The following is a 279,258-nucleotide window of genomic DNA, read 5'->3' as shown; positions in this document are numbered from 1 at the left end:
GCTTCTGTGCCCTGGTCACCCTCCAGGTACCCCGGTTACCAGTGAGGGTATATGGTCATCAGCCTCACAGCGCAGGGCTGAGCAGCCCAGATCAGTGTCCTTGCCTGGGTTTGTCCTTGGCATTGTGGTGTCGTGGCTCAGAGGCCAGGGTTTAAGATCTTGAGCCAGTGATGACTGTTTTCCAGCCTAAGGTTTCACATCTGTATGCTGGGTGTAGTAACAGTGCACAGTTGCTGGGACAGCAGGGAGGGTTCCATAAGTTGAAAGGCTGGGATAAACTTGGTGCACAAAGATGTTATGGGGAAGGGAACCAGGAAAATTATGCCAGGGTCTTTCATCTGCTTTTGGGACTTATCATTGGTTGACAAGGGCAGAAAAAAGTGCTCCATGCCACCTTGTCTCCAGCCTGCAGTCGTGTCCCTCTGGGGTTCAGGGGACTGTTTTTAAGAAGCTTCCTGTTGGCATAGCAACATTGCTGGGAGAAATATCAATAAACTCAGATATACAGATGACATCGCCCTTATGGCAGAAAGAGAAGAGGAACTTAGGAGCCTCCTGATGAAAGTGAAAGAGGAGAGTGAAAAAGCTGGCTTAAAACTCAACATTCAAAAAACTAAGAGCATGGCATCCAGTCCCATCACCTCACGGCAAATAAATGGTGAAACAATAGAAACAGTGAGAGACTTTTGGGGGGCTCCTAAAATCACTGCAGATGGTGACTGCAGCCATGAAATGAAAAGACACATGCTCCTTGGAAGAAAAGTTGTGAACAACCTAGACAGCATATTAAAAAGCAGAGGCACTACTTTGCCAACAAAGGTCCGTCTAGTCAAAGCTATGGTTTTTCCAGTAGTCATGTATGGATGTGAGAGTCGGGTCATAGAGAAAGTTGAGCACTGAAGAATTGATGCTTTTGAACTGTGGTGTTTGAAAAGACTCTTGAGAATCCCCTGGACTGCAAGGAGATCCAAGCAGTCCATCCTAAAGGAAATCGCTTCTGAATATTCATTGGAAGGACTGATGCTGAAGCTGAAACTCCAATACTTTGGCCACCTGATGCAAAGAACTGACTCATTTGAAAAGACCCTGATGCTGGGAAGGATTGAAGGCATGAGGAGAAGGGGATGACAGAGGATAAGATGGTTGCATGGCATCACCGACTCAATGGACATGAGTTTGAGTAAACTCTGGGAGTTGGTGGCGGACAGGGAGGCCTGGCATGCTGCAGTCCATGGGTTTGCAAAGAGTCAGATATGACTGAGCTGAACTGATTGAGAACCAACGGCAGCCACCAGTTCCTATTTTCACTGCAAATTGAAGCAGAAATGCAGTGGCTTACATCACAGAACAGGTGTTTCAGATTAAACATTAGGTGAAATTTCTTTTTTCAGATGTATTTGATAAACTCTGGAATGGATTGTCATAGGAAATTTTGAAGCTTCTTTTCTGGAAACTTTAAGAAAGAGGATAGATATTCATCTGCCTGAGACAGTGGAAGCATAATTCCATCTGGAGATGCTCTGATGCACTGGCTTCAGGTGGGAATGGAAGGGAAGAGCGATCACCTTTCTACTGAAGTCTCCTGGCCAAGCATTTCATTCCACTTTTCAGAGCATTTCAGCATTGCTGATTTTATCTGATTTCAAAAGTTATACATGTTCATTACCTAAAATTCAGAGAATGCAGAAACATATGAAAAAGTAAAACTCAAACAAAATCCTATAATTCAGAGGTAACCAAAAATATTTTTCTGGCCTATATATTCTCCAGACTTTTTTTTTTTTTTGTACATTTCACATAGAATTTTCCAAAAAAAAAAAAAAAAAGTATCGCACTGCACACTTTTGTAGTCTAGCTTTTGTACTTATTATAATGTGGGGTTCTTTCTATATCACTAAATATGGCTTCATATAATTTTTGGTAGCCAAAGACAATTCCATGATATCCATGTAGCATAACTTATTTAACCAGGTTTATACTGAGGAGGTTTAGGTTGTTCTCCCTGGAAATCCCTGTACATATGTTTTTGTGGAGTTGTCCAGTTATTTCCTAATAATAAATTCCTGGAAGTGAAATTGCTGTATAAGGGTATGGCTGTTTAGATTTTTCCTACCTATTGCCAGATTCCCCTCCAGAAAGGTCAGATCAATGTGCATCACCATCAGTAATGCTTGAGTGAGTCTGTTTTCCCTTTTCCTACACGACATTAACTACTGTCCATGTTCACAGGCTGTTCTCAATGTTTTAACATACATTTCTTTGAGTTCTAGAAACATTGAGGTTCTCAAGGTTTTTAGTCATTTCTATTTCTTTTGTTAGTTGCCTTTTGTCTCCTTTATGCATTTTTCTATTGGGGACACAGATAGATAGATGGATGGGGTGGGTGGATGGATGGATGGATCAATTGTTATTGTCTGACTCTTTGCAACCCAGTGAACTGTAGCCCACCAAGCTCCTCTGTCCATGGAATTCCCCAGGAAAGAATATTGGAGTGGGTTGCCATTCCCTTTACAGAGGATCTTCCCCACTCAGATCAAACCCAGGTCCCCTGCATTACAGGCAGATTCCTTACTGTCTGATAGACAACAAGCATGAGTGAGCAGGAGGATGCAGGAGAGTGCTCCAAAAGAGTCATGAGGTCTTCCCCAGTTCCCAGACCTGAGTCAATTGTCAGACACAGAATCCATTGACCAAAGGGAAGGAGGGATCCTCATGAGTTAAGATTCTGCAACACCCTGGCAGATGTATGCAGCCATCATTCCCCAAATCTGTCCCACAAAGAGACCCACATCGTTCACCTTGGTGACTGGACACGGGAGAGAGAGGAAAGACGCAAACATTGTAAGGACGTCTAGAAGCAGGATGCTGTGGGAAGTGATAGTCAGGCCTTCACTCCGTCAGTGTCCGCAGTGGAGGGGGAGCATGTGTGCACCAGGAACATATGGAGGTCTGGCCTAGATCTGACCCAGAGAGCTCCTGCCTGCCACCTCCAGATGTGCGATTAGAACAGACGTGCTTGATGATGGGCACAAGCCCTGAATGCACACAAGCCCATTAGTATAGACGCTATCAGAGCGGGGAGACCAAGTGCACTCCCTGCACCTTGACTGTGACAGTAAATACAAACCAAGATTCCCTCTGGTTTGGGAGATGTGAAACATTAATGACACCCTTAACACCAAAAGGATGCAGGGAGGTGGTCCCCACCGAACCTCCTCAGCAGTCTGGATCCTACTCAAACCTCTAGGCTCCTAAGGAGGACACTGGACCACCACCCACTCGATAGCAACTGCTTTGCCAGGTTTGTTATCTTTGCTGGAACACATGGCCACCTCCTCGGCATACAGCATGTGGACATTGGTCCTCATGAGCTAGGTTCTGTCAGACCCACAAAGGGAGGTGACTGCAACAGTAATCCACCGCAAAACAGAAGTGGCTTCTCTGAGGAGATCAGACCTAAGCAAGGCCATAGATTACAAAAAGGTGAGCTAAACCCCAATATGACCTGCAAATGTGTCACAAGCACCTCTGCTGCCGTTTATTCCTGGAGATTAATGGACCAGAAAGTTCTTTCCTGACCAGCTGCTGGGGGTGTAGAAATGCTGAGCATAGATGAGAGGTGGGTTGGCTGAACTGAAACTGCAGGTGGAAATGGACTCCTGCTGCAGTACCACCTCCACCACATGTGGCCATAGAGACAGTGTCGAGCAGAAATGCGCTCCCAGTGGATGCAACTTCTGATGGTGCCTCTAGGGATCCACTATATATGGATAAAGGAAATGGCCCGAGCCAAGAATAGACATGGGCTTAAAGACGATGGAAAATGGATTAGCCAGCCAGTCAGGTACTAGAATGAGAAATTTTGGTAGATTGCCACAAGTAGGTTTGGAGAAGGGGTACATCAATGAACCTATAGGAAGGGACACCAAAAAAGGAAGATATCTGCATTGCCTCTTGCTACTCACAAAGGCATGCAGCACACAAGAGGCAAGAAACATCACTGAAGACCCAGTGCCTGAAGAACTGAGAGCGCCCAGCCTCTGTCAGTGGTCCCTCAGGGCTGCACAGTGCTCTCATGCGAGGAGGAGCCGTGGGGCCAAGGATGATGCTGCATCTGGGCTCAGCAGCACAGGCGCCACCAGCAGGCCGGATGAGCTACGGCACCTACCAGGTGTTTGCCCCACCATGACAGAGAGTGATGCCGATCCCTCAGTGGCACCCTCCCTTCAGATCATTGAGCCACTAATCTCACTTCCATCCTTGAAGGAGGAGAGGTTCATCTTTACTGAAATCGATAGGTACACATTGTAGATGTGGGTTTCTCTTTCCTGCTTGCAGCACCTTGTCTGGCACCACTATTTGAGGGCTCACAGAAAGCAGAACTGACTGACACAGGGTATTTCACAAAACCATCCAAGACCAAGAGACCCTCTAACAGCACACCAGGGGCTCAGAGGGCAAGTGGCCATGGGATCCAAAGTCGCTATCTCAGCCCCCACCATCCAGAAGCTGCTGGTCTTCTGGAACAGTGGATTGGCCTCTACAAAGCACACGTGGGGTGCACACTGGGATATGAGAGCCCGTGGTACTGGGGTGTCACCCTCCAGGGACTGGACATGCTCCACATCTGCCATCCTTAGTTCCCCATGAGGTAAGATACATGGTCCTTGAACCAGAGGGTAGAGTGACCCCGCTGATCACCACTTCCACTGACCCATGACCCCACTTACAACCACTCCCAGAGATCTATGACTCCCCGTATGACCACTCCCAGTGACTCATGACCCCACCTGCCACCACTCCCAGTGACCCACAAGGGAAGTTGTGCTTCCAGTTCTTAAGAGTAAGTTCTGTAGTTCCACAGCACAGATGTCCGCAGTAGCCACATCTAGCTATTTACATTTGACTTCACATTATGTTACTGGAGTGGGCAGCCATGCCCTTCTCCAGGGGATCTTCCCGATCCAGGGATTGAACTCATGTCTTCCGCATTGCAGGCAGATTGTTTGCTAGCTGAGCCACAGCCTGCAATGTGGGAGTACTGGGTTCGATCCCTGGGTCAGGGGGATCCCCTGGAGAGAGAAATGGCAACCCACTCCAGTATTCTTGTGTGGATAATCCCTTGGATGGAGGAGCCTGGTGGGCTACAGTCCACGGGGTTGCAAAGAGTCGGACACGACTGGGAAACTTCACTTCACATTATGTTAAGGTAGAAGGCCGGGCCCTGGGACACACTAAGCACATTTGAGCTCACAATACCCAGCCTCATGTGGCTACTGGTTACCCTATTGCCGGTGGTGACACATGACAGGCTGTTCCCAAAGCAAGAAGGTTCCCCCAGGAGACATGATAACAGTTCTACTGACCCATGAGCTGTGGTTCCCATCTGGGCACATTGGGCTCCTCCTGCTAGGGGACCAGCACACACAGAGAATGGTTCCCATCCTGGCAGGCAGAGCTGACCTTGATCCTAAGGAGTGTGAGGGTTATTCTGGCACAGGCGGAACAGCGAGGAAACATCTCTAACAGCCAGGTGATGTGTCTTGGTTCCTGCTCCACTTCAGTGGTGAATTGACAAGTCCAAGAGCAAGGGTCAGAGAAGCTTCAGAACCCTGAGGGACAAAGTCTGTATTACCTCACCAGGGAAGCCACTGGAAATGGCCAAGGTCTCGGCTGAGAGTACAGGGGATTTAGAACGGATCTCAGGCAAGAGAGTGACCATCAGTTGTGGTGCAGCAGCTGCTGCATCTGTGAGGGCCCAGCATTTGTCCAGTCTTTCTCTCTGAGCTTCTTTAGGAGAGGAAACCAGCAAGAATCCTCAAGGAGCTGTCCTCAGATGAGGTGATCTCTCCAGATGAAAGGAGTGTATGTCAAAGTTGGGAGGGGTGGATTATAGTGGATGCTGTGGTGCCACCCAGATCTCCTCTTTTTCACTAGCCCACTCATTTGCTCAGGGCCACAGGTCTTGGTGGAGGAGGACTCAGAGCAAAAGTCTTCTCTGGAATGGGCCTCCACTGAAGGAGCTGCCTCCCTGGGGGAAGCTCATTGTGAGAGACTACTCATGGGATCAATGTGGGGAGCACACAGTTGCCTGACCCCCTTACCTTGATTAGGTTGATCTCTGCAGTGTCTTCCCTTTTCATGTCTGCCTTCTGAAAATTACTATGATCATCATGCTCTGAAATGGCACCAGAAGTGAACACCCGAATGAAAGGCAAGTTAGACACAGAGACTTAGCCTTTGGAGGTTGAAGTCATGGGCATGGGGGATCCCTGTGCCCTGTCTGAAGTTCAAGGAGTATGACTTCCAAGTATTTGTGTTGGACTCAATCACAAAGCTATATATATCTCAAGGCTTCTGTGCCTTGATGGCTATTTTGGCAAGTCAGATCATCTTCTTGTCCCAGTGAATATACGGAACAGAATTAGTAAGAATTTCCCACTGGGATGACCCAGAGGGATGGTATGGGGAGGGAGGTGGGAGGGGGGTTAAGGATGGGGAACATGTGTACACCTGTGGCGGATTCATGCTGATGTATGGCAAAACCAATATAATATTGTAAAGTAAAACATAAATAAATAAATAAAATCATATAGAATTTACAGCTAAAAAAAAAAAAAGAAAGTATTTATGCATCACACAGGAAGGCAGAGGAGTATGGATGGATGGGCTCCAAGTTAGACATTTTCAACTGGCCTCCTGTTTGCATTTCATGGGGCACAAAGAAGTGGGCTTCAGGCTGGATACTTACAAATGTTAGTATTCCCTGTGCCAAGAGATAGTATGGCTACAGTTGAGGCACTTACAATCAGCCTCCTCTTTGCTCTCAGAAATGAATAAAACAATATAGACAGCGTAAATAGCCAGTGTTTGTCTCTTATAAATACCTAAATGTAACAGTCATGGCAAGGACAAAGAGGGGCAAAACTTTGTTTGAGTAAAGGATAAAAGTATCTCCACTCCTCCATGTTTTGTACCAAGGGAGACATCAGACATGTGAAGGAAGGCTCCTTGTGGCTCAAAAGTCAAGGGATAATGCCAGACCATAATGAGTCTTGCTCCTCATGGAAACCTTCACTTCGAGGTCCGTCTTGGCTGAGGGGTGTATGTACAAACACAGGGGAGTGTCCCAGGGAGGTCAGGTGTAGAGAAAGAAACCAGATGATAGGCCTGAAGGAAGACAAAAATCCAGGACTGCCTCATATAAATGGTTTTACTGCCTCCTGACTGTGCTCCTGCTCACCAGGTGTGACATCCACACTCTTTCTCTCCAGGATTGCATCTCTGCCTGCTTCTGTCTCATCTAAGCCATTTCTTTATGTGCTCTCCCACTTGTCGTGCTATGTTTCTAATAATAAACTTTGTGCCTGCATTTACAGTTTCTGCCTCTGTGATAAATGCATTTTTCACTGGAGGCAATGATCCATGAAACAGTAGCATTCAGCCTCTAGCCCTTGCTAGTCTCCAGGCTAGGATTCCGGGCTCTCATCCAGGCTACCCAGGTTCAATTCCTGGGCAGGGAATTAAGATGTCACTTCACTCAACCATTCACTGCTGCCTCACGAGATCAGTGCCACTGGGAGGAGCCCAGGTCCTCACCTTGGCCCTGCATGGACAGCGCCTGGACAGAGCTTCCATCAGTCAGTCAGGAAGGAGCCTTTCCAGCTTCTTGGGACCTCAGCCCCATGGATGTGGCACCACCTTCCTCCAGAATATCTTTCCACCCCAGATATCAGCACAAATGGGATGCTTTTTTCCCAAACAACGTGCTATTGTTACTTATATAGAAAGTGTTTTTCTTTGTATTTAAATTGGTGAGTTGATCAGGTATTTATTCCCAAACTGTTGGAGGTTTACCTAGGATCCCATGTTCCCTGCAGGCAGCTTCCAGGAAGCAGAGGGAGGAGAGATGTGGGCAAGGACCTGGAGTCTCTTGCCTGCCCTGCAGTGTGCTCGGTGCTCAACAGACAGCAGCTGGTAAGTGTAGCCTGCGATGAAGACGATTCCCTTCATGTGTTGAGGAGTTTTTGAGAAAGCCAAATGTGACTTGAACCTCCAACTGTTTCTAGTCACTACTCTGTGTTGCCACTTTCAAATGCAAGATCTGATTTAGTTTCCAAGACTCTTGTGAACGTCAGGGAGGGGTCCCCCCAGCTCCCTCCAGTGCTCTTTCTGCCCTTCCCTCTGCAGTGATGCTGCCCACAGTCTCAGCGAGCTGAGGATGTGCCCCTGCCTCCTGACGCCAGACACAGTCTCACCCAGAGGCCCGGCTGCCACCACACGATGGGACTTGTCTCAGCACCTGCAAGGTGCCCGTAGGCTCCCCGACAGCCATGAGCTTCATGAGGGCAGGTATCAGGCAAGTGACAGTGAGAGAACAAGGGCAGTGGGAGTTTTATTCATAAAATCTAGCTAGGATATGCACAATGCCGCACTTTTCACCTCCAAGGAGAATTCTGAGGTGTGTGAATTCAAGTTCAGTGCAGATTTTGCCACTGTGGTTTCCATAACCCATCCTCATCTATGGCTTTAGGGCCTGACCACCTGGATAAGCTCATCCATTAGGTTAAGTGCACAGCCACCAGTTTCAAAGAAGACACTCCATTAAAAGCCTACCAAAAGTTTGGGGGTGCTTAGCAAGACGTCTTCAACTATATTCTCCAAGACTGAGTAGATTGTGCAGCAAACCAAAGTCCACTCACCACTCCCCATTTTGCAAATTTTTGGTGTACCTAGATCAAGCAGCATAAACAGGTGTCTAACTGTTCCTGACCATAGTGTGACTTCCCTTCCTGCCCCAGGAAATTTATCTAGGACAGAAGAGGGTCTTCTAGTGTGTATGTCCCATTTCAGATTTTCTTCTCACCCATAAGACACTGTGTATAACTCTGGCTGCTGCCGCCATCCACCCTCATCACAATCACCTCCCACAGAATGAACCCAGCTTCCCAAAGCCCCAAACCACCCTGGCCCAGGCACCGACACTCAAGTGATCCTCCTGGACCCTGCCCCTGGTTGCCCTGTTCTGTGGAACTAGGGGATGTCTGTCCACCGTCCTCATGTGACTGCAGCTCTTAGATCATCGCTCTAGGTGTTGGGGTGTCCTGCTTCTAGTGTCCCCACTGTGAACACAGGGCCTTCCACAGAGCACAGGCTCCATGAAGGTCTGTGGAATAAATGAGCCGGAGTGGGACACTTATCAAGTCAAATCAGGCTTTTTTGTACTTTCTTAAATAATTACTTGAAAAACTCCAATTGAACAGAGATAGATTAGCTGTATAAAATGACAGACAAGAAGTACAGAGGAACTCACCTCAAATACATTTTATTTCTTAATTCTTACTAAGTAGTATCATATTTCCAAAATAGTTATATTCCAAGTCCATGTAATCTTGTTCAGGGTGACAAAATAAAATGAGAGTTCACAATCACTTTTACAAAACAGCAAAACTCATGTTCTTGAACTGGTGAGCACAAACACACTGTGATCAACGCTACTGACATAGTTGGACACTGAAGCTCGTTAGGCCTTCTATTAAAAGGAATAACATTTGAAAAATTTCTAAAGGAAACAGAAGTGGATCTCCATGTCATTGTAGCGAACAGGAACCAAAGATGCTACACACCAGTTCCCCCAACTCTCCCAGCTGTCACGACTGAGCAGGCTGAATGCTCCCTCTTCAAACACAGAGGGAAGCATCAGCCTCCCTTCCTACCCCCAGGACAAGCTGCTGGATGTGGGCCTGAAAGGAGCCTGGCTGCTGCTCTGGCTCAGGGCCCCTCTTCCTCCTCCCTCACACCTATGTCCACCGGGGTGGGAAGAACCTGGGACCCCTTCCATTGATCTTGCGCAGATAGTCCTTGACTTTCTGCTTGCTGGTCTCTGCATAGGCCCGGGGACCCCACAGGAACTCGTAACGAGCAGGGTGGCTGTAACGCACCTGCCGGTACTTCAGGTACCCCGCCCGCACCCACACTTGGGTCAGCAGCTCCTTGGGCTCCCCATAGATGCAGTGCTGTGCCCCAGGAAATACCTCCATCTTGCTAAGTGCTCCCCAGACCTTCTCCTCACTGATCCGGTCCCCTGCTAGGAGAATCAGGCTCAGGGCTGCCACCAGGAGGCCAGCCTTTGGTATGCTCTGCTCATCCGTCTGCATCTCATTGAGGGTGAGGCCCAGGACGGGGACCATGACATAGATGTGCTCTCTGTGGTCCACCTCTTTCATATCCAGGCCAAAGGCCAGCTGCAGGCACTGTGTGGCTTTACGGAAGACCACTGGGAAGTGGGCCTGGTTATCCCTGAGGACTGTATTCAGCATTTCAGCCTGGAAAATCGGCTCCTGGGTGCCATACTTGAGGATCAGGAACTCCAGTAGTTCACATGTCATCCTATTCAGAGCCTGCATAAGCAAGATCTCCGCATCTCCAATGGCAGAGGAAGATGAGACTGGAGGGAAGGAGGCCAGAGGGGTTGAGGCATCCTCTGCCTCAGCCCCCAGGAGCTGCACCTCCACTGGGCCCTCGGCCTGGATTTGGCCCTGAAGGTCTTCCTCAGAAGTGCAGAGCTCATTTGTCGGGACCACAGGCATGATGACTGGGGTCTTGTGCCCAGTGGGGGTGTGGCAGGGGGAAAATGGAGACCACTGATCTAGGAAAGAGAGAGAGTGTAAATGGTCTCAGTTTTGAAATGCGCCACGGGTGGCTCTGACTGAGTCCACTTACTGGTCTTCCTTGAGGGCTGCTCTTGGGCGTTACAGGGGCGCTCCTCCTTGGTGGTCAGTCCCCTGTCAAACGAGAAAGAGAAATTCCGGCTCAGGCTGCAGCCAGTACAGCCTGAGGTTCTGGGGCTGACAAGGTGGGGGAATTAGGCCCTTTTGAGGTCTCCTCTGTTCTGGGATGGGGAAACCCTGCGCACACTCAGGACACCCACCTCACCTTGACTGCTGGCACTCCTGTGACCTCAGAACACAGACCTCAGACCTCAGTCTTCTCCTCCTGGTTCCTGGAGCCCCTGTGAGACAAATGGAGGGGGTACCTCGGGGCTAGACTGTGGCACAGACCTAGGCCTTCTGTGCTGGTAGGAGGGGTTGACTCTGTGAAGTCCCCCCAGATCTTGGGTGGCTAGTCCCTTTGGGGCTCACGTGTAGTGCTCACTTTTCCACTGGAATGGCCTGGACTTTCCCTCTTTGGGGGCCTGCAGGGAAACTCAGAACAAGAGCCACGTCTGGACAAACTTTTGGGGGGGCCTGATATGTGGCCTCACCTGCCTAGGGCCTCCCGTGGTTCCTAAGCTGGGGAGATGCTGGGTCACCGCTCCTCACATCCTATCTGGCTTCCCAGCACTGAACAGAGGGGCGGGCGTCTGCTGAGTCCTCCCTCAGTATCCAGGGAGTGTGGCCTCTGCAGACCTGAAGCTTCTGCCCTCCACCAGAACACCTCACTTTAAGGCCCCTAAGAAAGAGGTGAATAAGCTGCTCACCCTGCTCTGGGGCCTCCAAGACCGGCCCCCGTGCCAGCCCTCGGGGCAAGAGCAAGGATCCCTCCCTGCCTTAGGGTCTAACAGCCTCAGTCCTTCCCCGCATGGAGCCTAGACTCCAGGCAGGACCCGTGATTGTCCCGTCCGCCATGTTGAAACCCCGCCACATTCACCAGGTCCCCAGGCTCTCTGAGAACCGGGTGTCAGGAAATCCTGCACATGGTCATCCCGCCCTGGGACTACCAGGGTCTCCTCAGTTCTGGGGTCGGGCTCCCCTCCTCCCTCAGTGTCCTCACCTTGACTCCTGGTAGGACCTGGGCTCTGTCCTCTCCCTACCTGAGGCCCGGCTCCTCACACCAAGTCCCCAGTTTCTCTGAGACCTGCATGTGTGACAGGCTTAGTGTGCTCTTCTCACCACAAGGGCTCCCGGGGCCAACAACTGGGGTGGGGATCTGTGGGGTTCCATCGGTCCTCACACAGGGACCCCCTCAGTCCTCCTTCAGGCGCCTCACCTTGCGTCCAATCAGGACCTGGGATTCTCGCCTCTCCCCAACGGAAGCCCCGGCCCCTTATACCAGGGCCCGCCTCTCCAAGACCCGGATGTCAGGAAGTCAGACCATGCCTGTTTTGCTCATTCTATCCCACGGACACCCTGGACTGATAACAGAGACAGGCTTAGCACTCTGAGGTCTCCTCTGATTGTGGTCCACGATACCCTATTCCTCCCTCAGTGTCCTCAACTTGACACACCACAGGACCTGGGAATTGGCCCACCTGAGTCTCGGCACCATATGCGAAGTCCCCAGTCTGAGACCCGGATGTCAGGAAGTCTGCCCCTTGTTTCAGGACCTCAGGCTGAGACCCGAATATCAGGAAGTGAGACCGCACATATTGGACTCAACCTATCCCAGGGCCAGGGTCCCTGCAGACCTCCCTCAGGGTCCTCACCCAGACTCTTTCAGAACCTAAGATCCTCCCCTTCACCCTCTGAGGCCCCTCCCGTATATCAAGTCTCCAGTGTCTCTGCGACCCTGTGCTCATGCCACCACCAGGGTCTCCCAGGGCTGACAGCAGGTGCCAGGACCTGTGGGGTTACCTGTGTCCTCCCTCAAGGCCCTCATCTTGAGCCCTGACAAGTCCGGGGATGTCCCTATGTCGACCTGAAGCAGGACCCTCACATCAAGGCCTTCACTGCCCTTAAACCCCGGGAGGACACTGTGGACGTGTTTAAGGGCTCCTAAGCCCAGGGCTTCCCAAAGCTGAGATGATCCCACAGGGGTTCCTCAACCCTCTTTCTCTTTGTCACCTTGACTCCCAGCTCACCTAGGCATCGCCCTCAGCTGCCAACTTTGCTTGCCTTAGAACCCGCATCTCCCCAAGCCAGGACCCCTGAGAAGCAAGCAGGAGAAGGGGCTCGTTCCGCCAAACCTGTCAGGGTCTTGCACGGCTAAAAGCAGTGACGACCTGTATGTCCTGGGGTCCCAGCGCCCCCTTCAGGGTTCTATCTTTACTCCTAGCACAGCTGCGCTCCTTCACTCTGCTGACTTGAACCCGAGTTCCATGACCCAGGCCCTCACTTCTCCCCTCCCAGCGGGGTCAGTGACGTCACATCTGGACGCCACACCCTGTGGTCCCCCACGGCTGTCGGGAGGGCCGCACATGCATCCCTTGGGCACCCTCAGTCCTAACCTCTAGTCTCTCCAGGACGGGGGCCCCTCCCTCTGTCCACATGAGACTGTGCCCTCAGACCAACTCTGACTCCCTGAGTCACTGAGGAAGTGGTGGAGGAGAGGTGGCTCGGCCTGACAGCCGGACCAGGGTCTCCAGGAGTCCCAGTAGGAGTGGAGTTGTATTGGATGGGAACCTCTTCCGGGGTGACTGGAACCCCTCATCCTCACTCAAGAGGGGGACTCCTTAATACTCGATAGATAGCTGCAGTCCCAGGACAGATGCTGGATGGGGGCCTTCTGTGCCCATGACCATGGGGGAGCAACGGGAACTACACATCTTCCCATGGGGGCCCCTCAGCATTCACCATACTTCAAAAACATTTTATATAAAATATTTGGTTTTAGGTGATGTGGCTGAGTAGTGGCAGGTGATTTAGGGGAACCCTTGGTTTGATGATTAAATAATATTACCTGTTGGTTGTTGTTCATTCACTCAGTCGTGTCTGATTCTTTGGGACTCCATGGACTGTAGCATGCCAGGCTTCCCTGTCCATCACCAACCCCCAGAACCTACACAGATTCATGTCCATTGAGTAGATGATGCCATCCAACCATCTCATCCTCTGTCGTTCCCTTCTCCTTCTGCCTTCAACTGTTCCCAGCATCAGTCTTTTCCAATGAGTTGGCTCTTCGCATCAAGTGGCCAAAGTATCGGAGTTCCAACTTCAGCATCAGTCCTTCCAATGAGTATTCTATTCAGGGTTGATTTCATTTAGGATTGACTGATTTGATCCCCTTGCTGTCCGAAGGACTCTCAAGAGTCTTCTCCACCACCACAGTTCAAAAGCATCAAATCTTCAGAGCTCAGTGATAAGAATTAATCCTGTTGGAGTGCTATCCTTTTTACTCCAACAATGAATGTTTAAATCCTCATTCATATTGCTGAATACATTTCAAATGTCTATGAGGTGTGTGTTAGATTTGTATGTATAATATTTGTGTAGATTAGATGTTTCCCTCATAGCTCAGTTGGGAAAGAATCTGCCGCAGTGCAGGAGACCCAGTTCAATTCCTGGGTTGGGAAGATCTGCTGGAGAAGGGATAGGCTACCCACTGCAGTATTCTTGGGCTTCCCTGTGGCTCAGCTGGTGAAGAATCCACCTGCAATGAGGGAGACCAGGGTTCGATCCCTGGTTTTGAAGATCCCCTGGAGAAGTGAAAGGCTACCCACTTCAGTATTCTGGCCTGGAGAATTCCATGGACTGTATAGTCTATGGGTTCACAAAGAGTCAGACACAACTGAGTGATTTTAAAAAAGAAAAATGGTTATATGTGCTTATATACTCATACATGGACAAACCACAGTGTATGTACTGAACATGTATATGTGGATGTATGCTTGGATTTTTAGCTATATATTAATTTTTGGACTACACTGCTGCTACTCAATTGTTTCAGTCATGTCCAACTTTTTGCATCCCTATGGACTGTAGCACACCAGCTCCGCTGTCCATGGGATTCTCTAGGTAAGAATACTGGAGTGGTTTGTTATGTCCTTCTCCAGGGGATCTTCTTGACCCAGGGATTAAACTCGAGTCTCTTGCATCTCCTGCATTGCAGGCAGATTCTTTTACCATTGAGCCACCATATATATACTTAAATTGTTAGAGTATCTGCTATTGCTATGTTTCAATCTATCTCATACTCCAGTTCTATATTTAGTCTCTTTGTATCTGTTGAGATAGTACTTTTAAGGAAAGGTCAGGCCTTTGCTGGCTGGTATATCAGGTGGATATTTGCACAGACTCAGGAATCAGTTTGGTTCAGTTCACTCAGTTGTATCCGACTCTGCAACCGCATGGACTGCAGCACGCCAGGCCTCCCTGTCCATCACCAACTCTCGGAGCTTACTCAAACTCATGCCCATCGAGTTGGTGATGCCATCCAACCATCTCATCCTCTGTTGTCCCCTACTCCTCCCACCTTCAATCTTTCCCAGCATCAGGGTCTTTTCCAATGAATCAGTCCTTCGCATCAGAGGGCAAACTATTGGAGTTTCAGCTTCAGCATCAGTCCTTCCAATGAACATTCAGGACTGATTTCCTTTAGGATGGACTGGTTGGATCTCCTTGCAGACCAAGGGACTCTCAAGAGTCTTCTCCAACACCACAGTTCAAAAGCATCAATTCACCAGGGAAGCCCGAAGCTCAGCAAATGTCAAGGCTGCAGTGATGCCCAGTCCTTCTTCTGTGCCCTCATGTTCCACTGGGTTTTACTTCAGCAGTATCAGGTTCTGGTTGTGATTCAATTCACTTTCACTCCCTCCAGGAGTCCACAGCTAGAAACCAGGCTGTGTGTGTGCTAAGTCTCTACAGTCCTGTCTGACACTTTGTAGCACACCAGGTTCCTCTGTCCACGGGATTCTCCAGGCAAGAATACTGGAGTGAGTTGCCATTTCCTATGATGGAGGATCTTCCTGACCCAGGGATCAAACCTGCATCTCTCATGTCTCCTGCATTGGCAGGCGGGTTCTTCACCACTAGTGCCACCTGGGAAGCTGCAGAAACCAGGCTAGTCCTGCTGTATCATCCACCTCCTGGCAGCCCAGATCCAGATCTGTGCACCAGCCACTCCCCAGGCAGTTAGAGACCCGTCTAGCACATCCTGAGACAGTCACTGCCTGGAACGGGGCCCTTGGTGCCCAGCACTTGTGGTAGCAATTGCAGTCCACATCGGGCTCCTCAGATTCAGTTCACATGCCCAGAGACAAGGGTGCTACCTGCTGCTCTGTGCAGGGTGAGAGCCCTCACTGGCAGCGCGCTGAGTACAATCTTGGCTGCTCTGCCTTCTCACTCAAGTACTTCTGATTGTGCTGCTCATCTCAGTGATTCCTCGAAGTCCAACACATTGTGCCAGCCCTGTGCATACAGCAGTGAATGGAAGAGGCAGAGGTTGACTTTACGGAGTGCCCATCTGAAGATCCCAGATCGGATTGAAACAAACCTTGAATTCTCCCTGAATCCTCATCCTTCTGCTGTGGCAGGATATTTGGGGATGTTGACCAACAGACCCATGTGTTATGCCCTCACCCCAGGAGTTAGGGTCAAAGGTGGGAGGATGATAGAAATCCCAGGTCAGAGGAACTTGTGATCCCTCGCTGGACTGTACCCTGAACAGTGTTCAGTCTTAGAAGTCCTCTCCCACCAGCATGGCTCTGCTGTGGAATTGCCGGAGGCAGCTCCCTGTGCTTCCTGTGGCACTAAAGTAGCATAGGAAAGCAGCTGAACTTACCTGTGTCCCCAAGAAGAAGTAGTGATTGTGGCAGAGAAAGAAAAAGTCACCCTCCAAAGGATGTTGCTGTGGATGGTGTAGCTAGGAACCAGGCTAGGATGACGACACCTCATTGGAAGCCAGCATGAAGATGTGCTGTCTTTGAGGGCCACATGGGATGTACTGCTGCATCACAGTCCAGTGGATGCTGGCGTATACAGTGGCCAATGACAGGGGCCAGATTCTCTGTTTCTCCAGATGCCAGGAAACTAAGCCTCACAGAATTTAGGTGATAGCCTGCTAGGAGGAGAAAATCCCAAGTTGCTGGATAGCAATAATTAGTCATTAGTAAGAAGTAACTGGAGCAATGTGGAATTAAAATGTCTGTTCTCTGGTGGAGTCGAGGTTCCAGATAGGGCTCGTTTGTGGTAGGTCAAATTCTGTATGGCCTCCAAGTTTTCTACCCGTCCCCCCACCCCGGGTATATATGTCCGTGTATAATCCCTTCTCTTTGAATGTATGTTGTACAGGTGGAATGGACTACTTGTTTGCCAACAATAGTGTGTGTGGGAGGTGTAGGAATTTTTGCAGATATAATTAAGGTCCCTAATCAGATGACTTTCACTTAATCAAAAGGGAGATTATCCTGTGTGATTCTGACCTCATCAGGTGATCCTTACAAAAGAGGGCCAGGCTTTCCCCACATTAGAGAGCTTCCCCTTGCTGGCCTTGATGAAGTAGACTACCATGTGAGAGCACCTGTAAGAGGGCTGTGTGGCAAGGAACTGTAAGTGGTATCTAGGAGCTGAGAGCAATTCTTGGATGATGGCCAGCAAGAAAATGAGGACCTCGGTCCTATACCCCAAGAAACTGAACTCTGTCAACAATAAGAATCAGTTGGAAGAGAACCCAGGGCCTCAGATGAGAACATAGCCCTGGCTAGCACATCGACTGCAGCTTTGTGAAACCCTGAGCAGAAGACCCAGTTAACCTGCACCCAGACTTCTGACCCAAAGAAGCTATGAGATAATAAATGGGTGGTCTTTACAGCCACTGAGATTGTGGTTACACAGCACTTATTGGTCCTTCTTCATTCATCGAAGACGCAGGCACCTGGCTCACTGGTGTTCTTGGTATCCTGAGTCCTGCCATCATTCTGGGTGATTTTAGTGTCTACCTGGGCAGCCCACGCTACTCATAGGTCCTTGACTTCTCCCTTGCCTCTGACAATCTCTCTTCTCTGCACCTCAGCTCCCCACCTGCACAGCCACATTCTCCACTTTTCATTCTCACGATCTGCTCCACCTCAAACATCTTAAACTTTGGGATCCCACTCTGACTAAAATCAGTTCTCTCATGCCCTCACTCTTAACCACTGTCACCCAAGCTGCTCTCTCATGAGCCCCCTGCATTTGCTCTCACTCTTGTCCTTCTGCTGCTACTTCCCAGCGAAATAATAACAAAACCAATAGAATTATGCCAACTGGTGCAAGTAATTTTCTATTTTAGCTTACCTTCAGCATAGCTCATCAATCGCATTGCATTTTGAAATGTTTTTAAGTTGTGTTTCTTTTCTAGGGTTACTGTGACTAAATACCACAAACTACATGGCTTAGAACAACAAAAATGTATTCTCTCACTATATGGAAACAGGAAGTCTGGAATCAAGGTATTTGCAGAGCTTTGCACCTTCTGAAACCAGTAAGAGAAGGATCTTTCCTTACCCCATCCAGCTGCTGGTGGTTTACTGGCATTTTTTGCTATTCATTGTCTTGTCGATGCATCATTCCAATCCTCCATCTTCAGGTTGACATTTTCTTCCTGTATGTGCCTGCCTTCTGGGTGCAAATTTCCCCCTTTTTATAAGGACATCAGTCACATTAGATTACATTCCACCTTACTGACCTGATTTTACCTTGATTACCTCTGTAATAACCGTATTTCCAGATAAGGTCACATGTTGAATTATTAGGGATGAGGACTTCAAAAAATCTTTTTTGGGGCAGTGGGTTGTGGGCAGACACAATTCAACCCGGAATGAAAGTCAGGGAGAACAAAAGGCACATAATACAAATCAAAGGTCCTATGCACTTCCCATCAGCATCCCTTTCTCATTTTCAGCATTTCTAGTTTCAGTTTGTCTGATAATTTGCCTCGATCTTTGTAAATACTGTGCTTATATCTTTATTAACTTTTTAATGTAGTTCTCAACTTTAGACATTCTCTGCTGACTTCCTGCTATGCTAGATGACATTATAGTTCACTCATCCTTTTGTCTTTTTAAGTCTATATTTTAAATTTTTGATTGTGGTAATTGATCAAGCATACACAAAAGTAAAGAAAAGAGTATAATAAAACTCACGTGCTCATCACTGAAGTTCATCAGTTATTAACTCATGACCCATTTCTTTTCATCTGTCTCCCTACCATTTTCCCTTTTCCTCTTTTTTTTTTTTTTCTTTTTGAAAAATATTTATTTGAGTGCATCAAGTCTTAGTTGTGGCACATGGGATCTTTGCTGTGGATGTGGGATCTTTTGATGTGGCACGCAGGCTTAGCTGCTGTATAACTTGTGGGATCTCACTTCCCTGACCAGGGATCAAACCCATGTCCCCTGCATTTGAAGGCAAATTCCTAACCATTGGATCACAAGGGAAGTCCCACATTTCTGAGTTTTACAGATACTGTAACTGCCTCCAGAGGGAAAAGGCGAACTGCCTGATGACCTGACTGCAGCCATGCCATAAAATGCTTCATCTTGAGCCAATACTGAAAGGTTGTCCCTATGAGCCGTGAGTGATGCCAGGATTCTTGGCTTGCAGAGAGGAATTCGATCCAGGGCCAGTGACAAGGCTTGATCTCTCAGAGCTTTGTGTAGTAAAGTTTTATTAAAGTATTAAAGAGATAGAGAAAGCTTCTGACATAGACATCAGAAGGGGGCAGAAAGAGTGCACCCTTGTTTGTTTAGAGCAAGAAGTTATATACCTATTGAAAAGTCAAAAGTGAAAGTGAAGTCGCTCAGTTGTGTCCAACTCTTTGCGACCCCATGGACTGTAGCCCACGGAACTTTCCAGGCGAGAGTACTGGAGTGGGTTGGCATTTCCTTCTCCAGGGGAGCTTCCTGATCCAGGGCTCAAACCCGGGTCTCCCACATTGCACACAGAGGCTTTACCTCTGAGCCACCAGGGAAGCCCTATCAGCAAGCTGCTCATTAGAGAAAGGAATGCCTCGAAACTGAGAGAGTGGCACCAGGCCCCTCACCCACAACATGCATTTGGCACAAGATGAGTCATCCTGATCCATAAAACAATTCACATGAATCTTGAAGAAAGGCTGGTTTCCAAGCAAATACATAGTTTAATTAACATAGCTTAAGTGAACATTTCCATGAGTAAAACATACTGGTTTGTTGAGCTATTATCCCCTCTGAGTCTTGGGTGGAACCTACTTGAAGAAAGACAGAGTTTAAAGTAAATAATGAAATAAGTTCAATAACATTGCTTAAGAGAAGTATTTCCATAGGAAAAACACATTGGTTAGCTAAAGGTTTGAGAGAAGTTAAGTTCAGGTGGTAACAGGTATCATCATGGAAATGCGGAATTTTAAAAGAAACCTCCTTTTACTTTGTATAGAGAAGGAAAAAAAGTCTGACACTTGTAGTTTGTTTCCTCCTGCCGCTTAAGAGAGGGGGAGAAAATTCTGACACTTGCTGCCTATTTCCTCGGCTTGGGGACCCTCTAACCCTCCTGCCTGTTACGCTCTCAGTCCCAAGTCTATGCCTAGCATACTTCCAAGAACTGGCCTTAAGAGAACTGATTAACATTATCACACATAATAAACTATATATTTATCTGTGTGTGTGGTGTGTGTGTGTTAGTCGCTCAGTCGTGTCCAACTCTTTGCGACCCCACCAACTGTAGCCCACGAGGCTTCTCTGTCCATGGAATTCTCCAGGCAAGACTACTGGAGTGGATTACCATTTCTTTCTCCAGAGGATCTTCCCAACCCAGGGATCGAACTCTGGTCTCCTGCATTGCGGGCAAACTCTTTACCAATTGAGCTACAGGGAAGTCCTTGGGGGCATCAACATAATTGTAGCTTGTCCTGCCTGTGTATGTACACAGGAAAGTATCAGCTCAGTTCAGTTGCTCAGTCATGTCCGACTCTTTGTGACCCCATGAACTGCAGCACACCAGGCTTCCCTGTTCATCACCACTCCTGGATCTTGCTTAAACTCATGACCATCCAGTCGGTAATGCCATCCAACCATCTCACCCTGTGTCGGCCCCTTCTCCTTCTGCCTTCAATCTTTCCCAGCATCAGGGTCTTTTCCAATGAGTCATATCTTTGCATCAGGTGGCCTATGTATTGGAGTTTCAGCTTCAGCATTAGTACTTCCAATGAATGAATATTCAGAACTGATTTCCTTTACGATGGATGAGTTTGATCTCCTTACAGTCCAAGGGATTCTCAAGAGTCTTTTCCAACAACACAGTTCAAAAGCATCAATTCTTTGGTGCTCAGCTTTCTTTATGGTCCAGCTCTCACATCCATACATGACTACTGGAAAAACCATAGCCTTGACTAGATGGACCTTTGTTGGCAAAGTAATGTCTCTATTTTCAATATGCTGTTTAGGTTGGTCATAGCTTTTCTTCCAAGGAGCGAGCGTCTTTTCATTTCATGGCTGCAGTCACCATCTGCAGTGATTTTTGCAGCCCCCCAAAATAAAGTCCCTCACTGTATCCGTTGTTTCCCCATCTATTTGCCATGAAGTGATGGGACAATATGCCATGACCTTAGTTTTTGGAATGTTGAGTTTTACACCAACTTTTCCACTGTCCTCTTTCACTTGAAATTAAAAGACACTTGCTCCTTGGATGAAAAACCTAGATAGCGAATTAAAAAGCAGAGACATTACTTTGCCGACAAAGATCCATATAGTCAAGCTATGGTTTTTCCAGTAGTCATGTATGGATGTGAGATCTGTACAATAAAAAAGCCTGAGAATGGAAGAATTGATGCTGGAGAAGACTCTTGAGAGTCCCTTGGATGCAAGGAGATCAAACCAGTCAATCCTAAAGGATATCAACCCTGAATACTCATTGGAAGGACTGATGCTGAAGCTGAAGCTCCAGTACTTTGGCCGCCTGTTGCAAAGAACTGACTCATTGGAAAAGACCCCAATGCAGGGAAAAATTGACACTTATTTGTTTCCTCCTGCCACTTATGACCAACCTAGACAGCATAATAAAAAGCAGAGACACTACTTTCTCCAAAAAGGTCCATCTAGTCAAAGCTATGGTTTTCCAGTAGTCATGTATGGGTGTGAGAGCTGGACCTTAAAGAAAGTGGACCTAGTTTACATATGTAAGTGTGCATGGGAAGTGCATCCTCATGTTTTATCCCTACTCTTTTGTCCCCTGGTTGACACTAAGTCTGTTTGCTTACTCTGTGTTTATTCCTCCTTTTTGAATGAATTTGTCTGTTTCAGGTGGTCAATTTCACCTCTGAATGATAGCGTGCAGTCTTTGTCTTGCTCTGTCTGATTTCTTCCACTTAGTAGGACCCATCCCTGTAGCTGCAGATGGTTTCATTTCATTCTGACCTATGGCTGAGCTACACCCATTTATAACTGGGCATCTCATCTCCTGGATGCAATCATCTGTCAGAGACATTATGGTTGAATCACAGCTTGCCTCTTTTAAAAAGGGTGGCAGGGATTGTTGGGGTTCACATGTCTTTTGTACCAGAGGTGTCTTCAAGCATACATATAGTGGGGAGGAGTGCCGCATCAAAGGCTACCTCAGTTATTCAGGCGTTAAGTCTCCCCATGCTGTTCCCCACTATGGCTGATTCCAGTTTCCCACCTAAGAGTATGCTAGGAGCGATCCCTCTGTTTTATTCCTCCCCAACACGAAATGTGTGCAGAGTGTTTGATGTAGGCCACCTTGACTGGCAGCAGGTGATTCCTCCTTGGAATGTTCTTTGCATCATGGAGAGACAAGTGTTGGGTTCTGGCTGCCCTAATTCCCTGTGATTTTATATTTTTCCTTTTATACTTAGAGTGAGTAAAATTTCCCAGTTGAAAAGCGCTTCTTGAAAGCCTGTCCCTCCTGGAGTTTGTGGTTGTATCCAGTACAAGTGCCATGCTTGAAGACAGGTGTCACTTACAACCCCTTAAGCCTTCTGAGTATTCCGTTCCCAGAAGCCCCAGGTTGAGTGGTGTTGCTGTGAGAAACAGGCATAAGACGGCAGCACTTCCTGATTTTCAACCCTCTATTTGGGGAAGGAGAGCCTTCCTGAAAATTGGTTTGCTGGGTTGTAAATGTGAGCGATAAGTGCCAGAGCACACTGCCAGTGGGCTGTGTTTTCTTTGTAGTATCCTCATTACTGTTCAGCCCCTCCAATCCATCCCCACTCTGAGACCAATCCTAACCTCTCCATTTGCTCCTCTGAAGGTGCCGCCTTCCAGAGGTAAGGTGACTCTAAGGTCCGAGGCCAGAGGTGGGAACCCCCACAATGGGAGAAGTGCAGACCAGCCAGCTTTGCAAAGCTCTTCCATCCCAATATGTCCTGCATTCTCTGGTTGCCCTAGGATTATTTGAATCCTGCGGGGACAAACTGGGTCTGGAGATTGTGCTTTGCTCCAGAAGGGAGTACAGACAGGTCTAAGGTGAGAGGATCATGGGTGCACATCGTGCTCAGCCCCAGGAGCATCCAGCCGAGGGAGGCGAAGCTGCTCAGGCTCCAGCGATGTGACCCAAGTCTGATTCCCCAGGCCTGAGGGGACTAGAGTAGTCATTTTTTTTTAACTTTACAATATTGTATTGGTTTTGCCATATATCAACATGAATCTGCCACAGGTATACACGTGTTGTCCATCCTGAACCCTCCTCCCTCCTCCCTCCCTGTACCATCCCTCTGGGTCGTCCCAGTGTACCAGCCCCAAGCATCCAGTGTCATGCATTGAACCTGGACTGGCGACTCGTTTCATATTTGATATTATACATGTTTCAATGTAGTCGTTTTTTACAGCAGTTAAATAATGTCTATTCACGTTGGAGTATAGTTGATGGACAATGATGTGTTTGTTGCATTTGTACAACACCTTGATTCAAGCATAGGTGGAGGTATATCTGGTCTTTTCTAGATCCTTGCATGGATAGGGTATTACACAGTGTCGTGGACCACAGTTCTCTGTGCTATATGGTAAGTAAGTTTTCTTTGGTGACCTAGTTTACATATGTGAGTGTGTGTAGGGTAAGTGCATCCTCCTGTTTTATGCCTCCATCTTTTGTCCCCTTGGTAACACTAGGTCTGTTTGCTAACTCTGTGTCTGTTCCTCCTTTTTAAATAAGTCCATCTGTTTCAGGTGGTCGAGTTCACCTATGAATGGTTCTGTGGTGAGGTTTTTGTCTCCCACTGTGTGCATTCCTTCATTTAGTTGGATCCATCCATGCAGCTCAAAGACTTCATTCTGATCTATGGCCGAGGAACATGAGCTTGTAACTGGGCGTCGCATCTCCTGGATGCAGTCATGTCCAGGAGATAATTGTTGCCTCCATGTTTGGCCTCTTTAAAATAGTGCGACAGGGACCATCGGGATGCACGCCTTTTTCAGTGGAGGTGTCTCCACGTGTACACCCCATGGGGAGAGTGTGGCACCATATGCTAGGTCTGGTCCTTTTGGCGTTATGTCCTCTCATGATGTCCCCACTGTGGCTGGTTCCAGTTACACCCATGCCAGTGGGCTAGAATGTTCCCCTTGCTGTCGGCCCTCCCAAGTATACCTGTGTGCAGACTCAGTGATGATGGACGCCTTGCCTGGGAGCAGGTGGTTCCCCCTATGACCTTTTGTTTGCGTTTGTCAGGAAAGAGATGCTAGGTGGGATGATTTCCTGTGATTCTACACTTTTCCTCTTATAATGTGGGTGAGTAAATTTTCCTGGCTGAAATAGGCTTCCTGACAACCTGTCCCTTTCATCGTTTTCCTTGAGTATCCTTCTCAAGGCCCATTTTTGAGAGCAGGCGTCATTTACAGCCCCTAAGGCCTTGGGAGGATTCAGTTCCCAGAAGCCTGGATTTGAATTGTGCTTTTGGGAGAAATGCCCACAAGGCGGCAGCACTTCTTGATTTTCTTTTTTTTTTTTCAGGTGCAGTTTATTTTTGAATTTTTATTAGAGTACAATTGACTTACAATGTTGTGTTAGTTTCAGGTGTACAACAATGTGAATCGGTTATATATATATATATATATATGTATATATATATACATACATACATACACATATCCTCTATTTTTTTTATTATTTTCCCGTATAGAGAATATTACAGAGTATTGAGTAGAGTTCCATGTGTTATACAATAGGTCCTTATTAGCTATCTATTCTATAATTGTGAAAGTGAAGGTGTCAGTTTCTCAGCCTGGAAGAGCCTCTGACTCTTTCTTTTTTCTTGTTTGATATGAAATTTTAATTACATGACACAAAACATTCTTTGACTAGATTTGGGGCAAATTTTCTTTCTCATGCTCAATATTTGTACTTGATTCTTTTAGTATAGCAACTTACTGAAGCTTCATGTTTTAAAAATTCTTATCACACTGAGGATGTATAATAAACATACTTTAAATTCTTGTTCTGTATGGTTCTTTAATTTGGCCTTCTTCAGTATAGTTCACTCAGTGTGATTTTCTTAAGGAGTGCTTATATTCCTTAGATGTTGGGTTATTTTTTAATTAATTAATTTATTTTAATTAGAAGCTAATTACTTTACAATATTGTAGTGGTTTTTGCCATACATTGGTGTAAATCAGCCATGGGTGTACATGTGTCCCCCATCCTGAACCCCCCTCCCACGTCCCTCCCCATTTCATCCCTCTGTGTCATCCCAATACCCTGAGTGCCCTGTCTCATGCATCAAACCTTGACTGGCAGTCTATTTCACATATGGTAATATACATGTTTCAATGCTATTCTCTTAAATCATCCCACCATCACCTTCTCCCACAGAGTCCAAAAGTCTGTTCTTTATATCTGTGTCTCTTTTGCTATCTCGAATATAGGGTCATAATTACCATCTTTCTAAATTCCATATATATGCATTAATATACTATACTGGTGTTTTTCTTTCTGACTTACTTCGCTCTGTATAATAGGCTCCAGTTTCATCTACCTCATTAGAACTCATTCAAATGCATTCCTTTTAATAGCTGAGTAATACTCCATTGTGTATATGTACCACGGCTTTCTTATCCATTCATCTGCCAATGGACATCTAGGTTGCTTCCATGTTCTGGCTATTATAAACAGTGCTGCGATGAACATTGGGGTACATGTGTCTCTTGGGGAACAAGAACCTTCATGAAAGTTGCCTTCCATGGCTGTAAATGAGTGTGTAAAGAGCCAAAACAAACTGCGTGGGGGCTGTGTCTCCTCCCTTTTTTTCCCAGTATCCTCTGCCCCAGCAAGCAATCCCACCCCTCTTTTCTGCTGATCTGAAGGTGCTGTGGTCCAAAGGTAAGGCAACTCTAAGGACAGAGGCTGGAGGTGGGAAAACCCCTGCGGGGACAGGTGAAGACCAGGTGACTTTTCAAAGCTCTTCCAGCCCAATCTGTCCCCCATCCCTGGGTGCACTTGTGTTGTTTCCTGGTTCAAGGCCTGCCTTGGTGTGGAGATTGTCATTTCCTAAAGAGATTTGAAATAACACAGCTAGGGAGTGCGGGTGGCTTCATTGCTGACACGTTTCTCTCACATGGCAAAAGTGATACCATATTCATGGTATCATATGATGTTTGATTTTCTGACTTCACTTTCAGTTTTAATTAATATTCATCCATTTTTCTCCAAATCCTATTAGTCAAAATCATGTATATTCCATTGTATATATGTGCCACATCTTTATGCATCCGTCTTTTGTTGTTAAATTTATGTTTTTTTTTTTTCTATTTCTTGTGTGTTGGGAATACTGCTACTATTAACATAGTGGTGTGCGTATTTCCCTCAATTATATTTTCATCCTCCCTTTGCCCAGGTGTAAAATTGGTGGATCATATGGCAACTCAGTGAATGAAAATTGTAGTAGATATTTCCATAGTACGGTTGAATTTACTAATTGCAATTTAATGCGTTATTTTGCTATTGATCCTGGAGATGTAAGGAATTATTATCGCTATCCTAATAGGCATTGATTGGATTTGGAATCAAAGTGGACCCAGGTCACATTTCACCTGTATTGTAATCTGTGTGACCTTAGACGATTGGTTTCTCACTCTTACCCTTTCTCAGTTGGTGTCCTTAGACTGTAGATGGCATTCATTCATGAAAGCTGGTTGCCACTGATATGTTCAGTTACATTGTATAAGAGCATCTGGAAAGAGAGAGTGTAGGGGGTAAGCAATTGGGGATCAGTAACAGAAATCTAGGCCAAGTTCAGACTCTGCAAGATGGATCAAAAAGGAAAACAAATCCTATAATCTGAATCAAATACAAAAGGAAGTGTCTGAGTGTGGGAGACAAAAACTACAGAAATCCTCATATCACATCATTGTACATCCTTTCCCTTTCAGTGTAGGTGGCACCTGTGTCTTGCTTCCAATCAATGGAAGATGTTAGAGACTATGATGTCACTCCCTTGGCTGGGTTACAGTATGTGCGAAAGTGATAGATATTAGCAGGTAACTTATGTAACTTAGAAGACTGAAGAAAGAGACTCTGTGTGGCTTTGAAATAGTAAGCTGCCATGATGTGAGATGACCACATGGTGGGGCAGTGTGTGACCTCTAGAAGCTGAGCATGGCTCCCAGCAATAGCCCGGAGCCCTGAGTCCCACAGCCACCAGGGTTGGTACTGCTAATAACTTCAGTAAACTCAGAAGCAGGTTTTCTCCAGTAAAGTCCCCAGATGAGAACCCAGCCCAACTTACAGCCTGGTTGTATCCTTTGGACCCTGAGGAGAAGATCCAACCAAACCATGCCTAGACTCCTGACCCACAGAAACTGAGAGGTGATAAATGGGCATTGCTGATGCCCCAAGTTTGTGGTGACTTGTAGCAGCAGAGATCTAACGCACTGAAGTTTAGGCAAGGCTTCCCCTAGCTGCCTGAAGAGAGGCATCGAGATGTAGCTACTCAAGACGCCATGTGATGGCAACCTGGAAGCCCAGTCAAGCCCCCCACTCCCACATCCACTACCCATTAGGAGAAGCACAAGGCCCTGGACAGGAAGCCACTTCTTGGGGTCATGGTGGGGGTGAAGTGAGTTGAGGTATGTACAGCCCTGCTATCGGGCCTGGAGGGCTTGGGTGTACATTTTCCTCCTGCCATGAGAGATGGGGATACTAAGAGGCTTGCTGGACAATCACAGGCAGGTACCAGGGAGCTGATCTTATATCCAGATATGATAGTTCATTCGAAGCCTTTGTAACTAGTGGTTTACTGTCAGGAGAGCGTTCTCATTTGGATTCAGATCCACAATTACAAGCTGTCTGTCATCCCCTGGGGCAAAAGTTCAGATGGCTACTGGTTTGGGACTTAGCCTCTGCGTTGAGCTGTTGGGCAGAGGCATTCAGAGCTGACTAGCCAGGTTGAGGGGTGCCCAGATGCTGTAAGAAGCTGACTTAAGGCCCGGAGAAAGGGACAGTGATGCTAATTCTCTCATCCCCAAAGTCTCAGGAATCCCTGAGCCTCCAAGATAAATATTTCCAAAGTGTCTTGAGTCTATTAATAGCATTCCCACCTAGATGGTGTCTGCCTGAGTACCTAGTTTTCGTGGTCTGTGGGTTCTCGCCCTGACCCACTCACTCCCTCTTTTTTCGGTAAGTAGCCTGTTCTTCCCCTGACTATTTTTTTAGAGTAGTTATCATTTCCAATGATTCTTATTATCAATCAGCAAGCATTTTATATTAATCAAAAATTGGCTTTTCCCTTGTGTACTAACTGAAAAGTCAAGGACAGTCTCCTCATACAACAGCTAACACCAACACCTTAATGAGGTAAAATATCTGCCTTCAGATTAAAAAAATAATAATAACTCTGCCTTGTGGGAAGATAGAAGGATGTAGACAGCATTATGAAATGTCGCAGTTTGGCAGCTTGTTCACACAGCAGCAGATGGCTTTAATTTCATTAACCATTAATAGTTTATTTATACATTCAGGGACGGGAGTGATTTTCCTCAAAAAATGAGACTACTGGGGGTCCTTAACATGAAGCCTCACAAGTCTTGCTCTGGGTGAGATTCCTCTGCATTGCTTTACTCAACGAAATTTCTAGAAGGGTTTGCAGACATCCTAACAGCTGTAGTACCTCTGGGGGAACCCACTTTCCGCCGACCTGCAGTGGAGGCAGAGAAGGGGCACAGCCCCCAAACTTGAGCCTTGCTTCTCGGCAGGGTGTGGAACTGTGCGGGAGACAGCGCCAGCTGCATGCAGTCAGTGGGAAATCCTGATTTAGAAATTTGAAGAAGGAAGGAGAGGGGGAAAAAGGGACTCCAGGATTCCTGACCCAATTTAAAGATGAAAAGAGGATTTGGGAAATGATTCAGTAGTCTAAAATGTGATAGCCTGTTCTTGCAGCAAAATTGTCTCTTTAATAGCTTTTTTCTGTTGCTAAAGTAAGGTATTGTGTGGGAGAAATGAGGGTTTTATGGTTTGGGGGTAATATATTTATTTTTAGGTAATTTTAGACTGAGAAGAGTTGCAAAAATAGAGAGTTGTTGTGTATGCTTTACCCACTCCCTCTTTTGTTAACATCTAAAAACTATTGAATATTATGTAAGCTAGAAAATCAACCTTAGTACAATATATTAAATTTACAGAGTTTGTTTGTACTTCACTACTTTTCCCACTACTGTTGGGTTTTTTTCTCCTATTCCAGCATTCCACATTTCATTTAGCCTTCCCCCATCCTCTTTAATGGACTTGATGCTTTTGAAGAGTGCTCGTCAGTTATTTTATAGAAGTCCCTCCACTGGGGGTATGTGTGATGTTTCCTTGTGATGAGATTGAGGTTATGCAGTTTGGGGAATGATACACAAAACGGTGCCCTGTTCCATGCATCATATTAGGGGTACATGATTTTTATATGTGTTACTGGTGGTGTTAACGTTGATCACTTGGCAAAGGTGGTATTTGTCAGGATTCTCCACCATAAACACACTCTTTTTCCTCTTGCAGTTATTAAACATTTGAGGAGAGATACTTTGAGCCTATGCAAATATCCTGTTTGTGCTTAAACTCTTGCCCCCTGACTTTTTCTTTTCCATTGTAGTTTATTAGAAGATATTGAATATACTTCCCTGTTCCCAGGAGCACCTTGTTCATCTATTTTATACACAGTAGCTGGCATTTGCCAATCCCAAACTCCTAATTTATCCCTCCCACACCACCCCACTTTCCTCTTTAGTAACTATAAATTTGTTCTCTATATCTGTGAGTCTGTTTCTGTTTTGTAAATAAGTTCATTTGTATGATATTCTAGGTCCCACATATAAATGATATCATGAAAGTGAAAAGTGAAAGTGAAGTCACTCAGTCGTGTCCAACTCTTTTCGACACCATGGACTGTAGCTTGCCAGGCTCCTATATCCATGGGATTTTCCAGGCAAGAATACTGGAATGGATTGCCATTTCGTTCTCCAGGAGATTTTCCTGACCCAGGGATTGAACCTGGGTCTCCCGCATTGTAGGCAGAGGCTTTACCCTCTGAGCCACCAGGGAAGATATCATATGATATTAATATTTGTCTTTCCCTGTGTCTGCCTTACTTCACCTAATGTGATAATCTCTTAAGTCAATATATGTTGCTGCAAATGGCATTATTTCATTCTTTATCACTTGCCTCCTGATTTTAACATCTTTCAGTGGGTCTTGCTTTCAGCAGTAATTACAGTGGTAGTCCAATAGTGACTCTCTGCTTCCTTCTTTCTTTCTATGTTTGTTGATTGGAATTCTGGTAAAGTCGACTTGTCTACTCTCCTTCACATATTTTTTCAGTTTTTATTTATAACAGTATGGATTGTTGGACATTTATTTGATTCTTTCGGTTATAATCCATCATATCACTTACTTTATTGGTCACATGGTTCCATCATTGGTCCTTGAAAGCTTTCAGGTTTGATATGCCCCCATCTTTTTTTTTTCTTTTTTCTTTTTTTTTAGTATTGGTTTTGCCATGTATCAAAATGAATCCGCCACAGGTATACATGTGCTCCCCATCCTGAACCCTCCTCCCTCCTCCCTCCCCATACCATCCCTCTGGGTCATCCCAGTGCACCAGCCCCAAGCATCCAGTATCGTGCATCGAACCTGGACTGGTGACTCGTTTCATATATGATATTATACATGTTTCAATGCCATTCTCCCAAATCATCCCACCCTCTCCCTCTCCCACAGAGTCCAAAAGACTGTTCTATACATCAGTGTCTCTTTTGCTGTCTCGTATACAGGGTTATTGTTATCATCTTTCTAAATTCCATATATATGTGTTAGTATACTGTATTGGTGTTTTTCTTTCTGGCTTACTTCACTCTGTATAATAGGCTCCAGTTTCATCCACCTCATTAGAACTGATTCAAATGAATTCTTTTTAATGGCTGAGTAATACTCCATTGTGTATATGTACCACAGCTTTCTTATCCATTCATCTGCTGATGGACATCTAGGTTGCTTCCATGTCCTGGCTATTATAAACAGTGCTGCGATGAACATTGGGGTACACGTGTCTCTTTCCCTTCTGGTTTCCTCAGTGTGTATGCCCAGCAGTGGGATTGCTGGATCATAAGGCAGTTCTATTTCCAGTTTTTTAAGGAATCTCCACACTGTTCTCCATAGTGGCTGTACTAGTTTGCATTCCCACCAACAGTGTAAGAGGGTTCCCTTTTCTCCACACCCTCTCCGGCATTCATTGCTTGTAGACTTTTGGATCACGGCCATTCTGACTGGCGTGAAATGGTACCTCATAGTGGTTTTGATTTGCATTTCTCTGATAATGAGTGATGTTGAGCATCTTTTCGTGTGTTTGTTAGCCATCTGTATGTCTTCTTTGGAGAAATGTCTATTTAGTTCTTTGGCCCATTTTTTGATTGGGTCATTTATTTTTCTGGAATTGAGCTGTCAGAGTTGCTTGTATATTTTTGAGACCCATCTTTTAATATAATTTTTAGTACTTCTTTGCTTCCCTGGCTGCTGAGTGGTAAGGAATCCACCTGCCAGTGCAGGAGATATGGGTTTGATCCCTGGGTTGGGAATATCCCCTAGAGAGGGAAATGGCAATCCACTCCAGTATTCTTACCTGGGAAATCCCATGGATAGAGGAGACTGGTGGGCTACAGTCCATGGGGTCACAAAGAGTCAGACACTACTGAGTAGTCGACTAAACAACAATAGCACTTACTTTCTGGCACCACACAATACTCCAGGCTCATCTTTATTTATTTATTTATTGCTCCAACCCTAGAGTCAACCAGTTCTCCAAGGAGCCTTGGTTCCTTTCCCTGGAGAATGGTATGAGAAACCAACATCTGGGCAGTGGGTGTACTAATTAGCTTCTGGCCTGTCTCAGGAGAGAGAAATAGGTAATCTATACATATATGTATACTAGTTCATGCATATACACACCTCTATTTTTGTTTCTCTATCTATTTTTCTGTGTATGTGTATCTTTTTAAGACTTAAGTCAATATTGATACTTCTGACTCTAATCTGTCACCTGAGGATTCATTCCAATCCTCTTCCTTTCTTTATTTGCATTTTTTTTCTAAAATTGAGAAATTAGCTGTAATTACTTGCAACATATTTAGTTAGTATTTCCTCTAAGTATACAAACAATTTTGAAATTCCTAATGCTAGACTCTGTGACCAGAGAAGGCAATGGCACCCCACTCCAGTACTTTGCCTGGAAAATCCCATGGATGGAGGAGCCTGGTAGGCTGCAGTCCATGGGGTCTCTAAGAATCAGACATGACTGAGCGACTTCACTTTCACTTTTCACTTTCACGCATTGGAGAAGGAAATGGCAACCCACTCCAGTGTTCTTGCCTGGAGAATCCCAGGAATGGGGGAGCCTGGTGGCTGCCGTCTGTGGGATCACACAGAGTCGGACACAACTCAAGCGACTTAGCAGCAGCAGCAGACTCTGTGACAAACAAGTTTATCATCTAGAGTATAGTGTGTGTGTGTGTGTGTGTGTGTGTGCACTTATTTTTTACTTTAGTTTCACAGTATCCAATCTAAACATTTCCAAATCTTTTGGTAGATGATGTTGTAGGTAGTGTCATATGGTGGGTGTATATTACCTTTTAAGAAGCTGCCAAATGATTTTCCAAAATGACTATGCCATTTTGCTATTTCTACCACCAGCATTTGAGACTTCCAATTGATCTAGATCATTGCCAGCGCTTTGTATTGTCAGATTTTTAAAGTAAACTACCTAGACTCAAAATTTGAATTTAGCAGTATTACTTTGGCTACCTGATGCAAAGAGCTAACTCACTTGAAAAGACCCTGATGCTGGGGAAAATTGAGGGCAGGAGGAGAAGGGGACGACAGAGGATGAGACAGTTGGATGGCATCACAGACTCAATGGACATGAGTTTGGGTAAATTCCAGGAGTTGGTGATGAACAGGGAGGCCTGGAGTACTGCAGTCGATGGGGTCACAAAGAGTCGGACACAACTGAGCGACTGAACTGAACTGAACTGAATAGAATACCTGGTTCAATCAGAATTTCATGTAAATAAGTATTTTTTAGTATAAATATGTCCCCAGGATTACCTGGAACATATTTATACTGAAAACTCTTTATCTGATGTTTTGGGGGCTCTGTTTAGAGGCTACCTATTCTCAGACCTCAGCATAGGTCCAAAAGGATCAGAGCTCTTTGCCAAAATGTTCAAATATCCACAAAGAAAGGGGAGAACAAATTCAGAGGTTGTTGGGTGATCTGGAGGGATGTTTCTGTTAGGTATTTGCTTTAAGTAGAATTGTGTTGAAGTTGAATATATATATATATATATATTTTTTTTTTTTTAGCATGAACCTGAGTGTGTTTTTCTTTTTTTTTTTTTTTTCATTTTTTTTCTTTTTTTTATTCTTCCAATTTTATTTTATTTTTAAACTTTACATAATTGTATTAGTTTTGCCAAATATCAAAATGAATCCACCACAGGTATACATGTGTTCCCCATCCCGAACCCTCCTCCCTCCTCCCTCCCCATACCATCCCTCTGGGCCATCCCAGTGCACCAGCCCCAAGCATCCAGCATCATGCATCGAACCTGGACTGGCAACTCGTTTCCTACATGATATTTTACGTGTTTCATTGCCATTCTCCCAAATCTTCCCACCCTCTCCCTCTCCCACAGAGTCCATAAGACTGTTCTATACATCAGTGTCTCTTTTGCTGTCTCGTACACCGGGTTATTGTTACCATCTTTCTAAGTTCCATATATGTGCGTTAGTATACTGTATTTATGTTTTTCCTTCTGGCTTACTTCACTCTGTATAATAGGCTCCAGTTTCATCCACCTCATTAGAACTGATTCAAATGTATTCTTTTTAATGGCTGAGTAATACTCCATTGTGTATATGTACCACAGCTTTCTTATCCATTCATCTGCTGATGGACATCTAGGTTGCTTCCATGTCTTGGCTATTATAAACAGTGCTGCGATGAACATTGGGGTACACGTGTCTCTTTCCCTTCTGGTTTCCTCAGTGTGTATGCCCAGCAGTGGGATTGCTGGATCATAAGGCAGTTCTATTTCCAGTTTTTTAAGGAATCTCCACACTGTTCTCCATAGTGGCTGTACTAGTTTGCATTCCCACCAACAGTGTAAGAGGGTTCCCTTTTCTCCACACCCTCTCCAGCATTTATTATTTGTAGACTTTTGGATCGCAGCCATTCTGACTGGTGTGAAATGGTATTTTTAAGTGGTGCAGAAAACATGAGTGCTTGGCTGGATCCACTTTCGCCCAGTATGCAACCCAAGGACTGGCTTCAGATCACAGAACAGCACATGACCAAGCCACTGTCCTGACGTGGAGTGCAGTGCAAGAGTTCAAGCCTGGCTGGCTTTTAAGCCAATTAGGATGTTGCTCTTTTTCTTTCTTTCTTTCTTTTTTTTTTTTTTTTTTTTTTGCAGAAACGACATTTTATTTATTTATTTTATTTTTTTTATTTTTTATTTATTTTTTAATTTTATTTTATTTTTAAACTCCACAATACTGCATTAGCCTTGCCAAATATCGAAACGAATCCACCACAGGCATACCCACGTTCCCCATTGTGAACCCTCCTCCCACCTCCCTCCCCTACCCTCCCTCTGGGTCGTCCCAGTGCACCAGCCCCAAGCATCCAGTACCGTGCATCGAACCTGGACTGGCGACTCGTTTCATACATGATATTATACATGTTTCAATGCCATTCTCCCAAATCTCCCCACCCTCTCCCTCTCCCACAGAGTCCATAAGACTGATCTATACATCGGTGTCTCTTTTGCTGTCTCGTACACAGGGTTATTGTTACCATCTTTCTAAATTCCATAGGATGCTGCTCTTTTTCCCCCAGCAGATTACTTGGGGATTTCCTGAGAAGTTTCCTCTCAAAGTGACTTCCTCAGAGCTTTCTACTTCAAAGTAGGTCGTTATTCTTTTCAATAAGAGTAGCAAAGGGAGACAAGTCCAAGCCAAGGAAAGAGAGCTTACGAGTAAGGGTCTTCTGGAATGCTGGCAGGCACTTAATAGATTGAAAGAACCTGTTATTATATTTCCTCTTATGTCTTTTTCAAAGACCAGGTGATAACAGCAAATACTTCTATAGCCTTATCCCTGTGCTAGGTGTTTGAGGCCCTTTATGTTTATTAACTCATGAAATCCTTAGGGCACACCTGCGAGGGAGGTGTTGCTATCATCTCCATTTTTCATATAAGGTAACTGTGGCTCAAAAAGGTATAGCAGCCTGCTGGAGTTCTCAAGGCCAGCGAGTGGCAGGGCTGGGATCTGAATCCAGGCAGCTGGGCTCCAGAGTGTGGGCTTTTAACAGCCATACCTACAGCCTCACAGATTTGGTGGGATCCCCTTTCAAAGCTCTTTTCTCCTAGTTGGACATAGTGTTATTAGTCATTTCAGTTTTCTGAAGTATATTTCATGTTATCCTGAGCACTTGGTGAAGCAAGTGAATTTTGCCCTTCCTTGTGTTAATTGGCATCTAAGCAGATGATATTAAAGAGCACCCAGTTGGATACAGGTGTCTGAGGTCCAAAGTGAATCAGTGGATCAAACCCTCAGTGAACCCAAGAACAGATATCCACATGGCATCCCCGGGTATCGATCTAAGCCAGAGAGAGGGCTCTGGACTTACTGGAGAGGGGCCTGTAGCAAATGGTGCACTGAGTTCTCATCGTAGGTGACAAATCTTCCTAATGGCATTTCAAACTCATTGTTCTAAATGTAAATATTTTAATATTAATTTATTCTAATGCCACCTCAAGTGGATAGTGAACAATACCATTAACTGTATTAAAAAGAGGGAGAAAAATCATAGGCAAGTCCTCGAACATTCTCTACACTGGGAGTGAATCCAGGAGAGTAAATAAATTTTCAGCAAAACATTTCTTTTTCAGTTAGGTAATGATGATAGTCAAAATGAAAATGAGTATAAACGATTATTAAGTTTTTAGCATTTTGAGGAAGACAAGGCATGGTTGACCATTTCTCGGGAGTTTGAGTTTTGGCTCTCTGTGCAGCATAATAGCAGTGACTATTATTACCACGTATTTACTGTGCTTTATACAGATGATCTCATCTCATGCCTCTAACAACTGCATGATCGGTGCTGTTCATCCCTGTTTTAGAGACTGGGACAACTGAGGTTTCCAGGCTTAATGTGTAACTAAGTATTGAGACTGGGACATGCCTGATCCTGGGACCTGGACTCTTAACCATGGTCTCTGATGACAGGAGCTTGTTTGCACCATCAAGAAAATTAAGCAGCCACAGCAACATGGTTTTCTTCTTTCCCCAAAGAGAGATGGTGGAAAGTGGAACATGTAGTGTGACCCAGGGGTCTGGAACTGCAGGAAATGTGAGTGTCCCAGACAGTGCTGTGAGCCGGTGGGGCTGCCAGTGGCGTGAGTCCAGTGGATGTGGAGCTGAGCCTCCTTAGAGCTGCACTTTAGCTGAGGGCCCCAAAGTGACACCCAGAATGAGTGGCAAGCAGTTCCTCAGCGTCTAGTGCTGCTAAAGAGCCTGGCACAGCTCGCTTCTTTGGGCCATGGAGCTAAAACAGCCAAGAGAATGACCACAGTTTTCAGTTGCCCCTAAACATCAGACCTGTGTCCCCTCCTTTTATTGCCCCTTAGCCACAAACACACCCTTCAACATGCTGTCTGAAAAATAATGGGATTCCTTTAAGTATTTCTCCTTTAAAGTGAATAATAAAATAGGTAAAAATATATTTTTATAATATACACACACATATATAGAGTAAAAAACAATTTAAAAAATAAGTGACCTTGCAGTGTAAGGCTTACTTAGTAGAGGAAGCCAGAGGGGCTCTCAGGAGGAGGTGGGTCTCCTGTGGCTCCCGGGTGGGCCAGAAGCATGGATGAGGTCACCTGACAGAGCCTATCCCAGCCTCAGGCCCAGAACCTGGTCCTTCTGCACCCTTACAGCCTTGGCCTGGCAATCACTTTTCTGCCACTGTCTCTTATGAAAACCAGTGCCTCCCACTGACCCCAACAACCCTGGACACCCACTGCACGTCTCAGCCACAAGTTCTGCTGGTCTGTTCCCCCAGCCTGCACCCCAGAGTGTGGCACATCATAATTATTGCCAGGCAACTCAGAGCAGCTCTGCAGCAAACTCTCTTGCTACATGGTGGGCTGAATCCCGCTTCTCCAATGAGTGAACCCCTCCCAGTTTGTTCTTCCTTGGGTACTCCCCATCAGCCCTAAGGCCTCATATGGAGTTTCCTTGTATCTTCCAGTCATTTTTCATAGTTGTTTATGTTTAACTCCCTGTTTAACCCACTCTGCCTTTTAAAACCATTTCCTTATTCATTTAGTTTTGGCTGCACTAGGGCTTTTCTCTAGTCGTGGTGCACAGCTTCTCATTGCTGTGGCTTCTCTTGGTGCAGAACATGGGCTCCACAGCAGGAGGGCTTAGTAGTTGTGGTGCACAGGCTCAGTTGCTCCATGCCATGTGGAATCATCCGGGAGCAGGGATCAAACTCATGTCCCCTGCATTGGCAGGTGGATTCTCAACCATGGACCTCCAGGGAAGTTGGAGTGTGTGGTTTTTATCATCTGATTAGACCTAAACCTGCTAAACCTGCCATAGGACAGCGTACTTGAACCGAATTATGCTATCATGATACCAAATTATGATATCATGGGTGCTAAAACAAAACTTCTGTATTTTCTAAAACTTATTTTGCTTTTAAATTTTATTTTCGGCTCTGCGGGTGGTTTTAAGAGCAAATTTTCTTCAATCTAATCTCAATTCATGTTGTATAAAATGTTGATAATTGTCAAGAAGCTTCAGTGGTTGTAACTAGGGTGCTTCCAGAATACTAGCTTATTATACCCTACCTTAAACCTTTGCCTACCAACTCTTACTGGGCAAAGTAGAAATTCTGCACAGCTTCTGATGCCTTCCATTACCTAGCCCTTGCCTCCCTTTTTGTCTTATCTCCTGCTGTTACAGCTGTGCACTTTATAGTCCATAAAAATTAAAGGCACGTATTCCCCTCTGCCTTTTTTTTCCCCCGGCTTCCAGGCCTTTGCCTGTATGGCGTGCACTTTTCCTGAAATGTGCTTCCCTCTACCCTGACTACATCCCACTTGGGGGTTTGTTGGGAAAGATTTAACCACCATCTCTCCAGGAGAGAAAAAGCTTGGTTTGTAGAGCTTGCTGATTTCTGAGGTGTGACTACTCAAACCATTGCTGATTTCAGGTTACCAATCGCATCATTAAGTGCAGAACTGGGAAGAAATGTATGTAATTGGCTTTGCAAGCCAGTGTGAGTGGCCTCAGCCCACCCTTGACTCCACTTATCTGCTTGAATAGCAAATCTTCCAGGAAGCCTTCTCTGACTGCAGCCTGCTGGCCACGCTCATGACACACTCCACATTTCTCTGCCATTACCCTTTTGTACACTGACATACTTTTCCATTTCTAAATCTGTTTCTTCCTCCATGAAGTCAGGGATCACAGGCTTTCCTCTGAGTTTTTGGCACCTAGCACAGTGCCTGGTACACAGTTATTACCTGATCCATGTTTATGGAATGAGTAAGAGTAGTTTTCCCTTGCCAAAATAAGGGATTTTTTTTCTCCTTCAGCTGGATTATATTGTCTACTGTTCTTAGCAGTGAGCCTTATCCAAACAACCTACTGAAGTGGCTCATCTGTACTTGTTGGTCATGAGCTGTGAAGGTTGGCTGGGAGAGAGTTTGGTCAGGATAGGAAATGGCTGGAGAGCTAGTTTCTCTAGCTGGCTTTTTGTGCCACAAAACCCCCAGATTTCAGTGTAGGGCAGTGCCACTAATTACAATGTCTGCTAACTTCATGCACTTGCTTTTTCCAATACCATGTCATCATATAGGCAGGCTGGATCTTGCAGTTGACTTTGCACTTTCTAAGCCTCAGATTTTTAAAACTTCCCCTTTAGTTTGCTTATTCTCTGTACTCAACCTAAGCTCGGCCAGCAAATGCCAGTTGTACTCACATGGAAAATGTGAGTTACTAATGCAAGCTGGCATTAGCGAGACATATGTGAAGATACCTCATATTCAGAAATAACTAGTACTTCCTTTGGATCTTGCCAATAATGTAATCCACAATGGGCTTTCAGAGTTGAGGCTGACTCACTGGTGAAGCCACTTACCAGGAACTGGTTCCCCAGTCTGTGGAGTTGTGCCTGGTGCACCCCATCGCTGTAAAGCATCCACTTTCCTTACTTTGACGTTGGAGGCCCTCCATGCTCTGGCCTCAACCTTGTCATTGCTAAGATATCTTTACCACAGGTGTGGCATCCTCAGGGCACACAAGGGAAATCAGCCTTGTCTTGACACAGACTTCAGGGTCAAGGTTGGAGAGAAGCCCTCCATTCTCACTTTGCTCTGGAGTGGGTGTTCTCAATCTTCATCACAGGACAGAATCACCTGGGATACTTTTTAAAAAAGCACACGGATGCCTGCTCTACCTACATTCTAAATCCGCTGCTCTTTGGTGGGGCTGGGCACTGGTATGGTTTAAGTCTCCTCTGATAGGTCTAACATGAAGCTGGAGTTGGCAACTGGGGCCTGCAGAGGAGTTCCTAGCTGGCCCCAACACTTTGCTCTGTCTCTTCCAGCCATCCCTACTGCATTACATCATCAGATCCCTTCCAATCTCGTTTTGCTCTAAACCAGACTGTTTGCCACTCTGACAGTTCCCGTCTCCAGAGGACTGATCTGGAGCTTCCCATTTCCCATTTTTCATGCTTTGGGTAATCAGACCTGTCTCCTAGGTTCCCATCTTTCTCCTTATTAACCACCATCAGCCCTGACGTCAATTATAAGTGGACAAAAGTAAAAACCCAGTTTGTGTCTCATCCCGCACCTGGAATAGATGATTGCTGTAATTCAGTCAAGACGTTCAAGAAATGTTTCTTGAGTGCAGAGGGCACACCAGTTCCTGGGCTAGCCCTCGGCTTATGTAGACGAGTAAGAATGCTTGATTCCTGCTTTCGTGGAACTCACCCTTGAGAAGGGGACAGATACAAAGCACAGGGGTATTAGCATACAGTGCTGTGACTGGAGGGGTGGGAGAGGGGTGGGTGCCCCTGGAGTGCTTGGAAGTGGCACAGTCCTGTTGTTGATTCCTGCTGTTATAGTTGCTTTGAAACTTTTGAGTTTATATTGGTGTCAAGCTGATTAAGAATGCTGTGACAGTTTCAGGTGCACAGCCAAAGGACTAAATCATAAATGTGCGTGTATCCATTCTCCCCCAAACTCCCCTCCAGGGCTTCCTTGGTGGCTCAGTCGGTAAAGAATGCGCCTGCAACACAGGAGACACAGGTTCAATCCCTGGGTCAGGAAGATCTGCTGGAGAAGTAAATGGCAACCCAGTCCAGTATTCTTGCCTGGAAAATCCTGTGGACAGAGGAGCCTGGCAGGCTACAGTCCAAGGGGTCACAAGAGTAAGACACGACTTAGCAAATAAACCACCACCATTCTCCCCCAAACTCCCCTCTCATCCAGGCTGCCACATAGATTGAGCAGAGTTCCCTGTGCTGTACAGTAGGCCCTTTCTGGTTATTTGTTTTAAAAAATCTGCTGCTGATTTTTTAAGCATGATGTCTCTCTTAGAAATTGAGGAAGCAATCCAAATGATCTCACAGAAGCATTCCATAATAAAGTCAAACCCTGAATCTTTTCCTCAGCTTTAAAAATCTGACTTCAACAATTAAACTGGGAGATGAAAGGGAAAACAATTATTTTAAGTGCATTAGGAATTATTTTTTGGTGCTAGAGGTAACTTCTTTATTGAAATATGTTAGTTTCAGGTGTACTACACAATGACTTGATATTTACATACATGATAAAATGATCACCATGGTAAGTCTAGTGGCGATCTGACCCCCAATGTTATTACAGTATTATTGACCATATTCATTATACTATACATTCCATCCCCAGGACATATTTATTATTTAACTGGAGATTTGTACTTCTTAATAACCTTCATCTCTTTCATCCAACCTCTGTGAGCCTCCCTCAGTTCAGGTCAGTTCTGTCACTCAGTCGTGTCCAACTCTTTGTGACCCCATGAACTGCAGCACACCAGGCCTCTCTGCCCATCACCAATTCCCGAAGTCCACCCAAACCCATGTCCATTGATTCAGTGATACCATCAAACCATCTCATCCTCTGTTGTCCCCTTATTCTCCTACCCTCAATCTTTCCCAGCATCAGGTCCTTTTCAAATGAGTCAGCTCTTTGCATCAGGTGGACAAAGTACTGGAGTTTCAGCTTCAACATCAGTCCTTCCAATGAGCATCCAGGACTGATCTCTTTTAGGGTGTACTGGTTGGATCTCCTTGCAGTCCAGTGGACTCTCAAAAGTCTTCTCCAACACCACAGTTCAAAAGCATCAATTCTTCGGCACTCAGCTTTCTTCACAGTCCAACTTTCACATCCATACATGACCACTGGAAAGACCATAGCCTTGACTAGACGGACCTTTGTTGACAAAATAATGTCTCTGCTTTTCAATATGCTATCTAGGTTGGTCATAACTTTCCTTCCAAGGAGTAAGCGTCTTTTAATTTCATGGCTGCAGTCACCATCTGCAGTGATTTTGGAGCCCCAAAAAATAAAGTCTGACACTGTTTCCACTGTTTCCCCATCTATTTCCCATGAAGTGATGGGACCAGATGCCATGATCTTTGTTTTCTGAATGTTGAGCTTTAAGCCAACTTTTTCACTCTCTTCTTTCACTTTCATCAAGAGGCTTTTTAGTTCCTCTTCACTTTCTGCCATAAGGATGGTATCATCTGCATATCTGAGGTTATTGATATTTCTCCTGGCAATCTTGATTCCAGCTTGTGCTTCTTCCAGCCAAGTGTTTCTCATGATGTACTCTGCATAGAAATTAAATAAGCAGGGTGACAATACACAGCCTTGACGTACTCCTTTTCCTATTTGGAACCAGTCTGTTGTTCCATGTCCAGTTCTAACTGTTGCTTCCTGATCTGTATATAGGTTTCTCAAGAGGCAGGTCAGGTGGTCTGGTATTCCCATCTCTTTCAGAATTTTCCACAGTTTATTGTGATCCACACAGTCAAAGGCTTTGTCATAGTCAGTAAAGCAGAAATAGATGTTTTTCTGGAACTCTCTTGCTTTTTCCATGATCCAGTGGATGTTGGCAATTTGATCTCTGGTTCCTCTGCCTTTCTAAAACCAACTTGAACATCTGGAAGTTCACGATTCACATATTGCTGAAGCCTGGCTTGGAGAATTTTGAGCATTACTTTACTAGCGTGTGAGATGAGTGCAATTGTGCGGTAGTTTGAGCATTCTTTGGCATTGCCTTTCTTTGGGATTGCAATGAAAACTGACCTTTTCCTGTCCTGTGGCCACTGCTGAGTTTTCCAAATTTGCTGGCATATTGAGTACAGCACTTTCACAACATCATCTTTCAGGATTTGAAATAGCTCAACTGGAATTCCATCACCTCCACTAGCTTTGTTCGTAGTGATGCTTTCTAAGGCCCACTTGACTTCCCATTCCAGGATGTCTGGCTCTAGGTGAATGATCACACCATTGTGATTATCTGGGTCATGAAGATCTTTTTTGTACAGTTCTTCTGTGTATTCTTGCCACCTCTTCTTAATATCTTCTGCTTCTGTTAGGTCCATACCATTTCTGTCCTTTATCAAACCCATCTTTGCGTGAAATGTTCCCTTGGTATCTCTAATTTTCTTGAAGAGATCTCTAGTCTTTCCCATCTTGTTGTTTTCCTCCATTTCTTTGCATTGATCCCTGAAGAAGGCTTTCTTATCTCTCCTTGCTATTCTTTGGAACTCTGCATTCAGATGCTTATCTTTCCTTTTCTCCTTTGCTTTTCGCTTCTCTTCTTTTCGCACCTATTTGTAAGGCCTCCCCAGACAGCCATTTTGCTTTTTTCATTTCTTTTGCATGGGGATGGTCTTGATCCCTGTCTCCTGTACAATGTCACGAACCTCCGTCCATAGTTCATCAGGCAATCTATCAGATCTAGTCCCTTAAATCTATTTCTCACTTCCACTGTATAATCATAAGGGATTTGATTTAGGTCATACCTGAATGGTCTAGTGGTTTTCCCTACTTTCTTCAATTTAAGTCTGAATTTGGCAATAAGGAGTTCATGATCTGAGCCACAGTCAGCTCCTGGTCTTGTTTTTGCTGACTGTATAGAGCTTCTCTATCTTTGGCTGCAAAGAATATAATCAATCTGATTTCAGTGTTGACCATCTGGTGATGTCCATGTGTAGAGTCTCCTCTTGTGTTGTTGGAAGATGGTGTTTGCTATGACCAGTGCATTTTCTTGGTAAAACTCTATTAGCCTTTGCCCTGCTTCATTCTGTATTCCAAGGCCAAATTTGCCTGTCACCCCAGGTGTTTCTTGACTTCCTACTTTTGCATTCCAGTCCCCTATAATGAAAAGGACATCTTTCTTGGGTGTTAGTTCTAAAAGGTCTTGCAGGTCTTCATAGGACCATTCAACTTCAGTTTCTTCAGCGTTACTGGTTGGGGAATAGACCTGGATTACTGTGATATTGAATGGTTTGCCTTGTAAACGAACAGAGATCATTCTGTCCTTTTTGAGATTGCATCCAAGTACTGCATTTCAGACTCTTTTGTTGACCATGATGGCTATTCCATTTCTTCTAAGAAATTCCTGCCCACAGTAGTAGATATAATGGTCATCTGAGTTAAATTCACCCATTCCAGTCCATTTTAGTTTGCTGATTCCTAGAATGTTGATGTTCATTCTTGCCATCTCCTGTTTGACCACTTCCAATTTTCCTTGATTCATGGACCTGACATTCCAGGTTCCTATGCAATATTGCTCTTTACAGCATGGGACCTTGCTTCTATCACCAGTCACACCCACAGCTGGGTATTGTTTTTGCTTTGGCTCCATCCCTTCATTCTTTCTGGAGTTATTTCTCCACTGATCTCCAGTAGCATACTGGGTACCTACCGACCTGAGGAGTTCCTCTTTCTGTATCCTATCATTTTGCCTTTTCATACTGTTCATGGGGTTCTCAAGGCAAGAATACTGAAGTGGTTTGCCATTCCCTTCTCCAGTGGACCACATTCTGTCAGACCTCTCCACCATGACCTGCCCATCTTGGGTGGCCCCACACAGCATGGCTTAGTTTCATTGAGTTAGACAAGGCTGTGGTCCGTGTGATTAGATTGACTAGTTTTCTGTGATTATGGTTTGTGTGTCTGCCCTCTGGTGCCTCTCGCAACAGCTACCGTCTTACTTGGGTTTCTCTTACCTTGGACATGGGGTATCTATCTCTTCACGGCTGCTCCAGCAAGGCACAGCCGTTGCTCCTTACCTTGGACTAGGGGTATCTCCTCACCACCGCCCCTCCTGACCTTGAACGTGGAGTAGCTCCTCTCAGCCCTCCTGCGCCCAGGAAGCCACCGCTTCTTGGCCTTAAGATTACAGGAAATTAAAAAATCATTTTGATTATATTTTACTCTTGTTACATAGAATAATGTTAGGATGATTTATAAGAGATTTTCAAGCATGAAGCACATTATGAAGGGTAAATTTGGAGAAATGGAATGGAAATATGACTTTAAGGAGGGAAAAGAACATTAAGTGTTCCTACTGTTAAAAGATCATTCACATGTTTTAAAATTTTGGGTGATGGTAAATATTGCTACGGTATCTATAATTCTTTGGATGCATATAAAAGCATTAAACAATTTTTTGTTCTAGATTGACTACATGCTAGAATTACATTCTTTACAACAATTTAGGCAAAAAGAAATTTTACAATTTAATAGAGAAAAATATATGAACATATATATGTGTATATATATATATATGAGAGAGAGATGAGAAACTTTAGATTTCATCTTTGAAAAGTTTAAGAGAGTATGTAGTTTTCCAGAAATGTTTGTCAAGATACATGAGTAAACATAGGTGCCTCACTTATAATAAATCATGAATGAAGGAAGACTGGGTGAATGAATAAAGGAACAAATAAGTGCATCAGCAACTGAAAGGCAAAAGTCCCTCCTAGGATAAATAGGAACAGCATTCTGTATCTCTCTGCTCAGGTTGTTTCTCAGCTTCTCCACTTGGGGAAATATGCATATGGAAAAAGGAAAAGGCCAACATGGCCCTGATATGGGAGCCCAGATCAGGAGACAGCCCAAGTCTCTCATTTGCCTTCATTTTAGAATGACCTGTGACTGACTGACTGACTTGTAATGCCTTTCCTTAAAGCCCAGTATCTTGTTTTTATTTTTTCATCTGTGCAATGGATTTAGAAGTTTCAAATGAATGGCAGTTGGAATATTCATTTTATCTTTTGGAGGGATACACCTGTGGCTTAATAGAACAAAACTGTCTTAGAAAAAGAAGATGTGTGTTGATGTAATGGTTTGCTAGTAACTGGTTGCATGATGTTTATCAAATGCCTTACGTCTCTCCACTTCAGTCTCCTCATGTGTAAGAAGTGAATGGTGATAACATGAGCCTTAGATGAAAGCATGCATGTAAATGTGCTTTGCACATTATAAGCCATCAGTACATGTTGAAGCTAATGCTGAAATATCAGGTGGCCGTGAACCCTGGTATATCCACGTCTTCCTGCCCTAAGGGTTGCCTGTCAGTTTGCCGTGAACTAAACTAGTTGGCCATTTAGGGCTGCACACAGGACCTTCCATCCTAAGGCAAGTATGTGGAACATTTGATGGTCACACATGGAGGTACTCCCCCTTCACTTCCACAGCTGTGATTCTTCTAAGCTTCCCACTACTTATAGCATGTGTTTTCATCCTTGCCTCAGGGGGAGACACATTTGCAGCTAGTTCATCTATAGAATCTATGAAAGTGGTCACACTCAAGCATTTCCATGTATTATATAAATTGTAAAACACAGACACCATAGCTTCATGCCAGAGTGTTTCCTGAATCTGCTGTCTTGGGGGAGTGTACAGTACTGGCTGACATTCCAACCAACTGAATTACAAAGTGAGCAGCACGTGTGCATGCACACACACATACACACAGACACACATACACACACACAAGATGATTTCTTTATAGCTCTCTGGCACCAAACCAGTGGTAGTTCACCTGACATTTTGTCAACAGTGGAGATCAACTGAGAAATTTAAATGCTTGTACCAAGTACCTAATAATATTGTAAAGTAATTAGCCTCCAATTAAAATAAATAAATTTAAATTTTAAAAAAAGATAAGATTTTGTCTATTGCTGAAACATTGATGAATAAAGGAATGTGCCTGTGGTTGCAGAGTCGAATCAGGTTAAGTGGCATTAGAGCTGCTTCTACACTGGTGTCACCAGCGTTTAAAATCAGGACTGCTCACTGAGCTCTTAATACATTTATACCTAATAGGAGTGATGAATTTTAAAATGAGTTTTTTGATGCTCTCTAGAGAGTAAACCCTCAAGCCATATTTCTATAAAGATTAAGATCTTATTCCAGACCCCAATTAAACTAAAGGAAATTATGGTTGCAGAGAAACAGAGAGGAGGATCCAGGTCTCGCAGTGTGCCAAACATACACTTTTCCCAGATCTCATCTCACTGTTTCTCACAGCATCACTGTGGCTCGGGTGTCGTTCCTTCCATTTCACAGTGAAAACACTGAGGTTCAGGGAAGTTAAATTCAGCACCACAACATAAGTCCATGTCAGCACCACAACGTAAGTCCATGTCTGTCTGAAACAAAGCATTCTTTCCCCTTCAAGCCTTTAACTCTGACCCTGGCTCAGGAAGATGGACACTCAAAAACTAGGGGCTGTGGAGGTAATGTTAGTGTTTATGTATCCACAGACCCAGAGCGGCAGTTCTCTGGCTGCATGTTAAAATCACCTGTTCGAGGGTTCACACTCCTGACTTGTAAGAGAGCTCTTAGAGCAGATTTCTCAACTTTCAGAATCACCTGGTGGTTTGTTCATACAGATTTCTGGGCCCTGCCTCCAGAGTTTCTGATCCTTTAAGCCTGGAGTTAGCCTGAGAATCTGCACTTTTAGTACATTTCCTGGTGCTGATGGTCAGGGCCCTCACTTTGGGAACTACTGTCTCAGGGCATTGTTTCTCAAAGTGTAGTTCCCACCCAGAGTATTTCAGTTCAGAATTACTTAGGAACTCAAAAGCAGGCTCAAATGCAGGATCAGTCTTGGGGGCTGGGCACTAGGGAATCTTTTAACCAAGTCTTCCAGGTGATTCTTCAGCTCACTGAAATGTGAGAACAGTCATCTGGTTGATTTTTAACCTGCCTCATCTCATACACAACCTGGCTGTTAAATTCCATCTCATTTTGAGTGACAACCACACAACTGGCCATTTGTGGCTGTTGTAACTTGTCTTCCGGTTTATTTAAAATGCCCATAAGGGATCTCTTAGTCATGCTTTATAAATAAAAACAAAAAAAGAAAAATAGTGACTTAAAAAGAAAAAACGTCTCAGTTGTCCAGTTTCCACTTCTTTGTCAGGGGAAAGAGGCCTGGCTGATGAGGTGCAGTTTCATGCTTCCCCACTTAAGTGGAATCGGGAGAAGAAGTCTCCTCTCCTTTCTCCTCTGCTCCTTCCTTATTTTACCTGTAGCTATTCAGTTTCATCAGCCCCAGTGAAAATGCAGCTCAGGCTTGGAGTTTTTTTTTTTGTTTTTGTCTTTTTTAAATTTTATTTTATTTTTAAGCTTTACATAATTGTATTAGTTTTGCCAAATATCAAAATGAATCCACCACAGGTATACATGTGTTCCCCATCCTGAACCCTCCTCCCTCCTCCCTCCCCATACCATCCCTCTGGGTCATCCCAGTGCACTAGCCCCAAGCATCCAGTATCGTGCATCGAACCTGGACTGGCATCTCGTTTCATACATGATATTTTACATGTTTCAATGCCATTCTCCCAAATCTTCCCACCCTCTCCCTCTCCCATAGAGTCCATAAGACTGTTCTATACATCAGTGTCTCTTGCTGTCTCGTACACAGGGTTATTGTTACCGTCTTTCTAAATTCCATATATATGCGTTAGTAAACTGTATTGGTGTTTTTCCTTCTGGCTTACTTCACTCTGTATAATAGGTTCCAGTTTCATCCACCTCATTAGAACTGATTCAAATGTTTAAAGGGGGTGGCCACTGGGAGCTTGGATTTCATCTGGGAAGCAGGGTCACCACTGGCTTTCTCAGAGCTGGAAAACAACCACAGAAAGTGCACTCAGAGGTCAAGGGCCAGCAAACCTGGCTAGTGGTGGATGCGCCCTGAAGAGATGCAGGTGGTTCACCGCCCCTGCCCCTCAGCTGTGCTCCTGAGGGAAGCCTGCGGCCAAGAACAGCATTTATAGCCTCCTCGGCCGGCTGGTTCCTCCCTGTGGAGCCCAGCCTGCTGCTGACGAGACAGGGGAAGGTCGGCAGGCTAGGTGGAGGAGGCCCAGCTGGCCTCCCTGAAGAGTTGCAGACATTAGACCCAGACAGCTGAGGTTACAGTCACAATGGGATCTCCAAGAGGGGGAAATGAAGGTCATGGGAAAAGATTTCCCATTGTTCTTCCCTGGGTCCAAAACAAGCCGTTTGCCCAAGAGAAGCCCACCATGGGGAGGCCCCGCCACCATCTGCAGAACTCGCTTGTAATCATTCTTGCCAATAATTGGGGCAGGCAGGTCCATGTAGCCCCCTCAGTCCCCGCTTCTAATGCCCAGCCCTGCCCAGAAGTCCTCATCTGGAAACCAGCGTCCTCTTCCAGATTCTTAATGCAAACCTGTCAGCAGAAACAATGGCCCTTTTTCTCTCATATCCTTGGTTTAGGCCTTTGGGTTACAAAAGAAGGTGGAGGTAACACAGCTGTCAGGGTAGTTACATTGGGCCAAGTGGACAGCCCCATTTGCTCAGATGACTTTGGGGTTGCAGAGGCAGGGCCATTGTCCCCACTCGTGCAGAAGAGTAAAGATTAGGGAGATCATGAAATACCTTTTCAGTATTTACAGGACTGTGTTCCATACACAGCTTCTCAGCACACAGCTTCTAGGTGAAATTGTTAATTCTCCAGGGGAAAACCAAGAAAACAGCAAATGTTCCAGAAAAGGTTTCACTTCCTAACTGGCAGTGAGCCTGAGATCAAAGCCTATTACTCGGAGCCACAGATGGAATTCCTGCAGGAGACATAGGCTGTCCTATTGTTCGGCCCAGGGTCACTGTGTGTGGACCAAGTGGGGGCCCCTCTGTAGCCAAATCGGGGACTGGTAGGCCATTTTCTCCATGAGCTTGACTAGCATCCTATCTGTACAAAGAGGGGACCTGGAAGCCTCACAATGGGTGTAATTTCAGGAACCCTTCCTGAATGCAGAAGGCAATTTATATTTTCAGTCAGCTCAGTTCAGTCGCACAGGCATGTCCGACTCTTTGCAACCCCATGAATCGAAGCAGGCCAGGCCTCCCTGTCCATCACCAACTCCTGGAATTTACCCAAACTCATGTCCATCGAGTCGGTGATGCCATCCAGCCATCTCATCTTCTGTTGTCCCCTTCTCCTCCTGCTGCCAATCCTTCCCAGCATCAGGGTCTTTTCCAGTGAGTCAATTATTCACATGAGGTGGCCAAAGTACTGGAGTTTCAGCTTCAGCATCAGTCCTTCCAATGAATACCCAGGACTGATCTTCTTTAGGATGGACTGGTTGGATCTCCTTGCCATCCAAGGGTCCTCTCCAACACCACAGTTCAAAAGCATCAATTCTTCAGCGCTCAGCTTTCTTCACAGTCCAACTCTCACATCCATACATGACCACTGGAAAAACCATAGCCTTGACTAGATGGACCTTTGTTGGCAAAGTAATGTTTCTGCTTTTTAATATGCTATCTAGGTTGGTCATAACTTTCCTTCCAAGGAGTAAGCGTCTTTTAATTTCATGGCTGCAGTCACCATCTGCAGTGATTTTGGAGCCCCAAAAAATAAAGTCTGACACTGTTTCCACTGTTTCCCCATCTAATTCCCGTGAAGTGATGGGACCAGATGCCATGATCTTAGTTTTCTGGATGTTGAGCTTTAAGCCAACTTTTTCATTCTCCTCTCTCACTTTCATCAAGAGGCTATTTTAGTTCCTCTTCACTTTCTGCCATAAGGATGGTGTCATCTGCATATCTGAGGTTATTGACATTTCTCCCGGCAATCTTGGTTCCAGCTTGTGCTTCTTCCAGCCCAGCGTTTCTCATGATGTACTCTGCATAGAAGTTAAATAAGCAGAGTGACAATTTATATTTTAGTTTTCCTTTTTTTAAGGGGAAGTGGGTCAGAGTGGAATGACAGAGGCAGAGGCAGTTGAAGTCAGTGTAAGGGCTGGAGCTGGGCACATGGGAATGACAATAACCAACTGTTAGCTTGCACTCTCCAGTTGCCTGCACAGTGCTGAGCGCTTTCTGGATGCTTTTTTAATCCTCCCAGTTGTCCAAGGAGGTAGGTGCAGCTACACTCCCTCTTTTAGAGCAGAGAATACTGAGGCCTAGTGAAGCAGGAGGGCTTGCTTGGATGGATGGGGGTGGCAGAGCTGGCATTCCAGCCACTCCCTCCCCAGGAGCCCAGGCCCTCCAGGGCTCTGCCCAGGCTCCCCAACTCAGAGTCTGATCTCCCCTAGGAGCTCTTCTTGCTGCAGGCGCTTCCTAGCATCCCGCTGGCAGGGAGGTGGGGCTCGGCATCCCCCTGAGAGCCTGTTCTAGGCATAGCGTCTTGGGCCAGCCCAGGGCTCCTCAAGGCCTCCCTTGTCCCATTCCTGCAGGTGCCCACATACCCTGCCACTTTCCACTGGACGCGGGCTCCTGGTCAGCTCCCTCTCTGGGAGCTGTGCAACTGGGATGACTTTGGGGACACTCTATGTGAATTCAATTCATGCTGGCTCATGTCATTGGAAGTGTTTTGCCCAACTCTTGGTTGCAGTGGGGTGGGTCAGGAAGAGGGAGCTGAAAGCAGAAAAGGCAGCTGGCAAATACCTTCTCCCCCACCCCAGACCACCATGGAGGACAGTGATGCTGTACTGGTGTCATCTGGGTTGTGCAGTTGCCCTTCTTCAGTGGGTGCTGGTGGTGGGGACCAAATGTGCACAGTGTGGAAGGGGCATGGCCGCAGCCGAAGTTATACTGTATGGGACTGAAGATCTCTTCAGTCTGGGGGGATAACCACTATGTATGCTTTTCGTCAGATGGCAGATAAGGCTGTAAGTTTCAGAAAAAGCTTCTCCTTTCTGGATTCCTCACGGCTTTTCTATTTTCCAAGTCACCTAGACAAGATTCTCTTCCTTGTTGATTGTTATATCCCTGGGATTCAGCACAGCTCCTAGCATATGATGGGTGATTAATTAATACCCATCCACTTAATAGCCATCCATTAATTGAATACCTAATCGAATCAGTGAATCCATGAACCACTGATGGTGGTCCTGGATTCCTAAAGTTAACCAAAGAGCATGACACTAGGATCTTCTCTGGGTTTTAAAAAGAGGAATGGTACTTTTAGAAGTTTGTGACATGTGTCAATTGAGGTCTTGCAAGAAGCAGTCACTGGAATTAAAAGTGCAGGTTTTATACATATTTCAATGCCATTCTCCCAAATCATCCCACCCTCTCCCTCCCCCGCAGAGTCCAAAAGACTGTTCTATACATCAGTGTCTCTTTTGCTGTCTCATATACAGGGTTATTGTTACCATCTTTCTAAATTCCCTATATATGTATTAGTATACTGTATTGGTGTTTTTCTTTCTGGCTTACTTCACTCTGTATAATATATGAAATGAGTCGCCAGTCCAGGTTCGATGCACGATACTGGATGCTTGGGGCTGGTGCACTGGGACAACTCAGAGGGATGGTATGGGGAGGGAGGAGGGAGGAGGGTTCAGGATGGGGAACACATGTATACCTGTGGCAGATTCATTTTGATATATGGCAAAACCAATACAATATTGTAGAGTTAAATAAAATAAAATTTAAAAAATTAAATAAATAAAAGTGCAGGTTTATGGGGGTGAGGGCACCTGTGAAAAGTAGAACAGGAGGCAGAAGGATGGGGTGGGGAAGAGCACTCTGCATATCCCACACGGCCAGAGGAAAGGGAGGGATAGGCAGGAGTGTGAGGCCCAGTGGCTCCCCTGGCTGGAGGCCGGTCAGCTGATTTCAAGGCTCCATCTGCAGTGATTTTGGAGCCCCCCAAAATAAAGTCTGACACTGTTTCCACTGTTTCCCCATCTATTTCCCATGAAGTGATGGGACTAAATAGGACTAGAATTCTGGAACTGTGATAGGCAGATTGGAAATCACCAGCCACGGGTGACTATTTAAATTAATTAAAATTAGATAAAATTTAAATTTCTCTTCCTCAGTCACATTCGTCACATTTCAAGTGCTCAGTAGCCACAGGTGGTGAGCGGCTACCCTATTAGCACAGATTTAGAATCTTTGCATCCTTCCAGAAACTACAAGACAGTTGATTGTAGGCAGGAGTATTGGATTAATTAACAAATCCTGGGCCAGCACTGAGCATTATAAAACAAAGCTTTGATAACAAATTCTTCCTCTGGCTGATTTATAATTCACTATAATAGTAGTAGAATTCCTAGGGATAAAATGACTTTGGAGCACTTAAATAGCCCTTTGTTTAAGTGTCTATGACTTCCAACAAATCTGTGAGCTGTGAGTTCTTCCAGAACAGGGGACACGTGTTAGCTTTCTGTCTCCCAGGCTTGAATTTGTATCTGGTGCAGAAAGGACTCAAAAAAAAAAAAAAATTGGGATAATGAATAAATAAGTGCTTGGAAACATCATTTCATTTCTTCTGTTGCTCATTATAACTATCAGGCTCACAAATTATATTCTGAGATATACCTTTTTTTTAACCTATTCTTTTTTTTATGCTCTGTATTCTGAGAACATGAAAGAAAGAAAAAGTTAAAAAATGAAATAAAAATTCATTTGAATGAAAATATGAGAAATCTCTGTTGGGGGGACACAGAAAGAAAGGCTCCCCAGGGAGCCCATGTGGGTTTAGTGGAGGCCTTACCCTGGCGGTAGCATGGCCCTAGTCACCTTTCTTGTGGAGTTGGCAGGAGCTGACATGGGGCATCCTGACTTTGGAGGCCACAGGTGGCCTGTCCCTGGGTCAAGGAAGGAAGCACAAACTGCAGAAAGTCAGCTTCCTAGCCCTTTCCTTCCCTGGAGGGACCGCTGCCAGGGCCCTGAGATGCTTATCTATTCTCTGAAGATCTGTGGAGTGAGGTCATCCAGGAAGTTGAATCCCTTTGATACAATTATCTCTGCGTCCTTGGCTCTTTGTTCCTGTGGAGAATGACCGGTGACTCCCATGCTTCTTACGTGGTCAGAACAGCTGTTGTGAGGCAGGATGCTAGGTGTGGGTGTGTGTCCTTCATGAGCTATCAGGATGGGGGCCAGTGGATGCAGGTGGGCTCCCCCAGGAAAGCACACACAAGCTGCAACAGAGGAGAGAGAGGGGAGAGGAGAACTTGATGGGTGGTGGGGGATCTGTCTCTCTGTCTGTTTCTTTCTCTCTTTCACACACACACACAGACACACACACATATGTGCATGTAGACACATTCACCATGACAAAGCCCAGAGTGTTTCCTCTTCAATTCATCTCAGTTGACAACTGCTGCTGCTGCTGCTGCTAAGTCGCTTCAGTCGTGTCTGACTCTGTGAGACCCCAGAGACGGCAGCCCACCAGGCTCCCCCGTCCCTGGGATTCTCCAGGCAAGAACAATGGAGTGGGTTGCCATTTCCTTCTCAATGCATGAAAGTGAAAAGTGAAAGTGAAGTTGCTCAGTCGTGTCCGACTCTTCAGGACCCCATGGACTGCAGCCCGCCAGGCTCCTCCATCCATGGGAGTTTCCAGGCAAGAGCACTGGAGTGGGGTGCCATTGCCTTCTCCAGTTGACAACTAGTTAGACCAATTCTAAGGGCTCACTTTTCCTGAAGGGGTAGGGGTGGGTGATTTTGGGGAATGAGATTTCTCCACAGCCCTGAGCCCATCTTTTGCTCTTATATCTGGACACCTTTCCTATTCAGTAAGAATCCTCCTGTGTAACAGGCCCCAGATACCCACAACTTGTGCCCTCTTTCCTACATAAGCTTCCCCTCCCAAAAAGCAGAGACATTACTTTGCCAACAATGGTCCATCTAATCAAAGGTATGGTTTTTCCAGTTGTCATGTATGGATGTGAGAATTGGACTATAAAGAAAGCTAAGCGCTGAGGAATTGATGCTTTTGAACTGTGGTGTTGGAGAAGACTCTTGAGAGTCCCTTGGACTGCAAGGAGATCCAACCAGTCCATCCTAAAGGAGATCAGTCCTGACTATTCATTCAAAGGACTGATGCTGAAGCTGAAACTCCAATATTTTGGCTACCTGACATGAAGAAGTGACTCATTTGAAGACTCTGTTGCTAGGAAAGATTGAACGTGGGCAGAAAAGGGGACGACAGAGGGTGAGATGGTTGGATGGCATCACCAACTAAATGGACATGAGTTTGAGTACACTCTGGGAGTTGTGATGGACAGGGAGGCCTGGCATGCCGCAGTCTATGGGGTTACAAAGAGTCGGACATGACTGAGCAACTGAACTGAACTGAAACTGGCTCACCCTTACCTGTCCTTGACTTGTCCTCACCAGGAATAACTCGTTTAGGTCTTTCACTATTCTGAGGTTCCCTTCCCTTCCTGTCCTGTTTTTATGGCTTCCATCCTCCTATTGATCACTGAAATATGCTCTGAGCCATCCGGCAGCATTTGTTGGCAGGAACAGCAGGTCTGAGGGTTGAAGCACTTTTATGTTAGAGCTCATGAAGCAACCTGAAGTCCTTAGCATTCAGGGAGTGATGAGAGCATTTCTCTAGAAAGAGACAAAGCTGCCATTGTATGTGTATGTGTGTATGTAAATGAGGTTCATATAATATGCAATCCATAGCAGAATAACAAGCTAGAATAGTGACTTGTCCATTGAAAATCATGAAGGGACAGTTTCTTCTTTCCCTTAGTTGGGTGGGGGAAGGGGGAACAAGAGTTGTGGATATTTGCAGTTCGGGGCTGCCTAGCATCTGTCCTCCCTTCCTCTTGGGAGTGTTTTCCCAGTCTTCACTCAGATGCTGTGGAAGCCAAGGCCAGGGAAGGAAACACATGACAGCACTCCAGGGTTTAGTGAAGGGGCTGGTTACACAGATGGGGTGGGCAGGGGTCAGGGAGCTCTAGGAGGCAGGTACCAGTGGCAGCTGTTACCACCCCTGGGCCTGGGGGTGAGGAAGGGAACGGCCAGAGCTGGAAGGATGGGGGCACCCTCCAGGGGATGTCCCTCCAGAGGAACACAGCACAGCAGGGAGTGAGCTGGGGGGACAGTCACCCCGCCATGTTCTCTGCCCACCTTCGGATCTTTCGCTGGTGTTGCTGGGGTCAAATCCAACTAGAAGCCAGGGAACAGGACAGCTGGGGTGGTGTGCATTGTGGAGAGTGTGCCCCTGAGGGCACAGAGCAGATCAGAGGTGGATGCGGGGTGAGGGTGAAGCAGGGCCCAAGCATCATGCCTCTCCCAGCAGCCCCTGTGCTCTAGAAGAGGAGCCTCCACCCCCAGACACATCTCCTCAGGCTCTGTCAGCTAATCCCCAGCCAGAAGATCCACTCCTGGTCACAGTGCCTAGTTCAGGACACAACACCCAATTTAGGCCAATTAGTCAATTTTTTATTTTTTCTAGAGACTTTTAGAAAAGAAGACACTTTATTTTTAAGAGAGCTACCGGGAGAGATTTTTTCCATTACTGCTGGACATAGACAAGGGAACACACAGCCAGTTTGCAACCTTAGCTGCTTCCAGCCAGTTTGCAAACATGCAGGGAGTCAGCTTTAAGGAGGTACCACAGGAAACAAGATAAGAAGAAACTGTGAATCTGGTGCCATCATTTGGCCACCAAAATTCACTGTAGGACTAGTTTTTAATCACTGAGCCAATATTGTTTACATCAACTTGGGATTTCTGTTACTTGCAACCAAAAGCATTTTACCAAAGCCACTAGCGGTGGGCCTGGAACAAGAGAATATTCTTCTGTTCAGTGCATTCCAGAAGGGGAAGCACCACAGGGCCAGACAAGCTGTAGTTTGATTGGAAAAACTGTATCATGAAGGAGGGAGGCTAAGAACAGGACCAAGTCCAGAATGCCTGGGGCAAGCTGGAATCATGGAGTCAAGAGTTCATGGTTGGTACAGACAAGACTGAGTAAAGTACAGGTCAGGAGTAATGGGGAATGCCCAGTGACAGTGGTGAGTGTGTCTGTCTGACTGGCTCTGGGGCAGGTTGAACAGACGGTTTTGAATGAGGACATCACCTTTAAGCAGGAGGACAGGGCTGTCTCCAGGTATCTTGAGAATACTTGGCCAATTGTGTTCTCAGCATGGCCCTTCATGACTCTTCAGGGAGTAAGCCTTTCTTTGTTTGGGACTTTAAAAATTCCTCTCCTTCATCTTAAGATTAAAGATGCACTCTCCTGGCATCTCTGGTGTTGAACAGGAGATTAGTGGTAATAGTTAGGGTTATATTTTTTGAGCACTAAATGTGTCTTCATATATGTCTGGCTCTCATCCAAGCACTTTATTTATTTAGGTGTTAAAATTAAGAGATGATAGGATTTAATTTGACATAATTGATATTATTTGTATATTAAAGTTGTATGGCACCAGTGCACACAAATCATCTCTTCAAACACATCCAGAAGGTTCATGCACACTTTATTCAGATTTATGAATTTTAGAGTCATCCTTTCTTTATAAATAATGGAGCATTTATATATTCATTACTAGTCGGGTTCAATCCCTGGGTTGGGAAGATACCCTGGAGAAGGGAAAGGCTACCCACTCCAGTATTCTGGCCTGGAGAATTCCATGGGCTGTATGGTCATGGAGTCGCAGAGTCAGACACGACTGATCGACTTTCACTTTCACTTTTCTATCTTTCACTAGTCCTAAATCTTTTTCTTTTTTCCTCCGTGCTTTTATTCCAAACACTTTGTATGCATTAACTCATTGAATATTCACCACATCCTTTGAGATTTTTACTATTATTTTTCCCAAGAGGAAGATGAGGGAAAAGAGACATCACATGAGTTGAATTTTAAGTGTTAGGAAGCGTTTTAGTCATTTGGTTCACCCTCTCTATAAAAATTTGAAATGTTGTCTACATGTAAGATAATTAAATATATATGTATATGGTATAAAGAATAATACAGAAAATGCACATATGTCCACAATCAGATTGAGAAGTGGTACCTGAAGGTGCTGTGTATCATTTCCCTGATCCAGAACCTCACACCCTCTGTCCTTGTGGTAGACCCTTGGCTGCATTTCACTTTTGTCATTCGTGTGGTTTTATTGCCTATAAACTTTTATTTACAGACCTGTCCAGCCTGTGTCAGGCCTTTTAAGCCCATCAGATAAACTTAAAATCTTAATACAGTGTTTACATTTATAAGCTTTTGAACTTCATATAGATGGTGTTATTCTGTATGTAGTATTCTAAAATATGCAATGTGATGTGAGATTTATCCATGTTGATACAGGTAACTGTTGACTAATTTTTCACTGATCTCTGGTATCTCTTTTTATGAATATACCATACTTCAGTTTTGCTGTTGTGACTGGACATTTGGATAGGGGGTTCTTACTATTCAAACTTTACTACTGTGTCCATTCCCATACTGTCTCTTGGTGACCACAGGCAAGAGTTTCTCCAGGGTATAAATCTTGGAGTAGGTGGCTCATCTGTAGGGCGTGTATAGCCTCGAGTGCCCTAGCTGATGACTAGTAAGTAGCTGTGTCAGTTTGTACTCCCACAAGCAGTGTAGAAGGGTTTTCATTATACCACAGTCTTGCTTACTCTTGGTATTGGCAGATTAAAACATTATTTTCCCTGAGTATGCCAGAAATTATAATTGCATTTATTTATTTCAAATCCATATTCGATTACGATTCATAGATTACAATTGCTTGATATAACTCAGAAGTTTTTCTTGCTATATAGAATTCCTCTCTGTCTCTCATCTTGTTCTTACAGTGTCTTTGTTGAAGAAATCAGGTCATTTATTCTGTATAGTTTTCACAGTCTGTTTTTTCCTGCTTGCATTCCAACGTGTCAATCAGCATGATTCACAGAACCCTCTACTTCCTGTAAATTGGTGGTAACATCTAGAGAGCTGTTCACATTTAGCTTCAATTTTTTGACAAGAATGCATCAGGCAGTGTATTGTACTTCCATCCATCAGAGACCATATATTAATAATATCCAGTTACCTGTTTTTTTAAATGATGTTAATAACAGCCATTAATGATATTACCTAGATTCATTATTTAATTATGGTGTTAAAGTATTAAAATTCTATTGCTCCCACTTCATTTATTAGTTAGGATACTTCTATAAAGAAAGTCTTCTTCTCATCAACTATTTGGCATCCCAAGATACAGTTTTGTAAGTAGATTCAGTTTGTTTGATTTGGTCCTTTTACTTACTAGTTTTCCAAGGGACACATTGGAATATGTGTCCAGATATGACCAGTGAATTCTGAAATTTATTATCACATTTAAAATGTATTTGATCTTTCAATCCATTGCAGCTATTAAAATCTGTTGATGCCCAATTGCTCCACCTTTGGCCATAGGGAGCCCATTTAAGTTGGTTTTTGCATCCTTTGACTCCCTGGTGGCTCAGACGGTAAAGCATCTGTCCAGAATGCGGGAGACTTGGGTTCGATCCCTGGGTCAGGAATATCCCCTGGAGAAGGAAATGGCAATCCACTCCAGTACTATTGTCTGGAAAATCCCATGGACAGAGGAGCCTGGTAGGCTACAGTCCATGGGCTCGCAAAGAGTCGGACACGACTGAGCAACTTCACTTTCACTTTTGCATCCTTCTACCTATCTGTAATATTTTCCAAAAGCTTCTTAATTTTCTAGTGTGACAACAAGTGCTAGATTCTTTTTTATACATTTTATGTCACAGCCTTGGAATCAGCCATTTCTCCAGAATTCTGGGAAATAATATTAATATTTAAAGTAACCATCTGAGTGCTAAGGCTTGTTGTTTGCTTATTGTTAACCAGGCCACAAATCTAGAAGTCATGTTGAGCCTGTCTTTCTCTCGAGACCCACTTCCAATCAACCTGGAAGTCCTTTCCTTTCCAGAGTGTGGCCATTTTTGCCATCTTCATTACACCAAGTGTTCTACTCTGCTCAGGCAGCTACAACAAAATTCCACAGACTGAGTGGCTTATGAACAACAGATATTTGTTCTACCGGTTCTGGAGGCTGAAGACCAAGATCAAGGCACCAGCCTGATCGTTTTCTGGTGAACCAGCCCTCTTCTGGGTCCATAGATGGCATCCCCTGCGGGTCTTCACTTGGTAGAAGGGGCTGGGGGAGCTCTGTAAGGTCTCTTTGATAAGAACTCTAATTCCATTCATGAAGACTCTGCCCTCATGACCTAAGTACCTCCCAAAGGTCTCATCTTATATCATCATCAGATTTGGGGGTTCAGGATTTCAAACATGTGAATTTTAGAGGAACACAAACATTCAGACCGTGGCTCCAAGTTGCCTAGGTTATCATTACCTCTTGCTTGACTTTTTGTGTGTTTTTTTTTAATTTATTTATTTTAATTAGAGGCTAATTACTTTACAGTATTGTGGTAGTTTTTCTCATACATTCACATGAATCAGACCTGTTGTGTTAACTGATGCTCCAGCTTCTAGACTTGCTTTTCTATGGTATGTTCTCCACACACCACTCTAGTGAGCCTTCTACATGTTAACTCACCCCTCAGTGTCTTTCCAGCTTTTTTGAATAATTTCCAAGTCACCAGTTTGCCCTCAAGCTTCTCTGTCAACTGGCTCCCCGCTGTCTCTCCCCCTCCCCCTGCCATCTTCTACACTCTTCTTTCACTTACTCTGCCCCAGATCCCCACCTGTCTTCCTCAGGCCTGGCTTAGGGACTTTTACATTTTCAGTTCCTTTTGCTTAGAGAGCACTTTGCTTTAATGTCTGCATGGATCACTCTCTCACTCCTTTCAGGTCTTACTTCGGTGTTATATTTCTCAGGGTACTTTCTTCACCCAACTAGACAAAAATTCTCCCCTATTTAGTTACTCATTATCCTCCTTCCCCTTCCTTATTTGTTTTTCTTCTAGCATTTGTCATTGTCTGATCAGCATGTTTGTTTATTGTCTGTCTCCCACTATTGCAATATTATCTCCTTCAAGGCAGGGCTTATCTGTTTTATTCATTGCTGTGTCTCCAATATCTAGCTCACAGCTTGAGCTAGAACACTAGCTCATAGTGTTCAAGAAATATTTAATGAGTGACTGAGGGAGTACAGGTTGGCTTTAAGTGACAAGTTCTCAGGAGAAACCACTTCCCCTTTGACCCATAGCCATAGTTCTGCCTTCATGCAGCAGTTTTATTCTTGTTTTTATTGTTGTCATTCACCCTTTTCCTGAAAGTGTTGGTAGCCCTTTGGAGATCTAACTTAATTCATAGAAGTGGGGTGGCCAAAGGGAGCATCTGCCTTTGACTTGATAGTTTCCAAGGGCCCAAGGCCACATTCATCTTTCTGATGAGTGAATGTCAAAAAACAACCCCAGGCAACTTTGGCTCTTTAAAAATTCTGAGTTCCTTCTCTCACTTCATTTGAGGGAGGGGTCCTCAGAGGATTTCCCTTACTTTCTTATGAGCTTAGTTATGCATTTCTACCAATGATTTCTTTATTTTCCTTTGCATTTCAGGCGACCTGGCTTATAGTAGTACCGAATCGGGAACTCATCAAAACTGCCGTTTTTCATGCCCTGCACAGCAACCCAGAGGAGTGACTTGCCGAAGGTCCTACTGTAAATGGAATCGCTGGGAGCAGACCCCTGATCCCTCACCTCACCATGGTGAGTGCTTTACATCCACCTTGGACTGGGGCTGTCCCCTATTTTCTTGCGATCCCATGGACTGTAGTCTACCAGGCTTCTCTGTCCATGGGATTTTCCAGGCAAGAGTACTGGAGTGGGTTGCCATTTCCTTCTCCAGGGGATCTTCCTGACTCAGGGATCGAACCCAGGTCTCCTGTATTGCAGGCAGACGCTTTACCCTCTGAGCCACCAGGGAAGCCCATTAGAGCAGATACTTCTAGCCTAATGTCTATAGTCAGAGAAGGTAGAAAGGAACAAAAACAATAATCACAACACAAGGGTCTCCAGTTGTAAGGAAACTGTTGTCAGCATTGAGGGTTGTAATAGCCACTTGTAAATGTGTAATGGGAAGAAGGTGTGGGACTTGTGGCTGATGCCAGCAGGGTAGCTTTTGTCAGAAGCTCCTCTTTTTGCTTTCCCTTTAGAAGTTAGATCTGAAAGACCCATTTTCCTCAGAATTTCTGCTCTGAAGTAAGGCTGGAGGCCGTCTCCTTTCAGTGCCTGCAGTTCATTTAGGCTGCACCCCAGGGTGGTTTCCAGTCAGCATGGAAACATTTATACCTTGATAGAGTAGATTAAAAAAAAAATGTTTATTGGCTCTGGTGAGATAGTGTTGCTGAAAACAGGCTGTACTTTAAACAAAATGGCTGCAAGTTTGGAGTGTTCAGAGTACTTTGCAAATCAGTTGATAACTGAGATCTTCAGTCAATGAGTTTTGCGTCATGTGATCACAACTAATATTTAAAAGAAAAATCCTTATTTGTCTCATTGAACTGACTGAGTTGGGGCCTGAATTGACTTAATTACATGATTGCTTTTGATATATGCTAGATAGAGATTGCTCTGCTGGGTCATCATCGAATGCAGCAAATAGGTCATGAGTAATAGTGGACAGCCCCAGTGGGCAAATGACTTTCTAACTTTTTTCTTGCAAAATTACTTATTGCTGCCAACCTATCAGTAAGTTGGTTTAAAATGTATGTGAATAATAGACAGTGCAGTATTCTGTCCATTGAATTCAATTTTAATGTATCACATCAAAGCATTGGGTCAGTCAATCCAGTACCAATTTTTGATAGATAAGGTTATGATGACTTTCAACCTATAGGCAGTGAGGTATCCTGGGATAACTACCTTTGAAGATTCCCTTTGTAAGAACAGCAGTAAGTTATGTTTTCTAACCTTGAAAGTATTATTACAATGCAAATTTGGAAATTTCACTCACCTAGAGAAGGCAATGGCAACCCACTCCAGTACTCTTGCCTGGCAAATCCCATGGACAGAGGAGCCTGATGTGCTGCAGTCCATGGGGTCGCTAGGAGTTGGACACGACTGAGCGACTTCACTTTCACTTTCACGCATTGGAGAAGGCAATGGCAACCCGCTCCAGTGTTCTTGCTTGGAGAATCCCAGGGACCGCAGAGCCTGGTGGGCTGCCGTCTCTGGAGTCGCACAGAGTCGGACACGACTGAAGTGACTTAGCAGCAGCAGCAGCAGCAGAGGTGGTGACAGTTAACACTTTAGTATATTTCCTTCCAGTCTTTTCATACATTTTTTACTAATTGAAATGATACTGTATCCTGGTGTGATTTTGTTTCACTTAATTTGTATACTGTTAGGCTTTTCTTCCCCTGAACATGATGACTCAAATATTTCCTATGATATTATTAGTTTTCCATAACTAGTTTAATGGTACATAGCATTTCATTGTATGAATGCAGAATAGCTTTGGTTTTTTTTAAATTAATTGTTAATTAATTAATTTATTTTTGGCTGCACGGGGTCTTTGTGGCTACCAGGGGTCTCTGTTGCTGCCCGGGCTTTTCTCTAGTTGTGGCAAGTGGGGGCTACTCTCTAGTTGTGGTGCGTGGCCCTCTCATAGCAGTGGCTTCTCTTGACGCAGACACAGGCTCCAGGGAGCACAGGCTTTGGTAGTTGAGGCACCAGGGGCTTAGTTGCCCTGTGGCATGTGAAATCCTGCAGGACCAGGGATCGAAACCATGTCTGCTGCATTGGCAGGCAGATAATTAACCACTGGACCACAAGGGAAGTCCCAGAATAGTTTCCTTATACATTCTCCTACTATTGAACAGTTGGGCTGTTTTTTATTGTTATCTATTATTATAAATAGTTTACCTGAACATATTTGTACATAAACTTTTTTATCTATATCTTAAATTATTTTCTTAAGCTAGCATCATATAATTATAGTAGAATTATTTAATCAAAGGTTATAGATATTTTTCAGTCTTCTGAGACAAGTGGCAGAATTGTTTTCCTAAAGGAGTGTCCTTATTTATATCCAATCCAACAGGACACAAGAGGATTTGTCTCTTGGTACATAGACCAGTATTATGTAATTCTGGTAAAAATGGGGTATTACATTTCTAAAAAATTTTATTTAAATTAGTGAAAATTGTAGTTTTTAAAATTTACATTTCTGGTTAGTCTTAGGATTGAATACAATTTTTTGGTAAGTTTACTAGTTATTTTCCAAAGGGAAGGATGAACTAGTCTGTTTGTACCCTTCACCCACTTACATTTTGGGATCTCACCATTTGTTATCAAAGGTTTGCATGAAATTGTTTAAAAAATATTTATTTATATATTTATTTAGTTGCACTGGGTCTTCATTGCCACGTGCCCGACCTTTAGTTGCACCTTGCAAACTCTTAGTTGGGGCATGTAGGTGCTAGTTCTCTGACCAGAGATTGAACCCGGACCCCTGCGATGGGAACACAGAGTCTTAAGCACTGGGCCACCAGGGAAGTCCCTGAAATCTTTATATACTAATTAAATAAATTTTTGTCTTGTGTATGATAAATGTTATTATCAGCTAATTATTTGCATTCTATTTTTATTTTGATGTGTAAAATCTCTACATTTTTATGTAATCATATTTATCATCCCTTTGTTAATTTTTATATTGAATTTAAGCCTGGGACCCAGAAATACAAGGTAAAGTAATTAATTATAATGTTTATTCTCAATAGTGTTATTGAGGTATAATTTAATAGAAGGTAAAGTAATTATAATGTTTATTCTCAATAGTGTTATTGAGGTATAATTTATATGCCACAAATTAATTACTTAAGTGTATAATTCAGTGACTTTTACAGTTTTACAGAGTTGTTCAAACCTCACTGGAATCTAAATTTGGAACATTTCTATCACCCAATGGAAACTTCTTGCTCATTTGCAGTTACTGCTCATTCCTGCCCCTAGTCCTGTGCAAGCACAGTCTATATTTTGCCTCTATGAATTGCCTTATAGTCAACATCTCATGTAAATGGAATTATGCATTGTGTGATGTTTCATAACTGGCTCCTTTTACTTGGTCTGTTCTCAGTTTGGCCATGTTGTAGCAGGTATCAGTATTTTGTTCCCTATTAAGGTTGAATAGTAAGTCCATTGATGGGCATGCCACATTTTATTTATCCATTCATCTTTTGATGGACATTTGGGTTGTTTCTACTTTTCGACTGTTATGAAAAATCCTCTATGAACATTCATATACAAGTCTTTGCACTTGTATATAGTATAAAAAACTATATTTTTATTTCTCTTGAGTGGATATCTATGAGTGGAATGACTGGTCAGTTGGTAAATTTATGCTTAACTTTTAAAGAAACAACCATTTCCCAAAGCGGTTGTGCTGTTTTGCATCTCATCAGTAATGTTTCCATTTCTCCAACACTTGTCAGTGTTCAGTTCAGTTCAGTTGCTCAGTTGTGTCCAACTCTTTGCAACCCCATGAACCGCAGCACGCCAGACCTCCCTGTCCATCACCAACTTCTGGAGTCTACCCAAGCCTGTGTCCATTGAGTTGGTGATGCCATCTAATCATCTCATCCTCTGTTGTCCCCTTCTCCTCCTGCCCTCAATCTTTCCCAGCATCAGGGTCTTTTCAAATGAGTCAGTTCTTCGAATCAAGTGGCCAAAGTATTGGAGCTTCAGCTTCAACATCAGTCCTTCCAATGAACACCCAGGACTGATCTCCTTTAGGATGGATTGGTTGGATCTCCTTGCAGTCCAAGGGACTCTCAAGAGTCTTCTCCAACACCACAGTTCAAAAGCATCAATTCTTCGGTGCAGAGCTTCCTTTATAGTCCAACTCTCACATCCATACATGACCACAGGAAAAACCATAGCCTTGTCTAGACGGACCTTTGTTTGATTTGTTTAAAGTAACGTCTCTGCTTTTTAATATGCTGTCTAGCATATTGTAATTATATGCTGTCATTGTAATTATAGCCTACTTATATTTCACTCTTTCCTTTGTCTCTATTTTGTTTTGCTCTTTAATGTAAGGTAAGTATTTAAGGTAATTTCCCCTTACTCCATTTGTCATGTCTTTTTATATATTAGTTTAGTATATTCAATTCATATTTAAATTAATTATTATTTTACTTAATTTCTGTTTTTTGGTTGTGCTGCATGACGTGATCAAACCCACATCCCACAATGGAAGTGTATGTCTTAACCACTAGACCACCAGGGAAGTCCCTTAAATGAATGACTTTTAATGATCTTTTTTCTCCCAGTATTTCCTTTTCATACCCTTCAATACAAAACTTCATCTTTTTACTTCTCATTTGAGCAAAGCAAGCATTTCCCGGAAATTAAGTCAATGAAATGCCAGGATAAACTAATATGACAATTTCAATTATCAACAGATGCTTCAAATCTTTTTGAAAGTAGTGGGATAAAAGTACTTAAGAAAAACCATACATTTGAGTATATTTATTCTCAAAGCATTCACCTGGAGTGAATGAATCAAAACTGATGAAGTGATTGCTCAAGTCATTTTGGAGGACTGTTCTTTGTGAGTTGCCCTGTGGCACTTCGGGCATATTATTTTGGCTCTCCTAAGTGATTACAATGTCTGTGGCAGGTGACATTTGTTTTTAGGAAGAGCATAAAGTCATCTGGAACCAAACATACTCAGCAGACCAAGTGATTGAACTGAACCAGAAATTTGGGCTGCATAGTAACACTCCCTACACACACACACGCACACACACACACACACGGTTGCATTATGTGTGTATTTCCTAGATTAAACCAGAAAAAAACCTTCTAAAAAATAGCGTTACCAATATACTTTTAAGTGATAACACTATTTGGTGAACAAGAGAGTAATCTTCTACAGTAATATCTTTAAAGAAAATACATTCAAAGAGTTGTATAAGTTATAGCATATTTGTTTAAAATTTTATACCCCTATTTGATAGTAACACTTCATTTCAAAGGTAACTTTGATAATTCCAAGTTCAAAGTTTTATTCCTACTGTTTCCCATAGGAGGCTCTAATTACAAAGCCGGGTAAGAAGAGGCCCTTGCTTTGGTTTGAAGCTCCCTACTGAGCACGTTAGGAGTTTCTGGTCTCATTGGCACCGTGTGTTGAACTCAATGAATATCAAGCATATCTATGCTTACTGTAGGCTTCTTTGGAATGCTAATGATTCATGTTTCTTACAAAAATGCTTGGAAAAGTCTTCTTTTTTTGGTTTTTGGGACTCCTCTAACTATATCTATATTCAAGGAGTGTTAGATGGAAAACACCAAAGATCTCCTGAAGGCTGAGATGTAAACTTTCGGAACTGAGTTGGAGCGAAGACAGAACTGCCTGGCTATGGTCAGATGGAGAAGGCAATGGCACCCCACTCCAGTACTCTTGCCTGGAAAATCCCATGGATGGAGGAGCCTGGTAGGCTGCAGTCCATGGGGTCTCGAAGAGTTGGACACGACTGAGCGACTTCACTTTCACTTTTCACTTTCACGCATTGGAGAAGGAAATGGCAACACACTCCAGTGTTCTTGCCTGGAGAATCCCAGGGACAAGGGAGCCTGATGGGCTGCCCTCTATGGAGTCCCACAGAGTTGGACATGACTGAAGCGACTTAGCAGCAGCAGCAGCAGCGTGGTCAGAACGTAGTGGAGAGAAACCCCAGAATCCAACTGACTCTCCTGCATTTACAGACAGAGTGTCATCAGAGTTTCCTGAATGAGCTCTGAAAGACTCTATGGCTTCTGACAGGCTTCCAGGTGGCTCAGTGATAAAGAATCTGCCTACCAATGTAGGAGACTCAGGAGACTTGGGTTTGATCCCTGGGTTGGGAAGATCCCCTGGAGAAGTAAATGGCAACCCACTCCAGTATTCTTTCCTGCAGAATCCCATGGACAGCAGAGCTTTGTGGGCTATAGTTCATGTGGTCAAAAGAGTCGAACATGACTGAGCAACTGAACATGCACGCACATGGCTTCTGACATGTCCTTGGCCGTCAGTTTCCTCAACTGTAAAATGGGCACAAAAGTGTAAAATATTTGTCTCACAAGGTATAGCAAAATTGAAATGTAATGGTACTCAGCACAGTATGTAGCCATTAAGCATTTAAATGACAGTAAATCCCATTGCTGTCACCATCATCAGTTGTCATGATCATCTTTTGGTCACCCCTTGGGACCTGCCAGGGTGCCTGTTTAATGCTGCTGCTGCTAAGTCGCTTCAGTCGTGTCCAACTCTGTGTGACCCCATGGACGGCAGCCCATCAGGCTCCCCCATCCCTGGGATTCTCCAGGCAAGAACACTGGAGTGGGTTGCCATTTCCTTCTCCAATGCTTGAAAGTGAAAAGTGAAAGTGAAGTAGCTCAGTCGTGTCCGACTCTTAGCGACCCCATGGACTGCAGCCTACCAGGTTCCTCCGTCCATGGGATTCTCCAGGCAAGAGTACTGGAGTGGGTTGGCCTATTTAATGAGAGCACAATAAATGGTACCTCATACTGGCCACATCGTTGTGTACTTTACCTGACTTAACCACAGAGCCTGGCATACAGCCAGCATGCAATAAATTAATATTAAGTGAGTGGGAAAAAGTTCACTTTTACTGTGTGGTTGCTAGATGTAATTCACATGGATATTCAAAAAAATGTTGTTTAACATGATTTCTTAATTAAGAACTTCCTCTTCTTCTGTTATGTTCTCTGAGGGTCAGTAGCATGTGGTTACTACAAGCAGGGATGCTGGAGTTGGACTTTCATGGGTGGAAATCCTGGCATTCCTTCTTGCTTGCTCTATGACCTAAGACAAGTTACCTCCCCTCTCTGTGCCTCAGTTTTTTCATCTGTAAAATAATAGTACCTACCTTACAGGGATTAGAGACTTTATACGTATAGTGATTAGAACAGGCCCAGCAAACAGTAAAGGCCATGTAAGTATGTACCAGGGAAGGGGAGAGAACTTTACAGAGGGATGAAGCAGAGCCCCTTTTCTCAGAGAAGCTTTCTGGTCCTCAGGGTTCTACGTATGCCCACGAGGCATGCAACAACATGAGGGAAAGATGACCCTGAGTGAAGAATTGAGTGGTGTGCTGGGATGTGCTAAGCTGTTGTTAAACAACCAGCAATCTGGGAGTAAAAAAGCCCTGATTTACAGCCTTTCCAATTTCTGTGGCATAAATATTCCTACCGTGGCCACTTTGAAGCCACTGTTGTGCTGAATGTGGAACCAGGAAAAACACACACAGTCGGTTCTTGCAGGTTGATGGGAGTGGGCTCCAGGACACTCCTGAGTAGAAGCTGCAGGATTCTAGAGAACACCTCGTATTGGTGATGTGGACAAAGGGCATTAGCATCGTCCCGTCTGGAGACTGCTGCTTGGTTCTGGGAACAAATGAAAGAAAGTTAAAGTGAAGTCGTTCAGTCGTGTCCAACTCTTTGCGACCCTGTGGACTGTAGCCCGCCAGGCTCCTCTGTCCATGGGATTCTCCAGGCAAGAATACTGGAGTGGGTTGCCATTTCCTTCTCCAGGGGATCTTCCCAACCCAGGGATCGAACCCACGTCTCCCACATTGCAGGCAGACGCTTTAACCTCTGAGCCACCAGGGGAGCCAGTTCCCTATATCAAACCAGAGGGAGGGACATCTTTCCTTCCCTACTGCTTAAAAACATAATTCCCCTGATCACCTGGAATCTGAAAGACTTCAGAAGGTCAGTTTCTTTGACCTTTCACCAGTCAGTCATTGACCTTGAGATAGCCGGTAGGTAGCATTACAAAGATGGGGTTCAGGTTTGCTGAGCCTGGAGAGAGATAGTAGAGGAGTGGGGCCCTCGTCTCCCAATGTTGTCTTCTTCGGGCATCTCAGGGAGAAGCAACCACCAGAATCCTGGCCCCTGCTCTGCCCTAGTTCTCTGGGGGACTTTAAGAAAACACTTAAACTCACCAATAAAATGGGTAGAGTAACGTGATGGTAGTCATTCCTTTCATTGGAAATCCCTGATGATTCAAATGGTAAAGAATCTGCCTGCTATGCAGGAAACACAGGAGACTTGGATTTGAGCCCTAGGTTAGAAAGATCCACCAGAGAAGAAAATGGCAACCCACTCCAGTATTCTTGCTCAGAAAATCCCATGGACAGAGGAATCTGTGGGCTATGGTCCATGGGGTCGCAAAGAGTTGGACACAACTGAAGCAAGTGAGTACACACACAGTCATTACTTCTCTACGTTGATGATTCCCTGTTGCCTGCTAGAATAGAACGCTCCTTGTGGTTTTTTCCTTGGCCACAATGCTTGCCATATTCCAAATGATGGTTGTTTGGTCAGTGTGGACACTGCAGAGAAGGTGGCATGGGGTAGATTCCCAGCTGAGGCATGGGAGAGCAAGCAGGAAATACATATTTGTTGTGTGAATGCACTGAGACCATGGGGTTCATTATGGAGCACAAGCTGTCCTGTACTGACTGACACAAGGATTCAGTGGTGAGACTCCAAAGCAGCTATGCACTGTGGATGGAAATGTTCTGTCAGCATTAAAGCACTCTACCTAAGGAAGGAATTGGCATGTCTAAATTAGCAAGTGGGTGGAAAGCTCATTCTTGGAAAATTGCTTGCAATTATTTCTTTGAAATAGAAATTGAACTCTCAGGAACTACATCTAATATCAGGTGTATACAACAGGTCAGATTTGCCGTTATCTTTCGTTATCCAAGACTGGAGAGCAGTCAGGTGCAAGCCTTTGGTGTTAACATTTCCAGAAGTGTTAGTAAGGATGGAAAAGATGTTTTTTCTTTGTTTAGGGATAGGAACAGTGACCACATAACAGAACCCTCTTCACAGCAGCAATAAGAATGGCTTTTCTTCAGTGCCTGTGTGCCAGAACTTTGTATTAATATATAATGTAACATCTCACCCCCTTTCCAGAGTCAAAGCTCAACAAAGTTCACATAGAAGGAAAGGACCAGAGCTGGCGTTCAAACCAGGCCTGTCAGAAACCCTGTGTTACATTTTCCCAAGAAGGTGATAAGAAGTCAAATGCAAGTAGTATACTGGGTGTGCATGTGTGCTCAGTCACTCAATCATGTCCAACTCTTTTGCGACCCCATGGACCAGAGCCCACCAGTCTCCTCTGTCTAGGGGACTCCCCAGGCACGAATACTGGAGTGGTTGCCATTTCCTCCTCCAGGGGATCTTTCAGACCCAGGGTCGAACCCGAGTCTTCTTTGTCTCCTGCATTGGCAGGCAGATTCTTTACCCCTGCATCGCCAGGGAAGCCCTTACATACTGAGCAGTGGGAAGTGATTCAGGAGAAGGAAGGCAGCTAATAAAGGATTACTGTCATATAATTATCATTATGGCCATGGTTTAATCCCCTGGAGACAAAACTCATGACCCAGAACAATCCCACTCAAGGGCTGAGGGAGTTGGGGTATTAATATACCAACAGCTGAGTTTGAAGACTGCTCCCAGGGGCAGAGTGGCCTATCTGGTTTGGGGAATAAGTGCCCTCAGGCACAGAGGCAGAGCCCGGTGATTGGAAATCATCTTGGAAAGCACATATGCCCAAAGGTTGTGGATTGAGGCATGACAGCATTTGTTCCAGGCTCCTAAGCCTGAGGTCTCCGTCACTTCTACCCTGTTCAGCTCCCTCCATCTCTGAGCCTTGGTAGCTCCTTGGCACATCTGCCCTTCCTTCCTGGAGTGCCTTTGGGGTCACAGAAACCCCCATCGCTACTAAGGGTTGCATCTAGAGAATATCTGGTGCCCAGCAAGTAGCGGGCAGAGCTCTTGGATTAAATCACTTTAAATGGGGGTAGTGGAATCCATTTTCTAGGGTGGTTGTGAGAATGGAATGAGTACATGCTGATTTCTTGGAACACTGTCTGAGGCATGGCAAATGGACAATAAATGTGAGCCATGGTGTGGTTTAAGACAATAGATTGGGCAGGAGATGATGAAGGGAAGGAACAGTAGGACAAGGAGGGAGAGAGCAAAACAGAGGAGGGATTAAGGGACAGACAGACAGAAATCTGTTGTCACAATGTACCGTTCATGTGGGCTGTCAGCATCAGGTGTATTGTTGCATCTGAACTCAGGCACGTCCCAGGAGGCAGCACACCCAGCTCTGGGATCTGCTGAAGCAGGAATGCCTCATAGGAACTCAACCTCAGAAAGAAAGAGCAGTTAGTTTCTGGACCACAAGACCAGAATCAGGCAGGCAGCGAGTGTGAGCATCAGCTCAAACTCAGAAATCCCTGCCCCTGGAGGGTGGGACTGCCCCAGAGCACAGGACAGTGCCGAGCAGTCCAGAGGTGGTGCTGAGACAGCTCCAGGCCCAGGAGGAGGGATGAGGTGGAGGGGAGACAGGCCTAATGTACTGCCCAGTCCAGCAGGGGAGCCCATCTGTCTCAATCAGTGTCCATGGCCAATTAAATCAGGAACTCTCCTGGTGCAGTCCAGGCTTGGTCCTTTTTCAAATCTCCCTAAGTTATTTAACGTGCAGCCAGAGTTGGGAATCACAGATCCAAGGGAAAGAAGAGGTGATCCAGGAGACTAATATTTGCTGAATACCTGCCATGTGCTAGACGGTTTACCTAGTCGTGGCTGCTGTCTGCTGAATTTCAGTTTTAGCATGAAACTTGGCGAGTGATGAAATTTCTCACCTTGTCCAATTGCTTAGGGTCTATTGTTCTGATAATTACATCTTAAAATACTGCCCATTTTCCAAATCTGCAGCCATCCTGATGGGAAGGAAGAGTGCGCCCTGAGATAGGTGGTCCCTACTTGTATTTTCCTTGACATGGAGACACTTTGCCCTTGGCCCCCAGGAAGCCCAGGGCTAGGACCTGGAGACCCCACATCTGTCCTGCACCTCAGAGAAGTGCTGTCTTATGCAGTATGCCTCCCCATGACCCCATGCTGTGCTTGGAGTTGTAACTGCATGAATACTGACAAGCCCATCCCAAACCTTCCTCTCTGATGTGGCACCTCCTCTTGTGCCCCAAGGAAACTGTGCTTCCTCTAGAAAGGGGCCCAAGGCAAGTGTGCCAAGGGTAACATGTGGGAACAAAGCAAGTCAAATAATAATAACAGTAGTCACCACTAATGAGCTTTACCACAGGCCAGGCACTCCTCGAAGTATTCTCCATGTCAATTGATACAGTTCTCCCAAAGGCACTCCGAAGCAGGTGGTGCCATGATCTTTATTTCATGGATAAGGGAGCTTGAGGCACAGGGAGGTTTAGAAACTTGCCCAAAGTCCTGCAACTAGACATCAGTAGAACAGAGGAGAGGAGACAGGCAGGATGGTTTTTGAGGTTGAGCTCTTCACCAATGCAGAAAATAAAAAGAGACTTGGGAGGGGGAAATATGATTGACAAGAGGAAACCCACTGATCACTTTTCCATGTTTCTCCTTGGCATCTGTAAAGCCCAGCAGGAGACTGAGTTTCCCTTTCCCAGACTGGCTCTGGTTCCAGAAAGATCTGAACCCCAAACCAAGCTGATCATTGAAACCATCAGGGGAACCTTAGAAAGGGCAGCTATTTGAGCACTGCCCCTGAGCTACTAAACCACTCTCGGCCCCTGGAAATAGTATTATTGCACATTAAATTTCCTCAGGTGTTTCTTTGAAAACACTTTTTATTGTTTCTTTTTATTTGTGTACCATCATTGTGAAAGTGTACATCAGTGAAAAGAAGAAAATGATCAAGCACTGGCATTTCTAACACCAGAGTTATCCTGCTAACACTTGAGTGCTCAGAATCACTTCCTGCCAGATAGATACACATCCTCTATCTTTGTATTTTGGAAAAGCTGGTGGCACCACCATTTTGCCATCTCCTATCTGGGACCTCACTGAGTGAGGCACTGACGGGCACCTTGTCCCTGCGGTAATGTGGGTTTGCCAGAACTTGAGGCTCAGGGTCCCTGTATGCAGAGCTGAGCTGGGGCAGCAGGTCCATAGGAGTCAGGGAACCCTGTGTAGCCAATGGATGGCCCTGGTGGGCCTGCATCACTAGTGGCCACAACCCCTGCTACGCCAGCAGCACCGCCATCGCTGCACCAGCTCAGAATCATGGTGTCCAGCCTGGGGGGAACCTCAGAGACCATCACCTGTGGTCATTTTATAAACAAGGAAGCGAAAGCTTAGAAGGGTGAATGGCAAGCCCAAATGTCTGCCTGCCCTGGCTATGAGCTCTAAGATGCCTGAACTATAACTACGGGTCTGGCAGAAGAATCAGCTGATTCCTAGGAGTCAAAACTAATGTGGGCTACAGAACAAGAGATGGGCAGAGCTCACTGGAGCTTGACTTTGTGGAAATCCTTTATGGCCACTGGCTCACCTGTTTGTGTTGTATAACCTAGCTGCAGCTGAACCGGGGCAAATCCAGCCAACAGGATTGTATTCCTACAGTTTTTTGGTGACAGTAGCCTCACACTCCCCTGTCTCTCTTTTTTACTATCTGGCCCTCCAATGTGATCAGTTAGATTTTGTCAAGCCAGAGCTTGTAATTTTGGTGTATCTTAATATTGGCTACTGATAGAAAAATGTTTGTGGTATACTGCAGGGGTTGGAAGATCATATAGTAAATATTTTAGGGTTTGTCAGCCCTAGGATTTCTGTTGCAGCAACTCCACTCTGCAGCTGTCACACAAAAGCAGTCATAGATAATACGTAAATGAATGAGCATGACTATGTACCAGTAAAACTTTATTTACAACAATAGGTGGTCAGCCTGCCAAACAGCCTGTAAAGGGGTTATTCTATGCATAAGAGATTTATTCCTGATAATTCTACTGCATAATTACAGTATATCTAGAAATTCATAATAACTTGATATCAAGAGAAATGACTGAATCTTTAGAGTGAGAGCAAAGTCAGATCTAGTCATAGAAAAAAAAATTCACTTGGTTCTGAAAAGTCTACTTTTTAGACTTACTGCTTTTTAATGACTGCCAGAACAGTGTTCTTGCCAGACATGTGTGTCAGTAACTCCTTGTAAATACATTCATAGTGTGGAATTATTTAAGCTCAGACTACCACAGGGCACTGGTCTAAGATATTAAAACAATTGGAATATTAACCACCAATGCTAAAGTTTCATTTTTAAGACAGAAAATGCTCTCAAAGTAGTTAATCTTTGTAAGAATGTATTATGGTTGTTTTCTATTGTCATTTAATTACAGAAACAAGCTGCCCTAAAACTTAATGCCCTAAAATAATATTTATTTAGCTTGTCTATCAATGGATCACCTGGGTAGTTCTTTTGATCTAAACCAGACGAGGCCAGTTTCAAACGGTACAGATTGGATCTGCTCATTCTCCCATTATGGGCTGGGTGGTCTCGTGTGGCCCTACTCGCATGTCTCCTGTTGGGATGGCTGTCTGTTCAGGCAGTGGGGGTGGGGAAGATGGTCCAGGATTGCATGGCTCTCACTCTCCAGTAAGCTGGCCTAGACTGTTCACAATGCAATCCCAGGGGGCCATGATGGTGAATAGACGCCTGAAAGGCCTCCTGAGGCCTGAGCTCTGAACAGGCATATGGGGCACTTCAGTCGCCTTCCATTGGCCTAAGCAAGTCACAGGACCAGCCTGTATTCAGAAGTGGGAAATAGATCCCACCTCCTACTGAGAGGAGCACAAGGTAATACTGCAGACCTGGGAGGCATGGACAATGGGGCCATTGCTGCAGTCAATCTCGCACGGTTTGTTAGAAAACAGGAGGGATAATTGTCTCTTCAAGACAGGACAGGAAACCCTATTGAAAGCAGCATTCACACAGTGGAACTGAAAACAAAATTAGCAAGACTGACACATTTTCACAGTGTTGCAGCTCGTTCTTATTGTTGAATGAAACCATGTCTCGGGGGTTTGTTGGCTTTGTTTGTTTTCTTTGCTGCACTATGTGGCGTGTGGACCTTAGTTCCCCAACTAGGGATCACACCCATGCACCCTACAGTGCAAGCACAGATTCTTAACCGCTAGACCACCAGAGAAATCAGTTTCTGTTTTCTGTCCACCTCACAGGCCTGTCCATATTTCAGCACTTCTCCTGGTGTGTGTAATTGTGCTCTACCTAAAGAAAGCCCTGGGTATGAATAATCAGACTTTCAGAAGAGAAATTAGAATGTTCTTTGATTGACAGGAATTCTTTTAAGTTTTAACAGAAGATTTTATTATTGAGTTCCTTGAAATAGTGAATTCTTTACTTACCATGTAATTTACTTTCAGCAGATGTGAGCTACAGCCTCCATTCAGTGAGATGGCTCAGGTACTAGAAAGAACAGAAGACTTGGAGCCAGGAGATGTGTGTTTGGATCTCATCTACAAATATTTTCTTTGTTATAAGACATCATTTACCTCTTCCTACCTCCAGTTCAGTAGGGTAGATACCTCCACTCTCCACTGTCTCTCACTACATGGTTCTCTTTGCTGACCATGTGGTTCTCTGGATCTCAGTTCCTATATCTGTAAAGTGGGGCTAAGGGTACTTATTTTGACCCTTTATCAATGAAAAAAAAATTGGAAGTGTGTTTGTCAAGCTCCTGAAGACCGAACTTGAGAGTACCTCACTTATACAGCATTTTTCTAAATCAGTGTTCTTTGGTATCTAATTTTGTATTCATAATCTTGAATCTACCAGAGTTTCTTAAGGAGGAGGGTCCTCAATGTTGATGTCCATCAGAATGACACAACTTGTCTGCCTCCAGAGAGAACACATAAAGAAGTACTCTATTAGGGCTCCAGAGCTGAAGGTTGGGGTTGTAGTTCTTTCATTTAAGGCTTTCCCCTCTAATTAAATGCATATATTTCTGGAATGGGAAGCACACACAGTCTTACCTGTGGTTTATACTCCAGAGTGTGCTAGTTAGAACTTTTCCTGAGAGCAGGTTTTGACAGACAGGGAAAGAAGCGGAAGTATAAAATGTGAGGCCCTAAAATGAGTGAGGGAAAATCCATAAAGAGAAAGGAGGGTGATAGCCAAGGTGGCTCAGGCAGTGACAAAACAGAAAGGATGTGGCCATGGTCCCAGTGTAGGACTCTGGGCACCTGTAGCTGCCGGACATGAGGTGAGGTCTGGAGGTACTAAGGGAGGGGTGGGAAGTTACAACAGCCAAATGCTGACAAAGCATTTCTCTTTGGGTGGCAAGAATTTTTTTTATTTTCCTTTTCTGTATGGGTATACTTTTATCTTCCCCCAATTATAAAATAGACCTGAATTGGCTATATCAGCACTTTTTTTTTCACATTTGAAAAATATTTTACACTTCAAAACAAAGATGGCAGAGAAGACAACTCACACTATTGGACCAAAGCTGGACTGTATGGCTTATGGTTTAGAAAATGTTTCAGATGAAGGCCCTTTCTCCTGCATGATTTTCTATTTTCAGACACACATACCTCTCTGAAAGAAGCATGTTCCTCCTTGAAGCTGATTCAGGCTAAATAAGGGTTTAAAGCTATGTAAAATTGAATCTAGCTTTCTTGTGGATGCTATTATGAGCCTATTAAGAATCCCAGGGACGGGGATGGGGCCGTCTATGGGGTCACACAGAGTCGAACACGACTGAAGTGACTTAGCAGCAGTAGCAGCAAGACCCCATTAAGATAGAAACCCTCACCGGGGCTCATTCAGTTTAATTCAGTTCAATTCTACACCCATCATCGAGTGCCAGCATGCGGGAGGTGAAACAATGAGGAAGGCTTGACCCCTACCCTCAAGATGTTCAAAGCAAAGTGGATGAGAAAGATGCAGAAATAAGAGCCGTCATGTTCTCTTTGATGAGGGCTCGAGCCCTGTTAAGTCTGGCCACCCCAATCTATTGGTCTTGACCCCAGAGACACAGGGAATTTTGGACAGCACTTCAATATGTAAGGCAACTTCTCTCTATATCTATTCATGAAGAATTGTCACCAAGGTGCACGCAGTGCAGTTGCAGCTGTCATTCCTATCTAAAACCTTGGGTTTTAGAACCTAGGTCCCACTCTCTGGCTCTGCAGTAGAGACCTCTAGGTATGCAGGAATATCCTGGGACACTCTGTCCCCTTCAAACCCACCAGCCTTTTCTGCTTTGCTTCTATCAGCTTCCATTCACATAAGCATTTCACTCCCTTTTAACAAAAAAGGGGAGTTAAGTTTAAAATACCTATATGTGGGATTTTCCCATTTCTCCTGCACCCACCTTAGCCCAAACTTCTGTTAAGTCCCATGAAATAGAGACACAGTGTGTGGAGTGGGTGGAGGAAGAAATGAATTCCAACTGGGATGAGGTATCTGATTAAGCTTTTCAGAGGAGATGCCATTTCATGTGGGCCTGGAAAGGCAGGTGTGATTTCAGAAGGTGAGCGTGGTGCTTTCTGGCCCTGGGAGCTCTGTAAAGAAAGGGCCATAATTTGGGCAAATGGAAGGTGGGTTTGAGGATGGCAGACCTGGGGTCTGCTCTGGGCTGGGTGTGCCACTGTGGAAGATTGTGGCTCGGCGCAGAGAGGGGGTTGGGGTGGGGAATAAAGTTAGAGAGATGATTTGCAGCAATTCTGCAGAAGGTCTCAGGTGCCAGTCAAAAGATTTTAAAGTTATCCTTCATGCGGAGGAGATAACCCTAAAATATGGCTGAGAAGGGAGCATGAGAGAGGAGCATCTCAGAGTCCTATGTGCAGAGTGAGCATAGAATCTGCCTCAGAAAGCCTCTCCACACATCTCTTACTCTTAGATCCTCTCCATAATCCAGCTTGTGCAGAATGAAGCCTAGGAGGCCAAGGTCCTATAACACAAATTCCTAATTGGTCCCCGGAGGCCTGCAAAAGTATATGCTCTCAGAGCCATGAGTTACCTCCTTCTCTTCTGCTCTTCAAAGCAGTGTCTAGGCCAGATCCACAGGAGTGCACTGCTGAGCCTCAGGGCATTGAAACTTCATGAAAAATCACTCCCTGTCCAATTTAAACATGTGAACCCAGCAGCCTGCCCTTAGTAAAGGGAACATATTGTGAAAAGTAGATTTCTTATTACTTTTTTTTTTAATATGTGAAAAAGACCAGGTAGTCACTCTTGCCAACTCCATCACAGGCTGGAGAAGGTCAGGTTCAGCTCATGAGGAGGCAAACAGTTCTCAGGGAAAAAAAACACATTAGAGGAATAATCCCCCTGAGTCATTCAGAAATTTGCCTGTACTGATCCACAATGGGAAAAAGAAAGTGCATTTGATGAGTTCAGCTGAATAAGATCCTGGAAAATTATCTGAGTTAAAAAAAAATTCAAAGCAGAGTTCAAAGTCTTTAGCAGGCTTTTGCACATTGGGAAATGGCAGGCTCATGCACACACATGGACACACTCAGGGCAGTTCGCATCTTAATGATGTGTCTTTTTGTCAGATGGTGCCTCTAACCCAGAGTAGTGTCATTTACTGCTCATTTCCTACAGGGAGAGGGAAGTGGACAGCTTGTGAGAGGCAAGAATGTGAAAACAGACTCCAGGAGTCAAGGGTATCTTGTGGTCTTTTTCAGTGGGTGGGACTCAAGTCCTTCATGTTTTGTTATTGTTGAAACAGTTGAAGCACTGAGTCGTGTGAGTGGCACTTAATCTTGAATTTTTACAGCTACCTCTTAAACATAGATCAAGGCATCGGAAACATTTGGCAGGGGAGCACATTTCCAGGGAAACAAGCAGAATTCTTGCTATTTACCTTTACTAGCTGTGTTTTCTCTGTACTTGAAACAGAACCCTGGGAGAGAGGAGCAGAGAAGAATTCCCTCGGCAGCACCCAGTCAGCCTTTGGTATGGGTCTGGTGCCTCGTGGCCCAGGTCTCAGGGCATCCTGGGGGTCTATCTCTGGGATGGACCTTGCATGGCATGTCTTACCTGCCCACTGCCCTCAAAGTTTCTGGCTCAGCCACAGCTGCTGCAGCAGAGCAGGCAGCTGAAGGTCTGGGACACAGGTGAGGCCAAGTGTACCTGAGGAGGCCTGTGACATGGACTGACACAGAGAGGAGCCAAAGATGGTCACACTGGGTTATTAGGAAGACCTGTTGTAGGGTAAGGGAGTTAGAGAAGGCGAGGTTTGGAAAAAGAACGAGACCATCACTTTATAGGAACAGATCACCTTTAATAAGGCAAGAAGGGGCAGCAGTCAGATTAGTGAGCTGCTGCACTAACCCAAGGAAAGAATAGGTATATACAGGCATATATGTGGAAATCCACTGTCTTGAGGGGGCTTGTTCTTCTCCAACGTTGCTCAGAGTAGTTATCTCTTAAACGGCTGGGGCAAGGAACTCTGGAGATAGGCCAGAGGATGGACTGGCTGGGAGCTGGGTGTAATCAACCTTAATGTCCATTTTTTTTTTCCTTCCTGTGAAAGAGTTCTTTGTTTTGCATAGAATCGTGGGAAGGACCTGGAGGGGAGTTTTAACTCCAGGCTATTTTGAACCATGTAAATTTCCTTCACCTGTACTCTGGCCGGATTACATTACAACCTTGTTGTTCAGTTGCTTAGTCATGTCTGACTCTTTGCGACCACATGGATTGCAGCATGCCAGGCTTCCCTGTCCTTCACCATCTCCTGGTGCTTGCTCCTGTCCATTGAGTCGATGATGCCATCCAACCATCTCATCCTCTGTTGCCCATTTCTTCTCTTGCCTTCAAACTTTCCCAGCATCAGGGTCTTTTCCAGTGAGTTGGCTCTTTGCATCAGGTGGCCAAAGTATTGGACCTTCCGCTTCAGCATCAGTCCTTCCAATGAATATTAAGTGTTCCTTTAGGATTGACTGGTTTGATCTCCTTGCTGCCAAGGGTCTCTCAAGGGTCTTCTCCAACATCACAGTTCAAAAGCATCAATTCCCTGGCACTCAGCCTTCTTTCTGGTGCAACTCTCACATCCATACATGACTGCTGGAAAAACCACAGCTTTTACTATACAGATCTTTGTCAGCAAAGTGATGTTTCAGCCTTTCCATAACCATATCTGCTGGTAAATAATCTGAGTAAGGAATGTTTATTCTCTTAAACTCAATATGCCTTCTTCTGACCTTTTGGCTCTACCTCAGGACAGCTAGGAGCCTGATCGAAGTCAGAGTCTATTTGCCCATAAGAGGTGAAGTTAAATTAAGAAGTTTTTTTCATGGTGGTCAAGGAAAGAAGCATTTCCTTCCCCATCCCCCTCTGAGCACTATATTAATCATTCATCACTCATGAACTTCATATATCTTGGTTTTCTGTACAGAACTCCATAATTATAAAAACCCAAAGAGCTCTGGGTGGAATTCAGGCAGAATGGGGAGGAAAGAGGAAGATGATAGAACAGCCTCAGAGCTTATATCGTAAACAGTGTCAAGAGGCACAAAGAGAGATTTTGTCTCTCATGTTCTAGGCTCTCCCAATCTAGGCTGGTCCTTTTGAAACGTAACACAGTCTTGAATTTTTTTTTTTAAGGTCATTTATTTTATTTTATTTTTAAACTTTACAATATTGTATTAGTTTTGCCAAATATCGAAATGAATCCGCCACCGGTATACCTGTGTTCCCCATCCTGAACCCTCCTCCCTCCTCCCTCCTCCCTCCCCATACCCTCCCTCTGGGTCGTCCCAGTGCACCAGCCCCAAGCATCCAGTATCCTGCATCGAACCTGGACTGGTGACTCGTTTCATACATGATATTATACATGTTTCAATGCCATTCTCCCAAATCTCCCCACCCTCTCCCTCTCCCACAGAGTCCATAAGACTGATCTATACATCAGTGTCTCTTTTGCTGTCTCGTACACAGGGTTATTGTTACCATCTTTCTAAATTCCATATATATGCGTTAGTATACTGTATTGGTGTTTTTCTTTCTGGCTTACTTCACTCTGTATAATAGGTTCCAGTTTCATCCATCTCATTAGAACTGATTCAAATGAATTCTTTTTAATGGCTGAGTAACACTCCATTGTGTATATGTACCACAGCTTTCTTATCCATTCATCTGCTGATGGGCATCTAGGTTGCTTCCATGTCCTGGCTATTATAAACAGTGCTGCGATGAACATTGGGGTACACGTGTCTCTTTCCCTTCTGGTTTCCTCAGTGTGTATGCCCAGCAGTGGGATTGCTTTTTTAAGAGTCTCTGCAACTCAAAATCGGAAAGCATAAGATAATGGGGAAGTACTGCGACTTCTTACTAGCTTTGTTATAGTGCAGGTATAAATGAAATCAGCAAGTACATTTCAAAAAGTAAATGTGAAAAATATCGAGCTTATTCATCTGTGAAGGTTCTGGTTCATAAGTTAAGGCTTCCTTTTTAAAAAAAAAATTGTTATTTTGAGTCAGTTATGGAATCTCTTTCAACTTAAAAAATAAATTCAGCAGAATCTGTATGTAATTTTTCATATAGGAAATTGCTCTTTGGGACTTCCTTTGAGCACATCCTCTATGTTCTAAAAGAGCTATTGTTCTTTAGGCCCAGCTGACATGAGAAGTTATAATTTTCTTGCTTTTCTTAAAAAAAAATGACAGTTGACATTTTGCAACTTTTGAATGTGGGTGGGAAGATGACAAATAGTTGAACATATATCATTAAGGTACTCTGGCAGAAGGTGACTAAACTCTGGAAGTGTGCTGGTGATGGAGACAGAAAAGAGAAGGAGGTGTCTCAGTGGAGCAACTGCTGGGCAGGAAGGCTCCGTCGATGACTACTTTGTGCTTGCCAAGTACTTAGGTTTTGCAGTGGCACTGAAGCAGACTCTTGTTCAAAGTTGTGTGTGTTTTTTTTTTTTTTTAAGATACCTAATTAGGATGAATAAAATAGTCATGTCCTATGTGAAAATCTTTACTATTGTGACTGTTTATCCTAAGAAAGATTTTATTTATTTATTTTACTTTACAATATTGTATTGGTTTTGCTATACATTGACATGGAGTTTTGTTACGCTTCATGCTTTCCTCATTGATGCATTCTAGACTTTTCCTTTCATGGAATTCCTTGGCCTTAATCTTGATGGACACTTTAGTTTAACTAGTGGACAGCCTCTTTAGCTATATACCAGAGGTACAGCTCTCCCCAGATTGAATTTCAGAGAGGTTCTCTTAAACTTTGTTAATTGCAGATTGGAAAGCTTGCCTGTCTGTCTGCAATGCTGAAATGTGTGTGGGCAGAAGTCAGATTCCTAAAGAGAGAGAAAGGCAGAGAGTTAGCCTGAGTTACCTTATTCTGACAAGCTTGATTTTGTGTGTATGTGCTTTTTGGTGGGGACACATTGTTCGACCCACTGTGAGCTAAAAAAGAAAGAAAATACAAAACAAACAAACAAACAAGAAAAACAGCCATGAGCTAAACTACAGGTCCTCTGTTCCAATTGTAAGTCTAGGAAATTGAGTTCAAGGTAGTACTGAAAAAGTGAAAGTGAAGTCACTCAGTTGTGTCGGACTCTTTGTGACCCCATGGACTGTAGCCCGCCAATCTCCTCTGTCCATGGGATTTTCCAGGCAAGAGTGCTGGAGTGGACTGCCATTTCCTTCTCCAGGGGATCTTCCCGACACAGGAATCGAAGCCGGGTCTCCTGAATTGCAGGCAGACACTTTACCGTCTGAGCCATCAGGGAAGCCCTGAGCCACTAGGTACAAAAGCAATGAGTTATGGACTGTCAGGAGCCCTTCTCTAATTAACAGAATTGCCATTGGCATTGGTCTGGACTCCATAGGGGTAATTTAGGAAGCAGTTGTACTTGTGCTGAACCTCTGTGCTCCAGTCTCTCGTCGCCATCTTCTCTAGTGCCTAAAGCCCTGGGCCAGTAAAAAACATCATTCCATCACGTCCTGCAGCAAATCATTCCCCTTTTCTATTCACCACTGTCTCTTCTCAGTATATACTGCTCTAAATGTAAATTAGCAAGGCCTTAAAATTTGGGGGTAGGTTAAGTGGTACATTAAATACTCTACAAAAGCTTTCTGGATCTCTATTAGGAGTATGATAACTTTAATATTATAATTCAAATATTACTATAAACGTACATGCAAATCCTTAGTCTATCTTTTATTGCCTATTCTCATATTAGATGGGCTTCCCAAGTGGCTCAGTGGTAAAGAATCCACCTGCCAATGCAGCAGCTGAAGGAGATGTGATTTCAGTCCCTGGATGGGGAAGATCCCCTGGAGAAGGAAATGGCAACTCACTTCAGTATTCTTGCCTGGAAAATTCCATGGACAGAGGAGACTGGCGGGCTACAGTCCATGGGGTCACAAAGAGTCAGACATGACTTAAGAGACTGAGCACATATGCACACACTCATATTAAATATGTATCATACATCAAAAGACACAGTTCTTTTTTTTTTTTCTAACAATATAAAAAGCAACACAAAAAGTATAAATTCTCACGACAAGCATGATCAAAATGTTAGCAAGGAAACTATTTACCGTATATTATGGAAACAATGATTCGTCAAAGTTGAATATTCTTCCCTTGAGCTTAACACAAAATCATAGATCAAACACCATTTATCTGGCAAATTCTCTGCTTAGTTCACCATCCAACCCTTGAGATGTTTTGGAGCCCAAGGGTTGAGGAGGCTTCTGAACCAAACCTTCCCTCCCAACAGAGTGTATAATGAGGGAATGCAAGAGGGAACATGGTCCGATGGGTTTTTCTCACAGTTGGGGTACAGTGGAGCTGATCCAGCAGCTGCTGGGGACTAACACCGTTCTGGCTTTTTCTTGCCAATTTAAGGATAGGCCTACCTGAGTTTCTATTTTCTGAGAAACTCCTAACCTTTGGTTTTCACCCTAAACCCAATATAGGCAGTATAGGGTTGGGAATGGCTAACCACAGATGGGCTTGTAGGGATATATTGGGAGTGGTTAGCACAAAATATGTGGAATATTTATCAGAAATAGGCCCTCAGAGCTAAGTTTGACACCAGGGATGATAAAAAATCAGCAACCCTATTGATTAAGGTAAACCCTATTGTGTTTTATGTGTGGCAAGTTCTTTTTCAAAAATTCTATCTTCTCTGGGGAGATACTATGTCACAAGTTTTATGAAGAACTCATATACCAGAGGTTTCCACTTTTTGAGAAAAGAATCTACTGTCTTTTCCCCCCAAATTGTTGAGATATAATTAGAAATGGTGAAGTAGATGTACACGAAAAGCATAGACATCAACAACGTGGTGTTGAATGAAGATGATTTTCAGTGGGAAAAAAATGAAATGAGATTTGTAACAGTATCATTTATGTACGTTAAAAACATAAACACAATCAACAACATTACACCTTTTATAAGGGTCCATGAGTATCAGGGCTTCCCCGGAGGCTCAGATGGTAAAGAATCTGCCTACAATGCAGGAGACCTGGGTTCAGTCCCTGGGTCAGGAAGATCCCCTGGAGAAAGAAATGGCAACCCACTCCAGTGTTCTTGCCTGAATAATCCCATGGACAGGGGGGCATGGTGGGCTGAAGTTCATGGGGTCACAAAGAGTTGGACATGACTGAGCGACTAACAGTTACAAGTTTCTTTTAATGCATATCAGACACTTCTGAGTGGCATGCCTATGGGAAGGAAGAGTGAGGGGACACAGGAGAGGGGGCTGGAGACGAAGGGGTTAAATGAAATAAAGTAAAACTAGCAAGCAAGAATCTGGCACCCACCCAGAATGCTGGGCTGTGGATTCAAGAGTATAATTCACTCTGTGAACCTGAGGGCCAAAGATTCCCGTGGCAGGAGTGAGAAGAGTTGGAAAGTGGGGATCCTTGGGCACAAGAAAGGGAAAAGGAAACTACTGAGTTCATACTTCCTCCTCCATCCTCCCCCGCTGCCAAGTCAGTGACATCCGCAGAAAGGGCCATGCCACGGGGAAATTTTTCTATAGGGGACTGTCTAGAGAATATTCTAGCCCATGCAGGCCAGTCTCACAACTATTCAACTTGGTTGTTGTAGCTTGAAAGCAGTCATAGACAATCCACAAAAAATGTAGAGGGCTGTTTTCTGGTAAAGCTTTACTTAAAAAACAAGAGGCAGACTGCATGTGGCCCATGGGCTGTAGGCGGCTGACCCCTGGCATGAGAGCTGGCGTCCCCGCCTTCTCATGGAATGCCCAGAGCAGAGCCTCCAAGATGATTCTGTCATTCAAAAATATGCCTTCAGAGGACAGACAGAAAGGCATCAGGGCTCATTTAAATTCAGAGAAAAAGAACCTGAGGTCCACAAGGGCGTCTGTGATAATAGAATTGCAGACATCCTGAGCATTTGCTGCTGGGATAAATAACCCATGGGCAGGGTTCACATTGTTTTTCATTTGTTCAAGTCTTGAGCAGGTTTCATAAGCAAATGCAAATGCTCAAGAGCTTTCCTGAGTTTGTAGCAAGTCCCCTGGGTCAGGAAGTTCCTCTGGAGTAGGAAATGGCAATCCACTCCAGTATTCTTGCCTAAAGAATTCCCTGGACAGAGGAGCGTGGCAGGCTTCAGTCCATAGAGTCGGAAAAACTGAACGAGTATCCATAGCAAGTGGCAGGAATTTACATCCTGTGCGTCCCAGCGGCATGGTGCCAGGGACTCCCTCTCCAAATTTCCCTGACATGTTGGCCTAAGCCTTTGGGGTATTCCTTCCAAGAACCCCCACACCAGACTGGAGGCTGTCTAGGTACGAGCTAAACCCATGCCTGCAGCTCATATTAAGGGAACATAGAAGAAAAGCATAAAGTCTTCAAAATGATCATTTCTGCATGAATAGGCCAATCAAGCACTGTAGATTCAAGCATGAGGATCAGCAGTGTGAAGCTTTTCAGATGTCAATAGCAAAAGGTAAACAAAATCAAGTAGCTGGACTGCCTTTCACCTCCGCCCTGGTCCACTGGCTTCTAGTTGCTAATTATTGTCTCTAGGCTCCTGTCCCATCTCCTGTCGTGTTTGTCTGAGGAGCATCTAAGCCTCTCTCTTGTTAGTGAGTGTCTGGCTGTTTCCCAGCAGAGGGCTGGCACTCTCTGGCACTGGAAGGACAGCCTGTACCCTGATGTGCTGACATCTTAATTCGGTCCTGTAACAGCGAACTTATCCACGGCCATTCACTTGGTCCAAGTGAGATTTCCCCGGGCACCCCTTCCCCTGAATTTGGACTCGAGTTGATACTGTCTTGCTGTGCTTCAATACTTTACTCTCCTGAGGAGAGGCTGTAAGGCAGAAAAGGCCCCATTTAAAGCCTGTATAAATTAGTGTCAGTCATAAAATTCACCCACAGTATTTCTCAGGAGTCCACATGTCAAGAGAGAGGTGAAAAGAATCATTAGCTAAATGTGCTCTTCTGTTCAGCCCACCAGGATTTCAGTCCAGAGCCTGCACATACTGACTAAGGGCAGGATTTTTCTCCAAGCCGATTTAGGGAGAAACATTAATAGTCAAAGGCTCCACGGACCTATTATTCCCATGTCTGGTTATAAGTCCAGAATATTGAAATAGTGAAACTTGTGCATGAAGGTAGTGCATTTTGTTAGTCTTGTTGAGAAACTGCCCTCAGTGTGGTTGCTGCTGCTGCTGCTGCTGCTGCTAAGTCACTTCAGTCGTGTCCGACTCTGTGCAACCCCATAGACGGCCTCCCACCAGGCTCCCCCGTCCCTGGGATTCTCCAGGCAAGAATACTGGAGTGGGTTGCCATTTCCTTCTCCAGTGCATGAAAGTGAAAAGTGAAAGTGAAGTTGCTCAGTCGTGTCTGACTCCTAGCGACCCCATGGACTGCAGCCTACTAGGCTCCTCTGTCCATGGGATTTTCCAGGCAAGAGTACTGGAGTGGGTTGCCATTGCCTTCTCCTCAGTGTGGTTAACCGTACCTGATTTGAAAGTTCACTTTTCATGAGATTCGGAAACAGGAATCCGACTTCATGCTTCCCTGTAAGTAAGGTGATGCAAAACTTGATAATCTCAGTTCACCCACACGAGGTCTCAGGTGCCCAGTAACAACTGCATTTACATTTTTGACCTTGTGTCAGAGTAAAAGGAAAGACCAATTTACACCTGCTGAGTTTCCTCTGTCTTTCTGCCCAGATCCAATGTTGCTCTTGTTTTCTGAACTCTGCAACTCTGTCTTCTTTCCTGCAGTGATTCTGTCCCTGAGCCCTCCAGGTCAAATACCCATGTAACTAACCTCTTTACCTTCATGTTTGCATTTCCCTGGAGGAGGGAAACAAACACGCCTTCTCCCTTCCAGGCGCCAAGGTGACAGGGAACTCAAGAGAGACCCAGAGAGACAATATTCTTTCTACTTCTGGTAACCATTCTGCACATTTTGTTTAAAGGGTCAAGAACTTGATCTTTGACACAGAAAACAAATTAAAATACTTGTATATATTAGTCCCAAACTCCTAATTAGCAACCCTCCCTACCCTGCACTACCACACTTTCCCCTTTGGTAATCACAAGTTTGTTTTCTATGTCAAAGATCAATCTCTTGACCCTTTAAACAAAATGCCCAGGACTTCCCTGGTGGTCCAGTGGAAGAGAATCTGCTGCCAATGCAGGGGACACTGGTTCGATTCCTGGTTTGGGAAGATTCCACGTGGTGCAGGGAAACTAAGCTGGTACACCACAACTACAGGTAACCAACAAGGACCTACTATATAAGACAGGGAGCTCTACTCAATATCTTGTAATAAAATACAAGGGAAAAGAACTTGAAAAAAGAATTGATGTATATAAAACAGAATCACTTTGCTGCGTACCTTAAACTAACACAACATTGTAAATCAACTATGTTGTTGTTGTTTAGTTGCTAAGTCATGTCCCATTCTTTGCGATGCATGGGCTGAAGCACACTAGGCTCCTCTGTCCTTCATTATTTCCTGGAGTTTACTCAAATTCATGTCCAGTGAGTCAGTGATGCCGTCTAACCATCTCATCCTCTGCCACCCTCTTCTCCTTTTGCCTTCAATCTTTCCCAGCATCGTGGTCTTTTCCAGTGAGTCAGCTCTTTTAGTCAGGTGACCAAATTATTGGAGCTTCAGCATCAGTTCTTCCAATGAATATTTAGGACTGATTTCCTTTAGGATTGACTGTTTTTATCTCTTTGCAATCTAAGGGACTCTCAAGAGCCTTCTTTAGCACCACAGCTATATTTCAATTAAAAAAAGAAGAGAGACTGACCTTTAATTAATTAGATTTAAGGGACTAGATCTGATAGATAGAGTGCCTGATGAACTATGGATGGAGGTTCATGACATTGTACAGGAGACAGGGATCAAGACCATCCCCATGGAAAAGAAATGCAAAAAAGCGAAATGGCAGTCTGAGGAGGCCTTACAAATAGCTGTGAAAAGAAGAGAAGTGAAAAGCAAAAGAGAAAATGAAAGATATAAGCATCTGAATGCAGAGTTCCAAAGAATCGCAAGAAGAGATAAGAAATCCTTCCTCAGCAACCAATGCAAAGAAATAGAGGAAAACAACAGAATGGGAAAGACTAGAGATCTCTTCAAGAAAATTAGAGATACCAAGGAAACATTTCATGCAAAGATGGGCTCGATAAAGGACAGAAATGGTATGGACCTAACAGAAACAGAAGATATTAAGAAGAGGTGGCAAGAATACACAGAAGAACTGTACAAAAAAGATCTTCACAACCTAGATAATCACGATGGTGTGATCACTGACCTAGAGCCAGACATCCTGGAATGTGAAGTCAAGTGGGCCTTAGAAAGCATCACTACAAACAAAGCTAGTGGAGGTGATGGAATCCGAGTTGAGCTACTTCAAATCCTGAAAGATGATGCTGTGAAAGTGCTGCACTCAATATGCCAGCAAATTTGGAAAACTCAGCAGTGGCCACAGGACTGGAAAAGGTCAGTTTTCATTGCAATCCCAAAGAAAGGCAATGCCAAAGAATGTTCAAACTACTGCACAATTGTGCTCATCTCACATGCTAGTAAAGTAATGCTCAAAATTCTCCAAGCCAGGCTTCAGCAATACGTGAACCATGAACTTCCTGATGTTCAAGCTGGTTTTAGAAAAGGCAGAGGAACCAGAGACCAAATTGCCAACATCTGCTAGATCATTGAAAAAGCAAGAGAGTTCCAGAAAAACATCTATTTCTGCTTTATTGACTATGCCAAAGCCTTTGACTGTGTGGATTACAATAAACTGGAAAATTCTGAAAGAGATGGGAATACCAGACCACCTGACCTGCCTCTTGAGAAATTTGTATGCAGGTCAAGAAGCAACAGTTAGAACTGGATATGGAACAACAGACTGGTTCCAAATAGGAAAAGGAGTACCTCAAGGCTGTATATTGCCACCCTGCTTATTTAACTTCTATGCAGAGTACATCATGAGAAATGCTGGGCTGGAAGAAGCACAAGCTGGAATCAAGAATGCTGGGAGAAATATCAATAACCTCAGATATGCAGATGACACCACCCTTATGGCAGAAAGTGAAGAGGAATTAAAAAGCCTCTTGATGAAGGTGAAAGTGGATAGTGAAAAAGTTGGCTTAAAACTCAACATTCAGAAAACAAAGATCATGGTATCTGGTCCCATCACTTCATGGGAAATAGATGGGGAAACAGTGGAAACAGTGTCAGACTTTATTTTTCTGGGCTCCAAAATCACTGCAGATGGTGACTGCAGCCATGGAATTAAAAGATCCTTACTCCTTGGAAGAAAAGTTATGGCCAACCTAGATAGTATATCAAATAGCAGAGACATTACTTTGCCAACAAAGGTCCCTCTAGTCAAGGCTATGGTTTTTCCGATAGTCATGTATGGATGTGAGATTTGGACCATAAAGAAAGCTGAATGCTGAAGAATTGATGCTTTTGAACTGTGGTGTTGGAGAAGACTCTTGAGAGTCCCTTGGACTTCAAGGAGATCCAACCAGTCCATTCTGAAGGAGATCAGCCCTGGGATTTCTTTGGAGGGAATGATGCTAAAGCTGAAACTCCAGTACTTTGGCCACCTCATGCGAAGAGTTGACTCATTGGAAAAGACTCTGTTGCTGGGAGGGACTGGGGGCAGGAGGAGAAGGGGACGACAAAGGATGAGATGGCTGGATGGCATCACTGACTCGATGGATGGGAGTCTGAGTGAACTCCAGGAGTTGGTGATGGACAGGGAGGCCTGGTGTGCTGCGATTCATGGGGTTGCAAAGAGTCGTACACGACTGAGCGACTGAACTGAACTGAACTGATAAATGCCTAGCTTTGAATGTTAACTGTATGTCAGGCCCTTTGCTAAGCATGTCCTGTATATGTTTATCCCCACAACAACCCTGGGTAGGAGGAATTTCACATGGGGAAACTGAAATTGGATAAATTAAGTGACTTGCTTGTATGTGGAATTTGAAACTGGGGGGTCTGGCCCCTGTTTCCAGCCTCTGTGCTACAGCAGGGAAAGGAGTAGAAGAGGTGCCACCCTGAGTCTCGCCACTTTGTGGTTATGCAGTTCTCAAGGGAGACCAATCTCCATCATCCTGTGTAGGATTTACACAGTACAAACTAAAAATGCCTCCTGGATTAATCTTGGCAGCCCACACCTTACCACCCTCCTCCTCTTCTCTTGCAATTAGTTCCTGTCTGTTCAGGGAATGTTAACTTAGGTTATTATTAGCTGAAGAATAATTATAACTATAAATATAAAATTCATGTATGTAAATGTATTAATATCTCTCTCCTGCCCTTAATCTTGTCTACAGTGTTATCATGGAGGGGCATTTTATTGTCTTCAACCTAATCTCTGATAGAATAGAGTTTGTTTGGATTTAATGTGCACTGGGCACAAATCCTTAGTACAACAGAGATTGGAGGTGGTTTTTTGTGTTTGTTTTTAGAAATGGTTGTACCTGGTCTACAAAAGAGATGCCACCAACCCCTTCGTCAATGAATGCTTTCCTAGACTGTTTTCCTGGTATGCTTTTGGAATAATGACAGGTGTATGAGATGGCCTGACTGAGACAGGGTTGAAGAAATGCTTTTGGAGCAGTGCAAAACTAACTGCCTCCCCATATGCCCCAGACAACCTTGGCCCCATTAGCACTGTTTTCTAAGGGAGGTAACTGGAAAAAAAAAAAAAAAAAGTGTTAAGTTGCTCAGTCATGTCGAACTCTTTTTGTAATCCCAAGGACGGTAGCCCACCAGGTGGCTCTGGCCATGGCCTTTTTCCAGGCAAGAATATTGGTATGGGTTGTCATTCCCTTCTCCAAGGGATCTTTCTGACTTATACTGGAGGCCCAAAGGCAAACTCCCACACTGACTAAACCCTAGAACAACAGTTAACAATAATAAGAGCTGACCTCTATTTAAAGCTTTCTATAGGTCCAAAAAAGATCTTAATGACCCAGATAACCACAGTGGTGTGATCACTCATCTAGAGCCAGACATCCTGGAATGTGAAGTCAAGCAGGCCTTAGGAAGCATAACTACGAACAAAGCTAGTGGAGTGATGGAATTCCAGTTGAGGTATTTCAAATCCTAAAAGATGATGCTGTGAAAGTGCTGCGCTCAATATGCCACCAAATTTGCAAAGCTCAGCAGTGGCCATAGGACCTGGAAAAGGTCAGTTTTCATTCTAATCCTAAGAAAGACAATGCCAAAGAATTTTCAAACTACTGCACAATTGCACTCATCTCACATGCTAGCAAAGTAATGCTCAAAATCCTCCAAGCAAGGCTTCAACAGGATGTGAACTGAGAACTTCCAGATGTTCAAGCTGGATTTAGAAAAGGCAGAAAAACCAGAGATCAAATTCCCAACGTCCGTTGGATCATAGAAAAACCAAGAGAGTACCAGCAAAACATCTGCTGCTGCTGCTGCTAATTCGTGTCAGTCGTGTCCTATTCTGTGAGACCCCAGAGACGGCAGCCCACCAGGCTCCCCCGTCCCTGGGATTCTCCAGGCAAGAACACTGGAGTGGGTTGCCATTTCCTTCTCCAGTGCATGAAAGTGAAAAGTGAAAGTGAAGTCCCTCAGTTGTGTCCAACTCTTCTCAACCCCATGGACTGCAGCCTACCAGGCTCCTCTGCCCATGGGATTTTCTAGGCAAGAGTACTAAAGTGGGGTGCCATTGCCTTCTCTAAGCAAAACATCTACATCTGCTTTATTGACTATGCCAAAGCCTTTGACTGTGTGGATTCCATAAAAGTGTAGTAAATTCTTAAAGAGATGGGAATACTAGATCACCTTACGTGCCTCCTGAGAAATCTGTATGCAGGTCAGGAAGCAACAGTTAGAACCAGACATGGAACAATGGACTGACTCCAAATTGGGAAAGGAGTATATCAAGGCTGTATGTTGTCACACTGCTTATTCAACTCATATGAACAGTACATCATGTGAAATACCAGGCTAGATGAAGCACAAGCTGTAATCAAGATTGCTGCTGCTGCTGCTGCTAAGTCACTTCAATTGCGGAGTCACTTCACTCTGCCATCCTTGGGATTCACCAGGCAAGAACACTGGAGTGGGTTGCCATTTCCTTCTCCAATGCATGAAAGTAAAAAGTGAAAGTGAAGTCGCTCAGTCGTGTTTGACTCTTTGCAACCCCATGGACTGCAGCCTACCAGGCTCCTCCGTCCATGAGATTTTCCAGGCAAGAGTACTGGAGTGGGGTGCCATTGCCTTCTACGCTGCTCTACATAACCACCTCAGTATTCACTAGGGCCAGTGAAAAAACCCAATGTTTGAGTCAGATGAAATGTTCTAGCTCACTGAATCCAACCATGCATCTGATAAAATGAAATTGAATGAAGTCCCCTCATTTTGCAAGGGTAAGAATACTAGACAAGGAATGGCACTCCACTCCAGTGTTCTTGCCTGGCGAATCCCCATGGACAAAGGAGCCTGGCGGGCTGCAGTCCATGGAGTCACAAAGAGTCAGACACAACTGAGCGACTCACACACACACACACACACACACACACACGGACTGTTTAAGTTAAACATGGATTTAAATGGATAGAAAAGTCTTTGTTATGTTGAGAAGCAATATTACTCTGTAGTTTTCATCTTTAGTCTTAACTCCGATTAGAATGAATCCAATTTCTCCTCTGTATATTCCAGATATATGAAAACAACAGCCTTGTCGCTTGCTGTCATTTTCTTCAGAAAACCTCCTTTATGTTTAAGGACTTAGGAGACCTTCCTGCTCTGAGTTTTCTCTAGCCCCACATCTGTATATTCTCATCCAGATCTTCAAATGCCAATTTGAACTCATACAATGTTGCCAGAATGCACTAAGGCAGATTTTCTCATGGCTTACTCTGTGCCTGGTTAGATCAGGGTTACAAACGCTTTACATTCAAAGACGGGAAGAAACATATTGTCAAAGGTCTCTGTCTTCTGGTTGGGCATGATCTCTGACACCCTATTTACTTTCCCACTCCTGCCATTCTGGTCCAGGCTCTGCTTTCTCCAAGGCATCATCTCATCTGTCCCTTCTCTTTCACCCCTACAGAAAGGCAGTGCTCTAGGTATAGTGCTTTGAAGTTTGCAAACAGCTTTACAAACATCATCTCATTTAATTAGCATGGAAACTCTGCACAGAATGTTGCTGTTCAGTCGCTGAGCTGTATCTGACTCTTTGCAACCCCATGGCCTGCAGCACGCCAGGCTTCCCTGTCCTTCACCATCTCCCAGAGTTTGATCAAACTCATGTCCACAGAGTCAGTGATGCTATCTAACCATCTTATCCTCTGCTGCCCACTTCTCCTTTTACCTTCAGTCTTTCTCAGGATCAGGGTCTTCTCTAATGAATAGGCTCTTCACATCAGGTGGCCAAAGTATTGGAATTCAGCTTCAGCATCAGTCCTTTTAATGAATATTCAGGGTTGAGTTCCTTTAGGATTGACTGGTTCAATCTCCTTGCAGTCCAAGCGACTCTCAAGAGTCTTCTACAACACTACAATTCAAAAGCATCAGTTCTTCAGCACTCAGCCTTCTTTCTGGTCCAACTCTCACATTCGTACATGACTACTGGAAAAACCGTAGCTTTGACTAGACGGACCTTTGTTGGCAAAGTGATGTCTCTGCTTTTTAATACACTGTCTATGCACAGAATGCACAGATGTGAATAGTATAAGGAAAACACAGAAGTTTCTGTTAACCCAATTATATGGATTATCACGCTAATACTTCATGCCTGGGATTCTGTAACCTGCTTTGCTGGCTGCCCAGCTTTCAGGGTCTCCCTGTTATAAAGCACTCTACATACTGATGCTAAAATCATCTTTCTTTCCTACTGATCTGTACATGCCACCATCTGGAGTCCATGTATAGCCTCCAGCACTCTTGGGGTAATGTATTTTCCTGAGGCCTTCGAGAGTCTGCATCTGCTAAGACCTCTGACTGACTTTCCTCAACCTAGGATTGCAGTGTTTGGCTAATCAGAGTTTTGTTCATTCATTTGTTAATCCATCCAGCATTCATTAATGTATGCATTTTGTGACATAGCATCTATGATGTGCTAGGCAGTGCAATGGACAGTAAAGGGGAATACAAAAATAAGTCATCTCTGCCCTCCAAGGTTTTATAACCTCATCTAGGTCTTATATGCACAAGTGGCTCTAGTGGTAAAGTACCTGCATGCCAGTGCAGGAGACGTAAGAGATATGGGTTCGATCCCTGGGTTGGGACGATCCCCTGGAGAAGGGGATGGTAACTCATTCCAGTATCCTTGCCTAGAGAATCACATGGACAGAGGAGCCTGGTGGGCTACAGTCCATGGGGTTGCAAAGAGCTGGATACAACTGAAGCCACTTAGCATGCACACAATTCAAATACAAGGCTAACTGTGATAAGAGAAGTGGTGAAAGTAGATTCATAGTTGTAGGTAAACTCTGAGGTTTACCTGAGGAAGAATTAATCCCAATGAGCAGAGCATACAAGACCTCCAGGAGGGGTACTGGTGAATCTGTGCAAGGAGAAGTAGATTTCCATTACAAGACTGGCTTGGCTTCCTTGCTGTCTGTTGGTCAAGTTAGGTTTCCTATTGCCTTCTCCTTGTGTCTTCTTGGGCATTTGACCACAAAGAATTTTTTTTTAACCAGTGTCCTAAATACTTAAGGTCCTGGTAAACGTGCACACTTGACCTAGAAAAAGGAAATTTCCAGCATGATAATTGTCAATGGTATATGAAAAGGCATGAACAGACAGATTTTGTTTAAAGATTATGAGTGTAAAGAATAGAAGACAAACTTACAAAGACAGGCACCCACCCTTATCACCCAGTCTCTGGTTGGAGCCACCAATGCAAATAGTGTAAGAAAAACATGTGTCATTCCTGAGGGGAATATCTGCATGATGCATAGCAGGTGATAAACTACACAAATAATAGCACAGCATCACACAGGTTTGTCATGAACCCTCTGATGGCAGATCGTCCTGTTTGTGATCCTTGAAAACTAAAATAAAATGAGAAAGGCTTAACATTTTTAGGTTTGAAACATGTTTTATTATTTTGTGACTTTTATCTCAATTGCATATTCATTCCATAAGCAAACATAAAAATAGTATTAGTATCAAGCACAAACTTTTGTGTGGCATTCTCAGCTGAGGCAGGGTGGGCAGTACTGGGTTTTCAAGTGCAAGCTCTGCCTCTGATCTCCCACTTCAGCCTTAGTCCTTGGGAAGGTCCCATCCAATGCTTCTTGCTCATTATATATTAAAGTGTTAGCAGGTTTGAATAGAGAGGCAAAACTGTATTTAAATTTTCTATTTCAAATAGCTGGTAAAGAAATACACAACATCTCAAATGCAGGCAAAATTAAAACAAGGGATGTTGGGAAGGGATGGGCACCAAGAAAGACTCACCAAGGGTTGCTGCTGCTGCTGCTGCTAAGTCGATTCAGTTGTGTCCGACTCTGTGCAACCCCATAGACGGCCTCCCACCAGGCTCCCCCGTCCCTGGGATTCTCCAGGCAAGAACACTGGAGTGGGTTTCCATTTCCTTCTCCAATGCATGGAAGTGAAAAGTGAAAGTGAAGTCGCTCAGTCGTGTCTGACTCTTCACAACCCCATGGACTGCAGCCTACCAGGCTCCTCCGTCCATGGGATTTTCCAGGCAAGAGAACTGGAGTGGGGAGCCATTGCCTTCTCTGCACCAAGGGTTAGGAGACTCTGTAGAGTACAACAGACACAGTGTACATATATGGGGAAATAAGTAGGTACACAGGGAGGGGGAAAATACAAGGGAAAGCCCAGCTGATAGATGCTTTCCTTGGCATTCTGGATAATCACATGGACCACAAAAATTAAAAGAGGAAAACTAAGGTGAGTCATTGCTTCAAATTCCATCCAACAAGGACTGGAAAGTTGCATGCTGTGTGTGCTCCAGGGCCCAGTGTAGCAAGGGGTGGGCTGTCTCTGCTCCTCTCTGTCCTCTGAGCACTCCAGCCCAGTTCCATCCATTACAATCAGATATTTGGACCCCAGCATCACCATCGCTCCTGTCCTTTCTCTTGGGCTTCAGCTCATCCTTTGTTCTTGCTGGTCAGATTTTCACTGGGTGGGGTGTGTGTGGGGGCTTCTAGTTTAGTGAGTTTAACTGCTATGTAAACAAAACTCTCAAATCAGCTCCCCCTACCACCTAACTTTTCTAAATCCAGAGCCAGTTTTTTAAACAATTTTTTTGCATAGGTAGTATGTTTTCATGTTAAAAAAAAAAAAAAACAGAAAAAAATTTATACTTGAAAAAAATCTCCCTTCTTTCCTTTCCTCATGTAGCCAATTTCAACCACTTGCAAGAAACGTTATGTTTCTTCACACACATGCAAATAGAAATATAAATTTCCTTTTTTTCTTTTTAATTCATAAAGGAGTATAATTTTCAGTTTTCTGAACCATGTATTCTGGTCATTTAGTAGTATGTAATGTGCATGCATGCTAAGTCACTTGTGATGTCCAGCTCTTTGCAATCCTATTGACTGTAGCCTGTCAAGCTCCTCTGTCCACAGGATTCTCCAGGTAACAATACTGGAATGAGTTTTCATGCCCTCCTCCAGGTGATCTTCCTGACCCAGGGATCGAACCTGCATCTGATTGCAGCAAATATCTCTAAACTGGGTGGCTTAAAACAATTTGTTGCTAACTCTCACAGTTTGGTGAGTTGACTGGGCTCAGCTGTGTAGTTCTTGCTTTGGCTTCTCACTGTGGTTACGGTCAGACGTGGGCTAGTACAGGGGTCATGGGAAGGCTTGACTGGATTGGAAGTTCCAAACAGCTTCCAAATGGTTGGCAGTTATGCTGGTTGTTGGATGAGCGCTCAGTTGCCAGAGCTCCTCTGTATAGACTGGGCTTCTCACAAGAAGCTGGTCTCTGAGTGGGAGCATCCTGAGAGAGCAGAAAGTGAAAGTTACCCAGTCAATTAAGGGCAACTTATAAAACTGGCACTGTTAGGTCTGCTGGATTCTGTTCGCCAAAGAGGTCTCAGGGCTAGCCCAGATTCAAGAAGATGGAGAAAGAAACCCTGTTCTCTTCATGGGAGAGTAGCAAGATTGTATTTCAGAAGATCTTGAGGTTAGGAGATACTGTGTTGGTCATCTTGGTAAAATACAATCTGTATCACCATCTGAAGTACATTTCTATTCTGCCTAACACGTGTACAAGGCCTGAGGAGCTTTCTTTTATAATATCTAACATCTGACCTCTCCTGGTTTCCACTGACCCCACTCATTCTAACCCACATACTTTTGTAGTTAGGTAAATGTTAGAGTTACCTTCCTGGTAATCCTGGTAGAGTTACCTTCCTGGTAATCCCACTTCCCTTTACTGCAAATAGCCAATGAAACTTTCTTAACATTGGTGTTTACATAAACTTTAGCTTTAATGATGTCATTCTCCTAAGTAAAAATCAGATCTGATATCCACAGTGGTTTTGTTTGACCTTTGCAAAGTTAGCATATATAGGATTTGCTTTTTTTTTTTAAACTTTCAACATTGCAAAATCAGGAGATTCAGATTAAACTCCTTTTGAAAAACTAGGTCCTCATATGTAGAAACATTTAATTCTTTGACTAATATGTTCTAGATACTAAACAAAAGGGAAAAGACTTTCAGGCTCTTGTGGAATTTAATGGACAAAGGGAAAATGGATAAATAACATAGATTAATGAATGGCAACATTGGAGGGCTAGAAAGCAGACAGGACAGGGGTCAGATGGGAAGGGCTACAATTTCAAATTACATAGTCATGGAAGACCTCACTGAAATGGAGACATTTCAGTTAAAAACTTAAGGCGTAGAGAAAGGGTAACATGAAATTCTAGAACTTTGCTTTCCAGTAGAGTATCCCACAACCATATGTGGCTATCTTAATTTGTATTAATTAAAATTGAATAAAATTTAAAATTCGCTTTTTCAGGCACAGTAGCCACATTTCCAGTGCTCAAAAGTCACCCATGACTAGTTGCTACAAACCAGATATAGAACATTGCCACCATTACAGAGGGTTGTACTGGACAGCATTTCAGAGGTGGGGTATTCCATGCAGATGGGAAAGCAAGTGCAAAGGTCCTGGGGTGGGTGGGACATTGCTTGATATGAGCTAGACAGTGGCATTGCTCTTCGGCTCACACATTCCTGCTATGCTCTAATGTGAGTAAGCTTATTTAGTTCTTGCAAGTCTTAGGCAAAGTTAGGGGTCCTGTGTTCTACTGATAAGGAGTAAAAACAGTGGCTGCCCCTTCCTGAAGACAGACTGATCTGGGAGGTGAAGGTTAAGGCCCTGTTGGAAGAGTCTCGCTGCCAGGGCTCCACTATTCCTGCCTCCTGGAATGGTGTGAACAATGATTCACACCACAGTAGGCCTTTACACTTTACCAAGCACAATTATCACATGCATTAGGCTTTCAAGGAAGGTCAGATTCCAACTTGTTCACAGAGAATCACCTCCAGGTCACCAGATTTGCATCTGTTTTGCCTAGCACCTATCATAATGAACAAAAATTTTAGACTTTAATGATGAATGTGCCAAAGAGAGGACAGTGAGGCGGCAGTTCTAGTTCAGTGATGTTTGATTTGTAGCAGAATACAGTGCCTATTTTGAAGTTCTTTGGTGAAAACCATTTCTGGGAAGAGTGGTAACGATTTGGGGCCAGGTTATGAAGGAAAGAAAAAAAAAAAAAAAAAAAACCACCTTGTGTACCCTGGCAGTGTGGTGGTGTTCCGCACTTCCTAGCTTACTTGGTCTAAGTTCAGGTCGAGGCCCACATACAGGAAAAGGGGGTGAAGCGGGGCTTTTCAGCCTAAAGGGAGTAGGGGAATGGGCCACGCCATCGAGTGGGTTTGGTGGTGGATTCTGGGAATCCCGCGTCGGTGGAAGAGAAGGTGCTCAAGGCTCAGGGAGTGGCTGCAGCGGTCAGGTCCGGACTTTGAGGTGTGCCGCGAAGAGGGCGGGGCGGGGCCGGGCTCACGTGGGCTGGGCGGGGGAAGTGCGCGGGACTGAGCTTGGCGGGGGCGGTGCGAGCCAATGGGCAGCGGCTAGCAGCGCGCCCAGCGCCCGAGCCGCCATCGCGCCCTTTTGCTGCCTGGCGAAGGCACGGACGGCGCGCGGGGGCGAGCGCGGGAAAGAGCCGCCGGCGCCAGAGCCGCCGTCAGGGCATGAGGACGGCCGTGGGCTCCGTCAAAATGCAGCCACCGTGAGAGAGCCGGGTCCCGGCAGCGGTGGCGGCCGTGGCGGCGGCGGACGGCGCCCTATGCCGCAGCCCCAGCGGGCGCGAGTCTGACGGCGAGCAGCTGCCGGTGCCTCCGCGGCCGAGGCTGCGGGACCTGCCAGCGCTGCTGCGGAGCGGGCTCACCTTGCGGAGGAAGCACAGCACCGCTGCGGGCCGGGTGAGTGGCCGGGTCCTGCGCGGCCAGATTGGGCGTGAGAGGCTCGTGCGTGGAGTCCGCGCCCACCCTCCGGGGCGGCCGAGGGGGGGCATCTGGAAGTAGGGGAAGTGCCGGGAGTGGACCCCTTGTGCCGGCCTAGGCAGAAGAGGGGCCGGGGAAGATGGGGTCGTGGGGTGCCCACTGCGGAGTGGCGGTTTCCCTCGCCCATAGGTGCACCTGACTTCGTCCAAGCGTGCCTGGATTCTAGCTGCGGGACTGTGAACATCGCCCGAAGAAGGGCCGTTTGCCTGTCCCCAGAGGGGGAGCTGCAGATGTCTAGTGCCAAATGGCGGGCCCTGTCCGACAGCGATCCCAAGGCCCCACGCGCGGGACCTCAGTTTGCAGGAGGCAGGAGAAGTGTGCACTGCTGTCGGACGCCTAGTTGCAACTTTGGGCACCGACAGTGGCTTAGAACTCAAGGAGGGACGCTCCTCCACCAGGAGCCTACCAAACACACCAGCAGGAAGTGAATATTTAAGATTCTGGGGGCGTCGCCGAGAACTAAGCTTTGGCACCTACACTGGCTCTTGCCCCGCCAGGGCCGAGGGACAGACGCCAGAGTTGGAAGTTCTGGGGCGAGCTCTAGTTCCTGGGCTCCCCAGTCGGCAGCACTTAGTTCTCGGCGACCCCTCCCCCCCCCCCCGCCGACCCCTCCCCCACCCCCCACCCCCCGCCCCAGAATCTTAAATATTGACTTCTGCTGGTGTGTTCGGAAGGATTTCTGATGGAGGAGTATCCCTCCTTTGGTTCTAAGTACATCTAATGGCCTGAGAAGGTCAGACATGTTTTGTGGTGAAGAAAAGCGGGACAGCCTGGGATCATAAGTCACTCAGCAGCCCCTGCTGACTTGTCAGGTGTTCCTGCTCACCAGGGCCTTGGGCACCTTTGAGAGGTTTCACTTAGCTTTTAAAAATCTGGCATCATTAAGGAGACTTTACCATGAAAGTACCACAAGGTAGATATTTTGGTCTGTAATTTAAAAAATAAGTCTTAGTTGTCTGCCTTAAATTATCTTGCTGGGGGACTTTCAACTCTTGAAAGATAGGTTTGTGAAACTTGAGAGTTAGGGAGAAACACTGGGTTTGGTATGGCTTCCTTTGGGCAGGAAAGGGTCTGAACTGACGTTGAGTCTTTGGCCTTTCTGAGCTGGAGAATTCTTTCCACGTAGAGATAACTGTCCATGACCTACCTCAGAAGGGTGTTTCGTGGATTAGCTGAGCAGTAATAGGACATCTTTAGGTCAAATGACCAGGGGAGTTTAGGAATTACCCAAAAATGACCTTAATGTGTGGAGTACAAGGTTGCGTGCAAAGAAAGGGAGGAAATGTGTCCCCAAAATGTGATAGCTCGGTAAACACAAAAATCTGACTTAGTGACTTTCCAGGAGTTTATGGGGAAAGTAGGTCAAATTGTATTCCTGTTACCCATGACAGTTGGTTTTTCACTGCACAGGATACTGACACCATGAGGGCAGCCAGGCAGTCTGTGAGGAGGATTACCCAGGGCTTCTGTGTAAATTGATCTGGAGTGTTCATCTGCATAGAGGCTTGTGTTTCCCCGTGCCTGGGATGATGTTGTAGTGTACCTTGCCAAAATACATATTTACTCTAATTATTTATTCTGAATATGGTTACCTAAAATAAGGTGTACTTGATTAGCCCTTCTTTGGTTCTAATACTGCCTTAGCTCTCCTTGGGACATTCCAAACACATTTCATAAGTACATGGCCAGTTTTTGTTTTTGTTTTTGTTTTTAATTGGGGAAGATTGTAAAATTTTCCAACATTGGAAAACCATAAGTTTCAACTGTTTTCTCTCCTTTGGCACTGGAACCACCTTTGTGATTGTGGAACCTCCCCATCAAAGGAGTTGGAAAGGGTTTGGAAGAAGGAGAAAAATAGGTGAAATATGTGTTAGTTTTTCGGGCTACCATAACAAAATACCATAGACCTGGTGGTTTACATAACAGAAACACATTTTCTCACAGTTTTGGAGGCTGAGAAGTGCAAGATCAAGGTATCAGCATATTTAGTTTCTGGTGAGAACTCTCTTCCTGGCCGGTAGACAGCCACCTTCCTTCTGTGTTGTGATGTGACCATTCCTTAGTGCCTGTGGAGGAAAAGAGATCTCCCTCTCTCTCTGTTTTATTTTTTTAAACTGAAATATAGTTGACATACAACATGATGTTAGTTTCAATTGTACAACATACTGATTGATTGGTATTTGCATACATTGGAAAATGATGACCTGTAAGTCTAGTTACCATCTGTTCCCATATGATGTTATTACAGTATTATTGACCATATTCCTTATGCTGTATATGACATCCTCATTGCTTATTTATTCTATAAGTGGAGGCTTATACCTCTTAATCTTGTTCACCTGTTTTGTGCCACCCCCATCCCTTGTTTATTCTCTGTATCTTTGTCTACTTTCATTTTGTCTTGGTTTTTAGATTCCACATGTAAGTTAGATCATTCAGTATGTCTTTCTCTAACTTATTTCACTTAGCATAATACCCTCTAGACCCATCCATGTTGTCACCAATGGCAAGAATTCATTTTTTGAATGGCTGAGTAATCTTTCATTATATGTGTATGCCCCATCTTCTTGATCCATTCATCAGTCAGTGGACACTTCACTTTCTTCCATATCTTGGCTATTGTAAATAGCATGGCAGTGAACATAGGGGTGTATATATCTTTTCCAAATAGGGCTTTTGTTTACTTTGGATAAATACCCACCTGTGAAATTCCTGGATCATATGGTGGTTCTATTTTTAATTTTTTGAGGGATCTCCATACTGTTTTCCATAGTGGCTGTGCCAGTTATAACCTTAACTAATGGTATGGGAGGATTCCCTTTTCTCTGTATCCTCACCAGAACTTGTTGTTTGTTGTCTTTTTGATGATAGTCATTCTGCTAAGTGTGAGGTGATGTCTCATTGTGGTTTTGAATTGCATTTCCCTGATGATTAGTGAAGTTGAGTATCCCTGCATATGCCTGTTGGCCATCTGCACAGGCCATCTGCATGTCTTCTTTGGAAAAATGTCCCTTCAGGTCCTCTGCCCAATTTTTTTAAATGGGGTTATTTTGTTTTCGATGTTGAGTTGAATGAGTTATTTGCATATATTAGATTGATTCCTTGTTGAGTATATCATGTGCAAGTCATTTACTCACTCCCATTCAGTAAGCTGCCTTTTCATTTTGTTGATGGATTCTTTCACTGTGAAAAAGCCTTTTAGGTTGATGTAGTCCCTTTTGTTTATTTTTTCTTTTGTTTCCCTTACCTGAGGAGACAGATCCAAAAAAGTATTGCTAAGACTGATAGCAGAGTGTACTGCCTGTGTTTTCTTCTAGAAGTTTTATGGTTTCATATCTTAGGTTTGTAAGTCCTTAATCCATTTTTTATTAGCCCTGGGTGTTTTTTGGAAGGAATGATGCTAAAGCTGAAACTTCAGTAGTTTGGCCACCTCATGCGAAGAGTTGACTCATTGGAAAAGACTCTGATGCTGGGAGGGATTGGGGACAGGAGGAGAAGGGGATGACAGAGGATGAGATGGCTAGATGGCATCACCAACTCGATGGATGTGAGTTTGAGTGAACTCTGGGAATTGGTGATGGACAGGGAGGCCTGGCTTGCTGTGATTCATGGGGTCGCAAAAAGTCGAATACGACTGAGCAACTGAACTGAATCCACTTTGAGTTTGTTTTGTATATGATGTGATAAAGTGGTCCAGTTTGATTCTTTTATCTGTAGCTTTCTAGTTTTCCCAACAGTATTTATTGAAGATACTGTCTTTCTCCTACTGTCTTTCTCCTGCTGTGTATTCCTCCTTTATCATAGATTAATGCACCAAATAAGCATGGGTTTATTTCTGAGTTCTCTATTCTGTTTTTGTGCCAGTACCATACTGTTTTGATATAGTTACTGGCATCTGTGTGTCTGTGTTAGTACCACTACCATACTGTTTTGATGACTGTAACTTTGTGATATAAATTGTTTGAAATCAGGGTGTGTGATACCTGGAGCTTTGTTCTCTCTCTCAAAACTTCTTTGACTATTTGGAGTCTTTTGTGTTTTCATATAAATTTTAGAATTTTTTTGTTCTGACTCTTTGATCTCTCTCCTTTTTCTTATAAGGCCACTAATTCCATCATGGAGACACCACCCTCATGACCTAGTCTCACCCTTACTACCTCCCACAGGCCCTCCAAATACCATCATCTTGGGGCTTATGGCTTCAACATCTTATTTTTGGGGGAATGCAAATATTCAGTCCATAATAGAAGTGTTTGAAGGAAAGAGAAAAACACAAGTAGTATGTATCAAACCAGTGGGTGACTTGTAAACACCTGGGGTCTTGTGGTTAGCTCCTTGGTTAGGGCAGTGATACCAATGCATGGTGTAGCTCTTTCTGTGGACCTTCAGTATTGTATGTCATGAGCTGTACTTCCAAATTACAGGTGAGTGATTATAGGGACAAGTTAGCACAGATTCATTACCACTGGCAAGAAAGTAGCTTTGTGCATTACACAAGTTGGTAGGAAACTTTGCAATTTCTGTATTGACGAAGATCTGATTTAGGAAATCTGGTTGGCCCTTGCCCATGCTCCCTTGGGCTCTCACAGATCTTAACCATCTGCCATCAACTGTCATCAGATGAGCTCTTTGTGGGTTGTGCTGCCCAACCCAGGTGCCTTGTAGGCTGTCTCTTACTGGGAAAAGGTAAGCTGACATTGGGTTTTTACCATAGAACTCCTGGGTCCTTGGTTCAGTCACTTATTGTCATTTTGAATTCAGAATGCAAGCTGATTAAGACTCTTTGCACCTCTTTAGGCTAAGTGGAATGACTAGATTTTTCTTTAGGGGAGGACCTTAACTACCTCCTAAAAAATCACTGGTAAGATAAAGCACAGATTGAATTTACATCAAAACTATTTAATTTTTTTTTAACTTTGTTTTGTGGACATTATGAGAGAATAAGATAATTACTTCCTACTTTTGGCAGCTATTAACATTTTTCAAATTTTGTTTGACTTATTTCTTTTTTCCCCACTTTTCTTTTGTGGGGGACTAGTGTGTTTTAAAGGAGAAGGCAATGGCACCCTACTCCAGTACTGTTGCCTGGAAAATCCCATGGGCAGAGGAGCCTGATAGGCTGCAGTCCATGGGGTCGCGAAGAGTAGGACACGACTGAGCGACTTCACTTTCACTTTTCACTTTCATGCACTGGAAAAGGAAATGGCAACCCACTCCAGTATTCTTGCCTGGAGAATCCCAGGGACAGGGGAGCCTGGTGGGCTGCCGTCTCTGGGGTCGCACAGAGTCGGACATGACTGAAGCGACTTAGCAGCAGCAGCAGCAGTAGCAGTGTGTTTTAAAACAAAATCCTAAATATTATGTCATCTCATTCATTAGTGTTTCAGTTTACATCTCTGATAAGGACTTTGTTCCTTAAAAAACGTTGTGCCTTTCTTGCCTAAAAATTTTAGTGACAATTCCTTAACATTCCCATATTTAATTTTTCTCAGAGATGTCTTTTCATTTATGATTAGTTGCAACCAGGAATTAAGGTCCACACATTGTGTTTGGTTGTTAGGTTTGTAAATCTATTTTATTTTATAACAACCCCCTTCCCCTGCTTGTTTTCTTCATGCCTTTCATGTGATGGAGATAGCAGGTCATTTGTCAGGTAGAATGTCCACTTCTGGGGTCACTTCTTACTTGTAATGTTATCTGATTTGTTCGTTTATGTTCCATGTTTCCTGTAATCTGGCAGTGAGATGTAGCAGCTTGATTAGATTCAGACTTAAGAGTGAGCATTCTTGGTAGGTATTACTGTGTATAATCTGTTGCATCACATCATTAGAGATGTGATGCCTGAATGTGTCCCTCTTTGAGATACCAAGAGTGATTAGTGGGTTCCGATGGGGTCAACTTACCTATCTACCTTTCACCTGATAATTGTAGCATCCTTGTGAGTTATAACCTAGATCTATTTCATTAGGGGTCACAAAATGATGATCTAAATCTATCATTCCTCTTGCATTTACCAGTTGGTATTCTATCTATAAAGAATTTACTCTCAAAAAAGAAGAAATAAATTTGCCCTCATGAAATACTTGGGTCTTCTGAAAAAAAAAAAAAAAAAGAATGTATAGGAAGGAGAGGGGAAAGGCTTGATTTTTTCCCTTTTATCATTTTTCTGATTTATGATTTAATGCCTTAACAACCAGTGAGTTTTTTTTCCTTTTTCAAGTATCAGCAAGATCTTGTAGATCTGAATGTATTTGTTTCAATCCATTGAAGGCAGTATTCTTTTCCATGCTCAGTTTATATTTATCTCCTGCATACTTCTTACAAGGCCCTAGTAGTCTGTGATACCTTTCTTGCTTTCCAGCATAAGTTGTTCCAAGCGTATCTTATTCTATTTCCTGGTCCAGACTCCAAATCAGCCATTTTCCCAAGGAGTACTGATTTTTCTGAAAATCAGTCATGTCCCCCAACTTTTGCCTCTCTTAGTGGTTGAATTTTTTTAACCTTCTTTTTAAGCCTTTCATCTTAAGTTTTTGTTTCATTTAAAATTCTTCTCATCAGGCTGTTTCTAAGACTGTCATTTTCTCCCTCTAATGAAATAACTGGTAGCTACATTCCCTCTTTCTATATAGACTGTCAGAGTGCTGGAGATGCCTTATTTTGGGCTTTGGCTGCTGGGATATTTTCTGCAGTGTTCCACCACTTTCTTCATCTCCTTGAAATCTGTTTCATTTACTGCAGTCAGAATGATTGGTTGTGCCAGTTTGACTGTTCACCCAAGTCGTCCTGTGATCCTCAGCCTTTGGATCAGTCTTCTATGCCTTGACCTCTTCCCTTCAGCCACCTTTCACTCAAGCAGGGTCTCAGTGGCTCTTCAGATTTGAGAAACTGGAAGTTCTTTCTTTTTCATTTACAGCCTGTACCCTGATGCATGCATGTGTGATCAGTCATGCCCCGCCTCTTTGCGACCCCATAGACTAGCCAGCCAGGCTCATCTGTCCATGGGATTTCCCAGGCAGGAATACCAGAGTGGGTTTTTGCCATTTCCTTCTCCAGGGGATTGTCCCAACCCAGGGATCGAATACCACCCTGATGACTCCGTCTCATGAAAGAACAAGGCTGCCAATTTCCTGCGTCTGACCTGAAATGCTTCAGGCCTGGCTTAACACCCTTCTCTGCTGGAAATAAGACTTTGTTGATTGAGAAACACATTCTACTCCAAGTTATACCAGTATGGCCAGCTTATAGTCATTTTATACACATATCTCATAGGCAAAGCATGATTTTGTTCCTTGTATTTAAATTAAAATCAGTGATAACACTTCATACCACTTAATTATGTCCTTGCAGGTTCTGGTATACACTTTCAGCCTCACTACAAGCGTCTGTGTTAGATGCTATTATTTGCATTCTACATATGAGGAAGGGGCTTCCCAGATGGTGGTGCAATGTGACGAATCCACATGTAATGCAGGAGAAATGGGTTCAATCCCTGGGTCGGGAAGATTTCCCTGGAGGAGGACATGTCAACCCACTCCTGTATTCTTGCCTGGAAGATCCCATGGACGGAGGAGCCTGGCAGGCAACAGTCCATAGGACACAACTGAGCACATATGTGTGCATGTGCCTGCGTGTGCATGGGCACATGAAGAGAGTCGGACACAACTGAGCACACGTGTGTGTGCCTGCATGTGCGTGCACACACACGTACACACACACAGATGAGGAAACTGAACCTAGAGGTAACTTGCCCAGGATCACTGGGTGGGTGGGAAGAAGGAGTTTTGAATCCCGCCAGTCTGGTTCCATAGTCCATGTTCTGAATTGACTCTCAAATGCACTGAGGACCAAGGGTCTATTTTTTTTTTTTTTTGCCTAAATGTTCATTGTTGTTATTTTCAGTCATTCAGTTGTGTCCAACTCTTTGTGACCGCATGGACTGCACCATGCCAGGCTTCCCTGTCTTTTACTATCTCCCTGAGTTTGTTCAAACTCATGTCCATTGAGTTGGTGATGCCATCCAACCATCTCGTCCTCTCTTGTCCCATTCTCCTGACTTCAATCTTTCCCAGAATCAGGGTCTTTTCCAATGAATGCCCATAACCTTTATAGTACCTGTTGGTATTTCCTTACCACTCTTGAGAATGATCAGTACATGCTTTTGATAATGCCACACATTAACTTTTCTTTCATTGGGGCACACGGGCTTGTGATCCTCCTCCTGGGATTGAGGTGGAGAGGTCAGGGTCTAGGTGGGAGGGGAAATGCTGTGGTTATAGATGTGTATGGTAACTAATAGTGACTAAGATTAAAGATTGTATTTACTGTGTCCTAAGCAAAAAACACCCAGGCCCATCTTCATCAATCCAAAAAGTTTGTGAATTTATCCTCCTTACACTTAATCTGCTTATGGTAGCCTGTCAGAAGATAAAGGTCATTAAGGCAGGCATGCATCTTCCAGGAAAGGTGAGTCAGATCAGATACAACAGCACATGTTGGTCTTATTTAAGAAACACTGACTTCCGGCCAGCTTGAAGTTTGAGTTGTAGGGCTACTACTCTCTATCATCGCATATTATTCTCTGAGCTCTTTTTTTTTTTTTTTTTTAAACTTTACAATATTGTATTAGTTTTGCCAAATATCGAAATGAATCCGCCACAGGTATACCTGTGTTCCCCATCCTGAACCCTCCTCCCTCCCCATACGCTCCCTCTGGGTCGTCCCAGTGCACCAGCCCCAAGCATCCAGTATCCTGCATCGAACCTGGACTGGTGACTCGTTTCATACATGATATTATACATGTTTCAATGCCATTCTCCCAAATTTCCCCACCCTCTCCCTCTCCCACAGAGTCCATAAGACTGATCTATACATCAGTGTCTCTTCTGCTGTCTTGTACACAGGGTTATTGTTACCATCTTTCTAAATTCCATATATATGCATTAGTATACTGTACTGGTGTTTTTCTTTCTGGCTTACTTCACTCTGTATAATAGGTTCCAGTTTCATCCATCTCATTAGAACTGATTCAAATGTATTCTTTTTAATGGCTGAGTAATACTTCATTGTGTATATGTACCACAGCTTTCTTATCCATTCATCTGCTGATGGGCATCTAGGTTGCTTCCATGTCCTGGCTATTATAAACAGTGCTGCGATGAACATTGGGGTACACGTGTCTCTTTCCCTTCTGGTTTCCTCAGTGTGTATGCCCAGCAGTGGGATTGCTGGGTCATAAGGCAGTTCTATTTCCAGTTTTTTAAGGAATCTCCACACTGTTCTCCATAGTGGCTGTACTAGTTTGCATTCCCACCAACAGTGTAAGAGAGTTCCCTTTTCTCCACACCCTCTCCAGCATTTATTGCTTGTAGACTTTTGGATTGCAGCCATTCTGACTGGCGTGAAATGGTACCTCATAGTGGTTTTGATTTGCATTTCTCTGATAATGAGTGATGTTGAGCATCTTTTCATGTGTTTGTGAGCCATCTGTATGTCTTCTTTGGAGAAATGTCTATTTAGTTCTTTGGCCCATTTTTTGATTGGGTCATTTATTTTTCTGGAGTTGAGCTGTAGGAGTTGCTTGTATATTTTTGAGATTAGTTGTTTGTCAGTTGCTTCATTTGCTATTATTTTCTCCCATTCTGAAGGCTGCCTTTTCACCTTGCTAATAGTTTCCTTTGTTGTGCAGAAGCTTTTAAGTTTAATTAGGTCCCATTTGTTTGTTTTTGCTTTTATTTCCAATATTCTGGGAGGTGGGTCATAGAGGATCCTGCTGTGATGTATGTCGGAGAGTGTGTTGCCTATGTTCTCCTCTAGGAGTTTTATAGTTTCTGGTCTTACGTTTAGATCTTTAATCCATTTTGAGTTTATTTTTGTGTATGGTGTGAGCTCTTGAAGCCTCACTTTCTTCTGCTGTTGTGAGATACACTGTGGGTCAGGTTTTTCCAAGAAAAGAGACAATGTCTGGGAAGCTTTGGGCACCATAAAGCTTAAATGTTTCCTTCCTCAGCTGGATGCTTATTCTAAGCAAATAGACTTTCATAGACATATTTATGGAAATCTAGGCATAAAAAAATTTGCTCATGTATGCAGTTTCAGTTTCCAAGTTTGTAAAAGTAGTGGTGTCTTAACATAGGGTGAATATTTTAGGTAGTGTCTAAATACTGGTACCGTAACGAAACAGTCTGAGTTTCACACTTTTACTGTCTTAAATGGACTTGGCAGTAATTAGTAACTTGTGCAGCTAAAAATAGATGGAAGGGTGGGAAAAAAGTCACTGGGGATGATTCTGAGTGCTTGTGACTTTTTTTTTTTTGCCTCAATGTTGCATAACAACCCTGGTTAGAAATACTGATCATTCTAGTAACACTGTGTTATCGAGGAGTAGTTTGTGAGAGGTTATAAGATTTTACAGGAAGGCAAGGTAGTTAAAATCAATAGCTTTTTTTTTCCCCCATGGTTAATTATTGTTATGATAAATCATTTATAAGTGGGTATGGAAAAGGGAACGGAGAAGGAAATGGCAACCCACTCCTGTATTCTTGCCTGGGAAATCCCATGGACAGAGGGGCCTGACGGGCTGTTGTCCATGGGGTCGCACAGAGTTGGTCACAACTGAAGTGACTTAGCATGCATGCATGCATGGAAAAGGGAAAGTTCAGAGACAACATTGTGGATTCTGGCATGTCTTTATCAGATTGAAACTTCAGTAGTCCTCTAAAAGGAGAAAGTATTTTCAATTGTAAGAAAATTAACATCTAGAGAGGTTTAATAGCCTTCCATGATCACCCAGCTAAGAAATAGTACAGGCAGAGTGGGGCCCAGGACTATCTGATTCTAATATCTGTGGCCTTTCCACAAAACTGTATTGTCTAAATGTGTGTGTGTGTGTGCCTGTGTGTGCGCACGCACACTCAATCGCCAGGTCATGTCTGATTCTTTGTGACCCCATGGACTCTAACATTGCCAGGCTTCTCTGTCCATGGGGTTTTCCAGGCAAGGAGAATGGAGTGGGTTGCCATTTCCTCCTCCAGGGGATCTTTCCAACCCATGGATCAAGCCCATGTCTGCTACATTGGCAGGCGGATTCTTTACCACTGAGCCACTGTACGCTGTTGTCTAAGACATAGACGTAATTATAACATGTCGAGCACTGAAACAGTGGGTGCCCCAAGGAACTCCAGTGCTACAATCCCTTAGTGTGTGGTATTTATGTAAGACAAGGGGTACCTTCTTACCTTCTGGGACTCAATTAATGCTTTTTGTGTTTTATCAGCTTTTTTCATGAGGCTTTGGCTTCTCCCTTGTAAAGTGCTTTCCTTTGCTTTTTGTACCATTTGCATTATCTGTAGGAAAAACATAATTCAGGATTTCTAATAAAGGCAAAACAAACCTTTCTAAAGTTAGAGTCCAGAAAACCAGGGCTTCTGCAATCGAGCTGGTTGTCTTCCTGTATTTCTTCCTAACTGGTCTAGCAACTCACTCCAACCCTATTTTGCTGGTGGTTATGTTGTTTAGTCGAATTTGACCTTGTCAAATAATTTACCTGCAGCTGTTATGAGGTGTACATGCAAATACTTGTGATTGCCTAACACTTTTGCCTTTGGTGCCAACTGTAAATTTGTTTTACTCTCTCCTGCTACTATTCAGGGACGTGAACAGCTTATCACTTCTCCTCGGTCTAACACTCTAAACATTGACTGTAAAGAACAAACACTACAGATGGTACACTCCATCATATTGTGTTGTGAATTTATATGTAGGTATGAACTCTTTTGTAGGGAAAATAAATTGTGTGATGTTGCTTTTAGAGAGCAGGGGAAGTATGATGCCTGTTTCAATGCATTGAAATAGAATTAGGCTTTGTTATAGTAGAAAAGACAATTTTTTTCTGTTTTGTCATTTACCGGCTATGTGAATAAGTCAGATAACCTTTCTGAGTCTCTGTTTCTAAAATGCAATACTAGTATTTTATCATGCAGTTGATGGTGGGAGAGGGGACCAGCTTTCATTTCTTGGCCCTTGTCTGTCCAGCCAAGGTCTTTCTCCATTGAGATGCCAGCTCAACCCCCAGGACACTTTGGGGCATATTTTAGACAGAGGGAAAGATGGGTCTTAATATTCACCTCATCTCTGGAGTTAGAGAGGGGAAGATAATGCTTTAATAGAAAGAGCATTTGAACGAGGAGGAAGATTTTGATTAAATCGAGAATCCATCATATCAAAAGAGTAAAAATGATGTTACCTATGAATCTGTTTCTAGAAGATTAAATCATTTGTTTGGCCATAAACAGAATTCTGGGAGAGGTGTCAGAAGAGAATGTGTGTCAGCAGCCCTTTGCATCTGGGGAGAGCTTACCAGGTGGTTTTATCTTCTTTTAGATAAGAGGTTTGTTGCTATTTCTTGTCATCAAGGAAAGCTATTTTTTATATTCAGATTAACATCAGTATTTGTTTTCCTCTACTGTTTCAAATTTATGAAAAATCTTCAAATAGCACCTGTTGAAACACTGGAATTTCCACTCTTCTTGGCACATGACTTATTAAAAAAAAGAAGCAGCAGCCTGCTAGTCATATTCTAATCTGCCTTGAATATCCCATGAAGTTAGAGCTTAATGAAACTCCACACGGTCAGTTCATCAGTAGTTGGCTGTTCACACTGCTGTCATTTATAGAAGGCTTTATATTTGCAGATTGCCTTCTCATACTGTTTTCATAGCTCTAAAGTAGGTATTCCGTTCTTATACAGACAAAACAAGTTAGTGAATTTTTCCATAGGCCACATCCTCAGCATCTGTGAAGCAAAGATAGTGCCCACCTCACAGGGTAGGAAAGGAAGTAGGTTAAAATGCATAGCACTTTTCAGGTGAAACTGGTTGTGTGGAGAAGGCTTAGTGTGAGCTGCTGCTGCTGTCATTGCTGCCATTGTCATCGTCTCCTGAAATGACAAATCTGAGGGATTTCAAGATCAAGCCCTTTGAAAAGCTGAAATAGATTTTATTGCCCATAGTGACAGCAACTAAGTAAGATGACCAGGGTCAGACATTGGTATCTTGCTAAAGATCATAGCGAGGAAGTTCAGGGTCAAGGGCTCCTTACACTGGAAGGGTCTATGATAGGATATCCATGTTCTGTCCTGCCTAAAACATGAAAGATGGGGTCTAAAGGAGGACTCCTTAAACTGTAGCATATACATACATTAGAACCCCTGAGAGCTTTTTAAAACACAGATTCCCAGGCCCTAGTCTTAGAGACTTTGATTCCATACGTCATGGATGGGGCCCAAGAATCTGCATTTCTGTGCAGTTCCAGGTGATGCTGATGCTACTGGGACATGAACCACACTTACTCACACTGGTCTAAAGGGCCTTAAAAGTTTGATTCCCTTCAATATCAGAAAATTACTGAGGCCAGGAGTCTACCTGGTGTTCTGTTTGCCCCCTCCATGATAGAAGGACAAACCAAGATGGAAGACCATGACTATAAGATCTTTATTCAGTTCAGTTCAGTTGCTCAGTCATGTCCGGCACTTTGTGACCCCATGAATTGCAGCACGCCAGGCCTCCCTGTCCATCACCAACTCCCAGAGTTCACTCAGACTCACGTCCATCGAGTGTTCATGGGGTTCTCAAGGCAAGAATACTGAAGTGGTTTGCTGCCGGGGACCAGCCCCGGCTGATCCAGGGTATTTGAAGGGGAGACGGTGTCGGCGACCTATTCAAATGGTAATTAGAGATATAAAGAGTAATAGAATGAGGATAGCTCAGTAGGAAAATTCAGTGGAGAAAAGAGGCTGAGTAGCTTGGTTTACACGGAAAATCAATATAACCCGTGACACCAGGTTAGCTCTGACCACGGAGGCCGCAGGCGCCCTCTCGAATAGCAGAAGGTGCCCCACCTTAGACACCTTCTCGAGTGGGTCTTAGAAGCCCAGGCAAATAAGTGGTCGCAGAGGATATCCACGCTCCAGATGGAGACTTCAGCCAGAAGTTAAGGAGAAGAATGACATGGGGAGACCAAGCATTGGTGAGCAAGGCCCATAGCTTTATTTTTAACAGGGGCTTTTATACCCTAAGTTACACATAGAGGATAATAGGGGATGCAAAGTCAGCAGTCTTTGATTCTTATCAAAAACCAGGGTTTCTTTCCTGCAAATTTATCGTATACAAATGGTTTAGGTGATTTACATCATCTTCTGGCCAGAAGGCCTATTAACATTTTATGACTCTTGACAAGGACTTATCAACAAAGACTTATTTTCTCTAAGAGTAATTATTTTAAGGTTTGGCGCCATCTTCCGAAGATAAAATTGCATTCCTATAGGGTGGATGTGTAATGGGTTTACAACAAAGGAAAGAATTTATTACCTTAAGGGTCTAAAGTTATTAGCACCAAGGCCACTACTTATTTTTTCTACATACCAACTATATTAATTAATACATATTCAAGGATACAATTCAGGGGATGTGAAAACTTGGCAACAAACATTGACTCATCAATGAAATCCCTTACTAGTCTTATTCTGACAGTTTCTAACTCTCTGAGAGGCTCTAAGCTATTTGAATATCTTAAGCTTCCCCTGCCTCTGGAGGCTGGGAGACTGTAAACAATCGTATGCATAGCTGTAGGAGTCCGGGTAAACTTGTCAGGCGAGTTAGAGAGCCATCTGAGGGGTTTGGATTTAAACACTCCTAATTGCCCAGGAACTTTATTAATTGGAGCTGTAAGTTAACTCTTTGACAGAGAGAGCAAGATGGTGGTGGGGGACAGCCTCCAGTAAAGTCAGAGGTGAGAGCACAAAGCAATAAAGTAGGCAGACTCTGGTTTTTTTGGGGGGTAGATGCTCGAGAATATCCAGGCAGACTCCTGAGGCTCGATCCCGCCTTTGCGTATGCCGAGCGTCCTTCCTCATGACCTTTGTCACGAGTGGAATGCCTCACCGGCTCCCGGCAGTTTGCCATTCCCTTCTCCAGTGGACCACATTCTGTCAGACCTCTCCACCATGACCCGCTCGTCTTGGGTGGCCCCATGGGCATGGCTTAGTTTCATTGAGTTAGACAAGGCTGTGGTCCTAGTGTGATTAGATTGACTAGTTTTCTGTGATTAGATTGACTAGATCTTTATTAGAATTAATAATACTGGAAACTCCCCTTGATTGGTTTCCACAAAGTAACTGGCAGTTTAAAAAGTCGTGAGCATTTGAAACACAAAGGGTCCATGGCAGCTGACCTACTGATTCTCTGTCCATCCCCTGTCTTCTCCGTTTTGTTCCAGTCTACACCTTGGAGCCTGCCCTCTGGATGTTCATCACTAGGGCTCCGTCCATGTGGCTTTGGTTTGGGTTCAGTCAGTGGAAGGCCAGGGGAGGAGCGAATTCAGGGGTGGGTGTCTGTCCCTTCTGCTGCTTCTCCTTTCCGTGTAGTACCGGCAGTGCCTGTAACCATCTGTTACCAGCGTCAATGGGGAAGCCTCTCCTCCATCACTTCAGCTCTCTCCAATCTCCAGTAGAGCTGTGTCTTCCTTTGTCCTTCCTGCCTGTGGCTGTTAAAGGCTTGTCATTCCTAACGCCTGTGTTCAGCAGCCTCTCATGCTGGGTTTCAGAACTTCACCCACATAGGTTTGATAGGCTGTCTTTTGAGAAGACCCTTGATTGATACTGGAGGATAAGAAGAGCTCCCAAAAGATGGGAAGATTGATGGTAGAAGGTGTAGCCTTGGATGAAAAGAACATCATGAGTGGAGTGGGTGTTGGTGGTGATTTTTTTTTTTTTTTTATGTCAAGGGGCTCCAAAATCACTTTTTATGTTGACTGCAGCCATGAAATGAAAAGACACTTGCTCCTTGGAAGGAAATCTATGACAAACCTAGACAGTGTATTAGAAAGCAGAGACATTACTTTGCCAACAAAGGTCCATCTAGTCAAAGCTATGATTTTTCCAGTAGTCACGTGCGGACATGAGAGTTGGACCATAAGGAAGGCTGAGCACTGAAGAATTGATGCTTTCGAACTGTGGTACTGGAGAAGAGTCTGTTGAGTCCCTTGGACTGCAGGAAGACCAAACAAGTCAATCGTAAAAGAAGTCAACCCCAAATATTCATTAGAAAGACTGATGCTGGAGCTGAAGCTCCAATACTTTGGCCACCAGATGTGAAGAGCTGACTCATTGAAAAAGCCCCTGATGCTTGGAAATATTGAGGGCAAGAAGAGAAGGGGATGCCAGAGGATGAGATCATTGGATGGCATCACTGACTCAATGAACATAAATTTGTGTAAACTCTGGGAGATGGTGAAGGACAGGGAAACCTGGCGTGCCACAGTCCATGGGGTCACAAAGAGTTGGACATGACTTGGTGACTGAATAAGACAAGAAGAGGTGAGGAGTACAGGAAAAGGGTCTAGCCTTTAAATTGATTCTGAATTTATCTCAGAAGGTCCCAAGAGGTCCCTGGGTGAGAAGCTACAACTGCTAGAATGTGACCCAAGTGTCATCCCTAAGTGTAAACTTGCATGACGAGGGTTCAGAGTCAGAGGAGCCTTTTTGTGAAGAATTTACATTCTTCTTCGACAATTGCCTATCAGTTTGTTTTTTTTTTTTCTTTCCTGCCCCCGCCATTTCTCTAGACACCCCTTAGTGTTGTTAGTCTCTACACAGGAGTCATAAGGTCTTTTTGTGGCACTTTGATCTTGCTCAATTTTGTTATAGTATATTGAACATATTCTGAAGTGCCTTCCAGAACTACATTCACAACGTAACAACTAGTTGAATAGAATCATCACACCCTCAGTTCCTTTGCCCATGGGTTCCAGTGATGGGCACGTCACTAAGATGAAAAATGCTGTTCATGGTTGTGGTACTCAGCTACATCACCCTCTACAGTACCCTTGCCATGAAGCAGGACCATAGCACAGACTCGTACCAATTCTGTGTGTTTATTGGTTCTTTTATATTGAAATGTGATGCCCAGGTTGAAACTGTTCAACAGCTTTTAGAGATTTTTTTTGATGGGGGTGGGTAGTAAATGCTGTCTTAATACTTTTTCTTAAATGTTTTAAAGATAAAACAGGTCCTTGATCTCAGATTTTCTGTTGTTACAGTTCTTTAGGAAGAAGAAAATTTCTTGATGAGGAGAAATGAATTCTGAAATTTTTCTTTCTCTTTCTGTGTTTTCATATCCCTCTGTGTCATAAAACATGACTTTGTGAAGGAATTGGGGGTGTGACCTTATACAATTGAGGCAAACCATGGTGAATCACCTTGTGTTACCATGGCACACATTTCAGGCACATGAGCCCTTTGTTTCTCCTGAATTTTGCCTCCTTTCTGGTTATTTATCCTGAGTGCATGGTGGCCGGACACCCTGAGAAGACAAGCCACAGAGGAGTGGATTGCAAGTCTACCAGGAAGGCCATGGTGTCTTCCTGGATGAAGGCTGCCTTGACATGGTGATGTGTGAGTGTCAACTGTTAGTGGAAATTGACTGGAGGGAATAAGGGGATTCCTAGTGCAGATGATCCTCAGAGAGGCCATATCCTGTCCAGGGAACAGGAGGAACCTGGCAGGGAGGATGGGGGCCGCCATCATAGGCTTCTTTTCCAGTCTTGGATCCTGGGGTGAGGATGGTTCTTGCTGATCTGCTTTGTTTCCACCTCCTTAAGTAGGGATCTTCCCTATCCCCCTCTCTGGGGAAAGAGCTGTTCTCTTGCTAGTATCTCCATCTCTGGTTTGGCCCCAGGAAATCTCTGGGAGCCTTCTCCTGGTGTTTTGAGGACTCATCTCCTTACTTGCATCTGACTCTTTGCAACCCCATGGACTATACTGTAAGGAAATGGCAACCCATTCCAATATTCTTGCCTGGAGAATCCCATGGACAGAGGAGCCTGGTGGGCTACAGTCCATGGGGTCACAAAGAGTTGGACACGACTGAAGCGACTTAGCATGCACACTCCTTACTCACTTCACTTGGGATGAGCTAGCCATTTTCATTATTGGTTTGGTTTCCTTTGGCTCCACAGTGCCTTTTTTCCCTCCTCCTCCCCCGAGCTTTGTTCCCTAAGGCTGTTCTGGTGGGCCATTTTCCCAGCTCATCTTCTGTGAATCAGCTCTCCCTATTGTCTGCTCTCCTTGTTTCCCTGCACAGCCCTCCTGCTTCTTCATCCTTTTACCATTTACCTGGCCCCAGATGAGGGCTGCTTCATATAAACAGGGATGCCACAAACTCCTTTTAGAAGTCTAGGTGATTCAAACCCACTTGCCACAAACTCCTTTTAGAAGTCTAGGTGATTCAAACCCACTTTTACATGTTAAAGGTCCCCTCTTTTTAGGTGATCTAAGCTCTTAAACAGCAGTTATATCTATGTCTCTTCCTTAACTTCCCAGGAGAAGAACTTTTGCATGGTCTTGGATAACTACTGTCTCACTGGTCTGCACTGGGGGATTTAGAGTTTACAAACAATGATTTCTAATTAGTTTTACATTTTCAAAACTACCTCCTTTAAATAGAGACTTCTATCTTGATCCAAAAGATGTATACAAGAAGATGTTGCTCTGGTGAGAACTAAGGTTGTGAAATGCAAAATCAGTTCATTCCTTAATGGCAGTAATAAATGTAGAACCTTCATTTAAGCAATTAGCTTTGGGAGTACAAGGCTAGACAGATGAAAAAATGGATTAATGATTTTGTTAATTAGTTCTTTCATCACAGGCAGCTTCATGATAATATAGCACTTACACACACAGGCAGTTGTATGGAGAAGGAAATGGCAACCCACTGCAGTACTCTTGCCTGGAGAATCCCATGGACAGAGGAGCCTGGTGGGCTACAATCCATGGGGTCGCAAAGAGTTGGACATGACTGAGAGACTAACACATACACCCCTCCCATCCCAGACTGCTGTCCAGTGAGTCATCCTCACTTTTGCATTTCCTGATATCTTTTCTTCCTTCTAAAAATCTGTGTAAGATACCTATCATCTGATTTGTCAGGATAGTCTAGGTTTTGCAGCACTGACAAAAATACTGCAAAATCTTTGTGGCTTAACACCATAGAGGTTTATTTCTTACTCACTGAAAGACCATTTGGTGTCTGGGTGCTCGCCACGGGGAGCTGTCCTCCTTGTGGTGGCTCTGCCTCCATCGTAGGACACTTCTGCATCATCATTACCTTCCACCATGACTACGAAACGTGAAGAAAGAATGGAGAACTCCACAAGGGTATTTAAATACACCTCTCTGAAGGGTGTGTTGCTGACATTTGATTGGCTAGAGCAAGTCACGTGACCTGATTCACTTCAAGGCATGGGGTAAGTGTCCTCTTCCCAGGAGCTTTGAAGGAGAAAGGAGGCACAGATACTAGGAATGGCTACCTCAGGCTCCAGAAACTGAGAATTCAGAAACAAATAAAGGCATAATCCCAGTCTTTCAGTCCAGCTGGAGAGGTAAACAGGTTCATAGTATTACAGTATAGTCTTATAAAAATGTACAAATTACAATTTGGCATTGTAATGACTGTGATAGAACAGAAAGCACCTAAGAGCACAGAGAAGAGCAGGGCATCTACCTCCTTGGGCTGGAGATGAGGGAAAACCCTCCAGTGGCAGTGGCAGTGACCTCAGGGCTGGGCTTTGTTCGCTAGCTTGAGGTCTCCTTATCTTGGAGGGTGGGTCGGCCTTATCTCCACTTCTTGGTTAGGGCACTTGTAATCTCCACTTCTTGGTTAGGGCAGAAGAGCTGAAGGGCAGTCTGTTCCCATTCTGCTGGGTCTCTCAGAGTTGCTCTTGCCTTGTGACCTTGGGCATATGGAAATGGGTGCTTCCTTGTCTCCCCTCCCTCCCAGCCTTGACCTCAGGCTGCATCTGCTCAGTGCCAGGTGTCCACCTTCAGTGCCAGCAGAGCATCGTGCCAGCTGCCCTCCAACCCAACCTTGGGTCAGGCGGAGGAAGATGAAGTAGGAGAGCATAGAAAGGAAAGTATATCCTTTATTCCTGCTTGTTTTCAATTCTTAAATTTCTCTGTGAAGTCCAGGGAATTGTGACCTCAAGATACCCATAGCTCCTTGTCTCAGTAGACTCAGGTAGAAAATTGTAAATGTTTTCAAGGCTGACCTCTCAAAATCCACCTGCTTAACGTTGAGAAAAACAAACACCTCTCTTGCTTTCATAAGTTTCCTGACAGCTCCTGTTTCTTACCCTGTAGGATGAGAATTTGGCTCATTAATGTGAGCCCCATAAATATGTGTACCCTGCCTCCAAGCCTACCTCCCTCTCACCTCAGTCCTCACGTAATTGAGTTGCTGCTGGGCCATAGTCCAGAGGAGCCTTTTGTGTTCACTTGACTCTGAAATTGGATTTGGGACCGAGTCAATCGGGGTTTTGATTGCAAACAAAAGAAACCAACTCTGAAATTACTAGGAGGTGTTGTAGGTCATCCTACAGCATTATTGGAAGGCTGGAGAGGTAGGCTTCCGACGGGGCAGGAACCAAGGATGTTTACAGAGAAGAAGCCATAGAATGTAAACAGTCACGAGCATGAATGGGGACTTCCCTGATGGTCCAGTGGTTAAAACTTCACCTTCCAATGCAGGGGTTGCGACTTTGATCCCCAGTCTGGGAGCTAAGATCCCACATGTCTTGTGGCCAAAACACCAAAACATAAAACAGAAACTGTCATTGTACAAATTTAAGAAAGACTTTAAAAATTATCCACATGCAAAAAAAACCTTAAAAAAAAAAAAAGCATGAATGTCAAGAACAACCGGCCTGTGTCTCTCTGTCACACGCCAGCTAAACAACTCTGGACACACCTCTTAACCTCCGGGGATAGCTGTCAGTGAGACATGCACTCTCACTGTATTTGGAATAAGTACTTAAACAGTGACTGGCAAATAATAAACAGTATCTCACTGTTTGGTGAGTATGCATTTCTAGTTGAGGTTATGCATACCTCTAAATATATTTTGGCTTTTAGCTGGTAAATATAATTGCTCTCTGGGCTGCAGGCTTTGCTTCTGTGCCCCCAACTGTTTCTTTGCTGGAACTAGTTTCTCCCTTATTGCTGATGGCCAAACATTTGTTCAAGGACCTTGTTTCAGTTCTTTGTTCCCTCAGAACCATCGATTCTGGGACACTATTAACAACAGAAGCACATAAAAATCGTGGTCTGTACATTTGTGGCTTCAGTTTTACTTGGCCACCCTGAGTGATAGTGTAATCAACTTTTTTTCTGCCAGTTGTCTTCTTTTGTTTGATATTATGTTTTCATGGTTATTACTAACATCCCCTTTACTCTTTCCTCCTGTTATTCTGATCAGAGAGAACAGCCAAAATGGAGATTGCCATAGATGATAAACCATATTACTTCTGAGAATGGTTTAGGAGTTCTCTCCCCTTTTTAAGTGTAGCATTAATATTTAAACACATTAATAATTAACATAACTGCTTATTATTGTTATTATTATTCATACTAAATATTTTTTAAATTTTATTTTATTTTTTAACTTTACAATCTTGTATTGGTTTTGCCATATATCAACATGCTTCTGCCACAGGTATACATGTGTTCCCCATCCTGAACCCTCCTCCCTCCTCCCTCCCCATACCATCTCTCTGGGTTGTCCCAGGGCACCAGCCCCAAGCATCCAGTATCGTGCATCAAACCTGGACTGGCGACTCGTTTCATATATGATATTATACATGTTTCAATGCCATTCTCCCAAATCATCTCACCCTCTCCCTCTCCCACAGAGTCCAAAAGACTGTTCTATACATCAGTGTCTCTTTTGCTGTCTCGTATACAGGGTTATTGTTACCATCTTTCTAAATTCCATATATATGCCATTATATATTCCATATATAATGGTGTTTTTCTTTCTGGCTTACTTCACTCTGTATAATAGGCTCCAGTTTCATCCACCTCATTAGAACTGATTCAAATGTATTCTTTTTAATGGCTGAGTAATGCTCCATTGTGTATATGTACCACAGCTTTCTTATCCATTCATCTGCTGATGGACATCTAGCTTGCTTCCATGTCCTGGCTATTATAAACAGTGCTGCGATGAACAATGGGGTACATGTGTCTCTTTCAATTCTGGTTTCCTCAGTTTGTATGCCCAGCAGTGGGATTGCTGGGTCATAAGGCAGTTCTATTTCCAGTTTTTTAAGGAATCTCCACACTGTTCTCCATAGTGGCTGTACTAGTTTGCATTCCCACCAACAGTGTAAGAGAGTTCCCTTTTCTCCACACCCTCTCCAGCATTTATTGCTTGTAGACTTTTGGATTGCAGCCATTCTGACTGGCGTGAAATGGTACCTCATAGTGGTTTTGATTTGCATTTCTCTGATAATGAGTGATGTTGAGCATCTTTTCATGTGTTTGTGAGCCATCTGTATGTCTTCTTTGGAGAAATGTCTATTTAGTTCTTTGGCCCATTTTTTGATTGGGTCATTTATTTTTCTGGAATTGAGTTACAGGAGTTGCTTGTATATTTTTGAGATTAGTTGTTTGTCAGTTGCTTCATTTGCTATTATTTTCTCCCATTCTGAAGGCTGTCTTTTCACCTTGCTAATAGTTTCCTTTGTTGTGCAGAAGCTTTTAAGTTTAATTATGTCCCATATGTTTATTTTTGCTTTTATTTCCAGTATTCTGGGAGGTGGGTCATAGAGGATCCTGCTGTGATGTATGTCGGAGAGTGTGTTGCCTATGTTCTCCTCTAGGAGTTTTATAGTTTCTGGTCTTACGTTTAGATCTTTAATCCATTTTGAGTTTATTTTTGTGTATGGTGTTAGAAAGTGCTCTAGTTTCATTCTTTTACAAGTGGTTGACCAGTTTTCCCAGCATCACTTGTTAAAGAGATTGTCTTTAATCCATTGTATATTCTTGCCTCCTTTGTCAAAGATAAGGTGTCCATAGGTGCGTGGGTTTATCTCTGGGCTTTCTATTTTGTTCCATTGATCTATATTTCTGTCTTTGTGCCAGTACCATACTGTCTTGATGACTGTGGCTTTGTAGTAGAGCCTGAAGTCAGGTAGTTTGATTCCTCCAGTTTCATTCTTCTTTCTCAAGATTGCTTTGGCTATTTGAGGTTTTTTTGTATTTCCATACAAATTGTGAAGTTATTTGTTCTATCTCTGTGAAGAATACTGTTGGTAGCTTGAGAGGGATTGCATTGAATCTATAGTTTGCTTCGGGTAGTATACTCATTTTCACTATGTTGATTCTTCCAATCCATGAGCATGGTATATTTCTCCATCTATTAGTGTCCTCTTTGATTTCTTTCACCAGTGTTTTATAGTTTTCTATATATATAGGTCTTTAGTTTCTTTAGGTAGATATATTCCTAAGTATTTTATTCTTTTCGTTGCAATGGTGAATGGAATTGTTTCCTTAATTTCTCTTTCTATTTTCTCATTATTAGTGTATAGGAATGCAAGGGATTTCTGTGTGTTGACTTTATATCCTGCAACTTTACTATATTCATCAATTAGTTCTAGTAATTTTCTGGTGGAGTCGTTAGGGTTTTCTATGTAGAGGATCATGTCATCTGCAAACAGTGAGAGTTTTACTTCTTCTTTTCTGATCTGGATTCCTTTTATTTCTTTTTCTGCTCTGATTGCTGTGGCCACAACTTCCAAAACTATGTTGAATAGTAGTGGTGAAAGTGGGCACCCTTGTCTTGTTCCTGACTTTAGGGGAAATGCTTTCAATTTTTCACCATTGAGGATAATGTTTGCTGTGGGTTTGTCATATATAGCTTTTATTATGTTGAGGTATGTTCCTTCTATTCCTGCTTTCTGGAGAGTTTTTATCATAAATGGATGTTGAATTTTGTCAAAGGCTTTCTCTGCATCTATTGAGATAATCATATGGTTTTATTTTTCAGTTTGTTAGTGTGGTGTATTACATTGATTGATTTGTGGATATTGAAGAATCCTTGCATCCCTGGGATAAAGCCCACTTGGTCATGGTGTATGATCTTTTTAATGTGTTGTTGGATTCTGATTGCTAGAATTTTGTTAAGGATTTTTGCATCTATGTTCATCAGTGATATTGGCCTGTAGTTTTCTTTTATTCTGGCATCTTTGTCAGGTTTTGGTATTAGGGTGATGGTGGCCTCATAGGATGAGTTTGGAAGTTTACCTTCCTCTGCAATTTTCTGGAAGAGTTTGAGTAGGATAGGTGTTAGCTCTTCTCTACATTTTTGGTAGAATTCAGCTGTGAAGCCGTCTGGAACTGGGCTTTTGTTTGCTGGAAGATTTCTGATTACAGTTTCAATGTATGTGCTTGTGATGGGTCTGTTAAGATTTTCTGTTTCTTCCTGGTCCAGTTTTGGAAAGTTGTACTTTTCTAAGAATTTGTCCATTTCTTCCACGTTGTCCATTTTATTGGCATATAATTGCTGATAGTAGTCTCTTATGATCCTTTGTATTTCTGCGTTGTCTGTTGTGATCTCTCCATTTTCATTTCTAATTTTATTGATTTGATTTTTCTCCCTTTGTTTCTTGATGAGTCTGGCCAATGGTTTGTCAATTTTATTTCTCCTTTCAAAGAACCAGCTTTTGGCTTTGTTGATTTTTGCTATGGTCTCTTTTGTTTCTTTTGCGTTTATTTCTGCCCTAATTTTTAGGATTTCTTTCCTTCTAAACCTGGGGTTCTTCATTTCTTCCTTTTCTAGTTACTTTAGGTTATTTATTTGACTTTTTTCTTGTTTCTTGAGGTATGCCTGTATTGCTATGAATTTTCCCCTTAGGAGTGCTTTTACAGTGTCCCACAGGTTTTGGGTTGTTGTGTTTTCATTTTCATTTGTTTCTATGCAAATTTTGATTTCTTCTTTGATTTCTTCTGTGATTTGTTGGTTATTCAGCAGCGTGTTGTTCAGCTTCCATATGTTGGAATTTTTAATAGTTTTTCTCCTGTAATTGAGATCTAATCTTGCTTCATTGTGGTCAGAAAAGATGCTTGGAATGATTTCTATTTTTTTGAATTTACCAAGGCTAGATTTATGGCCCAGGATGTGATCTATCCTGGAGAAGGTTCTGTGTGCGCTTGAGAAAAAGGTGAAATTCATTGTTTTGGGGTGAAATGTCCTATAGATATAAATTAGGTCTAACTGGTCTGTTGTATCATTTAAAGTTTGTGTTTCCTTGTTAATTTTCTGTTTAGTTGATCTATCCATAGGTGTGAGTGGGATATTAAAGTCTCCCACTATTACTGTGTTATTGTTAATTTCCCCTTTCATACTTGTTAGCATTTATCTTACATATTGCGGTGCTCTTATGTTGGGTGCGTATATATTTATAATTGTTATATCGTCTTCTTGGATTGATCCTTTGATCATTATGTAGTGATCTTCTTTGTCTCTTTTCACAGCCTTTGTTTTAAAGTCTACTTTATCTGATATCGGAGAAGGCGATGGCACCCTACTCCAGTACTCTTGCCTGGAAAATCCCATGGACGGAGGAGCCTGGTACACTGCAGTCCATGGGGTCGCTAAGAGTCGGACACAACTGAGCGACTTCACTTTCACTTTTTACTTTCATGTATTGGAGAAGGAAATGGCAACCCACTCCAGTGTTCTTGCCTGGAGAATCCCAGGGACGGGGGAGCCTGTTGGGCTGCTGTCTATGGGGTCGCACAGAGTCGGACACGACTGAAGTGACTTACCTTACCTTACCTTATCTGATATGAGTATTGCTACTCCTACTTTCTTTTGGTCTCTATTTGCATGGAAAATCTTTTTCCAGCCCTTCACTTTCAGTCTGTATGAGTCCCCTGTTTTGAGGTGGGTCTCTTGTAGACAACATATATGGGGGTCTTGTTTTTGTATCCATTCAGCCAGGCTTTGTCTTTTGGTTGGGGCATTCAACCCATTTACGTTTAAGGTAATTATTGATAAGTATGATCCCATTGCCATTTACTTTATTGTTTGGGGTTCGAGTTTATACACCCTTTTTGTGTTTCCTCTCTAGAGAATATCCTTTAGTATTTGTTGGAGAGCTGGTTTGGTGGTGCAGAATTCTCTCAGCTTTTGCTTATCTGTAAAGCTTTTGATTTCTCCTTCATATTTGAATGAGGTCCTTGCTGGGTCCAGTAATCTGGGCTGTAGGTTATTTTCTTTCATCACTTTAAGTATGTCTTGCCATTCCCTCCTGGCTTGAAGAGTTTCTATTGAAAGATCAGCTGTTATCCTTATGGGAATTCCCTTGTGTGATATTTGTTGTTTTTCCCTTGCTGCTTTTAATATTTGTTCTTTGTGTTTGATCTTTGTTAATTTGATTAATATGTGTCTTGGGGTGTTTCGCCTTGGGTTTATCCTGTTTGGGACTCTCTGGGTTTCTTGGACTCGGGTGATTATTTCCTTCCCCATTTTAGGGAAGTTTTCAACTATTATCTCCTCAAGTATTTTCTCATGGTCTTTCTTTTTGTCTTCTTCTTCTGGGGCTCCTATGATTTGAATGTTGTAGTGTTTGATATTGTCCTGGAGGTCTCTGAGATTGTCCTCATTTCTTTTAATTCGTTTTTCTTTTTTCTCCTCTTATTCATTTATTTCTACCATTCTATCTTCTAATTCACTAATCCTATCTTCTGCCTCTGTTATTCTGCTATTTGTTGCCTCCAGAGTGTTTTTGATCTCATTTATTGCATTATTCATTATATATTGACTCTTTTTTATTTCTTCTAGGTCTTTGTTAAACCCTTCTTGCGTCTTCTCAATCCTTGTCTCCAGGCTATTTATCTGTGAATCCATTTTCATTTCAAGATTTTGGATCAATTTCACTATCATTATTCAGAATTCTTTATCAGGTAGATCCCCTATCTCTTCCTCTTTTGTTTGGTTTGGTGGGCATTTATCCTGTTCCTTTACCTACTGGGTGTTCCTCTGTCTCTTCATCTTGTTTATATTGCTGAGTTTGGTGTGTCCTTTCTGTATTCTGGCAGTTTGTGGAGTTCTCTTTATTGTGGAGTTTCCTCGCCGTGGGTGGGTTTGTACAGGTGGCTTGTCAAGGTTTCTTGTTCAGGGAAGCTTGTGTCGGTGTTCTGGTGGGTGGAGCTGGATTCCTTCTCTCTGGAGTGCAATGAAGTGTCCAGTAATGAGTTATGAGATGTCTATGGTTTTGTAGTAACTTTGGGCAGCCTGTATATTGGAGCTCAGGGCTGTGTCCCTGTGTTGCTGGAGAATTTGCGTGGTATGTCTTGCTCTGGAATTTGTTGGCCTTTGTGTGGAGCTTGGTTTCAGTGTAGGTATGGAGGCATTTGATGAGCTTCTGTCAATTAATGTTCCCTGGAGTCAGGAGTTCCCTGGAATCAGGGTTTGGACTTAAGCCTCCTGCTTCCAGTTATCGGTCCTATTTTTACAGTCGTTTCAAAACTTCTCCATCTATACAGCACCATTGATAAAACATCCAGGTTAAAGATGAAAAGTTTCTCCACAGTGAGGGACACCCAGAGAGATTCACAGAGTTACATGGAGAAGAGAAGAGGGAGGAAGGAGTTAGAGGTGACCTGAATGAGATGAGGTGGAATCCATAGAGGAGAGAGCAGACTAGCCAGTAATCACTTCCGCATGTGCACTCCACAACTGGACTGCTCAGAGATGTTCACAGTTATACAGAGAAGAGAAGAGGGAGGAAGGAGACAGAGGTGGTCAGGAGGATAAAAGGGGGAAGTGAAAAAGAGAGAGACAGATCCAGCCAGTAATCAGTTCCCTAAGTGTTCTCCACTGTCTGCAACACACGGAAATTTGCAGAGTTGGGTAGAGCAGAGAGGGGTTAGGGAGGAGACACAGGCGACCTGGTGGAGAAAAAGGAGAGTCCAAAGTGGGAGAGAGCAGTCAAGCCAGTAATCTCGCTCCCAAGTAAAAATGGGTCCTGAAGATTGGGTTCTTAAAGGTACAAAATTGATAACAAATACCAAAAAGCAAAAATTAAAAATCTAGAGTGGAGTTTGGAATTTCAAAAATACAATGTTAAAAAAAAGAAGAAGAAAAAGAAAGAGAAAAGAAAAAAAAAAGTCACAAAAATTGTAAAGAAAATATAGGTGCAAAATTGATAACAAATACCAAAAAGCAAAAATTAAAAATCTAGAGTAGAGTTTGGAATTTCAAAAATACAATGGTAAAGAAAAGAAGAAAAAAAAGAAAGAGGAAAATAAGTCACACAAATTATAAAAAAAGAATATAGGTACGAAATGATAACAAATACCAAAAAGCAAAAATTAAAAATCTAGAGTAGAGTTTGGAATTTCAAAATTACAATGTTAAAGAAAAGAAGAAAAAAAATAGAAAAAAAAGTCACAAAAATTATAAAAAATATATATATGAAGTTTGCTTTTTAAAAAATAGGGTCTTTTTTTTAAGTGTGGCATTAATATTTAAACACATTAATAATTAACATAATTGCTTATTATTGTTATTATTATTCAAACTAAATATTTTAAAAAGTAGGTTTCTGTAATAACTCTTTTCCCTCTTTGATTTTGTTCAAAGATGATTATCCTTTTATTGAAAGAATCTTTCCTTTAAAATTATTAAGAGTGTTGGTTGCTTTGGCAAGCTAGGGCATAGTCCATTTATAGAGAAGCTTTACTTAAAAGCAAAATGTCAATGACTTGGTATAGTCCACGTGTTGAATATGCTGTTTTGGGTCCCAAGTCAGTTACTCTCTCTTTCTCCACACAAACATACATATAGTATCTAGGTATATGGTCATGCAGTTCAGCCTGATTTTGATTATGTAAATATGTGAGTACTCAACTATTTATCTATTGAACATTTTAAAGATTTAAATAGCTGAATAGTTCTTTCATTGACTCTTTAACATAAACATTGTAGAATCATTACAATGAATTGTTAACATTTAATATAAATATATGTAAAATAACAATGGGTTCAGGTTGATCTCATTTGGCAGGCTGTATAAGGAGATGATTAAACATGTTTTGTTTCCATTATGTACAGATACACATATGTTTATGTGACCCAGGCAACAACATAAAATGTACTGCCTACTGTGGGTTGTAGTCGGAAAAGTTTAAAAGGCAATGATTAAGCAAAAAAACAGCCACAGCTTATTCCAGTTTTGTCTGTGCTTACCTTGTAGTGGGTTGCTCCCTCCGGCACAGAAGGGTGAGAAAGGGTCAGAGAGAAGGTGGTTTAAATGGAATGCATCACCCGGTGCGTCATAGCCCGTGATGGTGGTGAAGTGTTGGTTGTCCAACTTGAGATACACAGGACCTAAGTGAGAGCTATGTGAAAGGAATTGCCTGCCATGAGTCTGGAGTGAATTCATAATTGGAAAGCTTTCAAAAGGAAGTTTCCCTCTGTGTGTCCAATGTAGTTGGCAGTAAGAAATAGGGAATGACGTTGAAAACCTCCTCTTAGCATGGACTCTTGACTACAGAAATGTGGGTGAGTGGAGAGAGTCAACTTCTGTTCTCTGCAGGTGGAACAGGCCTGGTTTTCACCTTCCTATTTAAGGCTTTATTTACACCGAGGACTCTGATGATGCACTGAAATACATTCATAAGGGCACACAGTTCTGGTAATTAAGTTCTGAAGCTTTATTTGCTTGTGATTACATTTCTAAGGTTGCCGTTTAAAACTGCATTAAAATTAAGAAGTAGGTTGACAGGCTGTTGACAGTGCAAGGCCTGGAGGCTCAGGCAATTCACAGGCCAAGTTAGAGCCCAAGGAAAGCCTTCAGCTGCTTTGTATGGCTTTAGTTATATGTTTATTTACTTAGTTTTGGAGACAGTTATTTTTAAGTAAATTTAGAATTTCAAAATCTATCAAATATGGTTTAAAAATAAAATTAAAAAAAAAACATGTTTTTGACTGTGCTGAGTCTTCGTTGCTGTGCAGGCTTTTCTCTAGTTGCAGTGAGCGGGGGCTACTCTGCAGTGCACACTTCTCTTGTTGCAGAGCACAGGCTCTAGAATGCTGGCTCAGTAGTTGTGGCACTCGGGCTGAGTCTCTCCACTGGCATGTGGCATGTTCCCAGATGAGGGATCGAACCTGTGTCCTCTGCGTTAGCGGGCAAATTCTTTACCACTGAGCCACCAGGAAAGCCCTGATTTTTTTTTTTTTATATTGTGGTAAAATACATGAAATATGAAATTTACCATCTATACCATTTTTTAATTTTAATTTTTATAATTTTATTTATTTATTTTTGGCTGTGTTGGGTTTTTGTTGCTGCACAGGTTTTCTGTAGTTGTGGCAAACCGGGGCGACTCTCTAGTTCTGGTGGCAGGCTTCTCATTGCCGTGGCTTCTCTTGTGGAGCATAGGCTCTAGGTGTGCAGGCTTCAGTAGTTGTGGCTCCCGGGCTCTAGAGCACAGGCTGTGTAGTTGTGGCACATGGCCTCCCAGATGACTCAATAGTAAAGAATCCCCCTGCCAATGCAGGAGTCACACGAGATGCAGGTTCAATCCCCGGTTGAGAAGATCCCCTGGAGAAAGAAATGGCAACCCATTCCAGTATTCTTGCCTGGAAAATTTCGTGGACAGAGGAGCCTGGCAGCCTACAGTCCATAGGGCCACAAAGAGTCAGACGTGACGGAGTGACTGAGTACACATGCATGGGCTTAGTTGCTCTGCAGTATGTGGGATCTTCCCGGATCAAAGATCTAACCCATGTCTTCTGTATTGGCAGGCAGATTCTTTACCACTGAGCCTCCTGGGAAGCCCATATTTACCATTTTAAAATATATGTTTCTATAGGGTTAAGCACACTCACATTGCTATGCATGGAAACTCCAGAATCATACATGGGTTTGAAGCCAGAATGGTATAAGAGCTTTAATGTAAGAAAGCTTTTACTCTATGATTTTAATGATGTTTTAGTATTCTGTTTTTCTGTTACTCCACCAGTGTTTTTTTAATTCATGCTTCTGAAATATGTAATATAAATAAAAGGAAATTCTTGGTTACTTGCTCACTGCTATCCCCTCTCTGTACTCCTTTCTTGAAAGTTCTTGGTCAACTCAGTTTATCTTGTAATTATTTTTAAAGGAGTCTTGACCTTTTATTTCAGGCTTCCCAGATGGTGCTAGTGGTAAAGAACCTGCCAGCTAACGCAGGAGACTTAAGAGACATAGATTCGATCCTTGGGTTGGGAAGATCCCCTGGAGGAGGCAGGGCAACCCACTCCAGTATTCTTGCCTTGAGAATCCCATGGACAGAGGTGCCTGGTGGGCCACAGTCCCTAGGGTCACAAAGAGTTGGACACAACTGAAGCAACTTAGCATGAAAGCATGCATGACCTTTTATTGCAAGAGACATGCAAAATTTCAGACTCAAAATGGTGTGGAAATATTAATACTTTCTTCTGTAGGACTCATTCCCTGGAGAGGGGCATATCTCTTGGGAAAAATTAAAAGGTTTCAATCTTTTGTTGTTTTGCAAAAATTTTGGTCTAATTCAGTTTTATGTGCCATCCATATATGAGTTGTAAAATCATTTTCATTCTAGCTTAGCAACTGCTTTACAAATAGCTCTCTTGGTGATTTAACCTTACCTTCAGTGAAAGCTCCTCATGGAAGTTGTTAATGGCGTATGTATGTAAAGGCTTTCATCCCAGCCTGCATGTTGAGGTCTGACTACTGACATTGTTTTGGATTGAACAAGAGAGTTGTCTAGGACTCAGGGATGGGTGTGATGAATAGGAAGCCCATGAGGCCAGGACCAAAACTCACATTTTTGCTGATGGCTCTGATGACAATGTCCTGTACATAAGGATCACAATTCATTAAAAAATTGATGTGCAGTTTGCATACCTGAGAGTAGTGAATGCAGTGTCCGTTCTCTGGGACAGAGGAGCGGGTTAGATTTTACTAGAAACTGCATTGACCATGTGGCTTCATATCCTGTATTAAATGTAGCTGTCACATCATAACCCATTGTATATCTCACATTCTTCCCTTGGAAGCTGATATCTTGCCTGGCTGTGTATAGATGATTAAATTCAAACATGGGGAACCTCAAAATTATTGACATTTGACTTTGGGGTATTTATTTCTTGCATTGTTTCCTGTAGATATTGTTAGCTCTGAGTATTCAGAGGTTGATGGCATGAGAAAGTGATCCTAAACACTTCAGTAAGTTGGCCACAAAACAGACACTGACCAAGTACTGATGTTATTAGAATAGGAACTCTGAGCAGAGCCTGGTCTACATCCTGTACCACCAAGGGTCATTTAGAAATGGAAGGGCTGCCCCGTCTCTTCTCGCTGTGGGTTTTCAGTCTCCCTACTGCACTCTCATCATCTTCTGTTGCCTTTTTCTCTCCATGGGTCTTGTCCAGCCTTCTGCCTCTTCAGGGCAGCCAGGGAGGGTGTGAAGTGGACTCCATGGAGAAGAAAGAGGGGGAACAAATGAAACGTCTTTTCTCGTAGAATCTTTAATCTGTCGTATCTTCTTGACTATTTACCTAGTGATTTATCTCCCTCTCATGAACCCAAACATACTCATATTAGAGCTAATTTAAGTTTGGATTTCTTTCTGACTGTAGACATTTTCTGAATCCTGTATATATAAAGAATCACTATTTGCATCTCTGGAACACTGCCTTTCTGTTTTAGGGTTAGAAGTGGAGGATGGTGATAGAAATAGAGGTTTTATATTTTTCTAACTATAAAAGGAATATATTTAATATAGAAAAATTGAAAGTTTGAAAAGATAAGAACAAATCTACCAGTAGCCAGTCCCATGAAGACCATTACTATTAACATTTTGATATACTCTTTTCTATTTGTTTCTTAAGTGCTGTTGACCTCATACTGTCTCTTTAGTTTTACTTACTTTCTAAAAAACACTTTTCACCAAAATACTTCACTGTATTACAAGTTCTTTACAATGCTTTTAATGACTTCATAACATTTCGCTGGGTTCCTGGACTGTTAAAAGGGGGAGGGGAGTGTGGGTTGAGGAGTCACAGAGCATGTTGAGTTTTTAGATAACCAAGGATTGTAAAACCCTTTCAACTAGTAAAAAATACCCTAACGAAACGTCTCCTCCTTTGTCATTCGTATGTGTTGTGTCAGTTAACTCTGCAGTCACCTACTTCTGGAATGTGGGGCACTTTATTAACTTTAGTCTAGAAACAGTTGATCAATGTTAACACACTTTGAAGAGAGCCTCTTAAGAAGTTAGGGTTGTAATTGACTCTATCTCAGCTCTGTGAAGTTAGAGAAGATATCATTTGTTACCTTATTTTATGCAGATGTGAAGGAGAAAGAGTCCAGTTGTAGGTGTTTAAATGAAGTTTAAAAAAATGAATTTGATTAAAACTAAAAATTGAGGAAGTTCTAAAAATGGAATCCCTTATGAGGTACCTCTCACAGTAATTATGCTTCAAGAAGAGGGATGAACACAAAAAATTGGAGTTGTTTTTGGATCTTATATAACAGAACACATGTAATCAGTTTCTGAATGTCTTCCTCTTTGTGAAAAAAATAGTAAAGAGAGGAGTCAGGATATGTCCAGAAAAGTTTGGAATGGTAACAGGCTGCTTTAATCAGACAGTTAGGTGGCTGTGGTATTTGGCCTTTTTCTTTTGTTCATCTTGGCCTTATAATGTCCTGCCTTTGGGGTCAAGGCTGCTGTCTGCTTGACCTCCCCCGCCAAGAAAGTAGGCAGCAACATCACTTCTGACCTTGATTAATAGATGCACTTAAAAGTCAGCAGGGCAGCAGGAGAGGCTTGGAGAAGTCACTGCAGCACTTTATCAAGTGGAAGTGCTTAGGCTCCGGGACAGGCTTCTCAACTTACAGTTTTCTGTGAACACCAATAAATGTGCTTTAAGATGGCAACAGATGTCTATAAAAATAGATAAATTTTTTAAATTCTTGATCATATATTTTTGAGAAATGTTGGATTAAACAGAATTTATTTACTGCAGTATGTATGGACGTGAGAGTTGGACTGTGAAGAAAGCTAAACACTAAAGAATTGATGCTTTTCAACTGTGGTGTTGGAGAAGACTCGAGAGTCCCTTGGACTGCAAGTAAATCCAACCAGTCCATCCTAAAGGAGATCAGTCCTGGGTGTTCATTGGAAGGACTGATGCTGAAGCTGAAACTCCAATACTTTGGCCACCTTATGCGAAGAGTTGACTCATTGGGAAATCCCTCCCTGATGCTGGGAGGGATTGGGGGCAGGAGGAGAAGGGGACGACAGAGGATGAGATGGCTGGATGGCATCACTGACTCGATGGACATGAGTTTCGGTGAACTCCGGGAGTTGGTGATGGACAGGGAGGCCTGGCGTGCTGCGATTCATGGGGTCGCAAAGAGTTGGACACAGCTGAGCAACTGAACTGAACTGATTTACTGAAGTAATTTTTTTTAGTTTATTTTTATTGGCTGTTCTGGGTCTTCATTGCTGCAGGGGCTTTTGTTTAGTTATGGCATCCAGAGGCTACTTGTTGCTGTATTCAGGCTTCTCACTGTTAGGGCTTCTCTTGTCATGGAGCACAGGCTCCAGGTCATGCAGGCTTCAGCAGTTGTGGCTCCCAGACTCTTGAAACAGGAGCTCAGTAGTTGGAGTGCACGGGCTTTCTCTGTGGTATGTGGGATCTTCCCAGATCAGGGATTGAACCCGTGTCTCCTGCATTGGCAGGTGGATTCATTACCTTTGAGCCAGCAGGGAAGCTCTCCAGGAGTTACTGAACATTTTTAATTTGCTTAGGGGCACTTTTCAGCTTTAAGAAGGGAGAATAAAGTAAGAAATATCTTCAAAACTCATTTTGCCTGTTTAATCCTTTTTTAGGAGGACCTCTGTTGATGTCTGGGCTTCCCTTGTGGCTCAGCTGGTAGAGAATCCACCTGCAGTGTGGGAGACCTGGGTTTGATCCTTGAGTTGGAAAGATCCCCTGGAGAAGGGAAAGACTACCCACTCCAGTATTCTGGCCTGGAGAATTCCATGGACTGTATAGTTCAATCAGTCAGTCAGTCAGTTCAGTCACTCAGTCGTGTCTGACTCTGCGATCCCATGGACTGCAGCACGCCAGGTCTCCCTGTCCATCACCAACTCCCGGAGTTTACTCAAACTCATGTCCATTGAGTCGGTGATGCCATCCAACCATCTCACCCTCTGTCATCCCCTTCTCCTCCAGCCTTCAATCTTTCCCAGCATCAGGGTCTTTTCAAATGAGTCACTTCTTCACATCAGGTGGCCAAAGTATTAGAGTTGCAGCTTCAGCATCAGTCCTTCTGGTGAATATTCAGGACTGATTTCCTTTAGGATGGACTGATTAGATCTCCTTGCAGTCCAAGGGACTCTCAAGAGTCTTCTCCAATACCACAGTTCAAAAGCATCAATTGTATAGTTCATGGGGTCTCAAAGAGCTGGACACAACTGAGAGACTTTCACTTTCACTGTTAATATCTTGGTCTAAAAACATTTGTAGCAGAAGCAGGATTTTGTATCTAGGGGGTGTGGATGAATGCTTTTCAGACTTGACCTTGATGTGATTCACCTGGCGATCTCATTAAGCTTCATCTCCTAACTAGGTGCATCTCGGGTGGCCCCTGAGACTCTGTGTCTCCCAGAAGTGCCCAGGTGATGCTGCCACTGCTGCTGCACAGACCATGTGGAAGAACAAGCTAGTTAACTGTGGATTAGCAGTTGCTGACCTGGGGCCCGAGGAAGATGAATACTTGCCAGGTGGTTTTAGTAGCCTTCCAGAAGGTTCCCTTCTGGGCCGGGTGAGCTGATTGGAAGTTGCTGATGCCTCTTATGTTGAAAGGGGGATTTCCAGAGGGAAGCTAGAGAACTAGATCCCCTTGAACTCCAGGACTGCTGGGTGAGCGGTGGGGTGTGTGCTCTGTGTCTTGTTCTGGCTGAAGGAATCACTGGTTCTGTTCTCTGCGATTGTCATGGGCCTTTGTGTTAGAGTCGAACTTTGTAGGGGAGGAGGGAAACCATTTGAGGAAAGACTCTGATGATTTGTTAGAGAAAGGAAACGATGTCCAAACAGATTAGATGAAATAATTGGTAGGAAGACTAGAAGGGAGGGGATTCAGTGGAGGGAGAGGGAGACCTAAATCAGTGTCAGGGGAATTGACCTCGTCAGCACCGATGCAGCACAAGGCCCATTAGACTCTGCTCATTACAGACAGGGAACCTGGGGAGCAAGCGACCCTGTTTTGAACCCTGCACATGGTGAAATCTGCTGTGTCAGCACACTCAGAGAAGTGATGGGAAGGGTGTCATCACTAGAAACACTGGAAGGAAATCCCAACAAGATGTGAACTAAGTTCTGATTCCACAGTGTGGCTATTAGAACGTTTTGGGAGAGAAGAGGAAGTGACGGACCCTGGTGTGGCCGTAACGTGGGCTTTCAGTAGACCTCAGATGTAAAGAGGGCTTCCCAGGTGGCACAGTGGTAAAGAACCCACCTGCCCATGCAGGGGATGCAGAAGACGTGGGTTCAATCCTTGGCTCGGGAAGATCCCCCTGGAATAGGCAATGGTAACCCACTCCAGTATTCTTGCCTGGGAAATCCCATGGGCAGAGGAGCCTAGTGGGCTACAGTCCTTTATTGTGCCCTTTGCATGTTACAGTGTTCCATTGGTATCTCTAATTTTCTTGAAGAGATCTCTAATTTTTCCCATTCTATTGTTTTCCTCTATTTCTTTGCATTGTTCACTTAGGAAGGTTTATCTATCCTTGCTGTTCATTGGAACTCTGCATTCAGATGGGTATATTTTTCCTTTTCTCCTTTGCCTTTTGCTTCTCTTCTTTTCTCAGCTATTCGTAAGGCTACCTCAGACAACCATAAACTGTATGGAAACAGCGTAAACTGTATGGAAACTTAGATGAGAAGAAAGGGATTCCAGGCATAGAGGATATTGTGTGCAAGATTCAAATGTTTGAAACAAGGCATATTCTATATGACTGTATAGATTGGTAATTCCTAGTTAAAAGTAGTTAGTGAAACTAATTGCTTTTGTTTATTTTAGTCTTGGGAGCCAGTAATTGTTTTGACCTATTTCTCGTGTTTATGTAATATGTCAGTGAAGTTGGAAATGTGTCTTAAACAATTTTGAAGGAAATAATCTTAAATGGCAGCAAAAGATTATTTGGTTCCAAATGAAAAAAATTCTTACTGATAACCAGTTACTCACTGTAATATATTGCTAGGGGGATTACAGAGCTCCTCCTGCTCTGTAAAATTTAATAGTTTAGACCAGGATTGGTGAACTTTTCCTGTAGAAGGTCAGATACTAAGTATTTTTTATCAGGAAAATGGCCAGAGGTACATGAGGCACAGCTGTGTTCCAGTAACACCATGAACCTGGCACAGCAGCTGGGTTTGGCCTGTGAACCCTGAGCCCTCCTGCCTCGGGTCACTAGATGAAGGCAGTTGAATGGTCTGGAGACCTCCAGGTGTCCTTTCCGGTACTGTATTTCTGAGGTGCTTTGTATGGTTTTGGTGAGTAATTGAAGAATAAAAACTCGAACTAGTTTCTAAGTCTTCCTTCTGCCAGAGGACTGTACATTATCACCTTTATTGATTTTTGCAGCTTTCAAAAACTTGTGTACAAATTAACAAGAAACATTAAAAAGACTCATTTATTTCCAGAGCCAACAAAGAGAAGATAGCTACTCCAAGGTGTGTTTCTTTTGCACGTTTCTGACTTGGCAGTAGTGTAGGAAAGGAAAAATGAACTTTATTTCCTCTTGAAGACTCCACACAAAGTGACTTATTGAAGTCTTTTCCACTACAAAGAAATAATTAGCATTCAAGTGCATCTTTAAGTTTTAAAGCAAGCAAATGGCACCCCACTCCAGTACTCTTGCCTGGAAAACCCCATGGATGGAGGAGCCTGCTAGGCTGCAGTCCATGGGGTCGCAAAGAGTCGGACACGACAGAGAGACTTCACTTTCGCTTTTCACTTTCCTGCATTGGAGAAGGAAACGGCAACCCACTCCAGTGTTCTTGCCTGGAGAATCCCAGGGATGGCAGAGCCTGGTGGGCTGCCGTCTGTTGGGTTGCGCAGAGTCAGACACGACTAAAGTGACTTAGCAGCAGCAGCAGCATATATTATTCAGTGTATAAAAAAAATTCTGTATATGTGTATATGTTTCATATATATGTGTGTATGTGTCTGTGTGTGTCTTTCATATTGACCACTTACAACAGAGTTGAGAAACTTGAGAAAGGAAGCTGGGAAGGTGGTGGGTTTCATAGGTTTTGAGGGGGTAATATCCTGCCTTATTCCTTGGCCTGGGAGTCTGGGTTACCAGGTGATGTGGCAGTGGGAGGAAGTCACCACTGGCTGTGCAGCCCCTGCTGTGCTCTGTAGAAGGTCCTAGACTGACAGAAGGTGGAAGTCCCTCTGGGGGTTTACAAGGCTGTTTAAGGAGAGATGAGCTACATATGCAGGTGGAGCCAGGAGACACACCAGTGACAAATACTGAGAAATGTTTAGTGGACCAACCAGTGGATTGGTCACATGAGGCTCAAGACTTGGGTGAACTTCACACAGCATTTGTGTGGGTTGAAGGAAGGGCAGGATGTGGAAATAAAAAGAGATACGGGGATCAGGGGTCACGGCAAAGGCTTGGGCATGGAGGTGAAAATACACACTGTTGTCAGAGTAAAAATCAGACCAGCTGTCTGGCTAGAGTGGGGAGTTTGCAGAAGAGACATGCAGCCAGGATTATGTAGACATTGAGAGACTGGCCACTTGGGTAAAGTCTTAGAATATTGTCAGTGAGTGCATAAGGAGCATAAACTGTTTTAAAATATTTTTTTAAATAAAAAAGTAGTATGTAAGGAGACATTTTAGGGAGGTTAATCTAACCTGTGTGAAAGTGCTAGAGGCCAGAATGGTCAGGGGGCCAGGAGGGTCATTCTGTTGGGCAGCCCAGGATGATAATGTTACAGAGAGAGCAACTTTAATACAGAAATAGATGCTGTATTTGAAATAATATTTGAATGGTTTTTGAGGCTTTGTTTGTGGGGAGGAAAGAGGCTATTACTTAAACATTTTTTAATTTCATTTTGAAATGATTTCAGACTTAAACGTATAAATACTACAAAGAAAGCCTTATAACCTTTACCCAGCTTCCCCAAATGTTAACATTTTATGTAACGTGTCAATACCAGCATTGACACTAAAGTAGCTCAAATACAGACCTCATTCACTGTCTGCCAGCTGACCTACTAAGGTCCTTATTCTTGTCCAGTATGGCACTCAGGATCGGATTGTCTTTCCTTGTCAGTTCCCTGTGTTTTCCTCCAATCCAGGATGTTGCTGCTGCTGCTAAGCTGCTTCAGTCGTGTCCGACTCTGTTCGACCCCATAGATGGCAGCCCACCAGGCTCCTCTGTCCCTGGGATTCTCCAGGCAAGAACACTGGAGTGGGTTGCCATTTCCTTCTCCAATGCATGAAAGTGAAAAGTGAAAGGGGAGTCGCTCAGTCGTGTCTGACTCTTCGCGACCCCATGGACTGTAGCCTACCATGCTCCTCCATCCATGGGATTTTCCAGGCAAGAGTACTGGAGTGGGGTGCCATTGCCTTCTCCATCCAATCCAGGATAGATTCTCTGTTTTTCTTGGTCTTTCCTAACCTTGACAATTTTTGCAGAATACGAGCTAGTTATTTTGAAGAATGTCCCTCAGTTTGGAGTTGTGTGATGTTTTCTCACAATACATACCATTTTTTTTTTTTTACAAAAAATATCCTGAAAGTGCCTTTTTCAGGGTATCATATTATTAATAGCAAGCAAGTGATGTCAAGTCTCATGATTGGTGATGACTTTTATCACTTAATTAAGATGGATCTGCTGAGCTCCACTGAAAAGTGCCTATTTTTTCCTCTATTCCTTAATAGCTTGTGGGGAAACACTTTGACACTATGCAGATGTCCTGTATCTCAGAAGTACTTTTGTTCTCTCGTTTTGGCATCCATTGATGATTCTTGCCTGCAACGCTTGGTACTTTGTTCTTTGCCTGATGGTGATATTCTTTGCCTCTTCTCATTGCATTTAATAATTGAAAGAATTCTGTATGAAAGAGCTGTTTCCCCACTGTGCCCTCTGTCCCATGTTTGTTTATTCAGTGATTTAGATCAGTCTGGACTCCTGGGTGTTTATCCTACTGGTATAATGTAATACTTGCATTGTTTTGCTGCTCAAGTCCTGTATTGGGCAGGTGGGAGCTTATTCACATTGGCTGCTGAGAAAAGGGTTCATCTTGGAGTCCAGGTGTGACTGGGGGGTTGATGTTACTGAAGGTGGGGAATTCAGTGACAAGTGGAGATAAGTAAGCTGCCAATTTAACTGCTGATCCAAAGTCTTTAGTCACCTGCTTCCTAAACTGTAAAGGCTTTTCTATGATTGCATTAACTGAGGAACCCCACCCTGTTAGGCAGTTATGTTCTTGTTTGTACACATGCTGAAAAGAAAGATACTTTTCCAAGGAAAGAAAAAAAAAATCAAGTTTATGACACTTCGGGGTTTGTTTCCATGGTACCTATTGTATATTTTTTCCCAGAAGCTGCTGCTTCCTGCTGATTTATCTCCCTAGGCAGGCAAGATTGTGAAATATTTATAAATACTAGGCCCCACTTTAATTTTCTCTTTTGGCTTTTAAGTGGGGCAAACAGGTTTATACTAGAAGAGAATCCTCAATAGTGGAAAATGGAAATTAAGTCTAATGCTCCTGATACCATTAAAAGGGGGATGTCCTTTCAGAAGGTGTGTAGGTAGGATGCTGCTCTGCAGACATGAGGCACCTTGGCTTAGGGCTATGTCTGGGATGGGGTGGATAGAAAACACACACCACAAGAACAGGTGCAGATTGTGATTTACTGAGACACTGACTCTTTGTTCTACACAAACCAGAGTAAGAAGCTCAGTCACAGACCCCAGGGCTATTTTTTGGATGGCCTGCACCTCTGCTGTGTTTGAATCTCTGGTGAGCATGTGAGGGAGAAGATGGTCGAGGAGTGCGCCCAGCTTCACAGCGGAGGTGGGCGATAAGAATTTCAATCACTGTTTTGTTTTGTTTTTTAGTTTTTTCTCAAGCCAGGGTGCATTAAAAGCTACCCTGAGGAGCTTGAAAAAAATCCTACTCAGACTGCTCTCCTGTAGGTTCTAATTCTGTAGACCTGAGCTGTTTGATTATTTCTTCAGTTTCTTTGATGGTTCTAATTTCCATCCAGGGTTAAGTGCCTCTGGATCTAGCAGAGACAACTATCTGTGACATCTTCATTCAGTCATATAGGCTTGCTTGTCATGTGATTCAGAAATTGGCATATTCTATGTTAGAAGATAAATATATGGGAAAATAACTACAGACAGGCTTGGGTGGCAAACTTTGGTGAAATTCTTAACCTCTTCAAGTCTAACTTTATCATCTGCAAAATGAGATTAATAATACCTCAGAGTTTTTCCAAAGTTAAGCAGTATGTTACATGTAAAATAATCAGTACAATCTCTAGCCCACGGTACAAACGCATTTATTATTTAGTAACATGCACCATGTTACAGTAGAGTGGTGACTTTGGAATCAGTCAAAATTTTCCTCCAGCCCTGGCTGTATAAATTTCTAGCTCTGGGACCTTCAGTTCAGTTGCTCAGTCATGTGCGACTCTTTGTGACCCCATGGACTGCATCAGACTGCAGCACGCCGGGCCTCCCTGTCCATCACCAACTCCCAGAGTTTACCCAAACTCATGCCCATTGAGTCGGTGATGCCATTCAACCATATAAACCTCTGTCAGCCCCTTCTCCTCATGCCTTCAGTCTTTCCCAGCATCAGGGTCTTTTTAAATGAGTCACTTTGAAGTGTCTGCTTGTGAGACTGGCTGTGACTTTTCTCTTAATTTAAGGAGCCGAGTGTTGGACAGCTGGACTCCTGGTCTGAAGGTCAGGTGAGGAATGCTCAGCTGCAGGTGTGCACAGGCTCCTGAGAGTCTCCACTCTGCTTCCTCCAAGACGTGATGTTTTATAATGATTTTTTTTGGGTGTGTGCTGCGTTGGGCCTTCTATAAATACAGGTCCCTTCTATCAGAGCTCTGTAAGGACCCTTTGGAGGTCCCTGGGGGAGAGGGCCACTTCTCTGGCTCTCTAGGTGGGAGTGAGCTGCCCCTTCAAGAGCTGCAGGGGGCGGGGGAGGGCCAGGTGGGCATAGGGATGGCGCTTCTCTGCCTTGGCAGGTGAATAAGGGTGGAGGTGTTAAAGTCAATGGATGGGCGTATGGTCAGCTTAAAGTACATCTGGACCAAGAAGATGGTCACAGAAAAAGTTCAGGACACATGTCTTCATTTCTTTTTTTTTTTTAATTTAATTTAATTTAATTTTATTTATTTATTTATTTTTTACATGTTTCAATGCCATTCTCCCAAATCTTCCCACCCTCTCCCTCTCCCACAGAGTCCATAAGCCTGTTCTATACATCAGTGTCTCTTTTGCTGTCTCGTATACAGGGTTATCGTTACCATCTTTCTAAATTCCATATATATGCGTTAGTATACTGTATTGGTGTTTGTCCTTCTGGCTTACTTCACTCTGTATAATAGGCTCCAGTTTCATCCACCTCATTAGAACTGATTCAAATGTATTCTTTTTAATGGCTGAGTAATACTCCATTGTGTATATGTACCACAGCTTTCTTATCCATTCATCTGCTGATGGACATCTAGGTTGTTTCCATGTCCTGGCTATTATAAACAGTGCTGCGATGAACATTGGGGTACACGTGTCTCTTTCCCTTCTGGTTTCCTCAGTGTGTATGCCCAGCAGTGGGATTGCTGGATCATAAGGCAGTTCTATTTCCAGTTTTTTAAGGAATCTCCACACTGTTCTCCATAGTGGCTGTACTAGTTTGCATTCCCACCAACAGTGTAAGAGGGTTCCCTTTTCTCCACACCCTCTCCAGCATTTATTATTTGTAGACTTTTGGGTTGCAGCCATTCTGACTGGTGTGAAATGGTATCTCATAGTGGTTTTGATTTGCATTTCTCTGATAATGAGTGATGTTGAGCATCTTTTCACGTGTTTGTTAGCCATCTGTATGTCTTCTTTGGAGAAATGTCTATTTAGATCTTTGGCCCATTTTTTGATTGGGTCATTTATTTTTCTGGAGTTGAGCTGTAGGAGTTGCATGTATATTTTTGAGATTAGTTGTTTGTCAGTTGCTTCATTTGCTATTATTTTCTCCCATTCTGAAGGCTGTCTTTTCACCTTGCTAATAGTTTCCTTTGATGTGCAGAAGCTTTTAAGTTTAATTAGGTCCCATTTGTTTATTTTTGCTTTTATTTCCAATATTCTGGGAGGTGGGTCATAGAGGATCCTGCTGTGATGTATGTCAGTACATTATAGTAAAGTTGCAGGATATAAAATCAACACACAGAAATCCCTTGCATTCCTATACACTAATAATGAGAAAACAGAAAGAGAAATTAAGGAAACAATTCCATTCACCATTGCAACGAAAAGAATAAAATACTTAGGAATATATCTACCTAAAGAAACTAAAGACCTATATATAGAAAACTATAAAACACTGGTGAAAGAAATCAAAGAGGACACTAATAGATGGAGAAATATACCATGTTCATGGATTGGAAGAATCAATATCGTGAAAATGAGTATACTACCGAAAGCAATTTATAGATTCAATGCAATCCCTATCAAGCTACCAACAGTATTCTTCACAGAGCTAGAACAAATAATTTCACAATTTGTATGGAAATACAAAAAACCTCGAATAGCCAAAGCGATCTTGAGAAAGAAAAATGGAACTGGAGGAATCAACCTACCTGACTTCAGGCTCTACTACAAAGCCACAGTTATCAAGACAGTATGGTACTGGCACAAAGACAGAAATATAGATCAATGGAACAAAATAGAAAGCCCAGAGATAAATCCACGCACATATGGACACCTTATCTTTGACAAAGGAGGCAAGAATATACAATGGATTAAAGACAATCTCTTTAACAAGTGGTGCTGGGAAATCTGGTCAACCACTTGTAAAAGAATGAAACTAGAACACTTTCTAACACCATATACAAAAATAAACTCAAAATGGATTAAAGATCTCAACGTAAGACCAGAAACTATAAAACTCCTAGAGGAGAACATAGGCAAAACATGTCTTCATTTCATGGAGCCATTTTGAGAAATAACAAAACTGAATGACCAGCTTTTTATGAATATTTTTCCAAGTAAAGGTATTAAACCCCAGCAAACAATACTAAAACTACAAAAATAAACAAAGAACCACTGTCATTTATTATCATTGTTTGTTCTTACAGAAATGAGACTACAATACCCTGAAATATAGGAAAGAATATTCAGAAAAAAATGATGCAAAAAAAAGTAGGAAAGATTCTCAGAATAAAGACGTTTCTTTGAGTTAACTAAATTTAGTTTTGTCACCATCTCCTTATGGTATTTTCTTTTTTTTCCATTTGCCACAGATGGGAAAAATTTCATCATGGCCTAGATTTGGACGGATAGTGCTTCCTAACCTATTTGAGTAAGAAGACCCCCCCTTTTCTGTTGAGGCATAGTTTACATACAGTAAAATGCACAAATCTAAGAGTACAGCTGGATGAATTTTTAATTATTACACATACCTATTGTGGCTCAGCTGGTAAAGAATCTGCCTGCAATGTGGGAGATCTGGGTTCGATCCCTGGGTTGGGAAGATCCCCTGGAGGAGGTAAAGGCTACCCACTCCAGTATTCTGGCCTGGAGAATTCCTTAGATTGAATAGTCCATGGGGTCACAAAGAGTCAGACACAACTGAGCGACTTGCACTTTCACTTTCATGTGACTTCTGTCTACAGGAAGGTCTAGGGGATTTTCACACCCTAGATGATGTCTTCATGTCCCATCCCCATCAGTAACTGTCCCAGGCTGACAACTTGTTTCTAATCAAAAACTTGGCAGGATCTGTAATCTTAGACACCACTGAGCAACTCCGTAGTGGAGATGAGAGAACTACAGTGAATTAACACTTTACAATCCCATGTCTAATTAATCTTACTAGTATTTATATAGGTTTTGACGCCTTCCACATAGGTTAGACATGATTTATTATGTTGAGAAACAATGCTTTTGTGTACATGGAAATGTGCATCTCTTTAAAAAGCTCCAAGATCACCTCCACCCACTTCCTCCCATAAGGAATTGAAGCCCCTAAGTCTGAAAACCACTAGCTTAGGGCCCAGGTCAAGTAGTTGCAACAGGCTGGGATGGGGGCTGTGATGATAGTTGTATTACTTCATGTAGAATCACTCTGTCTCTTTTTTGTTCTTTAATAGATGATGGTATCAACTTTAGATAAGTCTAAATTTTTTTTCTTAAAAGCTAAAACTGCCTGTACAAGCATACCTCAGAGATACTGTGGGTTTGGTTCCAGACCACTCCAGTGCAATGAGTAGCACAATAAAGTGAGTCACATGGATTATTGTGTTTCCCAGTGCATGTAACAGTTATTTCACTGTAGTCTATCAAGTGTGCAATTGCATTATGTCTAAAAACAATATCATGCAGTTCAGTTCAGTCACTCTGTCGTGTCCGACTCTGCGACCCCAGGGACTACAGCATGCCAGGCTTCCCTGTCCATCACCAACTCCCAGAGTGTACTCAAACTCATGCCCATTGAGTCAGTGATGCCATCTAGCCATCTCATCCTCTGTTGTCGCCTTCTCCTCCCACCTTCAGTCTTTCCCTGTGTCAGGGTCTTCATGAGTCTGAGTCTTCAGCAAGTCATCTGAGTCTTCAGCAAGTCATCATCTTTTTGTTAATGAAGGGTTTGAAATTTTGTGAGAAGTACCAAAAACAGAGACACAAAGTGAGCAAATGCCATTGGGAAAATGGCACTGATAGACTTGCTGCATTCAGCTTGCCACAAACCTTCAGTTGGTAAACATAATGTCTGTAAAGTACAGCAAAGGAAAGTGCAATAAAACGAGGTCTACCTGTGTCGGTCTTTGGGCCTAGCTGTGAGCAGACTCATAGGATTATTTTTTGCTCCTATATAAGGCTGTATGTTGGACTGGTCCTTGCTCTCAGTTTTGTTGCTGATTGATATAGACTGAAAAACAATTGGAAGGTGTCCATTAATCAGATTCATGGAAAAGAACCATCTATCCAAGAAAGAGCATACTTTGGGTTTACCAGGAGTAGAATGTGGCAACAGTGTGGGTTTATAGTCTAAGGACTGATTAATGCTCTGGGTTTAGAGACAAAGTGCCAACATGATAGCCTAGGCTGGGTCATTTTCATTTGTCTGGTAGTAAATTGAGTATCACATGAGAATTACTTTCACAATTTTGATATGTTTTTCATTCATTTGGTACTATGTGAAAAATCATACTACTTTTTTGAGCCTTCATGTAAGTCTCTAAGTACCACTGTCCCATTGAATGAGATGAGGGTCTGTCTGTACTGCTATGAACTGATTACTAAAACTGTAACTGGAGACAGAAGGAGGCCAAGAAAAGCCAAGTGTTCAACTTCAGAGATTAGTAAAATTCATGTTTTGCTGTGGCAATCATATTGGCCTTGGAGCCGTCACCTCTGTATCATAATGTTTGTATATAGCATCGGGGCACTGGTGAGATCCCTGTGTACTTAGAACAGCTTCTGGATTCAGTACAAGACTGAAGATATGTGGGGAGTAAGAACTGCTGTGGGTGTTCACACTCCTCCCTTCCAGGCATCTCTGATTTCTCCACCACCCTCCTCTCAGTCCTATAGGTTCAGGGACTTAAAGTGGATTGTTGCTGACCTGGTCCACAAGTCAAGGAGGTTGTTGGTTAAGAGCAGTGGCCACTCACCTCATTTTCTTTGCTTTGGTGGTATTGTTGTTCAGTTGCCAAGTTGTGTCTGACTCTTTGCGGCCCTGTGGACAGCAGCACATCAGCCTTCCCTGTCCTTCACTATCTCCCAGGGTTTGCTCAAACTCGTGTCCACTGAGTCAGTGAATTGGTGGTATTAGTGACAGTATTTATCTTTATCCCAATGATGTTTTGCCTGGTGCAAATGGATTGTCGAAAGCAATTTGAAACACGGTATGATAAATTGCAGGTGGGGGTAGAAAGAGATCTTGCACAACTGAAACAGTAGCTTACTCTGAGAGCGGGAGCTTGATTACTAAGTAATAACTACACATGACAGCAGTCATGGCTTTACCGTGTTTTAGGAAATCAACTCAGTCCTGCCCACCCTGCTCTCCTCCCTGCCCCTGAGACAGAGCGAGTCTTTCCCATTGAGAAGGTAGGGCTGGGTCACTGGCCTCATCTGGCAGCCCATTAGAAGTGAGTGCTCTGAGGCTGTACCAGAATCATATTAACAAGGCCCCCCAGGTAATTCCCACTCAACACAAACATGGAAAGTCCTGTTCTGAGAAATGTCTTCCTGATCACCCATGAAGAAACAAGCCAGTGCATCTGTCTAGTCACCGTTTGCAATTTGAAAGTTTAGTCTGTTTAGTAAATGTTTTGTTGTATCCTGCCACGTTCCAGGTGGTGTCAGACACAGAACAGGCAGAGGAGCTGTATGTATTGTTCTGAAAATGAGGATTAAGATGATAAAAGTGCTTTACAAGCCCAAAGATGCTGGCTAATTGATGGAGGTGTGAGGGATTAACACTTTGAGCATTTGCTAATGAAAGTCATCCATAGAATTAGAAGTTAATATTGACAGTTTGGTCTAGTTGCCTGTTCTGTTGCAATCTGTTTTCTTGTGTTGTTTCAAAAAAAATCCATTTATTTGACTCTTAATCTTTCTTTTGTCTTACTGCTAACCTGCAACTGGAATTGTACAGTTGGTACAACTTAGAATTGCCTTAATGACCTCAGAGTATCTTTTAAATCTTGACCCAAGAAAGTAATATTTTAACTAAAGCTAGAATAGTTGTTCAGATATCTCAGCAGAAATGTTTACTACCTTATTTTTCCATCATCCATGAAGATAAAGCATCTCATGGCATTTCTTCATTTTGTTGGTTACTGGGTGATTTCTAGGTATTTGTGATTATTCCAGACATAAATTTGTATTTCTGTTCTAGAAATACAAATAAATCTTGGCATCTTTTGGTCCTTAAATAAAAAATATAGGAGAAAGATAGTCTTTTACATGATACATGTGTTAAAAAAATCATTTTGGTGTGACTTTTTTCATATGGGAGAGTGGGTTTCAATGAAATTTCTGTAAATTGAAGAACCTTATTTCAGAAAGTTTTCTTCATTTGGTTTTTCATCTGAGGCTGATAAAGATGGAAAAGTAGGCATGAAAATACTGCTTGTAATATCCAGATTGGGGCATTCTTTGAATTCAGCTGTGTATTTTACAATGGATTACAGAAAGTATTTGTTCAGGTGGTTAGCATAATCTGTCATCCAGCTTTGTGGGTTTATGATCCAGGCTGCTTGGTGAATTGCTTAGATCATATTAACATTCAAATTTATTGTTCTTTGAGACAGATATTAGGCTTAATTTCTGTTTGAAAAGTAGAAAACAAAACATCTTACTCCTCACAATGGTGTAGCTTGGTCTAATCTTGGAATTATTTTGTTCTCAAAAAGATGAGATAAAAATGTGTAAATGGCTGCAACAAAGTTGATCACCACTTATCAAGGCAGAAACATTGTCTTTAAGTAAAGGACTGCTAAATTTATTCCTTAATTTATTCAAATGTATGTATTCAGAGAACTTGCTGTGTGCTTGGACTGTTCTAATGTTGGGGTTTAGTCATGAGTTACATGTACATAGTCCCTTTTCTCCTGAAAATTATTCTCAAGGGAAGAAAGCAAGTATTATTCATTTGGAAAGATGGGATATTGTTATATGTTAGGTGATGTAAAGAACAAGTGTAAGAGGATATGTTTCTAAGCTTCTGTAAGGAAGTGATATTTGAGCTGAAATCTGAAACATGAATAAGAAGTGCATGTCATTTATTCTTGAGTTGCTTGTCTAAAAAGCACATAAAATGGATGGTATTAAATTTCTTTCTTTTTTTGGGGGGGCAAATGGGTGGCAACCATGTCTTACTGTGAATGGCTTTGCTTTTGTCTAGGAGAAGCTGCACTGGGTCAGAACTGGTAGACCAGCTTCTAGAATACTGTCCTTTCATCCAGTGCAGATCTATGGCCATAGGAGTCTGGCAGCTCCTACTGGACATGGGAATTCTGTCATCAGGTTAGTAGTATGTGTTCTAAAGGCACAGAATCCGGAAGCTCTTAAAGTGCCTGACCAAAATGTGTTTGGTTTTCTAGATGATATTATAATCAAGATGGAAATTGTTTTTGCTGGTAAATATTTGTGTTCTCTTATAAATGAAGGAGATCAGCCCTGCAATTTCTTTGGAAGTGATGATGCTAAAGCTGAAACTCCAGTACTTTGGCCACCTCATGCGAAGAGTTGACTCATTGGAAAAGGCCCTGATGCTGGGAGGGATTGGGAGCAGGAGGAGAAGGGGATGACAGAGGATGAGATGGCTGGATGGCATCACTGAATCGATGGACGTGAGTCTGAGTGAACTCCTGGAGTTGGTGATGGACAGGGAGGCCTGGCGTGCTGTGATTCATGGGGTCGCAAAGAGTCAGACACGACTGAGCGACTGAACTGATAAATGAAAGTGGCAGGTCATCTTTTGTTATTTCTCACACCTTTTGGTACTTGCTGATTCATTAACTACAACCTGTAAGAGTCTTTCCCTCACCCCATCTCTTCTCTACTCAAAATGATGCTCATGATTTTTAAAAAGATCACTGGACATCTTTAGTTGCTCTAAATGTGTGATTTGTCTTGCTGTACTTAGAATACTCATCAGAAACTGACTATATGAATAGAAGGCACATGCCATTTTAATTGTATAAGGAATCATGAACAGCTAGAAATACGATCTATGAAAATAAACTGTTTAAATAGAAAAGAAAATTGATGTTAACTAGACACTAAAATTGGACAAGGAAATGGCAGCCCACTCCAATATTCTTGCCTGGAGAAACTCATGGATGGAGGAGCCTGGTGGTCTACAGTCCATGGGATTGCAAAGAGTCAGACATAACTGAAACGACTTAGCACAGACACTAAAATAGATGGTGAATATCTCTTTTCTTTGTTGAGTCCAGGGAATTGAAGAATTAGAAGTCAAGAAGATTGACAGCAATGAAGACCCAGCACAGTCAAAAATAAATAAATAAATAAATAAAAATTGTAAAAATTATGTAGAAAGCAAAGGGATATAGGCTTCCTAAGGATTAGTCATTCCTCTACTTTCACTGCTAGATGTGGACAATGCTGCCTATTTTCTTTTTTTTATTATATTTTTTCCTTTTATTTTATTTTTTAACTTTACAATATTGTATTGGTTTTGCCATATATCAACATGAATCCGCCACAGGTATACACGTGTTCCCCATCCTGAACCCTCCTCCCTCCTTCCTCCCTGTACCATCCCTCTGGGTTGTCCCAGTGCACCAGCTCCAAGCAATGTATAGAACAGTCTTTTGGACTTTGTGGGGGAGGGAGAGGGTGGGATGATTTGGGAGAATGGCATTGAAACATGTATAATGCTACCTATTTTCAAAGTGAACTGCACAGAAAAGTTAATTCTTCATCGTGGTTGTTAGGAGTGTATTAATACAGAAAATTCAGATGAAACCTATTTTTGTTTCAAAGCTGAGGTCATATGCTTAATGCTCTTACATTACTAAAACCATTGAAAGAGCTAACAAGTCCTGATGCTTGTTTATTTAGGGGATTGCATCATTCATAATGGTTGAAATATTAAAAGTAAAATACCTAGAGGGTTGAAAGGAAGATAGATTCTCTGAAGGAGTAGATTTGAGACCAAATGTTAGAGGATGTCTACTCAGAAAATCCAGCAAAAGCCAAGTCTACGGATCAATTGCCTACCTGGGTGCAATTTGCCTAAGTGCATTCAAACCCTTTTTTTTTTTTTTTTGCATTTGATCCTGACCTTTCAATACAGTATTCCTTTTTACAGGTAGAAAAATTGGGTCTTCAGTTAGGAAGTTGTCCAGAAAGACAGATCCCAATAATCAAACTGCAGACTTTGTTCTTATAACTAGAGACACAGAGAACTAGAGACACAGACATAAAGAACACAAGGGGGATAGGGGAGTGGTGGGATCAATTGGGAGATTGAGATTGATATATATATATATATATATATCAATATGTATATATGTATACACATACATACATACACTATTGATATGTGCACACTAAGTCACTTCAATGGTGTCTGACTCTTTACAGCCCTTTGCAAAGTCTCCAACTTTGACTGCAAAGAATATAATCAGTCTGATTTCAGTATTGACCATCTGGTGATGTCCATGTGTAGAGTCTTCTCTTGTGTTGTTGGAAGAGGGTGTTTGCTATGACCAGTGCGTTTCTTGGCAAACCTCTATTAGCCTTTGCCCTGCTTCATTCTGCACTCCAAGGCCAAATTTGCCTGTTACTCCAGGTGTTTCTTGACTTCCTACTTTTGCATTGCAGTCCCCTATAATGAAAAGGACATCTTTTTTGGGTATTAGTTCTAGAAGGTCTTGGAGGTCTTCATATAACCATTCAACTTCAGCTTCTTCAGCATTCCTGGTCAGGGCATAGACTTGGATTACCGTGATACTGAATGGTTTGCCATGGAAACGAACAGAGATCATTCTGTCGTTTTTGAGATTGCATCTAAGTACTGCATTTCAGACTCTCTTGTTGACCATGATGGCTACTCCATTTCTTCCAAAGGGATTCTTGCCCACGGTAGTAGATATAATGATCACCTGAGTTAAATTCACCCATTCCAGTACGTTTTAGTTCACTGATTCCTAAAATGTTGATGTTCACTCTTGCCATCTCCTGTTTGGCCACTTCCAATTTGCCTTGATTAATAGACTTAACATTCCAGGTTCCTATGTAGTATTGCTCTTTATAGCATTGGACTTTACTTCCATCACCAGTCACATCCACAGCTGGGTATTGTTTTTGCTTTGGCTCTGTCTCTTCATTATTTCTGGACTTATTTCTCCATTGATCTCCAGTAGCATATTGAGCACCTACAAACCTGGGGAGTTCATCTTTCAATGTCCTATCTTTCTGCCTTTTCATACTGTTCATGGGGTTCTCAAGGCAAGAATACTGAAGTGGTTTGCCATTCACATCTCCAGTGGACCATGATTTGTCAGAATTCTCCACCATGAGCCATGCATCTTGGGTGGCCCTACGTGGCATGGCTCATAGTTTCATTGAGTTAGACAAGGCTGTGTTCCATGTGATTAGATTGGTTAGTTTTCTGTGATTGTGGCTTTCAGTCTGTCTGCTCTCTGTTGGAGAAGTATATGAGGCTTATTGAAGCTTCATGATGGGAAAGACTGACTGAGGGGGAAATTGGGTCTTGTTTTGATGGGCAGAACAAGAAAGAAAGAAATGCCAAAGAAAGGCAATGCCAGAGAATGCTCAAACTACCACACAATTGCACTCATTTCACACGCTAGTAAAGTAATGCTCAAAATTCTCCATGCCAGGCTTCAGCAATACATGAACCATGAACTTCCAGATGTTCAAGCTGGTTTTAGAAAAGGCAGAGGAACCAGAGATCAAATTGCCATTATCCATTGGATTATCAAAAAAGCAAGACAGTTCCAGAAAAACAAACAAACAAACATATATTTCTGCTTTATTGACTATGCCAAAGCCTTTGACTGTGTGGATCACTTCAAACTGTGGAAAATTCTGAAAGAGATGGGAATACCAGACCACCTGACCTGCCTCTTGAGAAATCTGTATGCAGGTCAGGAAGCAACAGTTAGAACTGTACATGGAACAATAGACTGGTTCCAAATAGGGAAAGGACTAAGTCAAGGCTGTATATTGTCACCCTGCTTATTTAACTTATATGCAGAGTACATCGTGAGAAATGCTGGGCTTAAGGAAGCACAAGCTGGAATCAAGATTGCCAGGAGATATATCAATAACCTAAATAACCTCAGATATGCAGATGATACCATCCTTATGGCAGAAAGCGAATATGAACTAAAGAGCTTCTTGATGAAAGTGAAAGAGGAGAATGAAAAAGTTGGCTTAAAGCTCAATATTCAGAAAACTGAGATCATGGCATCTCATCTCATCACTTCATGGCAAATAGATGGGGAAACAGTGGAAACAGTGTCAGACTTTATTTTTGGAGCTCCAAAATTACTGCAGATGGTGACTGCACCCATGAAATTAAAAATGTTTACTCCTTGGAAGAAAAGTTATGACCAACCTCGACAGTATATTAAAAAGCAGAGACATTACTTGACAACAAAGTTCCATCTAGTCAAGGCTATGGTTTTTCCAGTGGTCATGTATAGATGTGAAAGTTGAACTATAAAGAAAGCTGAGTGCAGAAGAATTGATGCTTTTGAACTGTGATATTGGAGAAGACTCTTGAAAGTCCCTTGAAATTCAAAGGTATCCAACCAATCCATCCTAAAGGAAATCAATCCTGAATGTTCATTGGATGGACTGATGTTGAAGCTGAAACTAATACTTTGGCCACCTGATGCGAAGTTGTTACCCATTTGAAAAGACCCTGATTCTGGGAAAGATTGAAGGCGAGAGAAAAAGGGGATGACAGAGGATGAGATGGTTGGATGGCATCACCGGCTCAATGGAGATGAGTTTGAGTAAACTCCAGGAGTTGGTGATGGACAGGGAGGCCTGGCATGCTACAGTCTGTGGGGTCTCAAAGAGTCGGACAGGACTGAGTGACTGAACTGAACTGATATGAGTAGATGATCCGAATTGGGAAAAAATATGATTTAGCTGAAGCTGGAATAAAATACTAACTGACATCTTATCCTCTAGCTTAGTTGTGACTTTCCTAAGAAAAAGCTCATCAGACATTTCTGCAAATAATCTAGAAGCAACATATGGGGAATTAAAACCCATGAATTATTATCACATGAAGACACTGAGTCACTATATGATTAAAATGAATTAAAATGAATTCATTAGAGGAGGTTTGGGAACAGGACTTGAGTCGTGATATGATGAATCTGACATGCCTTTGTTTATCCACAACATTCATAACAAGCTTATTTCAGTATACTCAATCACAGATTAAAAATTTTAATTAGTAGCTTTTGTATATTTAGTTTCTAGAATACATTGAGATTAGAGGACAAGTGGTATTATCCTCATGTCATGGGTAATAAAAATAGGTTCAGAGAGAAACACCTACAACCATAGCAAAAATGAATTACTCTTGATTAAAAAAAGACAATATTGAACAGTTAATACAGGCTTTTAGAAAAGATAGAAATGTCAGAATAAGACACTAATAGGTTGATTGTAGAGAATGCACTTTGTGTCATGAACTATGTGATGTGCTTTATATTTCTTTTTCTTTTTTTTTTAATTTTATTTTATTTTTAAACTTTACAATATTGTATTAGTTTTGCCAAATATCGAAATGAATCTGCCACAGGTATACATGTGTTCCCCATCCTGAACCCTCCTCCCTCCTCCCTCCCCATACCATCCCTCTGGGTCGTCCCAGTGCACCAGCCCCAAGCATCCAGTATCGTGCATCGAACCTGGACTGGCGACTCGTTTCATACATGATATTATACATGTTTCAATGCCATTCTCCCAAATCTCCCCACCCTCTCCCTCTCCCACAGAGTCCATAAGACTGATCTATACATCAGTGTCTCTTTTGCTGTCTCGTACACAGGGTTATTGTTACCATCTTTCTAAATTCCATATATATGCGTTAGTATACTGTATTGGTGTTTTTCTTTCTGGCTTACTTCACTCTGTATAATAGGCTCCAGTTTCATCCACCTCATTAGAACTGATTCAAATGAATTCTTCTTAATGGCTGAGTAATACTCCATTGTGTATATGTACCCCAGCTTTCTTATCCATTCATCTGCTGATGGACATCTAGGTTGCTTCCATGTCCTGGCTATTATAAACAGTGCTGCATTTCTTATTTCATCTTCAGATGAATTGTATAAAATAGTTTCTATTATTTTAAAGTGAGGAAACTGAGGCATACAGATCAGGTAACCTATCTAAGGTCACACACGTGGTGTGTGGCATGTTCCATGTCTGTCTGGCTCTCATACCCACACTTTTAACACCTGCTAGAGAGTGTGCCTAGGAGTTATGGGGGTCATTCTAGCTTCCCTTCTGAGATGTGATAATCAGAAACTATAAAATTGTTAGACTGACTCTGAAATGGTTACAATTCAGTGCCACTGGCACCACCACTGTTCACAGAACACCTTGCCATGGTAAAGCAAATTCAAATAGGATGCATCATTCGACTAAGTATGGAAAATTTTCTTTAATGTAGCATGCTTTTAATATAGGCCAGAAGTTTCCCAGGAAAAGTCAAGGAGCATTTCAGCAAATTTTAAAAAGCTTTCTAAGAAGGAGTCGAATTAAGCTAGAGGTGGCTGTGACTTTCTGTGACTCCGTGGACTGGCATTCTCTGGCAGCTCTTCTTAACTGTTTCCTATCCTGGACTCAGAAGTGTGTGCAGTCCTGATGGGTGTACCCAGAGTAATGGGGGCATAAGCGGGTCTGCAGTAAACTTGCAAGCAGTCCTCATGGTTTAGCTCCACTCCTTTCTCCCCCACTGAGGAAGCAGATTGGAATGCCAGTGAGAGGACCTTGTTACAGGGAAACCCTAAGTCTGGTGTAGGTTCTAAAAATGAAACTCTTAGAAAAAATTTGGTTCCTGGTATTAACTGCATATTACTTGCAGTCTTTTGTCACTCCGATCACCACACACAGTGCTATGCCTGTGGAGTTGACAGTCACTGTAGCGTGCATTGTCAGCACATTCTTTTTCTCTTGGTGTGATCGTGTACATTTGGGAATGGTAATTCCTCTGGGAAAATTGGCAGTGGGGAGCTATAGACCTGTTTAATCCCATATTATAAGTACAAACTATGAAAAGACAAAATTAATGAACCCATTGCAAGTCTCTTCTGGAGAGAAAATATCTTTTTTTTCCTCTGTACTAGAGGTATAAGCAAACTTCTAAGCTCTGGTAAAATGTTTTGGGCCAAATTTTTTTTAACCTAATCAAAGATTAGATTATCCAGACTCAGAATGAACTATAGTCAGAGAAAAGGAAGGTGTCCAGGGACATCATCCTTTTCCAGTTGTGTTGTCACAGCCCTTCCTAAGATTCAGTGCTTATGATCCCATCATAACTTCTGTTCCAGTCTTGTGATCTCCGTTCATTGTAGCCTGAATCCCACGGTTGTTTATTTCCTCATGCCCTTGTAAAGTTCTGCTGTTTCCTTGTCTGGTCAGGTTCTTCCCTCCCCTCAAGGGGGAGCCCAAGTCCTACCTTGAGCACAGAGCTTCTGTGATGTCTGCAGTCTGTGGCAGCCTTGTGTAATGGACACAAGTGTGTGTGTTAGTCGCTCAGTCATGTCTGATTCTTTGCAACCCCATGCACTGTAGCCCACCAGGCTCCTCTGTCCATGGAATTCTCCAGGCAAGAATATTGGAGTGGGTTGCCATCCCCTTCTCCAGGGAATCTTCTTGACCCAGGGATGAACCTGAGTTTCTCACATTGTAGGCAGTTTTGTTACCATCTGTGCCAGTGAAGCCCTCACTTTTAGTACTTTACTGCTCTTGCTGTTTGTATCAAAATTTTTTTTTTCCATTTTCCTGTGTCATTCTTGGTATCCTATGGTATCCATTCCACTATATTATCCATTTATTTTTACCCATTCTAGTGAAATGCCCTCTAAAGTCCTCTTGACTCATTAACTTACATTGTATGTCCACAAGCTGAAAACCCAGTCTTGTGGTTCTTTCAATACCTTTTTGATATCTGAAGGCTCTGAAGTTCTGCCTGTGCAGTTCCACACTGGGGTTCCTCTAATTTGCTGTCTTCTCTCTAATCCCTTTAACACTATGCGAGGAAACTACCTCTTGTCTCTGCTGCTGCCAAGTCGCTTCAGTCGTGTCCGACTCTGTGCGACCCCATGGACTGCAGCCTACCAGGCTTCTCCGTCCATGGGATTCTCCAGGCAAGAACACTGGAATAGGTTGCCATTTCCTTCTCCAACCTCTTGTCTCTATGTAAATATAATTCTGTTCTTTAAGAATGGGTTTTTTAAAAAGAAACAGATTTTTTTTCTATTAAAATAAAATGTTTAAATCAGGAAAATGGAACTATTGCAGGTTTTTAGTCTCATGTGAAGAAAAAAAACTCCTCTTCTATACAAAATAACTTTTAAATCTAAGCTGAGTAGATCATTTGAAAGAAATGAGTGCATTGGTTGTCAAGGGTAATCTCCGGGGGAAGAAAGAACAGTTGTGGTAACTTATTCAAACTGAAAGCCAAATCAAGTCAACCAGAATGTACTTTTTTTTCTAACTCTTTTCTACTGGTGTGTAGGGGGGAGGAAAAGTGGAGGAGGGTAGGAATATTGAAGTCTCACTGTAGCGAAAGGCAGCCTAATAATTCCTTCAGGAAGAGTAAGACACGTTTCTCTCTTAACACTGACTCGTTGGAGAATTTAGGCTGTGTGTCATCTTGGCTGTTTTCATTCAGCCACCTGTGTTACAGCCCTCCCAGCTTGCCAGGGGAGGGAGTGGTGGTGCTGTGAATAACTGAGTCTGTGAATCATGATACATAAAACTGTATTCTACCAATTACAGGGCAACTAACATTTATGCTGCTGTTAAAAGAGTCATAGAGGACTGCTAAAATTTAAATCACACTGCACTCAGGCAGGTAAAGAAAAATGTAACTTTGTTTTTCTCTAAGCAGTCTGTTATTTGCTGTTCACATGAGCCTCTGTCCTGCTGGATCACCAGAAAGAATGAAGAGAAGCCCCCATAATTTTAGCCTAATCAAGTAAAATTATTCTAGCAAGCAGATTTTTAAAAACTTCTTTGATTAGCTCCTGAGCATAGTTTGGTAAAATGGTTCAGTCTGTCTGTGCTCTCTCCTTGCTCCTCTGCAAGATAGCTTTTGGGGATATGGTGGGTGCTGTGGGCCCTTGACCCTGGGCTCTCCTGTCAGGGTGGCTCTTTCCCATGCCCACTGATCTTGCCTAGTGACCCTGGAGTATAACTTGGGTGAGCTGTTATTGTGGAGCCAGGGCCTGGCATTGGGTCTGTCTCTCTGGGCTTGATCAGTGCCCTGTGGTCCTGGCCAGTGTGCCCTCCTGGATGTGTGCTGGCATTCTGATGCCCCTGAGGCCCACAGACCTCCATTCATTCACCTGCCCTCTGCTCTCTCTCCCTGACCTTCCCTCTATCCTGTTTAAAAAATCATACCTGTTCATTGTTGTTCCTGTTAGTGAGCAGAGCACTTAATTGGATGGCACCTTCAATTCCTCACTAACGAACTGTAGGGAAAGCTCAGGCCAGTGGGTTAAGAGGATTTTGTTCATATTCATGACTCCATGTTCTAAATAGAGAAGCATATGGGTGGGTGTTGAAGGTAGAAGGTACAGTAAGGAGAGCAGGAAATCAGGAAGATGTGTGGCGTATTGAGACAATCCAAGGCAGCTTGATATGTCTGGAGCAGTAGGTCACAACCAGTGGAACTCAGAACCTTAAGAGGAGTGGGGAGCAGGCTCAGATTGGTTACAGGGGTCTGAAAATCTACAGGGAAGCCAAGCATTATCTTTATATTGAATAAAGAGAATGACTTAACTGTATATAGATGCTGCTGAAATAAGTAAGATACAATTTACTTGAATTCACGGTAATATTTTGGTCATATATTTGCTTAACAGGTACAGAGTTTATGTGTCTTTGATCTATTTCTATGTTAAAGGGGACCCCCCACACACACACTAATAAGATGGGCTTCCCAGGTGGTTTAGTGATAAAGAATCCACCTGCCAGTGCAGGAGCCACAGGAGATATTGGTTCGATCCCTGGGTCAAAAAGATCCCCTGGAGAAGGGAATGGCAACCCACTCCAGTATTCTTACCTGGAGAATCCCACAGACAGAGGAGTCTGGTGAGCTACAGTCCATGGGGTCACAGAGTCAGACACAACTGAGTGACTGAGCACAGCACGAAACTACTTAAAAATGGGAAACAAATGGCTTGGGCTAACCTAACCTAGCAGTGACAATAATAATTTTTAAAAATAGCAGTAATAGTTAATACTTATATGTACTTACCACATTCTGAGCATTTTACATGTGACTCATTTAATGCTTACAACATTTGGAGCTGTTCTGATTTTACAGACGAGGAACTAATATTGTGTAACTTGCCCAAAGGGCAGGCCTCTGTACTTGGTGGCAGCAACGTGAACTGAAGGCAGAAAGCAAAGCATGGTTTGAAACCATGATACCTTAAAAATTAAGCAGATATAACCTGAGATCTCATGAATCTAGTTTGGGTTAGAGAGGTAAGACAAGGATATCAGTATTTTTTTTTTTTTTTTTTTTAAGAAGAGGCTGAGGCACACCAAGGTTGAAATCTACTGGTCTATGACATTAGTCCTACAGAAAGGGCTCTGCTAAGTGACAGGGAATGTGAAGGTTAAGTAAATCACAGTCTCAAAATATTACATAAAGAAGCCAGATTAATTTTATCAGGATATAAAGATTTTATTGAGCATGATACCTGTCACACTTGGCTAACACTTCTGAAATTCTGTAAATTTAGCTTCATAAACATTTATATCTGGAAAGGGATTTTCTAGGTAACTGAATTTGCTCTTCTTAGTTTTCAGGTAAGGAAAAGGGACAAGAAATAGAGAGCCTAGGAAAAGACACCCTCTTGCCAGACTCTTCACTGAGTGACTTACTTAACAACATTCATGTACCTTCAGGTTTGTGTTAATAACTGTGCTAAAGCCTTGTAAGAGATGTGACCACATATATGTAAGTAACGGAAGGCCTTTTATGAGACCAGTGTTATTATGACAAAGTTAAGAAAAGGAAACTGAGTGTAAACATGAAAACTATAACAAATATTACTGAATGGGATCTGGCAATATATAAAAATGATAATATATGATAAAATGATATTTATCCCAGGAATATTAGGGTGATTCAACATCTAAAAATCACAGTATAATCCACCATATTCAGTCCCCATAAGAAAACCAAAAGTATATGACAAACTCTGCAGATGCATGAAAGCATTTTTAAAAATTCAACATTCATGATAAAAAATTTTCAGAAAACCGAGAATGTAAGGGAATTTCTTCAATCTGGTATAACCTTACATGAAACATATAGCTTACATCATACTTAATAGCAAAAGACTGAATACTTTTCCACTAAAACTGTGAACAAGGCTAATATATTGCCTTTTATCACTGTTTCCAACATGAGCCAGTGCAATACGGCCAGACAAAGAAATGGTATACAGATTAGAAGGAAAAAAATAAAGCCATCTTTCTTTGTAGATGACCTAATAATAAACATAAATTATATACAGAGAAGATTCCAAGGAATCCACAAGAAACCCACTAGACCTAATAAGTGGTTTAGCAAGATTGCAGGCTATAAGATCAATGTACAGAATCACATTTCTCTGTACTAGCACAAAAAAGAACCTATGAAATGCTTAGGTGCAAGTCTTAAGAAAGTGTGTAAGAGCTGTATGTCACACACTTCATAAGCCTGATAGTAAAAAATCAGGAATTAAGTAGGGAATCTATTCATGTTCATGGATTGGAAGCTTTGATATTGTTTAGATATTAATTCTCCCCACATTGGCCAATCACTTCTATGGCTGTCATCTCCTGCCCTGTTGCCCTCACTATACCTATATAATATAAAACCCATGTTTGGAAACATTGACCTTTAAGCAGGGAGTGTCTGGAGCTCAGTCTTCTTTTTTCTGCTGTCTCTCTGGATGCACCGTCACTCAGTCATATTTTTAATATCAACTCCACAGTGATGACTCCCATAATTCAGATCCCTGTCTTCTCTGAGGACTTTATTATATAATAATAGCACCACCACCAATTCCTGCATCACCTCTGACCCCTTTATTCTCCTTATCCTGCCTAACTTGTCCTTTTTTATCTGACATGTTTAAGCACCATGAGAAATCCATTGGCATCCTTAATTTCTGAGATGGTGCTAGATTAACACCTAACTGGAAAGATCAACTGCAAGTCCGCATTCCTGCTTCCCCAAACTGCACTTTGTATTCTTGACTTTTTCTGATTAGATTCTCATTTTATGATCTTTGGAGAGGACGAAATACTGGATGAGTAAACAAAGCTTTTTTGAGTATCTCTCAAAATTTTTTTCATGATGAAACTTGGCATAAGTTTTGTATTAGGGTCATAGTAAAAACTGCTATGAAATCAGCTGTTCTCAGTCTTTGTTATTACTCATCACTCCTTCTCCTAAGGAAAAACTAAGTCCTCTAAAATTTCCATTGTTTACAGATAAGGCTTGCTCCAGGTGTGGAAACAGACTGCTTTTCTCTATCAGAGTACATCAGTTTAGGAATAGAATAGGAATTTTAACAAAAATTAAACTTTTAGGCTTGCTTGGGCCAACATTTGAAATGTAGCTGTTTAATTAAATAGTAAACATTAGTTCTCAAATCTTCAGTGTGAAAAAGTGACATCAGTAATATTTTATTCAGTTTTAGGTGAATGTGTAGCTATATGTCCTGGACCCTTAATGAAACCTGTCACATTCGCAACTTTATCCTGTTTGGTAAATTTCCTCTATAAGCGTAACTAGTAGCCTGATGCTGTGAAAAGTCACCTTCTCTTGAGAAGTTTGAATAGGTATTTGTATTCATGATATCAGTGATCTCAAAAAAATAAAATCCAATTGTCACGCAACCACCATCCCACTTTTTCTTTTTGTTATAGGAATTTGCTTTGTGAAGCAAAATAGACCTATCTGGTTATAGGTGTTATGGGAAGATCTAAGGTGGGATAGTACTTGAGTGTCAGATATCCTCTTGGGGTCCGTAGGTGTTGGATGTGGTAGAGATTGACTCTGTGCCTCTTGAAGAACATTCTGTTGTGGTGTCGAGAACTTGGTGGCAATGGTTTCTTAGGAAAAAAACTAAATCTGGCCCAGGAAACATTTCTGGGGGGGGGGGGGAAGGTCCCTAATGCTTTTCGTTGCCTGATATTTAACAAGGATGGAATGGACTCTGGGTTGTCCAGGAGAAGGTGGATTCTGGCGTTGCCAGCTGACCGGTCATTGCTTCCTGACATGATGGGACGAGTCCCTTCTGCTCTAGACTGCCTGGGCTGCAGGTCCTGCCCCTCCTTGATGACTTCGTGTGCCTGCTTTCTCAGTTCCTCACCCTCTGTCGTATTCTTACTTTTGCTTCCATCCTGTTTGCTTTACAGCCAAACACCTCAGCAAAACACCCAAACTCGTTAGCGGTAGCAGACATGCCCTGACTGTCCTGGCCTTGGCTTTGCCTCTCGCCATTTCCAATTTCCCTGTGCTGATCATCCTGCCAAGTTCCAGAACCTCACCTTGGATAGCACTTCTCCCAAGACGCCTCTGAATCACAGATCAGGCTAAGTGACTCTTGCTTCTGTTGGCAGAATATTTCAAAGATGGATTTTTCTAAGCCAACTAAATAGTCTGTAGGTTTTGTTTTTCATATATTTGTGTGCTGTGCATCTTCTGTTTGTTGTGGAATCATGTTTGAAAGATTCCTGTATAGTTTGTCTTGGTTCTGGTTCGTTCCATGGCCTAGAATTTCACCAGCCTCTTGCTGGGGTCATCTGAGATTCCTGCTAAAACCTGGCTTTTCCTCAGCTCTTTCCAAACATGGCAGGGCAGCAGCAGCCTGGCTCAGGATGGGAGGTAGGGACAGGCCTGCCCCAATCCCCGGGCCACCCTCTTCCTGACAGAATTCTGATTTGGAGACAATGTGTTCCCCACCTTCGTTAAGTCCCAGTCTAGATTGTCTAAGGTGAAGGTTGATGTGTAGTGTATATGAGAAGCACTCAAGCTAATGACAGGCCCTGTGGTGGCACTAATGGCAACTTAACATAGAAACTGACTGAGGCCACGTCTCACATTGTTAGCGTCCTCTGTGGGGTGCAACATGCCCATGCCCAAGATAGTGCTGGCTCACATGTGCATGGAAGGTCATGTGTGACACCTCCACTGGATTAGCATGTGCCAGTTATTCATGGCCTACACCTCTTGAACCACTAGACTCCAAACTTTTGTCTGTTTTATGGCTGTTGGATGCATTTAACACATTTTCCTCTAGGAACCATGTTATGTGTGGAGTGGTAGCTCCTGGCAGCTCAGTGAACATGCTATGCAATATTGAGACAGACATAGATAGGACTTGTGCATTTTTAAAGTTACATCAATATACAAATGTAAAGTGATCTTATTTACATAATATTTCTGTAAGAAATACTTTCAGCTTTACATCCTGAAATTCTAGGAAATTTCTTCCACTGTTGAAAAGGAAATAGAGTTTTCCAACTCCAAAATGATACCGGTTGCTCTTGAACCTTGAGGTACAAGTATTTTGGTGAAAACCTCAGTAAAGTATGTGGGTTTTATCTGTTATCTGGAAGATGTATGATAGCTTAATTTTGAAAGACTTCATTTGAAAAGACTTAATTGGAAACCCATTACACTAATTCTCATGAAGGAATTTTCACTAAGAGAGTTCTGGAAACACTTGTAGGGATACCAGTTAAACTCAAGTTTCTAGAAATTGTACTAAATCTAACTGGTATAAAACAAAGTCTATTATCCAGGTAATGTCTCTTGTGAATTGCTGCCTGAGGCTTTTTGTTGAAACTAAACACCAACTGTTTAGCCCTCTCAGAGCTGAGAGTCTCTGTTGGGAGATTTTTGGGGGTGGGGAATTTTCTGCAGCTACTCTGGTGCAGTGTGAATTGTGTAGATAATTGTCAGACAGTTGGCTGGGTTGGAAACTGTCACCAAGTCTGCACTAATTATTTCTTAGGGGAAGATGAGTAGTGATTGTGACCGTCAGTTACTGTTATTTTGTTTAAGGTATTTGCAAAGTCACCATCTCTTTAGTGTTTGATATTAGAAAGTTATTCATGTTGGATTTTAGTGACAAGGGAGTAAGAGGAGGGACTGCTGCTGGAAGCTGGGAGGATGATGGAAGAGCTGAGGGGAATAGCTCTGGGGTATAAGCAGGGTCCCTTAGTTGAGCTGACTGCAAAGAAAAACTTGAACTCTTGAGCAGCAGTCGTCTGGTGAGGTTGGCATAGTACTCTCTGAAATTTAAGGTCCTCAGTTAATTTCTTCTACAAAGATCTATTGAATGCTTCATATGGATGATGTTGTGCTCTAAGTGTTAGGACTGTTGGTGGTGTTGTTCAGTTGCTCAGTCATATCTGACTCTTTGCGACCCCATGGACAGCAGCAGACCAGACTTCCCTGTCTTTCATCATCTCCCATAGCTTGCTCAAACTCATGTCCATTGAGTTAGTGATGCCATCCAACCATCTGGTCCTCTGTCGTCCCCTTTTCCCACCTTCAGTCTTTCCCAGCATCAGAGTCTTTTCCAGTGAGTCTGCTTTTCATATCAGGTGGCCAAAGTATTGGAGCTTCAACTTCAGCATCAGTCCTTCTAATAAATATTCAGGATTGATTTCCTTTAGGATTGACTGGTTTGATCTCCTTGCAGTCCAAGGGACTCTCAAGAGTCTTCTTCAACACCACAGTTCAAAAGCCTCAATTCTTTAGCGTTCCTGCTTCTTTATAGTCCAACTCTCACATCCATACATGACTACTGGAAAAACTGTAGTTTTGACTAGAAGGGACCTTTGTTGGCAAAGTAATGTCTCTGCTTTTTAATATGCTGTCTAGGTGGGTCATAACTTTTCTTCCAAGAACAAGCATCTTTTAATTTCTTGGCTGCAGTGATTTTGGAGCCCAAGGAAATACAGTTTCTCACTGTTTTCATTGTTTCCCCTTCTATTTGCTGTGAAGTGATGGGACTGGATGCCATGATCTTCATTTTTTGAAAGTTGAGTTTTAAGCCAGCTTTCTCATTTGCCTCTTTCACCTTTATCGAGAGGCTCTTTAGTTCAACTTTGCTTTCTGCCATAAGTGAGAGGGTAACAGGCAGGAAGGCCAGGGGTCTCCAAATGGAGGAAATAGCCTGCAAGTGTCAGACATTTTTATCTCTCTTAAGCTGGCAGGAGGAAACAAACTAGCAATATTTTTTCCTTTTCTATACAAATTTAAAAGGAGGTTCTCTTAAAATACTGTATTGCCATAATGACACCTGGTTTCACCTGAAGTTAACTATTCTCAAACCTAGAGATAACCAATGCATTTCTCTTATGGAAATGTTTATTTTAAGCTATGCTAATGTACTATGCATTTACCCCAAACTCTGTCTTCAAGTCGGTTCTGCCTCTTGGCTCAGAACCTACTTGACAAACCAGTATGTTATATTCAGATATTGTTCCCCTAATCTATGTAAATGAAACTATTTGTATGGTGGTCTGCCCTTCTTCAAGATTCAAGTTAATCATTTTATGGCCCGGGATGAATCATCTGGTGCCAAGATTATCCCAAAATGCATCTTATGGGTGAGGGGCCTGGTGCCATTCTGAGTTTTAAGACATTCCTTTCTTTCATTAACAGACTGCTAGTGACTATATAACATCCAGCTAAAGACTAGCAGGGAGGTACTCTTCTGCCCCTTTCTGATGCCTATGTCAGAAGCTTTCTCTATCTCCTTTATACTTTAAGAAAACTTTACTACACAAAAGCTCTGAGCGATCAAGCCTCATCTCTGGCCCCATTGAATTCTTCTCCTCCGGGGGCCAAGAATCCCGGTGTCTTTTTTCATTCAACAACAACCTTTCATAAGGATGTGTCATCTGCATATCTGAGGTTATTGATATTTCTCCCTGCCTTGATTCCAGCTTGTGCTTCATCCAGCCTGACTTTTCACGTGATGTACTCTGCATGTAAGTTAAATAATCAGGGTAACAATATACAGCCTTGATGTACTCCTTTCCCAATTTGGAACCAGTCTGTTGTTCCACGTCCAGTTCTAACTGTTGCTTCTTGACCAGCATACAGATTTCTCAGGAGGCAGGTAAGGTGGTCTGACATTCCCATCTCTTTAAGAATTTCCCACTCTTTTCTGTGATCCACACAGTCAAAGGCTTTAGCACAGTCAATGAAACAGAGTAGATGATTGTCTGGAATTCTCCTCCTTTTTTGATGATCCAACAATGTTTGCAATTTGATCTCTGGTTCCTCGCCTTTTCTAAATGCAGCTTGAATATCTGGAAGTTCTCAGTTCACATACTGTTGAAGCCTAGCTCAAAAGATGTTGAGCATTACCTTGCTAGCATGTGAAATGAACACAATTATTTGGTACTTTGAATATTCTTTGGCATTGCCTTTCTTTGGGATTGGAATGAAAACTGACATTTTCCAGTCCTTTGGCCACTGCTGAGTTCTCCATATTTGCTGGCATACTGAGTACAGCACTTTCACAGCATCATCTTTTAGGATTTGAAATAGCTCAGGTGGAATTCCATTATCTCTACTAGCTTTGTTCGTAGTGATGCTTCCTAAAGCCCACTTGACTTAGCATGCACAATGTCTGGTTCTCGGTGAGTGATCACACCATCATGGTTATCTGGGTCATGAAGATCTTTTTCGTATATTTGCTGTGTATTCTTGCCACCACCTCTTAATATCTCCTTCCTCTGTTAGGTCTATCACCTAACAGAAACCTAATGATTTTTGTCCTGTATTGTGCCCGTCTTTGTATGAAATGTTCCCTTGGGAGCTCTAATTTTCTTGAAGATGTCTAGTCTTTCCCATTCTGTTGTTTTCCTCTATTTCTTTGCACTGTCCACTTAGGAACACTTTCTCATCTCTGTTTGATATTCTTTGGAAGTCTGCTGTAACCAGGAACAAAACAGGTGGAAATCTCTATTCTCATGTCTAGGAGGGAAAGACAATTTCATAAATAAACAGATTTATGTCAGTTAACAGTGATACCCCCATCCAAGGGCAAAAGAGAAGCCTCAGCATGATGGTAGGAGGGGAGAATTCATATCTACAATAAAACCCCATTCTCACCAGAGATGCTCAGGGGCCTCAAACAAACCTTGTATGCACCAGGATCCAGGGATCCCACAGAGACTGAGCCAGAAGTGTGTTTGAGCATCTCCTGTGGAGGTACGGGTCAGCAGCGGACTGCCACAGGGACAGGGGCTCTGGGTGCAGCAGACTTGGGTATGGCATAACCCCTCTTGGAGGAGGTTGCCATTAACCCCACCTTAGAGCTGCCAGAACTTATACAGGGCTGGGAAATAGACTCTTGGAGTGCACAAACAGAACCTTGTGCACCAGGACCCAGGATAAAGGAGCAGTGACCCCACAAGAGACTGAGCCAGACTTGCCTGTGAATGTCCAGGAGTCTCCAGTGGAGGCATGGATTGGAGGTGGCCTGCTGCAGGGTTGGGGGCACTGAGTGTAGCAGTACATGCATAGGATCATTGGAAAGAGGTAACCATTATCTTCATTACCTCCACCATAGTTTGGTCCCAGGTAAATAGCAGGGAGGGAACACAGCTCCACCATCAACAGAAAATTGAGGAGGGTTCAGGATGGGGAACACATGTATACCTGTGGCAGATTCATTTCGATATTTGGCAAAACTAATACAATATTGTAAAGTTTGAAAATAAAATACAATTTAAAAAATTAAAAAAAAGAAAATTTGATTAAAGATTTACTGAGCATGGCCCTGCCCATCAGAACAAGACCCAGTTTCCCCCTCAGTCTATGCTATCAGGAAGGTTCCATAAGCCTCTTATCCTTCTCCATAGGGGGCAGACAGACTAAAAGCCACAATCACAGAAAACTAACCAATCTAATCACATGGAACACAGCCTTGTCTAACTCAATGAAACTATGAGCCATGCCATGTAGGGCCACCCAAGATGCATGGGTAATGGTGGAGAGTTTTGACAAAACGTGGTCCACTGGAGAAAGGAATGGCAAACCACTTCAGTATTCTTGCCTTGAGAACCCCATGAACAGTATAAAAAGGCAAAAAGATAGGACACTGGAAGATGAGCCCTCCCAGGTTGGTAGATGTCCAATATGCTACTGAAGATCACTGGAGAAATAAGTCCAGAAAGAATGAAGAGACAGAACCAAAGCAAAAACAACACACCCAGCTGTGGATGTGAATGGTGATGGAAGCAAGGTCCAATGCTGTAAAGAGCAATACTACATAGGAACCTGGAATGTTAAGTCCAGGAATTAAGGCAAATTGGAAGCGGTCAAACAGGAGATGGCAAGAGTGAATGTTGACATTTTAGGAATCAGCAAGCTCAAATAGACTGGAATGGGAGAATTTAACTCAGATGACAATTATATCTACTACCGTGGGCAGGAATCACTTAGAAGAAAAGAAGTAGCCATCACAGTCAATAAAGAGTTCAAAAATACAGTACTTGGATGAAATCTTAAAAATGACAGAATGATCTCTGTTCATTTTCAAGGCAAACCATTCAGTATCATGGTAATCCAAGTCTATGCCCAAGTAATGCTGAAGAAGGTGAAGTTGAACAGTTTTATGAAGACCTCCAAGATCTTCTAGAACTAACACCCCAAAAAGATGTCCATTTCCAACCTAGATAGCATATTAAAAAGCAGAGACATTACTTTGCCAACAAAGGTCTGTCTAGTCAAGGCTGTGGTTTTTCCAGTGGTCATGTATGGATGTGAGAGTTGGACTGTGAAGAAAGCTGAGTGCCGAAGAATTGATGCTTTTGAACTGTGGTGTTGGAGAAGACTCTTGAGAGTCCCTTGGACTGCAAGGTGATCCAACCAGTCCATCCTAAAGGAGATCAGTCCTGGGTGTTCATTGGAAGGACTGATGCTGACGCTGAAACTCCAGTACTTTGGCCACCTCATGCAAAGAGTTGACTCATTGGAAAAGACCCTGATGCTGGGAGGGATTGGGGGCAAGAGGAGAAGGGGACGACAGAGGACGAGATGGCTGGATGTCATCACCGACTCAATGGACACAAATTTGGGTGAACTCCGGGAGTTGGTGATGGACAGGGAGGCCCAGTGTGCTGCGGTCCCTGGGGTCGCAAAGAGTCAGACATGACTGAGCAACTGAAGTGAACTGAATTTTAATTTAATTGATTTAATTTTATGGGAGTTTATTTGGTCTACTTCTGCTTCATTGACTATGCTAAAGCCTTTGACTGTGTGGTCACAACAAACTGTGGAAAATTCTTCAAGAGAGGGGAATACCAGACCATGTTGCCTTCCCCCTGAGAAATCTGTATCAGGTCAAAAAGGAACAGTTATTTCCGGACATGGAACGATGGACTGGTTACACATTTGTACAGCAGCATGTCAAGGCTGTATATTGTCACCTTGCATATGTAACTTATATGCAGAGTACATCATGTGAAATACCAAGCTGGAAGAAGCACAAGCTGAAATCAAGAATTCCAGGAGAAATATCAATAACCTCCAATATGTAGACGATACCACCCTTATGGCAGAAAGAGAAGAGGAACTAAAGAGCCTCTTGATAAAAGTGAAAAAGGAGTGAAAAAGCTGGCTTAAATAGATAACTCAGATAACTAAGGTCATGGCATCTGGTCCCATCACTTCATGGCAAATTGATGGGGAAGCAGTGAAAACAGTGACAGACTTTATTTTCTGGGGCTCTAAAATCACTGCAGATGGCAACTGCAGGCATGAAATTAAAAGATGCTTGCTCCTTGGAAGAAAAGCTATGACCAACCTAGACAGCATATTAAAAAACAGAGGCATTACTTGCCATATAGTCAAAGCTATGGTTTTTCCAGTTATCATGTATGGATATGAGAGTTAGACCCTAAAGAAAGCTGAGCCCTGAAGATTGATGCTTTTGAACTGTGGTGTTGGAGAGGACTCCTGAGAGTCCCTTGAAGTGCAAGGATATCAAACCAGTCAATCCTAAAGGATATCAGTCCTGAATATACATTGGAAAAGACTGATGCTGAAGCTGAAGCTCCAGTACTTTGGCCACGTGATGTGAAGTATTGACACACTAGAAAAGACCCTCATGCTAGAAATGATTGAAGGCAGGAGGAGAAGGGGATGACAGAGGATGAGATGGCATCATCATGAGTTGGATGGCATCACTGACTCCATGGACATGAGTTTTATCAAGCTCCAGGGGTTGGTGATGGACAGGAAGCCTGGCATGCTGTGGTTCATGAGGTCGCAAAGAGTCGGACATGACTGAGTGACTGAACTGAACTGAGTTGATTTACAATGCTGTGTTAGTTTCAGGTGTACAGTACAGTGATTCAGTTATACATATACATGTATCTATTCTTTTTCAGATTCTTTTCCCATTTAGATTATTTAGCTTCCCAAGGACATAAGGCTTGCTCATCAAATTTCCAATCATAGTACCCCCGCTTCCCCAGGAGTCTGGAAACCAAGGACAAGTTTCGAGTGACATGTAAAGGTCTCACAGTTTCCCCATTATTTCACAATGGACCTCCCTTTTATATTTCAATCTGTGACATACTGACTCGAGTGCAGGAAAACTGTCATCCAGAAAGCCAGTCCCATAAGAAAACCCGCTGCCTTCTGTCCCCCACGTTTGGAGAATTGATTTAACATCCTGGCATATCTCTGCTCTTCATGGATGAAGTAGCCAGGGAACTAGATGTCCTCACCTCTTCCCAGAAAAAGGAGATGGTCAGTAGTCCTCTGTCCCAAGGCCTCAAAGGGGTCTGGACGCCAAGGCACTGTCTCCACTGCCACCACAGTGGTGCTAATATCCTAGTTAATGTCATCATTCCCTCCTTTATGGCCTGTCCAAGGTCTCCCTGCTGTCAACCTGCACTTCGGCTGGCCTGGGTGGCTTGCCTGGTGGGGTAACACTGGCCTTTGACCCCGAGGTTTGACCTCCCAGTGGGCTCACTGTGTCAGGCATATGGTTGTGGACAGTGCTGTTTTTGGCCTTCATGGAGTGTGGAGCTGCTTGGAGGGGCCACTTGGGTCCTTCAAGCACAGATGGCAGAAGCAAAGGTATGGGGAGACCTGCTGCTTTTCCAAGTCATGTTTCACAGCTTCATTTCTAAGGATCAACAAAAACAGAACCGCATTTTCTCTGCTGATGCGTCAGCCTCTTCAGTCAGCCTCGACCCCATGATATGTGTCTCCATGATGTTTTCTGGCTGTCAGAGCATCCAGCTTACTGGGCTTAAACCTCTGCAGGATCTTTCTAGCTGGACATTTGAAAGTCAGGGAAATGATTACATCTGAGGCTAAAAAGTTCACTTGACATTATATCAGCTTGGAAAATGGAGAATACAGAATTACAAAATCTCAAAACCAGACATCTCTATCATCATCTAAACTTGTTTTAAAGATTAAAAAATAATTCCAAAGACTCGAAATAACCTACTTTACCATGATCATAAAAAGATGCGCTGACATGTCTGGGCTCAAAATAGGACCAGGTGGCAAGTAATTTGTGATCACATTGGAATATTCCTTTATTTATACCTATTTTATTGAATGCCTTAGTGTTATTAGCATTTTTATGAAAATAATTCTAGATTCTGTTAAAGGAACATTTAAACTATTTCAACATCTCTTATTTCTATCATTAGGTGATGTAGAACCAGTGTGAATTAGGTGCTTAAAAATTTAGTATGGATGTGGTCAGGTGTGTTAGAAAGGGGCTTAGATGCACTGAAATAGTTCGTTTAAGATTCAATGACTAAATAGCCTCCTCTCCCAAATACACACACACACACACACACACACACACACACACACACTTTTCTCTGGAGGTAGAGGTGGGAAAGAGGAAAAGAGATAAATATTTGCTTACAAGTGTGTAGTCATAAACTATTTTTAAAGACACCATACTCTAGAGGTTTCTGATTTAGGTAGTCAAGAAAATTAGAATCATTCACACTAGAAATCCTAAAGTTAAAATCACAATTATTTGACACCTCATTAGTAAGGCACTTTTTTTTTTTAGTATTTTAGTATTTTATTTAGTATTCAGTATTTTTCTAGACTATCCAGTATCATCTGATAATTTCACATGCTGAATGTATTCCCTGTGCTGTGCATCACACCCTTGTATCTGATTTTATACCCAGCAGTTTCTTCCTCTTCATCCCCTTCCCCTATTTTACCCCCACCCCTTTCCCTGATGGGCCACTAGTTTGTTCTCTGTATCTGTGTGTCTGAAAGCACTTTTAATTGCTTCTTTTTTCCCCAAGAATTTCACTATTCTTGCTGGAGGCACTGATGAATGGCTGATGTGGAGCCTTCTGAAAGGCATGCAGTACTTAAATAATAAAACAAAAATTTTTGGTGGAGAAGAGATTGTTTATGCTTCTCTTTTTTTGCTCACTTAAGGACAACATCTACTTTAGAGAGATCCATATTCCTGAATTGCAAACTTTGTAGAAGCCGAAGGAAATGGTCCTTGTCAAGCTGAAATGTTAACCCTCTCTCTGGTTGCTATCCCAACCCACCCTCTCTTCCTCCTTAGAAAACATGAGCTGGGTCTGGGCTCCTGAGAGATCAGTACAGGGTGCGAATATCTGCTGAGGCTGCACCCGAGTCAGATTTTGAGTGCTTGGTTGATAGTAAGAGGATGCGAAATGATATAAACTAGAACACTTTCTAACACCATACACAAAAATAAACTCAAAATGGATTAAAGGTCTAAATGTAAGACCAGAAACTATAAAACTCCTAGAGGAAAGCATAGGCAAAACACTATCTGACATAAATCACAGCAGGATTCTCTATGACCCACCTCCCAGAGTAATGGGAATAAAATCAAAACTAAACAAATGGGACCTAATTAAACTTAAAGGCTTTTGCACAATGGAGGACATCCTTTTAAAAGCCATCCGTGGCTTCAGAGGGCAGAAGGAAAAATATTGAAAGTGTAAACACAAAAAGAAGTTCTAGAATCACTGACCTGACAGCACTGTTTTGTCTCTTGGTAGTGAAGTTGCTTATTCTGAATAATGTGTATCTACTAGTCTGGCAACTTAAAGTATTTTGAGGCTGTAAGGAGTATTTAGAATGTACTTAGTTGACATGGAGTTTCTAAACATTTAAGCTCAGTCATCTTGCAGACGATTTGTGGTGAGGGCCTCTTTGGCCTTGCTGAAGGGTGTTGAGGAAGAGAGGACACATTTTTGCTAAAAATTCAGCTCTGAGGGCACTTATTTTTAGTAACATAGTCTGAGATTATTACCTTTAATTATTGTGAAAGTCAAAGTGTGCATAAATCTCTTTGTGATCGTATAATACATTGTAAACTAGGACATGTGCGTTGCAACACAAGTATTTTTTATAAATGTTATGTGGCCATCTTAAAAACTTCACATTTGCAAGAGATTTTCTCTTTTTCTATACTGATTAAACTCTAAGTTGTCAAAGTCACATCTACATTTTCTTCTACTCAGAGAGTTTTCCTGAACTATCTGTTTTCACCTTTAGAAAATGAAATTTGTTAATGAGACCAGTCCTGTTGTCTACAGTTCAAATGTCTGTACTAATGTTGATAATGCTCTTTACTTGATAACTTGTTATCGTGCAGTTTCTAATTGTGAGCTCTCTAAGCCTGGCAAGGTCTCTTTTGGGGAAAATTCCTGGTGTCATTCTTCGAGGGAAATTTCCATATAATTTTGGATGGTTGAAACCAGGTAGAAATAGTGGGAAAGAGTGCATTCTTAGCTAGAGTGAAGAATTTTTTTCCCTAGAACACCTTGATCTGTGTTGTAAAAACTTGTAGTGTCCACAGTAAATCCCTGAGGCAGACTTGGGTCCAGGTGCCTGCGTGGCCTCTGAGAGGTGTGGGTACTGGCATCTGATAGCTTTTTACAAAGGCACGAGGTGTACTCCGTGACTCCAGGTCATGGACCATGACAACATCACACTGGGTAAGAGAGCGTTGCTGTTTGCCTGCTGAGGCTTTTCTAGCTTGAGAGTGCCTTGCTGACAAGTTCAAAGGCATATTTTGCCCATAAGCTCAGGTGACTCCTAGGTGGCAACATCACACATAAAATAAAGCAAAAAATTAAGCAATTAGGCCACTGTCATCAATCAAACTGGATAATTTCAGACAAAAATAAACAAAGGTGGATTTTTAGAAGTGGCTTGATTTTTTTTAATTTTTATTTTTTAATATAAGTTTATTTATTTTAATTGGAGGCTAATTACAATATTGTATTGGTTTTGCCATACATTGACAGGAATCCATAAAGTGGCTTGATTTTTTTTTAAATGAAAGTTTGGGTATTAGTCATCTGTTGCTGCATACAGATTACCCAAACATTTAGCAGCTTAAAGCAACAAACCCTGCTGCAGAGTTTCTAAGAGTGGGGAATCCAGGAAGGTTCAGCTGGTGCCTTCAGCTCCGGATCTCATGGGCTGCAGTCAAGGTCAGTCAGGGTGCAGTCAAGGTTGGTCAGGGTGCAGCCTGTGAGGCCCTCTTCCAGGCTCACCATCTCCTCCTTTGCTGGTGCTGGCTGCTGGCTGGAGACCTCGGCTCCTTCCTTTGGGCCCTTTCCTTGGGACAACTTGCAGCCCAGTGGCTGACTCCCCTCAGGGACCAGGGGTACCCAAGATAGAAGCCCCTAAGAGGGATCCTGGTACTTTCACTGTCTCTGGTCACTTGGAGCCCCAGGTCCAGTCCATTCATGGGAGCAGGGGATCACATATGTACGGATGTGAGAGTTGGACCATAAAGAAAGCTGAGTGCCAGAGAATTGATGCTTTTGAACTGTTGTGTTAGGGAAAACTCTTGAGAGTCCCTTGGACTGCAAGGAGATCCAACCAGTCAATCCTAAAGGAAATCAGTCCTGAATATTCATTGGAAGGACTGATACTGAAGTTGAAGCTCTGATACTTTGGCTACCTCATACGAAGAACTGACTCACAGGAAAAGACCCTGATGCTTGGAAAGATTGGGAGAAGGCAATGGCACCCCACTCCAATACTCTTGCCTGGAAAATCCCATGGACAGAGGAGCCTGGTGGGCTGCAGTCCATGGAGTCGCTAAGAGTCAGATATGACTGAGCGACTTCACTTTCACTTTTCACTTTCATGCGTTGGAGAAGGAAATGGCAAACCAGTTCAGTGTTCTTGCCTGGAGAGTCCCAGGGACGGGGGAGCCTGGTGGGCTGCCGTCTATGGGGTCGCATAGAGTCGGACACGACTGGGGCAACTTAGCAGCAGCAGCAGCAGCAGCAGGAAAGATTGAAGGTAGGAGGAGAAGGGGACAACAGAGGATAAGATGGTTGGATGGCATCACCAACTCAATGGACATGAGTTTGATCAAGCTCTGGGAGTTGGTGATGGACAGGGAAACCTGGCATGCTACAGTCCATGGGGTTGCAAAGAGTTGGACACGAGTGAGCGACTGAACTGACTACCCCCCTGGGTCGTCCCTGCCTCTCCTTAAACATTTGGGACTTTGTGATAAATAATGGAAACTAAAAGCTCTGCCCTGAGAACCCAGGATTGGGCTCATTTCTCCCTCTTCAGTGTTAGTGTTTGGGAATGTCCTCAGTGTACACATTTCCAGTGTGAATGATTTGATACCTTACAGAACGAGGTTATATAAAACCAAAACAGTGACAAGCATCCTGTGGAAGGAATGTTCTGGCCCCCTGAGACCCCAGTGGTTTCCTGGGGATAAGTGAGGAAACCTGCATCCTCAGGTTTGGATGAGGTGAGGATGTGGAGTAGAGGCTGCCAGATTTCCTGGTGGAGATGCAGAAGCGGGACGAGCTCACAAGCTCCAACCTCAGCCTGGCTCTGCTTCCTACTCCTGTTGCTTTGTCATGTGTAGAGAGAATAAAAACAGGATCTGTGCAAGGAGGGTGGTAAGAGTGAGAGGTAATGCACGCGGGGCAGTGCTGGTGTGAGCTGACACTGATGTGAACTCACGTCATGTGTCCTGGGCATGTGTCTCCAGAGTAATCTGTCTGAAATGTCTTCTTTTCCTTGTGGTCAGGGACTAGTTATGTCAGCTCCACATTCTCTCTGACGAACGTTCATCCCCACACTTCTCCATCCTGTGAATCTCTTCAATGGACCAGCAAGTGAGTGGGGCCTTGAGCCTGGGAGCCTGTCTTGTCAGACAAGGTGCCTGAGATAACTGGGGTTGAGCCCAGCCACAGAGCTTTTGACAAAGCCTTTTTTCCTCTCATCTTTCCCTTCAGTCTCACCTGTCCTTCCGCCCACAGCCTCCCCTGAACACCTCACGTGCTCACAGTCCATTGCCCCGCGTCTTTGCAGCACTTTTCATCTGTGATGGATTTCGTGCCTCCTTCCAGGGGTGCTGGTGCTGCCTCCTGGTTAGGTGATGGGAGCAGGGACCGTGCACTGTCATTCGCCAACTCTAACCATGCTCCACGTGATGATGGGCATAGATGGATGCGGCTGTGTTTTCTTCCTAACAGAAGACGCGCTGGGGCCACATGGCCACCAGACTCCTTGGCCAGAGGCCACCATCACCATCACTAATGCCCTCTTCTCTCCCCACAGCCTGCGCCTTCCGGTACAACGGACTCTCCTTTGTCTTCCTCCTCTAACTCCTGTTCATCACCCTGTTCTTGGAACCGACTAAAGCCACCATGCAAGGTAAGAGCCCCTTGTTCTCTGCTCCAGGGCGGGGTGCATCTGGGGGTCCCCAGGGTGTCGTTATCAGATGGGAGAGATGCCAGTCCAGTGTGGAGCTGGGGCATATGGTGATGACGTGTTTCTGTCACTCGCGGTTGTTTTCCCGTACATGTTCCCCAGCAGGCCTGCATTTGTAGGTGTGCAGAGGGTCTGGAAGGTTCTGGAACTCAACGTGTAGTCATGAAAATGAAGCAGATCTGCAAGTTCTCTGTGCTGGGAGTAGGCAGTGGGAAGTGCAGCTAGGACAGGAGCTGGAGGCTTGGGGAGGAAGCTGGCAGTCGTGGCTGCTTCACACGTCAGCTGGGATCTGACACGTGTGCCTCAGTCAGGTACAGAAAGACACGGATTCTAGTTCTAGTCTTTCAAGCGGGTGATTGCAAACCTGTAGCTCCTTCCCCATTGCTTTCCAGGAACCTGAAGGTGTATAGAGAAATAGTGACTGTTTCCTGAGGCTCCAATGAGGAAGCTGGTCTGGTTTGAAGTTCTTACACAAAGAGAGAAATTAAACTGCACTGAGTTAATCAAATTAATTGGTTTTTGAAATGATGCCATTACAAGAAATCACGACTGTGCCCCACATCTTAGATGAGAATGATGGCAGTGTGTTTACAGCAAAAGACAGGAAGTCAGGTTTGACGTGGGAATGGCTGTGGCTCCATGGTACCAGCTCACAGTGCTGACTTCTCAGGAAAAGCAGTAAAGTCCTGGTGTAAACAGAGCAGTAAATCATGACTCTGTCTTTCCCATTCTCCCCCCAACTGTTAAATTGATTGTTCATCCTGATGGTTAGGACTGCAGATGCTCTGTTGGTTTTCTTGCCTTAGGAAGAACTTAAATAATAGCTCTTCTAATTCACTTAAATCTTAATACACACAGTGAAGAAGGGCTAGAGAAATGTGAGTCTATACAAATCCTTATCAGACCAAAAATATGTTGTTTATAGGACCCCACCCACCCCAGTCTCCTTCCTAGAGTCCAAAATAAACAAAGACATTTAAATATCATAGCTTCTGGCCTTGGAACCAGGATGATAACACACAGGCAACTCCTACCTCATGACTGGGAGCTCATGTATTAAAGAAAGCTTTCACCTCTAGAATTAAGTGCTTTAGAAATGAGTACCTGTTTGTCCTCGATTAAATGATCTGCTGCTTTTCTGTCAAGGTGTCCCCAGTTTTATCTGGAACCAGGTCACAGGGTTTCCTTGTCACACTTAGTGATGACACCTGGCTTTGCTTCTTCCCAAGTGACCCAGCCCCACTCTGCCCAGGGCCTTGTCTCTTGTCGGGGTGGGCGTGTGTGACATGGCCCTCATCTCTGCCTGAGCATAGAGGGGGTGATTCGGTCAGGAAACACATAGGTGAAGCATGAGATCAGATATGCAGAGCAGCTTCTGTGTGTGGAAAGAAATGTCTGAATACCCAGAGTGTTGCATGTCAGAACACAGACAGCATCATGTGCACAGATGTCTGCCTCCCCGCCACCCCACCCCCCAGACACACACCCTATCCACCCGGGGCCAAGGGACTAACAGCTTAGAGGGAGCCTGCAGGCATCTTTCCACCTGGTACCTGGGGACAGGGCTTGGGGTTGTGTGTCCTGTTCTTCTGTCCTTCCTGTGTTTCAGCGCTGAGGGGCATGGCCAAGATTCATAACCTTATCTATTTGCTGTGTCTGGAATCGCACAGGGACTGGAGGGAGGGAGGCCCCACGTGGTCTATTATGACTCACAGTCTGGTCATAGGACTCACAGTCTGGCGGTTCTCCGCCTGTGATTAGAGGCACCTAGGCCAGGTGTTTCTGGTGGGGCCACAGTCCAGGGTTCAAACCACATAGTCCAGGAAGATGCCTGTGTGGCATCCACACAGATGGTGGTGGACCTGGTGGACCTGGAGGGGTGGTGCCCTGCAGCTTTGCAGGGTCTCTGGGTCACGTACCTTTGGCCTTTCAAGTTCCTGTTCACACACATTTCTCACAAATGGGTAGGAAGGTCCAGTGTCATCTGGGAGAGAAGTCTAGGGCATCTGCTCTGCCTGCCATACAGGGCCTCTGCCACATGGATGCACACACAGGTGCATGCACACACCTGCATATACATATACATATATATGTATATACACCCACATGCGCACACACATCCCCCACATATATACACACACATGTGCATGCACACACACACACAAACACTTGCACACACATGCACATGCCCCCACATGCACACATACCCGCACATAGAGACAGGTGGGTGTGCACAGTCAGGGCTCAGAGGATGGGAACCCTTAGTAAGTCAGTGTGTAAATTGCTTCTCCTTTCTCCTTGGATTTCTCAACAGGAGTCAGATGTCAGTGTAGTTCAGGCTCAGGGTGGTCTCAGCAAAGCCTGTCTCCCTGGGCTGGGAATATCCACCCTCCCAACTCTTGGCTCCTCTGACATTCTCCTTTTCCCCTGTCCACTCAGGTCACCCCAGAGGCTGAGCCAGAGCCCACTTTAGTGCAGTTATTTATGGAGTCCCTCCTTATGCACCACCTCGAAGATGGCAAGGGTTTTGCTCTTTTGTTCATGACTGTGTTTCCAGGACCAGGGACAGCTCCTGGTATCTAGCCATCTGTCCATCAATATTTACAGAATGAATGAATCAGTGCATTTGTTTCCAGAGACTAGAGTTCTTGGCATCTAGGAACCCAGCCCTAATCCTCTGCTTCCCTGGGCCTCCACGAGAGCCAACGTCACAGGACAGTTGATCACTCACACCTGTCTCTCCTCTGGGGACAGAAGCTCAGGGGCAGGGTCATAGGTCCTGGGAGTTTGCTACTTTAGATTTACTGGGTATTAACCCACTCCAGTGCTCTTGCCTGGAGAATCCCAGGGACAGAGGAGCCTGGTGGGCTGCCGTCTATGGGGTCTCACAGAGTCGGACACGACTGAAGCAACTTAGCAGCAGCAGCAGCAGCAGCAGGGGATTATGAGTAATTGAAGAAATCAGAATGTTGTATGCTTTCCTTACAACTTTAGGGATTTTATTGAAGCCTAAGATACTGAAGGAAGGTCAGGAAATCTTCACTTGCTGTTTGCTTATTAGTGGGCTTTGCATTTAAATTGAGACTTCACTCCATTAAATAGGAACTAATATGTAGTTAACTTCAGGTGGCCCAAATATTCCAAGTTGATGAGATATTAAGTTCTGTAACTAGACATGTATGTATTAAGTTCCCTATGCCTATACATAATGCATATCCCCATTTTGGTGGAACAATTGGTATTTTGTTTGGATGGATGGAACATAAGTGGTGAAATGTGTGAATGTAAAAGTTCATATACTGTGTATACTCAGCACACACTGACTAATGATAACATGACTATTATTTTGAAGGATAATATTATTACTTTGAATGTCAGAGTGAGCTAGATTTAAAAATCTCAATCTCATAGCTAGTCCTAACCTCAAGATTTTTCCTAGTGCTCTGTAAATATCAGCTAAGAATTGTGTTATATACAGGCTTTCTTGTTAACAAGCCCAAGACACACAGGTACCATGTAGGTGGTCATGCTCTTAACCCCTGTGTTGTCTGACTGTGCCCAGGACAGAACACTGTTCTCAGTATTGCAAGCACAGAGGGAAGCCTAATCACTGAATAAATACTTGTTAGCTGATACATTACCAGGCCCTGGGCACAAGGGACTGAAGAGATGATATGGGTTTGTTGAAGGGAGATATTTTAATTTGCTTCAGTGCAGATTGATGACATATGTGGATATTATATAGAAAATACATCTTATTGAGTATGATTATTTATTTCTTTCAACAAATGTTAGTTGAAAGACTTCCCTTCACAAAACACTATGTGTGGGTTTGTGGAGGATAAGAATGAGAAGAAAGCATGGTTCTTCACTGGCATGGTCTCCCAAGCATGCTGGCTCTTGTGTGTTTTATTGAAGGGTAGTTTTGTCAAAGAAGCTGTCTTTGGAAGCCACGGACTTATTCCAGTGAGGTTGTTATTTCTTTATACGTATCTCAGATTAATCCTCTGCAGTCTCCTTTGGACTTTGCCTTAAGTAGGTTCAATGGTGGGCTTCCCAGGTGGCTCAGTAGTAAAGAATCTGCCTGCCAATGCAGGAGACATGGGTTCAATCCCTGGGTGGGGAAGATCCCCTGGAGGAGGGCATGGCAACCCACTCCAGTATGCTTGCCTGAGAAATCCCACAGACTGAGGAGCCTGGCGGGCTATAGCCCATAGGGATACAAAGAGTTGCACACAACTGAAGTGACTTACCATGCACACATGCAGGCTCCATGGTGGCAGGTCACTGTCCTTTTAACGTGGGTCTGATGTGATAGTATTTGGAGTCAACTTTGATGGGGAAAAAACTGGTGATGAATTAGTTATGTCAATTTTAGAAAAGAAAAAACAGATAAAACCCAGAGTATAAAACTGCGGGGAGCTGCCCATGAGAACGGGGTCCTTTATCTAAAGGACACAGCCCTGGGAGCTGCCTCAGTCCTCGAGGGTTTGCTTGCAAACATAGCTCTCTGTCCCGCCACCCCAGAGATTAGGCAATTATTTACTGCAGACACCTGGAGTTCTGGACAAACTTCTCACGCACAGGGAAATGTTATCTGGCGTAAGAAATAATAACAGGGTGCCATTCCCATGCTCTCAAGATTTCTTGTGACTTTTCGTAAGATGTATAGGTCAACCAAGAAAAATGTTAACTGTCTTGTTTTTCTCTTGCTCTCCTGTATAAATATAAGGTGCTGAATAAAGTCGTGGTCAGACCGCTTCCCTTTGTGGAGATGTGTCTGATCCTCTCGACCCCATCTTTGCTAGTATTCTTTCTCAGCCACGTCGTGCACGTTCTCGGGACCTGATCAACTTTGCTGGCTGGCTCCGGCATAAAACAGTGTCTGAAGGTCATGCCTCATGATGATTGAGGAGGTTTAAGATTTATTGGAATGAGAGCACCGTGGATGATATACATGAGTGACAAAAGATGGAACATCTTTCTGAGATGGGTTCATGTGGATGTGTGGATGTACAAAACTAAAACATCAGGCAAAGTGAGATGGGGGAACCAGGAAGCAGCATCCTGAAGGGGGTACTGATTAGCTCGATCTCCCTGAAATCTTGACCACAGCCATCTGGCTGCACCCACTTGGTCCAGACCAGAGAGTCAGGTGGAGTGTCTTCAGAGGCCTAGGGACAGGGTGCTAAGAGGGGTAAGTTTCCTATGTGTCAGGAGCTGCGGTGAGTGCTCCCTATACACGACCTTGTTTAATTAGTGGATGGAAAAATGATTGATTGAAATGGCATGAACCTCCCTCCATTCTGGAATGAAAAAAACCCACTGGGTTATAAATCCACTTAACCAACTAGGAAACTGCATGGTGAGGGGATGGTGTGACTGCACTCTCCTCCTGCCATGGAGATTGGTGAAACTCAGTCACTTTTTGGACAGTCTAGACTCCTGACCATTTCCTGTCCCACCTCACCAGCCTTTCCACCAGTCAGGGAGCACTTCCCCCATAAGGCTGGGATTCACCGTCAGGTTCCACACACCCGATCATACTTTCTTAGATTTTGGTTCTGTAGATGTTCAGAGTCCCGAGTCCTTTTCAGTTGGTTTCAACAGAGAGTTTTACATTCTTGTATGCAAGGACAGCCCTCACTTTATCAGTAAAGTGTCCGGGGTCTGGGGTGAGAGCCACAATCTGGTGTGGGATGTGGACTTTGCTGTAAATCACTTCTCTCTCCTTGCTCAGTCCTGCCAGCATCTTGTCTTAGTTCTCATGCCCTCCTGTGGGCTGGGGTGGGTAAGAGGGCCTTCTCCATTCTTTTCTTTTTTGGCGGAGAGAATCATTTATTTATTGGGGGCTGTTTGAGAAGGAGTTCTCTAAATGTCAAGGTTACAGTGCTTTTTGGGCAATACTAGCCATTGACCTGCAGCGAAGATATCTTAGAAGCATCATCATCTAATCAGTTCACAGGTAAAATGTTGTGTCTCTCTGTCTCACACATGCACACACACACACAAGCTGAAGGACCAGAGATATGGGTCATCTATGGTGGGTAATTATTTCTAACAGCAAAGATGTTGTTTGGTTCAGGGACCCTCACTCATTGGAAGCCTTCTCTGAGACTGAACGACTCATAGGTGGGAACAGAGCCCTGGGGGGTGGAGGGGGACAGAAGGGCATTGGATTCCTGGGTGGGTCTTCCTAGGTCTCCCTATTCAGTCACAGAAGCCTTCTGAAGGCTTCTGAAGGTCCTTCTGAAGCAGGTGAAGCTCACATGAGGATCCAGACCTGGCTGAGGTGGTCAGGTTGCCAAAGGAAACCAAAAGGACCAAACTTTCAGGATATGGCTTCCAAATATTTTTCAACATGTGGTTTTTGTAGAGATTTTCTCCTTTTGTTAAAGGGGTGGGTTTCTAAAGTATCTTCTTTTTTCTACATAATTTTTCTGAGTTATTTTGAGCAAGGTAGCAATTTCCCCGCTGTGTTTGCCTAAGTTTACAATGACTCAAAAGTCATTAAGAAGGTCTTTTTCTCGTAATTTAGATCTCTTTCAACATTTGGGAGGAGGATAGAGTTAGAAGGAGGTGATCAAGGAGAGGCTTCATTGTGCTTTGAGGACAAGGGTGAGCAATTTAGCAGGTCAGGTTCATTTTTGTAAACTGTTGACGAAGTTTTTCGAAGATAATAGGGAAAATATTTTATTCTCTTCAGCTCTGAACAGGGTCTGAGTTTAAGAGGAAATTGTAATCATCATAGGATAGTGTGTGTGTGTGTGTGTGTGTGTGTGTGTGTGTGTGCGCGCGCGCAAAATAATCACCAGAAGGCCTCACCCTCATGTTCTGACCCAGGAAACACTTTACCAGAATCACTGAAGGCTCCTGAGAAAAGAAAAATGATGCTGCATTTGCTGACGTGAAGCAGCAGAGCGGTCTGTAACTTGTAAAGCTGTGTTTAGATGTCAGAGAGGAAATAGTAGCAGATATTTTAAACTGCTGGCATCTGGTTTTTGTTAAAAACACTGTTACTCTTTATACCATTAAGCTTATTATTACTGTGGTTTATTATGTCATCATAAAGCAAAAGACAAGGAAATATTTCATTGAGCAAATTATTTGGGGGTAAGTGCTTTATTATCAATATCAGCTCAACAAAACAGAATGCTACCAAAATGATGAGATGCTTTCTTCTTGAATTTTTGAGTAAATTAATGGTAAGACTTCTAGGTTATTTTATCTGTTCTTTTTTGGGAGTGGTTATTTTGAATTTGGCAAAGAGCATTCAGTGACACAGAACTTTCAGACAACACATATAATTCTCATCTCAGGAAACACGGGGTCATATTATTATGAGTCATTTTCAGAAGTCCTGAACTTTGCACTTTATTTGGCTGTGATCAACCAAATCTGCAGTGTGATCTTACCTGTGATTTAGGTGCTGTTCATCATGACAAGGTCGGGGGTGGGGGGTGCTGAATTGGATGTCAGTTTGCTGATTCAAGCTGGAAATGACTCTTCTTTTGTTTATTCACTTGATGGATACACACTGGTGCCCTGTACCAGCACTGTCCTGGGCATTTGAACACTTAGAAATAGCACAGGACATACATTAACCACATGGGTCCTGGGCAGCAGGTTCCTTCAGTTCTCAGGGTCCTGGTTTATCCCCCCATGCTGAGTCCACATGCTAGTCCTAGACAGAACACTAAGTCATCTGCCATGGAGTCAAGTTCATGGATACCATGTCCCGTGCTTGTGCTGAATAAATGGTTAAAGAGCTCAGAGGAGGAGGTCATCCCTTTTACTTGAAAAATGTATCTTCCCTTCAAAAGGATTCAGCTGATTCGATTTGCTTCTGTGTATATCTGGAGTACATTTATTTCAGTTTTGAAGCTGATTTACTTCACAGTCTGGATGAGACTAATTTTTGATGGATTGTCTTGTTAAAGTCTAAGCTTTGCTTTGCATATAACTATTTCTCTTAAACAGACCCATGTATATTTGCATGCTGCCGCTGCTTCAGTCGTGTCCGACTCTGTGCAGCCCCATAGACAGCAGCTCACCAGGCTCCTCCGTCCCTCGGATTCACCAGGCAAGAACACTGGAGTGGGTTGCCATTTCCTTCTCCAGTGCATGAAAGTGAAAAGTGAAAGTGAAGTCACTTAGTCGCGTCCGACTCTTACAGATTCATACAAAAGAACCCTTTCAGATGAAGACTTATATTTAACTTTCAAGCAGTGCTAATTACTAATTGAAAGAACCACTAGGTAACACATGCAAGGCTTGTGTCTGCCAGGCAGCTCTTCCAAGCTTTCTATACCTCATTGAGTCCTCTCAACACCCCATGAGATAGGAATCCATACTATTTATGTTTTACAGAAAAGGAAGCTGAGAAACACACAGAGGTTCATGAATAATTCCTGAAATGAACATTTTAAAAAATTGGTCCAATAAGTGAAAGCTTCTAATATAAATAATTCAGTTACTGACCAAGGCATTTCCCACATTCTACTGGTTTCATTATAAAATTAATATAGAGTGAAAATAAGTGGAGAGATTTTTGCATATAATCTAGCCGCCTTGTGACAATGTAAGTGGATGGTTATTGCACTGCAAACATCATTTAGGATATTCTCTCAGCATTAAGCAGAGAAGAGGATCCCAAGGATTTTTTTTTTCCTGATTGTTTAAAAGTTATTCATTTATTCTGAGTTAACTAAAAGACCATTCGCGTTTCTTTATCTCTTTCTATAGATTATGTTGTTTATAGACATCTAAGGGCGGGTCACTAAGAGCCTCTGACAAAGGGTCCTGGACAAAAGAGTGTGTCAAACCTGAATTCTGACCCCTGTTTTGCTGACCAAGAGAAAAAATACTCCAGTACAGGATCATGTGCTTCCAGGGGAAGGGGTCCCATGGGGCAGTGAGCAGCAGTGGCCCTGCAGGGAAAAGGAGAGAGCACAGAAAATACATGTTTTACAGCAACACACAGGCTCCTGGAGATGAGTCCTGTTTGTTTACTCAACACAATCCCATCAAATCCACTCCTGACCCCCCAGCATCCTTGAGATGGACCCTGAGTGACCACCAGGCAGTGGTTAACCTGTAAGTTCCTGCTTCACCTCCCCAGAGAGACCCAGCCACCCCGAGGCCACAGAGATCCATCACTGCTTCATTTCAATGGAGATGTAGAGGCGAGTGGAGGAAGGGCTAATGGCCAGGCTGGGTCTGGAGAGCACAGCGATGGGCACTGTAGCCGCAGGACCAGGTCTTCTGGCCCCAGATGCCGTACCTCTCTGCTTTTCCTCTGTTTCTCAATTACTTCCTTGAGGACTGTGCAATAGGTGAGGATTAATCATCTCTTTGCCGCCAGGCTCATTCCATGGCCGGCTTATTGGAAAGGTGTGATCGTGTATGCCAGCTGTGCTGGCTGCTTGTTCATGAAGGTGAAAGTGGAGCAAACACTTGTCCATCAGACGAGCTGACAACGTGATGGGGGCTGGAGGGCTGCATCTGTCTGTAGATAGCTGGGATGGCTCTGTCATTCAGCCAGATGGTGCTCATCAAATATTCAGCAGCCAGGGCGTTTACAAAGGCCTGTCGTGGGCCGCGCACAAGCAAAAGGGAGCCAGAGGCCAGGCTTCTGGATGTGGGGCTGCGCTTGGATTTTTGTTTGGAAATGAGGCACTGGCTTATTGCATTGAAGGAAAGGCGTGGGGGTAGTTACCTGGGGAATTAAACATATTTGTGGTCCAGAATTTTGCTATTGTTTGGACCATGTGTGTAATGCTCCAACAAGAGTCTCAATTAACGAGTCAGGCTGTATTAATTCTGGGGACACCTGTCGCAGGAAGATAGACCTACACTGAGTGGGGGGCCAGATGAAGTGTCGATTCATTCATTCATTCACTTAGTAGTCTGACAAATATTGGTGAGGCATTTACTCTTTATAAATGACATGTTGACAACTGGCAATAGCACAGAGAACAAAGGTAAACATAGCTCCAAAATTCAGAAATTTACTCTCCAGTTGGTAATACAAAAGGATGTTTAATTTTTTAGAATAGGTTGATCCTTACCATTGGCAGGATCTGTGTCTGTGAATTCGCCTACCTGCTAAAATTCATTTGTGACCCTCAAGTGATACTCTCAGTGCTTTCATGGTCATCGTTGGACCCTTGAGGAGGGGCAGGAAATTGGAGTTACCAGCTGTGCGTGTGTGGCAGAGGAATGTCAAGACCAGGCTCTCCTTCAGGGTTCAGTTCAGACTGTGAACAGGGCAGTAGTTAGTGCCACACATACCACATTTTTGTTCTTTGTGTTGGTGATATTGCTGCCTAAAATGTCCTGAAGTGCACTGCACTTCCTGAGCAGAGGAAGGTTGGACATATGATTCTGCAATCCCACTCCTGGACATATATTTGGAGAAAACTCTAATTCGGAAAGATACATGCACCCCGATGTTCATAGCAGCACTGTTTACAGTAGCCAGGACGTGGAAGCAACCATAATGTCCATTGACAGATGAATGGATAAAGAAGATGTGGTATGTATACTTAGTGTAATATTACTCAGCCATAAAAAACAATGAAATAATGCCATTTTCAGCACCATGGATGGACCTAGAGATTACCATACTAAGTGAAGTAAGTCAGACAAAGATAAATATCATCTGATATCACTTACATGTAGAATTGAAAGAAATGATACAAATTAACTTATTTATAAAAGAAAAGACTCACAGACATGGGGGAAAAAAACTACGGTTACCATGGGAAAAGGATCAAGGAGGGATAAATTAGGAGTTTGGGATTAGTAGATAAAAACTGCTATATATAAAACAGATGAACAACAAAGACCTACTGTATAGCACAGGGAAATTTATTTAATATCTTGGGATAACCTATAATAGAAAATAATAAGAGTATAATAGAATATAATAGAAATAATAGAAAAAATATGATATATCAATATTTATATTGATACATATGGCAGAATATGAAGAAGAACTAGAGCCTCTTGATGAAAGTGAAAGAGGAGAGTGAAAAAGTTGACTTAAAGCTCAACATTCAGAAAACTAAGATCATGGCATCAGTCCCATCACTTCATGGCAAATAGATGGGGAAACAGTGGAAACAGTGGCAGACTTTATTTTGGGGGGCTCCAAGAAATTAAAAGACACTTACTCCTTGGAAGGAAAGTTATGACCAACCTAGACAGCATATTACAAAGCAGAGACATTACTTTGCCAACAAAGGGCCATCTAATGAAGGTGATGGTTTTTCCAGTAGTCATGTATGGATGTGAGAGTTTGACTATAAAGAAAGCTGAGCACCGAAGTATTGATGCTTTTGAACTGTGGTGTTGGAGCAGACTTTTGAAAGTCCCTTGGACTGCAAGGAGATCCAACCAGTTCATCCTAAAGGAAATCAGTCCTGAGTGTTCATTGGAAGGACTGATGTTGAAGCTCAAATTCTAATACTTTGGCCACCTGATGTGAAGAACTGACTCATTTGAAAAGACCCTGATGCTGGGAAAGATTGAAGGTGGGAGGAGAAGGTGATGACAGAGCTTGAGATGGTTGCATGGCATCACCAATTCAATGGACATGAGTTTGGGTAAACTCCGGGAATTGGTGATGGACAGGGAGGCCTGGCCTGCTGCAGCCCATGGGGTTGCAAAGTGTCAGACATGACTGAGCGACTGAAGTGAACTGAACTGAACTGATATCTGAATTCAGTTTCTTTTAATGAAACAAAAAGGAGGCTGGGATGTGCCTTGTGGGGAAAATGCATTTATCAGAGAGAGTACATTCAAGCAGAAGTCACAGCGCTGTTGGCTGTGAGTTCAGTGTTGATGAATCTGCAATAGGTATTGAGTAATGTGTCTCTAAACAGGTTACATATTGATTGGTTGATGAAAATGTTGTAACCAGTGGCTTCTGGGATCCTACTGTGTTTCCCCAAGGGCCATTATTCAGTATTATCTACTCAGTGTTCAGGGCATCATCACTGAGCATCACTGCCACAAGCAACAAGAGTTTGTGTGTGTGTGTGTGTGTGTGTGTGCGCGCACATTCAGTCACACAATCGTGTACAACTCTTTGCGACCCCATAGACTGTAGCCCACCAGTCTCCTCTGTCCATGGGATTTCCCAGGCAAGAATACTGGAGTGTATTGCCATTTCCTACACTAGGGAATCTTTCAACCCAGGGATTGAACCCACGTCTCTTGCATCTCCTCCATTGGCAGGTGGATTCTTTACCACTAGTGCCACTTGGGAAGCCCTGATGAGAGTTAAATGTGTATGTTTTGCACTGGAATGTGAGGCTCAGGGTTGACCTGAATGAACACAGATAAGGACTCTCGGGGGCTATGGTTGGTTACAGGATTACCGGCAATGCCTTCCTCCTTAAGGACTGAGTCTCTCCTGGAGAGATCATAGATATGTGAACAGGGGTCACCATCTGCCAGGAGCTCAGAATATGGCCCCGCCACCAGGACAGTGGGACCTGGTTGGAATGAGGAGGAGACACTCTTTCTGTTCAGCTTCAGGTTATAACTTCTTTAAAATTAATTTTTATTGGCATATAGTTGCTTTACAGTGTTGTGTTAGTTTCTATTGTACAGCAAAGTGAGTCAGCTGTATGTATGCATATTTCCCTTCTTTTTTGGATTCCCTTCCCATTTCAGGGACCTAAGAGCATTGAGTATAGTTCCCCTTGCTACAAGCAAGTTATAATTTTTGATGCAGCTGAATTTTGCACAAAGTGTCAATATAGATGTTGAGTGCAGAGATGTTACTGTGTCAAGAATTACATGAAGATGTAACAAGTAGATGAATTCCTTATAGGCTGTTTCACTCAGTTCTCTAGATTTTAGAACAGTTATATATTTTTAAGTGGTATTCAAGCAATTAAGTAGTATGTACTGTTTCTCACAATAAGAAGATCCATACAATTCACAGAGCAGGAAAATGAACAAATTTAGTCCAAACACACAGACACAAAAAAACACAGATGCGGACAGATAATGTGGTAAAATAAACAATGACGAACATCAGAATTCCTCCAGTTCCAACTGTTTAGTTTAAAAATCCACTGACCTTTAGCAACAACAAGAGTGAGTGTCTGGATCTCAGGAGGGGTTCTGTGTGCTGTTCATTCTGAAATGGCATCTTTGTTCCTCTGTGGGTGGAGGGCATGCAGCCCAGTCATCCCTCTTCTAATCTCTGTGGGCCTCTCATTTCCTGCAGTTGGTTGGCTTGTTCTTTCTCCTCCTTCTTGGAGCCTTGGGATTGAATCTGGGAGGCATATGAGTTGTATCTAATCTCCAAGTGCCCACATGTGCCTGCACCTCACCATTCAGGGTCCCCCTGGCCAGTCATCCCAGAGGATTGGGGGTAGTGATCATAGAAATTTAACTGAAGATAAGCCATTCAGTGATTCAGTTTTCCCACCTGCCATGGACCATCCAAATACCAACATCAGACTCCTCCTCCCCCTCTTCTTACATCTTCAGAAGACACCCCAGGTTCTGGGCTGTGTGATATGGTCCAGTCCATCCAGAGAAGGTTCTGTTTCCACCAGAGGGAGCCACTTTGTCCAAAACAGCAACAACTGTGGCATTTCAGGGCCTTTTAGGCAGTTCCCACTAACCCCACTTACTTGACCACATTGATATCTTTTTTCCTATAAAAAAATAATTTTAAGTAACTCTTTATTGTGAGTACTACTTGAATTTAATTTATGAAAAACAAGCATTTTGGGGAAAGGAGACTGATGCAATCCAGTCAAATATCCTAGAAAGGAAAGTAGCACTAAGTGCAAGAACTTAATGATGAAACCAAAACACACTGTTCACCCCCACAGTGAAGTTCATTTGAGGGGTAGAGCTCTGAGGGTAGGAAAAAACATTTCAGAAAGGGAAGTACCCTATCCTAAGTATAAAGTTAGGAAGTAACCTATAGGTTACATAGGTAACAGTAGATGATACATTTTCTATATGAATGATGCAGTCCTGAGCATCTCAATGTTCGAAGTCAAGTCCTCTCAAGCTCTCACCCAGGAATGGCAGCAAAACTTCTAGGAAAGTAACTAACTTAATGACACCACAGACACGAAACACAATTATCTCATCAACAGTGGTGATGATGGTTACCCTCTCACTGTTATCATCACTCAGGATACCCAACATCTTTGAAGTCTTCACTGGAGATTTTCCAAGTTAGGACTCAGGACACAAAGAAATGTAAATAAGTCAACATCTCTAAATTCAAGGAGTTTCCCATGTAATCCTGAGATTATACTTGGAAATTAAGAGTCAGTGCTTAAGTGTAACATCATGTCAATAATATGATGAATATTATGATGGATAAGTGCGAGATCATGTCAATAATATGATGAATATGATGAATAACAGCACAAGTAACTTAAGTTTGTTAGTCGCTCAGTCATGTCCTGCTTTTTGGAACCCCAAGGACTATAGCCCACCAGATTCTGTCCATGGAATTCTACAGATAAGAATACTGCAGTGGGTAGCCATTCCCTTTTCCAGGGGATCTTCCTGACCCAGTGATTGAACCCAGGTATCCTGCATTGTAGGCAGATTCCTTACTGTCTGAGCCACCATGATATAAATGATATATACATGTGTATTATATATTCTGTAACTAAAGAGGATGGGAGGGCAGTTCCTGAAAGCTCTGATTTTACTTGAGTGTCATTGATTTGTAGTCTGTTTTTCAGACAGTGTTTGGCCAACAATCCTGTGTGTTTTTGCGATGTCTTCTGAAATGTGCAAGCAAGGCCATGCCATCTGGGTGGAATGAACATGTGACTCTCCAGGCAGCAGTTTATCTGAGGCTGTTGGATTTGTGAGGCTCTCTTTTAAAGAGTCCAAGTCTGTGTGTCTTGAGGGGGTGGTTGGGGGGTTAATGCAATTGTATTTCCCCCCAATTGTTTGTAATAAAACTTCAGGAAGAGATACCCTTGAGGGATCTTAACATATCAAGTACTTTAGCTGCTTTTTGCTAATTTTTGATCCTGAGGGTAGTGATGGAGTGGAGAAGAAAGTGTGTATGTGTGCATGTATGGGAGTGTGTTCGTGTGCATTTTCAATAGATCCAACGTCAGAAGGGAGTTATTTATGTCCAGGAGAGGAGAAGAAAGGACAGAATGAGTTAGGAGAACTCAGAACATTCACCTGAATGTTTGCAAGGAGAGAAATACTGTAACATAAAGCCAGATTGTGGGGCATCACAGAAACTTCCCCAAAGCAGCCTGGGTTTTCGAGAAGTCTGTTAAAATGATGTCTCTACCCTATCCTGGAACTTGGCACTGCTTTTTCCCCCTTCTGCCTATAGAAAGCTTCATTCGTGGGAAGAAGTCCAGTCAGTGCCTGGCTGTTACATTCTGCAGAGCGTGTGTTCCCACCACCTAATCCGTGCCCAGCAGCCCGGACCCTGTGCCTGTGTGCAGACTGTGCCTGGTGCTTTATGACTCTCAGTGTCCAAGGGTATTTCCTTCCCATCTCCCTTCTTTCTTCTCTTAACTTCCCTCCTCCATTCTTTTCATCTTCACTGTGGAATCCTGCAGACGGTGTGAGTCTTGTGAGGACTAATTTTGTTAATTAGTTGTGCTATAGGCAGTGCCCCCCTGGGTTTGGTATTTTGTCTAAGGACTCACTTATCCACCCACTTCTGGTCAAGGCTGCAGTGGTGATGGTCATGATCCTTACTGTCTTGTCTATTGTCTTCAAGAAATGGGGGGAAAAAAAAAGAAATGGAAAAAAAATGAAAAATTAATCATTGCCCTTTATAATTTCTTTTTTAATTTACTTTTTATTTTATATTGGAGCATAGTTGATTGACAGTGTCAGTGTTAGTTTCAGATGTACAGCAGATTGATTCAGTTATACATATACACTTATCCATTCTTTTGTCAGATTCTGTTCCCTGAATAGGTTATTACAGAATATTGAGCAGAGTCACCTGTGCTGTACAGGAGGTCCTTGTTCACTATCTATTTATATATAGTAGCCTGCATTTGTTAACCCCAGTCTCCCAATTTATCCCATCCCTGGCCTTTCCCTTTTGGTAACCATAAGTTTTTGAAGTTTATAATTTTTAAAAGCATCGTATGTGCTCTAATTAGTCTGTCTCAACTGTACCTAAGGGTTGCATGGAGCTCATTTCACTTTAATTCTTTTCTATTGCATTTTACAAATGAAGAAATTGTAAACTTTTTGGGGGTCTGGACGGTTAACATCTGCCTGAGAAGGTGCGCCGGTTTTACACCCAGATAACCGAGTGGCGGGGAGGCGATAAGTCGCAGCATTGGCGCTCGCCAAACACCTCATCACTTGAGCTGCTCGGACCTGGGAAGAGCACAAAACTCAGGCCCAACTGAGTCTGCACCTCTGAGGACTACCCAAGTGCCTGAACCTGAGCGGCTTGGACCTGGGAGGTACATGCAACCCAGGGCCAGCCTCGGATTGTTCCCGGCGGAACAACCTAGAGCCCGAGCAGTGTGGGCAGGGAGGCTACACGCGCCGTGAGCGGGGGCAGACCCAGTGTGGCTGAGGCACTGCGAGTGCACGCCAGTGTTATTTGTTTGCAGCATCCCTCCCTCCCTCCCCACAGCGCGACTGAACAAAGAGAAGAAATACAGCTCCACCCATCAGAACACTGACACAAGCTTCCCTAACCAGGAAACCTTGACAAGCCACCTGTACAAACCCACACACAGCGAGGAAAAGCCACAATAAAGAGAACTCCACAAACTGCCAGAATACAGAAAGGACACCCCAAACTCAGCAATTTAAACAAGATGAAGAGACAGAGGAATACCCAGCAGATAAAGGAACAGGATAAATGCCCACCAAACCAAACAAAAAAGGAAGAGATAGGGAATCTACCTGATAAAGAATTCCGAATAATGATAGTGAAATTGATCCAAAATCTTGAAATTAAAATGGAATCACAGATAAATAGCTTGGAGACAAGGATTGAGAAGATGCAAGAAAGGTTTAACAAGGACCTAGAAGAAATAAAAAAGAGTCAATATATAATGAATAATGCAATAAATGAAATTAAAAACACTCTGGAGGCAACAAATAGTAGAATAACAGAGGCAGAAGATAGGATTAGTGAATTAGAAGATAGAATGGTAGAAATAAATGAATCAGAGAGAATAAAAGAAAAACGAATTAAAAGAAATGAGGACAATCTCAGAGACCTCCAGGACAATATTAAACGCTACAACATTCGAATCATAGGGGTTCCAGAAGAAGAAGACAAAAAGAAAGACCATGAGAAAATACTTGAGGAGATAATAGTTGAAAACTTCCCTAAACTGGGGAAGGAAATAATCACCCAAGTCCATGAAGAAATTGAAGCTGTATAATTCATTTAAAACACCACCAATAAGAAGTGGCAGAGCTAACAGAGGCACCCACATTTTGGGTTCTGATTCCGGGCTCTTCCTTAGCTATCATGTTGCTAGGTAACCACAGAGTGATGCCCCCTACCCGATAGGTACAGTCCAGTCCTCATGCAGGAGATTTTCATTCAGGGAACCACATCCCAGAGCTCATGGGTATTGAAAATGGTGGAGGAAAAGGCGAAATGGGATTGGGCCTAAACTTTTGGAATGGATGGAGAGTCTGAAATCAGGGCCCTGGCTTACACTTGCCAGGGGCATACTTACCTTTTAATTTCCTATCATTAAATAAGTTTGAGTTAAAAATCAGGGAAAGAAAATACACCTTAGATATAATACTGCCAGCTCAGCAGTTTGAAGGCTTGTGGTTCTTCTCTGCAAGTATTTTACATTATCCAAATATAACATGAAGAATCCTATGTGAATAGGTGGTATGGTTTTTATGGCTATGCTGCTTTATAGTAAATCTGGAGAAGAAAGTTATACAGAAGCTAAGATGCCAAGGACCTCTTACCATATTTGAGCTGATAAAAACCAAGTGTGATGCTGTCTGTCGTATATGTATGTGTATATGTATCTGTCGTATGTGTGTGCGTACGATGTGTGATATGTGTGTGAGATCTGTGTATGTGTGGTGTGTGTGTGTGTGTGTGTGATGTATGATGTGTATGTGTGCTTTAAGTCTGTATGTCTTTCTGATTGTCTATGTCTATAACTTATAGGAGAGACTCCTCCATATACAGTAAATTCATTTGTAAATGTGAAAAATGGAATACAGTTTTAGCACTTCACATTTAATTTTTGTTTAGACCTTTGTAGAATTGCTGAAAATACTATTTTCAGAAGAAATTATGTGTTCAGATCCTAATCTAGACACCCCCCAGCATAGTTCTTTGTACAGCATCACTCAGCACCAAACAGTATTTGCAGACACAGGCAAGCTATATATTTGTAAGCTCAAGTTTTAAAAATCTGATAAGTTGTAATATATCTTGTGATTAAATACTTTCAGTGATAAAGAGAACTTTCATAAATAATAATTTACTTTTTTAATGATTTTTGCATTTATTTCTACAGTGTAATTGTGAAAGGATACCCCACATGGAACTCAAACCCCACTGAACTCCCATTCATCCATCAACCAATTACCTAAGACTGATGTTTAAATTTGCTCCAATTTTTTTAAAAAGATACCAACACTGCTGTCTGAAGAAAACCATACAAATAAATATGAACTTGCTGGTGACTGCAGATGACTTTTAGGTGTAGTTCTCATGCAAAGCCTATATCACCTTGAAAATTAAATATATGCTTTCAAATTGTGGTGCTGGAGAAGACTCTTGAGAGTCCCTTGAACAGCAAGGAGATCAAACCAGTCAATCCTAAAGGAAATCAACTCTTAATATTCACTGAAAGGACTGAATATTCACTGAAGGACTGAAAAGGCCTTGATGCTGGGAAAGATTGAGGGCAGGAGGAGAAGGGGGTGACATGAGATGCTTGGATGGCATCACTGACTCAATGGACATGAATCTGAGCAAACTCTGCTGCTGCTGCTGCTGCTAAGTCGCTTCAGTCGTGTCCGACTCTGTGTGACCCCATAGACAGCAGCCCACCAGGCTCCGCCATCCCTGGGATTCTCAAGGCAAGAACACTGGAGTGGGTTGCCATTTCCTTCTCCATGGGCAAACTCTGGGAAATGGTAAAGGACAGGGAAGCCTGGCGTGGTAGAGCCCATGGAGTTGCAAAAAATTGGACATGACTGAGCGACTGCACAACAAAATTCCCTTCTCTTTTTCAATTTGATTCCTTTTTTTAAACCTCTTGAACCTCGTTACTGGAGCTCCCAGCAGGACCATGACTGCCTGGAAGCCCCCAGGGTCTGCATGGCTGGTGGGTTCCCTCTCACACTCAAATGGGAGCCCGGAGCTCAGGGTCACGGTTGCTCCTTCTGTTCCCTCCTCCCAAATGCTGTTCCCTTCATCTCTCCAAGTCTCACCCAAACTCCTGGGTCTGTTCAGATCCCCCTGACCCTGAGAATTCTGCACTGGCTTTAGTTGTTCGGAGTCATCAATGTGAGGCTCCCGCTGCTCTGCACACAGCTCAGCAGTGGATGGCACTGCGATCTTTCCTGCATGTTGGTTGTATGTCACTGAATAGCCTTGGAGTACTGACAGGCAGAGTCAAGTCTAGTGACCATAAATCCTGGGCAGATCTTGGAAAGGGCTCCCATCAGCTTGAGGGCTTCCAGAGACACTTCTGACATTTCTTTCCAGGGCAGAGGTCTTTCCTGTTTCTCTTTCTTGAGGCTGGTTTGGCTCCACACTCATTTAATTGATGCTTCTCCCCCTATCCTGTCTGGGAGCTGATGATCCAGAGCTGAATGTGTGGTCTGTGTTCCAAGCCTCTTACGGTTAGTGGGGGAGATGGATACATCAACAGATAATACGTAATACACAATATAGTGGCAGGGCTTGGAAGAGGGTGTTGGGGAAACAAACAGAAATTGGCATCTGAGCCTCCAGGAATTCAGGATAAGTGTGTTCCACATGGGGTAGGGGGCAGCCTGCAAGGCCCAGCGTGATCTGTCTGCATCCCTGGCCAGTCCACTCAAACCCGAAATATTTCCTCTGAAACAACAAATGATGATCCTGCCTTATTAATCTCCTGTAAGATTTGTGAGGCTCAAAAATAATAAAAACCCCACAAATATTTAACAGATAGCTTACTACTTAAATGACACTCCTTCCAGAGTGTTATGTCTTTTAATAGCAACTGAAAATGACACAGATAATTTGGTTGTCATCTCCATTGTGCTGATGGATACTCTGGTCATAGAGAGCCTGAGTTCTCACCGCCCTTGTATAAAGGAGCTGAGAACCTGGCAACTGGTGTGGAGTGGCCCCCCACCCCGAGAAACCCCTCTTAGACCTACTTCCAGGAAAATAGAGTCTGTGTCTGCAGTGGGTGTGTTGCACATCCACCTGGAGGCAAAATTGCTGTCGGAGCATCTCGGCTAAGTGAGGATGTCCACTTCTGGTGGTGAAAGCTTATAATACCATCTGCTTTCTTACTTGTTTACCTGCTGGACTTCTTTGATTTTCTTTTCTTTTCTTTTCTTTTCTTTTTTTTCTCAGCAGCAGCCACATGGTGCTGCTAGGAGTCTTACTAACTACTCTTCTGGTCCTACACTTCCTTTCCCTGATTTTCTTTTGGGTTAGGTTTGTTTGGGTTTGTTTGCTTGTTTTTCAGTTTTAAAGATAACAAGAACTAATCTGAAGTGTAAGATGGAAGAACCCAGTTGCAGGATAGAAGAACTTGCTTCTGAAATGATGAATTCCAAGTGTTCTTGAAGTTGCCTGCAAGCCCTCAGGCTTCAAGAAAGGATTCGATTAGTGAGACCAATTAATTATCTAGAAAGAAAGGTCTCATTTTGTGAAACATCTACTGTCATTTTGTGTGTCCCTTTTGCTAACTTTTGTTTAGGGCTCGGCAGACAGCTAGAGACCTGTGATTTTAATGTTTTCAAAACACCACTCTGCAGTTATTGAGCAGTTCAGATACTGTTTGTCTGCCATAATCTTGCCCACAACCCTAAGAGCTGTGAGAGTTTATTTTTCAAGAAAAATCCAGCAATTCATTAGGGCCAGGCACAGACAGGAAAAAAGCGAGCCTGCAAATGTGTGAATCAAAAATACCTAATTTTGCATTTTTACTTGAACGAATGATGGGACATTATTGTATTCCCAGTGCCAGCTCAGTTTCAGCCAAGCAGGAATGTTCCTGCAGGAAACCTCAGGGGGCATACATTTATTTATTTATTTATTTTTTAGGGGGCATACATTTAAATCATCACATTCCCTGGAGCCTTAGTGTCTGTTAGTGATGCTGAGACACTGATGGGACCTGTCAGGCAGAGAAGAGTCAAGGATGACAAACTATGGGAATATAAATAAATAGAATATAACTGAATATAACTGAAAGTCACAGAATATAACTAAAATTTTGTATATGTTTTACAGAATATAACTAAAAGTCACATCTAATCTTTTAGCAAGTGGCCTCTTCCTGTGTCATCTTTTCTTGCCGAGGGAAGAATTGTTTTGTCTTTTGTTTGGTTTTAAATCAGTCCCCAAATCCTAAACTTTGAAAACCAGGAAACTGAAGTTTCTAACTTGTTTCATAGAGAAGCATTTTTTAAGAGAGAGAGCAATATTGGGTCAGATGGAGAATAGATCGACTTGGCCTCAAGAGAGTTCCTGCATTGGTGGCACCAGCACTTTTTGGGCTCGCATTATGCACATTAAGATGCCTCTTGCCTTCACGGATTCTCTCTCCAGTGATTGTAGTAAACAAAGAAGTAATTCCATTACAGACTGTGATTAGTGCTGTGGAGAAAGTCAACAAGATGCTGAGATGGAAAGTGTATCAGGCAGCTTTTGCTGCATAACAAACAATCATATCTCAGTGACAATCAGGAATCAGCATTTCTTGCCCACATCTGTGTCTCAGGCAGGAAAGTGAGGACATTTTGCCCAGCACGAGGCCTGGCCATATTAGGAAATATGCTCTTAGCTTCTGGGGATTAGATAGAGATTATAGAGTGTGGACATCTTTGGGGGCCATTATTATGTCACATACTTTTCAAATGGATAATTAACAAATAAAAGATTTGATCAGAAAATTTAGAATGTATGAATAACCTAATGTTTTAAAAGAATATTGATAACCAATATAATGGAAGGACAAATATTATATTTGTTTATAAACTAACAAGTAGAAAACAATGGCTGTCTACTTTCTGGTTTAAAGATGTTTTCATGTGCGTGTGTGTGTGTGTGTGTGTTAGTCGCTCAGTTGTACCCCAGTCTTTGCAACCCTATCAACTGTAGCCCACCAGGCTCCTCTGTCCATAGCGTCATATGCTACTGCTACTGCTAAGTTGCTTCAGTCGTGTCCGACTTTGTGTGACCCCACAGACGGAAGCCCACCAGGCTCTGCCATCCCTGGGATTCTCCATGCAAGAACACTAGAGTGGGTTGCCATTTCCTTCTCCAATGCATGAAAGTGAAAGTGAAGTCGCTCAGTCGTTCCCGGCTCTTAGCGACCCCATGGACTACAGCCTACCAGGCTCCTCTATCTGTGGGATTTTCCAGGCTAGAGTACTGGAGTGGGGTGCCATAATGAAGAATATAAAAACATCAACCTAAAACACCAACTGGACTGTCATCCTGGAGTGTCTCATGAAAATCAAAAATGTATATTTAAACTGCTCACAGAAGTATTCACATCTGTCTAATTATTAAATAGAAATCAAGCTTAATTGAAAGTTGTTAGACTCTAGAGATGTGTAATAGGCTTTTCACGGTGTCTGGAGATGAGAGATGGGATCTGCCAGGACTGAGCTCTGTGCTGAGGAAGCAGACCACCCCTGGACACTTGTTCATGAACCTGTTGTACCTGAGAAAACCTGATCAGTAGACGCTGTGAGTGGACATTTTGAGCTGATAGTTAGATGTCACCATGAAGCCCTTAATGAATTTGAAGAAGATGCTGAAAGGATGTTCTGAAATTCTAAGGAACAATCATTCAGATTTATACACTCTTGAAAATATTTTACCTTCAAGAATGGAGCGAAGCCCTCTAATGTCTCCCCTGGAACTTCTTTTTTTTTTTTTCCTTTTGCGAAAGAACAAGAATAATGAAACCATTGGTAATGAACTTGTTATATTCATGTTTATATATATATATATATATTTTATGAACATATATATATATATATATATCTCTCTCTCTCTCTCGAGGATTGTGGATTTAACTTTTCTTGGAGATACAAGTCAAAGAGCACCTAACTGCAATTTGGGGAGGGGGCTGCTCCCTTGAAGGCCTTGGGATGGGGTCCCCTTCCTTATGCAGTTATAGCATCTGAATGACAGAAAATAAATGATAGAAAAGAAATAGGAACACCCATTGCAAAGTGTTCAGTTTTACTTAAAGTAGAATCCTAATTCTAATATATGAGCATAAAGCACAATTACTAGCATTTTTAAAATAAACATTATCCAAATATATGTGGTAATAAGGAATTCAGTAGCAATGGAAAAGAGATATTTAAATGTATATAAATATAAATACACTGCAAAATGAATAGAATTAGCATGCATTTATGCCTCCTTGCAGAGCCCTGCAATACATCTTTTCTGCTCCAAACTTCAGCGTTTTGGTTTGGTCTCACTGTGTGTTGGGCACACGGACTTGTGTCTGATAACAGTTTCATTTAATCCCTTAATAGCTTTATTCCCCCTGATCCCTATTTTACCCCTCCCTCTGCCCAGTGTTAACCACTAGTTTGATCTCTATCTGTGACTCTGCTACTTTATTTGTCATATTCAGTAGTTTGTTGTATTTTCTCAGATCCCACATATAAGTGATACTATACAGTATTTGTCTTTCTCTGGTTTATCTGATAATCTTTAATTACTCGTGAAAAGCTGCACATTTGTTCAAGCCTTAAGCCTCTAGAAAAGGAGACTTGGACTCACCTGGGCCATAGTGTTCGGCTCGTTGGGGGTTTGCAGCTACAGCCACTGCCTGTGCTCCATGAGGAAGATGCTCACTGCTCTTCACATGTTGTTGGGTGTCGTCCAGAAGCCGGCAAGTAGAGTGCTGGTGGCATCCCGTCATTTTGCAAATGATGCTACTTTTGAAATTAAGAAATGTGATCTTCACTGGCTGGAAGAGGGCCCTCCTGTCACTATAGTGCTTACCAGGGAGGATGGACTCAAATACTACAGGATGTTGCAGGCTGTTCGCCAAATGGAGTTAAAAGCAGATCAGCTGTATAAACAGAACATTATTTGTGGTTTGTGTCACTTGTGTGATAGTCAGGAAGCTTGTTATATAGGCCTGGAGGCCGGCATCAACACCACAGACCATCTGATCACAGAGTACCAGGCTCATGGCTTTACCTTTACTCGTGGACTCTCTGTCCAGGAGATTCTCACAGAGCTTACAGGATGAAGAGGTGGTTGTGCTAAAGGAAAAGGAGGATTGATGCATATCATATGTATGCCAAGAATTTCTATGGAGGCAATGATATCATGGGAACTCAGGTACCCCTGGGAGCTGGGATTGCTCTGGCCTGTAAGTATAATGGAAAAGATGAGGTCTGTTTGACTTTGTATGGCGATGGTACTGCTAATCAGGGTCAGATCTTTGAAGCTTAAAATATGGAAGCTTTGTGGAAATTGCCTTATATTTTCATCTTTGAGAATAACCAGTATGGGATGGGAACATCTGTAGAGAGAGCAGCAGCCAGCACTGATTACTACAAGAGAGGTGACTTTATTCCTGAGCTGAGGGTAGATGGAATGGATATCCTGTGTGTTTAGAAGGCCACAAAATGTGCAGCTGCTATTGTAGATCTGAAAAAGGGCCTATACTGATGGAGCTGCAGACTTACTGCTACCACGAACACAGCATGAGTGATCCTGGAGTGAGTTACCATACCCGAGAAGAGATTCAGGAGGTTAGAAGTAAGAGTGACCCTATCATGCTCCTCAAGGACAGGATGGTGAATAGCAATCATGCCATTGTTGAAAAATTAAAGGACATTGATGTGGAAGTGAGAAAAGAAATTGAGCATGCTGCCCAGTTTCCTACCGCTGATGCTGAACCACCTTTGGAAGAACTCAGCTATCACATCTACTGCAATGATCGACCTTTTGAAGTCTAGGGTGCAAACCAGTGGATCGAGTTTTAAGTCCATCAGTTAAGGCGAGATATGTACACCTTCAGCATATTTGGCAGCAACTGTAAGGAATGCTTTGTGTTCTCAATTTTGTCAAGGAAGAAAACTCATACAGAGAAGGTGTGTAGATTAAGATAGTGTTTGCATGTGGTTTGTACAATGTTGCACTAAAAGAGGTGATTGCACACCTAAGGTTATTTTAGTTATATAGGTCTAAAATAGGTAATAGTTTGCTTAACCCTCCAAATTATTTCTTTAAAATAGTTTTATTTGATTTAGTTGTATACTAGTTTTAACACATACTTTAGTTACTAAGGGCTTCCCTTATGGCTCAGCTGGTAAAGAATCCGCCTGCAATGTGGGAGACCTGGGTTTGATCCCTGGGTTGGGAAGATCCCCTGGAGAAGGTAAAGGCTACCCCCTCCAGTATTCTTGCTAGGAGAATTCCAAGGACTATATAGTCCATGGGGTCACAAAGAGTTGGACACGACTGAGCGACTCTCACTTTAAGCCTCTAGAACACCTCGTCACCCTCTCTGATACTTAAGTCAATCAGCTATCCCCTTACCCCCTGGGAAACAGGAAAGCTTCCAGTGAAGGGACCTTGTGTTGTTTACCTTTGTCACCACGTCAGCCAATATATTGCTGACATAAAGTGTGCAGCCATCAAGAGTTAGAATGCATGGGGAATGATTAAGGGCTGTGTGAATGATGGAACTCTGAGCCACAAAAGCAATGTGGAAACTCAACAGTCAGAGCTAGCTAGTTGTCCAGAGGTTTCAGTTACCAAAGGTCAAAAGCCAGTGTATCAGAGAGAGATGGAGGTATGCAAAGACAGATGTGCATGGGCAGGCAGTTCCAGGACTGGAGTGGTCATCATCAGGCATGAAACATGCAGGCAGCCAGGAAGGGGGCCATCGCAAGAGTTAAGTAGTCACTGGTGGAATGACCTCCTGAAGAGGTAGGCCTGTGTTTGTTTTCTTTTTATTACTTTTTGGCCACACTTTGAGGCATCTGGGATCTTAGTTCCCTGATCAGGGATTGAACCTGTGACTCTGCAATGCAAGCTTGGAGTCTTAACCACTGAACCACCAAGGAAGTCCCAGGCCTATGTTTGAGAATTGCTGTGACATCTCTCAGTTGGCTAGATGCCAGTGCCCTAGTGTGGCTGCCCATCCCAGTGCAGGGACAGCAACTCAGTGACCAGCACAGGTCATCCCCATGGCTAAACACATTGCAGCCTCAGAAGGCAAAGCGAGTTTGGTCATTTTGTAGCTGGTTTGAAAAAGGAGTCCTTTTCTGAAGGGAGCATTTCTAGATTCAGGGAGTATGATGCCTACTCGGTGGTGGCTGGGAAAGCTGTGGGTAACAGGAGACCTGGGTTTACATGTTCTTCTGTATATGCAGGTATTGGCCACTTGTCAAATATGTTCCACACCTGCCAGGTGAGGAGGAAGCTGTGCCTCTGAATGCAGTCAGGGACTGGGGAACTCTGCTGGGGAGGAGGGCTGGGGTAGGTTATATTCACTCCTGTATTTGCTATTTCTGCATAATTTGGGGTCCTATAGATCTGAGTTGCCTTTTGTGTGATTTTCCTTCCCTAAATAACTTCTTTCTGCACTCCTTACACAGAAAATCTGTTGATTGCAAATCCTCTCACTTTTTGCCTTAAAATGGCTTTTATGCTTGCCTTCATTTTTGAAGGACAGCTTCACTAGGTACAGAATTTTTGGTTGAAGAACTTTTCTGTTTCAGCACCATGAATATGTCATTCCAGCTTCTTCTGGTTCCATAGTTTTTAGATGATGTCAGTCATGTATCTTGTCATTATCCACTTTTACATAATATGTTATTTATTTCTGGCTCTTTTAAGCTTTTTCTCTTCTCTTAGACTTTCAGTAGTCTGGCTGTGATGTATCCCAGGGTGACTTTCCTTTGTTTTATTGCCCTTGGGGTTCTTTGAGATTCTTAGATTTCTCTAAAGGTGAGAACTGGCTGAAAAGGACATGAAGAACATTTTGGGTCTTGTTGCAATGGTTTCACCCATGCAAACATTTGCCAAAACTCATTGCACTTTACTTTTAACATCTATGCATCTCACTGTATGCAGCCTAGACAAGTGACTTAAAGCTTTAATGCAAAAAACGTGTAACCTAGGGAAGCTAGATGTGTTGATTTTCCTTAATAAATGGGTCTATTAGAACTAAGTCTGGGGATTCAATTTGCCATTTCATTTCTGAGGACATTTTTAAAATCTGTGGGCATATTTTATCTTCTAAATGATATAAGTCCTGGTTAAAATGAAAAAAAAAAAAAGGTAATGTAGTAAAAAAGAAAGATACTTTAAAATCACTTTCTAAACCATTAGGGGAGGATCTTCATACTAAGAAGATGTGCTCAATAGAAAAGTAATCTATGAAACTGAAAGGGACACATCTTGAGATCTGTGTGTATGTGAAATAGAGAGAAAGGAAGTTAAGGAGGAAGGAAGGAAGGAAAAGATGAATGACTTTGAAAGTGATGGGATGGAGGATTTGTTAATTTGGCTTCTCTATTTCACGGCAGATGTTGGGGTGTGGATGCAGGCCAGTAGGCTAACACTAGGTAATTTTTTGAGCTCAAGGAGTTGAACTCTGCAGAGACACTTCATTGTCATGTGCTAATGTTCTCCTCCCCTCAGTCCTTCACCCTGTGTCAACCACTGTAAATTAACATAGGACTTCTTGAGTTCACCTGTGACATTCCTTCATCTTTGCATTCATTCAGCCAATACTTGTTCTGTGCTAACTACCTGCTAAGCATTCTTTTATGCATCAGAAATATAGCGATCACAAGCAGGGCAAACAGGATCCTTATACTCGTGTGCTTGTGTTTGTGAGAGAGAGAATCAGGTAATAAGAGAAATAAATAAGGTGATTGCAAGTACCAGGGTGCACACAGCAGGGTCTTGTGATAAGGAACACCTGAGGTGACTGTGTCTGTTACAACTTAAATGACCAATGAAGGTCTAAACATCACATCTCGGGCCTGAGCCAAAGGGACAGACAGGCATGTACCATCTACAGAGAGAAATTTTATTGTCTTCTTGCTAGTTTCCTAGGTAGGTGAAAAAATACCATGGGAGTCATTGGATGAAAAATTAACAAAAAGGCTGGTTTTCCACAGTGTGCTGGGCTCTTTCTGGGGAGAGAAGTTGAGGACAGTCTGTGTCTCTGCCTGTTAGCCCCCTGTGTGGATGACTTCGTGTCCAGGACTCAAGAGTACAGAGAACAAAGAGAATCAGGGCTGGCCGATGGCTGCCCACAGCCCTGCAGCCAGAGAGGTAAGCATGGGGCTGGGGAGATAAACACACCAGGTCACGAGGCAGTTAGTCATGGTCACCTGTGCATGTTCCCCAAGGGAACAAGATGGTAACAATACAAATTGTCTCTCCTGCTGGGCCAGCGGGACAGGAAGACTCCAAGCCAGCAAAGCTGGACATCTCATGCCCGCCAAGAGCAGATGTGAACACAGCTCGATGAAACATGCGGATGGTCTTTAGTCTGTACATGGACCACTCCCCGGAGTGTGTAGACACCCCAGACTGAGGCTCTGAGTCTACACTAGTGTGAAGCTGGAGGCAGTGACTGTTCATGGCTGATGCTCAATCAGTTTGGAGCTAAATTGGGCTTCCTTGAAAGAGAGGTGAAAGGAAAGGACAGGGCAGAGTCCCGTGGGCTAGAAGGTAGGCCTTGTTTCCAAGTCACATGTATTGTTTTCCTAGAGGGACTGTGGGAGGGCTCTGTGCAGGAAGCTAACAGGTGGAAGAACGAGTGATTGTGGGAGAACTTGGTGCAGGAGGTCCCAGAGGCTAACAACCAAAAGAATGCCCCCTGAGATCAGCCGGCCTCCAGGGGAATGGACTCCATCACCTGGTGGTTTCCTCACTCATTACCATTTGCAAGTCCCTTGGTGTACCAGAGGTCAAATTGCCAACACCTGCTGGATCATCAAAAAAGCAAGAGAGTTCCAGAAAAACATCTATTTCTGCTTTATTCTTCATACTGGAGAGAGACCTTATAAATGTACTGCTGCTGCTACTGCTAAGTTGCTTCAGTCGTGTCCGACTCTGTGCGACCCCATAGACAGCAGCCCACCAGGCTCCACCGTCCCTGGGATTCTCCAGGCAAGAACACTGGAGTGGGTTGCCATTTCCTTCTGCAATGCATGAAAGTGAAAAGTGAAAGGGAAGTCGCTCAGTCATGTCCAACTCTTTGAGACGCCATGGACTGCAGCCAACCAGGCTCCTCCGTCCATGGGATTTTCCAGGCAAGAGTGCTGGAGTGGGGTGCCATTGCCTTCTCCATTACATTTATAAATGTACATTTATAAATGTACAAAATGTAGCAAAGCCTTTATCTGTTACTCACAACTAACCTATCACTAGCGAATTCATACTAGAGAGAAACCTTATTAATGTAAAGAATGTAACAAAGCATTTCATCGTCTCTCACATTTTACTGGACATCAGCAAATTCATACTGGAGAGAAGCCTTATAAATGTAAAGATTTTAACAAAGCCTTTATTCAGTGCTCAGATCTTACTCAACATCACTGAATTCATATGGGGCAGAGATGTTATAAATGTACAGAATGTGGCAAGGCCTTCGTTGAGGGTTCCAGTCTTACTAAACAACAGTGAATCCATACTGGGGAGAGACTGTATAAATGTACAGAATTTGGCAAAACCTTTAATCGGAACTCAATTCTTACTACACATTTGTGAGTTCATCCTGGAGAGAAGCCTTATAAATGTACAGAATGCGGCAAAGCCTTTAGTCATAGTGGTTGGCTCACTAAACATCTGAGAATACACACTGGAGAGAAACCCTAGTAATGGAACAAGTGATAGAAGAGGTTTGCCCTAAACATGCATCAGAAAACACAAGAGTTTATACAAGAAACATATAGAAATGATGTAACAAATATGTAGAAAGGTATTTAATCAAAAGTTAAATCGATGTAAATATCAGAGATTGCATACTAGAAGGCATTTCATCAAACTTGTTTTGAGAAGTTTCTCTAAAGGAGAATGACTGTAGGGAGTACTCCATAGTTAAAACACATAGAAAATGGATATATTAGCATGAATCATGAGATGAGGGTTGATGGTTAGAAAGTTACAATTCTTAGCAATGTATGTATGCTTGTTAATAATGACATGATTTGAGATTATTTGAAGTAAATGTAATTCGGCACTCAAATAATCCATACTGTGCTTTCTTTCTAGTGTGTTTGCAAACATGGGTTTTTTATGGTTTATTAAAGATTAGCCTTTTTATATTGTGTTGCAACCATTTCTGTCTATTCTCCATTAGAAGATGAAGGATACTGTAGTGTAAAATGTATAATGAACATCTAAGTGGAGATGTTTGGCATTGCTGTGAAATATCCTGGAGGTTGCCATGATGTAAGTGATCATTTAATCTTTCCATGTATTAAAGTAAGACAGAAGTTGGTTGTAAGGTTTCAGTAGAAATATCCTTGATTTGTAAGAAGAACACAATGACAGTTCACTGCAATATTTATGTATCTTTATAATATCAGCACAAGTCATGATTATTACTTGACAATGTTGAAATAAAGACAGTGGTAACCTAGAAATGTCGGAGAAGGCAATGGCACCCAACTCCAGTACTCTGGCCTGGAAAATCCCATGGATGGAGGAGCCTGGTAGACTGCAGTCCATGGGGTCGCTAAGAGTCGGATACAACTGAGAGACTTCACTTTCATTTTCTGCTTTATTGATTCTGTGGATCACAATAAACTGTGAAAATTCTGAAAGAGATGGGAATACCAGACCACCTGACCTGCCTCTTGAGAAATCTGTATGCAGGTCAGGAAGCAACAGTTAGAACTGGACATGGAACAACAGACTGGTTCCAGATAGGAAAAGGAGTATGTCAAGGCTGTATATTGTCACCCTGCTTATTTAACTTATATGCAGAGTACATCATGAGAAACGCTGGGCTGGAAGAAGCACAAGCTGGAATCAAGATTGCCGGGAGAAATATCAATAACCTCAGATATGCAGATGACACCACCCTTATGGCAGAAAGTGAAGAGGAACTCAAAAGTCTCTTGACGAAAGTGAAAGAGGAGAGTGAAAAAGTTGGCTTAAAGCTCAACATTCAGAAAACGAAGATCATGGCATCTGGTCCCATCACTTCATGGGAAATAGATGGGGAAACGGTGGAAATACTGTCAGACTTTATTTTTGGGGGCTCAAAAATCACTGCAGATGGTGACTGCAGCCATGAAATTAAAAGACACTTACTCCTTGGAAGAAAAGTTATGACCAACCTAGATAGCATATTAAAAAGCAGAGACACTACTTTGCCAACAAAGGTCAGTCTAGTCAAGGCTATGGTTTTTCCAGTGGTCACGTATGGATGTGGGAGTTGGACTGTGAAGAAAGCTGAGCGCCGAAGAATTGATGCTTTTGAACTGTGGTGTTGGAGAAGACTCTTGAGAGTCTCTTGGACTGCAAGGAGATCCAACCAGTCCATTCTGAAGGACATCAGTCCTGGGATTTCTTTGGAAGAGATGATGCTAAAGCTGAAACTCCAGTACTTTGGCCACCTCATGTGAAGAGTTGACTGATTGGAAAAGACTCTGACGCTGGGAGGGATTGGGGGCAGGAGGAGAAGGGGACGACAGAGGATGAGATGGCTGGATGGCATCACTGACTTGATGGACGTGAGTCTGGGTGAACTCCGGGAGTTGGTGATGGACAGGGAGGCCTGGCGTGTTGTGATTCATGGGGTCTCAAGGAGTCAGACACAAGTGAGTGACTGAACTGAACTAAACTTTCATCATAATAGCATTTTTGCATTCAAAAGACTTCTGACTAAAATGTTTAGCTTAAAAAGTAAATGTAAATCCTGCGCATTGAGGAGGTAAGGCCATGGTGTCCAGTGATTGGAATGTCACTGGCCCTCCAGCTTTTCCACATGAAGTTAAGAGTTGAATTCTGGAGAGTACAGCTTACAATGTGCTACTCTTTCATTATATTTAACAGGGGAGTATTACTCATTTTTCAAAATGTGTCTTTATGTGTATCAGTCAAGCTGATGGAGTGTTTAGAGCATATGAATGGAATAATAAAATACCTTAAAATGCATTATTTCTCCAGTAGTGAGTAAGAACAGATACCTCATCACCAGGCTGACTGTGATGGCATTTCTGGTACCATTTGTGATTGACTCAAAAGTCTGTTTATTTCTCTACATACTCGTCCATGCCATCAACACTATCACTGTTGATCTCTCAGTGAGTTCTCGTGCTTGGTCCTTGAGGTTATTGTGTGAAGATGGTTTGGGGCAGGCAGTTTTCTGGTGGACCAGATTTCAGGCTGAAATATCACAAGCAGCTTCATGTGTGTGAGACCTTCCCCAAAGCATCTTTCTCTTGATTCTTCTTTTGTGTATCGACAAATGTCAAAGATAAACAAAGAAGCTGTTGTTGTTGTTGTTGTTTTAGTCGCTAAGTTGTGTCTGACTCTTTGCGACCCCATGGACCATAGCCTGACAGACTTCTCTGTCCATGGGATTTCCCAGGCAAGAATGCTGGAGTGGGTAGCCATTCCCTTCTCCAGGGGATCTTCCTGACCCAGGGATCAAAACCATGTCTCTTGCATTGGCAGGAGGGTACCACTGGGCCACCAGGAAAGCCCGCTTGTTTATTCACTCTGTCCCTAAACCAGGGTTTATTGTAGACTTACAGAAGTGTTTCAAGACCCAAAGTTCTTGTCAAAGGAGAGAGGACAGCAAGTTGAACATCAGGTATTTGTCTCCTGGCTTTAGGAAAACATTACCATACTTGCTTTGTGCATTTTTTTTTGGTGGGGGGTGGGGGTGGGATGGGACTGAAATATTGTAAAGAGAACCTCAGATATTGTGTCATCCTCCCTAAGTCAGTGTACATCTGTGAATAATTGGATGTTCTCTTGCAGAATCATGATGCTACACTGGTACTGAATACAAGTACCAGCCAGTCCCTAGCACCATCTAATACCAGTCAGTGCTTACACTTCCTGATCTCAGCATGCTTCTAAAGTCCACACTTACTATAAAAATTTTTTTCAGCTTTAATTTTTTTTTAAATTTTTACTGAGTTATAATTACATACAATATTATATTACTTTCAGGTATACAGCATATTGATTTGATATTTTTCTACGTCACGAAATGGTCACCACTGTAGGACCAGTTACCACTGTCACCACCGATTCTTTTCCTTTGCCACATCTCGACCTCTGTATTGAGATTGTGTCCCCCGATTCTTTCCCAGCTTCGCTGGGTTTCTCTTCCTGTCACTAGCTTCTGAGGAAACCAGTTCCTCTGTCTTGCAGCACCAGTTAATTGTCTGGAGTGTCTGTTTGTGGCTTGGTTTACCTTGTCAGTCTACCCTCTGATTCACATAAACTCAAATTGCTCCTCTTTGGCAGCTGGGGACAGTTTCATGGTGACTTCTTGTCCATTGTTGATGGCTGCCTCGTCTTTTCTCTTTTCTGTCCTTCTAGCACAGCGGGAGGTACCAAGCCCATTTAGAATTCTGGACCTGGCATCCACCATCTGTCCTGAGGGTGGACATTTAGGCATTTTCCAGCCTTTGGCTCTTGTAATGAAAAACTTGTGTACGCCTGTATTTTTTGCCAGGTATTCTAGGGGTAGATTACTGAGTACAATCAAAGAGTAAATTCTTGTGGAATTTTGATGAACATTGCCAGGTTTCTCTCCCTAAAATTTTGGCAGCAGTTTCAGCAGTTATTTCCCCAGAGCCTCACCAACAGAACGTGTTGTCACACTCGAGGATTTTTTTTGCCAGCCTGACGAGTGAGAAATGGTAACTCAGTGTCCTTCTAATCCTTATTAATCCTGAGTCATTTTTTTGTAGAGCGGAGCTCAGGCCGAGGTTCTTTGCCATCTCCTGAGTGGAACTCTAAGAGTAAGAGGTTCTTCTAAGATGGTTAAGGATTCATTGATGCAGGATTCGGCAATTGAAACATTTTTTTTTTTCTAGTTTGTATGACCTTAACCTTTTGCCTATTTGAATATTGATATAATGAAAACAATAATAATAACCTACAGCCCAGATTATTGTACCCAGCAAGGATCTCATTCAAGTATGAAGGAGAAATCAAAAGCTTCTCAGATAAGCAAAAGCTGAGAGAATTCTGCACCACCAAATCAGCTCTACAACAAATACTAAAGGATATTCTCTAGACAGGAAACACAAAAATGGTGTATAAATTCGAACCCCAAACAATAAAGTAAATGGCAACGGGATCATACTTATCAGTAATTACCTTAAACGTAAATGGGTTGAATGCCCCAACCAAAAGACAAAGACTGGCTGAATGGATACAAAAACAAGACCCCTACATATGTTGTCTACAGGAGACCCACCTCAAAACAGGGGACACATACAGACTGAAAGTGAAGGGCTGGAAAAAGATTTTCCATGCAAATAGGGACCAAAAGAAAGCAGGAGTAGCAATACTCATATCAGATAAAATAGACTTTAAAACAAAGGCTGTGAAAAGAGACAAAGAAGGTCACTACATAATGATCAAAGGATCAATCCAAGAAGAAGATATAACAATTATAAATATATATGCACCCAACACGGGAGCATCGCAGTATGTAAGACAAATGCTAACAAGTATGAAAGGAGAAATTAACAATAACACAATAATAGTGGGAGACTTTAATACCCCACTCACACCTATGGATAGATCAACTAAACAGAAAATTAATAAGGAAACACAAACTTTAAACGATACAATAGACCAGTTAGACCTAATTGATATCTATAGGACATTTCATCCCAAAACAATGAATTTCACCTTTTTCTCAAGCGCACATGGAACCTTCTCCAGGATAGATCACATCTTGGGCCATAAAGCTAGCCTTGGTAAATTCAAAAAAATAGAAATCATTCCAAGCATCTTTTCTGACCACAATGCAGTAAGATTAGATCTCAATTACAGGAGAAAAACTATTAAAAATTCCAACATATGGAGGCTGAACAACACGCTGCTGAATAACCAACAAATCACAGAAGAAATCAAAAAAGAAATCAAAATTTGCATAGAAACGAATGAAAATGAAAACACAACAACCCAAAACCTGTGGGACACAGTAAAAGCAGTCCTAAGGGGAAAGTTCATAGCAATACAGGCACACCTCAAGAAACAAGAAAAAAGTCAAATAAATAACCTAACTCTACACCTCAAACAACTAGAAAAGGAAGAAATGAAGAACCCCAGGGTTAGTAGAAGGAAAGAAATCTTAAAAATTAGAGCAGAAATAAATGCAAAAGAAACAAAAGAGACCATAGCAAAAATCAACAAAGCCAAAAGCTGGTTCTTTGAAAGGATAAATAAAATTGACAAACCATTAGCCAGACTCATCAAGAAACAAAGGGAGAAAAATCAAATCAATAAAATTAGAAATGACAGTGGAGAGATCACAACAGACAATATAGAAATACAAAGGATCATAAGAGAGTATTATCAACAATTATATGCCAATAAAATGGACAACGAGGAAGAAATGGACAAATTCTTAGAAAAGTACAACTTTCCAAAACTCGACCAGGAAGAAATAGAAAACCTTAACAGACCCATCACAAGCATGGAAATTGAAACTGTAATCAAAAATCTTCCAGCAAACAAAAGCCCAGGTCCAGACGGCTTCACAGCTGAATTCTACCAAAAATTTAGAGAAGAGCTAACACCTATCCTGCTCAAACTCTTCCAGAAAATTGCAGAGGAAGGTAAACTTCCAAACTCATTCTATGAGGCCACCATCACCCTAATACCAAAACCTGACAAAGATGCCACAAAAAAAGAAAACTATAGGCCAATATCACTGATGAACATAGATGCAAAAATCCTAAACAAAATTCTAGCAATCAGAATCCAACAACACATTAAAAAGATCATACACCATGACCAAGTGGGCTTTATCCCAGGGATGCAAGGATTCTTCAATATCCGCAAATCAATCAATGTAATACACCACATTAACAAATTGAAAAACAAAAACCATATGATTATCTCAATAGATGCAGAGAAAGCCTTTGACAAAATTCAACACCCATTTATGATAAAAACTCTCCAGAAAGCAGGAATAGAAGGAACATACCTCAACATAATAAAAGCTATATATGACAAACCCACAGCAAACATTATCCTCAATGGTGAAAAATTGAAAGCATTTCCTCTAAAGTCAGGAACAAAACAAGGGTGCCCACTTTCACCATTACTATTCAACATAGTTTTGGAAGTTTTGGCTACAGCAATCAGAGCAGAAAAAGAAATAAAAGGAATCCAAATTGGAAAAGAAGAAGTAAAACTCTCACTATTTGCAGATGACATGATCCTCTACATAGAAAACCCTAAAGACTCCACCAGAAAATTACTAGAACTAATCAATGATTATAGTAAAGTTGCAGGATATAAAATCAACACACAGAAATCCCTTGCATTCCTATACACTAATAATGAGAAAACAGAAAGAGAAATTAAGGAAACAATTCCATTCACCATTGCAACGAAAAGAATAAAATACTTAGGAATATATCTACCTAAAGAAACTAAAGACCTATATATAGAAAACTATAAAACACTGGTGAAAGAAATCAAAGAGGACACTAATAGATGGAGAAATATACCATGTTCATGGATTGGAAGAATCAATATAGTGAAAATGAGTATACTACCCAAAGCAATTTATAGATTCAATGCAATCCCTATCAAGCTACCAACAGTATTCTTCACAGAGCTAGAACAAATAATTTCACAATTTGTATGGAAATACAAAAAACCTCGAATAGCCAAAGCGATCTTGAGAAAGAAAAATGGAACTGGAGGAATCAACCTACCTGACTTCAGGCTCTACTACAAAGCCACAGTTATCAAGACAGTATGGTACTGGCACAAAGACAGAAATATAGATCAATGGAACAAAATAGAAAGCCCAGAGATAAATCCACGCACATATGGACACCTTATCTTTGACAAAGGAGGCAAGAATATACAGTGGATTAAAGACAATCTCTTTAACAAGTGGTGCTGGGAAATCTGGTCAACCACTTGTAAAAGAATGAAACTAGAACACTTTCTAACACCATATACAAAAATAAACTCAAAATGGATTAAAGATCTCAACATAAGACCAGAAACTATAAAACTCCTAGAGGAGAACATAGGCAAAACACTCTCTGACATACATCACAGCAGGATCCTCTATGACCCACCTCCCAGAATATTGGAAATAAAAGCAAAAATAAACAAATGGGACCTAATTAAACTTAAAAGCTTCTGCACATCAAAGGAAACTATTAGCAAGGTGAAAAGACAGCCTTCAGAATGGGAGAAAATAATAGCAAATGAAGCAACCGACAAACAACTAATCTCAAAAATATACAAGCAACTCCTACAGCTCAACTCCAGAAAAATAAATGACCCAATCAAAAAATGGGCCAAAGATCTAAATAGACATTTCTCCAAAGAAGACATACAGATGGCTAACAAACACTTGAAAAGATGTTCAACATCACTCTTTATCAGAGAAATGCAAATCAAAACCACTATGAGGTACCATTTCACACCAGTCAGAATGGCTGCGGTCCAAAAGTCTACAAATAATAAATGCTGGAGAGGGTGTGGAGAAAAGGGAACCCTCTTACACTGTTGGTGGGAATGCAAATTAGTACAGCCACTATGGAGAACAGTGTGGAGATTCCTTAAAAAACTGGAAATAGAACTGCCTTATGATCCAGCAATCCCACTGCTGGGCATACACACTGAGGAAACCAGAAGGGAAAGAGACACGTGTACCCCAATGTTCATCGCAGCACTGTTTATAATAGCCAGGACATGGAAGCAACCTAGATGTCCATCAGCAGATGAATGGATAAGAAAGCTGTGGTACATATACACAATGGAGTATTACTCAGCCATTAAAAAGAATACATTTGAATCAGTTCTAATGAGGTGGATGAAACTGGAGACTATTATACAGAGTGAAGTAAGCCAGAAGGAAAAACATAAATACAGTATACTAACGCATGTATATGGAATTTAGAAAGATGGTAATGATAACCCTGTGTACGAGACAGAAAAAGAGACACTGATGTATAAAAAAAAAAAAAAAAAAAGAAAACAACTGCCGTGGACCAAGTACTGTGTCACATCATTTCCAGTCTGTGCAGTAGCCCCACAGATCAGGGATTGGCAAACTTTTTTCTAAAGAGGGAGAGGCCATATTTCAGGTTCCATAGGCCATACAGTTTCTGTGGTAGCAGAAGGTGATGAACATGCTATGTTCCAATAAAACTTTATTTAAAAAAAAAGGAAGCTAGTAGGACTGGCTGCTGGCCATCCTTTGTGACTCCATCTCACAGGTAAAGAAAACTGAAGAAAACCAAGCAGCTACCCGGAGACCTGTAGCCACACACATTGACCCACGTTCAAGAGAAGGTCTGCCTGGCTTTCTACATCCAGCCACACTGAATACTTGAATTATAGTGTTTTTTTTGGTTTTGTGTTGTTTATTTTCCTATCCCTGTAGCTCTGGGAACATTGTCTTTAGTCTCAACTCTTATCAGCTGTTCTCATTTTATGAATATATTGAAGAAAGTCAGGGAGTAAAATTTGCATGTCATAATACCTCTGTGGGTATGCTTCTGAATAGATCTGTACATTAAAATATTATTAAATAATATATCAAGTGAAAGGCTGTATATTTGAACTGTAGTCTGGTGAACATCCCCAGTTTTAGACATTATCTTAAAGCATCACCCTATGTTTTCACGTGTTGTCACATGTTTTCTCATGTAAGGGAAGGAGTTGTCTCTGCCTTGCATCAAGTGTCTTGAAATCTATAGAATAGATATTGATAGATGGAGTTATTGTGCATTGACAGTTGCAAAGACCGTGTCATGCAGTGCTATTAAACATGGCCTTGTTTGATTTCTTCTCAAGTTCAACTCCGTCTTTCTCTTCAAGGGAACTCCAGTTATATCCTAAATGAAGCTTTCTGGTCCTTTAGAGCTATTGTAATTGATATTGATCCTTTTAGCACTATGTCCTTTGAAGATTTCCTATCAGTCTGTTTGCTAATAGAGTATTTTAAAGTGGTCACATCTAAAAAAAAAAAAAAAAGTGACTGAGTTAGCCAAACCTGAAAGCTTTCTCCAAGAAAAAGAAAGCAAAGTTGTCCTCTGCTATACATTCTGTGATGGGGAGTAAGGAGGGGACCTAGGAAGTAAGCCTGTCCTTACAGTAATCTTGCCATGAGATGTGTCCTGGTGAGCAAACTGAAAGATCAGATAGAGGGAGACACATAAGGACCTGATTCTGTGGCAGCAGTGTCTGGGAGCTTAACAGATGTCTGTAAACTGTGGTTCATTGGTTTCCCCCTTTCCTGCCTGTGGTCCCTTCAGGACATGGCAGCTGCTGGTACCCAACAACCCCGTCTCCTCCCAAACCTCACCAGCCCCACAGCCACCACCCTCAGGCTTCCTCTGTCTTCCAGCACCTCCTATCATGAAGCCACCAAGTGTGTTCATGATCTTGTGTGGACTTACTGTGGTCATTCTAGACCCTTGCTGCTGAGAGTAGTATGTACATCTTGTCGTTTTACACCTGCTAGTGCCAGCCCAAGGGTTGTCCAGTGATAGGCGTTTAATAAATGTTTCATAAGCAAGCATTTTATGAGGGCACTAATCCCATTCACTGGGTCTCCACACTGGTGAGCTGATCACTTCTCAAAGACCCTCATATTTTAATACTGTCTCATTGAGGGGTTAGAATTTCAGTAGGTGAATTTTGAGGGAATGAAAACATCCAGTCCATAACATGTGTCAGTAACTCCCATACAATCGAAAGAAAAGTTAAATCTTATGTCTGAGACTTTTATATACTGTGATATATAATCTGTTTCATTAGACTTTACTCATGTAGCTGATCAATTTTGCTGTTTTCTTTGATGGGCCAAAATACCTTGGTTATACTCAAAATTCAATGTAAAAGCTATGATTAATATGCATATACATCTGTGTGTGTATAATAAAAGTAGGTGATTTCCATTTCTTAGGCTGTTGAGAGCTTTATGTAAGACTTTGACTTCCAACATGGAAAGGAACTTTTTTTTTTTATTCTAGCACAATGACATCATTTAATAAGTATTTGGTGAACAGATCTATTTTTCTTCTAGGAAAAAAATGTAATCCTTCATCCTTTTTCCCTCAAAATATGTCTGGAAGGAAAGATTTTCTAATTTGTAATCTCCAACTTCACTAAGTCAGGTCCCTAGGACTAATATAAACAGGCTCTGAATGAATGAGTGATAAAGATCACGTCCTATGGAGAATGGTGCGTTCATGAACTAAAATCCCAAATTCCCAGGTGGTAAGCTTGGCACCTTGTTCTGTACAAAATGTGAGGTACCAAGCCAGAACATTTTATATTTCATTAATGATGTGAGCAAGTGAACTGTGTAATAGATCTCTGAAAGCTTTTTTGAACCTTGGTTCAGACAGCACCATGAATAATGGGAAGTTCACACTGTTTGATATGGAGGTAAAATCTAGATGTTGAGTCTGTGGAATGGAATGTTTTGGGGAATCGTGCTAGCAGACACTCCCAAACCTCGGTTCAGATTTCTCATTTTCTCTGCATCATGACAGCCTAAAATTAGTTTTTTTATAGCTGTAACTGCAGTGAAATGTCTTTCCCGCAGCCCAGCCAGTTAAACACCTCAGCTCACGACTGAGCATCATTGCTTGGATGAAGCAACAGTTTGTATGAGGCAGATTTCAGAGGAGCTGTGTGGGTTTTTCATCAGAATCCTCAGAAACCTATCACCCACGATGAACAAAGTGGAAACAGTTCTTCCTGGCTCTTCTTTTTCCCAACCTCTCTCTACATGCTCACAGCCACACAGACTTCTAAATGTACATGAAATCTTGGAAATAGCAAACATGACAGTGTCACACACCTTCTAGAGTCTAGTGGTTTCATTCACACAGTGATGTGTAAATGCGGATTCAGAGGACTAAGTGACTTCTTCATGCAGGACCAGGTGGTATCGAGTCTTCCTGCTTGTGAAGCCTGTGCCTCCTCTTATCTAAGCTCTGCAGATGTCTGTGCCCTCCTCTTCTCTAAGCTCTGTGGAACTCTGAAGATCTTATAACACAACAGGAGCAATCATGTTGCCTCAGTTGATCATGTCCCTCAGTGCCAAGGGGGCTTGGGAAGCTGTGGTCAGGCAGGACCCCACTTGTCCCAGGCTCCTCCTTGTCCCAGAGGAGCATAAGTAATCCCTTATCCCGCCCTCCCTGGACCATCCTGTACCCACTGCCTCACCCAGGACAGACTCCCTCCTGCCTCTTGGAGGCTCTGATGTCCAAGTCCCCCTTTCACACCCTCCCTGTGGTCACTATTGAGGTTGATGCCCATCTCACTCTCCCTGGATATGGAGAAGTGGCCTGGGGGCCTGTCATCCACAGAGCAAGTGAAAACACTGATCAGTGAGCAAGCCAGCAGCGCAGGGATCATAATGACCAGGTGGGAACAGACGGAGCAGCCTGGGGGCCCTCATATGGCCATCCTGACCCGCCTGCCCCACATAGAGGGAAGGCTGTCTCACCTGGTCCTTGGGGGAAGTGGGTAGGTTTGAAATGTCCACTCTCTGCTCTGACTGGCGAAATACAGTGACTGAGGAATCCAGGCATGTCACTGCTTCCATCCTGAGTGTGTTTCTGTGGACACGCTGGCGTCTTCTGTTGGGACGCTGATGGACGTGCGCTGTGGTGTGTGGGCAGCAGAGCCTGGTCCTCAGGCATCTGAGTACAGCACTGGTTTTGCCCTGAGAGTGGTTGACTCCAGCACATTCCAGAAAGAGGAGCGTAAGATCTGAAGGAAGATGGCAGAGATGCTGTTCTGGTCGACTCTTGACTGGCAATAGGGTCCCTGGGCTGAGGGGCTTACTGGTCAGTGTCTGTCCCCTCACTGCCCCTGTGCACCCCCAGAAGGCTGTGTGTCCTTATCCACACATTGACTAAGTGACTTTTAGGGGAAAAATAAAACTAAAGCAGACAAACAGAAACAAAGCCCACTCCCTCTGTTGCCAGGCATGGGGTCTGAGGGAGTGCTGCCCCCACCGTGGGGTCCCAGGAGTGTTTCCTACTCTGACCACCTGAGTCAGGCCCCACATCCCCAGTCCCACTCAGGCCAGAGGCTGCCCACTGTGTGACCACAGCACCACCCAGCCTGGTTCCATGGGGGCTCCGTAGTAGGATGGAGCTTCCCCACCAGGTCCAGGTGCTCTATGCCAGACAAGCCGGGGCAGCCCCAGGTTTCTGGACACACATTCTCTCTGGACAAACAATAACTGGCTGAGGCCCGGGTAGGGGAGGAGGAACCAGGTGGGTGCTCAGGCCAGATTCAGCTCTCCCTTAGGCAATTTCTTATCCATAAGGAGGGGCCCAGATTGTGGAATCCACACACGTGGGACAGTAACATGCTGTGTGCCAGAGGAAGCTCCAGGGCCGGCATGGCCCATCGCATAGCAGGCATTTCGCTGAAGGGCTCGTTCAGCTGCCTCAGGAGGATAAGTTCATTCCAGCCTAAACATGAGCCCTTATGGAAACATTCAATGCCACAAAATTTACTATAAAAAATGATGATTTCTTGAGTAAGTCAGGAAAGGAGCATTTATACATGCAGACCTGGTGGTGGGGCATGGAGAGAGTGGAAAAGAGGGTAAGAAATGCCCCATCCTGAACTGCTAACCCACTCTCGGTGGACACCCCAACACTCAAGGTCAACAGGGACAGCCTTGTGTTCATCAGTATCAGGGACCAGAGCATAGGGACCCAGTGTGTGCGGTGGCATTCTTGGTGGTGGACCCTGGGGTCAGTGTTTGCACGGGGAGGGTCCTGAGACGGGACATGAGGACCATGAGCAGGAACTTCCTGAGCATCCTTGGGGCTGTTACTCTCTCCCACCTCCCGAGAATAGGACAGAAACATACACTGCTCAGATTTGCAGGCATGCAAACCTCAGTGGCCATGGCTCACTCTAGGAGTGTTTATTTTATTTGATTATTTATAAAAATAACTAATCTGTGTTTAGAAGAAAGTCTCCTAATAACCTAGCTCCAATCTCATAAATCAGTGATATTGTAATAGGTCTTGAACTGTTAAAACATAATTTCCCAGAATTTTAAGCACAGGGATTTTCAGAAGAAACCATCTTCTCCGCACCTACATTGTTAATTTTATCCCTGCTATAAATTATTTGTGTGGGGAAATCCCCTGGGAGAACTGGCCGAGGAGCAGCTCCATGTAAATACCAAGAGACATTCAGGGACCTTGTGGACCACCTTCCTTCCTGGATGTTGAGATGTCCTGGGACTCTCTCTGCTATTCAGTACATTTTCAACAGTTTACATATTTATAGATACAGCTGGTTTATACAGGACATTTTTCTGTCAGTCAGTTCAGTCGCTCAGTTGTGTCTGACTCTTTGCAACCCCATGAACTGCAGCACGCCAGGCTTCCCCGTCCATCACCAACTCATGTCCACCCAAACCCATGTCCATTGAGTCGGTGATGCCATCCAACCATCTATCAACTTCTGTCGTCCCCTTGTCCTCCTGCCCTCAATCTTTCCCAGCATCAGGGTCTTTTCCAATGAGTCAGCTCTTCACATCAGGTGGGCAAAGTATTGGAGTTTCAGCTTCAACATCAGTCCCTCCAATGAACACCCAGAACTGATCTCCTTTACATGGATTGGTTATATCTCCTTGCAGTCCAAGGGACTCTCGAGAGTCTTCTCCAACACCACAGTTTAAAAGCATCAATTCTTCGGTGCTCAGCTTTCTTCACAGTCCAACTCTCACATCCATACATGACCACTGGCAAAACCATAGCCTTGACAAGATGGACCTTTGTTGGCAAAGTAATGTCTCTGCTTTTTAATATGCTGTCTAGGTTGGTCATAACCTTCCTTCCAAGGAGTAAGAGATTTTTAATTTCATGGCTGCAGTCACCATCTGCATTGATTTTGGAGCCCAGAAAAATAAAGTCAGCCACTGTTTCTACTGTTTCCCCATGTATTTGCCATGAAGTGATGGGACCAGATGCCATGATCTTAGTTTTCTGAATGTTGAGCTTTAAGCTAACTTTTTCACTCTCCTCTTTCACTTTTATCAAGAGGCTCTTTAGTTCTTCTTCACTTTCTTCCACAAGGGTGGTGTCATCTGCATATCTGAGGTTATTGATATTTCTCCTGGCAATCTTGATTCCAGCTTGTGCTTCATCCAGCCCAGCATTTCTCATGATGTACTCTGCATAAAAGTTAAATAAGCAGGGTGACAATATACAGTCTTGATGTACTGCTTTTCCTATTTGGAACCAGTCTGTTGTTCCATGTCCAGTTCTAACTGTTGCTTCCTGACCTGCATACAGATTTCTCAAGAGGCAGATCAGGTGGTCTGGTATTCCCATCTCTTTCAGAATTTTCTAGAGTTTATTGTGATCCACACAATCAAAGGCTTTGGCATAGTCACTAAAGCAGAAATAGATGATTTTCTGGAATTCTCTGGCTTTTTCAATGATCCGGCAGATGTTGGCAATTTGATCTCCAGTTCCTCTGCCTTTTCTAAAACCAGGACTTCCCTGGTTTCTCAGATGGTAGAAGTGTCTGCCTACAATGCAGGAAACCTGGGTTAGGCTGAGTTAACCTGGGTCAGAAGATCCCCCTGGAGAAAGAAATGGCAACCCACTCCAGTACTCTTGCCTGGAAAATCCCATGGATGGATGGAGGAGCCTGGTAGGCTGCAGTCCATGGGGTCGCAGAGTCGGACACGACTGAGTGACTTCACTTTCACTTCTATCTGTTGGTGATTGTGAATGAAGCTGCTCTAAACCTTTGCCTACAGATCTTTGTGTGGACAAATGTATGTGATATGTCCCTTGATTATGTCCTCTGCCTTCAGCCTGTTTTTAGTTAGTGGACCCTAAATTACTTGAAATGCTTTCTGAACAAACCTTGAAAACTGAATCGCATTTTAGCTGCATGGAGAAGTGTGTGTAGAAAAATGCTTTGGCGATCCTATTCATAGTTTGGACCAAGGCACTATAAGTTGTGCTTCACAATTTTTTTTTTTCATTGCTTAGATTTACTGAGCATAGGGTATATCTTTGGACAGTTAAAAATTCAGAGTTTTTAAAATTTATCCAATTAACATTTTATTTATTTTTAATTTAAATTTATTTATTTTAATTAGAGGCTAATTACTTTACAATATTGTATTGGTTTTGCCATACATCAAGATGAATCCTCCATGGGTGTACACGTGTTCCCAATCCTGAACCCCCCTCCCACCTCCCTCCCCATACCATCCCTCTGGGTCATCCCAGTGCACCAGCCGCAAGCTTCCTGTATCCTGCATTGAACCTGGACTGGCGATTCGTTTCTTATATGATATTATACATGTTTCAATGCCATTCTCCCAAATCATCCCCCCCCCTCGCCCACAGAGTCCAAAAGACTGTTCTATACATCTGTGTCTCTTTTGCTGTCTCGCTTACAGGATTATCGTTACCATCTTTCTAAATTCCATATATATATATATATGCAAACGATTAACATTTTATTGCTGAGCAATTTTGATTTGTTTCCGAGCTTAGTGTTTCTAGTTTGTTATGATGTGCTTGAGTAAGGATATTCAACCTTCACCTGCAATCTCAAACTCCAGTATGCTCTGAACACTCGGTATTTTAGCCTAATTTCTCAGTGGCAAAAACCTGACCTGAACTGACCTGGGATCTGAGGGGAGAGCATTGCATTGAGTGTGAAGGAACGAGATGTGTGTGCTGGGGGAGGGGACACTGCCCATGAACCTGCTGCCACGGTTACATCATCTGGTGAGGCACCTTCCTAACATCTGGAAAAGTATGAACTTTGCAATACGCTCAGCTCCAAGAGATTTGGAGGAAGGATCTGTTTTTACTCCATCTGTCTTTGGCACAACTGCCCCCTAGCTGTTTGATAGAACTGAGCTGTGCTAGAGAGTGAATCTGAAGCTTTTTTTTTTCACTGTGACTACACCTGTATACTTTATGCAATGACCCAATACAATGCAAATACATCCAGTTTCCAAAGCAACAGCTCCTGTGCATGCAGTGTACTCCTCTTTTCCTCTGCTGTGTTCATGGAAAAGAAAATGCTGGCTGGTGCCGCTACTTTTGTTTGATTCCAAACTGGTTAGTCGTGGCTGCAGCTGAGAGAGCCATGAGCTATGGGTGATGCTCAGCCAGGAGGGAGACTGGAGGTCCATGCCTGCCTCGCTGTGCCCAGGCCCACAGGGATGACAGACATTTATGTGTCATGGCATTTGTGGGCTGTCACAGTGACACATGATCCCTGCTTTACTGCAGAAACACACATGCAGGTTCAACTCAAAATCTTTGCAGTTCACGTCAAGCAGAGGAAACCCAGAGACTGTGTCCTCCAATCATCTGGAGTGAATCACCCAGCTCCAGAGAGATTAGACTAGATTCTACTCACATCCTGTGTTGCTATTGTTCACAGGGCCATACAAGCCAATTAGAGGATCCCCATGGGGTGGGCTGGTGGAGGGAGTGAGTGTGAGACAAAGGATGTATTTCAGGAGCTAGACTGAAGACAATCATGGGCACTGCTGGGGAAGTGAGGGGTCCCAGAGGAAAGAGGAGGTGAACCAGTATGCACTGGTGCTGAAGTGGAGTCCTGATGGGACTCAGGGAGGGTCCCTGGGTCAGCCCTGTCCCAGTGCAGCTCCCGTCCTGTGGGATGGTGACCAAGCATCAGTCCCTGGGCTCCAGAGGCCACCAGAAGACCAGTTACAACCATCTCAGTAGTTCATATTCATCTAAATAATGCTCGTTTGCATTTTAATTGTTTTACTGGAATTCAATTGAAGTTGACCTTCCTACCAACTCTGAACCAAAGGGCTGGGTCCCAAAGGAGTGGCATGAATGGGGTTGTTCTTTTCCAGCTTCTGAAGGTTAACAGCATTTGTGTTTGTCCATGAGTCTGCTTTTCAGCCCTACCTGAAATTCCAGCGCTCTTCTTTTGGCCATACCTGGAATTCCAACACTCTTCCTCTTTCCTGGCCCCTTATCAATTTCCCTGTGTCTTTATTTTGAATTTCTGAGTCAAAATGAAACCTCACAGTTGGGAAGACCCTGAGAAGTCATTTTGTTAGTGAGAAACTGAGACTTGCAAAAGCAAAGTGGTTAGCCTGTGAACATCCACCCCAGCCTCACTGCTTCCCTGGACTTGGATGGGAGGATGGTAATTGAGTTTGACCAAATATAACCATGGCTGAGACTACAGCAGTTGGTCATTTTCTTTCCCAGGCAGGTAATCGACTTTGTGTTTTCATGATATGTTCTACACGAGGAATTCTGAAAAGTATGACACTTCTGATTTTATTTTATTTTATTTTATTTTTAAACTTTATAATATTGTATTAGTTTTGCCAAATATTGAAATGAATCCACAATATGAAATATTAAAAATACACTTTTGTGCATGCAAACCAGCTTTCAAAGATAAGAACCTAGGTGCTGCAACACAAGTGACTGTGTCCCTCTCTCTGTCCAGAAACATGTTTGTCGCTTTCATGGAGTTCTTTACAGGTGAGTCCATAAGTGATCGATATTCTGTATGCTTGCTACTTCTTTTTTTTTCTCTCAATATTGTTTGTGAGATCCATCCATGTTTATTGGTATAGATCCAGGTCGCACATACATTTGCACTAACTTACTGATGCACAGTGTTTTATGGCTACATTCTCTCTCCTCTTGATGAATAAGTAGGGTTTTCCCTAGTTTTCAGCTTCCTAGACTCCCTTTCAAGAGGAATAATCACCCTGCACAAATAGAATCATGTGACTGTAACTGGATTGGAGAGGAAGTGTCTGCCTGTTGACAAGAACATGAGGGTTATAAGTTGTTTAGCTTGTGCTTTTCTATACAGAAAATGTAATTGAGCTGAGCCCAGAAAGTCATGCGATCTAGGATAACGTCTTATGGGGAAATGTATACATGGATCTCCTTAATTTATTAGAACAGGGCTTCTACACATAACCTGGTCATCCTGATTTCAAACGCAGAATTTACTGGAAATAAAATTTAATTTGTTGAGCTTCCCCGGTGGTTCAGTGGATAAGAATCCACCTGCCGATTCTGCCAATGAAGACATGGTTTCAATCCCTGATCTGGGAAGATCCCACATGCTGCAAAGCAACTAAGCCTGTGCACCACAACTACTGAACCTGTGCTTTAGAGCCCGGGAGCCAAAACTTCTGAAGCCCGTTCACCCTAGAGGCTGTGCTCTGCAACAAGAGAAGCCACGGCAATAAGAAGCCCGGGCATTGCCGCAACTAGAGACTAGCCCCCGATCTCTGCAACTAGAGAAAACCCATGCAGCAACAAAGACTCAGTGCCACCAAAAATAAATATTTTAATTTGTTATTAAATGCTCTGAAATGAACAGTGACAATTCATTTATGGAGCCTCCCATAAATATTTATACTCTGTGCATTCCCTAAAACATCTGAATTACTCCATGGACTTTGGCCAACATACATGAGAAGAAATCTCTCGCTCTTCCCCTCCAGTCAAGACCTCTCTCAGGCACAAACCCCACATGCCTTCCAGGGTGACCTGTCATGTCTGTACCACACCTCACTCTCACCATGGAAAGGCTACCTCCCAGCCCCACTTCCTGCCACAAGATCATGACTTCCTCCGTGGTCTCAGTTCTGTGGTAATGGTGGGGAGTTCTTTGCTCCAAAGCCTTCAGCCCTTCTGGTTGTGCAGATGCTTTGCCAGAGTCTGATTCCAGCAAGGAGGACCTGGCCTCAACACCTCTTCCTGTTTTATCTCTGTGTTTAAGACACACTTTTATAACCAACATTCAGTGCCCAAGGGAGAGAGCCTGACACTCAACAGAGGCATAATAAATATTTTTGGAATAAATAAAAAATCTGACCAAATCAAGCCATTTCATGTTCATTGTATATGATTAGTAGTTCTTGTTCTTGAAATGTTTTCTCTGGTGTATACAAAAAATGCATATATATTTTTAATGGTTTATAGTTTCCAATTGTGACCATTAACTCACATCCAAAGAACTAAGATGTTACTCATCAACCTCCAATCCTCAGGTGCTCTACAGACACTAGTGACTGTCCTGTCCTTTGTACTTTTTCTTCCCTGAACTGAATTGAAACTCCAGTACTTTGGCCACCTCATGTTAAGAGTTGACTCATTGGAAAAGACTCTGATGCTGGGAGGGATTGGGGGCAGGAGGAGAAGGGGACTACAGAGGATGAGATGGCTGGATGGCATCACTGACTCGATGGACGTGAGTCTCAGTGAACTCTGGGAGTTGGTGATGGACAGGGAGGCCTGGCGTGCTGCGATTCATGGGGTCGCAAAGAGTTGGACACGACTGAGTGACTATCTGATCTGATCTGATCTGATCTTATGGCAAACACCTGATCTAATTCTTCAGCAGAACTTTGCACAAACTATTGTCATAGGAAAGAAAGAGTAAATATTTGGAGATAGTATTAATTCTGCCAGCCTGTATTCAGAGCACACACTATACCACATGTACACACACACACACACACACACACATATACACATACAAATATATACCTGTGTATATAGTCCTCCTGGATGCAGAGATTCACAAATAAGTGAGCAACATAAAGTATTGGGGTCTAAAGGAAACAGATGGTGGATGGGCTTTGCGGTGAAGATGAAGGAGGTGAGTCTTGACTGATGAGGATGACGTGTAAGTGTGTGTGTGAGGAGGGCTTTGTGGTCCAAGGGAGAAGACTGTGCCCTGACTCAGAGGGACAAACACTTGCCTGTGCTTGGATGTGCAGCCAGAATGGCTGAAATTTGAGGTCTGAGAAAGTCATAGCAAGAGACGAGGCACATGTGTCTGCGATATAGAGGCCTCCTAGGTGAGCTTGGGAATATGGACCTTTCTCATCGGTGGTGCGGTGAGCAAGTCCAAAGTGTGCCTCTAAAAGTTCAGCTTGGCCTGGTTGGCAGAGGGACGCCCTGAGGCAAAGTGACAGTCATTCAGAAGAGGAGGTAATGAAGGGAGACATGGAGATCTAGTCAGGCACTGGGTAGAGACATCTCGTAGGAAGATGGGTGTCTGCAAATGGTCTTGGGGACATGCTGGGACTGGATGAGCAGCTTTGTGAGTTGTCATGCACTTTCTAGTCTCTTCCAGTATGTCCCAGGAGCAGGTGGACACTTGGGAGATGGGGTGGACAGCTGGGAGAGGGAATGAGGGAAAGAAATAAGGTGTTGCTGGCACTGTAGTTATTAGGGGCTTATTCAAAACCAAATATATGAGGATTAGCTACATCTAAGTACAGTTTCCAAAGTATCCATTCATTGTGATAAAAAATTTAGATCAATGAGGAGACTCTAACAGCATTTTCTAAAACCTGTGCCATGAACAGTAGCTTGGCAGAATGTAATAGATTTTAGATAAAACTTTAAGAAGTGGTTTGTGCTCAGATAAATTTGGGAAGCAGAAATTTGCATGTGAGCTCCGTTGCTTCAGTTGTGTCCGACTCTTTTGTGACCCTACTCTTTTTTGTGTGTCTGACTCTTTTGTGACTGGAGTGGGTTGCCATTTCCTTCTCCAATGCATGCATGCATGCTAAGTCGCTTCAGTCATGTCCGACTCTGTGCAGCCCTATGGACAGCAGCCCACCAGGCTCCTCTGTCCATGGGATTCTCCAGGCAAGAATACTAGAGTGGGTTGCTGTACCCTTCTCCAGGAGATCTCCCTGACCCCGGGATCGAACCCATGATTCCTGCGTCTCCTGCATTGCGAGTAGCTTCTTTAGCTACTGAGCCACCTGGGAAATCCAGAGCTTTGCATAAACTGCAATTTATTGTTTTTCTACAGAAATTCTCAAGTTCTTTACTGTAATAATAACCATTGTGATTTTTCTAACACTTATTTGACCAGAGGCAGTGTTTTTGTTTGTTTGTTTGTTTTTGGTCTTGTTTTAATTCGCAATATTTCTGAGGACCAGCACTCTGATGTGGAGAAGGAAATGGAAACCCACTCCAGTATTCTTGCCTAGAGAATCCTGTGGACAGAGGGGTCTGGTGGGCTTCTGTCCATAGGGTCACACACAGTTGGACATGACTGAAGCGGCTTAGCATGCATGCATGCATTGGAGAAGGAAATGGCAACCCACTCCAGTATTCTTTCCTGGAGAATCCCATGGACAGAAGAGCCTAGTGGGCTGCTGTCTATGGAGTCACAGAGTCGGGCATGACTGAAGTGACTTAGCAGCAGTAGGAGCAGCACTCTGATGAATGTACTTCAGTAGACTCTGGTCTAGACAGCGAAGATGGAGACTGTAGTGATAATATGATCCCCATAGGACGTATCATATGGATTCTGACCTGGTCCTTGTCCACGGCCCACACCGTCATCTTCTGGAGGCCCATGGAGCCCATGGGCTGGCAGTGCTCTGAATGTGCTGCTTTGTGAGCTCGGGTGAGAGCAGCAGGTAACAGGTTGGCACCTCTGTGGCTGACAGATTCCACTCTGAGCTGGACTGCAGCCCAGTCCTGGTTCTGGGAGCCACGTTCTGTTATGGCTGGGGTGTAATTGCTTTGCACTTGGGTTTCATTTACTCTCTTCATGTATGTGGGTGATTGAGTGTCTCCTTGGGGACCTAGGAGCACAAAGCTGAGGCTGTTGACTCGAAGCCACTGTTTACAAATTGAGAGCCACGTACAGAGTGCAGGTTGGGGTTGGGGGCAGGCACAGCTGGCTCCTGGGTCCACTGTGCCAGGTGGGACTCTGGGTACAGTCCTCAGAGAACTCTTTCCCTCCAGTTGGCTTGGTTTGTGCTTCTCATAAAATGCCATGGTCAATTTGTTTTCTGCAAAACAGCTGCAATAATTTGTCCCCAAATCCACTCAGGAGGGACTGCCTGCTCCTCTGACCTCAGCCCCACCCAGGAAACACCTCCCTGCCCAGCCTGGCCTTAATCTCCTGGCCTCTCTTCTTGATCTCCAAATTCTCATTCTGATGATGTGAATCCTCATTTGCTCTGTCTGATCACATTAGGTGTACTTGCAAAGTAGGGAAAACCTCTACAGTTTTCCTATGATGAAATCAGTCATCAAATTTCCTTATTATGGATTTGGATTATGAATTTTATAAGTAATTGTAAAGTCTGGATGAAGTTTTCACAGTATTATACGTTTTGATGAAGGTGTCCTATTTGATTTCTCTTACTCTTAACCCAAATGCAAGGAATTTGCCATTTTTTAAAACCTCTCACATGATCATGTGTATTTTATTTATGGAGGTAAAGGGATGTCTCATCACTTCCATGTTTCTCTGTTCAGAGAAGCTTAGAGTTGTGTATAAAATCCAGGCTTCTAATGGACAGATCCTTGTCCAGACTGTTTTTACAAAAAGCCAGTCAGACTGGTCTGGGGAATTTTTCCTAGAAGATCCTGGATTAGGAGATTCTTTACTTAATGAGGACTTGACTTACATTCATATTATGGTAACAAGTAAATGGCAATATTCTAAAGGTGCAACAGTAGTGGACTAGTTAAGTAACTACTATCTGGACGTGAGCGTGGTAAAGGTTTATGTATATTATCATATGTGAAACGAATCGCCAGTCCAGGTTCGATGCATGATACAGGCTGCTTGGGGCTGGTGCACTGAGATGACCCAGAGGGGTGGGATGGGGAGGAGAGAGGTGGGAGAGGGGTTCAGGATGGGGAACACATGTACACCCATGGCGGATTCATGTCAATGTATGGCAAAACCAATACAATATTGTAAAGTAATTAGCCTCCAATTAAAATAAATTTACATTAAAAAAAAAGGTTTAAAAATCTTCAGTGAGTTGTCAAGATGTGAGTGATGTATTAAATGAACAAATTATTTTCAAAAACAAAAAGTATGAGCCTAGTTTTGTTAATTTGAAGTTTGCACATGTAGTATATAGTTTCTTATAGTTTCCAAACTATTGAGTAGAGTTCCCTGTGCTATACAGTAGGTCTTGTTGTTTATCTATTTTATATACAGTACTATGTTTATGTTCATCCCAAATTCCAAGCTTATACCTCTCCCCTCACCTTTCCCCTTTGGTAACCAGAAGTTTGTTTTCTTTGTCTATGAGTCTATTTCTGTTTTGTAAATAGTTCATATCATTTTTTTAATTCCACATAGAAGCAGTATCACATGATTTTTTAAATTCACTAAAATATCAACATGGTTATTTCTAGGTGATAGGGGTCTTGCCATTTATTATGCTTTTACCCAAATACATCATATATCCAATGTAAATGATAACAATATGTATTTCATCGCATGAAGTGTATTTGAAAAATACATGTCTTCACATGACATAGCTTCCTATTTTCTGCTGCTTTTCCCTAAACAAGTTTTAGCTCTGATACACATTGGGTCACTTTCATTTAAGTCCCGTGCAATAAAGAAGATGAACAGCATTATCTCTTCGGGGCAGGGGGGAGCACAGGATGAGGGGAAGGTCCCAGTGAAACACAGCCACCAGGTCCTGCTGACACCAGGACCAAATCTCTCTGTTAATGACCTGCCTTTTCTTGGAACAGGATGGAAAACAAAATCGATTCAGCATTCAAAGTAATGAAGGGCTCTTGTTCAAGGACGGCTTGAATGTCTTCTCTGTTTTCCCTCTAAACTTGGATTTACTTCCAGGACTGCTTGTGTACATCCAGTCTTTAACTGCTCCCACTGGATTGCAAACACCTGCCTCTGTCCTGGACACATGGCTTATTTAAAAACAGTTTAGTTCATCAGCACATTTTAAGAGTTGGTTTAAGAGTTGGTTTTGGGTTCTGCATGGTATTTCTGAAACTCCCTGAAAGCTTCCTGAATCTTAGTAAATTATGTAATACTGGAGTCAGAGAAGAGCTTTCTGATAACTTCCAGGCAGAAACTGAGCATTCTTTAAGTCTTAAGAAGATTCAAACATACTCTATGACAGTTTAACCATAGCAACATCAAAACAACTGAATTTCCTCCTCCCTTTTTTTCCCTCCATAGGTTAAAGGGAGCCAGTGCTGGCAATGGGATCCAAGTGTTTGTGCCTGACGTGGACATGTTCATTGCCAGCCTGACCATGTGACTGGTCCGTAGGAACATTGTTCAGAAGCCAGTGGCTGAAGAGGCCGCACAGTGTAACCCAGAGTTTGAGAATGATGAGTCGGTAAGTCTCTGGGCATCTTCCTGCTTTGATTTCTGGGGCCTTGTACGTTGTGACAGTAAACAGTGCGTGCACAGAGCTTCATGTTCTCTTATGTTGTTTGGTTACTTTGCACACCTCGTGGGTCCTCACACACGTGCATTCTCACCCACATTTGGCTACGAGGAAACAAGTCCGGAGATGTGAGGACTGCCCTGTGAGAGGCATTAACCCTAAGGGCCTGGGCTTGACCTGGTGTCTCTTCATTACCATCCACCCTTAATTCACACTGGGAGCCTTTCAAGTTCGTGTCATGGCCCATGCTCTAGATAATTAGTTACTACAATATTCTTAGAGAAGTAACACCCAGCAGTTGTCAGAGAAAAAAAAAATAATTCTACCTTGAAGGAAGTTTCCAGTCCGTGCACCTTGCCATCCTGCTGCTGCTGCTAAGGCGCCTCAGTTATGTCTGACTCTGGGCGACCCCATAGACGGCAGCCCACCAGGCTCCCCCGTCCCTGGGATTCTCCAGGCAAGAACACTGGAGTGGGTTGCCATTTCCTTCTCCAATGCATGAAAGTGAAAAGTGAAAGTGAAGTCTCTCAGTCGTGTCCGACTCTTTGCGACCCCATGGACTGCAGCCTACCAGGCTCCTCCATCCATGGGATTTTCCAGGCAAGAGTACTGGAGAGGAGTGCCATGTTCCATCCTGAGTCAGTGGTTAAATCTGCATGCTTCCATCGAGGTAGTTTTTAAAGCACTCTGGAGAAAAAATACATGCATTTGGAAAAGTGTAAGAATGAGTAAAATGTTTGTGAATTTTTAGCTGGATCAGGGGACACGTCAGATTTCACTCCATGGTGAATGGAAGCATGGGAGACAGCTGTCGCTCTGTCCCTGACCTGTTTGTTCTAATAATTATATTTTGTCATATGAGTCTAGGTGACAGTAATTTAAAAAGTAATTGATCTAGTAATTGAAAGATAAAATTTACAGGGAAAAATTCCTTAAAAGACCGTATTTGGACATTTGACATAAGACTGAGGTTTTCATTTATAAGCTTTGGCAAGAAATTAAACCTATTAAACTGAAGTTAGTTGAAATTACTTATTTCAACTAGAATGGTAACCATGATGGCATCAAAGAAAGAAAGTTCTCAGTTATGGCAAATAATGTATGTGCTTCACAAATGAACAGCATTTTCCTTTGATATTTATTAGAATATAATGATGGAGAAAAAGTGAATATGATTCCATAAACCTCTGCAGACTAGAGATGATGTTTACACATAAAATCCTTGCGAGTAAAAAATATACAATACTGTGGCATATGCATATTCTACTGTTTTTAAGGTAAATGTTAAAAAGGGTACATGGTGTAAAAAATCATTACAGCAAGGTCATAACTACCCATCTTTTGCATTCAAGTTCACAAACTATACAACACTTGTATGAAGATGCTTCTTCTTCTGGTTAAGACAGAATTTAAAATTTTAACCTCTGCTTTTACATTTGAAATTTATTTTATAGTATTTACAGTTTTGAAAAATCATCTGGCTTAAACAATCACCCTGTTTATTCCAGATTCAGTTAAAATAAACCCATTAACTCAAGCTCTCTGGACTTAGGGCTTTTCATTATTATTATTTATAAGGCAAGGCTTGTTTTCAGTTCTCCTAATATTGTAGATGGAGGGTAAGGGATAATTACTGGGAATTGAGTGGACTCTGAAGTCAGACTTGGAAGCTGTGTGATGTTGGGAAAATAGTTTATCCTTTTTCTTTTTCTGCAAAGTGGAGATTGTCCTGAGGACTTAATAAAGGGCCACACGCTTGCCTCCCTCTGCTCTTCTCCAGTTTGAAAGGAAGTAGAACACTCGCAAAAATGTCAAATTCAGAGTCTCAGAATGAGAGAAAGATAATTTGGAGGGTGCATTTGAGGCCAACTCACTCAGTAAATGACTTCCTTCCTTGCCATCGGAAATGGACAACCATGCCTGCATTACAAAACCTTCCTACAGAAAGAAACTTCTGTCTCCAGTTCAAACACTGTTTTGCCATAAAACTAGGAAAACCTGCACTGACTATGGCAGATAAGGAATGTTAGGTCAGGGTCACCCATCTGGTGAAGAAGAGACACGATGTCACTGACTGATACTAAAATCATGTTTCCTTCCTGATTCCCCTTGGTTTTCCAAGATGGGATCATGATACCTCTCTCTCATTTGAAATTTGTTTAAATATCTGCACCCTATATGTTATTGATTACATTATTTAATGATAAAAAGGGGTAGATTCTCTAAACATTATTTTTGGGGAGCTTTTAAAATGAGAATATTAAAGTGTTAGTCACTCAGTCATGTCTGGCTCTTTGCAACTCCATGTACTGTAGCCCTCCAGGCTCCTCTGTCCATGGAATTCTCCAGGCAGGAATACTAGAGTGGGTTGCCATGCCTTCCTCCAGGGGATCTTCCCAACCCAGATATTGAACCTGGGTCTCCTTCATTGCAGGTAGATTCTTCACCATCTGACCCACCAGAAAAGCCCTTAATATTAAAAATACTAAATATCATTACTATAAGGTTGAGTTCCCTCTAGATTACTGTTTGGGCCTAATTTAGATATTAATTTCCATAGTCTCTGTACATTCCAGCCCCAGGTGGCCCAGGGGAGCAGGCTAGAGTGACTGTCCAGAGATGAATCCAGGAGGAAATTTTTCTTACTGGGGAACCATCTGGCTGAAGTCTGAAAAGAATAGAAATACATGGCCAAAATAACCAGGAGAATTTATTTTATTTTGAAGTCCCTGACACACTTCCTGCGACTCATAAATCTTGCTGTTTGTGTTCAAGATTGCTTGGTGTTTGAAGATCTTTGAAAGGACTGTGTTTGCTGGCATTGCTTCTTCTCTCATTTACCTCAGTGGAGAAATGGCAGATTAATCAACCCTCGGGTGCCTGGGAAAATTGCTTTTCAAATCCAGCTTTGATTCAGAGCAGCAAGTAATCCCTGGAGAAGGCTCAGGCCTCTTCCTGAATCTCCATGGACTTGATAATGAGGCTCAAGTTCACTGTTTTAAAGGACATCACAAATCCAAGGATTCTCCCCAAAAAAAACAAAAAAAAAAAAAAACAAAAAACCAACAGGCATGGAGTGGAGGAGGAGGCTTTGTCCTGGCCTGTTCTTGAATTTTACAGAGAGCAGACCTCAGTCAAGAACAAACTCCCCAAGTGCCATAAAAGATTCTTTGCCAGCTGACATACCTGTGGTCTTGTTTATTTGTTCCTTTTAATTCAGAAGCAGATTGACAAATCATAACCGAAACATTCATATTCTTAAGTCTTAAAAAAATGAGTTGCATTATGAGAGTTAAATCGTGTAGAAAGGTTATCTGTGCAATTAAACACCAATGACATCAGTAATTTCACCAAGTTGATAGTATCTGCATATTTATGTACTTCTAGCTGTTTCTTGGAGAAGGCAATGGCAACCCACTCCAGTACTCTTACCTGGAAAATCCCATGGATGGAGGAGCCTGGTAGGCTGCAGTCCATGGGGTCGCTAAGAGTCAGACATGACTGAGTGACTTCACTTTCCCTTTTCACTTGTATGCATTGGAGAAGGAAATGGCAACCCACTCCAGTGTTCTTGCCTTGAGATCCCAGGGACAGGGGAGCCTGGTGGGCTGCCGTCTATGGGGTCACACAGAGCCGGACATGACTGAAGCAACTTAGCAGCAGCAGCAGCAGCTTTTTCTAGCTATTTAATGAGATTTCAGGCTTTATTTTTTAAAAAATGAGGCATAGTTTAGTATGAAACCAAATTTATGATAAATGTTTATTCAAATAGGAATTTTAGTCTTGACTTAGTCTGTTGCAAGTGGCCTCTCTATATAGTCTAACAAATCTAATATGAATGATATAAATATTTCGGTGTAAGACATCACCCATCCATTAAGGATCAGGGATGCAGCATTTAAATCTCACTAATGTTATTTAGACGTTCCTTCTGAATCTCAAAGCTGCAACCCCTTCATTATACCTAAAGTCATTTAGGTTACTGTGATGTCTGGCACAGAAAGTGGCTATCTGGCCTACATGTCAAGCTTCAGATTTGAAGCTCTAGTTGCTATTTTTTTGAGAGCAAGAAACAAAGAATGAAAGAAATCAATCTCTTTATTAATGGCTAATAAAGAATATAGCATAATTAATATATTATACCATATATTAATTATATTAATCATTAGGCATCTGCTCAGTCCCCACCTGAGATCGAGTCCAGAGTCACCTGCTTAACATCCTCTAGATTCTGGTTTTCCAGATCAGACTCTGTGATCCCTCTCTGTTGGTCTTTGGTTACAGACATCATTACTGACCCTGAACCGCCTATTTTCTCTGATCAGAACCAGCTAAATTTAACTCTTCTGACTGCTGTGCTCCCTCTAGAAGTAAAGAATTCAGGGAGTGATGACAAAAAGCCACAGTTTTGAAGGCACATGTTGCTTAAAGGTGTCTGTAAAGGTTAAGGACCCAAATAATTACTTGTGATGAACTAAGATGCAAAGAAAATGCATGTCCTTGTTATTAAAATGTCAAAAAGTTGAGCAGTGCAGTGGCTGCCCTGGATTCCACTGCTTTCCTTTCCCATCCCTCCATCCACCTCACTGTCCATCCATCCATCATTTCGCCCTCCAGTCAGAACTTTTTTACAGAGCCTGAGCTCTGCTCTGAGCATTGTGCCAGTTCTAGGGTGGAATGCATGTCTAATTAATTTTGAATTTATTTCTGCGTATGGTATGAGAGTGGTCTTTTTCATTCTTTTGCAGGTAGCTGTCCAGTTTTCCCAACAGCACTGAAGAGACTGTCTTTTCACAATTGTGTATTCTTGCTTCCTTTGTCATAGATTAATTGACCATAAATAGGTGATTTTTTATTTTTCTTTTTAGGGCTTTCTATTTTTTTTAGGGCTGTTCCATTGATCTCTGTGTATGTATTTTGTTGTACCATTCTGCTTTCTGTAGGTTTGTAATATAGTTCAAAATTAAAGAGTATGATACCTCTCATTTTTGTTCTATCTCAAGATTGTTTTGGCTCTTTGGAGGTTTTTGTGGTTCCATAAAAACTCTTAGGATTTTTTGTTTTAGTTCTGTGAAAAATCCCGTTGCTACTTGTGTGTGTGTGTGTGTGTGTGTGTGTGCATGTGCGCTTAGTTGCTCAGTCATATCTGACTCTTTGTGACTCCATGAAGTGTAACCCCCCAGGCTCCTGTATCCATGGGGTTCTCCAGGCAAGACTAGGCAAGAATACTGGAGTAGTCATTCCCTTCTACAGTGGATCTTCCCAACACAGAATCAAACCTGGGTCTCTTGCATTGCAGGCAGATTCTTTACCATTTGATATTGCATTGAAACTGCATATTGCTTTGAGTGATCTGGCCATTCTAACAATGCTAATTCTACCAATCCTTGAGCATGGTATATCTTTCCATTTATTTGTGTCATCTTAATTTTCTTTCATCAGTGTCTTATAGTTTTCAGAATATAGGTCTTGAACCTCCTTAGTTAAATTTATTCCTAGGTATTTGATTCTTTTTGATGCAATTATAAACAGGATTGCTTTCTTAGTTTCTTCAGCTCTAACTGGTTCTCTTTTTATGTATTCAAACTCTTTGTTGAAGTTCTCTCACTGTATTCATCCTTCTCCCAAGGTCAGGGAGCACCTTTTGACCAATACTTTGAATTCTTTGGACTTTCTTGGTGGCTCAGGTGGTAAAGAATTTGCCTGCAATGTGGGAGACCTGGGTTCGATCCCTGAATTGGGAATATCCTCTGGAGAAGGGAACAGCTATCCATTCCAGTATTCTTGCCTGGAGAATTCTATGGACAGAGGAGCCTGGTAGGCTACAGTCCATGTAGTCACAGAGTCAGACATTACTCTGCAAATTTCACTTCACTTGAATTTTTTATCAGAGAGATTACTTATTTCCATATCATTAAGGTCTTTTTCTGAGGTTTTTGTCCTTTTTTTTTAACATATTTCCTCATTTTGCTAACTGTCTGTTTCTATGAAGTAGGCAAAACTGCTGCCTCTCAGTCTTGAAGGCGTGGCCTTGTGTGATGATCCTTCTTCTTCAACCCTTACTTAGCACATCTGTCTGTATTAAGTCACTTCAGTCATGTCTGACTCTTTGTGACCCCATGGACTGTAGCCCACCAGGCTCCTCTGTCCATGGGATTCTCTAGGCAAGAATACTGGAGTGAGTTGCCATTTCCTTCCTAATGGAAGGATCTTAGGGGATCTTCCTAACCCAGGTGTAGAACCTTCATTTCATGTCTCCTGCATTGGCAGGTGGGTTTTTTTTTACTATTTGCACCACCTTTGATGGGCTATTTTTCAATTCTTTGTAGTTGTCTAAACACCTGATTTATCCCTGAAGTGGCTCTGTTGCTGAGGGCATGTTGGGACCTGTCAGTGCTCGAGGGGGTGGAGATTCTCCTTCAGCACTCAGGTTGAAGCCAGACCTTCAGGCAGCAGCAACTTCTAAAGTGTGGAGACACATACAGTCCTGGGCATATTTGTCATGCCCATGGGAGGAGGTGGATTCAGGCTCTTCCTTCATCACCACCTTAAACTGACCTTGACCTGGGAGTCTATAAAGGTCCAGGTTCAGACTGCACCCCAGATGTGTTCAGTCAAAATCTCTGGGAGGCAGGTGAATGTGTGGTGGTACAAGGATTGTTTTATTAAAGCTCCTGAGGCCTACTGTCCTGGCTAGCCTAGGCAGGTCGCTGCCCACTAACTTGGTCTGTCTTAGCTTGTCCTTTATTAAACTTTTATTGCTCTGTAGGAGGTGGTCAAAAGCATATATCTCTATACTCATTCTTCCAAATGGAACAGGGAACAATTTAACTGTGCTTATACATCATGGCATCTAGTCCCATCACTTCATGGCAAATAGATGGATAAACAGTGGAAACAGTGGCAGACTTTATTTTGGGGGGCTTCAAAATCACTGCACATGGTGACTGCAGCCATGAAATTAAAAGACGCTTACTCCTTGGAAGGAAAGTTATGATCAACCTAGACAGCATATTAAAAAGCAGAGACATTACTTTGTCAACAAAGGTCTGTCTAGTCAAGGCTATGGTTTTTGTAATAGTCATATACGGATGTGAAAGTTGGACTGTAAAGAAAGCTGAGTGCAGAAGAATTGATGCTTTTGAATTGTGGTGTTGGAGAAGACTCTTGAGAGTCCCTTGGACTGCAAGGAGATCCAACCAGTCCATTCTGAAGGAGGTCAGTCCTGGGTGTTAATTGGAAGGACTGATGTTGAAGCTGAAACTCTCCTGATGTGAAGAGCTGACTCATTTGAAAAGACCCTGATTATGGGAAAGATTGAGGGCAGGAGGAGAAGGGAACGACAGAGTATGAGGTTGTTGGATGGCATCACTGACTCAATTGACATGAGTTTGTGTAAACTTCGGGAGTTGGTGATGGACAGGGAGGCCTGCCATGCTGCAGTTCATGGGATCACAAAGAGTTGGACACAACTGAGTAACTGAACTGAACTGATACATTTAGAAAAGTAATCTTCCCAAAACAAGCTTGGTAACAGAATAAAATCTTGGCTTTGTCTGCATGATGCTGTCACAATAGGCTTATGTGACCCATGTGACCCCTGCCAGCATGGCTCCAGAGCTCTCTGGGTGCTGCATCCATGGGGACACTGTGGAGGATGGTGGACATTTGTCTTCAGTGATGAGTCACAGCACTTACCTCTTCCTTCCATGGACTCTTCTGTTGAGATGACTCCACTCCATGAAGATAAATTGTTAACTTTGAATAATAAACAGTGAGTAAATAACTTGCGACATTTTAGGAAAGTGCTCCCTTAGCCTCTGGACCTGCTGGCTCATTATCTGTTCCTCTGATGCTCTCCCATTATAGCCTCTTTTTGAGCTTGGTTTAAGTCACAAGGAAGAGGAGGATGGAGTCCATGGTCTGAGGAGCTCTGGGCTTACATCTAAAGTTTGTCTGAAATTGGAAGGAGATTCCATTAGATAAATTACCTCAATATGTTTTCCAGTCAAGAGAGTCTGCCTGGCATCCAACTCAAACACAAGGCTTCCAGGTAGGATGAGTTGGTCCATGGTTGCAGGTATCAGGAAGAGTGTGGATTCTAAGCTGACTGCTTTCAGGTCATCTCATGTAGCCCTTTAATCAGACAAGTTCCTGGGACTTGCTCCCAGAATTCCTGATGCAGGAAATGTGAGGTGGAGCCTGGTAATCTAGCCTCTTAAAGAGCCCCAGGTGAGCCCTGGATTTAGTACAAGACAGGTAGGCTCATTTAGTGCTTGGGTATAATGAAAAATGAATGCCTGGGTTCTACTAGAAGTGATTGGGGATGTCTTCCTGGTCTAGAACTGAGTGGGAACAACTCCTAATGCTTGACTGCAGGGCTGGACGTGGTGATGGGATGAGGCATGGAGGCTTGGGTCCAGACTCAGGGAACCATGACCTTGCACCCAGTTGACTCAATAGCACTTGGAGTCTTGGAGTGTCTTCACATGACATGAGATGCTACCTGAGTACATTTGGCACATTTTGAAGTCAGAGACTTTTAAAGAAGATGAGTCAAAGCACTTACATTTATTTACATAAGCTATAGACTTCAACCTGGACAATGCTGATATGTAATATTTTATTAGGCTTTTTGAACTATAACGGCTTTCTTTATCTTTCATTTCTAAGACAGCTCAGGAACCAGGGAAATAAATCTTTATTTACTGCTACTCCTTCTTATGAAGAAACTGAAAGACAAAGTTTAAACATGCTTCTCCAGGCAAGAATACTGGAGTGGGTTGCCATTCCCTTCTCTAAGAGATCTTCCTGACCCAGGGATGGAACCCAGGTCTCCTGCATTGCAGGCGGATTCTTTACCAGGTGAACCACCAGGGAAGCCCTACCCAGGTGGCGCTAGTGGTAAAGAATCTGCCTGCCAATGCAGGAGACTGTAGGAAACAAGAGTTCAATCCCTGGGTCGGGAAGATCCCCTGGAGGAGAGCATGGCAACACACTCCAGTATTCTTGCCTGGAAAATCCCATGGACAAAGGAGCCTGGCAGGCTACACCCCATGGGGTCACAAGCAGTCAGACAGGACTGAAGCATCTTAGCGTGCATTCCTTCTTAGATCTAAGGCCAGGATCCAGTTGCGTTCCAATGTAGGGACAGATTTCAGCTCCAGCAACCCAGCCTGCTTGCTGGTGAGTGAGCTGAGGGGCTTCCAAGACGTTGGTGTTTATGCTGCTCCAGATGGATCATTTAGGGGAGAAGACCAGCCTGATTTGACTATTGGCACTTCTGGCCCCAGGCGGGATGGTGGGGCTCACTTTTGACTCCCTCTCAGTTTGGCAGGTTTAGAAGGTGTTTTCAACTCAAAGCCCCAGGGATTCCGGTACAAAAATGCTGAAAAACCTCAAGTACACTGGTCTGTTTATAAAAATCAGAGGGTCCCTGTCCCGCCCAGGAGAGGTCAGGGAAATACGTTCATCTAAATTTGAGAAGGTTCTTGAAGAGAGATTTCTGTCTGATTTAATCTACATCCATAGCAATTCCGTAATTGAGCAATAAGTCATTTATTGTGAAAGTTAGGAGTGTGTTTCTGACTGTGACCCAGGCAACCCTAGCTGTGTTCCCTCTCTCTGTTTTCTTGGTCAAGTATGGAGACTGAAGGTTTTGGACTAATTTTCTTCCTCTAGAGGCATTTTTAGCATGTTGCCCACCTGTTGTGAAAGGAATATTAAGCAACAAATGCCTGTGTGTGTGGTGATGTGGGTGTCATAGCAACAGCATCAGTGGATCAGTCCCCACAGCAACTCAGCTTTGGGAGATGGAGAAGTTGAAAGAAGGCTAGCCTGGGAGCTGGGGCCTTGGACGCTGGGAGGGCCTTCCCCGGTGTGGGGACAGCACATCCCAAGGCAGAGAGCCTGTGGATTCCAGGTTCTCTACATGGTTCCCTGTGTGTGATGTTTCTGAGCCAAGAGTTGAGGATAAAGATGGAGAGAGAGACTGGTCCCAGGTCTGGCAACTCCAACAGGTAGGCAGCTCTGTGTTCTCTCCAGGTCACCTTATCAGAACCCACTTAGACAGTCAGCCTCAGGTAGATCTCTCCAATTCTCACCTCTGTCCACACTCCAGGTTCCTCACTAGCTGCCCCCATGATACCTCTGCCTCAGAACTTGGTTCCCAACTTGCTCCATGGCTGGTTGTCCTGATCTCATCCACAAAGACAAGAGCTCCTTCTGATTCTCCTCCATTCCTCCCCCCACCATGTGAAATTTACCAACCAGGATCTGCTGACTGGACCTACAAGATGCTCACCCAAGATGTGAACCCTCTCCAGCTCCATTCCCCACCCCCTCTTCCATCAGCACAGTCTCCTGGATGCAGGGGTCCCCCTGCTCTTCCTCCACTGAGACACTGGAGTCACTCTGGAAGAGAGATCCCATTGTCCCTCTCACGGGTGGAGTGGTTGGCGATCAGAGTCCTCTTAGCTTGGGTTCAAGAGAAGTGAAGTGTTGAGCAAGTCCTGCCCTGAGTCCAGCCACCTCTTGGAGAGTTTTGCTTTGAAACTCCCTCTGTGGGTGATGCAGGGCAGGAGGTGGCAGGCTTTCATCCTGGTACCCTGGCTCTGCAGCTCTCCTGTCAACCCAGGCAGTGGCCGAGCATCTACACACAGGTGGGGCTGCTGGTGTTGCACTGACTGGAGCTCAGCCCTCATGTCTATACAGCGTGGGATGCAGGGGTATCAGCTGACAGTGAGGAGGAGGAGCAGGTGGAAGAGGAAGTGGGTCTGGGGACGCGTTATGGAGGCTTGACCAGCCCTTCCTGCTGCCTGGAAGGTTCTGGCTAGAATTTTCACATGGCTGGTGGCTCTGTGACAGTCAGAACTCAGCTTAAATGTCACCTCCTCAGAGAGGCTCTCCCTGAACTCAGAATCTAAAACAGCCACCCTGACTCTCTCAATCACATCACTCTGTTTTAATTCTTGGAATAGCAAGTGTCACTGTGAGATACTTAGTTGTTAACTTAATTCTATCTCTTGCTAGTGTGTGTGCTCTTCTGTATCTTACTAGTGACATGGAGGCCTACTGGGCAGCCTGAGAAGAATGTCTCAGGCTTCATGCATAAGCCTGAGACATTCTTCTCCCTTCTGGAAAAAGTACAAATATGCTGTGATGAAATACAGTATAATGCAAAACCAGGTTTGGTTATATGGACTTGAATAGCCTGGGATTACATCCTCGTGTGTGTATGTGTGTGTGTGTGTGTGTATTGTGTGTATGTATGTATGATGTGCATGTGTGTCTTGGTGTGTTTGTGTGTGTGTGTATGTATGTGCACACAGGGATGGGAGAGCATCCTGTAGCATTGGCTTCATCAACAGCCAACGTAAGTCCCAAGTGGCCTGTACCCACCTAGGTAAACAGCAGGTCTGAGCCCTCAGGTCACTCAGCACTTACTGAGCTGTGCACCAGCCTCTCCTCCAGTGAGATAGAAGCTCAGACACCAGCAATGAATATTATGTAATTCTGAACTAAGCATATCAAGAAATGTATATATAAATATATATCTGAAAAAAAGACACTAATTGGAAAAGAAATAGATACCCCAGTGTTCACAGCAACACTGTTTATGACAGCCAAGACACAGAAGCAACCCAAGCATTCATCTACGGAAGAATGGGTAAAGAAGATATGGTATGTGTATATATACACAATGGAATATTCAGTTCAGTTCAGTTCAGTCACTCAGTTGTGTCTGACTCTTTGCGACCCCATGAATCGCAGCATGCCAGGCCTCCCTGTCCATCACCAACTCCTGGAGTTCACTCAGACTCATGTCCATCGAGTCAGTGATGCCATCCAGCCATCTCATCCTCTGTCGTCTCCTTCTCCTCTTGCCCCCAATCCCTCCCAGCATCAGAGTCTTTTCCAATGAGTCAACTCTTCGCATGAGGTGGCCAAAGTACTGGAGTTTCAGCTTTAGTATCAGTCCTTCCAAAGAAATCCCAGGGCTGATCTCCTTCAGAATGGACTGGTTGGATCTCCTTGCAGTCCAAGGGACTCTCAAGAGTCTTCTCCAACACCACAGTTCAAAAGCATCAATTCTTCGGTGCTCAGCCACAAAATGAAATAATGCCATTTGCAGTAACATGGATGGACTTGAAGGGCGTTATGCTTGGTGAAATAAGTCAGAGAAAGATAAGTACTGTTTGATATCACTTATATGTGAACTATAAAAAATACAACAAGCTAGTGAATGAAACAAACAAAAAAAAAGCAGACACGCAAACATAGAGAACAAACTAGTAGTTAGCAGTGGGGTAGGGGGAAAAAGACTTATTATAGAATTAGATGAAATCATATGTGTGAAATCTTTGAAACTTTAAAGCACCATAGAGTTTAAAGAATCTTTCATTCAATAGAAATTTTTTTAAAAGAAACTTTAAAATGGGAAAATGAAGCAAATGGGTACTGCTTGGACTCAGTGTCTGATCTGGGTCTCAGAGTTGTCTGACTCTGCAGAAGCTGCTGTCTTGAAGCATGTCCTGAATCTGAGACAGGCTCCTTTTGTCTCAAGGGGATAGTTTATAATTCCTTTAAAAAATCCTAACCCTTCCAGGGAAAGATTGTAATTATCCAAAAAATTCTTATGTAGTCTTTAAAAATGAACAAAAAAGGTCCATGATATACACAGTTTAAAATAATCCATGGAAGTGTGTATGTGCTGTGCATGTGTTTCCTTCTGAATCTCTAGTGATGGTCCTGAGGTCCCATGAGGCCTGGAATTGGACCTGTGCACGATTCTCTAAAAGGATGAGATAGGAAGCGACTGTTTATTTAGCCAAGAAGCCAGGGCTGCTCATCTTCCCAAAGGCAGGAAATACTAAAATAATGAACAAAGATAAACTCCAGAAAGAAAAGGGATTTCCTCAGTGCTGATCTGGCTCATCCTTTCTGTTTAAGCCCATTCATCAAACTTCCCATCACCTTAGTGGCAAACTAAGTAAATCTGAGGAACCAAACCCAGATTGATGAAAGCCGAGTTATGAATAGATGGTTCAGACAGTTTGGGCTTCTATGTGTAAAAAAAAAAAAAAAAAAGCTCATGTAGGTGAGATGATCTGCTGTTGGGGACCCTATGATTAGTGATGCTTCTTGTTTATGCCTTGAAAAAGATCAGAGTTCTTTGGGCTTCACACAGGAACCACCAGATACCTGAGGAGGCTTACGTTGTTGAGTGGTAGTCTGTGTTTTTTCCTCATTTCTGAAATTCACCTCACTGACCAACCATATAATATTCTGGGTGGATAGGCAGAGACTACAATGTTTTCTTTTTTCACTTATTTAGGCTGAAGGAGAAAAAATAGAGTCTAAAGAGGTCCTGATCTATGAAGAGGATTTAGATGAAGGAGATGGCGCTGAAGGTGACTTGGAGGAAAGCGCAAAATTAAAACTCTTCTGCAGGCTAGCCTCCATGGCCTCTAAGCTGAGAGAGTTTATTGGCAACACGATAACCACTGCAGGGAAGGTTGTCTTGAAGATTTTACTGGGTTCCTCAGGTGAGAACCTCCAGGTCCTGGGGCACACAGGGAGCGAGCTGGTGAATGATGAAAGAAATAGTTCTATTCCACAGCAACAAAACTGTAACTGTAGCTTTTGTGAAACTGGCCACATGTACAAACCACACACACACACACACACACACACACACACACAGCTTTTCCCATTCAGTTGTAGGTTTTATGTATTAGATGGTTTCTGTTAACCTCTGTAAAGCAGTCTTTTCCCTTAGTAGTTAGTTAGGTGACGTTTTCTATGTGACCAACAGGACCACTGTTCACCTCCCTCAGAGCCTGTAGCTGGTGATCTGTGAAAAGGGACCCTTTTCTGTCCCTGTCCAGAGTTACACATGGGCTTTCGGAAGCTTGTCTGTTTACACTGAGTCATTAAGTCTCTTAATTTAACTCTTCAGGATAGAGTGTTTTTATTCCCCAGTTAGATGGTCATCTCCCAGCACACATGCCCACTACCTCTCCCTGTTGGCTGCAGGCTGCTCCTTCCATAAATATCTTATCTCCATCTTTGCTCTGTCCCCATTGCCCCATAGCTGCTGCAAAATTATTCCATCCTGCTTTTGTGAAGTTTCATGATATGAAGCAACTCTTTTTCCATAGGAGAGTTAAAAGATAGAAAAGTGAAGAGTATTTCTCAAGAAATGTAACTCAGGACTTTAATGAGAAGTTGTTTCAAAATGCTCCCTGCAAAGTTTTTAAATGCCTATGAAGGAATGATTTCATTTGACCTTTTCCACTTTTAGTGATAGAGCAAATCACATTTTGTCGGGCAGGACAAAGGTTTAGTGAGGTTTTATCTGACACAGAATGCAATATTATCATGGACCCTTGTCAACAGACAAGCAAAAGTAAATCATTATTTTAAAATTTATCGTGGACAATTAGAATGGACATACAGTATTCCTGAAAAACTGGGGGAGAAATAGAAAGATGGAAACAGGCAAGTAAACATGCTCAATTCTACTGGTTGGAGAAGTGAATGTTCGTTGATAGAGCTCAAGTGCCACAGGTAAGATTTCTTCATCATCTGATATTTCCCCATATTTACAAATTTCACTTTACATATGACTTTTTTTCACAATACAAATAGCACTAATTCTGATTTCATCAAGAGAGTGTGGTGAATTTTACTACCAGCATAGGAGGAATTCCTCTTCGTCTCCAACAGTGACGGAGGCTGAGCTGTGCGGGATTTCCTCCTCTCAGCATTTCTCACACAAGCACCACCCCTCCCACCCCCACAGGGATGATGCTGCCCTCTCTGACCTCGTCCGTGTACTTCTTTGTGTTCCTGGGCCTATGCACCTGGTGGTCCTGGTGCCGGACCTTCGACCCCTTGCTGTTCAGCTATCTCTACGTCCTGCTGGCCATCTTCACCATGGGACACCTGATTGGACTCTATCTGTACCAGTTCCCAGTTCTTCCAGGAAGCCATTCCCCACAACGACGACTACGCTGGGTTAAGAGGCATTGCTGGACATTTGAAGATTCCATAAGATAATCCTCGAGCCCTCAGGAGGACCCTACTGGGCCCTGAGCATCTGCTAAGTTTCTTCTGATGCCCACTGGTGGGTCAGCCAGGCTTTGGTGGAGATGGGGACATGGTCTCTGCCTGCTGCACAGTCTGGAGGGAAGAGGTGTTGCTTCAGGTGGGGGTGCTGCTAGGGTGAAGTGGAGGGAAGCTGCTGTTTGCAGCAAAGAGCAGACACATAGTCTTGGTTGAGGAATGAGACTAGGGAGAATGTTCTACAGCAAAGCATAAGAAGGATATGTCAGAGCATCCATGGGAGGGAGCTCTCAAGGGCAAACAGAGGACAAACTGAGCGTCAAAAAGAACTGAGTGATCATAAAAATGTAAAAGTAAAAATACATGAATCCATGGTGTGTGTGTGTGTGTGTGTGTGTGAGGGGGGGGATTTAATGGGCTTCAGTTGAAGTTGACTATTATCCCAAAGTCTTTTATGAAAATGAGAATTCAAGGTAAAGAACCCAGCATTTGCTTTGACTTTTAAGAAGGAATTTTAGGCCATTCTCAGTTAATGAGGGAAAACTTCTCTTGACAGGATGACACTAGCTAATGAAGGGAAAGGAGTGACAGAATTAGAAAACCACCATTTATCAGTTCTTCATGAGATACTTAAATCTGTTCACAAATTGAAACCATGACTTAAAGAGGCTCCTGGGAGGAAGATTGTTTGCAAGGATGACAATGTAAGCTTGCTGATCATTTGCTAATTGCAAAGGGAAAAGCCCCTTCTGGGGTAGTCAGCACCTTGACCAGTTGATCCAAACAAATTTTACTGGAGTGGGGTCCCTTGACCTTTCAGACTTCTAGGCTAGATGCAGTGTGGGGAACGAGGCACTGTATTGTTAAGGCTTTAGACCTAACCTCCAATTTCCAGGAAATGTAAGGGGCAAGAATGTGGTTTAATTGACTCCACAGGGAAGCAGTCATTAAGTCCAGAATGTAGAATGTAAGGGAAGAGACAGTCTCTGAAATCTGGTCTCTGAAAATAAGCATTCTGAAAGAGAAGTGTGTGTGGAGGGTGTGGGCAAAGACTGTTCTACTTCGAAGGAGAAGCAAGGAAGCCTGCAGATAGATGAGAAGCCCAACTCTGGATCACATCCCAGTTTAAGGACAAATACTTTTGAGATTAAATGGGGAAATTTCAATATTCACTGGTTATTAACTGATGGTACAGACTACCTGTTAGTTCTCAGGTGCATGGTTGTATATGGATATCTGGGAAAATGTCATTATTTTAGAAGATAGGGGGTGAATTCTTTAGGATACACAAACATGAAAAACAGGGGAGCCAAGACATGGAAACACCTAGGTGTTTGTTGATGGACAAATGACAAAAGAAAATATAGTATACATATATAAGGAATGTTACTTGGCCATGAAAAAGAAGGAAGTCCTGCTCTTTGCAACAACCTGGAATTCCCTGGTGGCTCAGATGGTAAAGTGTCTGCCTGCAATGAAGGAGACCTGGGTTCGATCCCTGGGTTGGAAAGATCCCCTGGAGAAGGAAATGGCAACCCACTCCAGTACGCTTGCCTGGAAAATCCCATGGACAGAGGAACCTGGTAGACTACAGTCCATGGAATCACAAAGAGCTGGATACGACTGAGTGACTTCATTTTTTTGGATGAACATGGTGGGCATTGTGCTGAGTGAAATAAGTCAGAGAAAGATGAATACTGTTTGATCTCACCCCTTATGTGGAATCTAAACAGAAAGTCAAACCTGAAAAAACAGAGAGTGGAGTGATGGTTGCTAAGCACTGGAGGGTGGAGAGTATAAGCAGAGGTAGAAAAGGTACATATTTTCAGGTATGAGATTAGTAAATTCTGAGGATCTATCTACAGCGGTACTGTAGTAGTAGCACTGCATTGTAATAACATTGTACTGACATGTGCTGAGAATAGACCTTAAACCTTCATACCACAAAAAAAGAAAAGAAAGAGAGTAGCTATGTGAAGTGATTATTAACTTGATTGAGATGCTATGCATCATTTTACAGTCTATACTTATATCAAATCATCATGCTTTCCACTTTAAATATAATTATACCTCAGTAAAGCTGGAGGAACTGAGAAGTCTCTTTAATAATGCAGATTTACATAATATTTATTTTAAGCAGAATTTGATAGATACAAAATTTCAGTGCAGACATTAGTTCTAGGCTAAATGAGTCTTAGTTTCTTCTAGACATATAATTTTTCATTTATTGAACACATATAGAAAAATGATTTTACTGTTGCAAGGTTGTTAGTTCCAGACTAAATGAATATTTCAGTTCTATAAGTTTAATTTTTGGTTTTATTGAACTCATAGAGCAAAAAGTTTTGCACTGTTGGACTTTTAGGGGATGATTTAATTGGAAATGTAAGTTGTATACCTTCTATGGGAGTGTGGTTGCTCCACATACCCCAATTTAAGGCTCTTTTCTGCCATCTAGAGACTGACAGTAGGAAATACAAAGACTAGTCAGAACCACCTTGAAACACCTCTTCTGTAAGGGATTAGTTAGCAAATATTTTAGATTTTGCAGGCCTATGGTCTCTGTGACAATTCTTCCAAGAAGCCATTTTAGTGCAAAAGCATCCCTGGACGAGATTTTAAGATTTTGGCTGCTGCTGCTGCTGCTAAATTGCTTCAGTCGTGTCCGACTCTGTGTGACCCCATAGATGGCAGCCCACCAGGCTCCTCTGTCCCTGGTATTCTCCAGGCAAGAATACTGGAGTGGGTTGCCATTTCTTTCCCCAACACATGCATGCATGCTAAGTCGCCTCAGTTGTGTCCGACTCTGTGCAACCCTATAGACAGCAGCCCATCAGGCTCCTCTGTCCATGGGATTCTCTAGGCAAGAATACTGGAGTGGGTTGCCATTTCCTTCTCCCAAGGTTTTGGCTAGGTTCTGGCAAAACTTCCTGGACACTGAACTTCGGATTTCAAAATATTTTCACATTTCATGAAATATATTTTTCTTTTGATTTTTCCCAACCACTTAAAAATATAAACACCATTATTAGCTCACTAGTTATAACAGGTGGTAAACCAGAATTTGCCAACCAAGTATGTAGATAATAGCAGTCCTAATAGTGTAATAACTTCCCATCTTTATCTTTCATAGGGATCGCCTCAAACTTAAAATATGATTGTAAGTTATGATAGACACTTTGAAGATAATACCTTTAAAAAGTTTAAAAGCTTCATCGCTATATTCTCATAGAGTCATTAGAAGCTGGGTGGTTTATCAGAGTATAGATAGTTTGAGCTAAACAATGCAATATATATATATATATATATATTTATATTTATATATATACACATATACATGTGTGTATACACGTTTGCATGTAAGCTGCCTTGTTGTAGATTCTTCTCCATTAACTTGGTGAAAATATGGCATTGCCTTTTAACCTTTGAAAGCTTGGAAATTTATGTATTTTAAATGATAGCTTTTTCTTAAGGTACAATTTTAATGCATTGCTACTCAAAACAATCCAAGTAGTTTTTGACTTCTTGTAAGCTTTCAAATAGGCTTTCTGGTAAAGATTAGCTTTATTTTTAGAATATATTTAGAATACTTTTAGAAATATTGAATTGATTTTTTTATTATTAGGATGCTTGTTGGTGATTGTTTGTAAAAGTATAAAAAGAATCAGAACACATGTAAACCCATGGCTGATTCATATCAATGTATGGCAAAAAAACCACTACAATATTGTAAAGTAACCAGCCTCCAACTAAAATAAATAAATTTTTAAAAAAGAATCAGGAAAAACACTTAAAAAATCATAACTCCCAGAAATACTGTTCGTTTTTGGTCTGTATTCTCCCAGTGCTTTTCCTGTGCATAAGTGTGCCTTTTACAAACAAATTTTGAATCATGATGCTTTACTGTTGCACAGTATGGTGCACAGGCTGTTCTATAATTTGCTCTGTGAAACTTCTGCATCTCTTCATGTCATGAAATGTTCTTCTAAAGTGTGATTTTCATGGACTGCAAAGCTTTTGATTGTGTTTGACTGTGTAGATGTGTTGTAATGTAGTCAGTCCTTGATTTCTGACCCAGGATATTTAGATTCTTCATTTTTGCTCTCTTGAGCATCCATGTTACTTATGAACTTAGGAACAATTCATAATGAGTGGAAGCAGCCCCAGGGTCCCTCAGCTGTGTGGGAGCCTCTGCTGGGCTGGCTAGTGCTCTGCTCTGCAGGAGGTCATGGAGGTTTCTCTGTTCCTGGGACCACACAATCCTACTCCACAGGTCTGCACACAGGTGTTGTGACCTGAAATCCCGCACCTGTGTGGAGCACACCTCTGTGGGCTCGTGTTTCTCTAAGATGACATCTTCTTTCAACCCAAAGGTCCCAAGAGATCATATGATTCCTTCCAACTCCACTCACAACTGGGTGGAGTTCCTCAAAGGTTCTAGCCAGGGAAGCCTGTGGAGCAGGTGGGCAGGGACCAGTAGTGGACGAGGCGGACAGGAGACTGGGAGGACATAGAGAAGGGGCAGGGAGGATGGTTGCCCAGGGAAAAGTTAGTGATTCCCACCTGTTTGTGCACAGAACTGTCCAAATTCTCCAAAACAAAGGTCAGGGCTGTTTTCTGATAGTTATGAGCTTACCTATGGGAAGGTTGGGCTTCCCTGGTGGCTCAAATGGTGAATCTGCCTGCATTGTAGGAGACCAGGGTTCAGTCCCTGGGTTGGGAAGATCCGTTGGAGAAGGAAATGGCTACCCACTTCAGTATTCTTGCCTGGAGAATCCCAGGGACAGAGGAGCCTGGTGGGCTATTAAGTCCATAGGGCCACAAATAGTAGGACATTATTGGAGCAAGTAACACATGGAAAGGTTAAGGCAGAATGAGAGTAGGATATGAGACACTGGGGTATATGGTTCACATGGTTATAAACCATAAAAGTCCAGTGCCCCCTCTTGTGAAGTTGATCCAGCACAATAAAGCTTTAAAGCTAATCCACATAACTTGCAAAAGACAGATAACATACCACTCAGCAGTTTGTTTAATGAAATATAGCCCAGTTCCAACATATTCTGGCAGGTCTCCCTAAGGAAAATGGCAGACTAAACAGAATTTGGCTCAGTTAATCCCGAGTATGGGAGTTTCCAAAGGTTCTGTGTTTCCTTGGGAATTCTGTAGACAGCAAACACCTTACACTTTGAAGGCCAGGAGGCAAGGGTCAGGGTTCAGAGTCCTCACCTGGGTTCCTTTCTGTGATAAAGCCACCAGTCCCAGCCAGTTTGTGGGTTTTCTGCACTGAAAGTGTGGGATGTGCGCTGGCTGGAGGATGGGACCGTAGTAGGTGGAGCTGATTTGCTCTGTGGTGTCCTTGAACGTGAGCTGAAATGTGTTGAATGTTATAAACAAACATCTACTCGCTGGTGACTTTACAAAAAGCCAATTTTAATAGTGTCGGCTCACTGTTGACTGTTTCCTTGCAAAGATGACAATGCAGGTAATTCTGAGGTGAACTTATGTAAAAACAGTCCTGGACAAAGGCGAGGTAGGGGGGCGGTCCTTGTTTTCTCACCAAAATTATCTGGACAATCCCAGCAAACATTCTGACGTGGGCCAGGTGGAGGGCTTAGAAGGGGAATCAGTGTCTACTGTTTTCGTAATCATGACAGAGAGAATGATGGAACCTGTAGGTTTTATTCTTTGTGTGTTATGAACATTTGTGCACAGTGAGCACTCATATGGGGGTGCCTGAATAGCCCTCAAAGTTGTGTCTCATCATCTCTGACCAACTGTCATTCCAACCTCTGAACTTTCTCTGTGACAGTCACAGTCACTTTTTCTACACTGCAGGGGTTGGACTTCCTTGCTCAAATTCATTTTGTTGTTTTGCTTCTTTTTTTTTCACCTTAGATCCTGCAATTTGAAAATGAACAAGAATTATGGCAAGGAATGGGAGAGATTTTCAGACCATTCCCTGTGGAGGCAGCATTCTCTATTAAATAAATACACAACAACTTGTCCCATGTCGCCCTTTCCATGTCCTGTTTCAACAAATCACAATAAGAAAATGCATTTTGTTTAGTGAAGGAAAAGCATGTTTATTCCAGTGTTAAAATGGTATAAGAAAGAAAAGCCAAAGCCTCAAACTTCAGCAATATTTAATCATTCTGTAACAAATGAGAAAAATGAAAAAAAAATGAAAAGTACAATATTCTTTATTATATTTATCCTATTCTTATACTAGTCATTAAAATGTCAGTAATGTGTCAAGAGTCATAATGGCCCCAATGCTGTCTTTTTCTTCTAGTTTGGAGAAGCCAGTGGGCTCCTAGAAAGGGACACAATGCAGTCACTCTTTTGTTGTGTCTGGTGCTGTTAGCTTTACAGGCGGTTGTCTAATGCGGTTTGTTCTAGTGCTTTTGCAGCCTCACCTGGGACAGCCATGGTGCTTCCCCGTCATCAGAGCCATCTGAACCTAGCACAGAAACAGCACAGAAAGACGAAATTGTTCTTAATGGAGGCAGGTCAGTGAGAACTTCATCTGAAAGCAGTCCAGTGTGAGGAAAATTAATGTCAAGCAGGTCATTTTCACTCTGAGGAATGTAAATGAACCTGTGGTTAACACTTCCCCTTTTTGTTAAGGGTGTCACCACCAGGTAGCCGATGGTTTAGTTTGTCCAGTAGGTAGGTGATATAACAGCAACCAAACTCTTGTTTCTTTTTGGATTAAGTGACCAATCTCAGACCCACTTCATTTGTGCTCATCTAAAAGGCAAAAACTGGGAACCAAGAGAAACAAATTGATTTTCCACAGATAAATGGAAAATCAATAGAATGTAAATACTTGAACCTCAAGTGCATTCAGGGAATCTCCACAACTGATGGTCAATTGGGGCCGTGAGTGGGTGTGGTGTTGACTCAAGATCCCTGGGAAAGGGGGTCCCTGGGTGGGGTGTCACCCTGCCACCCAGATGACACCTGGCATCATGTATAAAGTAGCCACTGCCCCTGACTAGGCAGACAAGCCTCTGCACTGGACATCTGTCCAACCTGAACTGGAAACCTCCTAGCCTGGGCTTCTGGAAGTGCAGCCTTGACCAGCTCTGTCTTGCCTTTGCTCTTGAGCATGCCTCTCAGGAAGGGTCTTCTTCTAGTGTCCAGGAAAAACCCACCCTGCCCTGTGATCTGGTGTCCTAGCTGACCTGGAGGGCAGTCTTGCTCTGGAGCCATCGTTTCCACAGAGCAGCTCACCTGCATGGGTCACCTCAAGTCAGGACCTTTCTGCCCAAGTTCTGTCCCTGCTCTCAAAGATAAAGTGTGGTCCACTGAACCTTGCCAGATGAAAAGATGACTCGTTTTACATTTAATCTTTCAAAATATGAAGAGGAATAGAGATTAGGCAGAGTTGGCAGTTATTTTTTTCCTACATTTTGCTCCAAATGATTAGTATTAATGAACATATTACAGACTATGCCTCGATGGTATATTTAAGTGCTTTCAACTGTAAAAATTAATAGCAAATTAATGATGGTAAAATTTCTCGTGGTGGGAAGATGGACTAATCCTTCAAGTTAAGATAACAGCTGAAGAAAAATTAAAGTGATCTTTTGAGAAAGGGCATTTTGGAATGAAACAATTATTTTGCTATCAAACGTTTTGTTGGAAGGTGTGAGCATCTTGTTTATTAGAGCTAAGATTCTCATTCATGGACTGGATTTTAATTCAATGCAATAACACCTCATTAATTTTTTAGACTGTAGATAAGCCAACTTGGCTGACTTGCAAAGTATTTTGAGGATAAATATACAGAAGGATGTTGCCTCATAACTGCTTGGCATTCTGAAGTTCAGAATGTTATTTATGCAGTAACTGTGGCTGTTGTTGTCTTCATTTTTTTCTTTTTTCTTTTTCCAAACTTTAAACTTTTTATTTTGTATTGGAGTATAGCTGATTAACAATATTGTGGTAGTTTCAGGTGAACAGCTGAGGGAATCAGCTGTACACATACATGTATCCATTCTTACCCAACCCCCCCCCCCAATCCAGACTGCCATGTAACATTGAGCAGAGTTCATGTTCTGTACCGTAGGTCCCTGTTAGTTATCCATTTTAAATACAGCAGTATGTTCATTTTAGTTCTAAACAAACTGACCCAGAAGTAAGAGATTAGCTCTGGAAATGCGAACTGAGAGGCTTTGATTTTTCTCTTCAGAGTTTCTCTAAAGAATCTTTTTCCTGAGAAAACTTAACAATGGTTTTCATAAACTTGCTAGTTATTCATTTTTGGTGGAAGTAATATAATTGTTTTTCTTAACAGCTTTCTTGACTTATAATTGATATGAAATAAACTGCATAATTTAAAGCGTACAGTTTGATCAGTTTTGACATAATCATACCCATGAAACCATCACCATAATTAAGGGAGTGAATATACCCATCTGTCCCAAGGGCTCCATCCCTTTTGTAATCTCTCTCCTGTCTTCATCCTCCTTCATCCCATCCCCAGGTAACCTCTGATGGCTCTCCCTAACTTGATTAGAATACATTTTCTAGGACTTTCTATAAATGAAATCATGTAGTATGTAATTTTTAATGTTATTGTTGCTATTGTTGTTGTTAATATTATTATCCTGCATGGGGGCAGGAGTCAGGTCTCATTTTGCACTGTGAGAGTTCATTTCTTCTTCATCCTTTCTTAGTATAGTCAATCTTTTTAAATTTGGGCATTCTCATTGTTGTGTAGAGGCAATTCATTGTGGTTTTAAATTAATTCATTTCCCTAATGTCTAATGAGGCTGAGGATCTTTTTCATGAGCTGATTTTACATTCATATATCTTTCTGATGAAGTATCTGTTAAAATATTTTACCCACTTTTATTTGTTTTTTTTTTTAATTTATTTTTAATTCAGGGGAAATTTCTTTACAATGTTGTGTTGAATTCTGCTGTATGACAGTCAGAATCAGCCACAATTATACATATATCACCTCCCTCTTGAACCTCCCTCCCCTACCCCCATTCCATCCCTCTAGATCATCACAGAGTGCCAGGCTGGGCTCCTTGTGTTTTATAGGAATTCTCACCAGCTATCTATTTTACACATGCATGCATGCTAAGTCGCTTCAGTCGTGTCCAACTCTTTGCAACCTTGTGAACTGTATGTCAATGCTACTTTCTCTTCATCACACTCTCTTCAGATTGTATAAATTTTTTACCTTTTACTCATTTTTAGAAATCACGTTAATTTTGTTTTCTTACAGTTGAGTTCTGACATTTGTTTAGAAAACCAGGACACAAATCATTTATCAGGCATTTGTTTCTGCAAATATTTCTCCAGTCTCTGGGTTCTCATCCTTTTACTAGTATTTTTGCAAGAGCAGAGTTTTTAGTTTTGATGAAATATACTTCACAGCTATTCTTCTGTGAATCATGCTTTTGGTGTGGTAGCTAAGAAATATTTGCCAAGCCCAAATTCACAAACGTTTCCTCTATATCTTCTTCTCAGATTTTGTTTTGCCTTTGATGTTAAATAGTACAGAATCATTTATTGAAATGACTGTGTTTTGTTTTGCATTTGTTGAAACTCATGACCATGATTATGTGACTATTCTGTACAGTTTATCTCTTCATCTTTATGTGCTGCTGCTGCTGCTAAGTCGCTTCAGTCATGTCTGACTCTATGCATCCCCATAGATGGCAGCCCACCAGGCTCCCCCATCCCTGGGATTCTCCAGGCAAGAACACTGGAATGGGTCACTATTTCCTTCTCCAATGCATAAAAGGGAAAAGTGAAAGTGAAGTTGCTCAGTCATGTCCGACTCTTAGTGATCTCATGGACTGCAGCCTACCAGGCTCCTCCATCCATGGGATTTTCCAGGCAAGAGTACTGGAGTGGGTTGCCATTGCCTTCTCCTCATCTTTATGTGACTGTCTTAATTACTTGTAGCTTGATAATGTCTTGAATTTAAGCAGTGTCAGACTTTCTTTTATTTTTTTTTTAAATTTTAATTTGAAGTTGTTTAAGCTATTCTAAGCCCTTTATGTTTCCCTATGAATTTTAAATCAGTCTGTGATGTCTATAGCAAAGCCTGCTGGGATTGAATTTGTATGACAGAAGAGTTGGTGTCGAATTTTTTTTTTTAATTTTTCCTTAAGAAGAACTCACTCATAAAACTATGTGAGTCTTAAATTTTCTTTATGGGAAGGTATTTAAGCACAGATTCAATTTCTCTAATAATTATAAGATTCTCAGATTATTTGTTCTTGAATGAATTTTAGTAATTTGTGTCTTTCAAGGAATTTGCCTTTGCATGTAAGATGTCAAATTTATTAGCATAAAGTTGCTAATAATGTTTAGTTTATTTTCTATTTTTTTTGGTTAATAAATTTATTTATTTATTTATTTTTATTTATTTTTTTTACTTTACAGTATTGTTTCGGTTTTGCCATACATCAACATGCATCCGCCGCGGGTATACACGTGTTCCCCATCCTGAATATTTGTAGAATCAGTAATGATGTTATTTAATTTATTGCAGAGAATAACTATTTAATTTATTCAGAGAATTTGTACCATCTTTTTTCCTATTCAGTCCATATGTCCACATTTCCATTTATTATTGTTTTTCTTCTGCATAAAATAATTTTTCACATTTTTTGTAGTGCAAACCTTCTAGTGATAGATAGTTTTGCTGGGTATAGAATTCTAGGGTAACAGCTTTTATTTCGCTACTTTAAAGATGTTCCTTCATTGTCTTCTCACTTGCATTGTGTCTGACAATAAACCTGAAGTTCCTATTATTGTTACTTTATATATTAATATTGATGGGAAATTGTACTCACCTTCCTAATAACTGCTTACCTGAATTTAAAAAAAGAGAAAGAAAGAAACAAAAAAACCCAGCTCTAACATCCATTCCTTACCTTGGATGAGGGGTATCTCCTCACAGCCGCCCCTCCTGACCTTGAATGTGGAGTACCTCCTCTTAGGCCTCCTGCGCCCACACAGCCGCCACTCCTTGGACATGGGGAGAAACCTAAGTAAGACAGTAGGCACTGAGAGAGGGCATCAGAGGGCAGACACAATGAAACCATAATCACATAAAACTAGCCAATCTGATCACATGGACCACAGCCTGTCTAAGTCAATGAAATTAAGCCATACCGTGTGGGGCCACCCAAGATGGATGGGTCATGGTGGAGAGGTCGGACAGAATGTGGTGCACTGGAGAAGGGAATGGCAAACTACTTCAGTATTCTTGCCTTGAGAACACCATGAACAGTATAAAAAGGCAAAATGATAGGATACTGAAAGAGGAACTCCCCAGGTCAGCAGGTGCACAATATGCTACTGAAGATCAGTGGAGAAATAACTCCAGAAAGAATGAAGGGATGGAGCCAAAGCAAAAACAATACCCAGTTGTGGATGCGACTGGTGATAGAAGCAAGGTCTGATGCTGTAAAGAGCAATACTGCATCAGATCAGATCAGATCAGATCAGTCGCTCAGTCGTGTCTGACTCTTTGCAACCCCATGAATTGCAGCACTCCAGGCCTCCCTGTCCATCACCAACTCCCAGAGATCACTGAGACTCACGTCCATCGAGTCAGTGATGCCATCCAGCCATCTCAACCTCTGTATTCCCCTTCTCCTCTTGCCCCCAATCCCTCCCAGCATCAGAGTCTTCCAATGAGTCAACTCTTCGCATGAGGTGGCCAAAGTACTGGAATTTCAGCTTTAGCATCAGTTCTTCCAAAGAAATCCCAGGGCTGATCTCCTTCAGAATGGACTGGTTGGATCTCCTTGCAGTCCAAGGGACTCTCAAGAGTCTTCTCCAACACCACAGTTCAAAAGCATCAATTATTTGGTGCTCAGCCTTCTTCACAGTCCAACTCTCACATCCATACACGACCACAGGAAAAACCATAGCCTTGACAAGACGAAACTTTGTTGGCAAAGTAATGTCTCTGCTTCTGAATATGCTATCTAGGTTGGTCATAACTTTCCTTCCAAGGAGTAAGCATCTTAATTTCATGGCTGCAGTCACCATCTGCAGTGATTTTGGAGCCCAGAAAAATAAAGTCTGACACTGTTTCCACTGTTTCCCCATCTATTTCCCATGAAGTGATGGGACCGGATGCCATGATCTTCATTTTCTGAATGTTGAGCTTTAAGCCAACTTTTTCACTCTCCACTTTCACTTTCATCAAAAGGCTTTTGAGTTCCTCTTCACTTTCTGCCATAAGGGTAGTGTCATCTGCATATCTGAAGTTATTGATATTTCTCCTGGCGATCTTGATTCCAGCTTGTGTTTCTTCCAGTCCAGCATTTCTCATGATGTACTCTGCATATAAGTTAAATAAACATGGTGACAATATACAGCCTTGACAAACTCCTATTCCTATTTGGAACCAGTCTGTTGTTCCATGTCCAGTTCTAACTGTTGCTTCCTGACCTGCATACAAATTTCTCAAGAGGCAGATCAGGTGGTCTGGTATTCCCATCTCTTTCAGAATTTTCCACAGTTAATTTGATCCACACAGTCAAAGGCTTTGGCATAGTCAATAAAGCAGAAATAGATGTTTTTCTGGAACTCTCTTGCTTTTTCCATGACCCAGGGGATGTTGGCAATTTGATCTCTGGTTCCTCTGCCTTTTCTAAAACCAGCTTGAACATCAGGAAGTTCGTGGTTCACATGTTGCTGAAGCCTGGTTTGGAGAATTTTGAGCCTTACTTTACCAGCATGTGGGATGAGTGCAATTGTGCAGTAGTTTGAGCATTCTTTGGCATTGCCTTTCTTTGGGATTGGAATGAAAACTGACCTTTTCCATTCCTGTGGCCAGTGCTGAGTTTTTCAAATGTGCTGGCATATTGAGTACAGCACTTTCACAGCATCATCTTTCAGGATTTGGAATAGTTCAACTGGAATTCCATCACCTCCACTAGCTTTGTTCATAGTGATGCTTTCTAAGGCCCACTTGACTTCACATTCCAGGATGTCTGGCTCTAGGTGAGTGATCACACCATCGTGATTATCTGGGTTGTGAAGATCTTTTTTGTACAGTTCTTCTGTGTATTCTTGCTATCTCTTCTTAATATCTTCTGCTTCTGTTAGGTCCATACCATTTCTGTCCTTTATCGAGCCCATCTTTGCATGAAATGTTCCTTTGGTATCTCTGATTTTCTTGAAGAGATCCCTAGTCTTTCCCATTCTGTTGTTTTCCTCTATTTCTTTGCATTGATTGCTGAGGAAGCCTTTCTTATCTCTCCTTGCTATTCTTTGGAACTCTGCATTCAGATGCTTATATCTTTCCTTTTCTCCTTTGCTTTTCACTTCTCTTCTTTTCACAGCTATTTGTAAGGCCTCCTCAGACAGCCATTTTGCTTTTTTGCATTTCTTTTCCATGGGGATGGTCTTGATCCCTGTCTCCTGTACAGTGTCAAGAACCTCATTCCATAGTTCATCAGGCACTCTATCTATCAGATCTAGGCCCTTGAATCTATTTCTCACTTCCACTGTATAATCATAAGGAATTTGATTTAGATCATACCTGAATGGTCTAGTGGTTTTCCTTACTTTCTTCAATTTAAGTCTGAATTTGGCAATAAGGAGTTCATGGTCTGTGCCACAGTCAGCTCCTGGTCTTGTTTTTGCTGACTGTATAGAGCTTCTCCATCTTAGGCTGCAAAGAATATAATCAATCTGATTTCAGTGTTGACCATCTGGTGATGTCCATGTGCAGAGTCTCCTCTTGTGTTGTTGGAAGAGGGTGTTTGTTATGACCAGTGCATTTTCTTGGGAAAACTCTATTAGTCTTTGCCCTGGTTCATTCCGTATTCCAAGGCCAAATTTGCCTGTTACTCCAGGTGTTTCTTGACTTCCTATTTTTGCATTCCAGTCCCCTATAATGAAAAGGACATCTTTTTTGGGTGTTAGTCCTAAAAGGTCTTGTAGGTCTTCATAGAACTGTTCAACTTCAGCTTCTTCAGCGTTACTGGTTGGGGCATAGACTTGGATTACTGTGATATTGAGTGGTTTGCCTTGGAAACGAAAAGAGATCATTCTGTCTTTCTTGAGATTGCATCCAAGTACTGCATTTTGGACTCTTGTTGACCATGATGGCCACTCCATTTCTTCTGAGGGATTCCTGCCCTCAGTAGTAGATATAATGATCATCTGAGTTAAATTCACCCATTTCAGTCCATTTCAGTTCGCTGATTCCTAGAATGTCGACATTCATTCTTGCCATCTCTTGTTTGACCACTTCCAATTTGCCTTGATTCATGGACCTGACATTCCAGGTTCCTATGCAATATTGCTCTTTACAGCATGGGACCTTGCTTCTATCACCAGTCACATCCACAGCTGGGTATTCTTTTTGCTTTGGCTCCATCCCTTCATTCTTTCTGGAGTTATTTCTCCACTGATCTCCAGTAGCATATTGGGCACCTACTGACCTGGGGAGTTTCTCTTTCAGTATCCTATCATTTTGCCTTTTCATACTGTTCATGGGGTTCTCAAGGCAAGAATACTGGAGTGGTTTGCCATTCCCTTCTCCAGTGGACTACATTCAGTCAGGAACCTGGAATGTTAGGTCCATGAATCATGGCAAATAGGAAGTGGTCAAATGGGAGATGGCAAGAATGAATGTTGACTCTAGGAATCAGCGAACTGAAATGGACTAAAATGGGTGAATTTATTTTTTTTAATTTTATTTTATTTTTAAGCTTTACATAATTGTATTAGTTTTGCCAAATATCAAAATGAATCCGCCACAGGCATACATGTGTTCCCCATCCTGAACCCTCCTCCCTCCTCCCTCCCCACACCATCCCTCTGGGTCGTCCCAGTGCACCAGCCCCAAGCATCCAGTATCACGCATCGAACCTGGACTGGCAACTCGTTTCTTACATGATATTCTACATGTTTCAATGTCACTCTCCCAAATCTTCCCACCCTCTCCCTCTCCCACAGAGTCCATAAGACTGTTCTATACATCAGTGTCTCTTTTGCTGTCTCGTACACCAGGTTATTGTTACCATCTTTCTAAATTCCGTATATATGCGTTAGTATACTGTATTTATGTTTTTCCTTCTGGCTTACTTCACTCTGTATAATAGGCTCCAGTTTCATCCACCTCATTAGAACTGATTCAAATGTATTCTTTTTAATGGCTGAGTAATACTCCATTGTGTATATGTACCACAGCTTTCTTATCCATTCATCTGCTGATGGACATCTAGGTTGCTTCCATGTCCTGGCTATTATAAACAGCATTGGGTGAATTTAATTCACATGACCATTATATCTACTACTGTGGGCAGGAATTCCTTAGAAGAAATGGAGTAGCCATCATAGTCAACAAAAGTGTTCAAAATGCAACACTTGGATGCAGTCTCAAAAACGACAGAATGATCTCTGTTTGTTTCCAAGACAAACCATATCACGGTAATCCAAGCCTATGTTCCAACCAGTAATGCTGAAGAAGCTGAAGGTGAACGGTTCTATGAAGACCGACAAGACCTTTTAGAACTAACACCCAAAAAAGATGTCCTTTTCATTATAGGGGACTGGAATGCAAAAGTAGGAAGTCAAGAAACACCTGGAGTAACAGGCAAATTTGGCCTTGGAGTATGGCATAAAGCAGGGCGAAAGCTAATAGAGTTTTGCCAAAAGAACGCACTGGTCATAGCAAACATCCTCTTCCAACAACACAAGAGAAGACTCTACACATGGACATCACCAGATGGTCAATACCAAAATCAGATTGATTATATTCTTTGCAGCCAAAGATGGAGAAGCTGTATACTGTCAGAAAAAACAAGACCGGGAGCTGACTGTGGCTCAGATCATGAACTCCTTATTGCCAAATTCAGACTTAAATTGAAGAATGTGGGGGAAACCACTAGACCATTCAGGTATGACCTAAATCAAATTCCTTATGACGATATAGTGGAAGTGAGAAATAGATTTAAGGGACTAGATCTGATAGACAGAGTGCCTGATGAACTATGGATGGAAGTTTGTGACACTGTATAGGAGACAGGAATTAAGACCATCCCCAAGAAAAAGAAATGTAAAAAAGCACAATGGCTGTCTGAGGAGACCTTACAAATAGCTGTGAAAAGAAGAGAAGTGAAAAGCAAAGGAGAAAAGGAAAGATATAAGCATCTGAATGCAGAGTTCCAAAGAATAGCAAGGAGAGATAAGAAAGGCTTCCTCAGCAATCAATGCAAAGAAATAGAGGAAAACAACAGAATGGGAAAGACTAGAGATCTCTTCAAGAAAATTAGAGATACCTAGGGAACATTTCATACAAGGATGGGCACAATAAAGGAGAGAAATGGTTTGGACCTAAGAGAAGCAGAAGATATTAAGAAGAGGTGGCAAGAATACACAGAAGAACTGTACAAAAAGAGCTTCATGACCCAGATAATCATGATGGTGTGATCACTCACCTAGAGCCAGACATCCTGGAATATGAAGTCAAGTGGGCCTTAGAAATCATCACTACGAACAAAGATAGTAGTGGTGATGGAATTCCAGTTGAGCTATTCCAAATCCTGAAAGATGATGCTGAGAAAGTGCTGTACTCAATATGCCAGCACATTTGGAAAACTCAGCACTGGCCACAGGACTGGAAAAGGTCAGTTTTCATTCCAATCCCAAAGAAAGGCAATGGCAAAGAATGCTCAAACTACCACACAATTGTACTCATCTCACACGCTAGTAAAGTAATGCTCAAAATTCTCCAAGCCAGGCTTTAGCAACATGTAAACCATGAATTTCCAGATGTTCAAGGTGGTTTTAGAAAAGGGAGAGGAACCAGAGGTCAAATTGCCAACATCCACTGGATCATGGAAAAAGCAAGAGACTTCCAGAAAAACATGTATTTCTGCTTTAATGACTATGCCAAACCCTTTGACTATGTGGATGAGTATAAACTGTGGAAAATTCTGAAAGAGATTGGAATACCAGACCACTAGCTTGCCTCTTGAGAAACATGTATGCAGGTCAGGAAGCAACAGTCAAAACTGGACATGGAACAACACACTGGTTCCAAATATGAAAAGGAGTACGTCAAGAGTGTATATTGTCACCCTGCTTAGTTAACTTATATGCAGAGTATATCATGAGAAACACTGGGCTGGAAGAAGCACAAGCTGGAATCAAGATTGCCGGGAGAAATATCAATAACCTCAGATATGCAGATGACACAACCCTTATGGCAGAAAGTGAAGAAGAACTAAATAGCCTCTTGATGAAAGTGAAAGAGGAGAGTGAAAAAGTTGGCTTAAAGCTCAACATTCAGAAAACAATGATCATGGCATCCAGTCCCATCACTTCATGGGAAATAGATGGGGAAACAGTGGAAACAATGGCTGACTGTATTTTGGGAGGCTCCAAAATCACTACAGATGATGATTGCAGCCATGAAATTAAAAGACGCTTACTCCTCGGAAGGAAAGTTATGACCAACCTAGTTCAGTTCAGTTCAGTTCAGTCGCTCAGTCGTGTCTGACTCTTTGCGACCCTATGAATCACAGCACGCCAGGTCTCCCTGTCCATCACCAACTCCCTGAGTTTGCTCAGACTCATGTCCGTCAAGTCAGTGATGCCTTCCAGTCATCTCATCCTCTGTCGCCCCCTTCTCCTCTTGCCCCCAATCCCTCCCAGCATCAGAATCTTTTCCAATGAATCAACTCTTCACATGAGGTGGCCAAAGTACTGGAGTTTCAGCTTTAGCATCATTCCTTCCAAAGAAATCCCAGGGCTGATCTCCTTCAGAATGGACTGGTTGGATCTCCTTGAAGTCCAAGGGACTCTCAAGAGTCTTCTCCAACACCACGGTTAAAAAGCATCAATTATTTGGTGCTCAGCCTTCTTCACAGTCCAACTCTCACATCCGTACATGACCACAGGAAAAACCATAGCCTTAACTAGACAGACCTTTGTTGGCAAAGTGATGTCTCTGCTTTTGAATATGCTGTCTAGGTTGGCCATAACTTTCCTTCCAAGGAGTAAGCATCTTTTAATTTCATGGCTGCAGTCACCATCTGCAGTGATTTTGGAGCCCCCCAAAATAAAGTCTGACACTGTTTCCACTGTTTCCCCATCTATTTTCCATGAAGTGATGGGACCGGATGCCATGATCTTCGTTTTCTGAATGTTGAGCTTTAAGCCAACTTTTTCACTCTCCTCTTTCACTTTGATCAAGAGGCTTTTTAGTCCTCTTCACTTTCTGCCATAAGGGTGGTGTCATCTGCATATCTGAGGTTATTGATATTTCTCCTGGCAATCTTGATTCTAGCTTGTGTTTCTTCCCGTCCAGTGTTTCTCATTATGTACTCTGCATAGAAGTTAAATAAGCAGGGTGACAATATACAGCCTTGACATACTCCTTTTCCTATTTGGAACCAGTCTGTTGTTCCATGTCCAGTTCTAACTGTTGCTTCCTGACCTGCATACAGATTTTTCAAGAGGCAGGTCAGGTGGTCTGGTATTCCTATCTCTTTCAGAATTTTCCACAGGTTATTGTGATCCACACAGTCAAAGTCTTTGGCATAGTCATTAAAGAAGAAATAGATGTTTTTCTGGAACTCTCTTGCTTTTTCTATGATCCAGCGGATGTTGGCAATTTGATCTCTGGTTCCTCTGCCTTTTCTAAAACCAGCTTGAACATCAGGAAGTTCACGGTTCACGTATTGCTGAAGCCTGGCTTCGAGAACTTTAAGCATTGCTTTACTAGCATGTGAGATGAGTGCAATTGTGCAGACCAACCTAGACAGCATATTAAAAAGCAGAGACATTACTTTGCCAAAAAAGGTCTGTCTAGTCAAAGCTATGGTTTTTCCAGTAGTCATGTATGGATGGGAGAGTTAGACTATAACGAAAGCTAAGCACAGAAGAATTGATCCTTTTGAACTGTGGTGTTGGAGAAGACTCTTGAGAGTCCCTTGGACTGCAAGGAAATCCAACCAGTCCATTCTAAAGGAGATCAGTCCTGGGTGTTCATGGAAGGACTGATGTTGAAGCTGAAACTCCAATACTTTGGCCACGTGATGGGAAGAGCTGACTCATTTAGAAAGACCCTGATGCTGGCAAAGATTGAAGGCAGGAGGAGAAGGGGACGACAGAGGATGAGATGGTTGGATCATATCACCAACTCAATGGACATGAGTTTGAGTAAACTCTGGGAGTTGGTGATGGACAGCAAGGCCTGGCGTGCTATAGTCCATGGGGTCGTGAAGAGTCAGACGTGACTGAGTGACTGAACTGAACTGAACTGAGAGGCACGTTGTAGTCAGAATCTGAAATTGTGATAGTTCGTTTCAGTTTGTGTTATTGTTGTCTGTTTATTTCTCTCTATCCTGCAGTAAGTATAGCTATTGGACATTGCAAGTGAAATAGGTGTTATGAAAAGCTTGTATAAAAGTATTACAAAATGTGTTTCTTTTATGTTTCAGGATGATTAGGAAAGTGGACTATGATTAGTTCTATAAATTCTGCCTTGTTTATTAGAACTGTCTAAAATTATTTAAATTGTATGCTGCTGCTGCTGCTGCTGCTAAGTCACTTCAGTCATGTCCGACTCTGTGCGACCCCATAGACGGCAGCCCACCAGGCTCCCCTGTCCCTGGGATTCTCCAGGCAAGAACACTGGAGTGGGCTGCCATTTCCTTCTCCAATGCATGGAAGTGAAAAGTGAAAGTGAAGTCACTCAGTTGTGCCTGACTCTTCGCAGCCCCATGTACTTCAGCCCACCAGGCTCCTCTGTCCATGGGATTTTCCAGGCAGTAGTACTGGAGTGGGGTGCCATTGCCTTATGGTAATGCCTAAATTGTGTGGCACCCATATATCACGGGTCAGAGTGTGTGATTCTGATCCATGGACTGGCTCCTTGTAATAGCAGGGTCTTCTGTCTTGAAAATGATGAACAGGATGTACAGGTGGACAGCAAGGCTCAGGAGAAGGAAGAAGAAGAGGTGCTGAAGGAGGAGCAGCAGGAGCAGAGAGAGGAAGAGGAAGAAGTAGATGAACAGGATGTGATGAAGGTGCTGAGGAACCTGCTGATGGCCCTGTTCATCAAGTACTGGATCTACATCTGCAGCAGGATGTTCTTCTTCATCAGCTTCAAGGGTAAAATCGTGATGTACAAGATCATCTACATGGTGCTCTTCATCTTCTATGTGGCCCTATATCAGGTGGGTGCTTGTGTCCACCATTTACCATCCTCACATCTGTCCAGGGGTGTGCCTGAGCTCCCTTTGGCCAGGCACTGTGTTACTGTGACCTCATGAATACATCGTGTAAAGCGGTTGATGAGATTCAAACAATACAGGCTAGGAATCATAAAATGAGGAATTAGCCCCTTCCACCTGTTCACTAATTTGAAATATTATGTTCTTAAAAAGTCAGAAAATTGGTTACAGTGGCATCCTTGTCTTGTTCTTGACCTTAGAAATGTCCATTGACAGATTACTGGTAAAAAGATGTGGCATATTTATACAATATAATATTACTCAACCTTAAAAAGAATGAAATAGTGCCATTTGCAGCAACATGGATGGACCTAGAGATTTTCATACTAAGTAAATCAGACAGAGAAAGACAAATACCATAGGCTGTCACTTACATGCGGAATCTAAAATACAGCACAAATGAACTTATTTCCAAAACAGAAACAGACCTACAGACATAGAGAACAGACTTATCATTAACCTAAAAGGAAGGTGAGACTAGGGATAAAATTGGAACTTGAGATTAACATATGCACTGCTGCTACTCCTGCTGCTGCTAAGTCGCTTCAGTCGTGTCTGACTCTGTGCAACCCCATAGCCGGCAGCCCACCAGGCTCCCCCGTCCCTGGGATTCTCCAGGCAAGAACAGTGGAGTGGGTTGCCATTTCCTTCTCCAGTGCAGGAAAGTGAAAAGTGAAAGTGAAGTCGCCCAGTCGTGTCCGACTCTTCACGACCCCATGGACTGTAGCCTACCAGGCTCCTCCATCCATGGGATTTTCCAGGCAAGAGTACTGGAGTGGAGTGCCATTGCCTTCTCTAAACATATACACACTACTACCTATAAAAGAGATAAACAGAGACCTACAGAATAACATAGGGAACTATACCCAGATTTTGTAATAACCTATAAAAGAAAAGTGTGTGTGTAATCACTTTGCTATACACCTGAAACTAACACAACGTGCGTGCATGCCAAGTTGCTTTGGTTGTGTCTGACTGTGACCCTAATGACTGTAGCCCACCATGCTCCTCTTTCCATGGAATTCTCCAGGCAAGAATACTGGAATGGGTTGCCATTTCCTTCTCCAGGGTATCTTCCTGATCCAGGAATCAAACCCACATCTCCTGCATTGGCAGACGGGTTTTTACCATCTGAGCCACAAGGGAAGCCCTCAGATTCCAATCTACATCATCCCAACTCTACGAGCAACATAGCCTCAAAAACTAAAAATGAACTTGACTTTGCTTTCAGACATCTGTGAATGGAATCACCTGTCTTCGTTGAATGGAGCAGGTATTTTTGTGAGTTTTCCACTAACATGCTTTTTCCTCATTTGTTGTTCACCGTCTGACTCATAGGTGCACTATGAGTGGTGGAGGCAGATCCTGAAGTACTTCTGGATGTCAGTGGTTATCTACATGATGCTGGTGCTCATCTTTATATACACATATCAATTTGAAGACTCCCCAGGCTTGTGGCAAAACATGACTGGACTGAAAAAAGAAAAGTAAGTAACTGTGCTGGAGAGCAGGGTGGAAAGTGACCCACCAGGTGAAGTTGCGAGGGCATGTTGTTCCAAACACATTGCCGGGAAGGAAGTTTTAGTAAAACCTGATGTCATCACTAGCTGTAAGTTCCTCCAGAACAGAACTCATTGGTCTTGGTTGTTTGGGATTCTCATGACCTAGGCCTGAGCTTTTGGCACATAATAGGTACTCAATAAGAATTGACTGGAAAGTGAATTCTCAGCCCCTTATGGCTTTTCTAGTGTCTGTTTCATGTGAAGCTCACCTGCCTGGCTCCTCACAGTCACACGTTCTCCATTCCTAACTGGATGCTCGTAACACAGAGCATCAGTCTCCCTCCCTGATGGAGCCGGTGCTGAGATTCTAAGCAGTTGTTGTTCAGCTGCTAAGTTGTGTCAAACTGTTTGTGACCCCATGGACTACAGCACGCCAGGCTTCCCTGCCTTCACCATCTTCTAGAGTTTGCTAAAACTCATACCCATTGAATCGGTGATGCCATCCAACCATCTCATCCTCTCTCGTCCCCTTCTCCTTCTGCCCTCAATCTTTCCCAGCATCAAGGTCTTTTTTAGTATGCTGGGGCTTCCCATCAGGTGGCCAAAGATTTGAAGCTTCAGCTTCAACATCAGTCCATCCAATGAATATTCAGGGATGATTTCCTTTAGGATTTACTGGTTTATCCCCTGCTATCCAAGGGATTCTCAAGGAGTGGTTGGCCATGGAGACTAGCAGTGATGAGCTTTTTCTCATGCATGAAATAGACAGGACTCTAGCTTTTTCTACTCTGCTCCTCTAAACTTCCTAAATTCCTTTAGAAATCGGACCAGAACTGGGCATAGTGTCCAGAGGAGGAGCCATAGAGCTGAGTGTCCAGAGAAGGAGGCATAGAACTGCGCACCTTGCCTGAGCCAGATACTCTTCTGCACCTGAATATCAACAAGAAGCCAGAGGGAGTCTGAGTCCTGTGGAATTTACATTCTAGGACAGGAGACAAACCAAAAAGCCTACTTTATGTCAAATAAATCACAAACAGACACATCTGTGAAGGAAACAAAAACAAGCGGAGATAGTGAACAGTGAGGGCACAATACTAGAGATGGAGTGGTTCAGGCAGGCTTTCCTGAGGAGGTATCATTTTTAATTTTTGGCTGCACCACCTTTTTGGCATGTGTAATCTTAGTTCCCTGACCAGCACACATTTACCATGCCTTCAGCAGTAAAAATGCTGAGTCTGAACCACTAGACTACCAGGGAAGTCCCAGGAGATGTCATTTAAACTCCTGAAGAATAAGAAGGAGCTTATCTTTAGAAAACTGAATTGAGAGCTGAGAGGTGGAAGAACATTCCAGGAAAAGAGAACAGCAAATGCAAAGGGCTTGTGGCAGGACAGAGTTTAGTGAGTGCACTGAATAGCATGAAGGCTCGCCTGCAGGGAGGCTGGAGGTCAGGGCTCCTAGGTGGTGATGGTTTGCATCTCATTCTCTGTGAAATGTCTACAAGTCTTTAAAGCACCCTTGACTGGCTGAGAAAACAGTGATATGTGGGGGCCAGAATAGTAGACACAGCCAGGTGGTCAGCCAGCAGTTGGGGGGGCAGTCCTGTGATCGAGGATGGCAGCCTCACCTAGAATAGGAGTCACTAGAGAGGAAACAAGAGCACAGATTCAGGAAATGAGAGTGAAGGGATGTGGATGGTGGGGACAGGAAAGTGTTGGGGTGAGGGGGCATTCTGACTTGGGCGTTTCGCACGAGGTAGACGGTTGTGCCAGGGAAGACTGGAGTGGGGAGGGGGTGAGAACAGCTTAGCTGCTTCAGGAACATGGGGAAATGGAGACTTCTGTCTTGAAAATGTTCAGTGTGAAATCACTGAGAAATAGCTGAAATTCAGTGGACATTTGGGTGAGTGAGCCCACAGGGGAAACCCGCCCTGTTTCACAGGCTAGAAGACCTTGGCCTGAAGCAGTTCAGGGTGGTTGAGCTGTTCACGCGCATTTTCATCCCCACGTCCTTCCTCCTGGTCTGCATCCTGCACCTGTACTACTTCCACGGCCGGTTCTTAGAGCTCACCAATCTGAAGTCCATCCCCAGCAAGGAGTACAGTGCCATCTATAGGTGAGCCCACGCAAGCGCAGCCAGACCCTCCCATCCTCTCACTAAGACTCTCAACCTGTACTTGCCATGACAGTCAGCCTCTGAGTGGGAAAAAATTAGAAGAAATGTGGGGTGTTTGATGGCACTTTATGAAACAGTAGGTAGTCATTTGGGTTTCCTATGTGGTGCTCATGGTAAAGAACCTGCCTGCCAGTGCAGGAGACATAAGAGACACAAGTTCGATCCCTGGGTCAGGAGGATTCCCTGGAGTAGGAAATGGAAACCCACTCCAGTATCCTTGCCTGGAGAATCCCATGGACAGAGGAGCCTGGTGGGCTACAATCCATGGGGTTGAAAAGAGTTGGACATGACTGATCGACTTAGCATGCATGTGGGTAGTGATTTATGACATTTCATGGGTGATCTTGACAGGCGTGTGAATTGGTCCAGAGGAGTTGTGCAGACTGAAGTTCCTTTGCGATGGTGATGTGTCTTTTGTATCTGGGGTGATGGGGGTATTTTTAGAACTGTTTAAGGAATCTGGCTTAATTCAGAGGGTGAGTTTTCTGTTGCACTGACAGGCAGTAAGGAAGTCTCTATAAGTGAAAGCGTAGTACAGAATTCTCCTTTTCGTTTCGGGAAGGAAGGACCTCGGCTGAAAGGTTCTGCCATCTGCGAGTAACCAGAGTAACATTTAAGGAAAGAGTGAAGGCAGTGATTTCTGTGACCAGTTCCCTGTTGCTGTGTTCCATCAATAAATACTAATACAAAGTGTTTCCAAGTAGCCAATGGGACCCGTCTCGCCCTGGCCATGTGCATGGAGCCATAGCGGGTCAGCACACATCCCTAGGCCTGCTTGATCTTGGGAACATTACAGGCATTCTTCTAAATGAGCCTTGATACAGATTTTCCTCTCTGCTTCACATAATAGCGTGTGATTCAACTCCTGGAAAACCCTTGTTGCATAGATGAGGGAGCAAAGTGCTGCCTTCAGAGGAACACAGATGCCACAGGTGAAGATTCCCCTGAGCTCATCAAGGGAAACAGTCCATGGAAAGAAGATGAAGCAGTAATTCATTAGGCATAGTTCATGAAATGTCAGACTGTGAACATTCTGCTGTGCTAGGGGGTTGTTGTTGTTCAGTCACCCAGTCATGTCTGACTCTTTGCAACCCCATGGACTGCAGCACACCAGGCTTCCCTGTCCATCACCCACTCCCAGAACCTGCTCAAACTCATGTCCATCTAGTCAGTTATGCCACCAACCATCTCATCCTCTGTTGTCCCTTTCTCCTCCTGCCTTCAATCTTTCCCAGCATCAGGGTTTTTTTCAGTGAGTTAGCTCTTCACATCTGGTGGCCAAAGTATTGGAGCTTCAGCATCAGTCCTTCCAATAAATATTCAAGGTTGACTTCCTTTAATATTGACTGGTGGAATTATGGAAAACTGAGTGTGTTGAACAGGGTTTCCTTAAGTACGTAAACATGGTTTAATTATGTGGGTTCTGAAAAAGGATAGCAGCCTCCTATCAAGATGTGTCCTTCTGTTTTCCTTCACTGTCCGGCCAGCCTGTAACCCCCTCACCTGTCTGGACAGGAAGGAGGCCCATGGTCTGGTCGGTCTGAGGCCATGGCTGGCCCTCCTTTGGCTGAGGCTTAGCCCCTAGAACCCTCTGAACTGTTACTTTTGTAAGAGAATGTAAACGGCGAGGCAAAAATGAGTAATGTCAGTAGTATGTATGGTTTGGGGTCAAGGGATTTCATTTTTGCTTCTGTGAAAAGAGTTTTCTAGGAACTCAAGGAGTTCAAAGGACTCATCTGAGTCTGGTAGTTTGGGATTTCATGCAGGAGTTTCCTATAAAAGTCCCCAAATTTCTACCTGGAGCATGGGATGTGTATCCCATCATTTTCACAACTCTTTTCCATTGTAGTGTTTTCCTTACTAGTGACTTTTAATCCCTAGGGCCCTAGTAAGTGGCTACATTAGAGTCAAAATGATGAAGAAAGAGATCTTCAGAATTGGATTGACTGTCATGCTTTGCCTTCTTTGTTCCTGCCCTCTTAGTAGATGCTACACCAAAAAAAAAAAAAAAAAAAATCCAAAACTGGGAATGATCAGTATGTTTTATTCCTTAACTTGATTCTGGTCCTGTTGTTTCTGTAAACAGCCAGCTATCCTTTGCCTGTTTGTCTGTTGTTTGTGTGGCTTGTGTCTGCCCTGTAGGCAAGTGTCACTTGTGTCTGAAGAATTCATCATGTAGAGCCCTCGAGAATTTAATGTGGATCATCAAAGCCAAACTGAAAGGTGAATTTTGGGGGGATCATACGATTTAATTAATTTATGTTTTGAAGTATAGTTGTTTTACAATGTTGTGTTACTTTCTGCTGTACAACAACGTGAATCAGCTATATGTATGCATATATCCAATAAGAGAAGAAAACAAAAAGAAAATAAGCAAGTACATGTCAGCACACTTTATTCCACTGACCTCAGAACATTCTTTGTTCATTAAATTAGCAACTCATTTCTGACATTCTGTGGTGATCTACCTGCTTGACATCTCTAAAAGAAATTGCTTTTGAAGGAGAACCTCTCTTGAAAGTCCAACGGCAATACAGAATCTTGACCACAGTTCTCCAATTTCACAGGCATTTTCAATACAAAACCAACAAGTTGCATATGAGCTTATATTTTCATCTAGCTAAACTTCATTTTATATAAAAAAAAGTAAAATTCCAGAGATGTGAAATTTACTCAGAGCCCACAGTATTACAGATACAATAACATTAGTCGATGTCTGTCTTGTGACAATCAGGCTGAAATGAATAATTTATTGCAAATGAGGAGGACTACCTGCATTATCTGTAATAGGCCTTTTCCTAATGTCTACTTTATTGCCCAATAACATTCCTTCAAACATTCATTTGAATATGAATAAAAAGATATGCTCTTTAAAAATTGAGGAGCAAGATCATACTCATTACTATTTGCTATGAACTAAGCTGGACCCCCGAGAGTCACTGAGCTCCCTAAGGCTACAGCCCCCTCAGCCGGGCTCCCGCACTCTTCGCAGATCTGATCTGTCAGCTCACCTGGTGCCCGAGGATGGGGTGTGTTGCAGGCTTCTTACCCTTGGAAACATTTGCATCCACCACATATGCTTCAGATGGCCACAGGATGAAATTAGTCCATGCAAAGGTTGCCCGACATTACACGTTATTTAAGAATTAAAAAAAAAAAAAATCCCTCATTAAACTGTGAATGACTTGATTCCTAGGGGATAGTTTGCCGTGTTTCTGAGAAAGCATGACCTGACTTGCCTCAGCAGTCTCTGTGTCCTGCCCTTCACCACTGCGGTGCCATCCATTCTCAGATTAGCTGCTCAGCTCAGGGCTCCCAGTCAAAACACACTGTGGCTGCCATCCTGGAATGCACGTGGTGTTAGGGCCCCTGCACCCAGCGTACAGTAGATGACTGTAGCATGATCTGTGATCTCTGACTCTCCTTATAACTCTTCTGTTCTCATCTCCTTTTTTTTCTTTCTGTTTCCATTACTTTGAGCAGCATCAAGAAAAACTTACCAATCCACCACAATGAGTAAGTCCCCCTGTGAAGCCATGAAATACTTGCTCTACACAATGCTATTTCATGCTTCTCCATCCTAAACTTTGACCATTTTCTCCTGCGGGAAAAAATGTCAAGTTTAGGTGTTGATAGCTCTCATGACTGACTCTTCACTAGAATCTGAATTGGAAGAGCTCACCAAACCTGAGTTTACAGTTCATTTTTTAGAAAGAGCTTTAAAAAAATAAAAAACAACCAGATGCTAAAAAGCCCACATGCCAGGCTGTGTAGTGACTTCCATTTTGTTCATCCTCTTCCACGTGCCACTCACTCTCAGCTCCCAATGCCCTTCCCTCCCTGACTTAGCTGCTCTCTGCCAACAGGCTGGCCCACCCCGAGTGAAGCCTTCTGGACCTCACCATGATGAAGCTGACCGCCAGCCTGGAGGTAGCAGAAGTCAAGCAGCTGGCTGGGCCTGGGGAGGAGACACTGCGGGGGATGCCCTGCAAAAGCCAAGAAGGGTGAACCTGACAGGAACAGTGAGGACGAGGATGAGGACGAGGAGGATGAAGATGAGGAGGAGACGTCAGGTAAGCTGCCTGCCCAGGAGCCGCTTGGATGCTGGCTCACAGGAGGAGGAAACAAAACGCTGACTTGCTCCAAGTGAATAAAATATATACTCAATATATAAGTATATAATAGAATATATATTCAATATATGCTCAAGTATATACTTGACCCGGGCAGTGAACTAGAAACTGTGGGAGCAATCTGTACAGGCCAGGCTTCCACTCACAGCTGCACACACGTCCTGCCTTGCAGATCTGAGGAACAATTGGCACTTGGTGATCGACCACCTCACAGTGCTGCTTCTGCTGTTCCTGGAGGGCTTCTACCAGCTGCAGACCTTCCTGTGGTGGATACTGGAGCTGCACATCATCAAGATCATGTACTCCTACATCATCTGGGTGTCTGTGAAGGAGACAAGTGTCGCCGTTCTGTCTTCAGGCCAGACCCAACCAGGTGTCTCGTCCAGCTGGAGCCCCAGGCCGCTCGGACTTAAGGTCCCCCACTGAGCGCGGATGGGGCAGAGATGGACGCTGACTCACAGATGTGGTTGTGCACCACATGCCCACCCACCGTGGGTATGTCTGAATTCCTCACAGCTTGAGGGCACCGCTCAGGTGTGTTCTCTCCCAGGAGAGGTTCCTGAAGCTCCAGGTTGGGCCAAGGACCCCCTGAGTGTCCTCCCAGAAGCCTGTTCACCTCTGTAGTTTCCTGTTGTGATGTTACTTAACATCACCTGGTTGTACACTTGTCTGTGTACAAAATGTATATCTTAACACCCACGACCGTTTCTTGTACATAAGAGCTCAGCCAACCTTTGCTCAGCTCAGAGGAACGAATCAGTCAAGTTGCCTAAAAACATCTAGGTTTTTAGATGTTGTGCCATGTGACATATTTTTGTCTGCATTTCCAATTTTGTGTTCTCAGGTGTCTCTGTTCAACTATGTGTTTCTGATTTCCTGGGCTTTCATTCTGCCATACGCCAAGCTCCACCATCTGCCCTCAGTGTCTGCACCGTCTGGACATGTGTGATCATCGTCTGTAAGATGCTGTACCAGCTGCAGACCATCAAGCCTGAGAACTTCTCTGTGAACTGTTGATTGGTGAGCCTTGGAGATGGGGGTCTCCTTGCCTGGCCTTCAGGGAAGGGAGGCAGAGCCCGGGGTACCCACGTCCCCCAGCACTCGCCATCAGGCCTTCATCAGCTCAGTGAGTTAGAAGTGTCCTGGTCCCGTCTCTCCTGATGCTGACTCCCTCTGAAGTGGGTCCTCCCTCCCCATCCCTGAGTCCCTTTGCTCAAAGCTGAAGGAGACTAGTCTGAATTTTCCTGACTGTGGGGCCGTCTCTTACTCCCTTCTTTCTTCTTTTCAGCCAAATGAAAACCAGACGAACATACCCCTGCACCAGCTGAACAAGTCTCTGCTCTACAGCACACCCATTGATCCCATGGAATGGATGGGCCTCAGGAAGTCATCTCCTCTGCTCATCTACCTGAGGGTAAGGCTTCCTCATCCTTAGCATTGCCTCTGCCAAGTTCACGTCTGCAGCCCTTTCCCTGGAGACCATTCACCTCACCTTTGAGAGCAGCCTCATCCTCTAACATGGGGTTTGCAGTCACCTCCAAAACACATGACTGAATATTAAAATCGGTATTGAATTGTGCTGAAAAGAAATCAGCTGAGTAATTTGAGATTCGTTGAATAGAGTATGACAAATATATTCACTGGAATGTTATGAAACCACTTAAAGACTGAGGTAGATTGATGATATTATCAGACACTGAAAGATATCCAAAATATATTGTAATGTTGAAAAAGAAAAGCAAACTTCAAAACAGGATACATAGAATGATGTCTTGTAGGCACAAAGAAAAAATATTGAGTAAATTACACCAAATGGTCAGAGTAATTATTTCTGAGAAGTAAGCGTAGCATGACAAGAAATGTTTGCTCTCTAAATTCTACATATTTTAATCAGTGGCATCTATTATGTTTAGAAGTAGCCACATATAAACAGCATGTCTTTGAAAAGTGAATTCTGATTTCAAATAGTTGTAACAAGCATAAGGAAAGCAATATAGTTCAGATTATTCACATGTTACTATGATGGATAGTTGGAGCATTTTACTTTGATGGATTATGCTGATGATGTAATTAAAGCCTTTGTACTCAACTCCTAGAGTCTGAAAGTGTACTAAGCATCTCTTCTCTCTCTTGGTGTAGATTTCTGGTTTTTTGCTCATATGACCAATATTGTTTGTAACATACAAATGATGTCTACCATTAAGAGCTGTTACAAAGATACAACCAACTCATATTTGCAAGGGGTGATTAGATTAATGTCTGGCACATAAATGTTACCTATTTTATATTATTATTTTGTAGTATGCTCAGCATATTTTTCACTCTACTGCTCTCTCCAGCCAGCTTTCAGAGGTACTGTGTTCAAAACTTGCTAAGTTGAGCCCCAGTCTGCAGCTCAGTCTGTTTCCCAGGGTCCCTATAGGATGCTGAATAAGAGTTTCTCACGTTTCGTTGAAGAGAAGGCTGGACAACCCTTCCGAGTAACTGGACCCAGCTGTGTGGTTTGGTGGTACTTTTTCTGGATCTGATGTGACCATTGCCAGTCATTGGTGTAGAGGTTCTAAATCCTGTTATCATGAAAATTAGCCTGATTTGCAAACTGGAGATGACTCCACCCTTGTTACCACAAAACAGGGAAAATGAGCATTAAAGTCAAGACTGTTTCATGGATGTGGGATCTGATCACACACTGTCCCTTTAGAAACCCACAGTGAAATGAGATGGCTTTTTGAAGAGACTGTAAATGACCATGTGGCATCACCTGTATTTTCCTTGTTTTTTAGAACAACCTGCTGATGCTGGCCATTCTGGCCTTCAAGGTCACCATCTACCACCATCAGGAGTACTACCAAGGATGGAACAACCTCTCAACCCTTGTGTCTAAAACCATCTTCCACAACATCACAAGACTCCAGCTGGATGATAGACTTGTTAACTGTGCCAAGTATTTCATCAAGCACTGCCGAGGTCCAGCCCCGGCTGATCCAGGGTATTTGAAGGAGAGACGGCCTAGGCGACTATTTATATGTTAATTAGAGATATAAGAGTAATAGAATGAGGATAGCTCAGTAGGAAAAATTCAGTGGAGAAAAGAGGCTGAGTAGCTTGGTTTACGTGGAAAATCAGTATAACCCGTGACACCAGGTTAGCTCTGACCACGGAGGCTGCAGGCGCCCTCTCGACTAGCGGAAGGTGCCCCACCTTAGACACCTTCTCGAGTGGGTCTTAGAAGCCCAGGCAAATAAATGGTCGCAGAGGATATCCACGCTCCAGATGGAAACTTCAGCCAGAAGGTGAAAAGAAAGAATGACATGGGGAGACCAAGCATTGGTGAGCAAGGCCCGTAGCTTTATTTTCAGCAGGGGCTTATATACCCTAAGTTACACATAGAGGATAATAGGGTGTGCAAAGTCAGCAGTTTTTGATCCTTATCAAAATCCAGGGTTTCTTTCCTGCAAATTTATCGTATACAAATGGTTTAGGTGATTTACATCATCTTCTGGCCAGAAGGCCTATTAACATTTTATGACTCTTGACAAGGACTTATCAACAAAGACTTATATTCTCTAAGAGTAATTATTTTAAGGTTTGGTGCCATCTTCCAAAGATAAAATTGCATTCCTATAGGGTGGATGTGTAATGGGTTTACAACAAAGGAAAGAATTTATTACCTTAAGGGTCTAAAGTTACTAACACCAAGGCCACTACTTATTTTTTCTACATACCAACTATTAATTAATACATATTCAAGGATACAATTCAGGGGATGTGAAAACTTGGTAGCAAGCATTGGCTCATCAATGAAATCTTTTACTAGTTTTATTCTGACAGTTTCTAACTCTCTGAGAGGCTCTAAGCTATTTGAATATCTTAAGCTTCCTGTGCCTCTCGAGGCTGGGAGACTGTAAACAATCGTATGCATAGCTGTAGGAGTCCGGGTAAACTTGTCAGGTGAGTTAGAGAGCCATCTGAGGGGTTTGGATTTAAACACTCTTAATTGCCCAGGAACTTTATTTATTTATTTATTTATTTTTAAATTTTATTTTATTTTTAAACTTTACGTAATTGTATTAGTTTTGCCAAACATCAAAATGAATCCATCACAGGTATACATGTGCTCCCCCTCCTGAACCCTCCTCCCTCCTCCCTCCCCATACCATCCCTCCAGGTCGTCCCAGTGCACCAGCCCCAAGCATCCAGTATCGTGCATTGAACCTGGACTGGCATCTCGTTTCATACATGGTATTTTACATGTTTCAATGCCATTCTCCCAAATCTTCCCACCCTCTCCCTCTCCCACAGAGTCCATAAGACTGTTCCATACATCAGCGTCACTTTTGCTGTCTCGTACACAGGGTTATTGTTACCATCTTTCTAAATCCATATATATGCGTTAGTATACTGTATTGGTGTTTTTCCTTCTGGCTTACTTCACTCTGTATAATAGGCTCCAGTTTCATCCACCTCATTAGGACTGATTCAAATATATTCTTTTTAATGGCTGAGTAATACTCCATTGTGTATATGTACCACAGCTTTCTTATCCATTCATCTGCTGATGGACATCTAGGTTGCT

The 279,258-nt window shown here is 43.0% G+C and overlaps 1 protein-coding gene and 1 pseudogene across 2 annotated transcripts; one reads left to right on the top strand and one right to left on the bottom strand.

The window, feature by feature from the left end:
• Positions 1-9,309: 9,309 nt before the first annotated feature.
• On the bottom strand, positions 9,310-11,025 carry LOC147341169 (melanoma-associated antigen 10-like). The gene has a single exon (XM_086388518.1). The coding sequence runs from the start codon at positions 10,587-10,589 to the stop codon at positions 9,801-9,803; it is 789 nt and encodes a 262-aa protein (XP_086244644.1). The 5' UTR covers positions 10,590-11,025; the 3' UTR covers positions 9,310-9,800.
• Positions 11,026-99,799: 88,774 nt separating this feature from the next.
• LOC147341168 (pyruvate dehydrogenase E1 component subunit alpha, somatic form, mitochondrial pseudogene) lies at positions 99,800-205,040 on the top strand (annotated as a pseudogene). The gene is made up of 3 exons (XR_015158388.1): positions 99,800-100,177; positions 176,782-176,877; positions 195,444-205,040. The product of XR_015158388.1 is annotated as a pyruvate dehydrogenase E1 component subunit alpha, somatic form, mitochondrial pseudogene (transcript).
• The last annotated feature ends 74,218 nt before the right edge of the window (positions 205,041-279,258 follow it).

The sequence above is a fragment of the Bos grunniens genome, chromosome X, assembly GCF_055505025.1.
Source record: "Bos grunniens cultivar Pamir isolate PY7600 chromosome X, Bosgru_T2T1.0, whole genome shotgun sequence".
NCBI classification, from domain to species: Eukaryota; Metazoa; Chordata; class Mammalia; order Artiodactyla; family Bovidae; genus Bos; species Bos grunniens.
This window is presented reverse-complemented; position numbering and strand designations above follow the sequence as displayed.

Excerpts from the sequence above, each read along its gene's own strand:
- LOC147341169 (XM_086388518.1), bottom strand. The coding sequence starts at position 10,589 with ATGCCTGTGGTCCCGACAAATGAGCTCTGCACTTCTGAGGAAGACCTT.